Below are 255,754 nucleotides of genomic sequence, written 5' to 3'. Positions count from 1 at the left end.
TTCACTGACTATAATAACATAATAAAAGGTGATACTAAAACCAAGTTGAGTACTGAGTCACTGACTGAAAGCAATCATGGTCCCAGAGAAGTTAATGAAACACTTTCTTTCTCTTGGAAGCTACCACGACAGATGGTTGTATACATTGTCAGGCAGTGAATATATCTGGTACTCTTTACTCTTTTTAATAGGAAAGGACTGCAATATAAAAAGAAAAGGTATCAGTAAAACTTATTTTTAAAAGTAAGTTTAAAAATAGTAAGTAAATGTTGAATGAAGTTCTTGCCTGCCAAACATGCATCTCCAAACTTCCTGTTTAGGGCATCACCAACCTCTTAAGTCACCGAGGGATCAACTCTTCCCTCTCCCTGCCCCCAACCCCATGCAATGAGCGGCCAAGTCTTATTAATTCTTATCACAATCTCTCTTGCATCTTCCCCCTTCTCTCTAGTCACACAGGTCTACCAACCCTTAGTCCCTCATCTCATCTGTGGTAATGGCTTCCTGATTGATCTCCCATTACAGTCTTTTCCATCTCTAATCCATGCTCCACACAGCTGCCAAAATAATCTGTTAAAAGGCACAGCATAAGAACAATAGCATTTATATAGCCTAAAAAGTTCATAAAGTGCTGTAGGCATAGGTTAACTCATTTGATTCTTAACACTGTGAGGGAGGTGCTATTCATTTTACAGGTTAGGAAACTGAGGCTTAGAGAGATTAAGTGATTTGACCAGGGTCACACAAATATCTAAGGCAAAATCCAAACACAGGTCTTCCAGACTCCCAAGTCCAGCACTCTTACCCACTTCAACTAACTACCTTTCTCCTGTTCAAAAGCCTTCATTTGCTGAAGATATAAGAGCAAGGGATGTCAGGTCATCTAATCCCAGGTCCTTCATTTTAGAAACTAAACAGGCCCAGAGAAGGTATTTAAGCCTGCAGTCACACAGGTAACTAACTACAGATGAAGAACCAGAATTTGAACACATATCCTTTGATACAAACCCAGTGTGATGATTAAAAATAAGACCAGCAGGTTATTAATAAAAGGATGGTCATTTGGCCATGTCTCTTAGACCACAAACATGGTGGCAGGCTCACAGTTTATATACCCTTCCAAGAGTAGGTATTCAGTGAGGAGCTGAGAATGTATAAGGTTAATGGGGAATAAGATCTTCCTTGACCATCAATAGGCCTCATGTGGAGCCCATTAAGGGAAGCTTGCTTGCTTGTAGGAAGGTTTACACACCTTTTGTTAATTTCTAATTAGACATTGAGTCAGGAGGGTCCTAGCTCTGAGCCTATTAGCTGAAAGAGTATATATTTTGAAAGATGAGCTTTTGCTTTGGGGGCTTGCTTACAAGAAGGATCTTGTGATTCCCAAGTCAAGCCACTGAGTAGCAGTATGTTCAGAGCTCCCAGACTGCTCAGAGGCAAGGGCTTTCTTGATCCAGTGGTAATTGTAAAGTATACATAGCAGTATTGCTTTGATTCAGGCAGTAGAGCCCTGTCTGTTGGTCTTTATTTCTCTTCTCTGCATTTTTTCTGTTTAGATTGTTGACCCCTGAAATAGCTATCTTTCCTAGTAAAGCAGATAAAAGAACCTGCAGCCAGTGTGGTTCCCATTACAGAATGACATGTCACCCTTGGACAGAGAAAATATCTTTATACCAGACCACTCCCAGCCTTGTACTATCTAGATCAGCACTTCTTAAACTATGGTGTTCCAACCCACAGTTTAAGAAGCACTGAAGGGGTCTGAGAGTAGAAAAAGTTTAAGAAGCCCTGACCTAGATAAAAGGATCTGTCTATGCCCAAACTTGAGTAGAACACAATGAATGGGCTTCCTCATCTTAGATTAAATTCCTTGTAGAGTTGGGTGGGGTCTGACCAGGATTGAGGAGAGTTAATTCAATCTCATTATCAGTAATGTCCTTCAAGAGACTGAACTTTTTAAAATCAGGAATTTGGAAGAAGGGGAGAGCTCTAAATCTCCCTAAGATATTGATTGTTAATAATCATTTCTCTCACCAGTTCTCTCCGTTGCATCCTATTTCCTCCTGGATAAAATGGAAATGACCCAACCTGACATTTCAAGTCCTCCCTAATTTGGCTCCATTTTATCTTCCCAGTCTTATTTCACACTACTCTTCACACTCAAGTTTTAGCCAAAAGGAAATCTAGCAGTTGCCCCACTTAGCATTGTCTCCTGCTTTTCTACCCAAAGTATGCTTGTACTTGGACTTCATTCTCCTCACTCCACTTCTGAATCTTTATTTCACTCAAGTGTCACTGTGTTCTGAAATAGGAAGGGCACCAGGCTTCAGACACTTTATAACCTGGGGTAAGTCACCTCACCTCTCTGGGCCCCAGTTTCCTTACCTGAAATATGAGTGGTTTGGACTGATGACCTCTAGATGGTTCCTTTCAACTCTAATTTTCCATGTCCATGATCTGTTCATTCCACCATTCTCTGTGAAGATTCTCTAATTTGTATGAGATTTTGAATTTAAGAGTTTTAGTGAATCACTGGAATATGTATAAATCAGATTTGGATTTACTTGTATAGGCCTCAGTAGTAGAGTTTGGGTTCCCTAATTTTAAGGCCTACAAACTGGTCCTGTCTCATGAGGGAGATAAGGAGGATGGATGGAAGACGATTCAACCCAGTCAAATGTTTTGCCTAACACTGGGTCTTTTAGGTATTGAGTGGTATATGGCATGGGACTTTCCAGAGGATGTTTAGTTCTATATTTTTCCTGTTGCTATAGATTCTGGAAACTCCCTCTTGGAAGTCAGTGTGATTAAGCAAAATGTATGTACCCTTTGCCTTTCTTATAGACCAACCACAGTACTAGTTTATTTTGCATTACTGGATTATTTTTGGTACTCTTTATAACCTGCTACCTTTTCAATTGTCCCAAAAGCTGCTCTGATTGTCAGAAATGTCTTTGGCTACTGAGGGGCCATTGCTCTACTTTTACTGGCAACTGTTAACCTTGTTAATAAATTGATCATGCTTGGAACCTTGTGCCTCAGTTTCTCTTTATTGCAGATTTTCATCAAGACTGTTAGTACTTTCTCTCTCCTTAAATCACTTCAGATTTACTTATCTTTTTACACATATCCCGATGTAATGTAAGTCTATTGAGGGCAGGCACTTTTGTTTCTGTATTCCCAGCATCATTCAGAATAAGCAAATAATAAATAAATGTCTGTGGGATTTAATTGACATAGGTTTATTGTGAGGAAGGTGGAAGCTAATCGAGGACATAGAAGAGCAAAGAGATGGAAATGAAGAAATGATGCTGAAGGAAGACTGCCTATGCCATAAGGCACTTCTTGAAAAGGAGACTATTTTCTGCTTGAAAAACACTGATGGAAATCACTGCTTCGCTCTCTAATGGCTAGGACTCTTCTTGTGCCTTCTGAAACAACTTTTTAAACAATATTTTAAAAATGTGATAACTAACATCTTACACATCTGTACAATAGTACAGTTAATGTTGAATTCTTATGTACAGGACATTGTACCAGACACTGCCATGGACAAGGATTGCCACTTGTATTAAAAATTATATTCTCCAATTGAAAAAAATTCTTTTTTGAAACCAGGTCTCTCTTTCTCACTCACACTGGAAGCACAGTGGCCACTCCTGGGCTCTATCCCACTTCTCATCTTCATAGATGCTTTGACCTGCTCCATTTCTGACCTAGGCCAGGTCAACTTTCTTGGGCAGTCTGTGGTAGCTCTGGCTCCTGGGGGCTCACTATAGTGATGCTGGATTTAATGCAGGCACCTGTTTGGTTCAGAACATCCCAGCTTAAGAGATCTACCAGGTTCTGCCTCCTCAGGAGCAAGAATTATAGGTAGGGCCTCTGTGGCCCAGCACAAGACCGATCTGTCTAAGGTTCTAGAACACAGATGAGGGGCGGTGTGGGTTATATTTCAAGTGGGGCAGTGGTCTTGCTAGTTTGGCCACAAGTTCACTGTTACAACGTTCTAATACACCAATAAGGAACAAGATCTAAAAAGGGCCAGCAAACAATTACTAACATAGACAAATGAGAAATAAAAACTTTGAAAATAATAGGAAATGAGGAGGGACATTTCAGGCACTTAAAATACGCCTTTGCTCAGAATGGAATTTCCCCCCTCCAACTTTTTAAGTCCAATTCAGATCCCTTCTCTTTCATGTTACTTACTACTAGGGAAGTTACTTTAACTCTTGCCTTCAGTTTACTCACCTGGAAAATAAGGGGGTTGAACTGGATGCCCTCTAAGGTTCCTTTCTGCTATAATCTGATCTCTCAGATAGTAATGATCTTCCTTGAACATGATATCATAACTAACATTTATATAGTTTGCTTTTTAATAATTTTATTCCATTCTGTCTTCTCCTCCTCTAGACTGCCCTCTCTTCTCACCTCTCTCTTTTCTTCTATCACTGTCTCCTGGCTACTGCCTACAGATATGTTCATGTCTCCTCCATCCTCAAAAAACCCACACTTGATCCACCCTTTCCTATCATCCTGTGTCTTTTTTTCTGTGTGACTAAACTCTTTGAGAAGGCTCTCTGTCATTGTTGGCTCCACCACCTTTCCTCTCACTCTCTGCTCTCTGCAGTCAGGCTTCCAACATCATCATTCAATGGAAACTTTTCGAAGTTAGCAATGATCTTTTCTTAATCCTTTCTGCAGCCTTTGATAATCACCCTCTCTTCCTTGATACTGTCTTTTCTCTAGGTTTTTATGACATTTCTCTCTCCTAGTTCTTCTGTATGATTGCTTTTTCTCAGTCTCCTTGCTGGATCTTCATTCAGAACATGCCCATTAATCATGGGTGTGCCCTACGGCTCTATTCTGGACTCTGTATATTACTATATTTTGAGATTTTATCAATTTCCAAGGATTCAACTATCATCTCTATACAAATGAATTTCATATTTACTTGTCTACCCCTAACCTCTCTCCTGACTTAAGTTGTTTCATCCTCAGCTACCTATTGGTCATCTCAAACCGGATGTTTCATCGACATCTTAAGCTCAACATGTCCAAAACTGAATTCTCTTATCTTTTCCTCGATCCTCCCCCTCGTCCTAGCTTCCCTATTACTGTCCAGGATGCCCACCATCTTCCCAGTCATCTTCAACTCCAAACTCTCTCACTCCCTATAACCAGTCAATTGCCCAGTCTTGTTTCTTAAATTTCTTGATACAATTCCTTCTCTCTGACACTGCCACCCTGCTGGTGCAAGCCTAATCAACTCACACCTGGACTACTGCAATAGCCTGCTGGTGGGTCTGCCTGCCGTATGTCTCTCCCCCTCCTCCTTTCAGTCCATCATCCACTCAGCTGTCAAATTGGCTTTCCTAATGCACACATCTGACCATGGCTCCAGATTGCCTGCAGGATCAAATCTAAAATCCTTTATTTGCCTTATATAAAGCCCTGTATATCCTGGCTCCTTCCTATCTTTTCTGTCTTCTTAACACCACCACGTCTGCACCCAGGTACTTTGCAGTCCTGCGACACTGGCCTCCCTGCCCTGCTATTCCTCCAACACGATAATCCACCTTCCGCTCTAAGCATTTACACTGACTCTCCCCCATGCCTGGAATGCTCTCTCTCTCCTCTCTGCCAAGCTTCCTTGACTTCCTTTAAGTCTCAACTAAACTTCTATCTTCTTCAAGAAGCCTTTCCCAAACCTCCTTAATGCCAGTGCCTTCTCCCTATTGAATTTTCCTGTATATAGCATGGTTGTACGTGGTTGTTGGCATCTCGTCTCCCCACACTAGATTGAGGGATTGTCTTTTTAGTGTACAACACTTAGTCGAAGCTTAGTAAGGGTTTCGGAGCGCTGTATAATTTTGTGAGCCAGGTGGTGCTAGAAAAGTGTAATTAAATAGCTTCCTTATCCCATTATCCCCACTTCAAAGACGAGGAAGGATTGTTCGACTCTCTCCCCAAGCCTCTTAGGCACCCGCCGTGCAATGCCGTGAATGCAGTAAACGGCACCAAGGCTGGAAGCCCGGTTTCATTATTCACACTTTACCAGATCCTAGCACAGTGCTCTGCACCAGGTCGGCGCTTACTAAACGTCGGCGGAATTGGTTTCCGGGCAGAGAGCGCAAAGCTGACTTTGCACGCGAAGGCCAAGGCTCGGGGAAAACACCCCATCCTTCAAGTTCATCTTCCCCTTTCGCATAAAGCGCTCACTTCCAACGCATGGGAAACTTCTGCCGGCTCTACTTCTGCTTCCGGAAGAATGAACTTCCGTTTTTCCACACAGGATAATGGTGGGCGGATACTCCTGGCAATCCAAAGTCCTCGTAGGCTTCGAAAGAACCGTGCGCATGCGCTACGGCGGGTGGGCGGGCGAGCGAACCTACCCGCATTGCTCTGCACCCCTTGGGCTCGCCACTGTCACGTGCCAGGGGCGCCGGGCGGGAAGCCGCGTGGCGGAGGCAGCGGTAACGACGGCAAGCCGTAAGGTCGGCCGACTTCCGGTTCCGGTGTAACGTTCGGGCTCCGTCTCAGGGGCTGAAGTTTGTGAGGTGAGTAGCGGGCTCGGGCCCAGTGGGGCTGGCCGTGGGGCCGGGGGGCTCAGCCTCCCAGCCCTGGCCGCAGTCAGAGCAGAGTTGGAGGTGGCGATTCGTTAGGCGAATGGGCCCAACGGAAAGTGGCCAAGGAGAGGTTTCTGAGGGGGAGTGGGGTGGCGGGGATTGTAGGGAGGAAAAGGGCGGGGGCGGGAAGGGGAAAAGAGGCTCGGGCTGAGGTGAGCTGCCCCAAGAGAACTGGGGCGGGGGGGAGTGGTCGGCTGGGGGGGAGTTAGGTCAAAGGGGAAAGAAGAGCCTGTCTGGGGGAGCATCCCGAGAGGATAAACGTAAATAACTCAGGACTGGAAACTTCCCACCCTTCGTATTCATTGGGGGTCATTCGGCCTTCCTAGTGGAGGTGGGGTGATTATCTTTGCTTCACTTTACTATGTGGTCATCTGCCCAGTGATAGTGTCAAGTTGTGTTCCTCAGAGCTGATTTGTGTACCATCCACAACCATTGTTTTGTTTTCATATCCAATGAACTAGCATGTATGTGGTGGTGAGGGGTTCGTTTATGAGCGATCAACATCATATCTAACTATATTCCAGTCCTTCAAAAGCTACGGATGTGATAATGGTGATGTTTCTTCCTTTTGTAGTTTTTAAAGTATTTACAAAAGAACTCTCTCTATTTAACTTGGTCTTCACAACAATCCTGGGAGGATAATCAAACCAGTTTGTCTTAATCCCTGTTTTACAGGCGGGATAGTGAAAGCCAGAGGAATTAAGTCGCCCATTCCCTAGTCTTGACAGCAATACTAGGATCCCTCTCGGTATCATGCATGATGTCATTCCCATTCTGTTTACTTAATTCGGGGGTTTATATGGTTAAGTAGGAGTTTGGGAAGACAAAAGTCTTTTTCTGAAGATTGAGATCCTCTGGCTCTTCTGCTATCTAATTGATAGGTGAATAGAACTGTTGATGAGTTTTCTTTCAGCAAGACATACGCTGGATACTCAGGTTCAGGACATCCTGTATGTGGTCTTTCTCATTTAGTTTCATTTCTTCCTCTGCGGCCCCTCTATCCTGTTTTATCCCAAATTCAAAATCATAGTTTGGTGGCAGTACAGTGTGAACTTATACGGGCCTCCCTTGTCCTGAAATGAAGACGTTAATCGGTCTGTTTCTCATAGGGAAAAGATGTCTTAGAATATCCTAAAGAAGATTGTTTACTTTTCAATGAAGAAAGCTGAAATTATATAGAAACTCTAGTGTATGTGTTTGTTTAGGTTTGAGAAGGCTAATGAGCAATTATTTTCTCCCGTGTTCTGAGCACTATACCAGATGATATAAAGAGAATACACAAGAAACTGGCTTATGTCATTGAATAGCTTCTGGTTTAGCTAGACAAGTAAAAGTGTGAATATAAATGACAGCCCTGCTTAGTAGAATGTTCAGTGAGAAGGTCTATTGTTCAGAAGAATCCTCAGTGGTTTCTTTTTGTCTCTGCTGAACTCAAGAATTAGGAGATTAGAAGTAAAGAACCATCAGTGAGGAGAGAGGGAGGGTATGCATCCTCAGTTCTGTGATCCTTGTCTGCCAAGGTTATGTTCCCTTCAAGCACCCCATCAAGATGATCTTTCATGTAAACTTGCATTATAAGAGGGTTGATCATACAGTTTTTAAATGAAATTGAGGTATGGTGGCATGAAGATAAAAATCTAAAGGAATGTTCTTAGAAGTTGTGAGCCTTAATATAAAATTGGTGTTTGACCCTAGCATAAGTACTTCATGACCTGCTGCCCTGTATTATGGTCCCACAGAACAGGATTCTGTCAGAGTGAGGTTAGGAGAGGCCTTGCCTGAGGCCAAAAGATAACTTCAGAAAGACTTCTGCTATATTTCCATATTATGTAATCTGACAGGCTCTGTAGATTTAATAGTATCTGGAAGAAAGCACCAGAATACAGTACTCAACTCAACTCAACAGTTCCCCCAGGGTTAGTGTAAGAGATACTCTCTTTTCAATTTTCTTATAGAGGTTGTTACCAGGGGGAGGAATTCATCCTTAATTGTGAAGTAACTTGTGCAGGGGTATAGGAGGTAGCCAGGGGAGAAGACATTTCTGATAAAATAAACACTACCCTGAATTATTTTCAGTCTCCTACCCTTCCCAATCACTTTTTCCTGATTCACTCATAGGTGCTGTGTTGAGTGTCCAAGGTTGTCTCACTGTCCATTGTCCCTTCTTCTGAAGAATGGCCCTGTCCAAGAGGGAGCTGGATGAGCTGAAGCCATGGATCGAGAAGACGGTGAAGAGGGTGTTGGGTTTCTCAGAGCCCACAGTGGTCACAGCAGCATTAAATTGTGTAGGAAAGGGCATGGATAAGAAGAAAGCAGCTGGTATGTATTTTTCTGCGTCCCTGGATATATCCCTCAGCCTGGCACTAAGGACTGAAATATTTGAAGTGTTCTTGTTAGGTTTAAAACGATGTTGGAAATTTGAAGAGAGAAGGCTCTATTTTCTTTGTGGTGGGTAATGGGAATAGTCACTCTTGATTATTTGCTTTTGGATTATCTACATAATGTCTTTTGAATCCCAGGCTGGTTTTCTGCATATGTCAAGGTTGCCTCAGTCATGTATGCTTATGGTATATTTTACGTACAAAAAATGTTTATGTATAGACTTCTTTATGTAAATTTGTATTATACAAATTCAACTTTTTGAAAAGAATTCTGAAAGAAATCCCCATTCCAGAAAACACCTATGTTAATTTTACAATACTGCAATTCCTCTCTTTTCTACTCCTGCCCTTTGGCTTGGTGCTCCATACCTGCCCCTCCTCCTTAAAAAATTTAAAAAACCCTCCAAGTGAAGGTATAAGAATGGAGGTATGGAGAGACAGTCCTGCCACTGAATCCAAGGCTTGGCTTGAGACCTCTGGCACCAAGAGAGAAGACCTTTGCCCTACTTTGCCCGCCTCTCCAGCCCTATGTTTCTGTCTTCCCTTTGTCTGTGCATAGGAACCACAAATCTGTCCCTGGCCCCTGTGTATCACCCATCCTCTCCTGTCATTGTCTGTGTCTGGCCCCCACATGTCTGCCTTCTCAATTCTGGCCAGGCCCCTTTGTGACCAGGCACCTCCCTCCACAGGTACCTGGCACCCTACTTGCCCTCCCTTCCCCATATCCACAGGCAAATTCACATTAGATAAAAATCACTTTATGTAGAGATCTACAAAATAGTCTACTTACGTAAAGCAAGTATTGTAACTCTGTGTGTGTGTGTGTGTGTGTGTGTGTGTACGTACACATACATATATAATTCTTTTAATAACTTTAAATATAATTAGAAAAGTACATCAGCTGTAATTAAAAACAGCATGTTTATCATGTTCACATCACATTCCAAAACCATATAGGCATAAATTTCGGCTTACCTTGTATCCCTGGTTCACTCTATATCAATAATTTTTGACAATGGAGAAAATCCTTTAACCCAGTAGAGGAAACAAAGTAACTTTCAATAAAAATGTATCCGAAGTAGCCAGGTTGAAGCCAAGCCTTGTAGAGTTACTTGAGTGAAATTAAAAAGTTGGGAGAATTGGGTTTCACTAATGATGTATCTCCCTTGCCATCAATATAGTGCTTACCACTGAAGGGAGATTTTGCGTCTCTTCATGAGATTGAGTTATTGTACTGGTTCTTAAAACATTCTAGTATCAGTATCTTACTTTGTCTTGCTTTTTCTTTTAAAGAATCATAATTGAATTCTATTCCCTATAACTGCAGGCTTTTTTTGTTTTGATGCTAGTTATCTCAAATCTTTCTTTGGGTGTTTTCTCTCAGTGATATTCAAAAAGTGACTACCAGGTTTGAAAGGGATTTGATGCTAAAAGAGAGTAATAACAATGAAGTTGTGGAGAATTATTGGTGGCTGTTAAGTTTGCTAGTAACTTTTTCAAAATTGTGTTAGTCATATTCTAAGTTTATTATTGTTTTTGCTTTTAGGGATGTTGACACACATTCCTTGTAGCATGTGTATTTTGTAGTTTAAATTGTCTCCATAGGCCCATGGGAGTAATAGGAAGGGTTAAATTTAATGAAACTCTTACATTGGAGAGTTAATTTGCCCAAGCCACATATCCTTATATTAACGTAGTATGGAATTCTCTCTTAAAATAGGCCAGACAAATTCCCATGATTCTTGTCCATGAGGTGGTTTTTATCTGGAACTCAGGCTATTGCCACTTTCCCTGCCATGAAAACTCCAACCTACATTTCTGCCTCACACACCATAGGCAAAATGTCTCTGTAAAACATTGCACTTAAGAGAATCCCACAGAAAAAAAAATCAAGGACAGTCTTTTGGGTGGAGAAGAACAGTTTTTGTAAACACTCATTTGATCTAGGTACTTTGTACTGTTAGTACTAGGTTCACTTCAGTTAGTAGATGTTTTGGAGAGCCTGTTGTACATACGGAACTGTTTTAGATTCTCAGACCTTTCTACCTCTCCCTTTTTCACCAGATCACTTGAAGCCTTTTCTCGATGATTCTACCCTTCGGTTTGTCGACAAATTGTTTGAGGCAGTGGAGGAGGGCCGTAGTTCCAGACATTCCAAGTCTAGCAGTGACAGGAGTAGAAAACGAGAATTGAAGGTAGGTTCTGGTTGGCTGATTAAATGGCAAGGGAATATTCTCAATGGTAACACTAGTAGCTAAACTTTCTGTGGTCACACACATAGGCACAGTAGAATTCCTAACATTCAAGAGAAAGCTCTAGGCTGTAGAACAGACAGTGAGTTTGTTTTTATCCCACCTTTAATTCTTATTCTTTAGTTACGGTGGTGAAACATGGAAACACATCATGAGGCAAACACTCCAGAAAACCAGTAATTTTACCCTTTACATACATAATTGTGCAGTAAGACAAGGAATTATTGGTGTCCATCTCTTCACTTTTTCTTCTCACCACCTCTAATAAATAATAGATTCCTCCTAGGGGTTTGTGATTTTGGTTTTTCCCTATTTAGGTCCTAACCTGTTGCTTCTGAGTCTAGGTCCATTGCTTCCCAGAGATACAGCTATCCTTGTTATTAGTTTTCAAGGAATTCCTAGTAGAACTTGTGGCTGGTGTTCCTGAGAAATAACTATTGAATATTCATTGAGCATACATAGTTTTGAATAGAAGATACTATGAAAGATGCTTTCTTTGGGGAGCTCATAGCTAAGAGACACCAGTTTCATGGACAACCTGTAGTTTTCTGCTCCAGTACTTTTTATTTTGGTTTCCATGTAGATTATAACCCCTTTCTTTTCATGAGCAGCAGTCAGTCTGCTGGTCTGACTTGTCTTAAAGTTCTTTTCATCCTGCTTTTTACTTATTTCTGTAACTCTCATCACAGAATCTTCTCCTTCCTCATCCTTTCAAGATATTCTAATATTTTGCTATTTTGGCCATGCTGCCAGCATTTCCAGGTTGTAGAGAAGGGTAAGGAATTTTAGAGAGACCTAAACCAGAGAGAAATAGTCAGTGAACACCACATACCTTTTATGTGTAAGGCTCTAAAGAAATATAAGGAATATTGAGAAACTTGAGAAAAATCATAGTTTAATGGGGAGATAGAACATAGATGTGAGATGCCAAGACAGGTGTAAAATATTTAGCTGTTTTAAAGTACAGTGGAACCCCTTTATAATGTTTGCGTTAGGGGACAGGACTGATACCCACCTTATGGGCTAACTATCAGACTTTTAATTTTGTGATGTTTAAGGGACTTCACAGAATCTGTATAATAGTAGTTTATGTTATATTGGGGTTCTACTGTATGTGTATAAATGCTGAAGATATGCTAGAGTGAATGAAGTGATCAGAGTTGGGTGGTATTAGTCAAGAAGTCTTCCTGGAGGAGATGTTTTAGCATCTTTATGCTTAAGAAGCCTTGGGACAGAGGTCCCACTTTTGGTCCCTTTAGGTCCCTATTCCCACACACTATATATATTATGGGAGAGTCCTTTCTCTTGAACTGTAGGAATTCCAGGAAGCGCCCGCCCCTGACTGAGGATATGTCCTTGCAAAACACGAGCCCTCCTAGTGAAGAGGGGATGTCACCCAAAGCCTACCACCGGTGTGTACATTTGCTTTTTCCCATTGCCCCTTCCATGTGGCCATTGTTGGCCACGTTAAACTCACCTTACAAAGTAGACAACCAAGTGTCTTTTGTGTGTTGGGCCTTGAACTAAGTGCTATGGGGGAATACTGAGGAAGAAAGAGTCCTTGCCCTTGAAGAACTTAGATCTAGTTGGGGAGCCAGAGCACATGCACATGATAAAGAACACAAACCAAGCAGAATGTCAATAAATGCAACTTAATATAGCCCAAACATTATACATACATGCTTGAGGGTGTAAAACAAAGGTATAATCAGAATGGGGTGAGGTTATTAATCAGAAGGAGGCTTCTTGAAGGAGGTGAGTTTTGAATAGGATTTTAGGAATGGTTGGATCTGATTTAGTGGAAAGGAAGAGAGGGAGGACATGTGAGCAATGATATAGACAGAGATGGAAATTTGCTTGGATGGACCAGAGGATCTGTGTAGGAGAGTAATGAAGGTGGTAAGATGGAGGCAACCGCTGATGGAGGGCCTTCAAGGCCAGGCTTACCCCTGGGTCTTATCAAGTAGCTATCTGCAAGGCTCTGTTATAACCCCCAGGGCAAAGCCACAACATAATAATTGGGTTGGGGGGATGATGGCATTTTTTCACTAAGAACAGAAACAAATCTGCCTCTTGTTTTGGGTTCTCCCAGGAGGTGTTTGGTGATGACTCAGAGATATCTAAGGAGTCATCGGGGGTGAAGAAGAGGCGTATACCAAGGTTTGAGGAGGTGGAGGAGGAGCCAGAGGTAATTCCTGGACCACCATCGGAGAGCCCAGGAATGCTGACCAAATTACAGGTTAGTGACAGACATGAGAGGTAAGTAGTTTGTGAATTGAGGGGACATGGATGCAGATCCAACCTGGCCTTAAATTGAAATTTTGTTCAGCCACTAGGGAAGTGATGCTTCCCATTGCTGTTCAATATTCTTTATGGAGGGAAACATTATAGTCAAGTAGCCAAAAAATACCTAGTACTTATGGTCCTGGGTGATGTGGAAAAGGAGATAACAAAACCTTAAAGGTCATGGTTTTAGAACAGGAAATAATATACTTTAAATTTTTGTTGCTAAACTTTATATTATTTTAAAATGAAATCGAGCTTTTAACATTTAAAGCATTTTAAAGGCTTAAAAGAAATTGCCCACAGAATTACCTTTATGGAAAAATGTTAATATAAAAGCAAGAGTTGTCTTTGATTCCTGAAACTTTAGTGTTCCAAGCTTCTTGTGAACAAGAAGATGACTTCAAAGATGGGAGCATAGAGAGGGGTAGGAATCTTTGAAGATAAGGAGGAAGTATGTGCTCTTGTGCTCTGGTCCCAGAAGGTGGCAATTTGGGCACACTTAGCAAGTGTTAACAGTATGTACAAAAAATTCCCATCCACATCTTTGTCTTCACCAAATTTCCCACAAAACAGCTTGAGATTATCAGGGCTCAGCTAGCCATTGAAGTTCGTTATGACTAAATCTTCTGGGGATGATGAGAAGAAAGATGGTATTAACCACTATAATTTGTCTGCAGATCAAACAAATGATGGAGGCAGCCACAAGGCAGATTGAGGAAAGGAAAAAACAGCTGAGCTTTATTAGTCCTCCTACCCCTCAGGTATAGTATTCAATGCATCAAAAAGACAGAGCCGAATCCTACATTCCAACAATTTCCCACAGACATCTGTTAAATGCCTATTCTTTGCGTAGTAGTAATAAGTATTAAATGAGACCTAGTTTCTGTTCCCATGAAGGTTATAGTCTAGTAGAAGTTACAAAAATAACCAAAAAAATAATACATAGTGTGCAAAAGAGCTGGAACTCACTTAGTACTCTTTAAGGTCCTTGGAGAGGAGGACTTTAGTGATGAGGAACATTGGGAAAGGCTTATGGGACAGACTTCGAGAATGGGCAGGACTTCATCTGTGGAGAGGAGGTAGGTTCTTTATAGTACAGTGAGCAAAGGCCTGGAGATGGGATGGTATGGGATGTATGGAGGATATGGTGACTACCCCTGTTTGGCTAGATTATATTGCCATGAATGGGGCGGTGTATGAGAAAGCTAGAAAAGGCAGAGCCTTGCTAGATTGTTCATTACATTGAATGCCATCCTAAGGAGTTGTAACTTTCATTGTCAGTAAACCACCCTTAAAGGTGGTTTGACCTCCCATGTGGATAAGTGAGGTTAATTTGGTAGTATGAAGGATGGCTTGGTGGGAAGAGAGTGTTGCAAGAGGCAAAATGAATTAGGTAACTGCTATAGTGTCACTTGGATGCACATACAGGGATGGTGGCAGTTTTTGGACCCCAAACCTCATAAATCCATCTGAAATTCAGTGGGTCTCTGTTCCTTCCCCTTTTAACTTTATCTTTTTCTCTGTACGTCTCACAGCCAAAGACTCCCTCCTCCTCTCAACCAGAACGGCTGCCAATTGGCAATACTATTCAGCCTTCTCAGGCTGCCACCTTTATGAATGATGCCATCGAAAAGGCACGGAAAGCAGCTGAATTACAAGCTCGGATCCAGGCTCAGCTGGCACTAAAACCAGGGCTTATTGGCAATGCCAACATGGTTGGACTGGCCAACCTTCATGCTATGGGCATTGCTCCCCCGTGAGTACTCACTTTCCTTTTGGACCCTTTGCTATTTTTGAAGGTACAGTTCAGAAAAGCCTTTGGCATTCCTTGACATTATTTCTGCAAAACAACCTTAGCTGTTTTTAAACACTGTTCAAAGATCTATGTGGGCGATGAACAAATATCCGTTGGATATGTCTTGAATCCTTAAGGGGGTAAGAATTATTCTTATTTTTACACATGTGGTAACTGAAGTTATGGTCACCCAGAGTGTTTTCGAATCAAATGGGAAATCAGGTCTTCTTGCCTAGGCTCATTCTATTAAACTAATCTGTTTTAAACCAGACCAGGGTCTAGATCAGTGTTAGGAATCAGTTTTCACCTCCTGGTTTGATCCTAATTAAATGGGAGAGATGTGCCTTAAGAAGTTCAGTTTATAAGACAGTTATAATTCCACATAACCAGTTTTATAATTTATAGATCCTTTTGTTATAAGTTCTATCCCATATTGGATTACTCAGTTTGATTAGTACTTTATAATTGAGATATTTCTTATTACTTATTGAAGGTAGCATGAAACATCTTAGAATTTCTTAATCTAGGTCTTCCTTAGGGTTCAAGATCAAATTGTGAATTGGGCTTTTTTTCCCACCCTCCCCCTATCTCTCCCCCAGGAAGGTGGAGCTGAAGGACCAGACAAAGCCTACACCCCTAATCTTGGATGAACAAGGCCGAACGGTAGATGCTACAGGCAAAGAGATTGAGTTGACACACCGAATGCCAACACTGAAGGCCAACATTCGGGCTGTGAAGCGGGAACAGTTCAAGCAGCAGCTCAAGGAAAAGCCATCAGAAGACATGGAATCCAACACATTCTTTGATCCCCGAGTCTCCATTGCCCCTTCCCAGCGCCAAAGACGTACCTTTAAATTCCATGACAAGGGCAAATTTGAAAAGATTGCACAGAGATTGCGGACAAAGGTAACTGGCACCAAAGCTTGAAAAAATTCAGGACACTAGCAGAAAGTAAATTAGAACATTTATCATATAGTTGCTATTAAGTTTTTCGTATATTGCAGGGCAGCAACCATATATTTCATAGAATTGTTTTATGTTGGATTCAGCTTAATTAAATTCCTATTAGGCTGAGATTAAATTGAGTTTGCATGCTTTAATGAGTACCACCTGATGAGGTTAAGATGCAAGGTTACAGCTCAAATGGGAGAAGCTAATCTAGGATTAAAATTTGCTTCAGATGATCTGCGTGATGTGGATAATTGAACTGACTATAAGTTGCAAAATTTCTATTTCCCCCTTTCTGTCCTTAGTGAATTTTCATGGGAATTTTTGGTTGACTGTGATTGCTCTAATTCAACAAGAATTCATTAGGAGCTGAGCATGGTGTTTGGCACCAAGGACATATACAAAATAAAACTTCTTATCCTCAAAGAGCTTACATTCAGTTGGGGAAGGCGAAAGACAAGCTATTCAAATATGAATAAATATAAAAAGCAATTTCCAGGGGTTCAACACTGGTTCAACTTAATATAGAAGGCAGTTTGTTAATAATAGACTCCAGAGGGCACACTGGCAGGATAAAAAAGAGTTGGGTTAGAGATATGGGAGGAGGCATGGGGCTGATATAGATGACTATGAGGGAGAGCAGGGAGTGATAGGAAAAGGAGCTTCAGCTATTCTACAACTCTTAATTCTGAACGGAACCTTAGATCAGTAAATTGCCATACCCTTCACAGTAGCAAAAGTAACATTGATTAGGTTTTCAGTTTCTGAGAAAGAGGAGGAATTGGTGGGGGAGGGGGGAAATGGGAAGGGGGAGAATTGAAGTATATGTGTGCAATGGCCAAGGAGAGGAAATGGCCGTTCCCTAGCCTTCCTGACTAGTCAAGGCTGGGGTCATTGGGGTCCTAGAATCAAACTGGTTGGAAAAAGGAGTGAAACATGCTTGAGGTACTCAATCTCAGCCAGGTCGACCATACTTTGCACCTACTCCTTTGCTGAGAAGATTGTGTTCCCCAGGTTGGGGCTCTGTCATATATACATAAATGCCAAAGGTGTGCTAAAGTGAATGAAACGATCAAAGTTGAGTGGAATTAGTGGGGAAGTCTTCCTGAAGGAGGTGATTGAGCAGCTTTACATATATATAGTCCTGGGATACCCAGGCTGTCCGCTACGCTCCCTATTACGTAAATCCTTCCTCCTAAACTGTTGGAAAGTTAATAGAGGCTGGTTCAAAGCCTGGTTCTGCCATTTACTATTTTCATCTATGGGCCTCAGTTTCCTTATCTGTAAAATGAGAAGGTTGGATTATCTTTCAATTGTAGTTCTAAATCTGTGATTCCACCACCACTGCCTTTGGGGCAGGGAAAGAGAGTATATGATCAGTTTTCTCCTGAACCTAAGGAACTCAAAAACAGGCTGTGTGTGTCCTGCTGTCTTAGACGGTCTATTTCCAAACAACTTCAGCGTCAGGATTTTTCAAGGCCCTGGAACCAATGGACAAACGTAGATTGTGCAATGCCAAGTAAAGATCCAGCTGCCATTTTTCACACTGACATGCCCAAGCCTGGAGCACCCTTCTTTAAAATAAGAATTCCTGAGAAGACTGCATTTTGTTCATCTTCAGTGAAATGCATTTCTTCAGAGTCAATGCCATTTCCCCACTGTCTCCCAAGCTTTATGTGTAGTATTTTAGACATTTACTTCATCAAGTGTTTGTTAGATGCCAGGCACATTAGAATAACTATGCATCATGGGAGCACAGTAGTATAATGGTATCTAGGGCACTCAGCTGCTTCTGGGGCATGTGGTTTAGAGGTGAACCTTGAAGTCACCAAGTCCTGGGGGTAGGCTTCTGGTCTACCCCTTCTGGTGAGTTGTAGCCTTTTTCCTTGAATCTTTGGAGTGTACTAAAGTGGTCAGATGGTAGTAAAAAGACAACCCAAGAAGTGGAATGTTTTTAAAGGCAGGCTTCCTTCACCTCTCAGACTGATGTGACTCCAGCTTCCCCTTGCATCTGTGTTTTGTGATTCTTAGGCTCAACTAGAAAAGCTGCAGGCAGAGATCTCACAGGCAGCCCGAAAAACTGGCATCCATACTTCAACCAAGCTGGCGCTCATTGCACCTAAAAAAGAACTAAAAGAAGGAGAGATTCCTGATATTGAGTGGTGGGACTCCTACATTATCCCCAATGGTTTTGACCCGTGAGTTTACTAGTTAACACCTTGTGAGGTATAACCTCAATGGGGGAGTTGAGACATGAGAAAAAAATTCAAAGCATACTTTTAAGGATGATAAACATATATGTAAATGCAGTGGTATTACAGCAGTCAACCTTCATTTTAGCTATAGAGGAAAAATAAGTTTAGGTAATCTGAAACTGTAGAAAATCAAAAATAATTTGTTTTTCAACCTGTTTACTTTTCTAATTATGTTCTTAATACACGTAAAATCAATTTGTATTTCTCAAATACAATTGATTAATTACCTAGTGCACCTAGATATGTAGTAGTCAAATTGTGATTAAAAATTAGCTATTGGTGGTCTATAGGGAGGATGGCATCATCCACATATTATATAATGAGCTCATAAGTACTAAAGAGGTGCTCGAGGGAAGTTTTTGGGAGTCCCATTTCTTTGAAATCATCTCCGCTCACATATCCTTGTGTTCTTCTTCTTTCCCTAATTCTAGTACAGGGGAAGCTCCCAAGAAAGAGGACTATTTTGGGATCACAAACCTTGTAGAGCATCCAGCCCAGCTAAACCCTCCAGGTAAAGTATCGATCATTTACCCAGTCAGCAGTAGAGTTGTTCCTTTTCTCTTCTCCCTGATTTAATCATAATTTGACTGCAAAGATAGTTATTGCTCCCCTAACCTATTCCTTTGCATTCAATCTTTCTAGCTTTGCTTTAGATGAAATCATTAGTGCTGGTTCCAGATCTCTGAATGTTAGCTATAGTGGCTTATTGTGGTGGGAATTCTACTGTCTATATTTAATGGCTTTGACTGGGTAAAAAAGTTCATTTGTTGAACATATCTTTGCACTTAAAACACCCCTTATGTCTTAATAGCAAGCTGGACTTTTCTTAGAATTGTGACTCCAGTTCCTGGAGATCTCCATTAGGTTTCTGTACTTTTCTTTCCTTCTCTTTTTTGTTTTGCATTATCAGTCTGAGAAATCATAGACCGCTTGAGGTGTCTTAAAGAGCATTGAGTCTGGCCCTCCCTTTTACAGATTAGGAAACTCAGGTCCAGAAAGCGTATGATTGTGTGGTAGAAACTAGTACACTGGACTTCGCAGGTCTGGCCTTTGTCCTTCATTGAGTCCACTGAAGTCTGGTGTGTAACTTAAGTTAATCTGATTTTTCTCAGCTACTTTTAACATGAGTCATCTAGATTTTAAAAGCAGATTTTTAATTTTTGGGTTTTTTTAAGGAAGAATAAGAAGCATGCAGGTGCCTAACACTGAATTTTGCACCACTCCTCTCTTCCTTCTTTCTCCTGTCCTAAAAGGAGCTTCAGAGTTTCTTTCAATCCCTATAACTGTCTAGCTACCATCAGTATCCTCCTACCCCTTTTTACTGTGCTTCAAATTAATACTGGCTCCTCTAATCTGCCTTTCCCTTTATGCTTCTCTAACAGTGGACAGTGACACGCCAGTGACATTGGGGGTGTACCTCACCAAAAAGGAACAGAAAAAACTTAGGAGACAGACACGGAGGGAAGCTCAGAAGGAGCTACAAGAGAAAGTCAGGCTGGGTTTGATGCCTCCTCCTGAACCCAAAGGTGAGGACTCTTGGGGTAAGGGGGAGAAGAATGGCAGCATGAACTCTTTATCTTGGTAATTTTCAGTATTTCTTCTTCCTTGCCTCGACTTTTACTAGAGGACTACTGTGTGTGTACAGAAGGTCATATTATGCAAGATTGTATTCACTTTGTTCTTTTTCCCTTCTCTCCTTAGTTTCCATACTATAGGTGAATTTATTTATTTTCCAGATATTTAGAAATTTTTGTTATGAGTTATATGAGAATGCTATGTATTGTATCAAGCTTATAGAAAGAAAGCTTTAGAAACTCATTAAAGAGAACATCTTTGCGTGTGTTGTCAGGACAGGAGGACCTTCTGTAGAGAGAGAGGCATCTTCTTTGACATCAAGCATTTTTCAGTCTAGCTCAAGATTTGGTACACACAGAGAAAAGTCTTCATTACATAGTCAAAACAAGGCAACAAGGTTAGCTGCAGTGTAATTTAGCTTAGTGTTCATTTGTTACATAAAACAAGGAATTGCCCTTTCGATGCATTTATCAGGGAATACTTTTCTAAGGGTTTTAAATGGTATTGAGGACATAGGTTAGAGGAAGAGAGGTAGGAAAGGCTGTCCCAGCTGAGAAAATGACTTGTAGTTAACACTGTTTTGTTTCTAATACAGTAAGAATTTCCAACTTGATGAGAGTATTAGGCACAGAAGCTGTTCAAGACCCCACAAAAGTGGAAGCCCACGTCAGAGCCCAGATGGCAAAAAGACAGAAGTAAGTGCCCTGGAACAAGGTGGGGACTTAGGGCAGGGTTCTTTTTCAGACTGGGATAGCAGGTTGGATTTTGGCCTCCCTTGGGGGGGACTGGTATACAGAGGAGGGGAGAGTCCTCTGTTGCTCTCTCTTTCCCTCAGCCCTGCCTCTGGTCTTCAATGCCTTTCTTACTTGTGGATGTCCTTCCTGTCACGACAGAGCGCATGAAGAGGCCAATGCTGCCCGAAAACTAACAGCAGAACAGAGAAAGGTCAAGAAAATTAAAAAGCTAAAAGAAGACATTTCACAGGGGGTACACATATCTGTATATAGGTAGGTGTCTTTGTTGGGCCAGTGTTGCCCACATTAATACCAAACTAGTATGACAGACAAGTGCTTGGGGCAGTTGGTGCAATCCACAGAGCTTTCCTAACACCAACCCCAGCATTTAAAGAAATAAAGTTAGGGGTTTAAAAGCTTTAATAGGAGTGGGATCTGACCCAGGAAGTAAAATTTCTGTTGTGATTTTAAATTCTTCTGCCAGTGTAGCAGTCTTTTTCCTTTGACTTTCGGTCAATGAATCAGTACTGATCTGCTAGGCTGAATGAGCTAACATCTTCAAACCAAATTATAAACTGGGGTTGCTCATCCTTTTTAGAACTTAACGTTTCTGGTTTCACTTCATCTAGACCCAACTCTACAGAAAGTCCTGGTAGCCCTCCTTCCTTCACCTCCAGATTGATTTTTATCATGTCCTACCATTCAGCTATTGCAGTTATACTCTTCTACTTCAAAATGAATTTATTTCTGACTCATCAAGAGATATTTATGGACTACCTTCTGTTTCTGGGGCTGTTAAGTGATGTGGGGGGATGGAGATATAAAACAGTTGAAATACTTTTTTAGAGTTCATTAATTGTGCCACTTAAACTGTCAGCAGCTTTCCATCTACAAAAACAAAAAAAAAGCCTTTTGTTTTGTTTTTGTTTTTGAGAAACAAATTTGGAAAAGTATGTATTTGGACATGTAGGTTTATTTTTCCACTCCATTTAATCAGCTACTAACCCTTAAGTTAAAATACATAACTACACTTTCCCTGTCTCCAGAGTACGAAATTTGAGCAACCCAGCCAAGAAGTTCAAGATTGAGGCCAATGCTGGGCAACTGTACCTTTCAGGGGTGGTGGTCCTTCACAAGGATGTCAACGTTGTGGTGGTAGAAGGGGGTGAGTTTGGGTTAAGGAAAAGATCAAAGGAGTATACCCAGAATACTGAAACCTAGATTGGGGATGGGGTGGAGAAGTATTTTAGAGGTCCATCTGGGAGTAAGACCCCTCTAATCTTTATCTCTTTATATTCTGGGAGAAGACCCAAAGCTTAGAGCAGTACCTACAGGGGTTGTACCAATCATCACATTAAAAATTGTGGACATCACATGGGCACAGAGGGTCTTTCTTTTACCACTTTCCTAGTCCAAGTCTGGAGGGGAAAAAGGGGGAAAAAATTTTGTCTTCTCTCTTTCTAGGCCCTAAGGCACAGAAAAAATTCAAGCGTCTAATGCTGCACCGGATAAAGTGGGATGAACAGACATCTAACACGAAGGGAGATGGTGAATTGGGGTTAGAGGGATAAATGGGTGGGGGGGGAGAGGGTTTGATGCTCAGAAAATTGGGAGGCAATGGAGCTAAGTATTGTATCTCACTTCTTTACCTTTATTCTCCTAATACTAGGTACAATATTAATTTGGGAAAAGAGTTACTGCTAGTGTCATAATCATTCATATGACATTTGTTTTGCTTCACATATATAATTAATTCAATTATCTGCCTGGTCTTCAAGGATCTTTTACCACTTGATTCTTATGTTGCAGCTGCCAGGGCACTCTGCTTTGGCCATACATGGATACTATTTACCGTTATACACAATTTTCTGGTCATCAATCCATGGGCCTGTGCATGTGCCTCTTGTGCCTTGCAATGTTTTGCCTCTCCACAACATCGTATCTTTTTTCCATTCAGAACAAAAACTTGCCACCCAAAGCAATATACTTGATTAACTAACTGCCTTATCACATGGTAGTATTCTATTAGACCACAAGTTCCCTAAAAGTAGAAAATATCTTCTATATCTCAGAGGAAGGATAGCACGGTTGAAAGAGTGCTAGATTTGGAAGCAAGATGGATCTGGATTCAAATTCCCTCTCAGACACCAGTTGTCTGATTATTGAGCAAGGCACTTAATCACCCTGAGCCTCAGTTTCCTCCCTTGTAAAATGGGAATGACACTTAAGGTTGATGTAAAGATCAAATGAGATAATGGGTCTAAAGTGCTTTGTAACTGTTAAAGTTATATATATGTTCAACTTTTTATTTTTTGTGCCAAGTACAAGATTCCTTTTATTTAACTTGTTGAAAGCCCCTACTTGTTTGGAGCTTTTGCTTCGAATTACAAACAGTACTGTATCTAACTTACATGGTGACATTTTAGGATAATAACAATAGCTAGCATTTATATAGTACTTTAAAGTTTGCAAAGCACTTTACAAGTATTTCATTTTATCCTCACAAACCTGGGAGATGAGGTAGGTACTGTTTTTGTCCTCATCTTAACAGATAAGGAAGCTGACACAGAGGCAGGTTAATCAGCTTGTCCAGTGTCCCATAACTAGTAAGTATCTAGGCTGGTTTTGAACTTCATGTCTTCATGACTTGGGGTCTAGTGCTTCATCACACTGTGCCACATACAAGAGAAGAGGAAGCATTTAAATATGAATGTCTTGAATATTTTTAAAAGGTGATGTGAAGCTATAGAGGTGTTTTCAATGGCAGTTTGTAAAACTGTATATCTGAGTCTGTTTGGAGCCAGGCTTAGCCATGTTGTCTCTTCTAGATGATGATGAATCTGATGAGGAAGCTGTGAAAAAAACCAACAAGTGTGCATTGGTCTGGGAGGTAGGTGGTTCTTCCAGTAGCTTTTTCTGAAATACCAAAACAAAAGAGATTTGTATTAGAAATCAAGAATTACAATCATTTCTAAATTGTGCTAATTGAGGGAACATCGAGGTCATCAGTCTTTTTTGATAACTCAGTGGATCTCTGGTTTTGTTGATGGGGATGTTATACCTTATGCTCCTGGAAACCCTTCCAGGGCAGGGTCGGGACTGAATTATGGAATGTCCACATTATTCCATAGTTCCTCTAGATTTCTTTATACTTTGTGGGCATCAGTAGAGCACATCAGCCATCCCCTCATCTCTAGCACTCACTGCAGGACTAGCCCAGCTACGTTTCCCATAATGTATTTTTTTTAAACATTATGTTTTACAGCATTTTTCCTGAGGAGTTCTTAATTGATTATATTATAGTTTACTCAGGTCTACTATCTGTTTCCATTGAGGGGATCTGAAATTTTTATTCTTCAGATATCGTGGTCCATGTTTTGCAGTTATAGCATTGGCAGAAGAATGGTGGCGTCAAAAGATGGGTCTTTGTTTCAGAGTTTGGATTTGGGTCTTTAAAAAAGCACTGTTCAATTTCCCAAGGATAAATTCTTTTTAATTCTGAGGCTAGCTAATTGCCCATCTCCAGCCTTTGACCAAGACATATTATGTACTCGGTCTGTGGCTTATCCATCTACCTATCATAACTTGTATAAATTAGTCATCATTCAAACACTTTTTTTTCCATATAGAGAAGGCCAAATTCTTTAAAATAATTATGGGTTTCATTTAGGAGGCTATGAAATGTTCTAGGGCTTTATGTAACACACAATTCCATCTACAAAGAGGATCATTTGAAAGTATGTCACCATGTATGGAGAATTCCTCTTTCATCTGGATTCTGTGCTGAACAACCTCCACATGAGTAGCAAACACATTTTGGCAAACATACTTTGCCTTGTTTGATATTAGTAAGTGGCAGATTGTTCGAGTTCTCTCTTTCATCTTTCATTTTGTGTGATTTTGATACATGCATGGGAAACACTTTGGTTAAGAAGAGCTTTTAAAGTGGTGTTTTGCTCTACCAAATATATAGTTAGCAAACAATGCATACAGCAGAATCTTATATTCTTGACAACAGAGATGTCAAACTTGCCCCACAAAAAACTCTTAAGTAGGCCTGGCAGATTAAAAAACAACTGGGAACTGTTTAACAAAATAAAACTGCAGCAGAGCATAGATAATGTAATTTGTGGTTTTCTAAGTCGATATGTAGGGCACAGGGATCAGTTTCTGTTTGAGTTTGATACTACTGGTCTATACCTTTCAGTCAGGTGTGACTATTAAAAGTGGTCTTCTGTAAAATATTGTGAAAGGAAACCTGTTCCTTTCATACTGTCATCAAATATTCCTTTGATGTGTGTATAGATTATATAAAATATATATATATATTATATAAAATATATATATATATAAATATATATATATAATATAGATTATATAAAAATTTTTTTAGCATATGGGTTAGTAGTTTTTTTTTTTCTAACAGCCAGTATTTTTATTTTTTTCTTTATCTGCTTCTCCCACTTCTCACCCACCGCACAATTAAGAAAATTAAACAAGGGGAAAAATTCCCTAAATCCCTCAATACCAAAACCAATTAGCCATGTACAGAAATGTATGTGTCTCTGTGCATTTAAGTTCATCAGCTCTGTCGGGAGGTGAATGGTGTGTTTTATCTTAATTTTTTTGGACTCATGGCTTATTATTGTGTTAGAGAAAAACTTGAAATACTTTAGAACTCTATGTTGTTATTCTATAAATCGTTTTTCTAGTTCTGTTCACTTTGCATCGATTCATAAGGGTCCAATCAGTTTCCTCTAAAATTGTTCTTATGACACAGTAATATTCCATTATATTCACATATCACAACTTATTTAGCCATTCCCTAATAGGACAGTTCCTTAGTTTCCAACTTGGGGCTACCACAAAAAGATCTAAAAATATTTTTGTATACATTTTGTATAGGTCCTTTTCCTCCTTTTATTTTTTTAGGGGGGAAGGCTGGGCAGTTGGGGTTAAGTGACTTGCCCAAGGTCACAAGCTAGTAAGTGTGTCAAGTATCTGAGGCTGGATTTGAACTCAGGTCCTCCTAATTCCCGGGACAGTACTCCATTCACTGTGCTAGCTCGCTGCCCGCCTCCTTTTATTTCTTTAGGCTATATACTAGGCCTAGTTGTTGTGTTTGTCCTTCATTCTCGAAGAGGACAATGAGATCAGGGAAAATGATGACATGGCTTGCAGTTGACTTTGATTTGAGTGAGAGAGGGCTGTGCAAGGTCACCAGCCTCACTTTCTCTTCCAGAGCCATCTGGGTCCAGTGGCCTGATAGTCACCAGGACAACTGGAGATGACCCAGGATGTATTAGGAGACCCTGGCCCTTTCAGTCTCAGGTCTTTTCAAGTTCTCACTTTGAGTGAGGTAATACCAATTCAGTGAATAGGCCTCTTTAAGAAGTTAATCAAGGGATGGCCCCTTTAATCAAAAACTCAAAAAAAAAATCAAACTGGGAAGAGAAGACCACCCTCAGTGTTCCTGCCCCAAAGAGAAACAGTTGCTATTTAGTATTAACATTCATTCTGTGCTGGGGCAGGGATCTATTGTCCAATCTGTGAGCTCCAGAGTGAGTTGAGTTTAAGGCTTGGTTTTTGAGAAAAAAATCTCGCCAGTAAACCCAAAGTTAAGGAGGCAACCTTTGGCTATCAAAATGTACCTTCCTTTGGGTAGAGCATCCTCAGGTAAGAACAGGCCTAGTGTAGCTGGGTCAAAAGGTATGCATCGTTTGGTAACTATTTGGGTATAGTTCTAAATTGCTTTCCAGAAAGACCGAACATCTCCACCAAGATTTTTCTAATATGTCTGTTCTCCCACAGTCCCTTCAACATTTGTCCTTGTCTTTTTTTTTGTCATTTTGCCAGCCTTCATGAGGTAGAAGTAAGGAAGAGCATGGAGGACAGCTTATGCAAAAGCAGGGTGGTGGGAGATGGAATGTTGTATATGGGGAACAGCAAATGAGCCAGTTTGGAACTTGTAGGGTGTTTGAAGGGGAGTAGTGTGAAATTATTCTAGAAAGATAGGTTGGATCCAGATTGTGAAGGATTTAAGTTATCAAACAGAGAAATTCGCATTTTATCTTTGAGGCATTAGGGGAACCACTAAAACTTCTTGAGCAAAGGAGTCATATTTGTGCTTTAAGAATATCAATTTGACAGCTGTGTAGAGGTTGCATTACTGTAGAAGGGAGATAGGGAAATGAATTGGCAGGCTATTGCAATAATCCATTTGAGAGGTAGAGATCCTGAACATGGGTAATGGCTTTTTTATTAGAAGAGGATGGATTGAAGAGATAACTTTGTTTGGAGACAAAGTTGACAAAACTGAGTAGCTGATTAGATGTGGGTGGGGATAAGAGGAGAGTGAAGAGTTGAAGATGACTGAGATTACAAATCTGGGTTTCATGGAAAAATGTCCTTGACAGAAATAGGAAAATTAGGAAGAGGGTTGAGCTTTGAAGGAAAAGATACTGAATATGAGATATCAAGCAAATAAGTTGATATGCAGGTTGGAATTTAGGAAAAAGATGAGAGCTGGATATGTAGGTATGAGAGTCATCTGTATTAATATGGAAACTGATGAGATCATGAGAGCTTTGGACAATCTTGGCATATACTCCTACTTAGTGGATGGAAGATGATTACCAACAAAGGAAACTGAAGGAGTAATTAAGATAGGTAGAAAGAAAACTAATATCAAGGAAAATCAACAAGGAGAGAGGACATAGGAGGGAAGGAACAGTTACCTTTATAGAGTAGTCAACGAAGTTATAAAGACAAAGTCTGGGATTTTATGGTTAAGGCATTGTTGGTAACCTTGAAGAGATTCATTTTAGTCTAATAGGGTTGAAAGTTAGACCAAAAGGGTACAGGAGTAGTTTGCATTTTATTTTGAGATGCATAGTAGCTTTTTTTGTCAGTACTGTCTTAGTTATATGTTAAGCTATTAAAATGAATTCTATGAATATATACTAACCAGGCCTATACCCCAGAAAGATGTATCCCATACATGTTAATATCATCCAGGATTCCTTGATGTATGCAACAAGAGAGAGATCTTTGTTGAAAGATTTTCTTATTACTACCACTTGAGTCTTAACAGGTGAATATGCTCCCCAAAATTAGTGGCATCTATCATGGAGAATGTCTAACAAAGACTGAAGGGAAGAGAGATCTCCTAGAGATGACAAACGCTTCTTTTTGATTGACTTCTGTTTTTACAAGGCATTTTGCTGGTTGCATCAAGGCCCAGAACACTTCAGAACATTCAGGAGATTCAAGAATTTTCAAGGGGGTTGGCTTAGTAATCTACACAGTAAGAACCAAGTGGATGAAGAATGCTCAGTGTCTAGAGTACATGAAATGCATTTGACTCAGTAAACCATTAAGCTGTTGGACAGATTCTATAGAAGGATAGTGAGCTGGGTCTGGAATTAAATAAGAGGAAGAGAGAAGGCTGAATTATATTTAGGAAATTCCCAGTGCTTTCAACTATCTCAAGCTATATTTTCAAACAAAAAAAGCCATTTTTAAATGCCAACATAATAATATTAATGTTTATACGGCATTTTAGAGTGCTTTACGTGATCTCATTTGTCATATGGCTACAACCCATGGAACACCAACAGTGTCTGAAGAATCAGGTGTGAGTCACATAAAAGTCAATAGAAGGAAGCATCTTGAAATAAATAGGCTACAAAATGTTACCAATGGTCAGCTGCAAATAAAATGCAGCATCAAAGATATTGATGAAAATACATTGGACAAGAAAAAGAGGTGGGCATGTTTATGTAACAAGAGTAAGGGCTAACAGGTGAACATCTTGATTGGGCAACCTCAGACTAAAGTTAAAAGTCTTAAAGAAAAAAACACTACTTGAGTGGATACCCTCAGTGCCACCCGCCGCCCCCAACACACTCACTCTCTCACTCACTCACTTTGGAGGGTTTATGGACACAGATAAGTAACCCAGGAAGAGATTGGTATTTCAATTTGCACCCACATCAGTGAGATCATAGATCCCTCCAGAGATTAAGATATGTAGGAACAAGAAGATAGGATAAATTTGTTCAGTAAGAAAATCAGTCGAAGGATTGGATTGCTTTGTATTCTGTCCTCAATGAGATAATTAAGAGTTGCCTGTACTTTCCTAGCAGAGGTAAGAGACATGAGACAGAAGAAGGGGAAGTGAGGTATTTTGGGTGATTTCCTTTTCTGGGCATCTCCCATCAGATATGTATGAAGAACTGAAGCCTCTGACATCTTTTCTTACTGCTCTGTTGCTCCCTGCCTTTCCCAGGGTACAGCCAAAGATCGGAGCTTTGGAGAAATGAAGTTCAAACAGTGCCCCACAGAGAACATGGCCAGGGAGCATTTCAAAAAGCATGGGGCTGAACATTACTGGGACCTTGCACTGAGTGAGTCTGTGTTGGAGTCCACCGACTGAGACAACTACAGTCCCCACCCATTTCTCTCCACTGCCTTTGTCCCTCCAGCTTTCCTTTATTCCTCCACCCCAACCTCTTTGTGTGTCTGTATGTGTGCATACATGTGTGCACATGTGTGAGAGATCAAAAACTACCAGGCAGAGCTGTGGGACTGAGGGAGAACTGCTGCTCTGTTCCCAGTCAGTCTGGTGCTGCCTACCTTTCCCTTTCTGTGCATATGATTAAAGAATTATTTTTAAACCTGGTATGGCATTTTTCACACATAGGTGTTTGAGGGGTCCTTTTTTTATTCAAGTCTTTTGACAAATACAATAGGGACATTTTTATGATTGAAGCAGTAAAGACTAGTATTTTTTGGAGCAGAGTGAGGTAGTGAGTGGAGGAAGGAGAAATATTCCTGAAAGGATCTCATTTCCTTATAGCATCTAGACAGCAAGTAGGTATTTGATGATCCTATCCAGGAAACTTCCAAGTCCCTTCCTGGTGGAGAGGAGAGGTTGGCAGTGGGCTATAGAGATGAAATCAAGAAGGATGTAGGTAGGTAGATGAAGCAGGAGGATTTAGAGATTTAGTGCAATTTCTCTCTTTTATAAAGTAAAAATCCTCTTCCCTTTCCCCTCAGAGACTACTGGAATCCTGTTCTGAGATACTTGATTTATCTAGGATAGCTTGAGGAGATATTAATGTCTAGTCACCCTAACATCCTCTCAAGTTATTCTAGAAATAATCTAAGGTCTGAGACTCCTTCATATTATATCTATACCCTCCATTTATGCTGCATAAATTGCATCCGGCAAATGGAAAGATTTAGGTACTTGAGTATAAATCCTAGCTCTTTTTACTTGCTGTGTGATCTTGGGCAAGTCACTTAAATCTCTTGGCCTCCATTTCCTTATTTGTATAATATAGGGGATTCAACAACATCTCTTAAGTTCCTTCTAGCTCAGGGGTATTAATGGAACACTGTTGGGGAGTGGAGGTAGAGAAAGGATGCTTACCTTTGGTGTTCCCCTAAAAGGGTCTTAAAAGGAATAATGCTAACCAAGTTTTGGTGTCAGTCAACTTGTGCATATTTTGAATTTACAGATTCTCAGTCATCAGGGAAAATAAAGTTTTCCTAACATATACCCTCTCTCTTTCCCTACCCCCCAAGTTCTTCCAGGTACAAAAAGCACTGTGTACCCAATTGTCCCTTATGTCCTGGAGCAAGAGCTTACCAACCTTTTTGTTATGAGACATATTTATAAGTTTCTAAATGGACCAAGGTGGTTTTTTTTTTTTTAAGCAATGTGGTACAGCGGGCACTTGAAGTCAGAAGACCTGGGTTCAGGGCCCTGGCTCCACCACATTATTACCTGTGATACTGGGCAAACTCTTTAACTAAACTGAGTCCTCATTTGTAAAAATGGAGAAAATACTTGTATTACCCACTTCACAGGGTTGTTGTGAGGAAAGCATTTTGTAAACGTTTAAACGTTATATAAATGTGAGCTGCTATTACTACTACCTACCTCACAAGGTTGTTGTGAGGATCACTTTGTAACTGTAAATCACTGCAAAATATATAAATGTGAGTTGTTATTGTAAATGGAGAAAGAAACAGGCCTTCCACAATAATACAAGTAATCAATGAGATGTTTTAAGTCCTGGGATGGGGGAGAAAGGGAGGAGGGAGGAAGGAGGCAAGACAACATACATAGGCAAAAACATTGACAATGCATAGTAAGTGTATTGGAGACAGTATGAATGATAGGCCAATGTACAAGGGTGTGGGGCATTAGCAACTATAGGGGAGGGTGGTTAGGGAAAGCATATTTTGTTGATAATTTTAACATCTTCTTTTGAAAACTCCTTTTCTAACCCAGGACATTGGGAAAGGGATGGTACCTGCCACAGAAAAAAATCAATTTACCAATGCAAAAAAACCTCTATAACTTAAACTTTCAGAAGCTTGCCTAGGGCAATGAAAGATTAAATGACTTGTCCAGGGTCAAACACGGCAGAAGTCAGATTTGAAACCATGTCTTCCTGGCTTTTAAATAGGCTCTATATACTTCTCCACAACTAATATAAATTACAGGAATAATGGGAAAGAAGGGTGTTAAGTCCAAACACAAGACCTAATTGTGAAAACTCATTTCTCCCTCTGCCAATTTAAGACTAAAAAGCTTTAACTACCTGCCCTCTGAAATCCCCACTGGCTATAGAGCTAAGGATTCTGTTAATAACTGTGGTGTGTCTGAGTCAGCAAAAGGTAAGTATCGAGTAGGAAAGAGTCGAGAATGGTGTCAGAGCTCAGAGATTAATTTCCTTTAAAAGGCCATTGGATTTGGCTATTAGATGTTCGGGAGGGCAATTTCATTAGTGTTGTGGCTAGACTGCAGGAGATTGAAAATAAGCTCCCGAGATTAGTGGAGTCGTCGGCTACATGTAAGTTTTATAAGGGAGGTGGGAGAGCAATAAGTTAAGATGAAGGGAAGGTTTTGGTTTTGGTTTTGGCTGAGTGTGCTTGTAGGCAAATGGGAAGGAGAGATGGAGAAAGATTAAAGATGCATAAGAAAGGGGCAAGATTGGAGGAAACTGGAAAAACATAAGGCGATAAGCTTTAACAAGGTATCACTAACGTGACCAGAGATGAGTGGGGGACGGTGCTGAAAGATTCTGAAGGGCTTAAGTTCACTTCTGATGGCCTCAGCTCCTCCCTTCAGCTGCCATCTGTTCCAAATGTGGAAGTGGTATTGGAACACTGAAGCTAGAAAAAGAGCCCCATGTAATGATACGGAGTCTAGTTAAGCACCACAAATTTATAATGGGAGTGAACCGCTAGAATGAAAAATGTGAGGCCTGTGTGTGGCTTGTAAACTGTCTAATTCGCGTGGCAGCATCTGAGGAATGAGCACGGTGGTGTTCCGGAAGCCTACAAAACACCGATCTGAATCATTCACCCCTGCCCGGGCAGGCGCTAATTCACGCGAAACAGACGCTCGGCCGAGTCTAGGCTCTGGCCCAGGCTCAGCACCAGCCTCCGCTTACACCGAGAGCGCTCGGGGGTGGCTGGGTTACCCGACCCAGAGTGTCCGCTAGCTTCTTGGATTTGGCGAGGACAAGGGCACAATTACACCTTCCAACGCCTCCAAATCTCAAAGTTCGGGTGAAGTCGGACGGGTTTGCTACTAGCCTTCACGGATTCCCCCTACGCGGTCTGAATGGTCATGTGGCCGCGAATGGTTTCTCCCGAGGTGGAGCTACAGGGAGAGGGAGGCAAGAAAAACCGTTCCCTCCAGGAGTCTGCGCAGTGCATGTCTTACTGTAGTTGGCGCATGCGCGTGTTCTAAGGCGCTGCAAGATGGCGGCAGGCCGCTTCGTCCCGATTCGGTGCTCCGGGGAGTTAGTGGAAGCGAGGGCTGCAGTCACCCAGGAATAACAGTAGCTGCTTCGCAGTGGGAATTCCCTGGCCCTTTTCCGTGAGCAGAACGACATCAAGAGAGACCTTGAGGCCTTGAGATCCGGAGGGAGAGGGCAAAGCGGGCCCCTCCCCCAAAACTCCCCACTGATCGGCCAACTCTCTCTTTCTACCCCCTCCCTTTTTTCCCAGCGCTCAACACGCGAGTCTGTGGCACAGGCGCAGAAGGAGTCGGAGGGGGGCCCTTTGCTCTCGCGCGTGTGCGGGCTTCAGCGCGCGCTTTCCGTCTTTCTCTCTCGATTGGTCAAAGTGCATCGTCTCCACTCCTCCCCTTCCCTAGTCTAGATTGAAGAGGAAGGGGAGGTGGAGCTGCATAGCGCATGCGCGGCAACCTTGCTGTCGCTGTTGCTGTTGCGTTGCAAAAAAAAATTTCTGGCTGGGTAGTCTTGTGGCTCTCGTACGAGGGCTACAAGGGCTTTGAGAAAGTATTGCGGAGGGGAGGGGGTGGGGGTGAGGAGTCGGGTAGTGTTAGGTGCCCGACGCAAACTCCCATCCCCCGTCCCACGGGACACCCTATTTTCTTGTTGGGAAAGGGGCTATGAGTGCAAGGTGCTGGTCAGAGTCCTGCTGGGAGCGGAGTCCTGCGCTCTAAAACCCTCGCCTCTCGGGCCAGACGTTTAGAAGGGTATTGCTCTAGGCCTTGTACGCCCCCGCCCCCTGGGCGAACCTCCTCCGACCCGGGACTGGTTTAAACACTACTTCTTCCAAAGTGACCAAAGTGCAAGACTCTCGGCCGCCCCCCTGAGCGCCGCGGGGCCGCCTCCGGCGCCGGCCCTCCCGGTCCTCCCGCCCCCTCCGCCAGCCTTGCCGAGCGCGTGCACCCGCTTTCTCTTTCCCTCGCAGCCCCCAGCTCGCACGCACCCGCAGTGATTGTTTTGCCCGCTCCCGCCGCCGCCGCAGGAGGAGCAGCAGCGCTTGTGCAAGGGGGAAAGATGGCGGCCGGCGGCGGCGGCGGAGGCGGTGGCAGCAAGGCCTCCTCGTCGGCGGGGGCCCTGGAATCCTCGCTGGATCGCAAATTCCAGTCGGTGACCAACACGATGGAATCCATCCAGGGCCTGTCGTCATGGTGCATCGAGAACAAGAAGCACCACAGCACCATCGTCTACCACTGGATGAAGTGGCTCCGCAGATGTAAGTGGCCCGGCACCGGCTCGGGGCGACGGGAGGGGAGGGAGGGCCCGGCCGGGGCTGGGGAGGGGAGGATGTGCGAGGAGGCGCCGCTGGGGCCGGGCCGGGTCGGGCGTTCTGCCCAGCCCAGAGCGATGGGCGCTTGGGGGGTCCGGGTCCCGTGGGGCCGGCCGCGGCGTGGGTGACCTTGGGCCGCGGGGCCCGGATCAACACGGATTCCAGGTGCCCGCGCCTCGGAACGCGTTTCCGGAGCTGGCCGCAGCCCGGGCTGCGTGCGGGACGCCAACGGCTTCGTGCCCGTTTGTTTTGTTGGGCCTCGGCGTGCCCGATATAATCTCTGGTGCCCCGACGAGACGGGCAGCCCCCGGGAACGTCCCAACTTCTTTGTGCTCTGCCAACTTCGCACCTGGGGGGCTGGGGGAGGCGGGGAGTGGGGGCCCCTCGGGACGTGGCGGGGGGGAGGGAGGGAAAGCCCCCAGCCACAGCGAGAGGTTCCCAAGCCCTGGCCTTAGCCATCAACTCAGTTACTTTACTCTGGATGGAACTTGGAAATCTAAAGTTTGCATCACCCAAGATGCCTTATTCAGGCTCATTCCTACAGCTTTTAGTTTTTATAAGAGTATTTAAACCCACTTCCTGTCCATAGGTTGAGGTGAACAAATACAGAAAACAAACATTTTTAAAGATACGTTTTTCCAAGAGTGGTATCCTTATACCTTCTCTTTGAATTTTCTGTACAATGGAATTCATGTTACTGCTTGAAATGGAGTTTCCAATAAGTGTCAATAAGTGGTGTGTTTGCAGGAATGTCATAATCTTATAGGAAAGGAGAATATGATTGATGCCAGTTGCTACCCTGTGAGAGAAGACTTAATCTCAGCTCCGTCTGTAAATGTCCTTTTGGAATTTCATGCTCCTTGTTGCATTTTTTTCTAAGACTTGTCCCCATTCCTGATTTTAGTTGAGTTAAGCAGGCTAGGTGTGATGGGGTTTGGTTTTGATACTTATTTCGGATAATGTGGCGCATAAGTATAAAAGGATGTACAGTTCACTAAGGAATAGTGTCTTGGGTAGTCTTTAATTTGGCTAATAAAATGATGACAGGATATCTTGAAACTCACTTTTAAATTTTTCAGTTTTTTTTATCCTTAAGTCTGGTTGCTCCAGTAGTCCTTTAGTGGAGAGGTGAAACATACAGAATTAGGGGCTGAAAACTTTATGCCTCTTTGTTTGCAGGTTTGTTGTTGGGAACCGTGTTTCCAGGTTACCTTGGTAATCACGCAGTAAAGCACAGGATTGCTGGGGTAGTCATTTGTGTGCTCAGATAGATTTAAAAAGTTATTCCTTTGCTGGGTAGTAAAAGTCACTGTAATAAATTATACATACGGTATCTGTAACTAATAAAGTTGAGTAGAACTTTAGTTTCTAGCACTCAGGTGATCTGTAGATGGTATTTTACAGATAGTCGTTTTTAGTACATTGCATAGAGTAAGTGCATACTAAATGTGTTTTTTGAATGAATAATCTTCCATTCTATTTTAAAACATGTCTAGAATATTCCTAAATTTGGACTGGGTAGGACCCTGAGCAAGTCATTTAACCTTTCTGCCTCAACTTCCTCAGCTGTAAAAAGCAAGTAGTAATGCCCCCCTCCCAGGGTTGTTGTGAGGATCAAATGAGGTATTGGTAAAGCCAGGTAATACAGTGTCTGGCACACAGTACTCACTTAATAAATGCTCGTTTCTTTCCTTCCTTGGTTTCCTCTTCTGTAGAATGAGTGGTTGGATTGATTGAGCATTAAGGTTCCTTCCAGTTATAATTCTGTGATCTGGTTTTTTGAGGGTCACCTATAGAATGGAGTTGTTCTGAGAAGATAATGATGATTTTTCAGGAGCGATTTATATAGTGACATTTCATTTAAATTAAATGAATAACTTTTAACCTAGCTTTTAAACCCTTTGAAAGAGATACTAAAGATTTAACTCCACCATGAGTCTTTGAAACCCAACCCGGTTTCTGGGGCCAACTATACACAAAACTGTGAACAAGTGAAGTTTCTCTTTTGGCACCAGCAGGCTAGCCTCTTTGTCTCTGCCTGGTTACTCCCTCTTTAACCTGCCCACCTCCCTTGTTCCTTTTTTTCTGGCAACGATTATCCTATTTCAGTCATTTTAACCTTACTAATACTGCTGTTGAGTCCTTTCAGTCGCCTACATCTCTGTGACCCCATGTGGGGTTTTCTTGGCAAAGATACTGGAGAGGTTTGCCATTTCCTGCTCCAGCTCATTTTACAGATGAGAGACTGAGGCAAACAGGGTGAAGTGACTTGCCCAGGGTCACCCACCTAGTAGGCTGGATTTGAACTCAGTGACACTTAGCTGCCCTTACAGAAACTATATGAACTCAATTACAGCTGCCAGGGATATTTACATTTTTAAACCTTATCTCCAGTTGTGGAATAAAAGCCTGAGTACAGCATCTCTTCATCATGAAGCAAGTTGGGGAAAGAGGTTTTGAGGAAAAGAGGAACCCTGAATTGTATGCCATAGGTGATCGCTGCTTTCTTTCGGGTTACAGGAGGACCCACACTAATTAACCTATCTGAAGCATATATTGTATGATCACTTTGGAAAGTAACTAGTCCAAGCTTGAAAAACCGCTGAATTGTTCCAATTTCAAGATAATTTATCTAGGCTAGTAAGAAAAATGACTGATATAGGTATTAGTGGGCCTAGACTCTAGCTCTGAGGTGGACATTACCTACAACTTTGTTAAATCCTTCAGCTCTTCCGCCTTCCACATCCCCCAGTCCTTTCCTCCAAAAATCAAATAAATGAACTCTACCATTACTAGTTATTGTTTTTGTGGAATGTCCTGGACATTCACACAGATTGTAGCCAATTTGTATTATGCATTCACTGCTAGAAATTACATTCATAATCAACAGGAGTTCAAGACACGTTGGAGCATGGTTCTAGAAATGAGGGGGCTCGAAACCAGGTTATAAGAAACCGCAAAAATAATTATATGTGTCTAGCTTGGAGAAAAAAAGATTTGGGGATGTGATTGCATTATTTGAAAGGGTATATAAGATATTCAGCTTCAGAATTTCTTAAACATTATTCCAAACTACACTCCTCCTAGCCCCCTCCCCCAACACACACAATTTTTATATATGAGGAAAGTGAGATTCAGACAGTGTCACATGGGCAGTAGGTAGAAAAGCCAAGATTTGAATCAAGTTCATCGGACTTCAAATCTATCTGCCTATTGCAAGTAGAGGGAGGGAATAGGTTTGTTCTGTGTGGCCCTGGGGGGTAGAACTAGAAACAATGTGTAGACATTGTAGGGAGACATTTTGCCTCTGTATAAGGAAGACCTTCCTGATTGAGGTGTCCAAAAAAGTTGAATGAGCTGCCAGGCTGAGGCTGAGTAATTGCTTGGGGAAAGGAGACTTGTGCTTTAGGTAGGTGTTGAATTAGATGCATGTTCTTTCTAGCACTAAGATTTTATTATCAAATGCTCTAAACAGCTTACTAGAGGGAAATGGAAAGTCTGACTAGCTTACACGTGCTAAATAAATGCTTTTCATTCATTCTCATTCCACCTCTGCCTTTAAACATCCTCTGAACCTTGTATTTTTTCTGTGCTGTGTTGATTTGTTTTAGTTTGGAACTTGATTATGTTTGGAGTAGGGATGGGAGAGAGGAATTGATAAACAGTTGTTTTGAATGGTAGAATGATATATTTGTTATTTCGTTCCATCTCTTCCTATAAATAAAATTAGGCACTTTAATTTTAGAATGACCACATTGTAACCATAGATCATGAGTATTCTTTATATAGGATTATTTGTTATGATAAATTCATTGTAACGAAAGAACTGTTCATATGTAAATATGGTGACTGACAAGCCAAGCTTCTGACCTTTCTGGTCACCACCTGAGTGGTGTGACTGGTCCAGGTAACATAGACGGTTTTCCTCTTCCTCATAGCAAGACCTTAATAGTAACACATTATCAGGCCACTACAGAAATGAAAGTTTATAATGGCATAAACTATACAGATATGGGCAGTATATACACTTCAGCTTAGATGAATTTTTACTAGCTATCTCCAGTTTCAAATGCTTCTCCCTGCCTCAGTTCTCTCCCTATTGAAATCCATCTTCCACTCAGCTGTTAAATTGATCCTTCTAAAGTATGTCTGACCATATCACACCCTGCATTCCCCATTCAAAAAACTTCAGTGACTCTTTATTACCTCCAGGATCAAATATAACATCTTCTGTTTGACTTTTAAGGCCCTTTGTACCTCCCCTCCATATACACTGGGTTCCAGTGACATGCCCTTCTTGATATTCCTCCAATAGGATACTCCCTTTCCTGACTTTTAGCATTTTTCCTGGTTAATCCTCACACCTGGAACTCTTTCCCTCCTCCTCTCTTTCTTCTGGCTTCCTTCAAGTCTTAGCTAAAGCCCCACTGTCTGCAAGAAGGTTTTTCCAGTCCTCCAGTATGGGCCTCCACATCCCCGCCCCAACTATTCCCAATTTATTTGATACATATCTTGTTTGTATATAGTTGTTGCATTGTTGTCTCCCTCATTAGACCATGAACTCCTTGAGAGTAAAGACTCGGGGCGGGGGGCAGTGTATCCCCAAAGCTTAGTCCAGTCTCTGGCACGGTGTAGGTGCCTCATATATGCTTGTTGACTCTTTTCTATCCAGCCACTGAGTTCAACTTGTTTTTGACTACCCCTGAGAATTTTGTTCTCTTTATGGTTTTACCCCGGATCCATGATGAGTTTTTTTTTCCCCCCGTGGCTGCAGAAAGAATGAAAAAATCTGGTCCCCTAATTCCTGCTCTCAGGCTTACACTGGACTAGCTTCCCAGACTTCGAGCTGACTTATTATATTCCCATCTTCCAAAAGTTTAAATACTTTCTCTCTATTTCTAACTGTCCTTTACCTTCCATCCAGATACTTGAGTTCTGCCATCTATTATTTCATGAATTTATAGACTCACAGAAGATATTCTGTGTTTCTTGGCAGTGCTAGAGATGTATCTTGCTTAACTGTTTATATGGTCTACTTGCTAGGACCTGGAAGTCTTTAATACTTTGTTGTAATGTTATTCACCATTATGGAACATTGTGGTAGTTTATAAGAAAGCATGTTGTTTTAGTACCAGTAGAAAGACCTTTGTGTACCCTACCACTCATCCACCCAGTCTTGAAGGACCTTATAAGAAATGACTATAGGAGGAAGAACACTGGCCTTGGACACAAGTGAGACCTGGGTTGAAATGCTGCCTCTAATATTACAAACTACCAACTATGAGCTCTCTCTATGAGCCTCAGTTACTTCATCTGTAAAATTTCTATAATAACTTATCATACAGGGTTTTGTGAGGATCGAAAGAAAATAATTTACATTAAAGAATCTTAAAGTACTTTTTGAATGTCAGATATCATTGATAATGTGTGTTCGTGATATAAGAGGCAGCATGAAGCAGTGAATAGAGAATTGGCCTTGGAACTGGGAAGGCTTGGGTTCACACCCTGTCTGTGTTACCTTGGGCAAACTTAGCCTGTCAGGACTACAGGCAACTCTTCAAGACTACATGGCAGAGAAGGTGCCATCCTACGGTGGTAGGAGGGAGTGTCCTATTCCATTGAAATCACACATCTAGTTCCTATTTTCTATTCCTAATAGTTTTTCAGATCTGTCCAAAATTCTGGACTAAATAAACTATGTGGCAGTCCTGTTTCCTGAAACAGCACCAGGACATTTATCAGAAGCATAGTTGTGTCGTATAGTGACTAAGCTATATTTAAAGGAAAATTTTAACCACCTAGAAAAATTCAGATAGAATGTACCAAATTGGACTTCCCTAAAATTATTTTTATTTTAGTAAGAAATTGATTTTGATAGTGAGGAGGTTTATATATAAACAAAAAAGTAATATTGAATTTATTTAGGGATCCAGGCTAACATTTTGAGGTTTTACTCTCATTTCCAAACAATTTTATCTTGTCTGAACTAACTGTCATTCATGAATAGTTAACAAAAAAAACTTCATTTGGCTTCTTGGCCTTGGCCAATCAATTAAAATATCCTTTACTAAGTATTAATTATTGATTAGGCTGCACGAAAGGAACACAAGAGGATGTCCATAATAAATTCCACGTTACTTTCAGAGCTGTCCTACTTGTCTGTGCTTCTGTTTTAACTTCCATACAATTCATTAGTATATTCCTCCTTTTACCATCAACCTCTTTTTCTCTACCCTCAGGACCTCTATTTTTCTTGTTTGGCTCCTGGTACCCTTTGAAGACATAAGGTTTTTAAGGGACACTTGTGCCTCCTCCATCTTTTAGAACTGTTACTACAAGTCAGCACCACATCGTATAGATCTTTCCATTGTTCACTACCTTTTACGTTTCTCTGGACTCTGTATTTGAAAGTTCCTATGTATCTCTGGTCTTTTCATCTCAAATACTTAAAGAACCCCTATTTGATGAAAAGTCTATTTGCCCCCTTCCTTCCTCTCAGAATTATACTTAGTTTTTGCAGGGTAAGTTACTCGTTGTTGTAAGCCTCTATCTCTTGCCTTTTGGAATATTGTATCCCATGATCTCTCATTTTTAGTAGAAACTGACAGGTCTTATGTGGTCCCAACTGTAGTTCCTTGGTACTTGAACTGCTCCTTTCTATATGTTTGCAGTTTTTTTTCTTTGGCATAGGAGTTCTGGATTTTGACTGTGAAATTTCTGAGACTTTTCCTTTTGGGAAGTAATCAGTAGATTCTTTCTATCTTTAGTTTGCCCTATGGTTCTAATAGATTTGGGCAGTTTTCATTTGATTTCTGAGAATATAGTGTCCAGACTTTAAAAAAAAACCAAACACCACAACAACAAAAACATTGTTTTCAGGGAGCCCAATGATTCTTAAATTCTCTCCCTGATTTGTTTTGCAGGTCAGCTTTTAAAAAACTATTATTTATTTATTTAATATTTTTAGTTTTCAGCATTGATTTCCACAAGAGTTTGAATTACAAATTGTCTCCCCATTTCTACCCTCCTTCCCACTCCAAGATGGCATGTATTCTGATTGCCCCATTCCCCAGTCAGCCCTTCCTTCTGTCACCCCACTCCCCTCCCCCATCCCCTTTTCTCTTACTTTCTTGTAGGGCAAGATAGATTTCTGTGCCCCATTGCCTGTATATCTTATTTCCCAGTTAAATGCAAAAACTTTGTCTTTTTGAACATCTGCTTTTAAAACTCTGAGTTCCAGATTCTCTCCCCTCTTCCCTCCTTAAGAAGGCAAGCAATTCAACATAGGCCACTTGTGTATCATTATGCAAAACCCTTCCACAATACTCATGTTGTGAAAGACCAACTATATTTTGCTCCTTCCTATCCTATCCCCCTTTATTCAGTTTTCTCCCTTGACTCTGCCCCTTTTCAAAAGTATTTGCTTTTGATTACCTCCTCCCTCTATCTGCCATCCCTTCTTTTTTATCTCCTTCCTCCTTCCTTCCTATGGGGTAGGATACCCAATTGAGTGTGTATGGTATTCCCTTCTCAGGTCAAATCCAATGAGAGCAAGATTCACTCATTCCCCCTCACCTGCCTCCTCTTCCCTTCCAACAGAACTGCTTTTTCTTGCCACTTTTATGTGAGATAATTTACCCCATTCTATCTCCCTTTCTCCCTCTCTCAATATATTCCTCTCTCATCCCTTAATTTGATTTTATTTTTTTAGATATCATCCTTTCATATTCAACTCACCCTGTGCCCTCTGTCTATATATATATATATATATATATATATATATATATATGTATATGTATGTATATGTATGTATGTATGTATGTATATTCCCTTCAGCTGCCCTAATACTGAGGTCTTATGAATTGTACACATCATCTTTCCATGTAGGAATGTAAACAAAACAGTTCAACTTTAGTAAGTCCCTTATGATTTCTCTTGTTTACCTTTTCATGCATCTCTTGATTCTTGTGTTTGAAAGTCAAATTTTCTATTCAGCTCTGGTCTTTTCACTGAGAAAGCTTGAAAGTCCTCTATTTTATTGAAAGTCAATATTTTGCCTTGGGGCATTATACTCAGTTTTGCTGGGTAGGTGATTCTTGGTTTTAATCCTAGCTTCATTGACCTCCAGAATATCATATTCCAAGCCCTTCAGTCCCTTAATGTAGAAGCTGCTAGATCTTGGATTATCCTGATTGTGTTTCCACAATACTCAAATTGTTTCTTTCTGACTGCTTGCAGTATTTTCTCCTTGATCTGGGAGCTCTGGAATTTGGCAACAATATTCCTAGGAATTTTCTTTTTAGGATCTTTTTGAGGAGGCAATCTATGGATTCTTTCAATTTCTATTTTACCCTCTGGCTCTAGCATATCAGGGCAGTTCTCCTTGATAATTTCTTGAAAGATGATATCTAGGCTCTTTTTTTTTTGATCATGGCTTTCAGGTAGTCCAATAATTTTTAAATTATCTCTCCTGGATCTATTTTCCAGGTCAGTGGTTTTTCCAGTGAGATATTTCACATTGTCTTCCACTTTTTCACTCCTTTGGTTCTGTTTTATAATATCTTGACTTCTCATCAAGTCAGTAGCTTCCACTTGCTCCAGTCTAATTTTTGAGGTAGTATTTTCTTCAGTGGTCTTTTGAACCTCTTTTTCCATTTGACTAATTCTGCTTTTCAAGGCATTCTTCTTTTCATTGGCTTTTTGGAACTCTTTTGCCATTTGGGTTAGTCTATTTTTTAAGGTGTTATTTTCTTCAGTATTTTTTTGGGTCTCCTTTAGCAAGTCATTGATTTGTTTTTCATAGTTTTCTCACATCTCATTTCTTCCAATTTTTCCTCTACTTCTCTAACTTGCTTTTCCAAATCTTTTTTGAGTTCTTCCATGGCCTGAGACCAGTTCAGGTCAGTTTTTTTTTTTATATTAAATAGCTTATAGTATCATCTATCTTTTCATTCTTTTGATTTTGTTGTGATTTTTTTTTTTCACTATCTCATGGAGTCATTGATTTGGCTTTCTTCTAGGTTTCAGGACTCCATTTCTTGAGTGTTTTTTTTTTTTTAAGCCTCTCATTGTCCTTTCAATTTCTTCTTTCAAAACTTCAAAAAAAAATTTTTTTCTATTTTTCTTCATTTCCTTTAGATATTTGTGTAGTCTTTTTGGAAAATCCATTTTTTTCTTTTTTAGTTGTCCTACCTCCTTTTTAGAGAGCTCTAGGTTTGCAGTAATTTTTGATATTGGGTGATGTTTTTTAAAAATGTACTCCCCTCTCCAGCTTTAGTTCTGCTGGGATCAGGGCCGCCCATCCCCATCCCCGCTCTCCCGCCACAAACTTTGAGGTTCGGCATGCTAGATGTTCAAGGGTCTGTCTGTCTCTCACTCTCTCACTCACATACATACATACATACATACATACATACATGTATATATCTTAGGACAGAATGTTAGAGACTACAGAGTCCCTGGTCTCCCTGGGGCTTCCAAGATTGCCACTCTGGGGCTTTGTCAGGAGAGTCTCCACTTTTGCTGCTACCAGATATAGAACTGGTACTCACTTTGCTCGAGTTGTCCCTTTTCCTGTTACTCACAGACTTCTGATAACTTTTTGTACAATTCTAGGGTGGATGATGTCATAGCTTCTCATTAATTTCTTTATTATTATTCAGTCTGGTGTTAACTTCAAGGTTTTGCTGAAGTAATAGGTATGGTAGAACTGGGCAGGATGGCTTCCATGCTTGTTGGAAAGTCTGTATTAGTTGTTCATGAGATGCAATTTACCTGTTTACACCCATCTGAAAAATACCTCTAGTTGTTGGTTCCAATGGTGATTGGAGGTTTAGTAGTTCAGTATGTGTAAAGAACTCAGAGATCTCAATAAAATTCACCACAAAGACATTTTCACACTGCCTTGGCTTAGAGTTCCACATTTCTTTGTCAGGACATCAAATGATGTTGGTTTTTAGTTGTATTTGTGTTTGTTACTAGACATGAAAACTGTACTGTATGGCATAGGGAAAATTGTGCTTTTTTATAGTAAGAAATAATTATTCCAAATCTCCATTTTTTGAAAGGTACTCTGGCAAGAATTAAAATTGTTTTGAGAAATTTTGTATTTCAGGGTTGGTTTTTTTTCCTTCCATTTTTACAGAGACAGTGTAACAGGTTCAATATCATCTTTATCCAAATAACTCCCAGAACCGTATCTCCAATTCTACCCTCTCTCCAGAACTCCAGTCCTATATCAGCAATTGCCTGTGAAACATTTCAAGTTAGATATCCCTAAGGCATCTCAAGCTCAACATGTTCAAAACAGAATTCATTAACTTTCCTCCCCAAACCTATTCTTCTCCCAAACTTCCCTATTTCTCTCAAGGACATCACCATCCTTCCAGTCACCCAGGTTTTCAGTCTTGATGTTGTCTTCCTCTCCTCATTCCCCTTCACCCCACACATCCCATCAGTTGCTAAGTCTTGTCATTTCTTTCACCACAGCATCTTTTGCTTATGTCTTTCTCCATTCCAGTCCATCTTCTACACAACTGCCAAAGTGACCTTCCTAAAGTACATGTCACTTCTCTACTCCATAAACTCCAGAGCTCCCTCTTAATTTCTGGGGTCAGATATAAATCCTCTATTTGGCTTGACGGTCTTGATCACTAGGCCCCAAATTCATTGTCTTTCTGCATTACTCCCCTCCATGTGCTATGTGTTCTAGTTTTACTGGTCTACTTGCTATAATGATACCCTATTAACTGTGACTGCCCTCTGACTAGAATTCTCTCTTCCTCATTTCCATCTCTTGGAATTCCTTGTTTCCTTCAAGAACTACATTCTGCATAAAGCCCTTCCTTATTCCACCCCCACCCCCACCCTCCTCCTACTGCTCTTCCCAAAACTACACAGTATATATTCTGCATACATTTTTACATGTTCACATGTTGTACCCCCACCCCGATCTAAGCTCCTTAGAGGACAGGGACATGTGTTACTCATATACTCATTCATGCCCATAGCAGGAGCTTCATAAGTAGTCAGAGTAATTGAATAGCAACTTAAATGTAAATTTAGTGCTTTCAATTTTAGGGAACAAAGTTTGTATACATTATCATTTCATAGCAAGGATCACCCTGTAAGGAAGATGGGACAAGTACTTTTATTTCTGTTGTACCTATCTTAGGGTCATAAGATTTAGAGCTGGACCGTAGAGGTGTTTGAGCCCAACCCCCTCATTTTACAGCTGAGAATACTAGTAATGAGAGATGTTCAGCAAAACTATGAACGCACCTGAAATAGATGTAGTATTCCACAGTGAAGGTAGGGGGATGCTTTCTATTATTTAGTATTTTGGTCCAAGATTGGTCATTATAATTCATAGCATTCAAATGGATTGCTTCTTGTTTTTTCCATTTACATTGTTGTAGTGTGTATATTGTTTTCTTGGTTCTGCTGATATCACGTTATATCAGTTCTTATAAGCCTTTCCATGCTTCTCTGTATTTATATTTGTCAGTTTATACAGCACAGAAATATCCTATTACATTCATGTACCAAAACTTGGTTTTTTAAAATGTGTTTTTTATCAATATACGCAAGGCAGCTCAGTGGCATAGTGGATAGAGCGCCAGGCCTGGAGTGAGGAAGACCTGAGTTCAAGTCTAACCCCAGACGCTGACTAGTTGGATAACTCTGGGCCAGTCACTTAACTGCTCTCTGTCTCAGTTTCCTCATCTGTAAAATTGGGGTAATAATACCATCTATCGGTTATTATGAGAATCAAATGAGGCCATAGTGTTGAAGCAAGCACCTAGCACAGTGCCCAACACAGAGTAAGTGCTATATAGAAATGTTAGTTATTAGTAGCTTTTGTTTTTACATCACCAAAATTTCTCCCAGCGTTGCTTCCTGCCCCCTTCCAGGGAGCCGTCCCATGGAACAAAGAATTTTTTTAAGAAGAGGGGGGAAAATCAGCAAAACTAATTAAACCATGATGACCACCATGAAAGAGTAGAATGGGATTGTTTTCTCATATTTCTTTTTTGGAGTCAGGCTAATTTTTTTATATTTTTGCATCATTTAGCTTTTGATTGTTTTGTGATCCTTCATTCCATTTACATTGTTGTCGTTGTGTACGTTATTTTCTTGACTCTTTTTACTTCAGTCTGCATCAGTTCATGCAGATCTCTCCATGCTTCTTGTAGATATCATATTCACTATTTATCACAGCACAAAAATATTCCATTAAATTCATGTACCACAGTTTGGCCATGTTCCTAGTTCTTTGCTTCCACAAAAAAAAAAAATGCTGCAGTAAATGGGAACTTTCTCCTTATCGTTGACCTCCTAGGGCTACATGTATTGTGTTCTAGTAGTTCTCTGTACGGTTAGTCGATATTAATGTCCTGGTGTTTTTTCTTAAGGAATTTTTGTCAAAAATTCATATGGCCAAATATATCTTAAAGAATTCATGCTTTCATGCTTCTAAGATGTGTTTGAGTTCTTAGATGTGTAAGACACCATGCTGAGGATACATAGATACCTTTAGTAGCAGAAAAGACATGTTGTAAAGATCAGTATGTAAGTGCCAATGCTGGTATAACAAAAATACTTTAGTGATTTAGAATTTCAATCAGTAGACATTTATTAAACACTTACAGTATGCAGATACTATGCTAGGCACTGCAGATGCAAAGATAGAAATGAAATGGTTTCTGCCCCAATGAGCTTGCTAAATTATATTGGAGGAAACAACATGGCACATTAGGGATAAGGTAATATAGGTAAGGGGAGAGGTTCTGGCAACTGGAAGGATCAGGACAGGCCTCATTTGGAAGAAGGTGAGAGTTGAGCTGAACTTTAACAGAAGCCAGGGATTCAAAGAGGGGTATTTAAGGAGCAAGTGAATTCCAGGTATGGGAAACAGTTGTGAAAAGGCCAAGACAAGATCAGAGAAAGAGAAAAGGAGCATATGTGTGTAGAAATATTTATAGTTACTTTTTGTAGTAACCAGAAACAGGTGACTAAGTAAGGGGGCTGTACTCTGTTAGGGTATGGGTTAAACAAATTATGATATAGGAACATAATGATTGCACCATAAGAAATAATTAAGTGGTCACTTTCCAAGGAAACTGAGAAATCTTTTATGAACTGATGCAAAACAAAATGAGCAAAAGAGAACAATTTATGTAATGACAACAATATTATAGAGAAAAGCAACTTTGAAAACTTAGAACTCTGATCAGTGCAGTGAAAAACCAGAACATTGAAGATGAAATATGCAGCCCATCCTCTCTGTCAGAGAACTGCAGAAAGGCATACGTTTTTGGCCGTAGCTGATGTGGGAATTTGTTTTGCTGGGCTATACATATTTATGATGCAAGTTTTATTATTTGTTTCGAGGTCTGATTTTTTGGTGTTTATTTTTTTCCCTGTAGAGGAGGAGACTATTAGGAAGGACAGAGTATAAATGCATTTAGAAATAAATAAATGAAAATTTAGAAAGCAGGATGTTGTGTGTGAGGAGAAGCAAGAAGGTCTGTTTGACTAGACTGTAGATTGTATGACGAGTAATATAGATTAGTAAGTGACAGATTCGGGAGGAGAAGAATCCATTTTCTGACTATAGATCCAGTCTTTTTTCACATCACGCTACTAGAAAAGCTATATTTGAACTTTAGTCCAGTCAGATTATTTCCAGGAACACACCACTGGAATCAAAAAGTGAGACTACACATTTATTAAGTGCCTACTATGTGTGAGGCACTGTACTAAGCACTTGGAATACAAAGTCCTGCCCCCAAGGAGCTCACAATCTAACAGGAGAGACAACAGTTTTAAAAAAACAGCTGAAGGTGGGACAGGTTTATCCAGTGGGGTGAAAAGGGGATTAGAAATGATGAGGTCATGAGCCAGGGTGGGAAATGATCTGAGGAGATGTGTTTCCAAGTTGGTTAATTTTACAGAATGATGAGTTAACAGGTTGTTTTTGTTTTGTTTTAAATTTTTATCAGTAGGTTTTGTTTTTATATCACCTGTATTTACAAATTTAACTTTCTCTCCTTCTCTAGAGAGCTATCCCTTGTAATAAATGGAGCTAGGTTTGGACTTTAAATGCCAAAATAATTATATTTGATTCTAGGGATAATGAGTTCCACTGGAGTTTATTGAGTAGGGAAGTGTTATGGTCAGACCTGAGTGAGAGATTACTTCTAGCTTGAATTATAAGAAAAGGTTTCATAGAGGAAATTACTTGTGACCAGTGCCATTGAAAGTTGGATAGCATTCAACAAGTGGAGGTTGGAAGTTGATTCTAAAAAGAGGGAACAGCATGAGCAAAGGTGGAAGCAGCAAAATATAGAGTGTGATTGGAGAATGGGCTTTGGAGAGCTCCTCCCAGATCGTCCACTATTTAAGGATAGCACCCAGGAAATTCCCATCATTTCCCACCAAGCTACTTTCCTGGACTTTATCATCTCCAGAAATTCATCAGATGAAATCACCTAGAAAACTCACACCTCTTGAGAGCATTTCCCAGGCTGGCTTGCAATCTCATCATCCCTAATCCCCTCCTTGCCTTTCCCCCTCCTTTTCAGCTTTTAAAAAAATCTGTTTTCTCCCCCCATTAGATTGTAAGATCCTTGAGGACAGGAACTGTCTTAGTGCCCTGTCTTTGCATCCCCTAAGCTTAGCACAGTGCCTGGCACGTAGTAGGCACTTGATAAATATGTATTGACTCTGACTTTCTGATCTGAGTGTTACATTCTGGGAAATAGTTTGACTGGACTTAGGTTCAAATATAGTTTTTCCAGCAGTGTAATGTTTTGAAAAGAACTGGCTCTGTGGTCAGGAGACGGATGCTTATTCTCCAGCATCCTGCCACCTACTGGCTATATGAACTTGAACAAGTTACTTAATTTTTCTGATTCTGTTTCTTTATCTGAAAAATTAGGTAATACTTGCAGAAACTATTTCACAGAGTTGTCTCAAGGATTATATGAAATAACTGGATATAAAGTACTTTGTAAATAATGTGTGGTGCAGTAGACATATCAGATATTGTTTATGATGTTGATAATGAAGGATTAATTAGTGAGGAGATGAGGAAGATCATTTAGGCCAGATTTTAGAGGGCCTTTAATGCCAGGTTAGGAAGTTTACTCTTCATTTGACAAGTAATGGGAGCCATTGGAATCTTTTAAGCAAAGCAACATGAGGCAGAACTTTTAGGAAAAATTGATTTGAGAATGTTTCTTTGGATGGATTTAGATGGAGGAGAACCTGGAAGCCAAAAAACCTAATTCGGTGGCTACTCCTGTAGTGCAGAGGTAAGGTAACCTATAGGTTGTTTGCAGTGGGACTAGAAAGATAGAAACTGATATCGTAAGTTATGAAGGAAGAATTATAACTGATTGGATATGGGACAGTGAGTGATTGTGCGTCAGAGACTTCAAGCTGACTGAGAGCATGATAGTGCCGTCAGCAGAGAGCTAAGTGGAAGAAATAGAGTAACTGTTTTAGGCATGTTGATTTCTGGCTGGAAATGCCTGTTGGGCAATTGAAAATGTGGGGCTGAACCTAAAGAAAGACGTTAGGACTAGAGAGAGAGGAGGAGGGAGGGGATATATTTAGAAGTTTCTATATAAAGGTGATTTATAAAGCTATAGGAGTAGATTTTCCAAGAAAGTACAAAGACAAAATTTGTGCAGGTAAGGGTCTAAGCCTTGGGACACTGGAGGCTAGAAACCAAAAAAGAAAATGTCAAAAATAAGAGAACCAGGATTGCTTAGCTTTGTCTATGGGGAAAGAATCAGGAAAAGAAGGAAATGAGTAAAATTTTTAGACGCCCTGAAATTATTACTTGCAAGTATTATCCAAATTTGCTTTGTTGTTTGGCAAGTTTGTCACTTGTTTAGAATCAGTCCAATTTAGTGTACTATTTTTAATAACTTAGTAATTTTATTGATGCTTTTAAGAAAAACAGATATGACTTCCTAATTGCCTTTCCACAATAGAACCCTCCTTTTGTTTAAAAAAAAAAAGCATAAGTAAAACACAGCAGATCATATCTTAGAATGTATGCTTTCTTCTATACCTGTGGTCCATCACTTCTCTCTACTGAGAAAGCAGGTTGTTTCCTCAATATCTTGCAGGTATCATGATCGGTCATTGCATTGATCTATGTTCTGATTTTTTTTAGTGTTTTCCTTTACATTACCACAGTCTTCATATATGACGTTACTTCATTTCTGCTTACTTCTTCCTCTACATCAGTTCATATGTGACTTCCCAAGTTTCTGTGAATACCTTATAGTTCTTTTCTTACAGTGCAGTAATTATATTATATTTATACTTTGGCCAACTTTTCTCCAATCAATGGGTACATTTTGGTGTATATGGGACTTTTCCCTCTATGATGTGCTTGGGGATATGATATATACCCAGTAGTGGTATTACCAATTCAAATGGTATAAACAATTGAATTGATTTCTAGTATGCTTCCAAATCGTTTTCCAGAATGATTGGACCAATTCACAACTCTATCAACAACTTATTCATTTCATAGTTACATAGATTTAGAGCTGAAAGGAACTTTGGAGGTCATCTAGTCTACCTCTATTATTTTATAAATGAGAAAACTGGGGTCTTGAGAATTTAAATGATTGACCCAAGATCACACAAGTTTGTAAATAGATCTAGAGCTGGAAGGGACCTCAGAGATCATGTTGCCAGTGAGGAAACTGAGGCTCATAGAAGTTGAGTGATTTGTCCATGGTCAAACAGCTAGTAAGTGCTAAGATATGGGACCTGAATCCAAGGCTTCCAAATCTAAGGTTCTGTCCGCTAAGTCACTACTAGCTAGTAACTGTCAGAATCCAGATTTTAACCGAGGTCCTCTGACTACAGATGCATTCCTCTTTTCTACCATACCATACTGTATTAGCATACCTGTTTTCCACAGTCCCTACTGACTTTTTTATGTTTTATTTTCCTTACCAGTTTACTGAGTGTGGCTAGTTTGCATTCTTTGGCAAATAGTGATATGGAGAACTCTGTCATGTGATTGTTGATTATTGACTTTTTTTTAAGTCAGCTAGTCAAGCATTTATTAAGTACTTTTTATGTGGCAGGCACTGTGTTAAGCACTGGGGATGCAAAGAAAGGCAAAAAGCAGTCCCTGTCTTCAAAGAGCCTATAATCTAATGAAGGAGAAAACATGGAAACAACTGTGTACAAACAAGATAAATGCACTCTTCATTTGGAGGTTATCTCAGAAGAAAAGCAGTAATATTACGGGGGACCAGGAAATGGCTCTTCAGTAGGGGGCATTTTACCTGAGACTTGAAAGAAGCCCAAGAAGGCAGGAGGCAGAAATGAGAAGGGAAAGAAGTCCACACATTGGGACAGCCAGTAAAGCTGCATGGACTTGGAGCTAGAGGGTCTTGTGAAAGGACTAGTAAGGAGGCCAGGGTCATTGGATTGTAGAGTAACTGAAGGGAGAGTAAGGTATAAGAAGGCTAGAAAGGTAGAAAGGGGCCGAGTTATGAAGAGCTTTGCATGCTAGAGGACTTTATATTTAATTCTGTAGGCAATAAGAAGCCACTGAGTTTATTGAGTAGGAAGATGACATGGTTAGACCTGTGCTTCAGCAACGTCACCAGTGGAAGACGCACTAGAGGAGAGGCACTGAGACCAAACAGAAGGCTATTAGAAGACTAGCCGGGAGGCGATAAGACCTGTGCTAGGATGGTGACAATGTCAGTAGAGAAGAGATGCATATGTTTGAGGTTGCAAAGTTAGACTCAGCAGGACTTGGAAGCACATTGATGTCTTTTTACATTAAGGGAAAATCTATCTGAAGCCCATTTGTTAAATGTTGTTAGCTTAAACCTAAATTTTGCCAAACTACTTTCAGGTTTTCCCTATGGTACTTGTCGAATAGGGAGCCCTTCCTCAATTAGTTTGTGTTCTTGGGTTTATCGAGACTGAGCTACTACATTGATTTTCTTCTGAGTCCTGCTTATCCAGTCTTCTCTACTGAATTACCATTCTACTTCTTTTGTTGTTGTTGCTTGGTCATTCAGTCATGTCTGACTCTTTGTGACTCCATGGACTACATCAAGCCAGGTCCTTCTATCCTGAGTTCATGTTTGTTGTTTGCATGACACCCATTTCATCCTCTGCGATCCCCTTTTCCTTTTGCCTTCAATCTTTCCCAACATCAGGGTGTTTTCTAATGAGTCCTATCTTCTTATGTGACCAAAATAGTTAAGCTTTAGTATTTGACCGTTCAGTGAATAGCCTGAATTAATGTAAGTACTGACTGTTTGATCCCCTTGCTGTCCAGGAGATTCTCAAAAGTCTTCTCAAGCACCACAATTCAAGTGTCAATTTTGCAGTGCTCAGCTTTCCTTATCCATTTGCACAGCCCTCCCTCACTCAAATCAAAGTCAGCTGCAAGTCACGTCATCATCTCCCTGATGTCATGGTCCTCTTCGAGAACGAAGGACAAACCACAACAGCTCTCACAGCCATACATTTCCATTACCAGAAAAGCCATAACTTTGACAGTGCAGACCTTTGTCAGCAAGGTGGTGTCTCTGCTTTTACCATACCGTCCAGACTTGCCATATGTAGCTTTCCTTCCAAGGAGGGAGCGTCTTTTAGTTTCATGGCTGCAGTTGCCATCTGCAGTGATCTTTGAGTCCAAGAATATAAAATCTGACACTTGCTTCTATTTCTTCTCCCCTCTGTTTGCCAGAAGTGATGGGACCAGTTGCCAAGATTTTAGTTTTTTGATGTTAAGCTTGAAGCAGCTTTTACACTCTTCTCTTTCACTCCCATCAAGAGGTTTCTTAATTCCTCTTCACTTTCTTCCATCAGAGTAGTATCCTCTGCATATCTGAGCTTGTTGGTATTTCTCCCAGCATCCTTAATTCCAGCTTTTGATTCATCCAGCCTAGCATTTCACATGATTCTGCTTCTTAACTAGTACCAACTGGTTTCATGATTTCGCTTTATAATATAGTTTGAAGACTGTGCATATCCATCTCTCTTTAGTCCTACTTTTTAAAAATCATTTCCTTTGAGAGTCTTGATTTTTTTCCCTTCAAAATAAAATTTTAAATATTTTTTCTAATATTATTAACTTAGGGCAGCTAGATGGCTCAGTGAATAAAGCACTGGGCCTGGAATCAGGAACACTCCTCTTCCTGAGTTCAAATTTGACTTCAGACACTTACTAGCTGTGTGACCCTGGGCAAGTTATGTAACCATGTTCACTTCAGCTTCTTCATCTGTCTGATGAGTTGGAGAAGGAAATGACAAACCACTCCATTATCTTTTCCAAAACAAAAAACGAAACAGAAAACCCCAAATGGGGTCTTGAAGAGTTGGGACACAACTGAAAAAGACTGAACAGCAATTCCTTGGTTTATTATGGCACTAAAACTATAAGTTTTAAGTGTCTTATTCTTTATCAATCAATAAACACTTATTAAATGCCTGCTGTGTTCCAGGGACTGTGCTAAGTACTGTAGATACAGAAAGAGGCAAAATATAATCCCTCCCTTCAAGAAGTTTGCAAACAAGTGTCTGTAAAGCAGGCTATATACAGGATAAATAGCAGACAGTTAGCAGAGGGAATGCAATGGAATTAAGATTTTTTGGTTGGAACTTAAAGGAAGCCAGGGAGGTCAGTAGTCAGAGAGGAGGAGGGGAAAGTATTTTAGACATGGGAGAACAGCCAAAGAGAATTTCTGGAGCCACGAGATGGAGAACCAAGAGATAGAATTCGTGTTTCACTGTCGGTTAAAGTATGATTGGTCACTGCATTGATCAGAATTCTGCTGTCTTTCAAATGATACGTTTCTTTACTTATTGTGGTCATTGTTTAAATTGTTCTGGTTCTGTTCACTTCACTTGCATTAGTCATTCAGGTTTCCATGAATTTATAATAGTTGTCATTTCTTACAGCACAATAATATGTTACATTTATATACCAATGATTCTTCAGCTATTCAGTTATTCTGCTATTTAGCTATTCAGTTATTCCCTAACTGATAGACACCCACAGTTTACAGTTCTTTCTGCCACAAAAAAGTGCTGCTTTAAATATTTTGTACATATACATCCTCTTATCTTTGGCTTTGACTTCTTTGGAGTATGTACCTAATAAGTGCTATCCTTGAATCAACTTTCCTTGCTTTTCCTGGTGTCAGTCCACCAAACCACTTTTGTAAATCTATCAAAAAAAGAAATTAGATTAGTCTGTGATGACGTTTTTGACATTATTCTGGCTTTTTGTAATTATCACTTCCTTTTCCACATGTTCATCAAATAGTTCTCTAATGATATGGTCTAGAATTTTGCCAGGGATCAAAATCAGACTCCTACCCTGTCATTGGAAGCCTCTACTTTTCTTTCCTTATTTGAAAATAAGGAATGCCTTTACTCTTCTCTAGTTCTTTGGTACCTAGCCTGTTCTCCCTCACCTTTCACAACCCTCCTGTGTCTACTACATACTAATGCTAACTAATCTCACTTGTGCCCTCACTGGGACTTTTTACTCCATACCTTTTACTCTAACACAATAGACGGTATGATACATTTCAAACCTTTTCTTCTCTCCTCAGACTGCCAATATACCATTCCCTCATCTCTTCTTCTCAGCCGTGAATTTATGCCTCATGAAATCATCCATCATGAACGCCTCCTCCCTGATTCCCACACCTCTAATTGCCATATCACATCTCCTGTTTTTCCCAGTTTTGCTCCTAAGTAGATCTTTCTCACTGCCAGGCCAACCATTGTACTTTTGCCCTTGATCCTATCCCTTTTAACCTCCTCTTCCTCCTTCCCACCGAACTTTTTCCCCATGTGATTATCAATAAGCATATAGTAAGCACCTAGTTTATGCTAGGCACTGTTGGTGCTGAGGTTAAGGAGACAAAACCTGATAGTTCTGCCTTTGGGGAATTTGCATTCTATTAGGGAAATGATACCATGTTCATAGATAAAGAACTACAAGATATATACAAAATAAGTACACCGTGCTGGTAACTAACAATTTGGGGCATCAGGACAAGTCTCTTGATGCCACTTGAACAGAACCTTGAATGGGATAGGGATTCTGAGAGGTTAAAGAGGGAGAGCATTCCAGATATGGGGGACAGCCTATACAAAGGTGTAGAGCTGAAAGATGGAATGTCATGTATGCTGTGTGGCTTGAGTGTGGAGTGAATGAAGGGGAGTAATGTGTAGTTGACCTGAAAAGGTGACTGGAGCCTTATTGTGAAAGGGTTTAAATGCCAAATCAGATGATTTTGTCTTCTAGGCAGAGTAGGGAACTACTTAAGCTTTTTGACCTGGGGAGATACATGGTCATTGCTTTAGAAATATTATCTTGGCACCTTTGTGGGGTATCGATCATAGACAGGGAGAGTCTGGATACAAGTCAGGAGGCTTTTACAGTTGTTCAGGTAAGAGGGAATGGAAGACTAAATTTGGGTGATTGTGGTATTGATAGAAGACAGAGATCAATCAACATTACCTACTATGTGCCAGGCACTGTGCTTAGCACTAGGATTAAAAAAGGTAAAAGATAGTCCCTGCCCTTAAGGAGGTCACATTCCAATGGGAGAGAAAACAAATACATACAAATAAGCTACATTCAGGGTAAATAGGAAATAATTAACAAAGGGAAGGCACTAGAATTAAGAAGAGTTGGAGGTAGGCAGTAGGCGAAAATGAAGAGAAAGAACATTTCAGGCATGAGGACAGCCAGGGAAAACGCCCAGAGCAGAGAAATGTCTTGTTCATGAAACAGGAAGGCACCAGAGTCACTAGATCCAAGATATTTGGCAGGAAGTAAGACGTAAGAAGACTGAAAAATAGGAGGAGCATAGAGCTTTATGAAGATCTTTGAAATTCAGACAGAAGATTTTGTATTTGATCCTGGAGACCATAGAGAGCCACTAGAGTTTATTGAGTGGGAGCCTGATGTGGTCAAACTTGTGCTTTAAGAAAACTAGTGGCTGTGCTTGCTTTGGCAGCACATATACTAAAATTGGAACGATACAGAGAAGATTAGCATGGCCCCTGCGCAAGGATGACACGCAAATTCGTGAAGCGTTCCATATTTAAAAAAAAAAAAAAAAGAAAACTAGTGGCTGAATAGAGAATAGATTAGAGTGAGGAGATGTTGAGGGTGAAAAAACCAGGGATTCAGGGATCCCAAAACTAAAGTTCCCAGGACTGGAGTTCCTGGTTGAGGGGGAGTGCCCCTCAAGGACCTGAGTACTGGAGAGGGTAGGGGCCGTCTGGAATGAATTCACGATCTCAAGCATTCTTTAAGTCAAGTTGGCAAAGATTTATTACTCTTTACAGCAAGCAAGAGTTCTTAGGGGACCTACAACCTTAGAGGGGTGCGGGGAGAGCTTTTATAAGAGATTTAGGGGTGAAATATGTCAAATAGATGTTGGGTTGGGATTAGGGAGTGGTTAAGGGGTGGTCAGTTTTTTTTCTATTTTATTTAATTTATTTAATGTATTTAGTTTTCAGCATTGATTTTCACAAGAGTTTGAATAACAAATTTTCTCCACATTTCTACCCTCCTGCCCACTCCAAGATGGCGGATATTCTGGTTGCCCCGTTCCCCAGTCAGCCCTCCCATCTGTCACCCCACTCCCCTCCCATCCCCCTTTCCCTTCTTCTCTTGTAGGGCAAGATAAATTTCTGTGCCCCATTGCCTGTGTATCTTATTTCCTAGTTGCATACAAAAACTTTTTTTTTGTTTGTTTTTGAACATCTGTTTTTAAAACTTTGAGTTCCAAATTCCCTCCCCTCTTTCCTCCCCACCCACCCTCCCTAAGAAGGCAAGCTATTCAACATAGGCCACATGTGTATCATTATGTAAAACCCTTCCACAATACTCTGTTGTGAAAGATTAACTATGTTTTGCTCCTTCCTAACCTATCCCTGTTTATTGAATTTTCTCCCTTGACCCTGTCCCTTTTCTAAAGTGTTTGGTTTTGATTACTGCCTCCCCCTATCTGCTCTCCGTTCTATCATCTCCCCTTTTTTATCTTCTTCCTCCTTCTTTCCTGTGGGGTAAGATACCCAATTGAGTGTGTATGCTAAGTTAACTAGCAGTTAGGGCTGACTGGGTATATCTAGATGGCTTTCATCAAATGTCTTGTTAGGCAAAATAAATGTAAGAGAGTATACATTTGACTATATCTAGGATACATATCAGTAAGGTCATTAAGTAGTGAATATGGTCATGACCCAGTACGCAGCCAATTATCAGTACACAGGGCTGCCTACTGTGAAAGGAGTAGAGATAAGTGTGTTGCTGGGGCATGCTGCCCTTGAGCTAGAGAGACAGTATTTTGAGGCTAGGGAGAGATGTGATTTTAGAACTGGATATGGTTTTGGAATTGGGGTTCAGGCACAGGCACCCAAGCAGAGGCTGTTAGAATTAGGGTCCAAGCACAAGCACCCCATCAGAGAGCTGGCAGATCTGCCTCCAGGCTATTGCAGTAACCCAGGCATGGAGTGATGAGACCAGAATCAGAACAGGAAAAGGTACCTATTGGAGAGATGTTGTAAAGGTGAAACAGGCCTCAGCAACAGGTTGGACTAGGTAGGTGGGGGCGGGGAACCTGAGGTTGTGAGCCTGAGGGACTGCAAAGAGGGGAACAGTTTAGGGGGAAAGATAATGAGTTCCATTTTGGACATGTTTAAGATGTCTGCTAGACATCTAGTTCAAGATGTCTGAAAGGCAATTGGAGATGCGAGATTGGAAGTCAGCAGAGAGGTTAAGAGCAGGATAGGTAGACTTGAGAATCGTCAGCATAGAGATGATAATTAAGAAGAGAAGAGGGTCCAGGACTGGATCCTGAGGGACACCTATGTGTAGAGGGTGTGAACTGGCGGAAGATCTAGCAAAGGAGAAAGAGAAGGAGCAGTCAAATAGGTAGGAGGAAAACCAGGAGAGACGAGTGGGAATATCAAGGAGGAAAGGGTGATCAGCAGAGTCAGAAGTTACAGGGAGATCAAGGAGAATGAAGTTAGAAAAAAGGCCATTGGATTTGGTACCTAAGAGATCATTGATAACTTTGAGGAGGGCAGTTTCAGTGGAATAATTTCAAAACATGGATTGTAGATGACCTTGTCTGGAAATTTAGCCACAAAGGGCAGAAGAGATAGAGGACCATAGTTATCAGAGATAGAAGGATGAAGTGAAGGTTTTTTCAGGATGGGGAAAATATAAGCGTGTTTTTAGATCGGAAGAGACTGAAAATAATTACTACAGTGGGGATGACAGAGGGGGCAGTCTCTTGGAGGAGACAAGAAGGAATGGGATTGCTTGAACAGGTAGAGGGGTTAGCCTTGATAAAGAGTAAAGACACCTTTATGTGAAGCAAGGATGAAGGAGGAGGCAGTAGCAGAATGTATGAGTGAAATGAGAGGAGGAGGAGGGAGCTTCGTAAATGGGCCTGTATTGGCAATCAAAATGGGCTCTTAGCGCTTAATTCAACCAAGTGCCCTTGAAGAGTTTGGTGTTTATGTCTTGATTGAATTAGGAGTCCTTGACAACCTCCTTGCCTCAAGGGAAACCCTAGTTTACATGGGTTTGAGTGACATGTTTGTGACATCAGAGGCTTTTAGACCACGTGGGCTTAAGTCACATTTTTGTGGGCTTAAGTCACATTTTTGTGACGATTTTAGGTCACGTGGGTGAGTCACATGTGTGACTCACCCTCGACCGTGAAAAAGATATAAAACCAGAGGTTGGCTTTCTCTTTTTCCAGAGCTCTGACCCACAGCAGGAGTGCCTCATGACTTTGGGCCAGCTGTTGTTATGAGCTCCCTGTCTGAGCTCAGATGTTGGTAACTATGGATTGTATTTGGTCTGTCTGTTGATGCTTGTAATTTGTTTGTATTTGCTCTGAAGTTCAGGGTGCTGGCTTTTTCCCCTGAACTAAGTGAATGGTATTTCTATGCTGGATTAAAGTAAACTTGTTAACCCCTTAACATTGCTTTCCTTAGTAAAGCAGATCAAAAGAACATGGGCTTGCAGCATTCTGTGAGCTGGTTGTTGTTGGTTTTACACCCCCACAGCAGCTGGTAGCCAAATTGTTGAAACAGGCCCCCCCCCCCCTTTTTTTTTTAAATAAAATATGAGGCAAGGTTCTTGGCTGGGTGGGTGGGTGGAGGTGGGACCATGGAAAATTTAAGGAGAGGTGAAGAGGTTTGTAAGAGTCACTGTGGAGAAGATGGGTATAGAAGGATTGTCTAACAGCAGCTAATAGGTATAATTTGCAAAGAAGTAATAAGTTAATTATTTAGTAATAAAGCAAAAACTACTTGGCAGTTTGTTGTTGTTCAGCTATTTCAGTTATGTTCCATTCTTTGTGACCCCTTTTTTTTGGTAAAGATACTGGAGCGTTTTGCCATTTCCTTCTCTAGCTCATTTGACAGATGAGGAAACTGAGGCAAATAGGTGTGACTTGCCCAGGGTCACACAGCTAGTAAGTGTCTGAGGCTGGATTTTAACACAAATCTTCTTAACTCCTGGCCCAGCACTCTATCCACTGTGCCACTTTGCAGTTAGAGCGGTCCAAACCTTTTCACTTCTTGAGATTTTTCTATGGTCCCTTCAAACCTGATATTCTGTGAACCTTTCAGTTTTTAGGGCTTAGGTAAGAATATGAACTTGTAAAACCATGTTGTGTAATCTTAACATCCTACCACTTCCATCAAGTTGTCTTTTCTGTAGGTTAAACAGTCTGTCAGTTATCATTTATTAAGTACCTACTATGTGCCAGGTACTATGCTAAGTACTAGAGATACAAAGAAAGGCAAGACACCATCCCTGCTCTTAAGGAGCTCACAGTCTAACAAGGGAGATAACATGGAAATAACTATGTTATATACAGGATGAATGAAAGGAGTCTCAGAGGGAAGGTATTAAGATTAAGGACCTACACACTAAAGGTGAGACTTTATCAGCTACTTGAAGAGAAAAGTAAGATACAAGAAGACTAGACAGGTAGGAATGGGGGTCATGAAGGACCCTGAAAGCCAGGCACAGAATTTTATATTTAATCATTTCCGACTTGGCTGATCTCCTAGATTTCATAATCTGTAGAAATAATTATGCGAGAAAATTAAACTCAGTAACTCACACCCCAGGACCATTTTCCATCCCGGTTACAGGGACATCCTCTCTGCCTGCCCTGTCCCCCCCACTCCCCCTTAGCTGCCCAGATTTTCACTTTTTTACGTGTCATCTTCCTTCATTAGATTGTGGGCTCACTGAGCATAGGAACTGTTTTATATCTTTCTTTGTATCCCCAGCACTCAGTACAGAGCTTTAATAAGTGTTTGTTGACTCCACCTCTTTTCCTGGATGAAGTGGTTGAGGTGAATGAATGAGGGGAAAGGGGGAGGATATGGTCTGATTTGCATTTCAGGAAAATCAGTTTGACTGCTGAGTAGAAGATGGGTTAGAGTGGTGATGATCATGGTACTTTGATCATTCTGTAGGCAACCACCGGGTTGACAAATCAACCTACAGACATCGCTTGAGCATCTGCTATATGTGCCAGGCGCTACACATTTTCAACTGAAACTGCTCTGCCTAAAGTTAGCAATGACTTCTTAATGACCAAATCTAATGGTCCTTCTTAGTCCTCATACTTGTGGATCTCTCTGAAGCTTCTGACCCTACTCACCTTCTCTTCCTATATACTCTCTCTTCTCTGGATTTTCACGGCACTGCTCACTCAGTTCTCTTTCTACCTTTCTGACCATTCCTTCTCATTCTCCTTTGCTGGATCTTCATTCTTGTCACATCCTTAGTGTGATTTCATAGAGGTAGTGATTGTTAGCAATTATTAGTATTATACTTATCTCCTAATAAACATTTAATCAGTCTAGTCAACTAACATGAGTATCAGAATTGCATGTATTAATACATATCTTACATATCTTAGATATGGAAATAATTAGACACAGTTAGATAGATTCTCTCATATTAGGTCCCAAACTTTAAACTACAAGTTGTAAGTTCACTCTTCACTAACCTGTTTTAAAGCTTACTGGTTGTTATACAGTTCAGTTACCTAACCATGAGTGATTAGACTAGAGGACCTCCACCCTTTTGGATGATGAGTATGTGACCATGCCCTGCATGGTATAATGTCTTGACATGATAGGGAAAGTCCCCCAACTTATTTTTTATCTCCAAACCACCTCTCACCCAACATGAGGGGCCCTTCTTAAGACCGTTTAGTCAACATAGATGACCCTTGCCTTGCCCATCCGGTGACCACCTATGCCAAGTGTATCATTTCTGTCCCTTCTGTAAGGTCAAAAGCAAAAGCCTCTTCTGAATCTCAGGGTACCAAGCACTGAGGCCCTTGGGAAAGGGAGCATCTCAGATCATGAGGAAGATCTGAGGTCCTGTTCATTGAAGGGTTTAGTCCCTTTAATAAATAGTTACTGGTCCAGAGCTCTACCTCAGTGGTTTTTCTTGCAGGTTGGATTATTTTGGACCCCATAGGGTTTCCTTTAAGGCTCTTTCTTGGGCCCTCTACTTTTTACTCTCTTGCCAGACATGAATTCAGTTATCATGTCTATGCATATGAATCCCAGATGTGCATATCCAACCCTACTATCTCTTCTGAGCTCCATGCTCATATCTCCAGCTGTCAATTAGACATTTCCAAAACTCTGTCTTGCCCCCAATCTGCCCTCTTCCAAACTTCCCTGTCATTGTGGAGGGCATCACCATTCTCTTATTCTCCTGGATCACACCCTCAGTGCCCTTCTACACTCCTCACTTCTGTTCACCTCACAATACAAATCCTCACCACAAATACAAATCCATACCTTCACAGCCTTTCTCAGCCCCCTCTTGCCACTTACACAGCTACTTCCATACTTTGAGCCCTTTTCACTTCTTTCCTAGACTGGTGTAGTAGTCTTCTATTTACTCTCAGGGACTCATATCTCTCCCTACCCTAGCCCATCCTCTGTACCTGATTTGTCAAACTTGTGGCTCTCCAAAAATGTAATGGGGAAATGTTTAACCAAACAAAAATATAACATAGTGTTAATGTGTGGTTTTCTAAGTTGCAAGGCTATGTTTCTGTTTGAGCTTGACATCACTGCTCTACGCAGGTGCCAAAGTGATTTTTACTAAAGCACAGGTCTTTCCCATATCATATCCCTACTCAGTAAACTCCACTGGCTCTTTATCACCCCTGAATCAATTCTAAACCCCGCCAATTTCAATCTCTTCTTCACCTGGCCTCTTCCCCTACCCTTTCTTCTGTCTCCATACCTTTGCACTGACTGTTCCCAGATCTGAGTCACTCACCCTGTTCTCTTCCTTCTTAGAATCCCTGGGTTCCTTCAAGACAGCTCAAATTCTCCCATGTGCAGATCTTTCCAGTTCCCCCCAGCTGCCTTTCCCTCTAACATTACCTCCTCTCTAATCTTGTATGTACCTATTTATTTACATGTTTTCTTTCTCATTAGTATGTAATCACTTTGAAGACAGAAGCCGGCTTCAGTGGCAGGTCAGATTTGATCCATAGACTTTAGTCTGCCAACTCCTGGATTAATTATTGCTATCTATGTGTTTAGTGATACAAATAACGAAAAAAGAAATCCTCTCTGACCTCATAGAACTTGTAATCTATAGGGGAAACAATATGTACACTTGGGCATAAGGACCCATGATTTAATTGTAAGGAAACCTCATGTACCAATGCAAGTCACCACTTTCTCTATAACTTTTAGCCTTAGGGAATTGCCTAGAGAAGTTTAAGTGACTTCCTGAGGGTCACACAGCCAGTGTGTGTCAGAGGTAGGGCTAGAATTCATGTCACCTTTTCCTGGCTTTGAGGATCGTTTTCTCTTCACTCCAACGTGCTGTGTCTTAGATATATGTATATACAAGGGAAATACAAAGTAATTGGGGAGAGGGGTGCTAGTAGTGGGGAGGATCAGGAAAGACTTTTATGTTCAAGATGGTACTTTAGCCCAGCTTTGAAGAAAACTGTGACGACAAAGAGAGAGCCTTCGCAAAGGAGTGGAGTTTTGTCTAAGGAGGAAGAGCCAGCAGGAGGCTTTGGCCAGAAAGTGGAGTTCCTCTGAAGTAAGCCTTGAGAGGTAGAGTGGAGATAATTGTAAAGAGCTTCAAATTCCATATAGGAGAATTGACCTTTTGAGCAGAAAAATGATGTGGTCAGACCTGTGCTTTGAAACTGTCTTACTGGCAGCTGTGTGGAAAATGAATTAGAAAAAGGTGAGGACAGATGTGGAGACATGAATTAGAACATACAAGGGAGAGGTGAGGAGGGTCTGAAAAAGGTATGGTGGTAGCTGTGTGAATGAAGAGAAAGGGATATATGTCAGAGATCTTGAGCAGCTTTTATTGACACAACTCAGCAACTGATTGGATATGGGGAGCAGGGGTTAAGAGAAAAGTGGAGGATGACTGAGGTTGCCAGCCTGAATAGCTGGAAGAATGTTGATGTCTTTGACATACTCAGATGGATCTGTAATCTCATCAGGGTGGGAATGCCTTTCAGTGATGCAGATCACTACCCACACATTTCTGCTATTTCCTAGTGGGTCCACCAGTGGGGGGAGGGGAAGAAGAATTCTTTACTTTCCCTTGATGTTTCAAGGATTCCAGTGAAGCACGAAAGCTGTTAATTCACTCATCACACTGACTACCTGAGAAGCCTGTCTTTTTTGCTCACAGATTTCTTTGATGACATACTTTCTACTTCTTGGTAATTTCATGTGCTGCAACCTACTGGCAGCTACCAATCAGTAAACATTTATTAAGCACATACTCTGAGCCAGGCACTATTCTAAGCACTGAGGACACAAACAAAGGCAAAAGACAGTTCTTTCTGGCAAGGACTTCACAGTGTAATTGGAGAAGCAATCTGCAAACTATATGCAGGGTATGTTGAAGATAATCCATAGAGAGAAGGTGCTGGTACTAAAGAGGATCAGGAAAACTTAAATTTGGGATTTTAACTGAAACTTGTAGTAAGCTCAAGGAATTTGGAGGGAGAGAATTCCAAGCATGGGAGACAGCATTTGTGAAGATCAATAAGGGAGCCATTGTCACTAGATAATTACATATATGGAGGTGAGTAAGGTGCAAAAAGACTGGAAAAGTAGGATGGGCCAGGCTATAAAGGACTTTGAATGCCAGAGGATTTTATATCTGATGCTGAAGGAGCCACCAGAAAGCTATTGCAGTGACAAATACCATTATTTTGATTGAGTGGCAAATAGAGACGGAGTGAACCTTAAAGTAGGAGAAGCTATTGAGTGATGGTAGTAGAGGGTGACCTTGGAAGTGGTAGTAAGAAACAAAGAATAGGGGGCAGAGCCAAGATGGCAGCTGGAAAGCAGGGACTTGCTTCCTCAAATCCCTCCATACACTTTTAAAAAATGGCTCTAAACAAATTCTAGAGGCGTGGAACTCACGAAAAGCAGAGGGAAGCAGGTCTCCAGCCCAGGATGGCCTGGATGGTCGCTGGAAAGGGCCTATCACACGGTGCTAAGAGCAGAGCACAGCCCAGCATGGCCCACTCCAGGACAGACCAGACCGGGCATCAACTGGAGCAGGCCTTAGGGCCATGAATCATTGAGCTTTGGCAGTTATCAGACTTCTCAACCTACAAATGCCAAAGACCATGGAGCAGGTTAGTGGGTAAACTGCTAGATCAGGTGAGAGGGTGGTCCGGCCCCAGCCCTGGGGGTAGCAGAGGTGGTGTGGTGGTGGATCTTCTGCATCAGCTGCTTTCAGAGTCCCTGGCTCACACAACGGGAGGAATCAAGTGGCAGACCAGAGCGGGAGGGCAGGGGCTTGGATCTGGGTCGCATTCCTGGTTGGTGGTTCTTGTGGGGGGAGAAGGGCTGCTGTGGCAGAGCTTGCGGTGACAGTGCAGCAGAAGTAGCTCTGAAAACAGCAGTGCAGCCCCTCAAACTTGGGACAAAGTACTCTACTCTGCAAGCAATCATACCCTGACAAAAAGCTCAAAGGTCAAGTAGTTGCCTGGGAACACGACCAGGCAGTGAAAAAGGACACAGACTCGGACTATAGAACCTTTTTTTTGTTGTTGACAGAAGACCAAAACATACAGCCAGAAGAAGTCAACAAAGTCAAAGAGCCTATATCAGAAACCTCCAAGAAAGATATGAACTGGCCTCAGGCCTTGGAAGAGCTCAAAAAGGATTTGGAAAAGCAAGCTAGAGAAGTAGAGGAAAAATTGGGAAGAGAAATGAGTGATGCAAGAAAACCATGAAAAACAAGTCAATGACTTGCTAAAGGAGACCCAAAACAATACTGAAGAAAACAAAACCTTAAAAAATAGACTAACCCAAATGGCAAAAGAGCTCCAAAAAGCCAACAAGGAAAAGAATGCCTTGAAAGGCAGAATTACCTGTGTGGAAAAGGAGGTCCAAAAGACCACTGAAGAAAATACCACCTTAAAAATTAGATTGGAGCAAGTAGAAGTTACTGACTTTATGAGAAATCCAGAAATTATAAAACAGAACCAAAGGAATGAAAAACTGGAAGACAATGTGAAGTATCTCAATGGAAAAACCACTGACCTGGAGAATAGATCCAGGAGAGATAATTTTAAAATTATTGGACTACCTGAAAGCCATGATCAAAAAGAGAGCCTAGATATCATCTTTCAAGAAATTATCAAGGAGAACTGCCCTGATATTCTAGAGCCAGAGGGTAAAATAGAAATTGAAAGAATCCACCAATCATCTCTTGAAAAAGATCCCAAAAAGAAAACTCCTAGAAATATTGTTGCCAAATTCTAGAGTTCCCAGATCAAGGAGAAAATACTGCAAGCAGTCAGAAAGAAACAATTTGAGTATTGTGGAAACACAATCAGGATAACACAAGATCTAGTGGCTTTTACATTAAGGGATCGAAGGGCTTGGAAGACCATATTCCAGAGGTCAAAGGAGCTAGGATTAAAACCAAGAATCACCTACCCAGGAAAACTGAGTATAATGCTCCAAGGCAAAATGTGGATTTGCAATAAAATAGAGAACTTTCAAGCATTCTCAATGAAAAGGCCAGAGCTGAATAGAAAATCTGACTTTCAAATACAAGAATCAAGAGAAGCATGAAAAGATAAACAAGAAAGAGAAATCATAAGGGACTAACTAAAGTTGAACTGTTTTATTTACATTCCTTCATGGAAAGATGATGTTTGTAATTCATGAGACCTTTCTCAGTATTAGGGTAGTTGAAGGGAATATACATACATACATACATACGGCACATGATGAGTTGAATATGAAGGGATGATATCTAAAAATAAAAATTAAGGGGTGAGAGAGGAATATACTGAGAGGGAGAAAGGGAGAGATAGAATGGGGTAAATTGTGGCAAGAAAAAGCAGTTCTGTTGGAAGGGAAGAGGGGGTAGATGAGGGGGAATGAGTGAATCTTGCTCTCATCAGATTTGAATTGAGGAGGGAATAACATACACACTCAATTGGGTATCTTACCCCACAGGAAAGTAGAAGGAAGGTGATAAGAAAGGGGGGATGATAGAAGGGAGGGCAGATAGGGGGAGGAGGTAATGAAAAGCAAACACTTTTGAAAAGGGACAGGGTCAAGGGAGAAAATTGAATAAAGGGGGACAGGACAGGATGGAGGCAAATATAGTTAGTATTGTGGAAGTGTTTTACATAATGATACATGTGTGGCCTATGTTGAATTGCTTGCCTTCTTAGGGAGGGTGGGTGGGAAGGGAAGAGGGGAGAGAATTTGGAACTCAAAGTTCTAAAAGCAGATGCTCAAAAAAAGTTGTTTTTGCATGCAACTGAGAAAGAAGATATATAGGGGAATGGGGCATAGAAATCTATCCTGCCCTACAAGAAGGAAAGGAGATTGGGAGGGGTTGACAGAAGGGAGGGCTGACTGGGGAATGGGGCAATCAGAATATATGCCATCTTGGAGTGGGGGGGCGGAGGGTAGAAATGGAGAGAAAATTTGTAACTCAAAATCTTGTGGAAATCCATGTTGTAAACTAAATAATAAAATAATTGTTAAGAGAAAAAACTAAAAACAAACAAAAAAGAATATTTCAACTCCCCCATCTTGTCTAGTGAGTTAGGAGAATGAGTGAAAGTTCAGCTAATACTGGGAAGAGTAGCCAAGGAAAGCCAGGACTCAGAACCAAAGGATGAAATGAGTGGAAGAGGAAGAGATTTAAGATGAGCGCAGGTTTGTTCTCTGTAGAGAGAGAGTTTCGAGCTCTGTGATTTGTCTGTTCATTTGAATAGGAAGGCTACTCTTGGACTTGACACAACAAAAGCACAGGTAAGAGCATTAGGATGAACTCATCATCTCCTGAGAATGCCTTCTCAACCCTTACTTTGACAGATCTTTTCCCGTATTAATGTTGAATACCTTTGACGAACGTGTATCTTCCTACTCTATGCATTGTTTGATATTAATGATCATAGAGCTTTGATCAAGCACTATGAGCAAGGTTATCTCTTTTGTAACACCTTTCAAGAAATCTTATATAATTTTTATCTATACACAGGAGACATCTTATTGGAAGAGAGCCCTTAATGAGTCATTTTGCTCTACCAATCAAATTAATTTTGTTATCAAAAATCACAGGGGATCTTGTATTCTCTGTGACTTGGGTCAGTTGTGTTGTTGCAGTACAGGGCATGTCTGCCTGGAAAGGATTTGACCACTCAAGCCTTCTTTCAATCAGAGTAGTGAGGTTTTATTATAACACCAGTTAGGTGGGCAAGATTCCAAACAAATCTGCACAATTTAATTGGGGTAAGATTGGTAATGTAGAAAAGACTGTGAGAAAACATGGATGGGATCAAGGAGTGGCAAGTAGCCTGGGGTGGGCCAGGTGCAAACCATGAAAGGCTGGGATGGTCCGGATGCCTCAGCAAAATGCCAGGGCTGAAATGTGTGAGAAAGTTCAAGGACTGAGGTCTTTCCCTTTTTTTAGGAGTTCAGGTCCCATGACCCTGTCAGTGTTATGGCGAAGATGTGGGCTTCTTAATAGTATCAGTTAGGAAAGTCTTCCTCTTCCCTCCTAATATCCTCATCCTGGAAGCACTTAATATATATAATTGTTCTATTAAAAATTTTATATGGATGGAAAGGTAGGCATGGGTCTGTAGTTACCAATATGAGAAGATGATCTCAGGAACCTTTATTTGTTATAATAGCAAAATCTAAGATGTTTTTCTATGCTTTTGTTATCTTCTCCTCCTCCCTCAGATGATTTGAGATTCAGTCCTTCAATACCTTCAAAATTATGTCACCTCCAGCATAGACTTCCTCATGTAACAATAGCCTGATAGGCCCATTTTTCCCTATCTTTGTTTCCTTTAATACCATTTCCACTTATTTTTGTAAGCACTTTTGGGGCTGAATTGATAGAATCCAAATGTGGTGACTCCAATGGTCTTAATGATGAAAATATTTTGTTATAAAAATCTTTTCCAATATTTTCCATCATTCTTTTATTGTCTTCCTTCCAATTTCATCTTTTATGCTCTCTGAATGACCCTGCTTAGTTGAGTCTCTTGCCACACTGACTTTAAACTTCTTTTTCTTTCTACTCACTGTTTTGAGTCAATATTGTTCATAATCTTTCATCATCCTTCTCCATAAGAAGATTGTGTCTGCTTCCCAAGAACCAGCCTAGCTAAGTAGGTAGACACTCTTTACCAGACCCTTGGTGGTGAATTCTTTGGCCATGGTAACTCGTAAAACAAAGAAAAAAATACAAAATGGCCCCTATTCCTGGATTAGAGGCCCTTGTATCTGCAGTGATAATGGCAGAAAAGGGGCCAAAAGTAGAAAGATAGAAGCATGTTTCAGCTAATTGGAAGGATAGCTTATAGGCTCTCCTTGGAGAGACAAACGAAAGGGTTGGCAGTTTTATCTTACATTCCAAAAAAACCAAGAAGCATCATTTCATGAAACATTTGGTTATTTCTTGTTACAGTGCTTATAGGTAAATATTTGGTTGAATTAAAAAAACAACCATGAAAGTAATTACAGATTATGGACCAACATTTGTTGGTAGAGCATAAAGTAGAAAAATTCTGTTCAGAATTTGATTAGGTCATTCAAGTTAAATGTCAGATAACATTTACATAGCAATTTAATTTATGCATATGTTGTCTCATTTGATCCTTGCAAATTATCCTGTGAGTTAGGTGATATTATAATCCCCATTTTTCAGGTGAGGAAGCTGAGGCTGAAATGACACTGACTTACCCAGGGTCACATTGGTGGTAAAAGTCTGACAGGATTTTAATTCAGTTCCTTCTGACTGCAAGTCTAGCACTCTATCCACTATACCACACTCTCCCTAAATCAACGTTTTGATATTGCTTAGTCATGAAAGAAGATAACTTCAAAGGCTTAAGAACTCATCATTTTGCTAGACAACCATGACTCTGGTGAGGGACTAGCAGTGCAGAATGAGGCATACTTCTTCTGACATAACCAAGTTGTAGATCTATTTTTTTATTATTTATTTTTAGAAGGGAAGGCATTTAATTTTGTTTTGTTTGGGAGTGGTAGTAATAGCAATGCCAGAAGAAAAAGAGATGGCAGATGCATTGATGAAACATTTATATTATATACCAGAGGAGAGAAGAAGGAAGTTCCAAAAGAGATCGTAACAGGGCAGTATTGGAGTTACAGTTCTAAATATTTTGTATACTTATAAAAAGATAAATAAGCTTGACCTGGTTTCATGTGTAATTCTCTTTTCATAATTATGTTTATTGGTAGCTATCTGAGTTTATAATTTTGTAAATGTTTTTCTTAATCTGGGGCTGCTGCGGGGAGAAGAGGAAATAGCATTGACAAATGAGCTACATTTACATTTAAAGACCTTCCCAGACTTAGTGCTGAAGTGAAAAGTTAATTGTTCTACAATTTGCTTTCCTTGTAAAAATGTTTGGGGAGATGTGGCATAGAGATGATGAAGTTGCCAGATCTGAGACCAGGGCAAAATGAGATGATAAGATGGATGTTATTTACAACTAGTTGGACAAAAGTGAGACTTTTATTCTGTGGGTAGATGGCATTAGGAAAAGCCAGAGGCCAGGTGTCTGTATTTAGAAAGAGCTGCCCTGGACTCAGTAGGACCTAGGTTTAAGTACCACCTTTGATACATCCTGGCTGAATCTTCCTGGAGATTTCATGCCCCAAGCAGCTCTTAAGACAAGAAGTTACAGAACATTTATGGAGGTGCTTTGATAGAGCTTCGTTATGAAGAATTTCCTATACAAATGAAATCACAAGTCCTGTCCTATCTTTATTAGAGGAAAAAAAAACAGCCAAGGTGAGAGAGAACACATTATGTTGGTGGGGGACTAAATGGTGAAGGTATTTCTGTGCTGAACTTGGCACATAAGAAGCTTGGATTTTACCCCATTTGCAGTGGAGAAATCTACAAATAGTTTTTAGTAGGGAAATTAAGTAATCAAATAGTTTTGTAAAAAATTTAGTCTGGCGGCACTGTGTTGGATGACTTGGAAAGGGCAGGAAGAGGTGGGAGGATAGATGGAAGACAGGCCATAAGATTATAAGGGTGGTAAGGACAGGAAAAGAAAGAAAGAAAAAGAGATGAGAGATGTAAAAAATATAAATGAATGGGATAGTTATTTGATTGAAGGAGCTAAGAATAAGTAGTCAGAAGATGACTATTTTGAAGTTGGGTGGCTGGGAAGATTGTGGTGGTATCCCTTAGTCATGAAATGGAGAGACTTTTAGGGGGTGGCAGCAAACGTCTTGACATTTTTTAGTGAATGATCTTCTTGCCCTTGCGAACGCTACTTATTCAAGTCTTTGCTTGAGATTCACAGAATGACCACAAGTAAACAGATAAATGCAAACCTTCGCAAGTATGACAGATAGATAGATAGATAGACAGATAGATAGGAAGGAAGGAAGATCGATCCATGTTTACTGTGTGCCAAGCACTGTGCTAAGCATATAAGTACCAGCAAGCAAGACAGTTCCCATCCTCAAAGAGCTTATATTCAAAAGGTGAGCTTGGGAAGAGGGTGAAGGGAGGAAGTCTGTAAGCCTGGTGACAGGCAAGGTAAAGCTGTGGCTCACCACTGGTTTCAAAAGTTTGGGTGGGGTGGGGTGGAGATGATAGTTGGAGTTCAGGAGGGATGGTGTGGAAATGGTCAGGAAGGAACCACATATGCTTACTTGGAGTTTATGAACTAATAATTATCTATATAGATTTTTATTTTTGCCTTTTTCCCAAGAATCTAAAGTGCTTCATGTATATTGAATTGAGTAACTAAAATTTTATATAATTTATCAGCTTTCTGTCATCAAAATTCAAAACGTGATCATCCAAGTCATTAGTACAAATTCTGAATATAACATAGTTAAAAACACAATTCTGTGGCATTTCTCTTTAAACAACATACCATATTGACCAACCTTCCACAGTACTACAGGTGATTTTCTAAGCTTACATCCCTCCATCCCCCTATGCAAAATCTTTGCCCTAAATAGGTCATTAATTTTCCATCCTCCCTTCCTTGTTTTCCTTCAAAAAGAACCTCTTCATTTTAGTTGCACATTTTTAAATTGGAATATGGTTCTCATTTCTTTGTATTTTTTAATTACTATCTACCTTCCATGTTCAAATCCCAATTCTTCTCTGAAGCTTTCCTGACCCCTCCAGGAATAGTTATTATTCTGTCCTCTTAGTTCCTATATTTAGATCATTAATACTTACAAACTAAAGTTGAAAGGGATCTTGTCCTAAGTCCTTTTGTTTTACAGGTGAATAAATTTGAGGTTAATTTGCTGTCTGACAGCTAGTCAGGGACCAGACATGGACTAAAACCTCTGTTTCTTCATTCCCATTCTGTTCATTTTTCCATTAACATACATATCCCCATTCTACCATTCCTTTGGTAATAACCTGCCTTGTATTTTTAGTTGATCTTTTTAATATGTATACATCTCATTTTCCCCACTAGATTTTAAGTTTTCTGAGGACACCAGCAAGGTTAGTGGTGGTGGTGATGGTAGTTGTCATTATCATCATTGGAGGGGGGTTAGAAGATTGGGTTTATATCTGTCATTTCATCAGTGAAAGAAACTCCAATGGAAATTATTATTGAGGTTAAGTGACTTGCCCAGAGTCCCATAACTAGCAGCTAAGTTTTAGACTTTTGGATCCCCTTATCTCTCCCATCATTTCAGGAGCGAGGTCCAGATTACTATGTCCATGGCAGCTGACAAGATGAGCTGCTGACCAAAGTATCCCTATGAGCTACATATGTTTTGTTCAGCTATTTACTTTTCTGTATTAAAGCTTTACTATTAGGTCATTAAAGCTTTAGTATTGGTTTGGACATTATGATTATTTCTTTCAGGAAGATCTCAGGTTAATATGATGAATATCACGGGCAAAAAGTCCCTGGGGAGAAGGGACATATTCTTTGGATTTTCTCAGCAGTTTTACCAGCTACATAATAGGTCAGCTATAAGATATTTCAGTTGCTATATTCACTAGTCACAGCTTAAAGTTACCTTAAAATATTCAGGTATTAATTGTTGACTTTTCAGATAGATTATACTTCTTTTGTAGATTGTAGTTTTAATTTACTTGAGAAGATAAATGGTCAAATACCATAATAACCATTCAGTTTCATATCTCCAGAAAACAGCTCATTCAGGGAGTAGGTTATCAAAATACTTCTCTATTTGGTCTTACTGCCATCAGATCAATCTGAGGAAATGAAAGGTAGACATACTTAGTATACAACTGAGAAGACTTACCTGTGGCAATATCACATATAGGTACTAATTTTTTAAAAAAAATCTTTATTCATTTCTAGCTGCCTTTCCACACCGACTGAATCTCTTTTACCTGGCCAATGATGTTATACAGAACTGCAAACGGAAAAATGCAATCATATTCCGAGAATCATTTGCTGAAGTGCTTCCTGAAGCTGCCTCTCTGGTGAAGTAAGTATTCTTTTGAGTTTTTAAAACTGTATTTTAATTTCCTTTTGCACCTGACAAGAAAATAGGAGAATCTGCTTAAAAGATATTTTTCCCCTTATATTTTATAATTTGCTTTTATGACCTATTTAAGTTATGCTACTTATTTGTTGCTTGTCTAGTTGTATATAATTTTCTTTATAATTTTCATGTGCATAGAATAATACTTTTCTTTTTTTAATGGATCTTTTATTGATAATATTACCAGAGTGGTAGATGAGGAAAATTTGGGGATGTAGTGTACCTAGATTTTAGCAAAACCTTTGATAAAGCATTTCTTGTCTTTATGGAGAGATTGAGACTAGACAGTAAAAGAACTAGATAGAAGCAAGAAGACCAATTAAAAGGCAAAAGGTTGTCAACTGGTGTTTTGGCAATCAAAATGGGCTCTTAGCACTTAATTCAACCAAGTGCCCTTGAAGAGTTTGGCCTTTATTTCCTTGATTAAATTAAGAGTCTTTGGTGACCTCCTTGCCTCAAGGGAAAGCCTAGTTTACATGGGTTTGAGACCATTTGTTGTAACAATCCGGCTAGCAGCTGCTGTGGGGGTGTAAAACCAACAACAACCAGCTCACAGAATGCTGCAAGCCCAGGTTCTTTTGATCTGCTTTACTAAGGAAAGCAACGTTAAGGGGTTAACAATCTCAATTTAATCTAGCATACAAATATCTTTCACTAAGTTCAGGGGAAAAAGCCAGCACCCTGAACTTCAGAGCAAATACAAATATACATTTATAAACAGACCAAATGTAATTCATAGTTACCAACATCTGGGTTCAGCCGGGAGCTCGACAACGCCTGGCCCAGAGTCACGCATCACTGTTGCTGTAACTCAGAGCTCAGAAAAAGGAAAGCCAACCCCTGGTTTTATATATCTTGTGCAGGGTCAAAGGTGAGTCACACGTGAGACTCACCCACATGACCTAAAATCGTTGCAAAAATGTGACTTAAACCCATGTGGTCTAAAAGCTTCTGATGTCACAAACATGTCATGGATTTAGAGTACATAGGAGTGATACTTGAAACTCTGGATACAGATGAGATCAAAGTAGTAAAAGAGAAGAAGAAAGAATCCGACACAGAACCTTGGGTGAAACTCATGTTTAGGGGGCACAATGGTATGATCAAACAGCCAGAGAACCAGCAGAGAATAGTGTCACAGAAGCATAGGGAGAAGAGAATTTTGAGGAGTAAGGGGAATGGGCATCAGTACCAAAAGCTGTAGTGTCTTTTCAGTTGAATCGTGAGTTAGGACACAAGTTTTCACCTTACAAAGAAATGAGTGGGATGTGACATTGAAGGCAAAGTTGTATGAAGAACCTTTTCTAGGCTTTTGACTGAAAGGAAAGAAAGAGATAGAGGAAGTGGCTTAAGGAAATATCAAAATCAAGTGAAGTTTTTTTTTTTTAAGGATGGGGCAACCTGAGCATTTTATAGGAAAGGGAGAAATAGCCAGCAATTAAGGAAAGATTGAAAAATGTTTAGCTTGGAGAACAAGGTGACTTGTGAAGGGAAGAGAGAAATGAGGCTGCCTTTAGGTATTTAAAGGGTTATCACCTAGAATGGCTTCTTCTTCCTCATCTTAGAAAACAGTTCAGTTAGTGAAAGTTGAAAAGGGGCAAGTTTAGGTTTACTGTAAGGAGGACCTTTCTCATAATTAGAACATAGGGCTATAAAAAAGGCTTGGGCTCCCTCGGGATATTAGTGAGTTCTATCCTACTCATTAAAGGACTTTAAGCAAGAGCTTAGTAACTTTTTGTCAGATAGGTTGTGGAGGGAATTCTTTTTTAGGTATGAGTTAGGCCAGATGGCCATAGATGTAGGTTCCTTTCACCTGAAATTTTTCATGGTGAAGGTGAGGGGACATGATCAAGCTTAATAAAAGAGCTGGTATTTACATAGTACCTATTATGTACCAGGTGTCATACTAAGCACTTTATAATTACAGTCTCATTTGACCCTCACAACACCCCTGGGAGTTAGGTGCTATGATATAGTTGAGGAAACTAAGGCAATCAGAAGTTAAGAGATTAGCTGGAGGACAGAAAGCTAATAAGTCTGAATCTTGATTTGAATACAGAAAGAGCCTTCCAAAGGAGACAGATAATCAAGTGGCATTCATTAAACACCTGTTATGACTCAGGCACTATGCTAAGGGCTAGGGATACCAAAAAAGGCAAAAAAAAAAAAAGTTCACCATCTAATGGGGAGACAACATGCAAAGGATGTGTGCAAACAAGCTAGAAAACTAAGGAGACCTGGAAAGGTTTCTTGCAAAAGACTTTATCTGACATTTGAAGAAAGCCAGGAGGTGGAGATGAGCGGGGAGAGAGTACCAGGGTTCAAGAACACACATAAAGAGGAATTTGTGTGGGTATAGAGAAAAGGGCCACTTCCTCCTTCATTGCAGCAAAAGGAAAGAACAGGAGATGATATTAGAGGGTTTATGGTGTGGAGTGGAGTAGAGAAAGGAGTTGGTGTTAGTTAATGTTGATTGATCAGTGAAGTAGAAAGGCTGGAGAAAGAGTGGTGGTTGAAGCTTGAGAGAGAAAAAAGTTGGGCACCACGTGGTAAAGGAGGTATGAAAGGAACGATAAAAAGGTGGTTACTTCTGTAATACAGCGTTTGAGATTAAATAATAAACATGGGCAGTGGACTCAATTATCACACAGGTTTGTGAGTTCCTCTGGCGGTGTTCAGTCCAGAAGTAGAAGTCATTTCACGGGGATGTTACAGATACTTTATAAACAGAGGTTTCAGACTAGCTGAACCCCAAGAGCCTTTCCTGCTCTAAAGTTACATAGTTCCAGGGAGGGAAGGCTTGAGAGAGTCTTGAAATTAATGCCAAGGAGACGGTAGCAACAGGTATAGTAGCTTCCATTCTTGTAGCATGTTACAGTTTACTAAAAGCCCCTTTTTCCTAATAGCTTTGTGAGATTGGTACCACAGGTATTGTCATTCCTGTTTTATAGTTAAGAAAACGGGGCGGGGGGGGGGGGGACAGAGAGAAGTGACTTGCCCAATTCTTAAGACCCAGAGATTGGATTTGACCCACGTCTTCTAATCCCTAAGTTCAGGATTTTTTCCATTGAATCATTTGAGCCTTTCAAGGATTCAAGGGATCAATGAACACAGTGCTTTGGAAAAGATAAAGAACATTAATTGGGGAGGGCAGTTGCTTGGTTACCTTGGTTAACCTATATGACACTTAGAGCTATACAAGCATACACTCCTCCTCATCCCCCCCCCCACCCCCTCTGCAACATAATTAGACAGTTCCCCAGAAACACTGTGTGTGCCAGTCTTGGCTTTAGAGGAACAATGATCAAACAACCTTCTTCTCTGTAGAGAGGTATTATGCAGTGCACTCAGTTCTAGAACTAAATTATGAAAGTGAAAGATATTTCTGGTGTGGCCATACTGCCCCACTTAACTGTCCCTCATGCACAATGCTCCATCTCCCAAAATGCCTTTAAATTGGGTTGTCTTAATTTTTTTTAATCATCTAAATTTTTTTTCAGTTGTATTTTGTTTTAGTATTAAAGTGGGTTTTTTTAAATTTTTCAAAAAATATTTTGTTTTAATCATCCAATTTACCCCACCCCTCCCTGCCATTTGAGAACACAATAAAAACAAAACCCATTACAAACATATATAGGCAAGCAAAACAAATTTCCACATTTCTGGCCATATCCAGAAAAAAATTGGTCTCATTCTTTATTCTGAATCCTTCCCTGCTGTGTAAGGAGGTGTGGGGAGCATGTTTCATCATTAGTCATCTGGAGTCATAGTTGGTCATTATGCTGATAAGAAATCAGCACATTAGTATTCCATCACATTTAGGTACCATAACTAGTTCATCCGTTGCCCAGTTTATAGACATTTCTTCAGATTCCCATTCTTTCTACCTCAAAGAGTGTTAGGGTTTTTTTCTGCCTTTTTAGAGTTTGTTTTAATCCCTCTCTTAATCTACCACAGTTTTCACCAACTTTCCCTTTTCTCCCTTCCCTTTCTCTGCCCCTTTCTCGCTTCCCCATAGTGTAGTCCTCTTCCTTTTCCTTTCTATTCAGTTCATCAAGACATAACAGAACCACTCCTAGGACTTATCTAATTGCGCTCCCTCCATGATCCCTGATGAGGATGGGGTTCAATGGGACATATGTATCATCTCCCCATACGTGAATGTGAGCAGTTTGTCCTTGTTTAGTACTTTATCATTGTTCATTTATATTTACCTTCTTATGTTTCTTTTCACTCCTGTGTTTGAACTTCATAGTTTCTTCATGGGTCTGGTCTTTTCATCCAGAATGCTTAGAAGTGGGGCAGCTAGGTGGCACAGTGAGTAGAGCACCAGGCCTGGAGTCAGGAGCACCTGAGTTCAAATTCTGCCTCAGACACTTGACATACTAGCTGTGTGACCTTGGGCAAGTCACTTAACCCCAATTGCTCTGCCCTCCCCCCTCCAAAAAAAACCAAAAACAAAAATAAAAGAATGCTTAGAAGTCCTCTGTTTAATTAAGGATCCATTTTTCCCCCTGGAGCATTATACTAAGTTTTCCTAGATAAGTTATTTTTGGCTATAAGCCCATACATATTCTCTGCCTTTTAGATCATTTATATTTCAAGTTCTTTGCTCCTTTATAGTGGTGGATTATAGTTTGATCCCGACTGTGGCGTCTTGGTACTTGAGTTCTTTCTTTCTAGATATTTGCCATATTTTTCTTTGGTCCGAAAACCATGGATTTGGGCTGTTTCTAGGAGTCTGTAATTTGGGAATTTATTTCAGGAGGTGACTGATAGATTCCTGCCATTTCTACTTTGCTCACTATTTAGGAAGAAAAGTAATTGGCTTAAAGCTAGGCAGAACTTTAGTGAGCGTAAGTGGACTTCTCAAAAAATGCTACAGTTTTTGTCAGCTTTTCATATTATTATGTTGATGGTAGGTTTTTGGTAGAGAACAGTTTTCCAGGCAGATTATGTACTCAAGCATTCTCACTAAGCATATGTCGATTTTATTTATTTGCAGTAAATGAATAAGCCATGAATGCAGAAGTGAGTTAGAGCTTTGTGACAGTATAGGCTGTATAAATATTATGGTGCTTTTGGACTGCTTGTTTAATAATTACCAAGTCGATAATAAGTTTTATACCCCCAGGACTTTCAAGTGATATATTATTTTCTTGTGATTATTTTTTTAGTGATATAAGCTGTGAATGCCATATTCATACGTATATCATAATTGGCTTGTATTTGTAGGGCTCTCTGGTGTTTTCATCTTGTGCAGATATGCTTTACCTTCTGTTAAGAAAGGTAGGATCAGGTTTACATCTAAAAGGATGTTAGTAAAGTGCCTTACTAGTAATTGATATACCAGCTTGAAGTATTTGAGCCAACAATTAATAATATTATATAACCCTGCTACTTTTTTTTGCTCCTTAAAATGTTTATTATTCACTTATTTATTTTTGGCATTCTTTTCTTTTCAAATTTTGATTTCCAAAATTTCCCTCCCTTGCCCTCCCCCACCCAGTGAGGCTGACCTTGCTAATTTCCAGTTCTTTCGAAGAAACTAGTTTCTCTCACTTCCAGCAATTCACAAGCTTTCTGTTTCTCACTTTATTTAACTTACATTTTCATTATATTGACCTTCTTGTGACCATATAGACCAGAAATTTTTTACATCTTTCTTCAGTGTCTCTCACTTCTTTTTTCTTTATTTCTCAAGTCTCTGTAGTGGAATTTTTGATTACTCTTTGAACTGTTTGTGTGTGTGTGTGTGTGTGTGTGTGTGTGTGTGTGTGTGTGTTTGTGTGTGTATGCTCGAGACGTGAGCATACAGTGCTACTTTACCTATTTGTATCATCTTAACCTTTTGACTTTACTTTCAATTGCTGAGTAAAGGGATCCAGAATTTCTGATATATTTTTGCTGTGTTCAGGCATTTTATACTTTGTAATTCCTTTATACTCTTTTTGTCAAATGCTACAGGAGAACATATTTACTCTTGGTGGTCATAACAGATGCCAGCTTTTAAAAATTATTGTTTTGGTATAATTGGTCTGCAAGTTGGATTCATGCCCTCAAAAAACCCAAAAGGGGCTTTTCATAATTCCAGTCTGAAGTATACCCAACTACTATTCAAAACCATTTGAGACATTGGTACTGTTTTTGTCATCAGTTTTATTATTAGTTATAATTTTTAGATTTTCCATTGAGATTTTCAGTGACTTCAGTGTCAGCAACCGCCTATTAAATACTCACTGTGTCTCAGGTACTTTGCTAAGCAAAGGATGCAAAGTAAGGCAAGAACACAATCCCTGCCCTCCTAGAACTTATATTCTAATGGGGGAAACAACAGGCTAGATGTGAGATATATATCTGGTAGGCATTCTGAGAATGGAGGGCATTAGCAGCTTGGGGGCCCAGGAAAAGGCTTATTGCAGAATGGAGGAGGGGAGTACTTTGAGCTAAGTTCGTTTTTTAGTATAAAACCATGAATTTCCATTTCACACTGTTTCCTTTTTTTACCTATGTGATAAATACTACACATCATTTTCAAAACTACCCTGCTTTTCTGTGTTTCCTCTTGTCTTCTTTTGTTCTCTGATGTGTACTTTTTTTCCTCCCTCTCTCCCTACCCTGCCCTAGAGAAGACTACCATTAGACACAAGAGTGTGTGTGTGTGTGTGTGTGTGTGGCCATACTGTACATCTGTTTATCAGTTCTTTCTCTGGATGCAGATAGCATCTTCCCTCATAGGTCCTTTTTTAGTTGATTTAAGTATTTATAATCAAAATTACTTAGTTGTTCAAAGTTTTCCCTAGAACAATATTGCTGTTAACTGTGAATGTTCTTTTGGTTCTGCTCATTTCACTCTTCATTATTTCATGCAAGTCTCTCCATGTTTTTCTACAATCTACCTTCTCATCATTTATTACAGCACTTTCGTATTCCACACGAGTCATATACCACAACTTGTTCAGGCATCTCCTCCATTTCCAGTTCTTTGCCACCCCAAAGAAAGCTGCTATAAATATTCTAAAAATATAGAAATTCCTTCTCCCCCTCCCCCCCCCTCCACCGCTGTCACCTTGGGAAACAGAACTTTGAGCTAAGTTCTAAAGGAAGTCAGAGAATCGACAAAGCAGGTGAAGGGGCAGAACATTCCTGGGGAAGGGGCATGCAAAGGTGTGGGGACCAGAAATGGAATATCTTTTCAAGGAGCTACAAGTAGACCAGTGTTGCTGAACACATGCATGGAAGGAAAGAAAAGTGTAAGCAGAATGAAAAGGTCAGAAGATGACAGGCTCTGAAGAGCTTTCAGTGCCAAAGGAGTAGGTATTTGATCCTGAAGATCATAGGGAGCCACTGAAGCTCATTGAACAGGAAATGACATAATTAAACATACACTTTAGAAAAAACCACCTTGGCAAGTGAGGAGAGGCTGAATCAGAGCAGGGAGTTTGGGAGTAAGGAAACCCAGATGTGAATGTAGAAACCACAAGATTTGGCAACAGTTTGGATATGTGAGGTGAGTGAGAGGGAGGAATTGAGGATGATACCAAGGTTATGGGCCTGGGTAACTAGGAAATTAAAGAACCTGAAGGTCTTCAGCTTTTCCCTTTTTGAATTGTAGTATCTCCTCAATATCATTTATATTTATTTGATGAGAGGTATTGTATAGATAGAGAGTTGACCTTGGAGCCATGAAGATCTGGGTTCAAGTTTTACTTCTGATACATAGTGGCTGTGTTATCCTGGGCAAACAAATCACTTAATATCTTGGTGCATAGGGGCAGCTAGGTGGCTCAGTGAGTAGAGCACTGACCCTGGAGTCAGGAGGACCTGAGTTCAAATCGGCCTCAGACACTTGACCCATGTACTAGCTGTGTGACCTTGGGCAAGTCACTTAACCCCAATTGCCCTGCCAAAAACAAACAAACAAACAAACAAAATATCTTGGTACATACAGCTACAGTAACAGTCTCAGGGCCTATGAAGTACCTACTGTTTACCACCTTGTCTAGAATTCTCCTACTTTGCTGTTAACCCCACCTCCTTCCTGCACAGCATGAAAGATGGGTTGAAATTTAGGGGAATTATTATTTTCATCTAATTCTTATCTTTGATGGCATTCATGTAGAAATGGGACACATCAATATCCTGCTAGTATTCCCTTTTTATTCAGTGTCCAACAGCACTAGTGGATTAAAAAAACTCTGGTTTATAGTTGAACAGAAGGATTTGGATGTAAGCTCATTCTCTGTAGGCTTACTAAAAGCATCCTTGGTACAATTCCAGTAGCAGACAAGACACCAGAGGTGATCTGTACCTCATTCTGTTGTGAATTTTATTTCCTTGTTCAAGTGTCTATGCCTTGAAAGCTTTTTATTCTGTACGGCTTAGAGAGCAAGCACTTGGGATGGTGGCATTTATTTAAAATGTTGTTCTTAATTTTTTGTGAATTGGTGTTATATCAATATATGTATTGTGGCTATATTTCAGTACGTGTTGATACTCTAATTTTAGTACAGTTTATTGGTCTAGTTGTCCAAGGTATTTTATGTCTGTACTTATGATATGGAAAGGTTTGTCTGTTGGTCAATTCTTGCCATCCAGTCATGTCTTGCTAGGTATTTAATAGGTACTAAATGTTTAAAGCTGCTGCAAAGTGTTGCAGTATCTCCATAGTTCCCTTGTGTCTACTTTGATCCCGGAGGCTTGTCTTTAACCCTTCTGTAATTTCTGGTGACTAAGACCTGGTCCTGAATTGCCATCACCAATCATTTAACAAACATTATGTGCCTACTATGTTTTGGGTGCTGGATATACATATACTAAGAATAAAATGATCCCTAATCTCAAGGAGCATACATTTTAATGGGGAGGCAAAAAGTACACATATACAGCATACAAATAAAAGAGTGTAAGTACTGGTTAGGAGAGAGTACTAGCTGTTGGTCAGAATAAGGAAAGACTTCATAGAGGGTGGTGCTTAAGCAAACACCTCAAGAAAGAGGCTTTTGAGGCAGAAATGAGGAAGAGGTGCTTTTCAGGTAGGTGGGATGGCCAGTGCAAAGGTGGGGCCATGGGAGTTGGAATGTTGTGTGTAAGGAAAGGTGAGCAGGGCAGTTTGGCTCAATCAGTGTATGGGGGCTGAGTGTTTAGTGTCCAGCGAGATTAGGAAGATGTCTCATCATTTGTTCAGCACTTCTTTGTGCTGGTGATTTTTAGGCAAGTTCACATAGATTTATTATAAGGGGCTTTGATTCCACTCTTGGATCTTATTAGTTCCATGGGCTTTATTCTGAGATAAGGTACTTTTGGTTTCATTCAATTAAATTTTAATCTGTCCTCTTAACTAATTTTTTCTTTTTCTTTTTTTTTCTTTTTTAAAAAATTCTTATTTTATTATTTAATATTTCTAGTTTTCAACATGGATTTCCACAAGATTTTGAGTTACAAATTTTCTCTCCATTTCTACCCTCCCCCCTCCCCCACTCCAAGATGGCATATATTCTGATTGCCCCATTCCCCAGTCAGCCCTCCCTTCTGTCACCCCCCTCCCAATCCCCTTTCTTTCTTGTAGGGCAGGATAGATTTCTATGCCCCATTCCCCTATATATCTTCTTTCTCAGTTGCATGCAAAAACAACTTTTTTTGAGCATCTGCTTTTAGAACTTTGAGTTCCAAATTCTCTCCCCTCTTCCCTTCCCACCCACCCTCCCTAAGAAGGCAAGCAATTCAACATAGGCCACACATGTATCATTATGTAAAACACTTCCACAATACTAACTATATTTGCCTCCATCCTGTCCTGTCCCCCTTTATTCAATTTTCTCCCTTGACCCTGTCCCTTTTCAAAAGTGTTTGCTTTTCATTACCTCCTCCCCAGTCTGCCCTTCCTTCTGTCATCCCCCCCTTCTTATCACCTTCCTTCTACTTTCCTGTGGGGTAAGATACCCAATTGAGTGTGTATGTTATTTCCTCCTCAATTCAAATCTGATGAGAGCAAGATTCACTCATTCCCCCTCATCTACCCCCTCTTCCCTTCCAACAGAACTGCTTTTTCTTGCCACAATTTACCCCATTCTATCTCTCCCTTTCTCCCTCTCAGTATATTCCTCTCTCACCCCTTAATTTTTATTTTTAGATATCATCCCTTCATATTCAACTCATCATGTGCCGTATGTATGTATGTATGTATATTCCCTTCAACTACCCTAATACTGAGAAAGGTCTCATGAATTACAAACATCATCTTTCCATGAAGGAATGTAAATAAAACAGTTCAACTTTAGTTAGTCCCTTATGATTTCTCTTTCTTGTTTATCTTTTCATGCTTCTCTTGATTCTTGTATTTGAAAGTCAGATTTTCTATTCAGCTCTGGCCTTTTCATTGAGAATGCTTGAAAGTTCTCTATTTTATTGCAAATCCACATTTTGCCTTGGAGCATTATACTCAGTTTTCCTGGGTAGGTGATTCTTGGTTTTAATCCTAGCTCCTTTGACCTCTGGAATATGGTCTTCCAAGCCCTTCGATCCCTTAATGTAAAAGCCACTAGATCTTGTGTTATCCTGATTGTGTTTCCACAATACTCAAATTGTTTCTTTCTGACTGCTTGCAGTATTTTCTCCTTGATCTGGGAACTCTAGAATTTGGCAACAATATTTCTAGGAGTTTTCTTTTTGGGATCTTTTTCAAGAGATGATTGGTGGATTCTTTCAATTTCTGTTTTACCCTCTGGATCTAGAATATCAAGGCAGTTTTCCTTGATAATTAATTGAAAGATGATGTCTAGGCTCTTTTTTTGATCATGGCTTTCAGGTAGTCCAATAATTTTAAAATTATCTCTCCTGGATCTATTCTCCAGGTCAGTGGTTTTTCCATTGAGATACTTCACATTATCTTCCATTTTTTCACTCCTTTGGTTCCATTTTTAATTTCTGCATTTCTCATAAAGTCAGCTTCCACTTGCTCCAATCTAATTTTTGAGGTGGTATTTTCTTCAGTGGTCTTTTGGGCCTCCTTTTCCATTTGGCTAATTCTGCCTTTCAAGGCATTCTTTTCCTTGTTGGCTTTTTGGAGCTCTTTTGCCATTTGGGTTAGTCTATTTTTTAAGGTGTTATTTTCTTCAGTATTTTTTTGGGTCTCCTTTAGCAAGTTGACTTGCTTTTTATGGTTTTCTTGCATCATTCTCATTTCTCTTCCCAATTTTTCCTCTACTTCTCTAACTTGCTTTTCCAAATCCTTTTTGAGCTTGTCCATGGCCTGAAACCAATTCATATTTTTCTTGGAGGTTTTTAATATAGGCTCTTTGACTTTGTTGACTTCTTCTGGCTGTATCTTTTGATCTTCTTTGTCAACAAAAAAAGATTCTATAGTCTGAGTCTGTGTCCTTTTTCACTGCCTGGGCATGTTCCCAGCCAACTACTTCACCCTTGAGTTTTTTTGTCAGGGTATGACTGCTTGTAGAGTAGAGAGTACTTTGTCCCAAGCTTTAGGGTCCAAGCGCTGCTGTCTTCAGAGCTACTTCTGCTCCACCATCACCACAGTCTCTGCCACCAGCACACCACAGCACTTCTCCTTCAAGAACTGCTAGCCAGGTCCTCGACCCAAATCCAAGCAGGGCAAAACAAGAGAACCCTGCATCTGAGCCAGCAAAGGCTTCCCTGCACTCCTGCTCTGATTAGCCGCTTGATTCGGTGGGCCTGGGGCCTGTAGCAACCGCAGCTGGAGCTCTGGAAGCAGCCACAGGAGCTTCCTGCTGCCCACCTCCACTGCCCCAATCCAGCCGAACTGCTCTCACCCCGATCCAGCAGTTTTTCCACTAACCTGCTCAGTAATCTTTGGCGTTTGTGGGTTGAGAAGTCTGGTAACTGCTACAGTTCAGTGATTCATGGCCCTAAGGCCTGCTTCACCCACCTGACTCTGGGTCTGGTCTGTCCTGGCTCAGCCCATGATAGGCTGGGCTCTGCTCCCAGCAGGGTGCAATAGACTCTTCCCAGCAATCATCCAGGCTGTCCTGGGCTGGAGACCTGCTTCCCTCTGCTATTTCGAGGCTTCCACAACTCTAGAATTTGTTTAGAGCCATTTTATACAGGTGTTTGGAGGGACTTGGGGGAGACCTTAAGCTTGTCCCTGCTTTCCAGCTGCCATCTTGGCTCCATCCCCCTTTAACTCCTTTTTTTACAGTGACACCATTGCTTAGCTGTGTGATCTTTAGCAAGTCATTCTGAATGTTGTGGATACTATGCTTTTAATGCAACCTAAGATTTGCATTAGTTTTCTCAGCTACCATATCCATTGTTAATTCATATTGAGTCTACAATCCACTAAAATGCCTAGGTTTTATTTTGTTTTGTTTTTTAATTGATGTCTAAGAATACTTCCCCTAGCTTATACTTGTGAACTTAATTTTTTTGAACTTTTGTTTCTATTAAATTTCATCTTGGTATTTTTGGCACAGTGTCCTATGCTGTCAAGATCTTTTTAAATTCTTAGTTTTATCTACCTTGCTAGCTATCCCTCCTTGCTTTGTGTCATGTGCATAGTTGACCAGCATGACATCTATCTCCTTATTTAATTCTTTGCCAAAAAGGTTAAACAGCACAGGGCCAAGCATGTTCCCTGGGATAGTCCCTGGGATATCTACTTCCAAGTTGACCTTAAGTAGTAAATGACCACTTTTTGAGCATGGCCATTCAACCACTTCTGAATCCATCTAATTGTATTTTTATATGGCCTAGAAAAGCTTGAGAGATTTCATCAAAGGCTTTGTTAAAGATTATACAAACTATATCTATCAGATTTTTCTGATCTACCAATCTGGCAACCTTGATGGAAGAATGCTATCTCTTTGTGATCACCACTTGCTTTTCTAGATGTTCAGTAATGATCCCTTTAATTATTAAATGCATTCTAGATTTTCCCTTGGAATCTAAGAAGTTCATTGACTTCTAGTTTTTAGTTTTTAGATTTCGTTCCCTTCCTTTAAAAAAAATTGAAATCAGAATATTTTTTCTCTTCTTCTTCTCCCTACCACTCCCCAGTTGTTCAGAGATCACTGACTCAGCCAGTTAGCTGGGGTTCGGAATGATATCTGCCAATCTTTTAGTACCCACAAATGTAGTTTGTCCAGCCTGGACTTGATTTCATAAAAGGCATCTAGGTTCTTTCTCACTGTCTTCTTACTTATCTTGGTTATGACTCCCTATTGGCCATTTTCATTCGTTCCATTCCAAAGTTCATCCTCCTTAAACAAAAGCAAACAAGAATTGAGCAAGTCTGCCATTTCTTTGTTGTCAGTTATCCCACCCACCCCCAAGGAAAAATTCCTGCTGCTTTGACAGAAGGCCCAGGTTTGAGTCCAAGCTCCATCATTTCTTAGCTGTGTGATCCTGAGCAAGTCTTTAAAAAAAATCTTTGTTCTGGCCACACAAATTGTATCAATGTATCAGAAATATGTATAACATTGTGTTTCTATCTAATTAATTTGTATAGTTATGTTGGTATGTTAAGTGTCCTCATTGAAGCTACAGTTCTGTTTTTTTTCTAGTGAATTTCTCAAGGGTGGTATGCAAAATAACCATTTCAGGGGTTTAATGTTCTGGTACTATCCCCTATACCTATGAAAAAGAGGGAGAGAACAAAAAAACAGGACAATCAGATCAGCTGCAAAAAGTGAATAATTTTCAATGCTATATAGAATATCTATATTGGTCCCCTGCTTTCTTTACAGGATGGAGCATACTGAGCTGCACAAAGATCCTAGTAGCTAACCAGAACTGTAGGTCTAGAATGATTGGTTCCCCAGGCCCCAGAGCCCTTACTTAGCTTCTGAGCAGAGCAGGAGGAGAAATGGTTTTTATAGAATCCAACCTGGAAAAGATAGATGGAGCCAAATAGAAGGTGGATATTGCTGGAAAAGAAATAGGAAAAGTTAAATCATCTATAAGATCCTCCTGGAAAATCAATTTATTTGAATTAGAATCATGATCATTTATTAAGGACTGTAGTTGTTTGTATGTTGTCTCCTCCATTAGACTGTGAACACCATGAGAGCAAGGATTATTTTTTGCCTTTCTTACTAACCGTATCATGCTAAATTATGAGGTTACAAAGAAAGGCAAGGAGATCACAATGTAATAAGGAAACAACCTGCAAACAGATATGTACAGGCCAATTTAGAGATTATCTCAAAGGGAAGTTGCTGCCAGTGAAGGTAACTAGGGAAGCCCGGAAGCAGAGATAAGGGAGAGAGGTCCAGGAATAGAGGATAGCCAGTGAAAAATGTGTGCTCAGTGCAGAGCCAACATGACAGAGTAGCAGGAAGAAATACTGCAAGGTGTGTCCCCTCTCCCTCCACCCAAATTCATCCAAATAGATCTAGAAAATGCAACACACACACACACACACACACACACACACACACACACACACACACAATTCAGTGAGTCATTTTCAACCCACGTTGGCACGGCAAGACAGATAAAGAGGTTTGTGGACATGAGATCTGTCCAGGAGCACTCCCCTGGGGAGCATTCCAGTGCAGAGAGAGGCTGTGTATAACAGAGCAAGTTGAGATCTCAGACCCATACTGGGTAGGGGCTACTTCAGGGGGCAGGAATAGTTGCCACCTGACAGCTTTGTCACTTGTTACCCAGTTTTGGATCACACATCCAGGTTGGACTGAAGAAGGAATTGCCATCTAGGGGTGAGGAGCAGTTACAAGCTCTAGCTTGTATGCCAGGGAAGGAGGAAGTTCAGAATCAAACAGTGGAAAGGGATTCCGTTCGAGCTTCCAGGCCAATCTCAAACCTGCAGAAGAATAACCAAGGTAGGGATCCCAGACCAAAGGGGAGCTTTGCATTCCAACTTATTGAAAGGGGTGGAGTCCAGCAGAAATCCACTTTTGCTCAAACCCAAACCCAGGTGAGGAACTTAAAGAGCTCAGACCAGGAGGAGAGTTGTCACATTTTGCCCTGGGTCAGACCTCTTTAGGAGAACTGAAAGTTTTCAGATCTCCAGCCTGTCCCTGAGATCCTGGAATAACACAATATTCAGCATCCTCAAGAAAATAGCAATAGAACCATCCCATACCTTCCTTCCAGAAGCGCTGCAGAATCTAGTCCTAACATCAAGTTAGAAGTACTATAAGTAGTCTAGAAAAAGGAGCAAATAAAAAAGAATCCCATAAAGAGCTATTACAGTGGTGGGAAAGCTCAAGGCACAGACCCAAAAGAAGCTAATTACCCCAAAACATTTACAAGCAAAAGCCTCCGAGAAAAACACAGCTGGGGCACAAACTCAAATAGAATTCCTGGAAGAGATAAAGCTAAAGTTTTTTTTTTTAAGAGTAAAAGTTTTTTATAAATCAAATGAGAGCATTTGGGGTGGGTGTAGGGAGAGAAACAAAATAAAAGCTGTGGAATAAAAAATTGGAAAAGGAATTACTAGCTTGGTTTCAAGAGGTATAAAACCTGACCCAAGCTACAAACTCTCTGAAAATCAGAATGGACCAAATAGAAACCAATGACTCTGAGACAACAAGAAATATTAAAACAGTCAAAAGACTGGAAAAAAAGAAAATATAAAGTATCTCATAGCAAAAGCAATTGACCTAGAAAATAAAGAAAAAAACTACTGAGTGGATTACAAGAAAACCAAGATATCTCTCCTCCACCAAAAAAGAACTTAAGCATCATATTTCAAGAAATCTTCAAAAGAAAACTGCCCAGATCTCTTATAACCAGTAGGTAAAGTAGAAATAGAAGGAATCCACTGATCACCTCCTGAAAGAAAATCCCCAACGAAAACTCCCAGGAACATCACAGCCTTTTAAAATCCATGGTTTCCATGCCAAAGAAAAAATATTGTAAGCAGACAGCAAGCCTTCAAGTACCAAGGAGCCAATGCAGGTTACGCATAATTTAGCAGTCACAACGATAGAGTCATAGAGAGCTTGGACTATGATAGTCTAAAAGCAAAGGTTATAAATTTACAGCAAAGAATAGCTTACCCAACAAAACTAAGTATAATGCTACAGGGACCTCTAATGAAATAACTTCCAGACATTCCTGTTGAAAATAGAACTGTATAGAAACACAAATGAACAGTGATAGGGGAATAAAGGATGAATTGGGGAGATGGTACACACACACACACACACACACACACAAAATTATCATTAGGGGTTATAGAGGGAGTCTTAATTAGGCAAAAGACCTGGGAATGGTTCTTTTATATTTTGATGGTCTTAAGAGAAACAGTGGAAAAAAAGGAGAAGAGCAATGTAGTTACGGGAGAAGAGAAAGAAAGGTAGAGAAAATATTTTCACATAAGCCCCAGTTTCCTATAAACTAAAAGAAAATACAAGTAGAAGTCTGTACAAACAAGGGAGTGGTCAAGGGAAAGAAAAATATATGCACAGTTGGGTAGAGAACTACATTTCACTCAACAGGGAAATAGGAGGGAAAGGGTAGAGTGGAGTTTGGTTCGAAGCAAAACAAACTCTATAAGGATACACAAAAATATTCATAGCTCTTTTTCAGGTAGCAAAAAATGAGAATCTGAGGAGTCCCATCAGTTGAGGAATGGCTGAACAAGTTATGATATATAATTTAACAAAATGCTATTGTGCTGTAAGAAACATGGGAAGATTTTTTTTTATTTAAATTTATTTTTAGTTTACCACACATGGTTCTACATAATTTTGAGTTCCAGATTTTCTCCCCTCCCTCCTCCCTCCCCCCCCAAGACGGCATGGAATCTCATATAACTACCATGTATAACTTCACATTGAATTAATTTATATACTAGTCAAGTTGTGGAGAAGAATTATGACCAATGGAATGAATCATGAGAAAGAAGAGACAGAACCAAAAAAAAAAAAACCCCAAAAACAAAAGAGAAGAAAAAAGGTGAGCATGTAGTGCACCTCAATCTGTGTTCAAACTTCACAGTTCTTTCTCTGGATGAAGATAGCATTCTCCATCGTGAGTCCCCTGGAGTTGTCCTTGCACCTTTCATTGCTGAGAAGAGCGAAGTATGTCAGGGTTGGTCCTCACGGAATCCATATATCTGTGGTTGTGTACAATGTTCTCCTGGCTCTGCTCCGCTCTCTATCTCTTGTTGGGTCATGAATTCTTTACTTTTCCATAAATCTGATAAGTCGTGTAGGTTTTTCCAGGTTGTTATGAAGTCCGTATCATCCCCATTTCTTATGGCACAATAGTATTCCATTACCTTCATATACCACAGCTTGTTCAGCCATTCCCCAGTTGATGGGCATCCCTTTGATTTCCAATTCTTGGCTACCACAAAAAGAGCCACTATAAATATCCTTGTACATATGGATCCTTTTCCCGCTTGTGTGATTTCTTTGGGATACAACCCTAGAAGTGGTATTGCTGGGTCAAAGGGTATGAACATTTTTATAGCCCTTTGGGCATAGTTCCAAACTGCTCTCCAAAATGGCTGGATCAGCTCACAACTCCACCAGCAATGTAACAATGTTCCAATTTCCCCACATCCTTTTCAGCATTTATCATTTTCCTGTTTTGTTATTTTAGCCAATCTGACAGGAGAGATGTGGTATCTAAGAGTTGTTTTGATTTGCATTTCTCTAATCAGTAGTGATCCAGAGCATTTTTTCATATGCCTATAGATAGCTTTAATTTCTTCCTCTGAAAACTGCCTGTTCATATCCTTTGACCATTTCTCAATTGGGGAATGGCTTGTATTCCTATATATTTGGCTCAGTTCCCTGTATATTTTAGAAATGAGGCCTTTATCAGAGATACTAGTTGCAAAGATTTTCTCCCAATTTTCTGCTTCCCTCCTAATTCTTGTTGCATTGGCTTTTTTTGTACAAAAACATTTCAATTTGACATAATCAAAATTATCCATTTTGCATTTTGTAATGCTCTCTATCTCTTGTTGGGTCATGAATTCTTTACTTTTCCATAAATCTGATAAGTAAACTATTCCTTGCTTTCCCAAATTACTTATAGTATCAGCTTTTACTCCTAAATCATGAACCCATTTTGACTTTATTTTGGTATATGGTGTAAGATATTGGTCTATGCCCAGTTTCTGCCCTACCATTTTCCAATTTTCCCAACAATTTTTGTGAAATAGTGAATTATTAGCCCAGAAGCTGGCCTCTTTGGGTTTCTCAACATGGGAAGATTTGCATTAAATGATACAGGCTGAAGTGAGATACAGCTTTGAAAGAATTTGGGGCTCTGATCAGGAATGACCAGCCATGATTCCAGAGGACTGATGATAAAACATGCTGCCCACTTCCTGATTGATGAAGGGAAGAACTCGATGCAGAATAGGGCATATATTTTTGGATGTGGCCAGTGGGGAAATTTGTTTTGCTTGACTCTGTGTATTTGTAACATTTTTTCTTTTGTTTTCAATTGAAGGAGTAGGAGTAGGAGGGGGGAAAAGGCAGATTTTTCCTGATTGAAAAAAATAAAAATGTTTTAAAGGGTAGGGACAAAGCAGAGAAACGAGTGCATTAAAAGTGTAAGCCAAAAAAAAAAAGAAGTGTAAGACAGAGTGTGATTCCTGGAGAAGAGCAAAGAAGAGCAGTAAATGGGGAGCTCTTCTTCCTGGCTTTATGGTTTTAGGTAAGTCATGCACTTGCTTTGTTTCAGTTTTCTCATTTGTAAAGTGAGACTAGGTAGGTGACCATCAAGATCCCTTCCACCTTTAAATTTGTGGTGTTCTGCCATTAGTCAAGTTAGAGAAGACTAACACAGGACATAATAAAAAACAATATTTCAAGGCCATTGAGGACTTGAGTAGTCAGAGCGCTAGGACAACTCAGTGTTGATTAAATTGTTGTTGGCTTCTCTCTTATTAGAATTTTTTAAGTGAACTTTATGGACCTGAAAGTGTTAAAATACAAATTTTGAGTCACAGTTTTGGAGTCTAAAAGGACAGAAATCATCTAGCCTGATCCATTCATTTTCTTGATGAAAAAACTTAAGACACAGAGAGATTGTGACTTGCCTAGAATCAAATGGCTAGTGACAGTTAGTAAGACCAAGAGACCAGATTTCTGACACTAGTCCAGGGCTCTTTCTGGGATACCACATTGTGTCCCCAGTAATTGTAACTTTACAAATCAGTTAGCTGTACTAAAGCAGTGAGTCACTCCTGAACTCTTGATGACCCCAGTAACCTGTAAGATAAAATGAAATTTCAACATCAAATGTAAATTAAATAGCCAGATTCACTTACAAGAAATACCAAAGAATGTTAGGGGAGTCTCGTGCCTTTTAAAACAGGTATCAACATATACTTATCAAACCTTTGAGACTTAAATTTTCATCATGACTTTGTTGCTAATTTGCTTTCACAGCGCTGTTACTATAAGCACATTCGGTCACGTCTCTCACACTTTCTTTCACAGTAACGTGATGGATTTCTTTATGGACTTTTTCCAGAGATATTAACTCTGATCATCAACTCTGATAATGGGAATAGTTAACTGAAAATTCATGAACCAAACTAGGGCATTTATTCTGGTCCTTAGAGCATGGTTAACATGTCTTCTTCCCAACTCTAGGGATCTTCGTAAGAATCAAGTTCTTTGGAGGTTCTCAATTTGAGGGTTTTTTTTTTTGTTGTTTCTTTCTTTGTTTGTTTTTTGAGGTAGTTGGGATTAAGTGACTTCCCCAAGGTCACCTAACCTAGTAAGCATCTGAGGTCACGTTTGAACTCAGGGCCTCCTGACTCCAGGGCTGTGCCACATAGCTGCTCCTAATTTGAGTTTTTTATAAGAAGAAAAATCTGTTACAACTCAATCTCAAGTGCTATTCCCATTTCTGAATGTGTAATTACAATTTTTTTTTCATCAAAAGGACATTCAGTCAACAATCAGTCAATCAACAAATACTAAGCCATAAGCTATTTAACAGCTCACAAGGACTTAGTAGAGAGCATTTGGTTCTGACCATCTCCTGTAATTAAGGCTTCAGCTCTTTACAAGTAAGTTCCTATTGCTTCATAGGATGGGTCTGGCACAATCTCTCTGTATTCCCCTATTGCTGTTTCTTTCACCTGAGTGTTAGGGGATGGATTAAGATCTGGGGTAGAAGAATGGAGCTAGAGTCTTAGAGACCATGTCCTATAAGTATGTGCTGTTGATATCTCTAAGTCTGGGGGCTTCTACAGCCTCTGCTAACTTATTTAGCTAAATGGGAGAAAAACTTAAGAAACCCTTGGCTTGTGCTCATTTCAAGGGAAATTGGCTCTGTTATAATGAAATGAATTATTGATATGATTATCAGCAGGCCCTGATCTTGGCTCTTAGTTGCACTTGATGGACAATTTGTAGAATGCACGAAGGAAATTTACTCAGCTACCTACCTCTCTTGGCTTCTCTCACACATTTTCTTCCCTATATTGCTTTCCTTCACCACCCCTCCCCCCCAAAAGATCCTTCATATTAAAATTGATTAATTATAGCAAAACTATTAAATATTTTATATTACAGATACATTGCCAGTCATCAATAAATAATATTTTCTTAATACTCTATGGCAAATTATCAATCTCATAAAAAATAAAATGGAGGAGAAGTGATTAGACACTAGTTCACGTCAGGGAAAATACCTGAGAGTTTTTAGTACACGTTAAATGTCGATCAGGAGTGTGATGGAGTAGCCAGAGGTGCCTAGCCTTTTTTATGTCATGGACCCTTTTGTCAGTGTGGTGATGCCTATCAACCCTTTCTCGGAGTAATATTTTTAAATGCATTAAGTTAATTACTATAATAATAGCTGGGGCAACTATGTGGCACAGTGGATAGAGCACCATACTCTGCCTATAAATATGGCCCTTCTCTGGAGTATTATATTCAGTTCTAGTCCCCACTTTTATGAAAGACTTCAATAAATAAGAGAGGAATGACGAGGATGGTGAGGGGACTAGACAATCATGTCCCTTGAAGAACTAAGAATGTTTAGCCTGGGGAATTTTAAAATTTAGGGCAGTTACATATGGCAAGTGATGGATATCTTTAAATATTTGAAAGTTTACTCATGGAAGAGGAATTAGTTACTCTGCTTGATGCCAGAGAACAGTGGGTAGGATTTACATGAGAGCAGATTTCATATCAATAAGGAAGAACTTCTTAATAATTGAAGGGAAGGAAAAAAATGAAGTGGGCTACCCTAGTAGGTAGTAAATTCCTTGTCACTAGAGGTGTTTAGACAGAAGCTGGATAATTATTTGTTGGGGATTTTGTAGAGGGAAGTCATCTTTTTATTAAAATAGGGACATATATGTCTTTCAATGACAAAATACTTCAAATATGCGAAGCAGTAATTAGTGTCTGTTCATTTTAGTCTTCATGGGGACCTCACAGGTTGTTTACCTTTACATTAACTCTTCACCTAAAGCATTAATCCCAATTTCTTCATATATGACAAATGATCACCTGTTCTACACTTGAAGACTTAAATGGGGAATTCACGCTCCTTGAGTGACAAAATTGGAAGGTTCTCTCATGTCAAACAGAAACTTGTCTCTACCACTTAAAATTCATTTAAACAGGCATATATCAACTCTGCCTTCTGGAATTAAGCATAATAAGTCTAAGTCATTTTTCTGCATAACAGCTCTTCAGATATTTGAAGGTAGATGTCTTGTTCCCCCTGCTTCCATCCCCCAAGTCTTCAAACTTTCTTGAATATATCCTTGGATGTCATGATTCTTCTTGCAATCCTCTGGTCACAATTAAGCCTCTTTATACTCTTCTTAAAATATAGATCTGAACACACTAGCATGTTCTAGAACATAGCAGGAGCATAACCTCTGTTATTCTGTTATGCTTCTATCAAATACAATAATCTCATTAACTTCTTCAGCTCTAATAATGTAAAGTCAGCATGTTGGCTTTGCAGTTCAGTAGAACACTCAGGGTTTGTTAGGGGGTAGAGTAGTTAATCTGAACCTTCACCTAGCCATGTCTACCATCCTGTACTTATACAGTTAATTTTTTAATATTCAGGTATAGGACTTTACATTTATCACTTTCAAATTGTATCTTTTGAAGTTTTGGCATCATTCTAACCTGTTGAGATTTTTGCAGAGCATAGTGGGGAAAGTACAAGACTTAGATTCAGGAAACCTGGCTCCAAATCCTCATCTTTCTTACTTACTGATTGGGAGGTGTGGGGGATGTGTGAAATACTTTGGTAAAGCTTAGGTGCCGTTTGAATGTGAAATATTGTTGTTATTTTTTCCACCTCCCTTACGATATTTGTCATTTTCCTTTTCTGTCATATTAGCCAATTTGATAGGTATAAGGTAGGACCTCTGAGTCATTTTTCCCTAGTCAATAGTGATTTAGAGCATTTTTTATAGGACTATAGAAAGCTTTGGTTTCTTCTGAAAACTACCTGTTCATATTCCTTTGACCATTTCTCAATTGGGGAGTAACTAATATTCTTATAAATTTGACTCAATTCTATATATTTCAGAAATGAGGCCTTTATCAGAGAAACTTCCAATTTTGTTTTCTGTTTTCCTTCTAGTCTTAGCTGCATTGGTTTTGTTTGTACAAAGACTCCCCCCCCCCCCCCGAAAATATATGTTTTATTCTGCATCTTGAGTCCATGACCTCTCTGTTAGGACATGGGTAGTATGAATCATTACTCCTCTAGAATCATGGTTGATTATTTCATTGATGAGAGAGTTATTAAGTGAAAGTAATATCAATAGCTGAAATTTTCAGAGTGCTTTAAGGTTAATAAAGCACTTTGTGAATATGACATCATTTGATACCTATGAGGTAAACTCTATGGCTGTTACTATTCCCATTTTATAAATGACCGAACTGGGTTCATAAAGGTTCGTTGACTTCCTCGTGGGCCACACAAGGAGGAAGTGTTAAAGCAGGGTTTGAACCCTGGTTTCTCTTAAATCCAAGTCTTTATACTACAATCTAAGTTCTTATACTACACAATTTTAATCACTTAAATAATAATCGCTTATTGTATTTTCCCCTTAGGATTTTAGAAAGATTGAGGATCACTTAATCTTAATTTTAATTTCTTAAAACCTAATTTTCATTTTAGAACTTTTGTTTTGATGTCAGTTTTAACTGTATCTCTCCCCTTTCCTTTACTCATTGAGCCAGAATAAGGGTGGGGGGAGCAAGTGAGCTAATCAACAACTTCAGCTGAGTCTGACAATGTATTCAGTGTCGAACATACATGGTTCCCACACCCCTGTAAATAAAGGAGGGAAGATTATCTTAAAGGTAGTTAGACTAGCCAAGGGATTGTATTTTATATTCCTTGCTGAGTATGTGGTTTCTCGTCCACTTTTTTCTCCGTACTCGAATAAGCTTTGTTGGAGACCTTGGTGGTCTCCAGCTGTAAATTACATGCAATTATTTGGTCTTAATTGTCTAGAAGGACTGAATATCAGGAAGCTGAGATGTTTGAGTAGTTCTCCTAAGAGATCTTCATTTTTTAGTGGTAAATTTTATTTCAACACACGGCAATCCCGTCATCTTGCTCTTAGTGAAATCCTCCACAATGTAAAATCCTTAAACTGTTCAATCAAACAATATATAGCTGGTTTTGATGAGTACGTGCAAACTTCACCTTCAACAGTTTTCCGTTTGTTAAAAGAAAAGTTGTGTGCTTTTGAGCTAGTAACAATGTTTCCCATTGTTTTTGATCTCAGCTTTGTTATTATTGAAAGTTCTTATTTTTAGGGTTGTAGTGTGCACATTGTACTTTTAGCTGTCCTTTGTTCACTCTGTATCACTTCGTGAATTTTCCTTATGTTTCTTTGAATTCTTCTTGCATTTATTTTTGTGCCCTAATAAAATTCCATTATATCCATATAATACCGTTTGTTTGGCTATTCTCCAGTCATTAGTCATAGAATTTGTTTCTTTCTCTCTCTCTCTCTTTTTTTTTTTTTTTTGGCTGTAACAAATCGTGCCTTTATTAATATTTTTTTGATGATAGATCTTTTCTCGTCAGTAGCCTCTGCGGTGCATAAACATAAACCTCACAATCAGATCTCTGGGTCTGAAGTGTTGAACAATTTTGAAGCTTTTCTTCCATAATTCCAAATTATTTTCTAGAACAGTTGGGATGGTTCACAACTGATGTAGTATATTAGTGTACCTGTTTTCCTATGTGCAAAAAGTAGTGACTTTTAAAATTATTCTAGGTATTCTTGGCGGTCCTAGAGGGTCAGCTTTTCCAAGAAGGGGGCCTTCACGAAGGCCTTTGAACCTTTTTAGAGCATCCCATGCTGAAAATCATAGGCGAAGGGCATATAGGATTTTGCCTGCCCAGCAAACAGGCATCCTTAAGTATCCTACCAATTTTCCTCTTTGCTAGATAAGTTGCACTGAACCAATTAATTTTCTTTTTGCACCTCATTTTCCTTATTTCAGTTTGCACTGAGTTAATCAGTTCTGTCTGGAGGTAGATAGCATTTTTCAAGAGGATCTCTTAAGGTCCAGTCCTGTTAAGCTCCTTTAGTCTGCTACGGTCCAAGGGCATTTGGCAATTTTATTCAGTTTCCTTTCTACCCGGACATCCCTTTCTTTCCACCAAAAAATCCTTCAGAGTCGGGTCCCGCTACCCTATCCACAAAAACTTTTTAATTAAATATAATCAAAATTATCAGTTTTACTTCCTATGATGTTCTCTGTCTCTTGTTTAGTCATAAATTTTTCTCTTATCCATAGATCCAACAGGTCAAATTTTCCATGCTCTCCTAATTGCTTATGATATCACTCTTTATGTCTAAATCACATAGTCATTTTGACCTTATCTTGGCATACAGTGTGAGATGTTGGTCTCTGCTAAACTCCTTTCCAGTTTTTCCAGCAATTTTTGTGAAATAGTGAGCTCTTGTCCCAAAAGTTTGGATCTTTCTGTTTATCAAGCACTAGATCACTATGGTCATTTATTACTATATATTGTGTACCTAACCTGTTCCACTGATGTATCACTCTGTTTCTTAGCTGGTATTAAATTGTATTGATGATTACTGCTTTGTAATAGTTTGAGATAGGGTATGGTGTGGCCATCTTCCTTTACATTTTATTTCATTAATTTACTTGATTTTCTTGACCTTTTGTTCTTCCAGATGAATTTTGATATTTTTTCCTAGCTCTGTAAAATAATTTTTGGTAGTTTGGTATGGCACTGAATAAGTAAATTAATTATAATAGAATTTTCTTTCCTTTTTTTTATTTTGGCTCACCCTGCCCATGAGCAATTAACATTTCTCCATTTAAGGAGCAGCCAGGTGACGCAGTGGATAGAGCACGGCCCTGGAGTCAGGAGGACCTGAGTTAAAATCCAGCTTTAGACACCTGACACTTACTAGCTGTATGTCCCTGGGCAAGTCACTTAACCCCAATTGCCTTGCAAAAAACCAGACAGACAAAAATTTCCCCATTTGTTTAGATATGACTTTATTTGTGTGACAAGTGTTTTGTAATTGTGTTCATACAGTTCCTGACTCCCAAGTATTTTATGTTGTCTTCAGTTATTTTGAATGGAATATCTCTTTCTATCTCTTCCTGCTAGACTTTGTTAATAATATATAGAAATGCTGATGATATATGTGGGTTTGTTTTACATCCTGCAACTTTGCTGAAATTGTTAATTATTTCAACTATTTTTTTAGTTCATTCTCTAGGATTCTCTAAGTATACCATCATATCAGCTGCAGAGAGTGATAGTTTTATTTCCTGATTGCCTTTTCTACTTCAATTTCTTTTTCTCTTTATTTCTATTGTTAGTATTTCTAGTATAAAATTGAATAGTAATAGTGATAGGGGGCATACTTGCTTCACCCCTGATCTTATTAGGAGGTCTTGTAGCTTATCCTCATTACAGATAATATTTGCTGATGTTTTAGATAGATCTACTTATCATTTTAAGGAAAGCTTTATTTCTTATATTTTCTAGTATTTTTAGTAGGAATGAGTGTTTTATTTTGTCAAAAGCTTTTTATGCATCTATTGAAATAATCATATGATTTTTGTTGGGGGGTTTTTTAATGACCAATTTTACTGATTGTTTTCATAATGTTGAACCAACCTTGTATTCCTGGTATAAATCCTACCTGGTTGTAATGTATGATTTTTGTGATATATATTGCTGTAATTTTCTTGCTAGGATTTTATTTCATTTTCTTTTTTGCGTCAGTATTCATTAGGGAAATTGGTCTGTAGTTTTTTTTTTCCCTTTGATTTCATTCTTCCTGATTTAGGTATCAGCACCATATTTGTATCATAAAGGAAATTTGGTAGGATGACTTCTTTGCCCCTTTTTCCAAGTAGTTTATATAGTATAGAATTGATTGTTCTTTAAATGTTTGGTAGAATTCACTTGTGAATCCATCTGGTCCTGGGGAATTTTTTCTTAGGGATCTCATTTATGGCTTATTCAGTTTCTTTTTCTAAGATAAAGTTATTTAAATAATCCATTTCTTCTTCTCTTAATCTGAGCAATTTATATTTTTGTAAATAAATATTTATCCATTTCATTTAGATTGTCAGATTTATTGGCATATAATTGGGCAAAGTAGTTCCTGATAATTGCTTTAATTTCATCTTCATTGGTAGTGAATTCACTGTATTCATTTTTGATACTGATAATTTGGTGTTCTTTTTTAAAATCAAATTAACCTATGGTTTATGTATTTTATTAGTTTTTCATAAAACCAGCTCCTAGTTTTATTTATTAATTGGCTCAGTATTTTTCTTTCAGCTTTCTTAATCTCTTTAATTTTCAGGATTTCTACTTTGGTATTTAATCAGGGGTTTTAATTTCTTCTTTTTCTAGGTTTTTTAATTGCATGCCCAGTTCATTGATCTGCTTTTTACTTTATTGCTGTAACTGTTCAGAGACATAAAATTTCTCCTAAGTATTGCTATGGCTATCTCCCACAGATATTGGAACGTAGTCTCATTGTCATTCTCTTTAGCGAAATTATTGTTTCTGTGATTTGTTCTTTGATTAATTTTTGATCTCTTCTCACAGCCCCTCATGGAATGTAACTTGTTGCATTATGGTCTAAAAAGCGTGAATTTAATATTTCTGCTTTTCTGCATTTGGCTGTGAGTTTTTTATGCCTTAATAAGGGGTCACTTTTTGTGTGGCTGCCATGTACAGCTGAGAAAAAGGCATATGCGTTTCTCTTCCCATTCAGTTTTTTCCAGATACTGTCATATCTCTAAAATTCTTTTATTCTCTTTAACATCTTATTTATTTTATGGTTAGACTTATATAGTTCTCACAGGGGAAAGTAGAGATCCTCCACTAGTATAATTGTATTGTCTTTTTCCTTCTGTTGCTCATTTGATTTTTCCTTTAAGAATTTGGATGATATGCCATTTAGCAAATAGATGTTTAGTATTGATATTACTTCATTGTCTAGGGTACCTTTCAGCAGGATGTAATTTACCTGCTTATCTCTTTTAATTAAGTCTATTTTTGCTTTTTCTTTGTCTAAGATCATGATTGCTACCCCTGCTTTCTTTTTTTAACCTTAGCTTTTAAAGCTTAAGAGAGTCTGCTGTAGCCCCATATTTTTATTCTGTGTGTCTCTGTTTTAAGTGTGTTTCTTGTGAATGACATATGGTTGGATTCTGGTTCTTTAGTTCGTTCTGCTCTCTGCTTTCATTTTATGGGTGAGTTTACATTCACATTCATAATTACTATTTTCCTCCATTCTATTCTTTCTCGTTTATCCTTTTCTCTCTCTCTCTCTCTCTCTCTCTCTCTCTCTCTCTCTCCTTCCCTCTCTCCCTCTCTCTCCTTCCCTCTCTCCCTCTCCCCCATCTTATCCCTCCTCAAAAGTCTGTTTTGCTTCTGACCACTGCCTTCCTTTATCCACCTTCCCTTCTGTCAGCCCACTTCTCTTCCCCTCCACCTTCTCCATGGGATAAGATAGATTTCTATGTTATTCCTTCATTGAGTTAATTCCAGTAAAATTCAAGTGTTGCTTGCCACCCCTCCTATTTTTCCCTCCACTGTAAAAGTTCTTTCTTTTATGTGAGATAATTTTTCCTATTCTTCCTCTCCCTTCCCAATGCATCCCTCTTATTTTTTTTAATCATCCCAGCATAGTCAACTCACACCTGTGCCCTCTGCCTATATACACTCCTTTTAACTGCTGTAATAATGATAAAATTCTTAGGAGTTAACAAGTATTATCTCACATATAGGAATGTAAAAAATTTAACCTTATTGAATCTCTTATGATTTCTCTTTCATGTTTACCGTTGAATGCTTCTCTTGAGTCTTATATTTGAAAGTCAGATGTTCTATTTGACTCTAGTCTTTTCATCAGGAATACTTGAAAGTCCTCTTTCATTAAATTTTCATTATCCCCCCCCTTAAGGATTATACTCAGTTTTACTAGGTAGGTTTTTCTTGGCTTAATCCCAGCACCTTTGCCTTCTGGAATATCATGTTTCAAGCCCTCCGATCCTTTAATGTGGCAACTGCTAAATCTTGCATTATCCTGACTTTGGCTCCACAATATTTGAATTGGGGTTTTTGGTTTTTTTTGGGGGGGGGGGCGTGGTTCTTTTTTTTTCCTGGCTGCTTGAAGTATTTTCTCCTTGACCTGGAAGTTCCAGAATTTGGCTATGATATTCCTGGAAGTTTTCATTTGGGGATCTTTTTCAGGAGGTAATAGGTGAATTCTTTCAGTTTCTGTTTTATCTTCTGGTTCTAGGATATCAGGAGGGTTTTCCTCAACGATTTCTTCAAATTTGATGTTTAGGCTCTTTTTTTTTTATCATGGCTTTCAGATAATCCAATATTTCTTAATTTGTCTCTCCTCAATCTATTTTCCAGGTGATTTGTTTTTCCAGTGAGATAGTTCACATTTTCTTCTATTTTTTCATTCTTTTGACTTTGTTTTATTGTTTCTTGATGTCTCATGAAGTCACTAGCTCAACCCTTCACCTAAAGCATAAATCTGGACCTCTCCATATGTGACCAGTGAATATACATAGCCTCCTCTCCTTTAATGGGGAATTCAACCCGTTTTGAGTGTGACAAAGTTGGAAGGCGCCCTCATGTCAAACAAACCTGTCTCTACCACTTAAAATTAATTTAAACAGACATATATTAGCTCTGCCTTCTGGAATTAAGCAGAATAAGTGTGATTTATTTTCCCCATGACAGCCTTTCAGATATTTGAAGACAGGTATCTTGTTCCCCCTACTCCTGTCTCCCAAGTCTTTACTCTTTCTTGAATAAATCCTTAGGATGGCATGATTCTCCTCACAGTCCTCTGGTCACAATTAAGTCTGTCAGTACTCTTCTTAAAATGTGGTAACCTGACCTCAACACTAGCCTGTTTGAGAATATAGCAGGAGTATAACCTCTATTGTTACTCTGTTATACTTCTATTAAATGTAGTCTACAATCTCATCAACTTCTGCAACTCTAATACCACAACATCAACTCCAGGTGGGTGACTTACTGACCACATTCAGGAGAGCTAGGTCAGTTCTAGCCATCTCCTCACTTATCTTGGATTTTACATCTTTGTTCAGCACTTTTAGGTCTCTCTGTCCCAGTTTAAAGAACAAAAATGAGCAAAATAAGAGTTGAGTAGTTGGACCTTTGTTAACCTGTTATATCCATCCTAACCAACAGTCCAATCCCTTCATTGATGAATTTCTCTGTTTTACAGTCACTTAAAGTTCTTCTTGTTGTCCTTGGCATTCTCCAAAACCCTCCACAAGTTCTGGACTTATTCGTTCCTCATCTGGTTACTTACTTTTGCTTCCTTCACAGAAGTCTTCCTTCATCTATGCATGTCTTTTAGAAATCTGAATTAGTAAAATCATGTAGCCACATCTGTCTCTTTAGATCATTACTACTTTCCTTGTTCATTGGAATCGTATGTGTTTGTGTCACCAGATTTCATTCTTTACAGCAACCAAGCCCTTTTTACCTGAGTCTTATATTAGGCTATGGATCCAACCTATCCCTTCTTTTTCCTTGAAATCCGCTGTTTCACAATCAAAGATAGACAATAAACTATGCCCAGCATACCTTTTCTTATCTACTATTATTGTGATAGATAGTAACATGTACGGTTTTTGAGGCCAGGGATTGATTGAAGTCTCTGAAGAAGCCTTGTACCTAATAGATGTTTAGTAAGTGTCGGTTGAATTTTGAGTGAACTTTTAAGATCTATCTGGGCAGTGAGGGAGTGGATGACATGGTCAGATCTATGCCTTGGGAATATCAATTTAGCAGCTGCAATAACAATAGCTAACATTTATTTGTGGAGAATGGATTAGAGAGAGGGAAATTAGGGGCAGCAAAAGGTGATGGGTTTGAGAGGCTTTATAGAAATAGAATCAATAAGACTTAGCAGTTGATTAGATACGAAAGGTGAAGGATAAGAGATTTTGAAATTGTGGACCTGCAGTGGAAGGAGGGAAAAGGTCATGAATTCTGTTTTGAACTTGCTGAGTTTGAGGTGACTAAGGGATATTTAGAGATAGCTTGCCAGTTGGAGATGTGAGGCAGTATCACGAAAAAAACTAAGGCTTGATATGTAGTTGTGAAACTTGAGGACATAGAGATGGGAGTTGAAAACACTTTTGCTGACAAAGATCCTAAGAGAGAAGATATAGAGAGAAAAGAGACTAAAGCCCAGAGCAGAGTCATGAGGTATATAAGGACTGGATAATGATCCAGCAAAGAAGATAGAGAATGGACCAGCCAAACAAACAGAAGAAAGCACAAAGACCCAAGAAGGAAGGTATATTCACCGATATTTAATGCTTCATTGAGGTCAGCCATCAGATTGGACAGTTAAGAGATCTTTAGGAAGTTTGGAGCAATGAGGTTCCTTTAAGTCCTTTAATCACACCTTCTACAAGAAGCCTTTTCTGATCTCCTTTAATGCTAGTGCCTTCCTCTTGATAAAAATCTCCAATTTATCTTGTATATATCTTGTTTATATATTGTTCACATGTTGTCTCCTTCTCTCCCCCCTTAGACTGTGAGTTCTTTAAGAACGGGGGCTGGTGTTTGGTTTTGGGGGTTTTTTTTTGGTGTTTGCAGTTCTTAATACATTGCCTAGCACATAGTAGGCACTTAATAAATGCTTACTGCCTGAGATAAGAATACAGATTGCAAAGCATAGAGTTCTGAGTGGGAGAGAGAGTGAAGGCAGTAAATGTAGGCACCTTCTAGTTTCGCTGTGAGATGAGTGGGAGAAGGGATGTGTAGCTTAAGGGGATTATACAGTTAACTTCAGGTTTTTTAAGGATGGAAGAGATCTTGGTATGTTTGTAAGCAGTAGGAATCAGGGGAGATTGAAAATGGAGGAGAGAAAGGGGTGACCTGCCAAGGAGCTAAGAAGTGACCATATTAAGGGCATAGATAGAAAGGCTCATATTTATAAGAAGAGCCACTTCCTCCTCAGAGCCAGGAGCATAGGAGGAGAGTTTGAGATAATACGGAGATGATTTGAAGTATAGGAGTTGGGGTGAAGCTCAGGATGGATGGTATCAGTTTTCTCAGTGAAATCCTTGGCAAGATTGTCCGCTTAGAGAGAGAGAAGATCAGAAGAGGTGGCTTGACAAGAGAAGGTTTAGAACAGAATCTGAGAAGAGTGGTTTAACGAATCAATCAGAAAAGTGTGCATGCACATCAAGAAGATTTTTTAAAGAACTTTTTTTTTGTTGTTTTTTTAAGCTTTCAGGTTCTGCACTAGATACTGTAGGGAAGTGTTCCTAGATAATTTTATTTTTTTAAATCACGAAACTTAGCTGTTTCATTACTAGCATGAGTTCTATTTTTGAAGTACCAATTTGGAATATTAAACTATAATATTTTTCTTCTCCTCAATTAGGGATCCATCTGTCTCTAAGTCTGTAGAACGGATTTTTAAAATCTGGGAAGAGAGAAATGTATACCCTGAAGAAACAATTGTAGTACTAAAAGAAGCTTTGAGTAAGTATCTAGTTTTTTTTTTAAATTTCTGAATCTCTGTTTCTTTACCTTTTTTCTTTGCTTTTTAAGGGGTGGGGTAGTATTCCCCCCCTCCATGGACTTCCTACAAAAAATGCTGGTTTTGGTTACTAAATAAGTTAACCTAGGGCCTCTAGGAAAAATACAACTAAAGTGGAGTACATCGAGTAATAATAAGCTGAAAAAATATATGATATACATACATATGGAAATGACAAATGTGTCCTCTGCATTTTTAGTACTACAGAAATAGAGAATTTTTGCTGCTCAGTGCTTGTGTTACTTCCTCTGTCACCTCTTATTGAATTCAAGAACAAGGGTACTAGTTCTCAGTGTTAGCAAATACACCTTGTCATTCTTCGCATACCTTTGGTTTGTTTAGATACTAAAGTAAGTAATGAATATTTACATTAAAACTGTCTTGACAAGAAGCAGAGAAATCTCCATTTACTTTTTTCCTGTGGATTAGTTGATTATGAATAACTTATCAAAACTGAAGAAGCCAGTAATTTCTGACACTGACCAGCAATTGTACAAAAGTTTATTTTAAAAATAGAAATATTTTCTAAGAAGCTGTTGAATTTCTAATTGCAATTCATTAAGAGGGAATTTTTCACATCTTCTTCCATTCTTCTTGGTCGTTAATTTCATTGACTTTAGAAAAATTTTATTTGGCAGCTTCTTAGATTTGGGTGGGTATTTTTGAGAGAGAGAGCAAGAGAGAGGACAAAAAGAAAGAAACCACACACAATCTTGGATTTCCTTTTATCATGCTGCAACTTTGGCAAAACTGAAGTGGAGAGTCAGAGCAGCTTCCCGTAATGCCAGGCTGCAGCAACTGAAATGTTTTCCAGGTACCACTTTCAAAACTCAGAAGCAGCTGAAAGAAAATCTGAACAAACAACCGAATAAGCTGTGGAAGAAATCACAAAGTAAGGAAACAAAAGTGACCTATCTCAACTAATGTAAAATTACCTCCTTTTTTGTGGAGCAGAAGAAAATGTAAACCATTTGGCAACGCACCTGGCATAAACCATGGGCAAGCCTGTTGTCCAGTCCTGGGAAGCTCCCACTGGCATACTCTTAGAAGGCACCAAGGAGTTGCTGCTAGAAAACCACTTTTAAGCAATGAAAACACATCAAAAAGGTTTAAGTATGCCAAGACTCAAGAGTAGTTGGGGGATACTTAAAAAGAAAAGAAGAAAATAATCTTGTTATGGTAGTTCTGAGGCTGATTTTCAGGTTCAAAGATATATGAAGTTAGAGGCATTAAACAACAGAGCTGAAGAAGAGAATAGGCATAAGAAGTATTTCTGGGGAGCCACGAAATCCATCAGATTTGGGGACACCCTCTGCCAGGGTACACTTGGGCCTCCCTCCTGGCCAGAAGCTTATTCTCTAACTGGAGCTCTACTTATGTTTACCATCCTTTATGAAAGCTTCCCAACAAGAGAACAGGGGAATGGATTATACTGCATGGAGTAGCCGGTGTGGGCCAGAACTGAGAAATATTGAGATAGACTTGAAAGTGTGGAGGGAATCAAGGGAATAGACAGTAGAAATCCATAGCTAAAGCAAGGTAACTAGAGATGGTTTTGCTCCAGCAGCCATATAATATTCAATGTGAATTAGGGCGACCACTGCCATCATTTTGTCCATAATTTGCATATTTGGTAACAGTGAGCCAACATTTCAGCAAAGTGTCGACCACAGTTATCTTTAGAACTTTCTCTGCCTACTTCTGCTATTAAATTAGTAAAGGTGCCCTGGGCTTAGGATTTAAGGATAGAAAAAGGGATATCCGTAAGAGATGTTCTTCAGCCGCTATTCACAATTAATTGACTTGAGAGACAGATTCTTTGTTAGGTGGTGTTAAAATGCTGCTCCTGCACAGCAGAATAGGACAGCTATGTCCTGCCACTTAGTATTTCAGAATTTGTAGGGTTTCCAGGGACTATTTGGAGGTAAGTGGGTCAACTGATTATGTGTTTTTCTCTTTTGGTACATTAAAAGTACCAAAATATTTGCTCTGAAGAATATTTCCCTCATTGCCTTCAGAAAATCCCTGATGTTTAAAATAATGACACAACACAAATGATATGCAAATGCATGTTTGACATAAATATTCAAAGAATAAACTTTTAGATTGTGTGTCTTGTGGAACTTAGAGAAGAGGGGTTTTTTTCTGAATTTCAGATGCAGCTCTCTAAATTTCCTCGATTTCTAAATTCATTTGTTTGCTTGATTCCAACAGCCTCTACCAACCCTAAAGCTGCTCTCAAGTCTAAGATAGTCGCCGAATTTCGAGTAAGTTCCAAAATAGTAAAACTTGCCAAAGCAGCATATTATATACTAGTCACTTTTAACAAACATTTTCCATGCTTATATTTTATTTACATTTTCCATAGATAGATGTAGATGCATGGCTATCTTTATATCTATATCTTTTGAGAGATGGGAGGAGGTAAATCAGTGGGATTAGGTCCGGGGGTAGGGAAGCTGTGGCCTCAAGGCTACATGAAGCCCTCTAGGTCCTCAAGTGCAGCCCTTTGACTGAGTCCATTTTGCAGAACCAATCCTTTTGTTAAGGGGATTTGTGCCGTGAAGTTTGGATTCAGTCAAAAGGTGTGGCTTTGAGGCTGCAGGTTCTCCACCCCTGGACTAGACTGTTTGATTTTTATTAATATATTATTTTGTTTGAGTGAGAACCTGCTTTCAAGGTACTACAAGAGGGATATGTTAAATTTTTGATAACTAAAGGAGTAAGGCAGCATGGGAAAATGAACAGAGAGCAGGCCATTTAGCATTGGTGGAAGAAGTTTCCTTACTGGGAATTCTCTACAGAGATGAAATCATAGGTCTTGTCTAACTCTTTCCCTTCAACCCTTCCCACCTCCCTCCACCCCCACCCCCACAAAAATCCTAAGGAGTTCCCTTCCTTTATGAAAATCTGTTAAAATAGAATTTGCACGTCTGGGAGTTAAAGTATAGAGTGTTGTTAAGAACAACGTTTTACTTACTAAGAATCCAAAACAGACTTCCATACCCTCCTGTATTTAACCCTACACCCACTGATTAGTGTTTTATAAAAGGAAAATGTTCTCTTGAGAATTGTCGTTGTGATTTAATATTCTGCATAGAAGTCCCTGGATTTTTTGATAAGGAATGTTGGAGCTATTTCCTTCAAAGTTTTGTTAAACTTTGATCATATTAGATTGAAAACAAGTGTGGTACAGAATAATCAGGCAAGTGTGCACTTGTATAGTGTGTGTAATGTGCTAAATCCTGTGGTGCCTATGTTCAGTCCCAGGCTCTCATTGATGAACTACTGCTCTATAAGCGTTCTGAGGACCAGATTGAACTGAAGGAGAAGCAGCTGGCCACTATGCGAGTAGATGTGTGCAGTACAGAGACCCTCAAGTGCTTAAAAGGTAAAATTGCTTTTTAAAAAAGTCTTTTTTATTGTGCATTGACCCAACTCTGTGTGTGTACATAGATATATTGGGGGGAGGTGGCGCAAGTATTTTATATTTGATACTGGAGCTAATAGGGGACCAGCCACTGAAGTTTTGAACTGGGGGGAGTAGGTTGATTTGGTCAGATCTGTGTTTTAAGAAGGTTAATTTGATAGCTGAAGTGTGAGGATGGACTGGGGAGAAGAGACAGGGAGACCAACCAGCAGTCTATTGAAATAATCAGGGCATGGGGTGTTGGCCTATACCAGGGTGCTGGCAGTGTCGGGAGAGAATGGAGTCTATATGAGAGATATTACAAAGGTAAAATTTATAGGACTTGACCAATAATTGGATATTTGGGATGAGAATGTGAGGAGTCAGAGAAGAAAAGGGAATGTGAACCTGAGTAACAGGGAGGATGGTGGTACCCTCAACAGGAAGAGGGGAGAGTTTTGAGGGGAAAGATAATGAATTCGTGTTGAATTTAAGATGTCTATTGGACATCCAGTTTGAGATGTTTAAAAGGCAATTGGAAATTTGAGTCTGGAGGGAGAGAGGTTAGAGCTGGACAGGTAGATCTTTGAGTCATCTGCTAATAATTTAATCCATGGGAACTGAAATGATCACAAAGGGAAATAGTATAGAGGGAGAGGAGAAGAGGGCGCAGGACAAAGCCTGTGAGACCCCCACTATTAGCAGATGTGATGTGGATGATGATCCACCTTAAGAGACAGAGAAGTGGCCACATAGGAAGGAGGAGAACCCATAGAGTGCACTGTCATGCAGACCAAGAGAGTGATAACAGTGTCAGAGGCAGCAGAGAGGTTAAGAAAGGTGAACATTGAGAACAGAATTTGGCAATCAAGATATCATTGGTAGCTTTGAAGAGAGCAGTTTCAGTTGAATGATGAGGTCAGAAGCCAGACTGTGGGAAGTTTAGAAGAGAGTGACAGGAAGGGAAGCAGATGCATCTATCACAGATGGCCTTCTCAAGGAGTTTAGCCACCAACGGGAAGAGAAATATGGGACAATAGCTAGCAGGGATGGATGAATCGAGTGAGAGTTTTTTAAGGATGGAGTAGACGTGGGTATGTTTATAGGTAATAGGGAAATACCAATAGAAAGGTATTTTCAGTGTATATACATCATTCTTTCTTTGGGGTTATTTTTTTCTTCATATTTCACATAGATTTTTCCATATTTATGCACAAAATTCATATATGTTAGTCTAAGTGGCAGAATTTAAATATGTTTGTATAGTAGGTTTGTGCTTTTTCCTTTTCTTTCCTAGAGTTTATCTCAGTGGTGGGAGTTTTGAGCCAAGGTGATGCCTATCAGTTTTATAACTAAACATTACCGGTATGCTCCACCAAACTATTTTGACAATGCAAATTACATGGTGAAAGCGTCTGTTTCTCCATAGCTTTTCCACTGTTGGGTTTTTTATCATTTTTATTTATTTTTGTTTAAAATTTCCTTGTTTTAAGTGGAGTGATCCATTTTCTTAACAAAGGTAGCATTTTTAAGGAGATAGACAAACTCATTTCCTCCTGTGGTCCTAGAAAACTAATTTTCTGAGTTGTGATTTAATAAATATAAATGGCAAATAAAACCTTACCTGTCTTCCAATTCCTCTCCTATAGTGTTTCTTAAACTTATTTAGTTTTGTCTGTTAGACTTTGTTCAGATGGTTAGGGTATGTGCTTATGTGGACAGCGTGAAGGCAGACAAGGGAAGTGGAGAAGGTGAGGGGTCTCTAAGTCCAAGCTCAGTTACTTCCTGCTCCCTTTGACCTTGGAGTAAGTCACGTAGTCTCTGGATCTTAGTTTCCACTTCTATAAAATGTGGGTTAGAGAGATTACCTCCTATGAGGATCTAGTGATAGAGCATAGTGACGGCCACATCAGCCAGTTATGTTATCCCTGTTCCATGACTACAAGATGTGCCTTTATCCCAAATGTACATCATTGATCACAGAAAGATAGTGGACAAGAGGATTATGTAAATCCACATACAGAATAAATAATTCAAGGTACTTGCCTTACCTGGATTAAGTTAGTAGAGGGCTTTTTTTTTTCCAGATATGAAGGATATAATGTTTTTAGTGTAATGGAGAGGGGTCACTTTCTCTTACTTAACGCTTTTGGGCCTTGGTCTCCTCACCTTTAAAGAGAATAATGTTTGTCCTACAAACTTCACAGGATTGCTGAGAAGGCTGTACCTAGGTTGCATCATTGCCATTTATGTCTCATTTTTGGTTCTGGTTCTGAGATGAAACAGTGCCCACAACGATCCCAGAAAATGGGTGTCTCCCAGAACTGAGAAAACTGAGTAACTCTCCTTAGGGCTTGTACTCTTCTATACTTGGAAGCATAAAAAGGACCTCAATTGCCGCCTTGTCCAATCTAGACCCAAAGAGAACTTCTCTCTACAGCTCGTTAATCATGCAAGTTCTTTCTGACTTGGGGATAAAGGAGTATTGATCTAACTACCCAGCATTAAACAAACATTTATTATACACCTACTGTTATGTCAGGTATTATCTCGTTTTTGATGCTGGACTCCGTTTTATTGTGATAGAATTTAGGGTTTCATCTTTGAAAATCATCTACATATATCCCAGATGAATTGACCATCATAGGAAAACTGTGATAGGAGTATAAAAAATTGGTTTGGAATTTGTTTTGTTAGGTCACATTGACATTGAATTCAGTAAGGCAAAAAAACAGTTGCCACATTTTAGTTACAATTACAGCTATTTCCAAGGAGCCACTGGTCCACCTTCCCCCAGCAAGGTCATTTGAATCATATTTGGCAGTTTTAGGAATTAGGGGAGTACTTTGAGGTGTTAGCTTGTAGGACCACACAGTAAGTCATACTCTGGAGCAACAAAAGTGGTTCCCTGGATTTTTGAGAGAGAACTTACTTAACAGTGTTTTCATTTATTCAGCAAAGGTTACTGCATGCCTACACCATGCAGTACATTGTGGTGGGTACAGAGAAAGATGCAAAGATGGAGAAGATCTAGTTTTTGCCCTTTGGGAATTTACATTTTATTCTAGATTTAGCTTTCAGATGCCTGATCTGAATGCCTCTGTCATTTAAGATAAAACTGGTGGGAAAAAGTTTTCCAAAGAATTTGAAGAGGCAAGCTCCAAGCTGGAAGAATTTGTGAATGGCTTAGACAAGCAGGTGAAGAATGGGCCCTCACTGACGGAGGCACTGGAGAATGCTGGAATTTTTTATGAAGCTCAGTACAAGGAAGTCAAAGTGGTGGCCAACGTAAGTGATTAAACCTCCCAATGGTAATGCTTTTGAACATAATTGGGTGTTTGTCTTGTGGGATAACCTGCACTTTGGAGAGAGCACTGATGACCTGTGACTACTAGATACTCTGCCTGTTAGCCATTCTCACAGAAACTACCTCATAGTACACAGTGCTATGTACCATAGACATGCTTGGTTACTTTGAACTGAATCAGAATAATAACTGTTAGTCCTTTCCTTAGAAAAATGAATGGTTCTCTCCCTCTCCATCAGGCATATAAAACCTTTGCTAACAGAGTGAATAATTTAAAGAAGAAACTGGATCAGCTTAAGTCCACCCTGCCTGATCCTGAAGAATCTCCAGTCCCTTCACCAAGCATGGATGCTCCCTCACCAACTGGTTCTGAGTCCCCTTTCCAGGGAATGGGAGGAGAGGAGTCCCAATCACCAGCTGTGGAGAGTGAGAAATCAGCCACACCTGAGCCTGCTACAGATAACCGGGATGTGGAAGACATGGAACTCTCAGATGTGGAGGATGATACATCAAAAATCATCGGTATGTGCATATGGGATAAGCAGACATCTGCGTATCATTTTGCTTTTAATATTCCAAAGGGAGAAATGCTGGTTCTTCTTTACTACCCGAGTTGAACTTAGAAAAAGGGAAAATAGTTTGGTGTTCTGTGGTAGAATACCCACAGAGAGCCTCCACAAGTACTTTAGTCCTTTACAATTGGGAAAGGAAGGATACTAACTGGAACTATCTTCCTGCTGTTTCCTGAGTGCTCCTTCTAGGTTGGCCTTAGCTGCTGAGGTGATGCTGCAGGGCCATTAGTATGCTGTACTAGTCCCAGACACATTCTTGGAGTAGGTCATATTTTATTATATCACATTATATTCCCAATTAAGTCTGAGTATAGTTATTTTAAAATCTAAATTTAATTAGGAAGGTTTTAAAAAGAAAAAGCACTTGAGGAAATGGATGTAGAGAAATCAGAAAGGACTTTATTCATTCCTCCCTGCCTTCTCTTCCTACCTTTTTGTTTGTTTCTTAGACCACCAGCAATCTGCCTTCCAGTCTCATTGTTCAACTGAAACTTACTCTACCCCAGGCTACCAACAATTTGGTATTTGCCAAATCTTACGAAATTTTCTCATTCCTCATCCTAATGACCATAGCTTTTCTCTCTTGGATACTCTCTTTTCTGGGTTTTTAGGACACTGCTTTCTTTTGGTATTCCTCCTACCTATATGAGTGTTCCTTCTCAGTCTTTTTCACGCATTCATCCATGGCATTTCCCCCTTGCTGTGGGTATACCACAAGGTTCTTTCTTGAGCCCTTTTTACTCTTGTGTCTCACTTGATGACTTTCCATAGGCTCAGGTATCATCTTTATGCAGATGACTCCTTGATCTATATATCCAACCCTATTATCTTTCCCAGGTTCTAGTCTCCCATCATCAACTGTCTCTCACACGTCTTAAATTGAGTGTCCCAGAGACTCAGCATACCTAAAACAAAACTTGTATCTTTTCCCCCAAAACCCTGGCATTCTCAGACTTCCTTATTACTACCAGGAGCATTAACATTCTTCCAGTCACCCTCATTTGCAATCTCATTGCTCTCCTTGACTCCTCACTCTTAACTCATGTATCCAGTCAATTGCCAGGTGTTGTCATTTCTCTCCCCTCATACACATCCCCTCTCCACCCACATAGCTGTCATCACAGTTGTCAAAGCGATTTTTCTGAAGCCTCAGGAAACCAGCCTCAAAATCTTCTAGTAGCTTTCCCCATTAAGTCCAGGACCAACTATAAGCCCCACTCTCTGTCATTTAGTGCTTTTCATAAACCAGTCCCATCCTAATTTTTCCTGCTTTGTTTTAATATTAAACCATAATGCCCTACGATTGCCACAGCTCAGCCATACTGAGTTTCCTGCTGTTCCTCACATGTAGCACTATTTCCTAAATCATTGCCTTTGCATTAGCTTTCCCCTGTTTTTCCTTTCTGCCTCTACTTTTGGAATCCCTGGTTTTCTTCCAGACTTATTTCAAGCACCACCTTTTCCATGGCCCCTTTCCTGGACCTCCCAGCTCTAGTGCCTTTCTGCCCAAGGTTACTTTATATCTGTTTTATATTTGTTGTTTAGCTTTTATCTACATGCAGACTATCTCCCTCGTTAGAATATAATCTTGAGGCCCAGACCCTTGGTCTTTAACCCTAGCACCTCAAAGAACACTTGGTACTGGAAAGTGCTTAATAAACTCTTGTTAATCAGAGGAGGATATAGTTTAATTAGAGAAAGTGTGAAAGGTGAAATTCTATGAAATTTTGATCTAGCTTGTGAAATGGTAGAACAAGAATTTAAGGAATTAAGGGGAAAAAAACTCATATGATAATTTTTCTCTGTAGCACTTGTAAATTTCAGTCACAGATTCAATTATAAATGAGTGAAGAAACATAGTACCCCTTTATCAAAAGCAAAACAAAGGCCATCAACAGGATGCTTCATTGCCCTTTTCTTTTTAAACAGTGGAGGACAGGAAAGAAAAACCTGTTGAGAAGCCCGCTATATCCACGTCTGCACCTACTAAACTAACAGAAAGTGTCCCAAAGGCAGCACCGTGCACCACAGCTTCTGTGGCTGTGACATCAACTCCGCCACCACCAAAACCCATGAGCACATCAGTTCTGCCCCCGTCCCCTGCCCTGGCTTTACCGAATCTAGCCAATGTGGATCTGGCGAAGATCAGTTCCATCCTTAGCAGTCTAACATCCGTCATGAAGAATACGGGTAAGTGCCATTGGAGAGGGTGGGAAAAAAATCACTCTCAAGGATTTAATTAGGCTAACATTTTAAAAATGTAATTATAATTGAAAAAGAGAATGCTTACCTAGTCTTTTTAAAAGGGAAAAATATTTTTCAATAATAAGCTTCCTAGTAGCAAAGAACTTTCCATCTTGTGAGCAGCCTTTCTCCTTCTGTTTAGTTGATAGAGCTAAATGGCAGCATTTATTGAGCACACACTATGTATGGATCCCTGTAGTGTGGGCCCAGCATATCCACTGGGAAAGGTCCAGTGACTGTACTCTTGTCCCCACTCAAAATTTAATGGGGGGGGAAATGAAATACATACACATGAATAGACAGATACTTCTAAGGCAACATACCAAATAGAAATAATACATCATGAACTAAGGATAGAGGGCTGTGTAGATACCAAGTAAGCGAGAAATACCATAAAGCTTGTTTTCTAAGCAGTCACTTGCTTAAAGTGAGATGACTTCATTTGTGGATAGCCTCTAAAATGCTTGATTTAAACAGCAGAGGAGAATATATGAGAATTAGTTGAAGGAACTAGGGAGACATAATGACTGTTTCTTAAGTATTTAAAAGGCTGTCAAGGGAAAAGTTATCAAACTTCTTTTAATTGGCCCAGAAGGCAGAATTAGTGTGATGTGGAAATTTCAATGAGGCTGTTTTAGACTTGAAGTTAAATGTCCAATTAGAGCTGTCCAAAAGTGGAATAGGCTGTTCTTAGAGGTAGTGGGTTCTCTTAGAGCCTAGATAGCAGATGTTTTAAATGCTGTATTGGGATTGGATTCAATTACCTCTCAGGACCCTTTCAGTTTTGGCATTTCATGAATCCAGATATTGTTATTCAAGTAATGTCTAGTTAGTTGCACTTTGATCTTTCTCCACCAGGGGTCAGTCCTGCATCAAGACCATCTCCAGGCACTCCTACAAGTCCCACACACCTCCCAGGCAACCTGAAAGCACCTGTTCCTGCCACAACAACCTCTCACAATCCTCTGGCCAACATCCTCTCAAAGGTGGAAATCACCCCAGAGAGCATTCTCTCTGCCCTTTCTAAAACCCAGACGCAGGCAGCCCCTGCACTGCAAGGTAACACAGCTGGCCTCAAAAGGACTTAGATTTGCATATGTACGTTTCTGGTCAGTGTGGATTCAAAGAATACAAATTAAGTCTAATAATTTTTTTTCCCTACAGAATCTGTAATTTTATCCATGTAAATCCATGGCATCTGGGGACACAATGATTGGTGACACACTCTGGGCCTAGAATCAGGAAGACCCAAGTTCAAATAATTATTAGCTTTGTGACCCAGGGCAAGTCATTTAACTTGTTTGCCTCAATTTCCTAAACTGCAAACTGGGGATTGTAATATTACCTACCAACAGGGTTAATGTGAGGCTTAAATGAGATAATATTTGTAAAAGATACTTGGCACAGTACCTGCTACATAGTAGGTTCTTATTAAGCATATAAATGTTTATTCCCTTCCTCTTCCCTTCCTTCCCCTCCACCCCCATGTAAGGAATTCCCAATGAAGAAATTCCATCCATGGGTGCAAATTTGCATCTGTTCTGCAGTTTATCATCTTAGAGAGTGACATAGGGGTCAATGAAAAGTTAAGTGACTTGCCCAGGGTCACACAGCCCAGTGTCACATGCAGAACTTGAACCTAGCTCTTCCTGATTGAGGCATGCTGTCTCTCTACCACATCACCGTGGATCTTCCTGGTAGATGAAGTGAAACATAACTCAAAAGATTAATCTTCTAGTAACAGATCATATACCCCGTTGTAACAAATTTGAACATGAAAACTTCTTCATTGTATCCTAATTTTGTGTAAATGGAAACATTATCCCTTGGTACAAGGACACCTGCCGTTGATCGGAGGAGGCGGAACACTTATTGGGTTCTATCGTCCTCTTTGTGCCTCTCTAGCTTTGTGAGTTCTCTGTCTTGTTTCAGTACTGCAGTGGTTCCAGAACATCATTGATGAGGGGTTTTCTTTTCCCCAAGCCCTCTTAAGTCTGTTGGACATCTCCACAGAACAGCTTGCTAAAGGATCTCCTCTGGGTATTTTAACATTTTGCAGATATCGGTGCAACATTTGGTCTTTCTTTCACTATATGATTGGCATGACTCCTTTGTGTTTATTTGCTTCCAGTTTTATTTATATCAAAAACATCAATATTAGTGTGGCTCTGTTTCTCTAAAATTATATTAATTTGGTAATTGGACAAAGCTTTCACATTTTGTGTAGAAACAGTTAAATTAAGGGTTATAGATAGTTTAATTAAAACGTATGATTCTTATCATCGTTGCTTCCCTTCCTACCACTCTACCACTATCACTACCATCATTGCAGAAATAGAGAGAAATGATACTGAACTGAAGGCCATTTTGTATTTTTCTTTATTTTGTGGCTTACTCCAGCCAAAGAGTTCCAGCCTACTGTTGCTTGCCTTTCCTTAGCTAGGCTGGTCTTCAGACAGCAGGTTCATTCTGTTGCCCAGACCTGACTTATAGGCTTTTACCAACTTGGTTGAATTTACCAGAGCTTGAGTTTTCCTTGCATAGCTTTTGAGAGAAGAACTTTTAGGGAAGGGTCTTCAGTTCTTTGCTAATAACCACTCCTCAAAAGAATGTACAGCATAGCCTTTCACATTAGAATATTTTATATTGCATTATGATATGTTTATAGGACATTGCTAAGTACCAAAGTATTGTCTTCATTATCCTGACTGCTGCGTGGTCAAGGACTGGTGGGGTATTGATTATGTAAGAGTTGACTTTGAACAGAATTCTTTATAACCAGATCAGCTTAGTCAGCACTTTGACATGGACCACCTGCCCAAATATAGAAGTAGCAGGGTGTGTAGGTCATTCCCAAATAGTTAAGATCACGTCACTATTCTTTCCACTGACATAGAACATATAAAATTAAGGATAGTATTAGCTCATTTCATAGTACTAAATTCAGTGATTCAAACATTTTAACATAGATATGAATTCCTCTTTATTCCTTTTCTTATTTCCATCTACAAAGTCCTGACTATACCTATATTTTTTGTATGTTGCACACTGATAATAATGGTGTCTTTTATTTTTTCCTGATTCTAAGTGTTACAAAATAGCACACTGGAAGGAGATTATCACTTAGAGCAGGCAGGAGGTGGCACAATGGATAGATCCCCAGGCCTGGAGTCAGGAAGCCCTGAGTTCAAATCCAGCCTCAGACACTGTGTGACTCTGGACAAATCACTTAATTGTTTGTCTTAGTTCCTCATCTGTCAAATGAGCTGGAGAAGGAAATGGCAAACCGCCCCAATATCTTAGCTGAGAAAATCCTAAATAGGGTCACAAAGAGCCAGACTCAGCAACAACAAAAGTTTACAGTAATATTACAGAAGTATCACATGGGTTTTACACTGTGATGCAAATACAGAAAAGACATTCTGAAATGCTTCTTTTGCTAATAGAATAAGCAGTGGGTAACTTTTCAAGGAATAAAAGTAAAAATAAAATCTTCCTTCACTTTCTAACAAGAAAATTAATTTTGTCAACTTTTGTAGAGTTGGTTCTGTACAGAAGTACATGTATCTAAGAATACTTAGATCTCAAGATACAAGGATACAAAGTTCATCTTAAACTTTTACTGACAGTTATCTACCGCATTCTCTTCTGGCGTTGACAGAAGTATAAGACGGAGGTTACGTTAGTAATGATGAAAGTTAATTTTATTTTTCTGGAAATGAAATATGGCTCATGAGAAATTCATCTCATCCTGCCTTAATACCATCGTCGAAAATTAGCTTATCAAAGTTAAATTGTGGAAGTACTTTTTTCAGACTCATGTTTGCATCTCTTGAATTTTTTTTCAGAAGGATAATGCTTTTATTACTATAGAAAAATTGTTCAGAAGTGGATTATGGTTACTAGAAATGTTTTAAGGTTAGTGTAACTGGGACAGTCTCCATACATTCATCCTTCATTGAACTTTAGGTTTATAAATTGGTTATAAATTTTCAGAAAGGTCATCAAATAAATATGAGTTCATTGAAGTATTATTTCCTCTTCAACATATGTTATTAAGGAATTGTTTCCTAAATTAATGTATTTTATGCCAAAAGATGCTAGTCATTTTTTTTAATTCCATAAAGATATTTAAAGTTCAGTTAAAAAGTGATTAGAACACTAAAGCTACGTTAAAAACTCGGGTTTCTTCAGGATTTTTTTGCTGTCACTAATTGAGGGTTTTTCTTCAAAATGTTTCCAGGCACAGTTCAATTGGGAAACAACAACTCCCTGGACTCCCCTTTCCCCTCTGGAAAACTTGATTTCTCAGCAAGTGGGGTGGACTTTCAGCTGTGCCACTTGCCCAGGGTCACAAAAAACCTTTTTTTTCCTTTGTAGGAATCAGTGCCTGTGTTAGTTTGGTGGGGGGCGTGTTCTTTTTTTCCCCCAGTTTTTAGACATAAACAGGCATAATAATCTGAAACTCTGCAATAGGAAGCACTTTCTGACTACTGACGTTGCCAACTGTGCTAGAAACAGCCGATGAATTAAATTACTGTTCTTTCATATTTTATAAACAGCTTTAGTATTTTGAGTTACATTGAACCGTTGAACGTTCTTTGACCAAATTTGCTTTACTCCTTGTAGAGCTCTGTGTTTTGTTTTGTTTTTTCCCTTAGATACGTTACTAGTGTGCCGTTAGACTGGATGGGAATGACTGATTAATCTCCATGATTTTTGTTGTGTTTGGGAGAGATTCTTTGTCTTTGTTGTTTCTCAGATGTCCAATCTTTTTTTTTTCCCCTAGGCCTGTCATCCTTACTTCAGAGTGTTACTGGGAACCCAGTTGCTTCAAGTGAAGCTGCATCCCAGAGCACTTCATCTTCCCCAGCCAACACCAGCATCTCCAGCATGAAAGGGAGGAGTCTGCCCTCTAATACACAATCCTTTATGCCCAAAAGCTTTAGCTATTCTCCTAACTCTTCAACTTCTGAGGTTTCTTCAACTTCAGTTAGCAAGGTCCCTATAGGGCACAATCCAGGGCTCCCAACCTCAAGTTTTAAGCCACCATCCAACTCACTGGGATTTTCTGCTTCCCACAGTGCAAGTCCTGCCATTCCAGCCACTGAACCTGCTATGGGGCAGTCTTCTGAGATCTCTAAGCCAAAGCTAGAGTCAGAGCCCACTTCCCCAAGCCTAGAGATGAAGATCCATAATTTTTTGAAAGGTAACCCTGGCTTCAGTGGATTAAACCTGAACATCCCAATCCTCAGCAGCTTGGGGGCCAGTATTCCAGCTGAGAGCCATCCATCTGACTTTCAGCGAGGCCCAACAAGCACTTCCATGGACAACATTGATGGAACTCCTGTCCGGGATGAACGGAGTGGGACTCCTACCCAGGATGAGATGATGGACAAGCCTACATCCAGTAATGTGGATACTATGTCCTTGCTGTCCAAAATCATTAGCCCTGGCTCTTCCACACCCAGCAGTACAAGGTCACCACCACCAGGGAGGGATGATAGCTATTCCCAAGAGCTATCTAACTCTGTATCTTCCTATCGGCCTTTTGGCCTAGGCAGTGAATCCCCCTACAAGCAAACTTCTGATGGAATGGAGAGGCCATCCTCCCTCATGGATTCACCACAGGAAAAGTTCTACCCAGATACCTCTTTCCAGGAGGATGAGGATTACAGAGATTTTGAATACTCAGGCCCCCCTCCATCAGCCATGATGAATCTAGAGAAGAAGCCAGCTAAGTCTATCCTAAAAGCAAGCAAGCTTTCTGACACCGACTACCAACCCATCATGTCCAGCTACAGCCACAGGACACAGGAATTTGGTGTGAAGTCTACCTTCCCTCCAGCAATGAGGGCTCTCCTGGACCCAAGTGAGAGTTGTGACCATCTCTCCTCTTCTCCTGGCCTGTATGGTGCCTATAACCTAAGAGGGAATGAGTCTGGGTCAGACCGGTCACCATCACCGAGTAAGAATGATTCCTTTTTCTCTCCTGACTCCAACCACAGTAGCCTTTCTCAGTCTGCCAGTGTACACCTCGGCTTACCCCAGAAGCAGTACCCAGACTCTCCTCACTCGATCCCACATCGCTCCCTTTTCTCTCCACAGAGCACCCTTGCCACTCCCACAGGCCGGCCACCCACTTCAGGTGTGGAAAAAGTCCTGGCCTCCACCATTTCTACCACTTCAACAATTGAGTTTAAGAATATGCTCAAAAATGCGTCACGAAAGCCCTCCGACGATAAGCACTTTGGCCAGGCCCCCAGCAAGGGTAGCACGAGCGATGGAGTCAGCCTTGCCAGCCTCGTCCAACCCAGCTTGAGTTCCAGTGATCAGCAGCAGCAGCAGCAGCAGCCAGAGGAGCACTACCGCATAGAAACCCGAGTCTCCTCTTCTTGCCTAGACTTACCTGATAGTACCGAGGAGAAAGGGGCCCCCATAGAAACCTTGGGTTACCATAATGCCTCCAACAGGAGGATGTCAGGGGAGCCCATCCAGACAGTAGAGTCCATCCGGGTGCTGGGGAAAGGGAATAGAGGACATGGGCGTGAGCCTTCGAGGGTGGGTTGGTTTGAGCTGAGCCCCTCAGGCAGCTCCTTTGACAATGGCCCCTCGAGTGCCTCAGAGCTGACCTCCCTTGGGGGTGGGAGTGGAGGGGGGCTTTCTGGCTTCAAAGCAGCGGCATACAAGGAGCGGGCACCCTCATTTCAGGAAAGTGTCAGCTTTCGTGCCAGCAACTTCAACTCTACTTTTGAACACCATCTCCCCCCACCCCCCTTGGAGCATGGGGCACCCTTCCAGAGAGAGCCTATGGGGCCATCATCTGCCCCACCTGTTCCCTCTAAGGAGCATGGTGGGCTCTTCTCTCGGGATACTCCCAGCCACCTGGCCTCTGTGGATCTTTCAAACCCCTTCACAAAGGAAGCAGCCCTAGCCCATGGTGCCCCACCCCCTCCTCCTGGAGATCATAGTGGGGTTCCCTTCTCCACTCCACCTCCTCCTCCGCCCCCTGGGGAGCACAGCAGCAGTGGTGGCAGTGGCGTCCCTTTTTCTAACCCTCCCCCTCCTCCTCCCCCTGTTGACCACTCAGGGGTGGTCTCCTTCCAAGCCCCACCCCTGGCAGAGCACAGTGGAGTGCCGGGGCCTGTCGCGGTGTTCTCCAAGGAGCATAGCTCCCTTCTCCAAGGGAATCTGGCTGAGCATTTTGGAGTGCTCCCAGGACCCCGGGACCCCACACAGAGGGACCTCAATGGCCCTGGCCTGAGCCGTGTCCGTGAGGGCCTAAGCCTGCCTACACATTCTCGAGAGCACCTAGGCCCAACCCACGGAGGAGGTGGGGGGGGCAGCAGCAGCAGTGGCCCGGCCTTGGGTCCCCCACACAGAGACACCATCAGCCGGAGCGGAATGATCTTACGGAACCCCCGGCCAGACTTTCGGCCTAGGGAATCTTTTCTCAACAGAGACCCATTTCACAGCTTAAAGAGGCCCAGGCCACCTTTTGCTAGGGGCCCTCCGTTCTTTGCACCAAAACGCCCATTCTTCCCTCCCAGGTACTGATGGAGACCAAGGGAAAGCATTTTGAACACTCTAGAGAGCATTGGAAGTAGGTTTTTTTTTTTTGGTTTGTGCTTTTATTTTTTTTTTGTTTTGTTTTTTTTCCTTTTCCTTAACGTCTTGTTTTTTTCCCCTTTTTTTATTGTTGTGATAAAGGGCCCCCCCCCATGTCACCTTCCTAAATTAAAAGAGATCTCTGCTTGCACCTCCCAACTCTACTAGACTTTCTATCTTTTCTTACCTACCTCCCACCCTCATTTATTTTTGTGGTGTGTATGTGTGTGTGTGTGTGTGTGTGTAGAGATAGACATACATATACTCACATACACACAACATTCAGTTTGGTTGTGGGTCATGGGGCAGCAGAAGAAAAGGAAAACAAAATCTGTTCTAACCCCATTTTCTGAAGACTATTGCCATTTAAATAAAACTTCCAGTAGTACAGATAATGACACATGTGCGATGTTGGGGTGTTATTTGGGTCTTGACTCATCATGTGGCCAACTGATGGATTCTACCCTTTCCTCCTTCCCTCACTCCATAAATGTCACTGCTATCTAGAATCAGCTTAGCTGTCTTCACCAGCTGTCTGTGTCCTGCTGAAAGTGGAGGGGAACAGCTTGGGAAGAAGTAGGAAGATTTGGTTTTGGTAGCTTTTTTAAAAAAAGACATATTAAAGTTTCTGAGCACATATATATCATTGCTCTTCACCTCTTCTCTCCTATAGTCAGATTTAAAAATTCCAACATCCTTTCTCAGTAGTTTTAGAGGTAACCTTTGGGACAGAATGAGCACCATTTTTTTGCAATCTAAAATTCTCATTTCTGGGAATGCTAGAGAAAGGTGATTTCTAGCTCGGTAAAAATAGAGATTGGTGATAGATTATATATGAAGTGGGAGGTAGAGCAGTTTGGTGTGATGTTTCTGTTCTTCATACACATTTAAGGACAGAATCAGGATCACAGGTGACTGATTCACACATTTGCACTTAGATCTTTGCCTCTGCTTCTTTATCTTTGTCTTTAGCATTTTCCTTTGTCTCTGCTCTGGGTTTGACCAAAATGAAAATCACTACAGCTGATATCTAGTTGTAATGTAAACAAATAGTCCTGAGGTTTTTTGTTTTTTTGTTCTTAGGGCTGCCTCCCTAGACATTTCTGTACTCAGAATTTAGTGTCTCCTGTAGTTACTGTTTCTAGAAAAAGAATTTTTCCTCTGGGTTATGTCAGCAATTTATGGCAATGATTAGGAGAGGGAAAAATTTTTTTTGCATCCCATGAGTTTCTAAATAAATTTCTATAGCATTTTTTTGAATGTATATATCTGCTTGAGATGTACTGTTTCTTACCCCTTAAGAAGAATGTGAATACAAGAGAACCTGATGGATCGGAATTTCTAGGGTTCGTGTACAGCTAGCTATCACTAAGAAGACTGAAGCCTCAATCTCTAGGCAGGAAGAAAACGTCTTTTATCCCTGTCCTTTAAGAGCCTGGGAAGGGGGAGTGAAATTATTGTTTGTTTCCACTGTCACATTTCGTATCATAGGGAAGCAGCCCTTGCTTTGCTGCTGTTTCCTTTGTCTTTGTGATTTAGTGTCTCTCCCTGCCCTTCTTTTCCTTACTCTGCCTCTGAAATATATACCCAGTATGGAAATATCCTTGTGAGAATGTCCGGCGGGGTAATTGCAGTAGTATCTAAAGTAGAAGGTTTTCATTAGATCCATCAGGTTTCTTATACTTTATTTCCAGGCCAGGACAAAAGGATAAGAAAAGTATGAGTCCTGAATAATTTGGGTGGCAGGATTTCCGAGGGTGGTAAGCAATGGAGAGATTTACAGCAGGTATGGTTCTGTCTGGTTAGAAGAAGCTTACTTTAGTATTAAAGAAAGGAAACCATGTTTAAGCCTTTTGGAGTGTTTGATGTAACTTATTCCACATTATTTATTTGAGCTTAGAGGTTCATGTCTTGTGTAGTTAGGGTGCTAAAAAAAAATCCATCTTCCTAACGTGTGTCTAGTCTTCAACTCTTCTCCCTCTTTCTGATTCTCCAAGGTCCCCTAGAGCTCCCCACACTCATGCACCGTCTTGTGGGAATGGCTGGATTAGTAAGCAAAGAAGCAGTTCAGTAACATTGAGCCCCACGATGTGGGGGGGAGGCATAGGAAGGAAGTTGGGGTTTTGTTCCATTTTTGATACTGCAATAGAGTTCCTTTGTGGGGGGAATGGGTGGAAAGAAGGGATGCGTTTCCCTTTGGAATATAAGAATGTGAATTATTCCTGCTGCTCTTTGCTTAAACTATAAGTAATGTTTACTTGAAAAAGCTCTCTCTCACCGTTTGATTTCATCAGAAGATGGCCTGGAAGGTGCCCAGAAAGTAGACTCCTGAATGTTTGGGGGGAGGGGGGTGGATTGTCATTAAAGCATGATGATTAATGCCTGAAAGGAAGAATTTGTTGTACAGTTTAAAAGACAGACTTTTGCTGGCTTTTTTTTTTTAAGCCAGAAAATATTCCATGTTTGTGTTTGGGGATGGAGGTGGGAGTTTAGTACTTAACCCTGAGCTGTTACCTTCAAGGAAAATTCTCTATGACAGTAACAGAAGATACCAGTGTATATATGTGTGTTATAACAAGAAAAGAAAAAGACATTAAGTCATTGCTGAAATCCTTACTGCTCACTGTGAAATCACAGACAGAGAATTTGGGGTGGGGGGCAGGGAGTAAGATTACACAGGCCTCACTTTAAGCTTTATGAATAGAATCCGATGTAGAAGTCCTAAACGTTGGGAAGAGTTTGGTGTTTTTGTCACGGCAAAACCTGCTTATTCGTGGCCCATTTCTCCATGTCCTATCTTTTGCCTCATAGACTGCCCTCCAAGTGAGGACTGCAGTGTGGAGGCGAATGTATGGGGAGGCAAAAAGGCTTCTAGATAATGTGAATACGTTTTACTTCCTAATTACAAAAGACTTGGTCCTAGTCTGAAGTTGCTGGTTTATGCAGAATTAAGCTGCAGCTGTTATTGTTTTGAAACCGCTGTAAATGACTGCTTTACTTTTTTTTCTTCTTTTGGGGGGGTGGGTAGTGGTGGGAGTGGGGTGCCTGTTAAGCTTAAAAATAGATATATTGGATTGGTAGTCTCACGTGTTCAGTGTGGAAAACAAAAGTACCTGCATTTAAGGGTAACAACAATGAAACTGCAGATCCTTTGAAATGTGTATTGATAACATTTAATAAAATAACTAGTTCTAAAGGTTTGACATTTTTCTTTGAGATTCTGGGCCCTGAGCAAGCCCTCAGGTTTCCCCTGGTCAGTGCAAGCAGGACACTGGAGAGCAGCTGACCTTATCCGAGAGCTGGCCTGTGGTCAAAATCTTACTTTTTTTCCAGCAGACATCATATGACTCCCCGGACCAATGGTGAAATCAACAGCAGGAAATGAGAAGAAGGAAGCCTGGACATGTCTCTGAAGACAGGGTTGCATTTCCTTTTGCTTTAGAGATGTGTTTATTGTGCACACTTGTGGGCCTGCACAAGAGATGTTGTAGACCAGTGGTGTCAGACTCAAATAGAAACAGATCCTGACCACATATATACTTTAAAAAACAAAAATTAGCTTTATCTATGTTGTGTTTTTATTTATTTTGTTAAACATTTCCCATTTACATTTTCATCTGGTTTAGGCTGTACTCTGTAGTTTTGTGGTCTGAGTTTGACACATCTGTTGTAAACTACACTGTCTCTTTCTTCCCTTTATCCACCACACACATCCCTTTCCTCTAGGCCTTTCCCGTTTTTCAGTTCCTTCAGAGTATCATTTTTGTTTTCCAGTTTAATAAAGACTGCTCTCATCTGTAGTGTTGTTTACTTATCAAAGGGGGCCTTTGTACATTTTTTTTGCTCATCATCTCTCTTTGCCTTTCCGTTCCCTCCTGGGACTTAGCTTTGCCTTGATAGAAGAGTAATAGTTTGGTGGTGGAAAAGCAGATAGGGACATGTTCTACTTCTTATTTTTACAGTTGACTTAGAGGAAGGGGTAGTAGATGTAGAAGGTTAAAGGTAGTTCATAGAGGAGGCTTCTTAATGAGGGGCTCACATGGGCTGTCTAGGTGGTCACCTAAACTCTGAAAAACCACAATTTGCAACCAGAGAGCTATTTGGACATGCGAACAGTAACAGTGAAAGGAGGCTGTGGAAGCCTTTTGGTCAGCACACCCCACACATTTCTTACTGCTTCCTTGCCAAGTGGTCTTTGTCATTTAGAATCCTCAACTCTTTCCCTCTCCCCAACTCTCGTGGCCAATTAAGTGAATCTTTGTTGTTAAGGTAACTTCCAGTCATCTCAATTAGGGCACTGGCTGGGGAAGGTTACAAACCCCTTGGTTATCTGAAGTTCTTAATGTGTCACTAGACACTTCAAAAATAGTAATGTCCCCAAATCACCCCAAATATCCCCTCAAGTTTTTTTCTTTTAGGTTCTGTTCATCTTTCCCGCCTCCAGAAAAGGGAATTTATTCTGTTCACTGCCCTCTCTAAGTTTTTCTGTTATAGCAACACTTCCCCTTAACCTCAGCACTAAAGAAGAAAGATTGCCCAGGTTACTTTTTGCTTAAGCTCAGTAACTTGTAAATTGCTACAATCACACATTCTAGAAGGGCTTAAACAAACTTTTGGTATTGGGGCGTTTCTCATACTTTCTAATGAGTAACTGCATAGACAAGCCCAGTCAGATGCTATTGTTCACAATAGCTGAGTAATAACTCATTGGGGCTGCATAGACAGGACTGAGAGCGACACTCATTACTAAGTTATGGGCAGTCAAACAAACAGCCTGGTTTTTTTTTTCACCTCACCCCTGAGTAGAACTCAAATGGGGTAAAGATAAAATAAATACTCTACCTACCTCCTTTGCCACCCTCACCCCACCCCACTCCCCCAAGGGGATTGGAAGAATCATTTGGGATGTAGTTATTTGGGCTAGAGAATGTAATCTTGCCTACAAACAGGCATTTCTAATTATTGCCACACAACAGTGTAATCCCCTCTTGTCCATTTTCCTGCCATCTCTTACCAGTTAGATGTAAAAAGTTGATAGAATGGGTGGAGTAACTAGCAGTTCCTAGTGGTGGGAGCAAGGTAAACAAAACAAAAAAGTTTTTTGGTTTTTTTTTTTTCCGTTTTACTCGAAAGAATAGTGGCCAAACCAGTCTGCCCCAGAACTATACTACTTCATATTAAATAAAAGGCCTCTCCTGGGGCCTGCTGCGTTATTTAAAAAAAAAAATTCTTCCTCTTCTGGCAAATGTAGTTTTTCCTTGTGGAATGGAGCATAGGCTAGGTTCACCTCTTTTCATCCTTTAAGAACAGAAACGTAGAAAACCTCCAGCTCTCCCTTTGCTGTGATTCTAATGTCTCAGGGCTGTTGGCCCTCTTTTGTCATTCTGGGACTAGAATCAGCATGCCTATGAGGCAAATAATGTGCTTTTAAGGTCCAAGTTCTTAAGGAACCAGAAAGCAGTTTAGAGGGGCAAGGTGGCTAGGGACCCTTCTAGATTCAAAGTCTGTGAATTCAGGTTAAGTACATTCCCCTGACCCCTTTTGCCCACCTCTGCTTAGAAAGTTTTCGTGGGTGCCCTTCCCACCATCTCTTGACAGTCATGTCATTTCCTTCACCTTTATCTTTGGTTCATTACACTTTGTATCCTTATTCCTTTTAAAATCTTAGGACACTGAAGGGGATACCCTGAAAAAGGAAATTAGTATTTCCTGATGGCCAGTGGTCAAATCTATCTGCTCATTTGCCCTCTCTGAAAGAAAAAAAATTCCTGAAGTCTCTAGGAAAATGAGTGAGTTTCTTTCCTACTGAGGGGTCTGTAGGAAAACTGACTTAGCATCCCCTTTGTTGACCCCTTTTGCCTTCAATTCCTATTAACCAAGTTCTTTGGGGGGTGTGATCTCCATTACTTCTATTGTACTTTGAGCCACATTTTCCCCTTCGTCTTAGGAAGAAGTTGACCTCAGTAGTGTAACAGTTGTATGCTTTGATGAATTGCTTGCTTCATTAAGAGCTATGCTCAATTTGAGCACATGTGCTGGTGGAAACTGGATTCAGATAATTTTTCTTGGTAAAAGATTCTACTATGCCCTGTCCTTTTCTCATGTACCTGGAAAATGAGGAGTGTATTCCACTTCGAGATGGTGGTTTTGGCAATGGAATAAGGCCTCTTCACTCTTGAATATGGGAAGGAACTGGTGACCTCCCCAAAATAAAACTACCAGGGATTTTCTGTCCGTGACCTCAATTCACCATGCTTCTCTTTTCACCTATCTAATGGAGGAGCATTTGTGAAACATCTCTTGGATTTTCTGTCTAGTGTCTACTCTGGATTTGGGGCCTCTGGCTTTCAGGAAAGGCTCTCGGGAAGGAAAAGGAACCCCATTTGACCTTTTTTTTCTCCAGTGTCAACAAATGACACTGAAGAACAGAGATATTGAATGACCAGAGGAATGAAGAAACCTCAGCTCTGAGGGTAGATATTTCCCCGCCAGACTAACGGGGTTAAATTTCCTGGGACTGATGCTGGTTCCAATCACTAGTCAGGGGTTTGGGAATTAGATGATTCAGAGCTTAGTCAGTTTGGTAGAGGTGGAGTTGACCTGAGAGAACCTTCTCCCCCTTCTCCCCGCTCCTTCCCCCAGCTGCTTGTGGCTCAAAGCTCTGTGAAAAGCAATTGTAATGATTCAACTAATTTTACTGTTTACTATATGCAGGGCTCTGTACCAATCACAAGCAATACAAAACAACTTACCCTCAAGGAGTTTACTGTATAATCGATACAACTTGTATGCAAATAAATGCAAAGTAATTACAAGAGGAAGATGGTGCTAATAATATCAGGAAAGGCCAAGTGCTGGAGGGAAGCACTTCTGCTCCGAAGGAAGCTAGGAATTCTATAACTTTGGCATAAAGGTAGGAGAAACATGCTAGACATGGAAAACCACTTATATAATGACAGGCAGAGTAGGTGAAATGTTGGGGGTGGGGGGAGCAGCTAGCCCACCAGTTTGGAATAGCTTGCATAAAGGAAAGTAATGTGAAGTGATATTGCGAAAAAATACAAGGGAGCCAGATTGCAGAGAACTTAAAATGACAGGCTGGAGATTTTGCATTTTACCCTAGAGACAATAGGGTGACAGTTTTTGAGAGGAGCTGATGTGTTTGTAGGACTATCAATTTGGTAGTTAAGTAGAGGACAGATTGGAAAGGAATAGAATGGATAGCAAGAATAAAACTTCCTCCCCCCTCCTTGTTCTTGGTTATAAAGTATTGCTCTCTGGGAAAGGGTGAGTGGCGGGAATACATTGGAAACCATAAGTTATGTGAAAACAAGTGATTAATAAAAATTGGTCTTAAAAAATAAGGTACAGAAGAAAGTTGCTGTGAAAGTAGAATCAACAAGATTTGGTAACGGTGAGCCAATAGAAATGGTCAAGGTAGACATCTTGGGTCTCCATTGTTATCTTCCAGTGTGATTGGTATATGTTGTCTGGGTCGTCATGCATACCCACACACCCTTTCCCATTTCCCCCACTGGTGGAAACAGAGATGAGGACTTCTGCCTGGTATGAATTATTTTAGCCCTATTGTATTTGATCTTGTGTAACCTTTCCCACAATGTTTCTTTTTCTTTCTCCATTTCAGACTGTTCAGCAGGTCGGAAGACAGAGTCAAGATCTGGGGTCCTGGATCTGTGACTCGGGCCAAAGACTCAGACCCTCAGGAAGCTGTGACCTCTGTGGCCGCACAGAATAAATAACCTTCTCTGAAAGAAAACTTACTTCCACAACCCACGGTCCGTCGTCATTGTCTTTCATGTCATATTCCTCCCTCAAACGACCCTTCACCCTCATTTTCATTGTGACCAATTCAATAAACAAATTTAGCCCTAATCCACGGTGTCCAGATTTAGTGTGGGAAGGAAAGAATAGGAGATAAGGGAAGCTCGGCAGTAGGGTTGGAAGGGGAGGAGGGAACGGGTTTTGTAGCATGAGAGCTGAAAGCCAGGATGTGCTGTCCTTGGTGGGAGCGGGCAGAGACAACCAAGGAGGAGGATGCTTATGGTGAGGAGGGTCTTGAAAGGGTTGTCTGTCACATGTTCATTCGCATGTTCATTCAAAGTTCAAGGGGGCTGAAATAGCTGAGCATATTTCTGGGCGCCTTCCCAAAATAGTATACCAGGTTGTCAGGTCAGTGAGATTCGGCCACCCAGAAACTGCCCTTTGGATGCCTGAGGGATTCAGACTCAAGCTGCATCCCGGGCCGTCCGGGCAGGCGGAACCCTTGGCCTCGGGTCCTTGTGCTGCTTGGGGTATGCCTTTTCAAGCGTTCCCAGAACGGTTGAGTGACGGCCTCCTTGGCCAATAGGCGAGGACGCTCTAGGACCGGAAGCCTGGTGGGGATGAAGGGGACTGGCAAGAGCTGTTTCCGGGACAGGGCTGTGTGAGCCTCGGCTTGAGGGGCGTAAGCATGCGTGGGCCGTGGCGGACCCTTGGGATCCGGAGGGCTCCCGGCTGCCGGTTACACACGGTGCGTGCAGGCCCCTGGCTGGACCCTTACCCCCAGCCCGGGAGGCCCGCACCGCACCGCTGAGGGTGGTGCCCACACTAGGAACTGACTCCTCCCCCCATGGCCCTCAACCCCCCCCAAGCGTCGCGTCTCTGCTCTCTCCCCAGGCCCCGGTGCCGGCCCTTCCCCACTGGCTTGCGGAGAGGTCGGGCCTCTTCGAGGAACTGTGGGCCGCGCAGGCCGAGCGGTCGGCGGAGAGGGCCCGGAGGGAGCGGAGGCCGATCCGAGTCGTGGCTCCCGGAGGCCGGAGGGTGGACGGCGAGGCCTGGAGCACCACGCCCTACCAGGTAGCCCTGCAGATCAGGTAGGTGGGCGGCCTCCCTGCGTGCTCTCGCCGATGCACATCCGATCGCCCCCAGCGTCTCCGAAATCAGGACCCCCAGAAGAGGGTCTTCCGTGATGATAACTGACCCTCCGATCCCCCCAACCTTGGGAGGTGGCTGTTATCATTACCCCATTTTATAGAGGAGGAAACTGAGGCGGGCAGAGGGGAGGTGACTTGCCCGAGGTCACACAGATTCAAACTCAGGTCCTCCAGGCCCAGTGCTCTACCATCCACCTAGGTGCCTTCTTGGCTCTGGGTCTCGTTCTTTCATCATAAAATAAAGCCTTTTCCATTAAGTTTTCCATCCCTCTGTTTTCATCTCAGTCTCTCTTCCATGTCTTTCTTCTCTGCAGGTGAAATGGCAAGTACCAATCTCCCAGAGTTCAGTGTTCCTACACCCTGGTCTCTAGAATAGAGCAGAATATCTGTCCCTCTCTCGCTGTGGGAATCCTAACTCTGCTCTTCCCCTCCCCCTCCATCCCAGTTCTACCTTGGCAGATACTGCAGTAGCTGCCCGAGTCAATGGAGTCGCCTATGATATGGATCGTCCCTTGGAGGGAGATGCTGACCTTGACTTCCTGACTTTTGATTCCCCTGAAGGAAAAGCGGTGAGTGACCCCCCAGAAGCAGCCAGGTTAGGTTGGCAGCTGAGCTGGAAAACATTCCAGTGGGATTCCCAAGTCTAATCCTAGCACTTGGGTAAGGGAATGGCCATGACTACCCTACCCCCACCCCCAACGTTTGGTTCTATTATTATTAATACTAAGCAGATGGAAGTTCTTCTACACCTTTTAGACAGACTTTGTGAATTGTTATGCTCAAAAACATTCTTCACTATTCAGCTAACCCGCTCTCTCCATGTTGAGCTTTGTCCATCACCAAATTCATAATCAAAGCCTTTCAAGCTTTTTAATTGCAATAGCTGACATTTCTACATAGCACTTAAAAGTTTGCAATGTGATTTACATATATTCATTTAATCCTCACAACAGAATCTTCTCCTTACCTTAAACCCAGTACTTTTTCCTTTTTCTTTAGTATTATTTACCTGTTTATGTTGGGCATTAAATAGAGTTCCCTGCTTCACTTGATTTCTGTAATCATCATGTTGAATAAAGCTAGGTATGACAATGTCCCTTTTACAGATGGGAAAAGTAAGACTCAGACTGCTTAAGTGTCTTGCCCAAAATCCAGGTCTTCTACTAGTATTCTTCCCATGTATGTCTGTCTGTCTGTCTGTCTGTCTGTCTCTCCCTCTCTCTCTCTCTCTCTCTCTTTTCCCTGGCATACAGCGTCTACATGTACTGATAGAAAGGACAGAGAGACAGCACACAACATTGAAAAGACATTAAACCAATATAACTACTTTAAGGAGTATCTGAAATACATTCTTAAATGTGTACTGGCCTTCTCTGCCATCCATCAAAGTCTTAGATCTGGGAAGCAGCTTAGAGGTTATGTAATCTAGGCCTCTTACAAATGAGGAAACTAAGGCTCGGCATTCATGTGATTTGCTCGAGGTCATACAGGTAGGGAGTGGCATAGCAGGCATCTGAGCTCAGCTCCAACTCCAGTTCTCTGTGTTTTCTTCTGTACCATGTCTATCCCATAGCCAGACTGCCTTCCACTTTCCCCCATCCTAGTTTGCTCAGCTAATGCAGGTTGACTTGATAATCTAACTTAAATATAACCCTCTATCCCTGGGATATTTGGCAAGGAAGACTGAGAGAGAATTCTGTATTTTAGGTGCTGAAAAAGATTAAGAGTCCTGCCTAAAGACCTTCCTAAGTATAAAAAGCAAGTTTAACATGGGATTACCAAAATGGAGTTGTCCCCCTAATTAACGTTTCACATAGATGGGAATATCTCATGCTGTGTAACAAAGAAGGAAACATGCAATTCTTTCCTTTCCTTACACCTCCTTTCATTTATCTATGACTACTTAAGGAAGCAGAGTAGGTCGTAGAAATAGGACTAGCGAGAGCCAGGACATGTGTGTTCTAGTCCAGACTCTTCCACTAAGTAGCTATTTGACTTTGGGCCTCATTGTCCTCACCTATAAAATTAAAGGGTTGAATGGGAAAATTTCTGAGGTCCCTTCCAGCTCTAACCTTTTACATATATGCCTTATTCCTGAGGTGAAGAGGGTGAAGAGCCAATCAAATATAGAATGATAAAGGTTGGGAGGTTTGGAGGGAATATACTGATTATTCCTTTCTTTTGAATCCAGTTGTTCTGGCATTCCAGTGCCCACGTTCTAGGAGCAGCTGCCGAATATCTTCTGGGTGCCCTCCTCTGCCGTGGCCCCAGCACCCTTGGTGGATTCTACCATGACATATCCCTCGGAGGGAATCGGTGAGTAGAGAAGAGTTAAGGGAAGATGAGAGCAAAAGGAGTTGTTTTTTTTTTTCCCAGTAAGTACTTTTTGGAGGTAGAATAGTGTTCAGTTTGGAGAATGCAGAGTGACTAGGCTAAGATTCTTTAGAATGGGCCCTGTGTTCCTCTGCCCTCTGTGCTAAGCCGGGCTTTCTGTTTTTCATTGAGAGTGTCATTTGAGTGAAAAGTGTTTTTTATTTGCCAAGCGTAGAATGAGGGCAATGAATGGTACTCTTGGCCCCAGTCCCCAGGTCTAAGATTTCCCTTCACTTAGAATTCATGATCCTCGTCTCCTTTCAATTTATCTGATCTAAAGTTTTTTTAGGCCTTCCCTGCTTAACCTCTCCTGACTGTTCTCCTCAGTGCTAATTGTCCTTAACTTTACTCAACTGGATTGTCTATACTATGTCTTTCAGTTTCTTACTCTCCCACGATAGCCTCTGTATTTATCCCTCTGTCCTCTCCGAATGGGTCTTGTCTCCCTCAGTGGTTCTAAGAGATCAGTTAGAGACAAAACCTATATCTCTTCTTTCCTCTGGGATCCACCTCCCACTGCCCATTGCAGGTCCTGCACGCTGGGAGAGGTCCCTCTCATATGTAGATTAACCAATTCTTTTTCTAGGACCGTGCGGGGCTCAGAGCTGCCTGTCCTAGAGCAGACATGTCAGAAGATCGTGGCTGCTGCTCACCCTTTCCGGCGGCTGGAGGCCTCTCGGGAACAGCTTTGTCAGCTCTTTAAGGTCAGAGAGGGTCAGGGACACTGGGAGCCGAGCACAAGTGGAAGGGACAATGGCACTCTTCTCACATCAGTTTGGGCCAAGGGAAATGTTGTCTTCCTCTCAATAACATATCACCTCTGACTTCCTCTAACCTAGGATAACCCTTTTAAGCTTCAGCTGATTGAAGATAAAGTAAAGGAGCCAACTGCTACAGTATATGGGTAAGAAGAACACAAGAGATGGAGGCCAGGGATAGTTAGAAGTTTATTCTTTTTATTAGAAGAATATGCCACAATAAAATTAGATTAATTAGAATTAGGAAATTAGGATAATATGCCACAATAAAAAACATAGCAGTCGGTCCAGAGGCTGGTTTTGTCTCCCATATCATCCTCAGTCACCAGGCAACCTATCCTCAGTGCCTGGAAGCTGTGAAAATTGGAAGCTCAGAAATGTGGGATGCTGATCCTTTTACCCCCTTCCTTCTCCCAGGTGCGGCACATCAGTTGACCTTTGCAAGGGCCCCCACCTCCGACACACAGGACAGATTGGTGTATTAAAGCTCCTAACGGTCAGTGAAAGGGGGAGGATAAAACGGGTTATTTCTGTTCATTCTGTTGGTGAGGGAAGAAGGGATTAGTGAACCACTATCCTAGGGATAATGTGGATGTGCTTATTATATAAAAATTAAAAGTTTGTAACTTAAAGAAAAATAATGAATCGGGGAAATATGATACATATGATAGATGTAACCTACGTTAAAATCAGATAAACTTAAGATAAATTTTTATTGATGTCTTTTGGTTTTTTGTCACCCACTTGTATACCAACTGTAACCTTCATCCCTATGCCCTTCCAGAGTTATCCTTTTTTATAACAGGGACGGGGAAAGGATAGAGATTAGGCCTGTGATTTCATTGACATAGAGAGCTTTCATATGAGGAAACCCCACCAGGATCAGTGAAAGAGAATTGCCTTGGGGACTGAGAGGTTAGGTGACTTACCCTGAGCTGTACACATAGTATGTGTCAGAATCAGGACTCAATCCAGGTTTTCCTCACTTCAAGGCCTTCTCTCAACCACTACAACTCACTTCCTCTCATAATAAAGAAATTTTTAAAGGAAAAAGCTTCAAAACTAACCAACATATCATAAAGTCTGAAATTATGTTCATTGTTCCACACCTATGACCCCCTACCTCTGCAAGGAGTTGGGGGGAGGAAGAGAGAGTCTTCTCATGTATTATAACTTTGTGGCATACATTTTCCATTGTTTCGTTGCTGTCGTTTACCTTGAAATTGTTGTGGTTATTATGTATATTGTTTTCCTGGTTCTGCTTCCCTCAGTTTACATCAGTTCATTGAAGTCTTTCCATGCTTCTCTGTAGTCATTGCGTTCATTGTTTCTTACAGTAATAACTATTTCATTCATGTTTGTTTAACCATTTGTTTAACACATTTTGTTTAACCATTCCCCAATCAATGAACATATGCTTTGGTTCCAGCCCTTTGCTGCCACGACAAAGACTACTGTAAATATTTTGGTAATAAACTAGTTGGTGGGTTTTGTGGGGTTTTTTAACTCCCAGACCATAGTGGATATATGTTTAAGGAAGATGAACAGACTGTTTTCAAAAGAAGAAAAACTGATAATACAAAAATAAAATGAAATAAAAAACTAATAAGAACTCTAATAAGAAACCGTGTATCATCATATTCCTTTGTAGCACTTTTTTTGCTATAAGAAATGATAAATATGAAGAATTTAGAGAACCACAGAGTAAAGTAAGGAAAACCAGAGGGGAAAAAAATACACACTGACTGCAGTTTCAAAGGAAACAAAAATTCAAAACCAAATGCTACAAAATAATAGTGTAAAAGTTTGGCGCCATGGGAGAGGAGGGAAAATGTACCTTCATTCCTAATCTGCCAAAGTGGGAGATCACAGGTGTGGAACATTGCATAACCCATCAGATTTGAGTGTGTATCCTGGTTATTTTTGCCAAATTGCTATTTATCCCTTTTTTAAAAATGTTTCATAGGGCAGCTCACTGGATGGGATAGAAGGGAGAGAATAAGGGTGATGTAAAAACAAAAGGCATCAGTACAAGAAACCTTTAAGAAAACTTGAAATGTTGTTCACATTTTCTAGTAATCAGAAAGATGCAAATTAAACCAATTTTGGAAGTTCTTTTTAAATCAAATTAGTTAAAGTAATTAAAAGTGACAAAATCAGTGCTCTTGGGAGTGGAGCAAAAGTACATTCATCCATTGTTAGTAAATTCCAAACTTGCAGAATTGTTTTAGAAAGTAATTTGGCAGTACATAATAAAAGTTACAAAAATAATTACCCTTTTGATTGAATAATAATTCCATTGATAGCAATATGCCTGCTGAGGGTTGAGATTTTTTTTTAAGCCTGTTCAAAGATTTTCATGGCTTCATTATTTGCTATTGCAAAAAATGGAAGCAACCTGAATGTTGAGCAGTGGGAGAGGGCTGAAATAGATTGTGATATGTTGATGTAATGGAATTCTATAATGCAGTTAATATCAACGTCTGAAGAAATAAGAGAAGTAGGGAAAGACCTGCGTGCGGTAATGCAGATTGGGAGAGAAAAAAAAAGAATGAGAATAGAGTACACACTATGACCACATAAGAAAAGTAAATAGGAATAGACAATTCTAATGGAGATTTAAGAAGGAAAAACTGGAAAGTTATGACATTCTGTGTGTTGAAATTCATTGATGCAAATATTTCAAAACAGAAAAAGAAGTAAGACCAGACTCTTTGCTGTATGTGGTAGAGGGATAGGCTAGAGTGTAAATGAGTGGAAGCTGGAGGGGGAGTTGTAGAAAAGCTTTTCTGAGCCAGGGACAGAATAAGGGGGTAGGATGGGAAGGGTCCAAGGGTGGGGAACCTGCCCCTTAATAAAAAGATTTGCTCTGTGAAGTTTGGATTCAGTCAGAGGGCCACGCTTGAGGACATAGAGGGCTACGTGTGACCTTGGGGCCACAGGTTCCCCACCCCTGGTAGACACAGCTGGCAAAGAGGAGGGAAAGGGCTTCTGGCTCTAGAAGATTGTACTAGATGAAGACTCAGCAGGTTGGAAAAGGAAAACTTGGAGCTTTAACTCTACTCATTAGAACAGAGCCCATGTCCAAATATCCTCAGATAGAGAAAGAATCCAGGACTGAGAGTCAGAAGCAATATCTGGATTCTAGGCCCAACTAGCTCACTCTGACCTTGGGACCCTTCCCTTGAGTCTTAGTGACTTAAATTTCTCTTTTCTGCTGTATGTCACCACTTCTTAGAGATAGTATAGATATGATGAAATAAATGAGGAGACCTAGATGGAGGATGGATGAAGGGCACAAGGGGAGATCACCCAGGAGATAATCAAAATGATGGAAGAGGAAGGCTTGGTCTTATGTCAATGACAGTGAAAATAGACCAGGAAAGTGGAATTCAGACCAAAATTTGGATGACACAAGAAAGAAAGGAATTAAACATGAACCTTGAGGATCTGATCATCGGGAGCTGGCAGAATGGCAGCATCCCACTGCTGATGGTAACAGGGAAAAATAGAGAGTTAAGACAGACTTTCATGGGCAATTGGAGGCAACCTTCTGGCTCCCCATGTCCCCCACAGGAATACAATGAGGTTGCTCTGGGGCCCTTTTCACCTTCCCTTTCCTGTGTCTCCTTCAGAACTCATCTTCATCGTGGGTGGGGTCTTCAGGGGCTGAAGAGCCGTTGCAGAGAGTGTACGGTATTTCCTTCCCCAGCATTGAGGGGCTGAGAGCCTGGGAGAAGCAGAGGGAAGAGGCAGCAGCGAAGGACCACAGACGCATTGGGAAAGTATGGCAGCGTTGGTCACCGGGGATAGAGTGTGAAGGGGGGCTTGGGTAGACACTGGGAAGAACTGACGTGGAAGGAAGGGAATGCCTGCCTCAGGACTGAACAAGAACTAGGGAGGAGGAGCTGATATCCCCAGCAACCCCTGACCTAGCTTATGGATCTCCAGGACCAGGAGCTTTTCTTCTTCCATGAAATGAGCCCTGGAAGCTGCTTTTTCCTGCCACGGGGGACAAGAGTATATAACGCGCTGATGACTTTCATTAGGGTATGTGAGACCAGAACCTTGAGGGAAGAAGACCAAGGGGAAGGGGGGATCACTTAGGAGAGTGGTTACCCTTGAGGGAGGTAGAACAGAACATAGGGACAATGCATCAATGTGTATATGTATTGTGGATCAGGGATCAAGGGGTAGAGAGAAAACGGAAAAGAGAACGTAGGTGTGAGATGCTCTGAGGGCTTTGCTCGTATAAGGGGTGGATTAGGGGACTGGGAGCTGTCACTTCCTCCAGATCTCCTCTGCCGTTTCCTCTAGGATGAGTATGCTCATCGAGGGTTCTCAGAAGTGAGGACCCCAACACTCTTCTCTACGAGGCTATGGGAGCAGTCAGGACACTGGAAGCATTATAGTGAAGACATGTTTGTTCTTCGGCCTCCAGAGCCTGATGGGCCTACTGATTGCCAGAATGACCATTCCACTGACCAGCTGAGAGGCATGCTGGCTCTCAAGCCCATGAACTGCCCTGCACACTGGTGAGCTGGCATAGCTACAAATGGGATATGAGAAAGAGAACTGCCCTGAGAGTCAGGAGGCCTGGGTTGTAGGGTCCTGCCTCTGCCACTAACTAGCCGTGCAACCTTGGGAAAAGGAAGAAGGTAGACTAGATGTTCTCTGACGTCCCTTCCAGCCCTTGCTTTGCGTGACTAGCAAAATGACAAACATTTGCAGAGCTCCTCTACCTCACTGGTGGCCACAAAGTAGCCAGTGCATGGAGGATACTGGATTCTTGCCTTCAAGTTGTCTACGCTCTGGTTGGTTAAATGACATGACAGTTACAGAACCATTAGCAGGTAGAAACTATTAGAATACAAAATGAACGCTGATGGTCCATGGAGTGGAGAGCAAGCCATTGGCCAGGAGGGGTTAGGTAAGACTTCCTTGGGGAACTCCATGTTGAACCCAGTCTTAAAGGATGTGTGATGGGTACAGAGGAGCCAAAAGCACATTTCAAGAGCAGGGAAGGAAGACTCCAGCATTCCTTTGGTGCTGGAAGTCAGAGGAGTGAGTCTCCGTAGGGGACTCTTGACTCATTCTCCTCTTCTCCCCCGTACCCAGTCTGATATTTGCACACCGCCCCCGGTCCTGGCGGGAGCTTCCTCTGCGGCTGGCGGATTTTGGGGCCCTGCACCGAACTGAGGCCTCAGGGAGTCTGGGGGGCCTGACCCGGCTGAGAAGGTTCCAACAGGATGATGCTCATATCTTCTGTGCTCCAGATCAGGTGATCTCTGCACCTCCTTTTCATGACTCCCTGTGCCTCCACAAGCTTACAGCACCCCTCCCGTTAACTCATTTCCCCTGTCACATGTGCAAGCAGCGTGTTACCCAGTTTTGTAGTTACCTATGTACATGTACATATCTGTCAATTCCCTATGACCCAGAAGGTCACACTTTCATTCTTTGATTTCTCCTCCAGTACCCCCTCCTCAGCATGGCCCTTGGACATTACGCTTCATCCATCCCTCAACCAAACTTTCACCTCCCCATGTCTCCTTATCCCCCAGCTAGAGTCTGAGATTCAAGGATGCCTTGATTTCCTTCGCTCTGTCTACATGGTCCTTGGCTTCTCCTTTCATCTGGTGCTGTCGACTAAGCCTTCTTCTTTCCTAGGGGAGCCCTACCTTTGGGACCAGGCTGAACAGGTTCGTAGTAGAGGAGAAAGTGGAGCAGGAGCCACAAACCTCCTGGGGTTGGTGGGGAAGAACTCATAGTCTTGGCACCTTCCCCATTTGTCTCGGAGGAGACAGCATTGGTCCCCAGGTGGGAGAAAAATGAGTGAGACTCTTTGAAGGTGGAAAGGGGGATTCCCCTAGAATTCCAGAAAGACTTCATTCTGCCACCCTATAGATCCTTCAACAAGCCCTAGATGAATTTGGGGAGCCCTGGGAGCTAAACCCTGGAGATGGTGCCTTTTATGGACCCAAGGTGAGCTGCACATGTGCATGGAGGGATGTGCCAGGGAGTTGGGACAGGCAGGATCATGGGGTCAGACCACTGGCTCTAGAATCAGAGGACCTGGATTTAACCCCACCCCCCCGAAATCTTTGTGACTTTGGACAAGTCACAATCTCCCTCGTCTGTGGTCTCCCTCTCTCTAAAATGGAGAGGTTGGACTACATGTCCTCTGAGGTCTCTTCCAGGTCAGATCCGTGATCCAAGGGTTGGGGTCATTGAGGACCCTGGTTCTCACTAACACCATGTACTGGACTATCTTCTTCCAGATTGATGTTCATATCCAGGATGCCCTGGGAAGGCCCCATCAGTGTGGGACAATACAGCTTGACTTCCAGCTGCCTTTGAGATTTGGCCTCCAGTATGTGGGGTATGGAGGCTTCCTCACTCATCTCTTCTTGGTACTCCTGGGCACCTCACCTGTGGGATACAGCGTCTGTCTCCTCTCCCGCTTGGTCCTTTTTGGTGTGAGAAACAGTTCAGGTCAGCTGCACACCCATTCATTAAGCACCCACTGTTTAAGGTGCTGGGAATACAAAGAGAACAAAGCAGCCTCTATCTTCAGATCCCATGTGTTCTATTAGAAAGAGAGGCCTGCTCCTCCTCCCTCCCCCTCTGCTTCATAGGGAGCTTTCTCTGGCATTTTTGGGCCTGGAAAAGGGAAAGAAGCTCTTGAGTGTTGCAGTTTCTGACCTTCTCCTTTCCCACCCATCAAGGCAGGCAGGGGTCCTGGAGCACCCAGTCCTCATTCACCGAGCAGTGCTGGGCTCAGTGGAAAGAATGTTGGGGGTGCTGGCTGAGAACTGTGGAGGCAAATGGTAAGACTGCTATTCCTAATTTCTGACCTCTATTGCCCTACCCTGACAGAGGCACCATGATGTGGTAGATAGAAGACCTGAGTTCAGATCCACTTCTGATATTTCCTGGCCATGGGACCCGAGGCGAGTTACTTAACCTTGTCTCAGGGTCTTCATCTGTAGAATGGGGTGAGGGGATGGGGGCCTCCAAGCTCCCTTCCACCTCCAGATCTGTGATCCTTTGAAACTCTCAGCTACACGGAGCCCCACAGTCTCTGAACTCTTTCACCACCTTTTCCCATTACCTCTCTCTTCCACAGGCTTTATTGTCCCCATTCCATTGTCATAGAAGGGTAACTCTTTGTACTGTCTCTCCTCTCAACCCCAGGCCGCTGTGGCTATCTCCACTCCAGGCTATGGTCATCCCCGTGGGAGTTGAGCAAGAGGGTTATGCACGGGAGGTGAGAGGGGGACCTGGAGGGAGTTTGGTGTTAGGATTTGGAAGGGGTCAGGACTGAGAACCTGACTAAAGGGAGCTAGGGAGGGGTGAGCACCAACTGTGTGCAAGGTGGAGCTACAGAGACAAAAATGAATGGGCCCCACCCTCAGAGAGCTTCTGTTCTGTTGGGGGAATACAGCATCCACCCAGACCAGTGCAATTAAAGGGGATCCAAAAAGGGGAAGAGCATTACCTTGGGGAATAGGGAAGGCTACCTGAACTAGAGACTCCTGAATCTTAGGAATCAGAGATGAGGGAGTGGACTGTAGGCACTGGGAATAGACTTTGTGAATGCTTGGAGATGGGTGGGAGGCCAAGCTGAATGAAGAGCTAGTCGTCCAGTCAGATTGATGAAGAGGAATGGCGCAAGGTCCCTGGGTGGCCTTGGCAGGCCCTTGGCTTTCCAGTGATTTTCCCCATCTTTTCCCAAACCTCCACCCAGGTGCAGAGAGCCCTGCAAGTTGCAGGACTGGTGGGTGACTTAGATAAGGACCCTAGCCTGACCCTTGGCCGGAGAGTACGGCGTGCCCAGCTTTCCCAGTATAACTTCCAGTTTGGTGAGTGGTTCCAGATGGGGAGCAGAGCTGTTCTCGGGCATCCGTTTAACTTACGTGTCAGCTCCCTCAGACTCTCCGAGGCTCATCATCCCACTGGAACACAGCTTCTTCCATATCAATGCCCAGGCTTCCCTGCCTGTTTCCATCTTACTCTCCTACCCAGCTTCTTTACCTCTGGGATTAATTGTTTTTATCAGCTTTAGGAAAAAAGGGACAGGAAAGATTAATGAGTCTATTAAGTAATTGTCTTTGCTTGTTTATCCTGGACTGTGACAGCCCTGGGAAATGGAGGCACAGATGACACATTCTGGGTCAGTGAACACCTGTAGTGGATAGGTCATCTCAGGAGGACCTGGGTTTGAATCCTGCCTCAGAAACCTGAGGATTGTGTAACCATCGGCAAGTCACCAAGTCTCTGAGAGTCTCCATCTCTGCAAAATGGGGACATTAAGCTCCCTCATAGAACTGTGGTGAAGCTCAAATGAGATGATATCAAGTATCTGCTATGTATATGTGGGATTGAACTTGTTAGTGCCTTGGTTTCCCCATTTGTCCAGGACTTAGACCTCTCCTTTAGAAGCAGAAAAAAAAAACATTCCTCTCCCTTGGTTTCTTTTGACTCTCCCCACCAACGTCTAGTTTCCCCCATTCTCTGTGTGCGTGCATGCGTGGCGGGGCGGGGGAGCAGTACCTGTTTCTGCTCTGCCTGGATCTGTGTCCTAGGTTGTGTGTGACATTCTCTCACCCCTCTTTGTCAGTCTCTTGCAGACTAGCCCTGGATTCCTGACTGGAAATGATAATGGGGTGGAGAAGCTGGGAAGGAAAGGGAAGGAACTGTTATTTCTTATCTCAGCCTCCCCTCCTCCCCGGCTGAAGGCTCGGGAGCCAGGGGCACAGCTAAATATAACTCTTCCTCCTCTGCCACAAGCATTTTCAGGGAGCCTGGTCTCTCTTGAGAACCCCAAATGGACCAACGCTGCTTCATCCTGCCCTGCTCCTAACTTGCCTTTTCCTTCCCCCATAGTTGTGGGTCCCAGAGAGCAGAGTCAGAGGACAGTAAGCATTCGAACTAGAGACGGTCGCCAGCTTGGAGAGCGAGATTTCACGGAAGCAGTCGGTCGGCTTCGAGAGCTGCAGGATGCCAGGGTCCAAAATGCTGAAGAAATATTTTGAGCCACATCATGAGTATGAGTAGAGGGGCTTTGGGACTGAGCCGCTGCCCTCCCTTAGAAATGATGGGACAAAGAATGGAACAGGGTTTTCCCTCCCAGTGGAAAACTCTGGGGGGTTTTCCTTGGGGAGTTTCTACTAGAGCTGGTGGGAAGAAGTACTGAGAGCATCCCTTCTCTCCCCTGAAAAGACCGACAGCCTTGGGCTTGATGTTCCCAGAGGAGGAACGTGTGGTCTACTGAGGGAAGAGTGTGGAAGAGAATACGAACAGCAATAAAAACTTGAACCTCCAGTTGTCTGTCTGGGTCCCAATCGACTATCTGGGTAAAGGAAATGGGGAAAAGGTTAATGTCTCCTGGTGGCCCCGGAGGGGAGGACAGGATCCCTGGCTTCCTGTGAATGAGGGCAGCAGGGCATGGGGAATGGAGAAATGTGTCCTGCTCCCTAACTTAACCCCTCAGCCCCTAGGGCTCCTCCAGCCTGGTGGACTCCCAGAACCCCCACATCAGGAGTAGAGGTACAAGAAGGGGGAAGGAGTTCCAAATCTAAAGTTCTCTCTCAGAGAGAAATGAAAATACCAAGTGAATTAACTCATCCTCAGGCACCAAGTGTCCAGACTCTCTATTCCCCAGCCCCAACCTCCCGATTCCCTTCACCAGGGTTAACCGAACAGCTTTGTCCAGGGCTATCCAGCATCAGCCCAAGCCACAACTTCCCACCAGGTCAGAGAAGAGAAATCCCAAATAGCTGATTCCAGGGGGCCCCTGGAATTCTGCTAGTTAGGAGTCACCTACTTTGAACAGGCATCTTTGTGACCTCTGCCTCTGCTGGGGGAGGGGAATGGAAGTTGCCAGGGATTACAGTGAGTCACATCAGGAAGCCCCGGGGAAGGGCGGGAACTCCAAGGCCTGGCCCTATAAAAGGAGGAGGAACCACTTAGAAATCACAACAGCAGTAACTGCAACCACAGAAACAGGACTTGGTCCCTGAGAACTCCTCCACGAGTACGTCTGGGCACTGATGCCCAACACCTGCCCCACCATGGGGTTCGCATCCACAACAGCTTTGGTTCTCATGGTTTTGGCTTTTGGGGCTTCAGCCTCTCAGGGAGGTGAGTGAGGGCTGGGGAAGGGACCAGGGGCCCCAGGGTGGGAGGTAGAGACAAAGATCAGGATGAGGTGGGGGTGGAATTCCAGTTCCTCGGAGGCCTCCATTGATGCCATCGGGAGCTGTCCCGGGTCCACCCTCTCCACCCCTTAGCACGGTGCTTGTGTATGTAGTAGGTGATAAACAGATTTCTGGAACTGAGTTACTGACTAAAGACAGTATTGTCTATGGGTCTTCCCATATTGAGATCTAGCTTCAAACTCTGCTCCAACAATAACTTTGTGACCCTGAATAAACTACTCAGAGCCTCAGTTGCTCATTTGTTAAATGGGATTACCAACGTTTTTACTCGCATAAATTTTGGAAGTTTTATGAGGAAGGTGCTCTGTACACTGAAAAGTTAGGTTATAAACTAAGGTTCTGTGTTTTACCAGCTAACTAGTTTGGCAATTGATGGATGGCCAGCAGCGGCTTCCCTCCTCTCCCATCTGCTCTCCAGGGAAAGGCTGGAGACAGAAGAAAAGACCATGTGTTAGGTGCTGCAGAAGGAAGGGGTAGCACTGCGGGTAGGGGCGGGGAGGCATGCTGGCAATGTGTACAAACATCCTCCTTGACCAATGAGTGAGGTGGGGCTGGCCGAAAGGGGTGAAGAAGGATTGAGGCTGCTTCCTTCCCTGCCGAGCAGAGGACGAGGCCACCACTGAGCCCAGCCATCTGCTCACACCACCGGACGTCCAAGTGGTGCCTAGTGACAGAGGGGAGGGGCTGCTCTCAGAACCAGTTTCTTTGCTCCCACAGACACCCTCAACATCCCTGCCAAAGGAGAGGAGTTAGGGGAGGGAGAACCGCCAAAAGGGGTCAAACAGCATGTTACAATTGGGAAGTGAGCTGAATTTAAAGTCAAAGGACCTGGGTTCAAATCCTAGCAACACAACTTCCTACACGTGTGACTTTGGGCATATCAACCTCTCTGGGTCTCAGTTTCTCATCTATTAAGAAAGTTAGGACTGGATAATAACAACAGCTAACACATAGAGGGTTTGAGGTTTGCAAGGTGTTTTATGTTTATTATCTTACTGGATAGATGAATTATCTCACATGCATATGCTTTAGCTAGCTCTGAGGCTGGGGATAAAGAAACCCCCCAAAATATCTCTCCTTGTCCTCCCTTAGGTCATTGTCTCTTCCTCCAGGCGCCTTCTGTGTTCTCTCATTTCCTGAATAAGGGGGAAAAGTGGAGGGGGGGGAATTAATCCAAGTCACCAGATGGGTTACTTAGTGGAGACAGACTAGGTAGGTGGGGCTGAATATCAGGGAGGGACCTTCGAAGGGACTGAGGAATTATGGAAGAGAAAGAAGAAAAGGGGTCTCGGGAGGCACCACTGCTCCCAGTGGGATGGGATCTGAAAGTAGCCAGAGCATCTTTCACCAAAAATATGACAGATACTCCTATAGGCACGGGCACAGAGGAACAAGATGACCTAGGAAAGCCCAGGGGCCTGAAGGAAAGACAGTGGCAGGGATCCAGGCCCAAAGGAAGGCTCAGGCCTCTTCCATCCACTACCAAAAAGCCTCATGACTCAGCAACCCCTCCCGACCTCTTGGCCACATTCCCTTCGGGCCAGGCTGGGGTGAGGCTGAGCCAGGATGGAGGGGTCACTCACTGGCACCCTGTCAGATGACAATCTCAGTAAAGCATATAGAAGAGGAAGGAGACAAGTAATAGGACAAGGGTAACATGGAAGAAGTTCCTTTGTCAGGCCCAGGGTTTGTCCATGCGTGTGGGTAGCTTTCAATAAATTCAGTCTGATTTTTTTTTTCACTGTCTGAGTGCCCAGGACATTCAAGGCTGTGTGGTAGGCCCTTTGGGGCCACAGAGGTGAATTAGAGGTGGGCCTTGTCCTTATAGAATGCACAGTAGAGCAAAACAGCGAGTTGGGTTGCCTTGAATTGGATCCTGGTGCCTGTTCTCTCATTCCCAGCCTCCCTATCTCTTCATCTCAGGTTTAGGCAAAGCAGGGAAGTAAGTGCCCTTCCCTCTTGCCCAAACACTGTTCCTCTAGTTAGAAAACAAGACGCACTTGCTGGCAAAGAACTGGGAATATATCAGACCCTCTTGACCAGTGTTCTGCCTGTTCTTGCCCTCAGGACCCAAGCCTGAACAGAGAGAGGGCATTCCAGAGCATTTCCTTTTTAGCCAAGAAGGTAAGGAGGGTTTGGAGGTGTGGAGGAAGATGGCAGGGGAGGGGGGGGAGGGGGCGGGGCGGGGGGAAGTGAAGGGTTCTGGAAATCACGGCTCACTGAATCATTTTCTTCTAGTTGGCTATGCAGCACCCCCTGCCCCTTCCAGGTCCCAAAAATCCATCCTTAAAGACCCCCTCACATCCCAGGATTTCTTTGAGGGACAGGAAGCAGGTAAGTCCCAACTGTCTCCCTTACAGCCTATCTGCCAAATCTTCTTCTCTTTTCAGGTCTGGCTCTACCTTCTCTTCTTCAAGGACTGGGTGGGAGCTGGACAGCAGATCTGATACCTAAAAACAGGGAGGGAAATCTCTCTCCCGCTAGAGCCTTCCAGCTCCCCTCAGTCTCTTCCTGTCTCCTTTCCCCACAGTAGATTACCTCTTTGAAGACTTTCCCCTGCAGCAGGCACAGAGCCCTCAGAAACTCCCTCTGGAAAAGAAAGGTGAGTGACGCCCTAGCCTGTCCCTCTTCCTGCTTCCCAAGATGGCAGAATCTCCAATTCTCACCAGGCACAAAGAGTCCCACAGAGTGCTGGAATCTCAAGAACCACAAGCAGAGGTCCCCTAGCAATTCACCTCCTACCCTCCAAAAGTGGGCAAACCATTTCCACTTGAAGACCTCCAATGAGGGTGAATTCACTCTAGTATCCTAAATTATTAGAGTTTAAACAACTCTAGTTATTAAAAAGTTTTTTCTCACTTTGAACTGAAATTGCCTCCATATAATAACTACCCATTAATTCTAGTTTGGCCCCTCTGTGGTCAAGCAAATCAACTCTTATTCCCCTTCCATAGAACAGCAGTCATATCCCAATTGCCATTAGGCGCCATCTTGTATTGCCTGGACTGTCTGACCCTTTGGAAGATTTCTGCCCCACCCCCCATCAGTCCAGCTCCAGTCTTGTATCATCCAGCTTTGCTCTCACTGGGGATGGAGAATGACAGAAACTTTCCATGTGAACTCCCTCCTCCTCTGAGCCTAGAGTCCTGTCTAGTGAAGGGGGAAGGATTTTGTTTATCTTCTTCCTCTCCTAACAGAGCCCATTCCTAAGGAAGCCATACCTCTTCAAGAGGAGGTACAGCCCGCCCAGCCTTTACCTGTAGAGCAGAAAGAAGGTAACTGTCTATCTATTTATCTATCTATCTATCTGCCTCTACTACTCATCAGTGGGCCTTCCCGACCTCAAAGAGATTCCCTTCTTACTGTCCCCCACAAGGAATGGGAATAACACGTCCTCTCCTCTGGAGGTGACTCTGTCCCAGCCTCAGGAAGTTATTCACACTCACTCCATTCTCTCCCCACCACAGTGGAGTCTCCTTTCCACCCTCCAAAGGATGATCGGTTTTCCAAACAGGAGCAGAAAGAAAGTAAGTCATGACCATTTTTGACCTGGAAGGAATCTGAGCTGTCATCTAGTCCACTGTAATCCTTTCACAGATGAGGGAGGAAGCTGAGGACCAGAGATGTCAATAACATGCTTAGAGTGACCCAGCTAGTCAGTGCTGGAAGTAGAAATAAAACCCAGATCTCCTGACTTCCTTCCACGACACAAAGCTAGCTACCTCATCAAATTCCCCTTCCTATTTAGTCTCCTGTTTCAATCCAAAGAGACTGGGAAAAGGAGAAGAGTTGGTCCCTGGGACTTTACAAGTCAGGGGTTCCCATTTCTGATCACTTTTCTCTATCTCCCAGTGGATCCTTTTCGGCCTGAAGGGCACCCCAGTGCCCAAAGGGAAGGTAAGACCGAAGAATGAATCCTTCAGTCTGTGCTAATCCAACCCCTCCCTCCAATAACCTGCCTCCACTAAATGCACCCTCTCCCTGAGCTCCCACCTTCTCCCCTTCCTTCCTCCCAACCCCTGCCGCCTCAAAGTATAGCCTTGTTCCTGGTTCTCCCATTCCCCTGTCTCACTCTGCCTTTCCTTGACCCAGAAATGCCAACTCCCCAGATGATCAATGAACATCCTGGGCCAGAGTCCTCACATCCCAACCAGCCCCGTCACTGCCAGCAAGATCCCCGCAACGGAGGATGGAGCCATCGACTAGATGGCTTCCCCCCCGGGCGCCCTTCCCCACACAACATAAACCAGATCTGCTCCCCTGACCGCAAGCATGTGGTATATGGTCCTTGGAACCTGCCTCAGACTGGTTATTCCCACCTCAGCCGCCAGGGTCATGCCCTCAACTTTCTGGAGACAGGATATACCCGATGCTGTCGCCTCAAAACAAACCGACTGGATTGTGCGACTGCCGTGGTGAGTATCGGGGGGTAAGACTGCATTCTCACCAGCCAAGTTGGGAGGGAAGAGAGGCTGCTCCCCAATAAACCTAGCTAGCACCTGGGCAGGAAGCCTGAGGTGCGAAGAGAAAGTTCTCTTTCTCAATATCTCTGCTCTGGGTCTCCCAAGTAAGGAGACAGAGAGAGTAGGATCTGTTTATTTCCTGGTTATCTGTCTGTGTCTGAATCTGAAAAGAGAAGGGGACGTGGGCATCAAAGTCCTGGAATGACCGACTCTTTTTGCTCTAGTGGGCAGATACCCTGTTTCGGTTCTGTGAGGCTGAATTCTCAGTCAAGACCAGGGCCTACTCATGCTGTTGGCTTCAGGGAGAGGCCCGCCTCTCCTGCTTCCAAGAGGGTGCCCCCCTGCCAGAATACCAGCCTCTCCATGGGCCCTGCCCCACTCCCACCCCCAGGCCTTCCTCTGGCCTGGAGTTGTCCTTCCCCCCGGGACTCCCCACACGGGGCAATGTTAGGAACATCTGCCGTCTACGGCGATTCCGATCTATTCCCCGAGGACTCCCAGCAATGGATGACATCCAGCGGCAGCTCCGGGCCCTGACGCAGTTGGAGGGCAAATTCAGGCACTGCTGCCACCAAGGAGACAACCACACCTGTGCCCGGCAGGCAGTAAGTGAAGGTCCCTGCAATCTCTGATCCCACCGTCTGACTCCGGCCTCTGACCCTATCTGACCATCAGTCCGTGTACCTCTGACCTCTGATCCTGCCCATCAGTCCATCCACCTCCGGCCTGATCCTGTCATTCATCAGTCCGTCCACCTCTGACCTCTGAACCTGCCCATCAGTCCGTCCACCTCTGACTTCTGATCCTGCCCATCAGTCCATCTCCTACATGCATCCATCTGCCTCCAACCTGCAAACATCACCAACATCTGGTCCCAAATACTTCTGGCCTTCATCCACCTGTGATCCCGATATGTTCCACCAATCTCTAACGTACCCTGTCCATCCATTGACTCATTTTATCTCCTTCCACAGCTATCTGAGAATACCCCATAAACTGTTCCAACCTCCTTCCTCTCTGCCCACACCCATGTAGGCTTCACAAGCCCTGGGTCCATCCCTTCTTCAAATGAGGCTAACCATCCAAACCTCACAGCTTCCCATGACATACCGAGCTGAGAGACTGAGGGTGGGTTGTCCCTATCTCCTTCCCTGTCCCACCACCACCCTGACCTCTCTCTGCCTTCTCCCACAGTGGGAGGATGTTCTGGATGATTACTGTGATGAGGAGATGGCAGTTAAGACCCATCATCACGTGTGCTGCCACCAGTCCCCCATGTCAGCCCGTGATACCTGCTTCGCTCGCCATGCTCCCTACCCCAACTATGACCGTGACGTCTTGACCATTGACCTTGGCCGGATTACTCCCAATACCATGAACCAGCTCTGTGGACACCGAAAAGTGCTCACCAAGTAGTAAGTCCACCCTTCCCTTTCCACAGTGCTCACTGAGAAATAGAAGCAAAGCCTTGTACTTAGGCACCTAAATTCCCCCAAACACCTATGATCCCACAAAGGCCACGAGTCCGTGCTTGGTCCCCGTTTGTTATCATTTGAGCTGAGAATTTTCTGTGCAAGAAAAGAAAGTTGCCACAAGGCACACCATTTTCTCCCCCATTCAGTAAACAGATTCCTGGGCTTATCCGGAACCTGACAGCCCGATGCTGCGAGCTGCCAGCACTAGAACAAGGGTTCTGCGCAGAGGAGGAGGTAAGTCTAGGAGTGGGAGAGAGACAGAGAGGATGCTGGGTTGTTCTCTTCTTCAGTACTTTGAATATACAACTGAAGTGACGAGGCCTTTTTAGGGGAAAGGGGAAAGAGGGGGAAGACGAAGAATTTATTTTCTCATCTTCACAAGTTTTAACTTTATTCTCCTCACCACCATGCCTCTTCTGGGCCTCAAGCTGGGCCCCCTTCTCCTATCTCCAGCTCCCAGAAGCCTGTCTAGCATTTCCAGATTTGCACATCTGTCTGTCATCCGGACTCCAGCTTTGGAGTAAAGAGGCGGGCTTTGCATCTTCTCACAAAAAAGGCCCTAGGACGAGTTCCAATGGAAGAGGAAGAGGGTCTGGGGTTGAAAAGGACCACTGGGAGAAGATAGAGGAAAGACTGACAAGGATCTGGGGGGTGGGCTGGGGACATGGGGGGAAAAATAGGAACAATTCTAGGAAAACTGGATTTTCAACATCTTTCCTTGGCTAAATGTATCTTCTTTAACCAACCATTGGCACCAAGGTGTCTTTGCTTTCCAACGATCTGAATTCACACCTTTCTCTGCAACTCCCTCTCATAGAAATTAGCCTTCATTGAAGATCTTTGCGGCTCCCGACGAGACTCATGGAGGGATATTGAATACTGTTGTGATGAGACCCCTGGGGATGGACAGACCAGCTGCTTCAATGCCCACTACCTGAGGAATGTGGCTTTGGTGGCTGGAGTGGCCCAGAAACCCAAGGACCAGCAAGGAACAGGGGCAACTGAATTACTTCCTGCCAGCCCCACCCCAGAGCACAAAGGAGAATGAACCACACCTGGCTAAACTTTAGCCAGAACCCAAAAGGGGAAAGAAACCCCTACTCCCCTACAAACTGTCTTTCTAATAAATACACTGGTCTTGGATTCGGTCCCTCTCGTTGTCTCTTCCCCATCCCATGTTGCACTGCTCTCCGTGCCTGTTTCCTTCTGAGACAAGCCCTCCTCTTCCCTGACTATAGAGAAAGGACTATAAACTTTATTCGTGAGAAAGTACTATAATGATACCAGAAAATCCTATTTTGCCTGTGTCTGGTGCTTTTATCTTTTCCAAACATTTCAATGCTGTTCTTCATTTGTAGACATTGGGATTTGGAGCAGAAAGGGACCCTAGATACCTAGGCCAAATTCCAAACTGAAGCTTAGAGAGAAGGGAATTATTAGACAAATTGACCCAGCTCCAAATTGACCCTGACTCCAAATCATGGCTTGCCTTGAAGGGGGTTGGGGAAGGAAGGAAAGGAAGGAGAGAGTGACAGATAGAGGGAAGGAAGGCTGTATTAAGCACCTACTATGTCTGGAGTCAGGAAGACCCCAGTTCAAATCTGGCCTCAGACACTTCCCAGTTGTGGCCACAGGCAAATCACTTAACCCTGTTTGCCTCATTTTCCTCATCTGTCAAATGAGCTAGAGAAGGAAATGGCAAACCACTACAGTATCTTTGCCAAGAAAACCCCAAATGGGGTCACGGGAGAGTCAGATGCACCTGAATAAGGACAAATGTGCTAAGAGGATTTACAAAATTGTCTCACTTGATCTTAACAACCCTGGGAGGTTGGGGCTGTTATTAGCCGTATTTCACAGCTGAGAACCCTGAAGCAGAACAAAAGTTAAGTGACTTGCCCGTGGTCACACTGCTAGTTGTGAATGGGGAGAAGTTCAGACCCTAGACATTTTCCCTCCTCTGGAGAGGCTCCGGGCCAGGCAGGACTCCTGGTGCCCGCCTTCCTCCCCACCACAGGGTACCCAGGGCCCCAAGGGCAAAGAAGCTTGGAGAGCCTCCTGCAGGGTCCCCGGACACAGCACAGGCTTTAGAGGTGGAAGTGGCCTGGGGTTGCTCAGGTTTGCTCCTGAATGGTTCGGCCTCAGCCGGAGGTGGCGGCGCCGAGGCGAGGGTGCGGCATGAATTCAGCAGAGCTTGCGGTTCGCCCTTAAGTGTTCACAGATTCCTGACCGCGCCCCACTGCCCACACTCTTGGGGAAAACCACAGGCGTGCTAGAATAGACGCACGCTGCCCGGCTGTTTCGTGATTGGCCGAGAGAGCCCATCTTTCTCAAGGAGAGCCAATCAGGAAGCCGGACGTGGTGAACGAGAAGGGGAGCCCCGCAGCCCTGGCTCGTAGAGGGACCCTGGCCCCGGGCCGGGCCGCTCGGGCTGGCTCGCTTTCTGCGGCTTAGACTGCGGCTGCGCGGCTTTCTGGCGTCTGCAGTCTCGTGAGCTGGACTGGGCTTGGCCAGCTCCGGCTGCTTGCTGCCTGGTGGGAAGGCGTCTCGGCTTCCATGCCCCGGGAAAGAAAGCTTCGTCCTCGTCCTCCCCGCCTCTGAGATAGCGACAGCACAAGGTCGCCTTGTAAAGGCAGTGCTGCTTGTCTAAACCGGCCATGCCGAGTCCACCGCATTGTGTTTTCCCTCTAATGGCTAGCAAAGAAGTACGTCCGTGCACGAATAGACTGCAGTGAGGCCACTCATGAAGAGCAAAGCAATCGCAGCCAAAATGCTCAAAACCCTGCAGTCCTTTAACATTGCTGCCTACGCAGGATAAGATCTAAACTAGTCTGACATTCAAGGCTCTTCACAACCAAGCTTATTTCTCCACACTGCCCCATGCTGACGTTCCCGCAGATACGGTCTCTCTTTTTCCATGCTTGTATCTCCAGCGCTTAACACAGTTCCTGGTACATGGTAGGCCCCTAATACTTTTGTATTGACTGACTGACATTCCATTCCAACCACAGAGATCTACTCCTTGTTATTCAGTCGTTTCGTTTTGGTCCAATTCTTTGTGACCCCATTCGGGGTTTCCTTGGCACAGATAGCAGAATCGTTTGCCATTTCTTTCTCCAGCTTATTTGACAGATGAGGAACCTGAGACAAACAAGGTGAAGTGACTTGCTCGTGGTCACACAGCTAGTAAGTGTCTGAGGCTGGTTGTGAACTCTGGTCTTCCTGACTCCAGGTCAAGAGCTCTATCCATTGCACCATCTATCTGCACCACTGACCTACTCACCAGATGGCAAAAGCACCTTTCATTTTTCCATCTCTACCTTTATGTTCTCACCCCTTTCCAGGAATTTTCTAGACCCTTCTATTGGAGTTCTGCTCATCTTTAAGACCCAACTCTGATTCTACCCCGTAAAGGAATCATCCCAGTCTGGAGTGATACCTCAGCCATTATAAACTCCCATAGTATTTATTGATTTTGGCTTTTTAAATCATTTATATGAGAAAAGGGGGAATAGGATAGTAGGAAAAGTGTTGGACTTGGAGTCAGGAGACACCTAGTTTTGAATCCAACCTGTCACTCTAGCTGTCTGAACGTGAACATCTTACTTAACCTCTATGTCTTGTTTCTTCATCTGTAAAATGGGGATAAGTAATAGCTATGGTTCTTAGGTTCACCCAGCTAAGCAATACCAGAAAGCAGGGGGAACACTTTTTTAAAATATATAATTAATTAATTTATTTTTAGTTTTCAACATTCACTTCCATAAGATTTTGAGTTGTAAATTCTCTCCTCCTTCCTCTCCTCCTGCTCCCCAAGATGGCATGCAATCTGATATCGGCTCTACTTACACAATCACATTAAACATATTTTCACATTAGTCATGATGTAAAGAAGAATTAGAACTAATGGGAAGAACCACAAGAAAGAAGAAACAAAACAAAACAACAAAAGAAAAGGAGAGCAAAAAGTCTTCTTCCCTCTATATTCAGACTCCAAATTTCTTTCTCTGGATGTGGATAGCATTTTCCATCATGACTCTTTTGGAGTTGTCTTAGATCCTTGCATTGCTGAGAAGAGCCAAGTCTATCAAAGTCAGTCATCACACAGTGTGGCTGTTACTGTGTACACGGTTCTCCTGGTTCTGCTCATTTCACTCTGCATCAGTTCATACACGTCTTTCCAGGTTTTTCTGAAGTCTATCTGTTCATCATTTCTTATAGCACAATAGTATTCCATTACATTCATATACCACAGCTCATTCAGCCATTCCCCAACTGATGGACATCCCCTCAGTTTCCAATTCTTTGCCACCACAAAAAGAGCTGCTATGAATATTTTTTGTACATGTGGGTCCTTTTCTGGGGGAATGCTTTTAAAGGACTCTACAAGGAGAGAATGGAATTCTAGGCCTAGGGTACCAGTTATGAGTTGCCTTTGCTACAAGTACATTCTACCTGTGTGTTTCTCTACCGTTGTATGCAAAGTTTGAGCCTATTCTTCCCATAGGTGTTGCATGTATTTGTGAGAGAGTGTATCCTCAGTTTATAGTGGAAAAGTTTCATGGTTAATGGTCTTGAGTAGGGGCAGCTAGGTGGCACAGTGAGTAGAGCACTGCCCTGGAGCCAGGAGGACCTGAGTTCAAATGCGACCTCAGACACTTAATATACTCACTAGCTGTGTGACCTTGGGCAAGTCACTTAACCCCAACTGCCCTGCCTTCTCCCTTAAAAAAAAAGAATTTAATGGTCTTGAGTAAATGCCTTTACTAGGAGTTCATTGAGTCTACTGACTGGTTGTTATTAGGGAGCACACTGATAGAAGCTTGTGAGCAAGAATGCTATGAAGACCCATAGTTTTACCCCTTGAACCAAAGAAGGAGCCATTTTCTAGGGACTTTTGCATCTGAGTGCAAGTTTAGATCAAGGGGTTATAACCCTGTGAATCTGCTTTAGTAACACTATTGCTTTATAAATGCTAGTTGACTGACTATAGCCCCCATTGATGTGCTTCCCATTAGCAATCAGCCAACAGAGAGACAGAGAGGTAGAGAGATAGTTAGATAATAGCCACTCTTAGCAGAGGAAGAACAGTAATCACAAAACATTTCTCCCATAAATCTGGGGCATGCTCTCCCACAAGTACACACGGTATCCATGGGAAGAATGGGCTCAAACTTAGAATCACAGAGGTACATGGGTACAATACACATATGACAAAGGCAACTTCTAACTTCTGACACTGCAAAGCCTGGATGGCGTTCTTCACTTTGTAATTTCACATTGGCTGTTTTCTTCCTCAGGTGACTATCCGTGTCTGTCCAAAGTGTTTGTTTTGAGGCTCTTAGCTGGATGCGGTTTCTGCTTCTGGACTAGTAGCTCCCCTTGTGGGAAAAAAGAGAGAGATTCTCTCCCCTGCTCCTCCACAGGCAGTTTCTGGTTTACAGTGCATCTAACTCTTCCAAAACCTTTGGAACCCTGACATTTGTCTGAAGTTTGGCTAATCTGTTTACTTAACAGTGTTGTTTCCTTCTTAGTTTAGAGAGGTATTTGTAGCTCATAAAACGACTGAGGCTTAACCCTGTTTAGTTATGATCATATTCTGGGCCTTCTGTGACTATCTCAACTGAAGTGGAGAGGAACCTTCTCCCTTACATAAAGATCAAATGAGAGATAAGAAAGGTAAAATGCTATGTAATAGCAACTAGATATAGCTGATTGAAATCATAGTGCTGCAAATTTGAAAAGGGACCTTAGAAGTCATTAGGATCATAGAGTTTTAGACCTTGGAAGATCATTTATTCCAACCTACTCATTTTATAGATGAGGAAATCAAGGTCCAGAAATATTAAATAACCTATGCTGTGAATTGGCCCAGCCATTCTAGAAAGCAATTTGGAACTATGTCCCCCCCAAAGTACTATTGACCCAGCAATACTACTACTAGACTTATACTCTCAGAGCGTTCAAAAGGAAAAAGGATCTACATAGACAAAACAATATTTATAGCTGCTCTTTTGTAGTGGCAAAGAACTAGAAACTAAAGGGTTCCTCATCTGATGAGGGATTGACTGAACAAAGTATGGTACGTGAATGTAAAGGAATGTGGTTATGTCATAAGAAATGATGAAAGGGATGGTTTCAGAGAAACCTGGGAAGACTTGTATGAACTAACGTATGAACTACTGTAGGGTAAAGTGAACAGAACCTGGAAAACACTTCGTACTATAACAAACAACTTTGAAAGACTTAAGAACTCAGACCAATGCAATGACTAACCACTGTTCAGAGCACTGATGATGAAGAATGCTACTCACCTTCTGACAGAGAGCGGAGGAACTAAAAAGACAGTGTGAGACACATTTTTGGATATGACCAATGTGGGAATTTGTTTAGCTTAATTATACCATTTCATAACCTTTCCTCACCGTCCCCCCCAACACATTTTTCCCATCTTATACTTTACTCCCTACCCCTGTCCCCTCTAAGCTTCTAGCTTCCTTGTCCCAGCTAGTCCCACCTAAAATCCCACCTAAAACAGTAAGCCTTTCTGGATCCCTACTTAATCCTAGTACCTTTCCTCAACTGATAACTTCCTGTTTACCCTGTCTATAGCTTGTTTGCTTTTTAGCATGTTTTCAGCATTGTCGTCATATCCCTCCAACAAGTACTAACACGGCATCGAGATCAGCTACTGCTCTGACGGTAAATTACTTAACTTAAAAAGGCTACAAGCCAAGACCAAAGTGAAGGAAGTATTGGTATGTGATTTTTTTTTTGTTTGCAGATGATTGTGCACTCAATGCAGCCTCTGAGACTGAGATGCGACAAAGTATGGAACAATTCTCTGCTGCTTGTGCTAATTTTGGCCTAATAATTAATACCAAGAAAACAGAGGTTCTCCACCAGACAGCACTATACCATACATGGAACCATTGGTTATAGTAAATGGAGAAATTTTGAATGCTGTGGATAAGTTCACTTACCTTGGCAGTATACTTTCCAGGGATGTACACATAGATGGTAAGGTTGACACACACACTGCCAGAGCTAGCTCGGTGTTAGGAAGTCTCTGAAGGAAAGTATGGGAGAGAGGAGGTATTAGATTGCCTACCAAACTGAAGGTCTATAGAGCCCTTGTGCTGACCTCTTCTTGTATGCCTGTGAAACCTGGGCAGTATACTGGCACTATGCCAGGAAACTGAATTGCTTCCATTTGAATTGTCTTAGGAAGATTCTGAAGATCACCTGGCAGGATAAGATACCAGATACTGAGGTCCGTCCTCGAACTAAACTGCCAGGCATTCAAACTCTACTACAGAAAGCACAATTCCAACTTCCTGGCCATGTTGTTCAAATGCCAAATGTACATTTATTTTGTGGAGAGGCAGGTGCTCACATGGTTAGAAGAAGTGATACAAGGACATTCACTTCACATCGTCTCTCTGAAGAACTTTGGAATCAGTCGCATGACACGGTAGACACTGGCAGAGGACCACCCAGTATAGCATGCCCGCATCAAAGAAGGTGTTATGCTCTATAGGCAAAGCAGAATTGCATTAGCTCAAAAGAAATGTGAGCTGCACAAATTTAGAGACATCCCCACCCAGACATTCCCATAGACTATTTGTGCCCAGCCTGTGGTAGAGACTACGTAGCTCGTATTGGTCTGATCAGCCACAGCCGGACACACTGTGCCTTTGCCAACATAGTGATGCCATTTTGGTCCTCTTCAAGAGCTGAGGACAACGACCAACCAACCAGCTTGTTTGTACATAGCTGTTTACATGTTGCTTCCCCCAAGAGACCGTGATCAGGGATTGTCTTTTGCCTTTCTTTGTGTCCCTAGTACTTAGCACAGTGCCTGACACATAATAAGTACATAATAAATGTTTATTGACTTTTAAAAGAATTTTGTTTTTCATTTTTTTTCAGTCTGCAAGGGAAGGATAAGTGGGAGAGAGGAAAAAAAAATGCTTGCTAATTGAAAAAAAAATTTTCTTTAGGTCCCATAGGTAGTAACGAGAACATCTAGTATTCAAATCCAGGTCTTGTAACTACATACTCAGTGCTCTTTAACCCAACCCTTACTCAAATCATCAATTCCTTCCCTAACATACTTAACACAAATTATCATCCAGGTTCTACTTGAAGACCTCTGGTATCAGGGAACTCATTATCTGTCAAACAGCCCATCCATTTTTGGACTGCCCTGATTGTTAGGAAGTTTTTTCTTCATATTAAGTTATGTACTCCAGGGCCAAGCAAAACAAATTTAATCCCTCTTCCACAGGACATACCTTCTTAACAACTACATTTAACGTATTCTTTCACGACTTCTTTGTGGTTTTATCTCTCCATCCGTCTTCTCAATCCAACCAGCTAAAATGCAAACTCTTGGAGGGTGGGAATTGGGTCACTCCATCCTGCACACAGTGACTACGCACGGAGTAGGCTCTCTATTTCTCAAACGAGTAAATGAAATAACTGAGAGACTACACTATTTCAATTTGTTTTTGCATATTTATATTGGAGAAGACACAAATTTGTAACAGGATGAGACTACCATCCTTTCCTACAGAGCTAGAGTCCAGAGGGTGGCTTTAGGATACAGAGGAAGGTTGTTGCAGTTGTCTGAGGAAGGGGGGAAATGGGGGGAGGGAGTAAAAGGGAGAGGAGGAGGATTGAGTTCTTGGAGTCTCAAATAACAGAAGATTCCTGGATCATCAAACTGGAAAAAACTGATCAGCCCCCACTGAATGAATTGAGTTATTGGTGAAGGAAAGGATTGAGTCTGATTAGGCCTGCAGGCATTGAATCACAGAAGGGTATTTGTTATATTTTGATTGGAAAGGAAGCTGCTCTGTTCTGGGAAAGGAAGTAGAGGCCTATGGGCAAAAAGAATGGCACAGATAGTGACCGTGGAGAGCAGGAAAAGGCAGGATCCTTCTGGAGAAGCAAGACTGGGCACAGGGTCCCTGGGCTGACCCAGAATCAGAGTCATATAGAGTATGGGCAAAAGAATGGAGATCTATGGCAGTCCTGGAGTGCGGAAGTCTAAATCCTGTTCTGTTATTAAATTAGCTGCAGGTCCTTGAATAATTAACCTCTTCCAGTCCCTAGTTCTTCACTCTATACTGCTACCTTATAGAAAGTGATTGTAACATCCTCTAGAAAAGGCCAAGTAAGGTCATTGGTTATAGAGAAATACATCCAGGTAGAAGTGCTAAAATTATAGTTACGCTTGTAGAGACATGATCCATTCGCTACAAGCTTAACTCAACCTTCCCAGGCCTAGAGACAAAGGAAAAATCACTTGGCCTCAGTCCTACTTCTATAAATACTTCTTGCCCTATTCTTAATTCCAAACTCTGCTTGCTGATTCCTTTCCTTTCCTGCTATATATCAGCACAGAAACTGTCCTATTCCCACCACTCCAATTAGACATTGCACCTCTGCACCCAGGGCTCTTGCTTTTTTCATTGGGTTCCCTCTACCTTCAGCAATGTTTTGTGTTTTTGAGATAAATCTTCCCAATCAACATCTTACTCATTCATGCTTCATTTTTAAGAACCTCACCCTTGACACTCCTTTACAGGCTTTCATCAGCCAAACCTATTACTAATCTCTAAGACGTGATATGGGGTTGCTTGTATGTGGAAACTTCCTCAAAATATCTAGGTTTGTAATGAATACTTTGGGAAAATCTGCCTTTGGGGCTGTTTTGTTTCTTGCAAGTAAGGGATCTCATAGATTCATAGAATGTCGGAGCTGGGTCTTTTGTTCCTTAGAACTTGGGTTGTTCTAGAACGAGTCTAGCTTAGTGGATACTATGCTAGATAGTTACAAAAACCTGGGATTCATATCCCGTCTTTGATATTTTAGCTATATGACCCTAGGCAACAAACTCCCTAAGATGCAGTTTCCTCCTCTGTTAAATGGGGATAATGATACTAGCATCTACTTCACAGGGTTGTGGTGAGGCTCAAATCAATCACAAAATTAGAGTCCGAGGGGACCTCGGCAGCCATTGAGTCCAACTCATATGAGAAAGGAATATTCATTATAACATACCATGCCCCACAAGTGGTTCTTCAGCCTCTTCTTGAGGAAGGGGCGCCCACTCCCTCCCCAGGCAGCTCATTCCATAATCAGGCAGCTCTAATTGTTAGCAACTTTTTCCTGGCCTTAAACCTAAATTGGCCTTTTCCCAACTTCTACCCATTACTACAGGTTCTGCAGCCTGGGGCCAGAGAAGACAAGTATAATCTGTCTTTCCCAGGGAGCTCTTCAGAAACTTCAAAGACAGCTATTCTGTCTGCCCTGAGTCTTCCCCTTTCTGGGCCAGATATCTTCAGTTATTTCTGACAATTTCCTTGACACGGGCTGGTTTCCACAAGGTTTCCAAAGTGGGCGATACTGCTCCCTGGCGGGCACTGGACCAATCCAGGGGGGCGGTGGTAGCCTTTGGTGCAATTGGGGGGCATTGAATAAAAATAAGGGGGCTGTGGAAGCATAAGAAAAGAAGAGAAGATAAGAAAATTTAGAAAAACCCTTCATATATGTTTCATCTGTTGCATAGCAGAGTTAAAGTTGTAGTGATTACATTACTTTCCAAATAAACACACAAAATGCAAGTTATAACCCATCAGAGGTCAAGTCCGCTGACGGGTCTTAACAAACAAGTGTTGGCAAGCAAGCACGTTGGGCATTGTTGGGAAGTCCAGTATATATTAGCAAGAATATATGCAAGTAATAACTTTTTTATAATATGATACTATATGGTGATCTGACAGTATTGTGTCACCAAAATTTCAATACAGGAAAAAAACCACAAATTTACAATAACTTACTAAATTTAAGATGTATCATTTTTTAAAAATATATTTTATATATTTTTTGAAATGAAACAAATTTCAAAAATATTCTTAAAGGGTTTGAAGAGGGGGTGGTAGGCCAAATAAGTTTGGGAACCTCTGCCCTAAACCTTGGTTGTCTTCTATTCTCCAGCTTATTAATTCTTCTTAAATGGAACCACCCAGAGCTGAACACAACACTGGAGATGATTCTATGCCTGAGAAGGACAGAGAACAATGAGACTATCACCTCCCTTTTCTTGGAAGTTTCACCTTCCTTCATGCTGCCCAAAATCACATTAGCATTACCCTGCTGACTCATAATTGAGTTTGTAGCCTACTAAACCCCCCCAGATCTTTGTAAGAACATCTGTTCTCTAACCATCTCCCTCCCCACTCCCACCCCACCCCTATCTTGTACTTATGAAGTCTATCCCTATTAAATGTCATCTTTAGATTTAGTCCAGTGCTCTCTAGTCTGTCTACTAGCTGTGTCAACTTGGATAAGTCACTTAACTCTGTTTCCTCATCTGTCAGATGAGCTGGAGAAGGAAATGGCAAACCACTCTGGTATTTTTGCCAAGAAAATCTCAAATGGGGTCACAAAAGAGTCAGACATGATTGAAATGACTCAACAACGGAAAACAATTGGCTCACTCCCATCATCTGCTGCCTTCATTCCTACTAAAGTGGTAGGTTCCCATGCTACTGAATGAAGGTGGAGAAAATCAGTCAACCGCTCTGACTGGGTCCAGGACAAATTGATATTACAACTGAGCTTCCACTGCTGCAAGGCAGCAAATGTAGTCCTTCTATATTTCCCTAAGAGAAAAAGAAAAAAACCCAAACCTTAACCCCCAATCACTCTGGCTGTCATTGATTGGCCAATAATAGGTCCCAGGCCTAGCCCTGCTTGGTCATTGTTTGGCCTCTGATTGGCTCAGAATGAATGTAAATAACAATTGTTTCTGTTTTGGCTAGAAACCCTGAGGTTCTTCCCCTCCCAGGTCTATTTTTTTTTTTAAAGAGACTGTTCTTTAACTCATTTCTTATTAAGCTTTAATCACTGAATGGGCACTGCCTCAGTCAAACTGAGGCCTGTTAAAGACCCTAGCTTGAAAAGGCCAAGGTCTCCCACTGCATCCCGGGCCATCTCCAGTTGTCCTGATCCACATCTGGCCACTGGACCCAGATGGCTCCAGAGGAGAGAGTGAGATTGGTGTCTTTGCACAGCCCTGCCTCACTTAAATCCAATTCGTTTGCATGTCATAGCATCACCTCCCTGATGTCATGGTCCTCTTCAAGAAAGGACAAACAGCAGCAACTAAGTACTACTGTCCTCTATAAGTCTGAAGGATTGGTCTCTGGGAGAAGTAGGTAGGACTCACAGTGACAAGGAGAATTATTCTGGTTGTTGATAATTTAAGCATGATCCTATGTGTTCTATACTTTTTGATAGGCGACATAAAGCCTATCTTGTATTAAGAAAACAGTTGTTGAGTTTCCTGTGCTTCTACGTTGGTCTCTTCAGATAATTCCCAATTTTTTCTTCTAATTTGAATTGTCTTCAGAATTTCATTCTTTAGCAGCTCCTGAACCTCTTGGACTGACTTTTTCTGTAGCACTTTAATCCCTGGGATCCTACCTAACTTTCTTCTGAATACTTTGAAATTTGCTCTCCCAAAATCCAGGGTGTATGTCAGGATATGGGCAAATTTCCTCTCCTCTATGACAAACTCTAAGAGAGAGTGGCTACTCCCCCCAGCCCCCAACATTCCTATCACTTCCACCCCAGAGAATCAGATCCAGAATAATATTTCCCCTTGTTGGTTTTTCATCTTTTGAAGGATGAAATTATGATTAAGCCAAGTCAAGAGGTTACTAGCTACTCTGCTTTTGGCAGAAAAAGAGCTCCAGTGGATTCCTAGGTAACCACAACTATGGTATGTCGTGCCTCTCTGCCAAGCTTGTGATGTTTCCCAGGCTCCTCATCTATTTCCTCTATTTCAGGTGGTCTGTAGTACACGCAAATAACAAAATCACTTGTATTTCTCCCTCTATTTTCCCCAATGGTCTCTCATGCTTCCCCTCCACTGGTTCTTAAGATTGTCTCATATGAATATATCTTCTTAATATGTAATACTATCCCACTCTACGACACACTCCACCTTTTAACTGTCTGGGATTTTTTGAAGAAAGTATAGCCGTCCAGAGCCATAGTCTACTGATTGGTTTCATCCAGCTAAGTCTTACTGATACCCAAGGGGTCACATTGGCCTCCTTGCTTTAAGACCTCTACTTTTTGCTTGTTGACTAATGAATTTCACTACTGGCTCCTCTCTTGGATTTTGTCTCCTGGGAATTTCTGGGCCTCTCAGCCACTGTTTTTCTTCCTCTGTGTAGTATCTGATTTGTCGAATAAACACAGGTAGTCTTTGCCCTCTTTCACCTATCACTTCTTAAAAATTTTTATTTAATATTTAATTTATTTAATTTTTCCCCAATTACACGTAAAAACAAATTTTAACATTCATTTTTTTTTAGCATTTTGAGTTCCAAATTCTCTCCCTTCCTTTCTCCCTTCTCCCCTCATTGAGAAGGCAAGCAATTTGATATAGATTATACATGTGAAGTCCTGAAAAACATATTTCTATGCTAGCCATGTTGCAAAAGACAACACAGGACTCCTCTCCCTCCCCCAAAACAAGAAAAATAAAGAAAGTTTTACAATTTCAATATGCACTCAAACTCTATCAGTTTTTTCCCTGAAGGTAGACAGCATTTTTCATCCTAAATCCTTCAGAATTGTCTTGGATCACTGTATTACTAAGAATAGCTAAGTCGTTCACAGTTGATCATTGTACAATATTGCTGTTACTGTGTACAATGTTCTCCTGGTTCTGCTTATTTCACTTTGCATCAGTTCATGTCTTTCCAGGTGTTTCTGAAAGCATTCTGCTCATCATTTCTTATAGCACAATAGTGTTCCATCATAATCATATACTGCAACTTATTCAGCCATTCCCCACTTGATGGGTATCTCCCATCACTTTTAAAGACCTTTTGATTAGGTTTGCAAAACATTCGATCTTCTTTTTCTTTTTTTAACATTCAGCACTTGCAATCTTAATTTTCTTTGCTGTCAAGTTTCACAGAAAAAATGGACTTTTATTTTAAAATTAGAGGTCAATTTTGGGATCTGTTTTAAAGTTAGTTTAAAGTAGCTTCTTCCAGTCATTTGAATTAATGAACATACCCTAAAGTTCTAATAACTTTTATCCAAGGAAAAAGCCAAATATAACTTGCTATTAAAAGGAAACACTAAGTGTAGGTATGCCACATGGAACATTCACACTCAACATTTCAATAATTTACATTGCCTTTTGATGTAAAGACAATGAAGTATTTGTCATTCAAATGCTCCAAAGGCCAAATGTTTCACTTTAACAAATCAAAATTGTTTTGGAACTAGATACAGCAAGTTCATCTGGCAAAATGATTTAAGATATGGTCTATATAAAATGGGCAGCTAGGTGGTGCAGTGGATAGAGTGCCAGGCCTGGAGTCAGGAAGACTCGTCCTCATGACTTCAAATCCAGCCTCAGACACTTACTAGCTACATAACCCTGCGTAAGACACTTAACCCTGCTGGCCTCAGTTTCCTCATCTGTATAATAAGCTGAAGAAAAAAATGGCAAACCACTCCAATATCTTTGCCAAGAAAACTCCAAATAGGGTCACAGAGTTGGATATGACTGAACAACAACTCAGCAGAGCTGAGACTAGAACCCCAAGTGTCCTGGCTCCCCATCCTCCCAGTGTTCTTTCTCACTGCATCTAACTTGTTTTGTAGCCTCTTTGACACAGTTACCACTGAGGTACACCCCAGTATGGGAAGGCCACAAATTAAAGGGTAAAGAGTGTAAGGTCATGGGTGTTGTTCTGTTTTCTACAATTCCGTAAATCTTGGCCTGGATATCTTGCAAGCCCATACAATTAACTTGACAAGACAGCAGCCTTCCCTCTGCATGTTTAAGTCCCCAACAATTTTTGTAAGGCTGCCATTCAGGGATGACAACTTAGTTATGTACTATATTTCCAAATCAACATACCACAATGAATAACAGTGCACAGACCCCTCCTGATTGCTGCAGGTACCTGCCTGGGTTGTTAAGAAAAACAACCATAAAAACCAGTTGCTGCCTGTTGTAAAATTATATAGACTTCTTCAAGGCACTTTAGTGAATTTCTAATGTAGGAGGACTACATCAATTGCCTATACAGGTAACATATGTATTGAGATTAATTCTTTAAAGTCTAACAACGGAAGCCAGAAAAATCAAAATCTAATGTGTTGGAGGTGGAGACTGCAATGGGATGTAATACAGAATTCTGAATGGGCAGTTGGAGATCTGTGGCCAATTTGCTTTCATTGATTGATTTTCAGACCTTGAGTGAATCACAACTTCCATGGCACTCTGAGGACAAAACAAGATAATGGAAAGTAGGTTAAAAACCATCAAGTGCTGGACAGATGCAAGAGATCTTTATTATCATGGCCCTTCCCTTGCATTCCATTATCACAACGTCCTCCTTACTCCAATACATCAAGACCTTAGCTTGAAAAGGCCAAGGTCCCCCACTGCGTCCTGGACCATCTCCATTTTTCCTGACCCATATATATCTGGCCACTGGACCCAGATGGCTCCAGAAAAAAAGTGCAGCTGGTGACTTTGTATAGCCCTGCCTCACTTAAATCCAATTCACTTGAGTGTCATGGCATCATCTCCTTGATGGCATGGTCCTTTTCGAGAATGAAGGACAAACAGCAGCAATAGAGCTACAATTTTATCAGTTTTTATTGAGGTAGTCCAAATTCTCTCAGTTTATCCTTGAGGAGCAGACACACAAACTGCTTCCAGGCCCATCCTAAAGGACTGGTTCATGCTTTCCCTCTATTGGCATAATCTTTGGTTAACCCAGAGTCACCTCTAGGTCACAATTAGGTATCAGAGTTGGATACCTACCTGCTGGAGGTGCTATCAACAATCTTTAATTTTCTGTTGTCTTAATTATCAAATAACAATTGTTAATATATTTCTGAGATATCGGTAGTGCTTGAAGAATATGAAGATGTTGAATTTATCACATACTTAAAAAGAAAAGCAAGCTCTGCAAAATAGAGATTGGCCATTTCAAGTCCAAGTCAACAAGCGTTTATTAAGCTTCTACTATGTGTCAGATATTGTGCTAAGTCTTGAGGACAGAAAGACAAAAAATAGCCCTTGCCTTTAAGGTGCTCACAGTCTAATGGGGAAAACGATGTGTAAACAACTATGCACAAATAAGATGTACAGAGGACAAGCTAGAGATAGCGTCAGAGGGGAGGCTTTAACATTGACGGGGTCTAGGAAATGCTTCTTGCAGAAGGCGTGATTTTAGCTGAGACTTGAAGGAATCCAGGAGGGAGAGACAAGGAAGGGGGGGATTCTAGGCATGGGAGACAGCCAATGAAAATGCAGAGTGTCTTACAGGAGAAACATCAAGGAGGCCAGTGTCACTGCATTGTAAAGTAGCTGGAGGAAAACAAGGTCTAAGAAGACTAGAAAGAAAGACTAGGAAGAAGCCTGATTATGCAAGGCTTTAAAAGTCAAACAGATGAACCATTACGGTTTATTGAATAGGGAGATGACATGGTCAGATCTGAACTCTAGAAAATTCCTTTTTATTTTTTTATAATTCAGCTAGCATTTATACAGTACTTTAAAATTTGCATAATACACCTCAAATATTATCTCATTTTATCCTCACAACCACCTTGGCACCTGCCAAGGTGATATTTTTTAATCCCCATTTTAGTTGACGAAATGGAGGCAGTTTAAATGACTTGCCTTGACTTGAGTCAGCAAGTGTCTAAGGCCAGATCTGAATTCAGATGAACCTGACTCCAGGTCCAAAATACCAACCACCTCTCCAAACTTAGCTGCTTTGATAGCTGAGTGGAAGATGGCCTTGAGTGGAAAGAGACTTCTGGTAGGGAAATTTACCTGAAGGCTGTTGTAATAGTCTAGGGTAGTGATGAGGGCTTGCACCAGGGCTGAAGCAGTATCAGAAGAGAGAAGAGAGTGTATGTGAGAAATGTTACAAAGGCAGGATTTGGATTAGGACTTGGCAACAAATTGAATATGGAATTTAAAGAGAATGGCCAAAGATAACACCCCGGTGGTAAGGTGAAGGGTTAATGAAATACTAAAGATCTTCCCTGTACATTTATAGACCTACATGAATATATATGTCGGGCTTTCTCCTTGGAACAGGGGCTGAGTTCCCAGGAATAAAAATGTCACTTTGCCCTGGTTTCCAGGACTAAAAGTTCCACCTGCCCTTGGCCAATTCCTCTTCTTGGAAGTGTTGGCCGCCCTTCTAGGAACAAACAGAATCCATTCTGTGTCCTTTTGAACACAGACATTTTGCCATATCAATCACGGATATTTTGCTTCTTTGGACTTCTGGCCTGGTCCACAGCTGCAACACATCCAGTGTAGTTAATTACTCTAAGTCATGTAGACAAGCTGATTAATTGGCCCAATGCCTTTTTTGTCTAAAACTGGATACAACCTGGAGACATCCCCCTACTCTTTGGAGTTCACCTATGGAGTAGATGCATTGCCTGGCACCTTTTCCCAGTCAGGACTCTGGAGGCTAAACCCGGACTCCCCAGCTGCATGACCCAGATGTAGGTGTTCCCCTGATTTGATGATGTATGTAAATATATCTATTATTCTGCTAGGCTTTATCTTTATATATGTATTCCTATATTTCTTTAATCCTGCTTTATATTGTCCTTGTGTACAGAATAAATGTTACACTGATTCTAATCTGGTGTGAGCGCATTCATTATACTGTGCAATCTGATCCTGAAAATAGTTAAGGCAGCTGCACATATCTCATTAACGATAGATACACAAGGCTGCATAACTGGGAAGATGGTGGTACCCTCAACAGTAACAGGGAAATTTGGAAGAGTAGAGGGTCTAGGGGGAAAGATAATGAGTTAGTTTTGGACACGATGAGTATAAGATGTCTACAGGACATCTGGTTCAAGATGTCTAATAGGCAGTTGGAGCTATGAGATAGGAGGTCAGGGCCTTTTCGAAGATCCCCCCTGATTTGGACTCTCAGAGAAGACCCTATAGATCAGTTCTTTGAGCCTCTAAGATCTAGGAGGGTCTAACCTGGGAGGAAGAGGTCAGTGCAAGGTCAGTGAAAGGCCAGGCAATCCTGGGTGGGACCAAGCAGGGCAGCCCACCTCCCACCAAAAAGTAAGGTTTGGAGCCAAACCGGGCCCTGGCACAAAGCCCCAATATAGAACTAAAGCTGGATAGATTAATAAATTGAAGAAAATCAGTATCAAGAACTATTGCAAATCTAATTCCTTAACAAGTGCAAGCAGAGACTCAAAGGGGAAAAAAAGGATTTTTCACAAGGACTACATGAATATCTAGGAAAAATAAGGTGAAAGATAAAAAAAAAAGAAACAAAAGTTCTTGAGGAAAGAATTGTAAGGATAATAATTAACTCAGAAGAGAAAGTAATAAACCTTACCCAAGAAATGGAATTGCTGCAAAATGGAATGAGTCACACAGAAATCAATAACTTCATGAAATAACAACAAATATTAGAACAAAATCAAAAGACTGAAAAAATAGGAGAAAATGTAAGATACTTGATATCAAAAACAACTGATCTGATAAGCAGGTCAAGGAAAGAGAATAAATTAACATTTATATAGTGCTTTAAGGTCTGCGAAGTACATTATAAACTTTATCTCATTTAATCTCACAACAACCATAAGAGTTGATAACTTAATATTATATTTAATATTTTAAATAATTGTATTAAACCATGGTTTAAAAAAAAAGTCTAGACACTACATTTCAAGAAATCATAAGTGAAAACTGCCCAGATCTATCAGAACCAAAGCAAAGTAAAGAGAGGAACAATCCACTGATCACCTCCTGAAGGGAATCCCAAAAGGAAAAATCCCAGGAATGTCATAGCCAAAACCCAGAGCCCTCATGTCAAAGATAAAATATTGCAGGGATCCAGAAAGAAGCAGTTTAAGTATTATGAAACTACAGACAACATTAACACAAGATCTGAAAACTTCTACTAGTAATGAAAGGAGGTCTTGGTATACAATATTACAAAAGGCAAAATGTATACACTTACAATCAAGAATAACCTACCATTATCATGAAGAGATGAGTATAATACTATAGGCGAAAAAGTGGAACTTAACTGGAATAGAAAACTTCAAAAATTTTTCTAAATGTTTAATGTATGATTTTTAAATGAGCAGAGATGAATTGGTTTACCATTATATGGGGAGCAGAATGTATATTATTGACCTGTAAATTGACTCCACATGCCCAAATCTTTTTCTGATGCTTTTTGCCTCCTATATAGTATCCACGTACTACATGTCTCAAGTTGCATTTTTTTATTTGAAATTTTTTATTTTCAGTTCCAAATTTCCTCCTTCCTTTCACTCCTACCCCCTACTCACTGAGAAAGCAAGAAGTGCAATACTCATTATACATATGAAAACATGCAAAACATATTTCCACATTGTCCATGTCTCCCTCCTCCCCCTGCCCAAAATCTAGAAAGATCAATGGAAAAAGGTATGCTTCAATGTACAGTCTGAGTTCATCACTTCTCTGTCTAGAGGTAGATAACATGTTTCATTATGAATCCTTTGGAATTGTAACAAGTCATTGTATCATTCAGAATTACAAAGTCAGAATTATAGTTGATTATCTTTACAATATTGCTGTCACCGTGAAGGTTGTTTTCCTAGTTCTGCTCACTTCACTTTGCATGGGTTCATATAAGTCTTCCCAAGTTTTTTTTTTTTAATTATCTCTATCATTTCTTACAGTACAACTTATTCCACACATTCATACACCTTGACTTGTTCAGCCATTCCCTAATTAATGGGAGTCCTCTCATTTTACATTTCTTTGCCACCACAAAAAGAGCTGCCATAAATATTTTTGTGCATGGGGGTCTTTTTCCTTTTTATTTGAACTCTTCGGGGGGTATAGACCCCTGACCTCCTATCTCATAGCTCCAACTGCCTATTAGACATCTTGAACCAGATGTCTTGTAGACATCTTATACTCATCGTGTCCAAAACTAACTCATTATCTTTCCCCCTAGACCTTCTACTCTTCCAAATTTCCCTATTACTGTTGAGGGTACCACCATCTTCCCAGTTATGCAGCGTTGTGTATCTATCGTTAATGAGATACGTGCAGCTGCCTTAACTATAGCTGCATCAAAGTCTATGCACAATATTATAACCCTTTGGGAATAGTTCCACATTGTTCTCCAGAATAGTTGGACTAATTCACAACTCTACTAACAGTGCATGATTGTACTTATTTTCCCCCATCCCCTCCAGAATTTGTCATATTCCTTTTCTGTCAGCCAATCTTATGGGTGTAGAGTGGCACCTCAGAGTTGTTTTAATGTGCATTTCTTTAATTATTAGTGATTTGGAGCATTTTTTCATATGGTCTATTGATAGCTGAAAGCTGTTTATATCCTTTGACCATTTATCAACTGGGGAATAGCTCTTATTTTTATAAATTTGGCTCATATATTTGAGAAATGAGATTTTTATCAGAGAAACTAGTTGTAAATTTTTTTCCCAGATTCCTACTTTTATTCTAACTTTCTCTGCATTAGGTTTTTTTGTGCAAAACCTTTTTAATTTCATATAATCAAAATTATCCATTTTACCTCTCATAAACCTCTCTATCTCTTATTTGGTTGTGAACTCTCCCCTTGTCCATAGCTCCGACAGGTAAATTTTTCCATGTTTCCCTAATTTGCTTATTATACTTTATGTCTAAATCATGTGCCCATTTGGCAATTATCTTAGTATATAGTGTCAGATGTTGGTCCATGCCTAGTTCCTATCAGACTACTTTCAATTTTTCTCAGCAATTTTTGTCAAATAGCGAGTTCTTGCCCCAAGAGCTAAGATCTGTGGGTTTATCAAACACTAGGTTACTGTTCTCATTTGTATTTACATATTGTATACGACCACTCTATTTCTTATCCAGTACCAATATGCTTTGATGATTACTGTTTCGTAGTATAGTTTGATACCTGGCACTGGTATGCCCCCTTCCTTTACATTTTGTTCATTAATTCCCTTGATAGCCTTGACTTTTTGTGGAATAGAAGATTTTTCAAGCATTTCTTATAAAAGGACCAGAACCAAGCAAACCTAGGAGACAAGAGAAATCTAGAAAGGTTAATTTGTTTGAGCAATTCAAAGGAGATCTATCATGATGTGGTGCTGACATTCTAATCGGAGAAACCACAAATATCTCTTCATAACCTCAATGTCCCTCAAAGGAAATTGAGGATATTAAGAAAAACAGTGGTCCTGGGGGGCAAAATGGTTATCTTCTGAGGATTTTAAGAGGGAAAAATATGAAGGATGGTAAAAGGGGAATATACTAGTGTAGAAAGGAAGAAGGGAGATGGAACTTGCTTTTTCTCATAATTAGGGTGTTTAAGAGAAATAATATAAAAACAAAGAGAAAGGGGTGAGAGAGTGGACATCAGATGAACCTCACTCATAATGGACAAAAGAAGGTTGGACACACAAGTTTGTATAAAAATACATCAAACTTAACAGGGAAACTAGGGAATAGGGGAAGATATTAAGAGGGAGAATAATACCTAGGAAGGTATAGACACAAACTAAGCAAACTTCCTGATTCTAAATGGGGTGTGAGAGGCGAGGAAGGGAAAGAAAAATAAAGAACTAGAACCTAAGGGTGGGGGTACCTTAGATTGTCTCAGCTGAGGGATGGACAAACAAATTGTGGTATGCGAATGTCATGGAATATTATTACGCTATAAGAAATGACAAAAGAGATGATTCAGAAAGTCTTGGCTAGTAGAGTGAACAAAACAGGAGAACATCTTATACAACAGAGGTTCTTACCATGGCTCCCCTTTTAGAGTGGTGAAGCCTGTGGATTCAATCTCAGAATAATGTTTTTAAAATAACCAAAGGAAATTCTAAATTTCAGTTAGAGTTAATGAAAATAAAGATGTATTTTTTTTCCCCATCCAAGGTCACGGACTCTCTGAAATCTATTCCCTGACAAGGAACCCAAAAATCCCAGGTTAGGAAGCCCCCATTATAAAAGGACAACAACATAGTGAAGAAAAATAATTTCGAAGACATTAAGAATGCCAATCAAAGCAACAACCAATGTCTCCATAGGACCCATGATGAACTGAAGGACATTACCCAGTTTCTGACAGAAAGGAGATAGATAGAAGTTACCAAGCTATACATTTTGTGCATGGCCATTATGTGGATACCTTTTGCTTAGCTATGTTTATTTGTTACAAAAGGGGTTTTTTTTTCCCTTTTTCTTTCTCTTGTTTAGTTGTGGGGCTCATGGCAGGGCAGGTAGGGTCAGCAACAGTGATAACCCTGCTCCTCCCCCCCACAAAAAAGGCCATTGAAACACATTTTAAAGTGTGCAGAAGAGAAGATAAACTCAGGAAGCACCAATAAGCAGAAGCTTTGAAAGTATAGAATTTATTATATACTTTTTTTAAGCAGTGTGAAATGGAGATTCATAGTTTCATATAAAATTCTCTTTGTGTTTCTGCTGTAGGCATGAAAATGATCTTTTTTTGGTGTTTAATTTCGAATAAAAAATAAAATTAAAAAATAGAAATACCTTTAAATAAAAATGTTAAAAAATTGAAAAAAAATAGAAATACCTGCAACTTCAGAAAAACAATGGAGTACTCTTTGTCTCTCTCTCTGTCTCTGTCTGTCTGTCTCTTTCTCAGACGTTTGGGCAAATTAGTGTCTGTGGCATTGAACACTCTGGAGACACAAATTGAGACATGCTGTAGCCCAGCCAGGGAAGAAGGCAGAAAGGGTTTCTGATGAAAAACTCTCTGATGAAACACATAACAAGCCACTCAGGTTGAGGACGAGACAATGTATACTTCAACTCCATAACGGTAACATTGGGGGAGAAGGGGGGAATGAACAAAATAGCTCTCCTTAGCCAAAGGCCTCTGGGTTATATGTTCTCTTGAGAAAAACAAAATTGTGAATTGAGAATTCAGACCTTTTTAGAAACGTCAATGAGTCAACTGCTTGAGTTTGAATACTATCTTTTATTATCCAGTTCATGCATCAAATGTATTCTAAACTCTAATGTAAGTATGTTTTCCTTTGGGATCATATGAAATTGCAAAGGAGATAAGAATCTTAATGGGAAATGAGATACAAGCTAAATTGTGAGTGTGTTTTCCTTTGGGATCACATCAAATGGCAAAGGAGATAAAATCTTAATGGGAAATGAGATACAAGCTAAATTTGAAAGTTTTCCCAGAATACTGGAAGAGACATAACAAGCCAATTTGTAATAAATTGATGAAATATTATATATGAATTATATTACACTTTCAACCTTAGACTGAGCTAAGAGACTTGTGGGCCAAGTGCTTCTGCCTTTGGGAAAACTTTTGAATTATCTGCATCAAGCCCTCACATGTGGAAATGCCTGACCAATCTCCTACGTTTTCAGTATGGGAATAATCCTACAAACGAGACTACTTTTACCCTTACTATACACATGCTTTTTAAACTACAATTTATCATCATCTTTTGTTTTTTATGTCAGTAGAATTTTTTCCAGTCTCTCTCTTCCCTCCACCCCCAGATAACTATCACATAAAACAAATATTTTTAAAGGGGGTGGGAGGAGAAGGAAAAAGATTTTTAAAAATCAGCCAAACCAATCAAAACATCCCAAAAGTATGAAAATATATGCCATGTTCTACACCTGTGAACCTCCTACTTCTGCAAAGGGGTAGGGTGGGGCGTCTCTTCATGCCTCTTCTTCAGAGCTATCCTTATTCTTTTGAATATATCCTTTTTATGAGACTTTACAAAAGGATTATCCTTTGCCCGACTGTAGGTTCTAAGTTTTTGGTTTAGAAAATAACAGGCATCATAAAACTAGGGATTGTGAACAGGGGCTTCCTCTCCTGTCTGGTTGAAGGGGCAAACTTGTGTTCTCTACTGCCTAAATTTGTGATTCTCCAACAGCATGCCCTAACTCCTCTACTTCTGACTTCAGGTCCTTGGTATGCGTGACATTTTTGCTTCTCCTTCTATTACCCAGCCCTCTCTGGCTGTAGTTACAGTTCCAATGCCTATTATTTATCCTTGTAGTATATAGCCTTTATGCCTGCCTGCCTGCCTTTCTGGGTTCTTCGGGACCATAAGAACATGCTAGAATTCTATTTACCTTGAAACTAAATTGGATTTCTTTAAATAAACAGCAAAACTTCTGGTCACAGGAGCAAGTAAGTGCAGTTTAGGAAAAATCCTGTCCAGCCAGTACTGTTAAATCAGTTTACAGGGGATTTGCATGTTTATCTAAACATAGATCCCTGTGTTTACAAGGATTTGCTCTTGGTGATATACAATCATAAGCAGTAGCCACTCTTGGAAGGCAGGTCCCAGGCCTGCTGCAGCAAACTCCCTTCCCATTCCCCACCATGGGAGGAGGCCCACTGCCTACTTCTACAGTATTTCTGTAGCCAAGTGTGCAAACTAAATTGTTTTGCTCCCTAACCGCAATAAGCAAGCATTCCTTATCTCATGGATGGGATCCTTGTTACTCTCAAATCTTTTTTTGATATGTTATTCTTTGATCTCCTGTTATGAGTTGAGTCTAATTACCATGGGAGGCCTCTCTTTGAGAGAGCTTCTTCTTTCCCTGCCAGCTAGCTGATGTGAGTGTACCTCGTGGCCCAAGTAGCCCCCAAAGGGGCCTAGCTCCAGGCTTCTATGGAGCCAAGTTCATCACTGGGCAGTCTGTCACTTCTGGGGAATGAGGGGAGAGTAGAGGGGAATCAGGTTTCTTTCTTTGACTCTACCCGCACCCAGGAGTCAAATCTGTAGCTTTAAAATAAAACTAAAGTTTGGCTTATCTACTATCTCCCCAAAATGTGAGTAATAGGGTCCCTTCTAGAACATATACAATTTATAATTTGTATTATTGGGTATAAGACAACTGTTTTGTTTCCTACAACAGAAAGTGCTTAAGACATAAGTTATTAAGAGAAAATATTATAGTTGTTAAACTATCTTTGGAAGGTAAAGACAACTTTGTGGTACGACTGAACAGATATTTTACATTCTTAATAACCTCAGACCTGAACTTGAACCTAAAGCAAAACAGACTTCAGCTTTGGAGGGTAGATTGATTAAAAGGAAGAAAAGTATAAGAACTAGTGATCACTGTCTGGGCTGTGTAAAGAGAGGGGCAGAATCACATCTCTTCAATTATGGATTACTAGTGTTCATCACATTCCTTTCCCTACCTTCTCTGTAAAAAGGAGTTGGGGCCAAAGAGAATAAAAATTTTAAGGGGACATAATGGTTGAAAAAAAACAATTAATAGTTACCCATGAATATGAATAGGATAAAGTCACCCATAAAATGGAAGAGGGCCAACATAATGGATTTGAAAGCAAAACCCAATAATATGTTATTTACAAGTACAGTAAGTGAAGCTAACTACATTTTCCCCTCAGGGTTCTCAGAGTATTGCTGAGGGATTAGGGTTGGGGTATCATTCTCTAATCCCATTGGCTCAAGCCTTAATTTTGGTGGGGGATCCTCACTGATGGCCATCAGTGACCTAGTTCCTTTTAAACAATGAATAGCAATTAGCTTTTACAAAGGGATATTTACTTAGAAGATATAGCCAGAACAGAAGTTCAAGCCCCCTCCCCAACACCTTGGGAGGAATATTCTTCCCTATACCACCTTGGTCTCTAGGGAGAGTAGATTTAGATTTAACACAGTTTCTACATAGCATTGGTCCCACCAAGTTCATGTCCAAATGTGGCATTGCTACAGGATGAGTCCTTCCTTAGCTATTACTGGGTCAGGCCAAGGTCACTCCTTGATCCTCAGGTCATCAATTCTACAAAACATGAACATAATTCCCAGATTCCTAGACTACCAGACTTCTAGCCAGCTTACTCTCCTGACCTTTCAAAATTCACAAGGTCACAGCCTCCAGCTTTCTTCGCCTATAACACAGAAGTAGATGCTTAAAAAATGAACCAAGGCTTAGGCTCACATGTTGGCTTCAAATGAGGAAGAGTGACAAAGGCCTCTCCCCATATGGCAGTCCTTCCCTCACATCAACAAAAAGGAAGAAGTCAAAGAAAATTCAAACCATGAGTAAGAGGACTCAAGGCCAGTTGAAACATTCTGAATGTCCTCCCCACCACCCACCCACTAAAGCTGCAGCTTCTCAGTGACAACTGGTCTGGAGGGTCTTACTCCACATGTGGTTAACACACCCAGAAATGGTTACAAAATGTCTACAAATGTCCCAGAGTCTTTCCAAGGAACTTCCTATAACCACCTCTTCCATGTGGAGAATTACATCAGCAACACTCTGGGCATGCTTGTTGGGACTGTGTTCATTAGCTAGTCTCCCATTACACGAGACACATACTTGAAACAAAGATTTACATGGAGTTGAGATAAGAAGTTGAAGGAAAACTGATTATGCCTTAGGTGAATTTATTTTTAAAATAGGAGTGGCAGTCATGATGTCAGGAAACAGTAAAACTAAACATAATTAAAAGGGATAAGCAGGGAAACTACAGTATCCTTAAGGGCACCATAGAAAATTAAGTATTTTGATATTAAATACATAGATAATTCAATATTTAATATATATGCATCAAATGGCCCAGCATCTAAACACTTAATAATCCAATTACAGGGGAAAATAGACATTTGTAAAAGTATTAACCTAGAGATCTCAATAAGCCCCTTTCAGACCTAAACAAATTTAAGAAAAAAGAAAAGTTAAGGACCTGAGTAGAATTTTAGAAAAGTTAGCTATAAATCACTGGGAATTTCTGAATGGGAATCAAAAGGAAAACACTTATTATTCAGCTTTGCATGTTACTTTACAAAGACTGATCACACAGATTTTATGCTACAGCATATAAAAAAATAACAATTTAAGAAAAACACAAACAGTAAATACATCCTTTATTGACCAAAATGTAATAAAAATTATAACAAAGGCATTTGAAGAAAGAATTGAAACTTAAAAGGAAGCTAAATAACATAGTCCTAAAAAATACATGGGTCACTCCCTATTTGATAAGACCTGCTGGAAAAACTAGAAAACAGTCAGGCAGAAATTAGGCTTAGAGCAATATCTTATACTACATTCCACAAGAAATTAAAAATGGATATGTAAACTGAATATTAAAGTTCACACCACAAAAACTTTAGAAGAAAAGCAAATCATATACATCCCACAGCTATGGGAAGGAGATCAATTATTAATCAAACAAAACTGATCATTTTGACTACATGAAATTGAAAAGTTTGTGAACTAACAAAATTAACGTATCTAGGATAAGAAGGGAAAAGACTTCGGAAAAAAAATCTTTGTATCAAATATTTTTTATAAGAATTTGGTATCCAAGATATATAGGCAGCTAACAGAAATATATGACCAAAATCTTTTCCCCAATAAAGAAGTTGTCAAAGGTTATGAACTTTCTCTGAGCAAAGATCACATCACAACTTCTGTAGGGAGCCATTCACCATTTCTGTGATTCCACTGACCAAAACTCCCTCTAGGCATACTACTCCCTTATATATCCTGTCTTCAGAATATAAGTTCCATGAGGGTAAGAACTATCTCATTTTTTTATATTTGCAACTCTAGTGCTTAGCCCCATGCCTGACACAAAGTAAGCATTTAATATATGCTTCTTAATTCACTCGTTTCATTGTCACTAAAATACAAATGTCATCTTATTGCTATGGACAATTATTGTCCACTGTGGTCTTGCAATAAGACAAAAAAAAAAACCCCAACAAATTGAAGTGAATAAGCATAGGCAAATAACAAACAAAATTATCTCTTTTGCAGATGATATGATGGTTTACTTAGAGAATTCTAGAGATTGAACTAAATGATTGAAATAATTGATAACTACAGAAAAACAATAGGACATAAAACAAGGATAGGGATGGAGCCTGGATATGTGATTTCATTGGCATAGGGAACTCCTGGGTGAGAAACTTCCTGCTATTAATGTAGATTGGGACTATCTATACAACTCAAAACCTTGGAGAATGGACTAGAGGGCTGAGAAGTTATATGATTTGCTCAGGGTCACATTGAACCAAGGTCTTTCAGGCTAAAAAATCATCAGTCTTTCAGCATATAGTCAGCAAAGTTCAGCAAGAGAATTTTTAAATTAAATTAAATTAATTCATTTAATTTAATTCAATTCAATTCAACTAAAAATAACCTACCTACACTTATATAGCCATTAGAGGAATACAATTAACTACAAAACATTCTTTACAGAAGCAAAGACTTAATAGAGTAATATGAATTTCTCATGATTGGGTTATGCTAATATAACAAAACTGCAATATTATCTAAAGAAATTTACAGATTTGCTGCTATACCAATAAAACTACCAAAAGTTTACTTTGTAAAACTATAAAGAATAATAACAAAACCCATTTGGAGTTACAAAAGGTCAAGAATCTCAAGGGAAATAATGGGGGGGGGGGGGAAGGGGAGGTAAGGAAGGGAACCTGGCAGTACCATATCTTAAACTATAATATACAACAGTAATTAAATTATTTGGAATTAGATGAAAAATAAAAATGCTGCTCAGTAAAATATACTAGGTAATATTAGATCCAGAAGCAATCAAACATAGCATAGTGTTCAATAGATTTGAAGACACCAACAACTAGGGTAAAGACTCCATCTTGGTCAAAACTTGCCAGGAAAACTTCAAAGTGGTTTTGTTTAGACCAATATCTCAAACCATATAGCTACCATTTACATAGCATTGTAAGGTTTATAAAGCAATTTGCATAAACTCATTTGATTTTTCCAATAACCCAGGAGGTGGGTGTTATCATCATCTCCATTTTACAGATGAAGAAACTGAGGGTGAGAAAGGAAAAGCGACTAGCCAAGGATCTCACCCCTACTAAGTAGCTGAGGCAGAATTTGAACTCAGGTCTTGCTGACTCCAAGTCCAGTGCTCTATCTAATACACTGCCTCACCACATGCTTCAATAAGCTCCAAATCTAAATAAGCTATATATAAAAATTCATATATTTCCTAATAGATAAATGGTCAAAGAATATGAACAAATAGTTCTCAAAAGAATTGCAGATGATTATCCACTATATGAAAGAAAGAATGCTCCAAATCTCTAATAAGAAAAACACAAATCTTAGGAACTGGTTCAAGATTTCACCTCATACTCAACAAACTGACGAAGGTGACAAAAGATGAGAATAGTCATTGTTGGAGGGATTGTGGAAAGATAGGCTCACCACAAATGATAAACAAAGCAGGAGCCTATATTCTCTACATCTTTCAGTCAACAATATGATGGTAAAAAATATGGTCTATTATAGACTATCACTTTTGACATCCTGACTGCTTCCTATTAATCCACTAATTGAGGACGTCCTCGATGCGTGCATAGATGGTTCTCAAATAGATTGTATATAGATGGAAATGCAGGCATAGATGTTGGTAGTTGTTAATTTTCATTCTTAAGGTCTGAAATTTTTTCCCCTCATTGCATGTTCTATCAATTGATCCTTCAACATCATCATATCTAGCAGGATTTCTTCTACATACATCAGCCAGCTGTTTTCTCCTTATTTCTTCTCTTTAGGGCTGTTTCTACCTCTTTTATAACTACATCTGGGATGGTGATGTTAGTAACCTAGTGTGGTTGCTCTGTTCTCTTTGATGGAGAAAACAATTTTTAATAAAAATCTTTGCAAATGTTTTTCATTTTTCTTCTATTTGTTGTCCTTCTATTTTCACCTTGACGTGCCATCGAGACGACTTTGCTCAGTTGGGTCTCTTGTGAGACTTTCTTTAAAATGATTTTATCCTACATTGTTTCTCTGTTAGTTAAGAGGCAATATCTGTTTAGAATCATCCATCATTTTTCCGCAGAAGATTTTTACAAACAAGTTTTATTCTAAACTATTCTATTCTAAACTAAGCAGAATCATGTCGCCTTTTGCCACCATGTCTCTCCACTTGGCAAGTGAGGTTAGTATTTGCTGACTAAGGAGCTTTTTAAGCCTTTTTTATTTCCTTGTTTTTTTTTTAAATTTTCATTTAATAAAAAAAAATTCTGAACTTAATAAAAACCAAATTGAGAATTTTTCTAGCCATAGTAGAACAAGAGGAAAGAATTATACCTGAAACTGTGAGACTCTATTATATAGAATTTGCTTTTCTTTTAAATATAGAATAAATTCAACATCTAGTTTTCAAAGCTGCCCTACTTCTGTATGATTCTTTCTAGCGTTCTTATGTTCTCTTCTCTTCGGGAGGGAAACCCTATCCTAACCCTTCTTTCTCTCCTACCTTCCTTTCTTGTGATATTGAAAAGAGAGAAAGAAGGGGAGAGGAGAGGAGAAGAGAGGAGAAGAGAGGAGAGGGGAGGGGAGAGGAGAGAAGCTCTTGTAACAAAATTGCATAGTCAAGCAAAGCCAATTCCTACATTGGCCATGTTTTTTAGTTTCCTTGTTGAGACAACTGATTTACATGAGTTAAACTTCTATATAAAATTATTCCAATCTGCGTTGATGTTGTTTCTCCAATCCACTACTTATGTTATTACAAACTATTCATTTAAATAATTTAGAGCTGAGTTGCCTCAATTGCATTGCCATGTCCTTCCCAATTCACAATTCTTTTTTCCAGCTGTTTACTGTTCTTATTTTTACTCTAACAAGTTGATGATTTGACAGACGGTTTAGGAGTGAGTCTTTTCCCGTCTGTTGAAATATGGTCATTTCTGTTATTTGGTGCTCAGCACATGCAGAGCCTACAAATTCTTTTTTTCTAAGAAAACACTTGTGACATAAACGTGTGAGGCCTCGGTGTCCTGTAGCAGTCTTTGGCCTCTTTTATTCCTTCTTTCTGACTCATTCCTTCCAATATATTTTTCACCATCATCACCTATTCCCACCTTTGCGTCAGTCATTGAGCCTTAGAATGTATGCGTCACTAATCATTAGTGTATTGAACTCTTTATGGAATCTCTCTACCTCTTCATCCTCTGTAACCTATATCGTTATAAGCTGTAATTATTTTTTTATGGCAGTCTTTTCTCAAATATTTACCACAAGAGCAATGCAATGCAAGATGAACAAATATCCAATGAAATAGTGTTTCTGTTTTCTTTTGGCTTGTGCTAACACCAACTCCAGTAACTCTTTGGTTCCTCTGGGGAATAATTGTGATCCATCCTTCCATCTAGCTGCAATTTCCTTCTTTCTTCTGGTTTGCTTTACAGTGATTTAGAATACCAACGGTAAAGTTTATATCAGTTGGTCAATCAATAAACACTTATTAAGCACCTACTATGTGCCAGGTAATGTGCTAGGGATATAAAGACAAAAGTGAAAGTCTCTGCCATTCAGTATTCTAATTCTAACCTAAAAGTAGTGGGATATGATGGTAAGGGGGAGGGAAAGAGGCCATTGAGAGCTTACTTCCCCATTACTAACTCATTACCTATATATGTTTCCCAGGATAAACCATTCTCTCTCTCCTCTGGAAAGTTGAAACAAGTGAATCTAATTCTCTCTCTCTCTCTCTCTCTCTCTCTCTCTCTCTCTTTTTAAGTTCTTCCCAGTCCCTACCCAGAGATAGTACTCAGGCAAAATACTATAGTTTTAAGTCCTTTTTCTCTCTCTCTCTCTCCTAAGATCCTTCCCTCAATCACCTCTTCCTAACTGCATTCCCAATAAACACCTCTTGATTAACAAATGTCTATATTTTTTTTAAAAATCAATTTATTTTTAGTTTGCAATATTCACTTCCAGAAGATTTTGAGTTTTAAATTTTCTCTCCCTCCCTTCCCTACCCCCTCCCCAAAGACAGCGTGCAATCTGATATAGGCTCTACATATACATTCATATTAAACATTTTCACATTAGTCATGATGTAAAGAAGAATTAGAACCAATGGGAGGAACTGTGAGAAAGAAGAAGCAAAACAAAACAACAAAAAAAGAGAGTAAATAGTATGCTTCTATCTGCGTTCAAATGCCAAAATTCTTTCTCTGATATAGATAGCATTTTCCAATCATCATGAGTCTTTTGGAGTTGTCTTAGATCCAGCAAATACCTATATTTTAACACTTTATTAAAACTGCTGGCTTAAAAGATGAAAAAAAAAGGCAATCAAACATTTGAAAAACAGACTTTCCGGTACTGAAAAGAAATAGGCTTTAGACCCCCTTGAGGGAATCCAAGGAGGGAAAAGGAATAAAGAATCTCACCCCTTGTGATCTATAGTAGGAGAAGGTGGGGCTCGGTGACACAGCACCTATCTTAACAGGCCTCATGCCTATGGGCCCATTGATGACCTCCCATGCTCCCAGCATCCTGATGCTCTGTTCTCCTGGCAGTTGCCTCCATCTATATTTCCACTCTTCCATTTCATGTGGCTTCCCTCGGCCTCCCTTCTTCAGATTCCTAGACTTCCACTACTAGAGTCTCATCAGGAGCTGGGTTGTTTCCCTTTCCTTAAATTAGGGAAACCTTTTCACACTTTATTAAGGAATAGCAACAAAACAAGGTTTTTTGCCCTTAGTTTAACATCATACCACCTCATCACTTCTGTTATTTCCTCCGCCCCCCCCCCTGCCCCATTTCCTATAATTACATCAACTGAGGGATGTTGTATGTAAAATAAATTGATCAGAAAGTACCCCAACTCATCTTTTCCACTGTTCTCCCCCAAGTTAAACATTATCAGTCCTATGCAAATCAACTTTAGTACTTTGGGCACATGAGTCTGTACTCTCAATTCTGAATGGTTCTCTAATGGCTTTGGGAAAGCTCACGAATTCAAGTCCTTTCAAGTGCCTTCCCCCAGTGTCTTGTTCTAAAAAGTCTCAGTAAAGTCCATATGGCAGAGTTCTCAAACAACAGGGAAATTAACATGCTTTTATGATGGTCCAGACTTATAGCTGGTGAGCCTGGGATTACACTCACCCTGAAATATATGGTCATACAATTTTAACAAATGGACACCATTGTACAAAATTCTCACAGGATACCACCAATCTTGCTGTTAGCTTGGCTTGGTTTCTGTCAGACCTCCTTCCCAAAAGACTTCTTCAAGGTCAGAGTGCCATCCAAGGTCAAAAATGGAAGCTTTTGAGGTGGTCTGCCCTGAGGTAAAGTCTGAAATTTCCTCAGCACTTAGAGAGGACCTGGGAAGACAGAAGGCCCCACCTATCTCCCCTTCCTCCATTCTAAGCTCTTTCAGCAGGGATCCAAAAGCTGGACATTAATCAATCAAAATTTATTAAGCACCTACTATGTGCTGGGTACTGTTCTAAGCATTGGGGATATAAAAAGAAGCAAAAGACAGTCCCTGCCCTCAAAGAGCTTACAATCTAACAAGGGAAATAGCATGCAAACAAATATATACAAAGCGAGCTACATATAGGATAAATAAGAGATGATTAACAGAGGGAAGACACTGGAATTAAGAGAAGCTAGAGAAGGTTTCCTATAGAAAAACTGTGGAAAATGAAAGGATCCATAAGAGTGAAGGGCAAATGTTCCCAAAAAGGGAAGAGAGTGGAGTATGCAAACTATAGGCCAATGAGACTGACTTAGATTTCTAGCAAAATTATGTGTCATATTATCAGAGGGAAGTTAGTCAATAACATTTTTTTTTTCAAAAAGGAAGCAGTGATTGAAAAGTGCCAGCACCTTCCTCAAGAACAGGTCAAGCCAGATAATCTCATTTCTCTTTTTGACAGAGTTACCAGACTGGTAGATCAAGGGAATGCTATGAATATACTTTACCTAGACTTAGAAAAACATTTGATAAAGTGTCTCAAATTTTCTTTATAGACAAACTGGAGAGATGTAGGCTAGACAATAGTATAGTTCAGGGGCAGGGAACCTGTAGCCTTGAAATCCTTTTGGATTTGTTCTGTGAAGTTTGGATTCAGTTAAAGGGCCACACTGGAGGACCTAGAGGGCCACATGTGGCCTCACAGCTACAGGTTCCCCACCCTGGTATAGTTATATGGATTCTGAATTATCTGAATGCCTCTGGACCCAAAGAATGTTTATTAATGGCTCAATATTAACTTGGAAGGAGGTCTCTAGTGGAGTGTTCCAGAGATCTATGCTGATTAGAATTTTATTTTCAAGACTTTGAATAAAAGCTATTCTGGGCCAGGCCTAAGAAAGGCCAGTCTGATGATTCACACCTGAAGGTTAAACTCTTGGACAAATAAAATGGAATTAAAAACAACTTTATCTTTTAGATTAAAAAAAAAACAACTTCTAAATAAGAGAGATGTAAAATACTACTCCCTTCAGAGTTGCCAGGAAGACAACCTTCAGGTAGTTGGAGGTCAAATCACCTCTAATACAGTTTCCCCCCAGTTTAAGTCTCTATAGTTCAATCAGGAAAAAAAAGCCACCCACTGCACCTCCTTTAAGAACCAATATAGTTTACCTGTTTCTAGAGCTACTGCCCATTATGTAGAATGCTGCATGCCATCAAAAAGGAGCAGGAAGAGCGAGGGCACCAGACAAGAAGGTAAGGAGAAAGAAGAGTCTCCAGTGATCAGAAACAACCCTTCCACAAGCCCCCAGCATCCTCCATTCACCACCCATGCCTGCACAGCTCCTGCCACACAAAGGCATAGATTGCATGGTTATATAATTTGAAAATGGCACAAAATTGGGAAGCAAAGCCAACATGCTGAAAGTGGGTGAATGCTGGAAGAAATCTAATCAGATGAGATTTAAAGAGGATACCTGGTCAGTTTATCTGAAAAAGATCTTAGGGTTTTGGTGGACTGGAGATCAACCATGTAGTATGGCAGCCAAAAAAACCTCAACCCATCTTCAAATGCAGCTCAGTGACACAATGGATCAAGGACTGGGCCTCAAGCCAGGAAGACTGAAGTTCAAATTTGAATTCAAATTGCTACCTGTATGACCCTGGGCACAAGTCGCTTAACCTCTGTTTGGCTCACTTCCTTCAACCACGAAATGGGAATGGTAATAGCACCTTCCTCCTAGGGTTGCTGTGATGATCAAATAAGGTAATACCTGGCGCACAGTAGGTACTATAGAAGTGTTTATTCTCTTCCCTTCCTTCTTAAGACGCATTCAGAGAAGGATAGTGTCTAGAACTGGCGGGGGGCAGGGCAGTCTGAATGTTCTCTGCCCCAATCAGATCCGATCTGTAGCACTGCATTCAAGTTTAGGTACCACATTTTAACTAGATAGCATACAGGGCATGGTCAAAGGTTTTTTGACATCCTGTCATACACTTATCATTTGAAGGATGAAGACTAGAGTTGGGGAGGCATGACTGCTGCCTTCAAGTATTTGAAGGATTGTCATGTGGACAATTGAGGAAACAGGCCCATGTAGATGAAGTGACTGGCCCAAGGTCACACAGGTAGTAAGCATCAGAAGAGAGATTTGAACCCAGGTTTGGTCTTTGAAGAGGCTGTTCTTTCCACTGTATCATGCTTCTGCCCAGAGAGGACAGCTGGGAGCAATGGGTAGAAGACACAGAGAGGAAATGTAGGCTCGTTGTAAGGGAAAGCTTCCCAACAATTAGATCTACGTAAAAGTGAAGTGAGTTCTCACTAGAGGTATTCCAGTAAAGATGACCCTTAATTGGAAGTGCTCTAGGGGGCATTCTTTCTTTGCTTATTTTTTTTATTCTAAATTAAACCTATGGGCAGCTGGGTGGTGCCATAGTGGGTAGAGTGCCAGGGCCTGGAGTAAGGAAGACTTTTCTTTGTGAGTTCAAGTCCGGCCTCAGACACTTACTAGTTGTGTGACCTTGGGTAAGTCACTTAACCCTGTTTGCCTCAGTTTCTTCATCTGTCAAATAAGCTAGAGAAAGAAATGGCAAACCACTCCAGCATCTTTGCCAAGAAAACCCCAAATGGGGTCACAAAGAGTTGGACATGACTGAAATGACTCAACAACAACAAAAAGAAACTTAACCCATACCAAATAAAATGAACATTCCCATTACATAGTAGAATAGAAAAAAGGATCGTACATGAAATAGAGGGGAATCTTGATTACATAGAAGTTGAACTACAGCAGTGGCATATCCTGCATTTCTGTGGTTGTAGAATTGGCAGAGACAAGTGGTAGAAGTTAGCCAGAGTTCATGGGGCAAGACCACGAAAGATAAAGAAGGCACTGTCTCACCATCACAAAAGTTCTCCCTGATTGCCATCTCTCCCTGGACTCAAGATTAAGAGACCCCATTAGGAAAAGATGAAGGGAATGAAGAGCTTGAAGCTGAGGAGATGGAGTCAGCTTCCCCAGATGCTGCAGCTATTAGAAATGTGTTTATCCCCTTTTTATAAAACCCTTTATCACTCTGATTCTCTACTTGTATAGACTCTTTCCAGCAGAATCCAAGCAGTACCTCTATACTGTATTTCTCTACTATTAGATCTGGGGTCCAGTAGCCACTAACACTAGTAATAGTTAACATTTGTATCATGCTTACTACGTGCCAGGAACTGGGCTAATTGCTTTACAATTTTTATCTCATTTGAACCCTCTGAGGTAACTGCTATTATCATCCCCATTTTACAGGTGAGGAAACTGAGACAAACAACGTTAAGTGACTCGTCCAGAGTTACACAGCTAGTAAGATCAGATTTATCTGAGGCCAGATGTGAACTCAGGTTTTTCTGACCTCCGGTTCAACTCTCTATCCACTGTACTACATAGCTACCCCTAAGAATATGGCTACCTTGAGGTGTTAACCAAGATCCTAAAGTTACAGTGGTATGGGGTACAACAGAATAAATGGTGGTACCTTTCTTATTCATCGTCCATCACCAACGGGGTTAAGTAGTGCAGTAGAGCACGTACAATTTCATTCAGCCTGTATCATACAGCTATGCTTAAAAACACTAGGGACCTGGAAGAATAAATTACTTCCAGTTATCTGGAAACTCTTCTAACTCAATCACATAGGACCATCATTGGAAGACACTCACGAAGGGACATACTATGCTGATGAGTGTTTTCAAAGCACACATACGAGAAGATTAAGAACCACCTAACATGGTTGTTGAAGTATTGTGGACTAGCCATAAACCCAAAGGCTAAAATCTACACTGACTAATACCAAAAAAACCCAACATAAAGCAATACAGAGCCGAATGCCATCGATGGATCAGCTGCCAGGTAATGGTAGATTAAAACGTGGAAAAACAAATCAAGAAGCTCTACGTGCATGGGGGGTGGGGTTGTCAATCAAATTAAAAGTCTACAAAGTGGTGATTGGGAGCCCTAAACCTTTGACAGACATCACAGTCAGCCTGGCCAATCATACCTCACCTGTGAGACAAGATAATGGCAGGAAGGATCAACGACAAGATTCTGGAATGTAGCCAGTCTGCTGGTACTATAGCAATGACAGTCATTCGTTCGTTCATTTGACAAATATTTACTGAGCCAGGCACTGTGTTGAGTTCTGTGGGAGATTCAAAGATGAGTAAGACATGGCCCCTGACCTAAAGGATACATTCGGAGAACCACAAGGGTAGGGTAACCACGGGCAGGGTGGCTAAATAAATGCTTCAAGGAAACAATGCGAAATAATGCTGCTCAGCCGCGGACTACAGGAAGACAACAGTGTCGGAGACCAGTCTGGCTACGGATCAATCAAGAACGGGGTGGTTCTTCTGGCATAAAAGATTTGAGCAAACCATGCTTCTCTGAGAGCCAGAAAGGTAAACGTCAAGCTCTCTGAAAATAGCTGCACGTTTGTTCCTAGAGCCACACCTGTACACACAGGTGTATGATCACAAGCACTGACATTCAATATCTAGCATACAAATTATTTGTTAAAGCGTTCTTTTACCTAGCACACAAATAACAACCAACTTCCCTAGTCTGATGACAGAAAATATACTTCTTAGTAATTAATGAGTTCAGTTATTCCATGGGTTCAATAGTCATCTCAATGTAGATGACTCCTAGATGGGAAATGATGGGAACCTTGGAGGGAAATGACCACATCATGTTAGGCATTTGTGAGAGAGCAAAAGAAATACAGGCATAGTCTTAGATGCACCCTAGATTTGGGGAAAGCTAATTTTCAAAGGATTCAGAGGAAAAATAGACAGAATTTCATGGACTAAAATGCTTCAGGAAAGGCCAATCCAGGAGGGATAGGAGATGCTCAAGAATTAGATTTTGAAGACACAAAGAGAAACAATTCCAATGAAGAAGGAAAACTGGGATTTGTCTGAAAGAACAATATGGATGCAAAAGGAACCCACCAACCAATTTAGCTTTAAATGTACAGAAGATGGAAGCAAGGCAAGCTAACAGAAGATGAAAGTGAGAGGATAGCATGTTCCTGTAAAAATAATGTCAGGAGGGGCAACTAGGTAGCGCAGTGGATAGAGTTCAAATCTGACCTCAGGCACTTGCTAGTTGTGTGACTCTGCGCAAGTCACTTAACCCTGATTGCCTCCCCTCCCCCCCCAAAATATCAAAGTCAGGAATGTTAAAGCTCAAAATGAGGTCAGGCTGTTCTCATGAGGCTAACAAAAGGGGGTTTTGTTTTTGTTTTTTAAAAGTTTTATTGGGAGAAAAAGGAAGCTCAAAGAAGGGATAGGATCTTTGCTTGGGGAGCATGGAACAAGGATAACTGACCACAGAAAGAAAGAGGAGCTGTTTAATTGATTTTTATTTCTCTATAAAGAAGTTTGACCTTTAAACTGAAAATGACAGGACAAAAATGGCTAACAGGGAGTTGCTAGCCATCATAAGTAAGGAGATTGATTTTAAGAAAGTGCCTAACCGCCCTCAATGAATTCCAGTCACCTGGTCCAGATGTACTACATCCTGAAAGGACTGGCAGATGGATCTGCTGAGTCAGTGCTAGTAATATCACGGAAAATGGGAGAGGTGCCACAAAATTAGAGGAAAGTAAATCTTGTCCCAATTTTCAAAGAAGGGAAGAGAACAAAGTATGCAACTTTGTTTCCTAAGAAAATTGCAGAACAAAACATTAAAGAGATGGTTGGCAAATATCTAGAAGGGGGGGCAGTGATTGGTGAGAGCCATCAAAGTCATGCCAGACTAATCCCATTTCCTTTTTTGACATGAGTGCTAAACTAGTGGATAAAGGAAAAGATATGTAGAGTATATAGAGATTCTAGCAAAGTTTATCTCATACTATTCTTATGGAGAAATATAGATTAGACAAACAAGACAATTTATATTTGACGCCATAAAAGGAAATCTATTGCACGCTTCTCATATTTAAAGAAGATAAAATTATTTATGCGCTGCTAAAAATAAGATAGCTAAAAGTAATGGGCAACTAGGTGGCACAGTGGATAGAGTGCTGGGCCTGGAGTCAGAAAGACTCATCTCCCTGAGTTCAAATCCGGTCTCAGACACTCCCTAGCTGTGTGACCCCAGGCAAGTCACTTGACCCTGTTTGCCTCAGTTTTCTCATCTGTAAAATGAGTTGGAGAAGGAAATGGCAAACCACTCCAGTATCTTTGCTAAAAAAACCAAAACCCCAAACCCAAACGGCATCATGAAGAATAGGACATGACTGAACAACAAAAATAAGATACTCATTGTCTTTAATTTATATTTACTCTGTATATTGTCTTATCCCAGTAATATGTTTGATGTATAGATCTCTACTCCACGTGATTAAGCCATGCACTATTAATTTCCTCATAAGATTTGCATATCTCTGACTGATTTTCAGTTTCAATATTACAGTCAATAACCAGATCCCAACCTAGAGCCCCCACTATCAATGCATTATCATATAATATTATATATGTAATATATAAATAATTTTGTAATTATATAACCTTCTTGCCATCTATAGGCAGCTAGGTGGCATCATAGTGCATAGAGCCCTGGGCCTAGAGTCAGGAAGGCTCACCTTCCTGAATTCAAATCTGCCCTCACACACTAGTTGTGTGATCTTGGACAAGTCACTCTACCCTGTTTGCCTCAGTTTCCTCATCTATCAAGTGAGCTGGAGAAGGAAATGGCAAACTACTCCAGTATCTTTGCCAAGAAAACCCCAAATGGGGTCACAAAGAGTCAGACACAACTGAAAAAAACACCTAAACAACAACAACCAACTTTCCTGAGCCAGATGCTGGCTGAGGATTGAGGATTGTTCAAATCTGGCATCTCTCGCTAATTGAAAAGTCAAGTGTCTGTTCTCAAAAGGTATGACAATGTCGGTAACAACAGCAGTGTGGTTCTTGTGATGAAGAATGACCAGAGTAGACAATAATACAATCAGATGATTCAGAACTAGTTAGATGGCTAGACTCAAAGAGCAGTTGTTAATGGCTCAGTGTCAACACAGGCGTCTTCCGGTGGAGAATCCTAGTCATCCGGACTTGGGCCTACACTGTTTAACATATTTATCAATGCCTCGGATAAAGGGATATATGGCGTGTAATTAAATTTGCTAATGATACCAGCTGGGAATACCTAAGACTTAAGATGACAGTTGGGATCCAAAAGTGAATTGGATTGAGTCTAACAAGTTGAAATTCAACAGTGATCTTTGTCAGGTTATATACTTGGGCACAAAAATCAATTTCACAAGTATAAGATGGTGGGAGTATGGATAGACAGCAATTCTGAAAAATATCTGGGTGTTTTAGTGGGTCAGCGATGGGACAGCCCATAAAGCTAATGTGATCTTGGGATATATTAAGAGCAATACTTATTGGGGCAGCTAGGTGATGCAGCGCGTACAGCATCGGCCCTGGAGTCAGGAGGACGTGAGTTCAAATCTGGCCTCAGACCTGATTACTAGCTTGTGTGACCTTAGGATTAACCTCAATTGCCTTGGCTTCCCCCCTCCAAAAAAATTTTTTAAAAATACAAAAAAAAATATTTATTAAGGAATAGTCCAGGAATAGGGAGGTGATATTCTGCCACTGTATTTTGCCCTCATCAGACATCATCTGAAGAATTATGCTACTAGGACACTGACGAGCTGGAGTGTATCCAGAGGGCAACAGGATGGTGGAGGGCCTTGAATCTAAGACATATGAGGACTACGTGAAAGACCTGGGGATTAGGCTAGAGAAAAGAAGACTTGTTAGAAGACTAGAACAGTCATGTTAGCTGTTTCCAAGCATGTGAAGGAAGAACTAGATTGTGGGGGGGGGAGGGGCAGGAGGCAATCAGGGTTAATGACTTGTCCAGGATCATACACCAGTAAGTGTCTGAAGCTGAATTTGAACTCAGGCCCTCCACACTTGAGGGCCAGAGTTCTAATCACTGTGCCACCTAGCTGCCCCTGGAGGAACTAGATTTATTCTGTTTGTCCCTAGAGGGCAGAATAAGAACCGGTGATTAGATTTGGCAAAGAGTCAATTTAGGCCGATTTCAAGAATTACTTTCTATTGGCTATTACCGACTAACAACTAGAGCTATCTGAAAGTGCTAGGCCTTGAGAGGTGGTAGATTTCCCCTCGTTGAAAGTTTTCAAGCAGAGGCTAGGTGGCCACTTGTTGGCTATTTATAATGGGGATTTTTTTGTGTACGGACTGGACTGGGTAGGTGCTGAGGTCCTTTAAAATTCTCCATTTCTGTCATCTATCAGATTAGCCCTAGTCTGTCCTCCCATCCCACACTGCCAACTACATTTCAGACTGGATGTCCTGTAAACATCTCAAACTCAACCGAATTCATCTTCCAATCCACCTATGTCTGTCGATGGGACTGCTGTCCTGGTCACCCTGCTTTATAACTTCAGAGTTGAGTCATCCTTTGCCTTCCTTCACCTTGAACATCCAATTAGTTGTCAAGTCTTATCAATTGTACTTCGACCACATTTCTCATCTCCGTCTCCTTTTCTCCTCTGCCAGAGCCACCATCCTAATTCAGGCCCTTTATTATGGCTCCTGCAACTACTCTAACAGCCTCCTCCCAATGGGTCTCCATGTCTCCAGTCTCTCTCTTTTCTAATCAATCTCCCACCTGTCTTCTAAAGTGACATTCCTAAGACACACCTCTTGCCTTGGCATTCCCCCACTGAACTGGTCCTGCTGCTCCTCACACTGGACATTCCATCTCCTGTCTCCATGTTTTTCACATATTGTTCCCTCATGTTTGAAATGCTCCCTCCTTCCCTCAGAATCTCTAGTTTCCTTTAAAGCTCAGCTCAAATACCACCTTCTATATGAGGCTTTTCCTCATGTCCTCAGTTACTAGTGTCTGGAGGGCAGGGGCTGTCTTTTGCCTCTTTTTGTATCCCCAGTGCTTAGCACACTGCCTGGAACATAGTAGGTATTTTATTGATTGTCTGTGTGTGTGTGTGTGTGTGTGTACATATCATTCCCTTGACAGAAGGTAAGTTCCATAAGGGCAGGAACTAATTTTTGTCTTTGTACCCTCAGAACTGGGCAGCTAGGTGGCGCAATGGGTCAAGTGCTGAATCTGGAGTCAGGAAGAATCCAAATATGTCCCCAGACACTTACGAGCTGTATGACCCTGGGCAAGTCACTTCCCTATTTGCCTCAGTTTCCTCATCTGTAAAATGAGTGGGAGAAGGAAATGGCAAACCAATACAGTATTTTTACCAAGAAAATCCCCAAATGGGGTCAGAGTCAGACACAACTCAACAACAATCCTCAGAGCCTAGCACACAGTTGGTACTTAAATGCCTTTTGATTAATGAACTTTCTGAAAATCACAGGAAGTCCCATTTGCATATAGACATATTAAACGGTTCTATCACCATTTATTTGGATTAACATAAAGTCAACTTAAGATACCCTGTTCCTTTTCTCCTTCATTCACACTAGAAGAGGTTCTACTTCAGTAGTTCTTACCTATGGATCTGTAAAGTTTTTTTTTTTTAAATATTTTGAAACCTTCCAAATAATTGGTCTCCTTTGTAATCCTATGTAGTTTATTTTATGCATTTAAAAACATGATCCTCAGAAGAGATCCATGGACTTCACCAGAATGTCAGAGAGATCCATAACACACAAGAGGCCAAAAATCCTCATTGTAGATGAAGATACACCTAATCCATTATTTCTTAGCTCTATCTTCCCCTGAGATAAGATCCACAAATCAAACCTTGGTGCAGAGCAGCACTCTGAAGGCTGTCCTTCCCTTGTCATCTATACTGAAATTTACAGGCCCCCTAATATTTGAACATTTTAAAGTTTAAAGTATTATTCCTCTCCCTCAGTTCCAAACAATTTAAAATAATTTGGTCAAACAATTTATTTCCCTTCTTCCTAGCCTCCCTTCTTACCCATCAGTCCCTATGAGTTAACTTGAGGGGCCCTGAAAGGCTCCCTGGCTCATAGAGATCTCCCCATTGGCCTACCAAGAAGCTTGACATTTCACTATTAAAACTGAATTAGCTTATCCCTTCTAGCTCTAAAATGTTATGATTTTTAAATAGTTCTTTGAGACAAGACTAATATTCCTTGTTAAAACAGTAATAATCCTTAGAGAATATTAATCTACCAGCTATCTGAACACCTTTAAGATGGTTAATTTATCAGAAAACTCTAACAGGTAATTAACTTACCTTGGAAAAGAGTTTTCAAGGTCCAAAGGAAATAGGATGACTATATGATCTTGGACAAGTTATTTTTTAATTCTTTGGCCTGAGGGCCTAATCTGTTCCTAATCCGTAAAATGGGAGGGTTGGACTAGATGTTCCCTAGCCCCTTTCAGCTCAAAATTCAATGGACAGAGGACAAAAGGTTTGTTAGAGGTAGGAGGCCAAGGTATGGGATCCCTGGGTAGAGCAGGTCTAGATGTGGCACTTCCATGTTGTATCAGGGGCATTCTGGCACTGGGTACTTGGAGGAGGCAACTGAGCAAGGGAGAAAACTGAACAGAAAAAGTAAGCTTTGTCAATCCTATTACCCATTTCAACTTAACAAATATTCATTAACTGTCTCTAAGTGCACTGTCATAAGTGACAGAAGGAATATTTTAAAAGTAAACGACACTGTTCCTGCCCTTAAAAAGTTTACCATCTTCTTAAGAAAGTAATGAAATTTAACATTTACTAAGGCCTACTATGTGCCAATAAGTCTCTATATCAATCATAGATTCAGTTGCTATCCCTCTAGGCAGAGCACTGTGCTAAGCTAAGGAAAGGAAGAAAGGAAACAAGCACTGATTAAGCATATATGTGCTAGACACTGAGCTAAGCACTTTACAATAGTATCTCATTTAATCTCCACGACAATCCTGGGAGGGAGGTGCTATTTATTGTCCCCATTTTACAACTGAAGAAACTGAGGTAGACGAAAGTTAAATGACTTACTCAGGGTCACACTGCTAGTATCTGAGGGTCAAATTTGAACTCAGGTCTTCCTGACTTTAGACTCAGCGTTTTATACACTGAATTACCTAGTTCCCTACTGGGGAGGCTGAGGCTGATAGATTGCTTGAGCTCTGGAATTCTGAGCTGCAAAAGGGCTCAAGTTGATCGCATGTCTGCATGAGGGGTGGGCCCCTGGTTGCAGGGTATCATCATGCCGCCTAAGGAGGGTGAAACAGTCTAGGCTGGAAGCAGAACAGGTCAAGGCTTCCATACCCATCAGCAGAGCCCTCCCTCACTTATATCCAATTCACTTGCAAGTCAGGATATCGCCTTCCTTAAGTCACCGTCCTCTTCTAGAATGAAGAACAAATAGCAGCAATGAAATAGGACCAGGGATGGGGAGAACTAGTCTCCCCTCCTCTCCCCTCCCAAAAAATTAATTTTTTTTTGGAGGAGGGAAGGCAGGGCAACTGGGGCTAAGTGACTTGCCCAAGGTCACACAGCTAGTAAGTGTTTCAAGTGCCTGAGGCTGCATCTGAACTCAGGTCCTCCTGACTCCAGAGCCGGTGCTCTACTCACTGTGCCACTTAGCCGCCCACCCCCAAATTAAATTTTAATGGATATCAGTGGAAGAAAACATTTCATGTGAATGGCGTTGCAAAGCAGGGCATAACCGAGACAGTAAATTTTAAAAGGAGTTCAATTTGGCAAGGCTGTAACACAAACTGGGTAGTGGACCAGTGACCTCCTGCTACAGATACAAAATATACAGCCAGTGAAACATTTAAAAGTAGTAACAAATATATTCTGATGTATCTTTACAGGTTTCAAAGCATTGGGTTTTAAGGATTATGGGATCACAGACTTAGAAGTTGGAAGGACCTGAGAGGCCACAGGAAGAAAGAAGAAAAGTGCTGAGGCGACGGTGGGAATGGGGAGATACAAGTATAGAAGAGGCATCAGGGAGGAATGGAGGGTGCAGGGGAAGGGATAGAGAGAGAAAGGGGGGCGGGAAGAGAGAAGAAGAGAGGGGAGAGAAGTAGGAGGGAGAGGGCAAAGGGGAGGGAAGGACTGTTTTAAGTGCAGTGCTAGTGAGAGTGAAGAGAGACAAAGCATAGAGGAGGAAGACGAGTGGGGAGGAGAGGAGGGTCCCGGGCCTCACAGAAGGGAAACAAATTAGCCACCCAACACGGCGTCCCTCCACGAGCCTACCGTGGACCCCCTACCCCATTCAACCACGCACACGCGGATGGGAGCCACGAGGGCCCCAGGCTCCAGTCCAGGAGCGGCAGCAGTCCAAAGCTATCACTCCCTAGGTCCCCACCACGGCGCCTCCCCCGGCAGGGCCGGCTGCCCTCCTGGAGCTTTCGCCTGGACAGCCCCAGGCAGCAGAAAAAGGGTGGGATGGGCAGCCGGTGCCGGGGGCTGTGGCGGCAACTGCAGCACCTAAGGGGGAGGCGGAGACCTGAGGTCCGTCCCGTCTATCCTTAAAAAGGAAGTTGGGGCGGGTCCCACCATTCCAGACACTGGTGAGGCGCCTCACAGCATCGCCCTCTTCAGAGCCGTCCGAAGGGGCCCGACCACCTGGCTGGGCTCCCCGCCCACGCTCTCTCCAGTCCTGAGGACCCCGGGTTGGGGGTTCGGGTGTGAGGGCCTGAGTCCTGCCCAGTCACCCGGGCTCTTTCTCAGCCGGGGCGCCCCAGCTGGGGCCGGCTGGCTGGAGCAGCCGAGCCGGGATCTGGTGGGGCGGGACCCCACGCGGGAGGGACGGGCGGACAGACGGAGGGAGGAGCGAGGGCGGGGCTTCGGACGGAGGCGGAGCCCAGGCTGGAGGCGCCAGAGACCGGGAGCCCGGTTCAGGGGCCGAGCCGGGGCGACCGGGCGACCGGAGAGGAGTGGAGCGGAGTTCGGACGGGGAGCCGGAGAGCGGAGGGGCCACGGAGCCGCGCGCAGGTACGACCCCCGCTCCCCCGGGAATCCCGTTAGATCTCTTTCCTAGCGCGCCCCGCAGCCGCCCCGCCCCCGAGCCCGGCTCTGGAGTATCTTCGCTCCTCATCGAACTCTTTCGGGAGACCCCCCACCTCCTCCGGGCAAAGGGAGCCCAGCCCTTCCCATCCGCGGTCAGATTCAGCGTCCCCACCGTAATACACGCACAGCGCCCCTTTTCTCCATCCTCTGTTCCCCTCAATCCTGGCTTACCAAATCCGACCTGGAACTCTGGCTCTGAGGAATTGATGGGGGTGGGGGGATTGGTGTGAAGGAATGCAGGTGGCTGGCAACCTTTGATTTGGCCTCAGACCCCTGTGGCTGGGAGATACTGGTGGCATCCTGGATAACAGCTCAGATTCCAAAGTGAGGGGAAAAGGGAGCTAAAGAGGAAGCGTATTAAAGAAAATTGGACATTAAATGCACCCCACCCCCCCACCCCCATCAACACATTTTCCATCCCAACATCTCCAAAAAACCCTAGGAGGAAGTACAAGGGTGAAAGAGTTATTCCTCTTCAAGTTTCTGGTTTGCTCTTTGATCTCCACTGGACTGGGGAGGGGGTGTGGCCATAAACAGCTCAGGTCAGTTTGGGATGGTCAGATAGCAGCGTCCATGCTGTAATCGGGGAAACTTCTTCTGACCTCTGCTAACCCCCAGGCTGGGCAGATAGGTACCAAGTGACTGGAGTAGCCAGGACTGAGAGGAATAAAGCATGTTTGACAGGAGTACAGTCTGCCTCTATATCTGTCTCTGTCTCTCCCAGTAAGGGGGGGGAAGGTATCGGCCCCCTGCCCAGCTGTGTTGGGGAGGGTGGGGCCGGGGACTTTTCCAGAGAGGGAGCCAGGCCTGGCCCAAGCCCCAGGAGCTCACGTCACCCCCACCCCCCTGGCCCCCACTTCTCTTGGGAACAGCCAGAGCCAAATCGAGCTAGGAATGGGATTATGTGTGCTAAATAGAGACCTGGGGAGTCATAAGCATAGACCTGGGGTGGCAGGGAAATAGACACAAAGAAATTTGGGGGAGAGAGAGAAAAATCACAAGCAGACCATTCCTCCTCCAACTGGAACACAGTTGGATTCTCATCTCTTTTCTGCCTCAAGGTAAAGGCTTTTATCTTTTCCCTAAGGGAGCAGAGAAGTGGACATTTCTGTGAAAATATGAAGCCCTCTCTCATCCACCCTGCCTGGAACCCCACCATGGCCCCCTGCCCCACAGGCGTTGCTGCTGACCTCAGCAGGGCCAACCCAACCCCTGGGGAAAGGAGGAAGGGGCTGCCAGGCCCCAGGCAGAGATGACCCCAGCCAGTTCTGGTCTGACCAGTCATGTCCCTCCCCCACATTTTCAAGTCAATGGGTAATTGAAGGGAGGAACAGTAAGGATGAGCACAGACCCTTTTTATGCACCTCCATCCAAAATCATTCTCTTTCATTCTTTCCCTAACCCCATGGTTGGCCCATCTCTGTTTTGGTCCCTTGGACTCCTCTCCCGGGTGCTTCTTAGCTCCAACAGAAACAGCTTTTTTTTTTTCCTGGAAAGCAGAACAGAGAACAGGGGTGGGGGCCCAGGGCTCAGAGCCTAGGCAAAGGAGGGAGGTAGGGAGCAAGACAGAGGAGTGGCAGATCTTAGGCTTCTCCAGGGCTCGCAGTTTAAAGCGCTTGTTGGTCTAAACAGGATCAGGACTAGATTTTAGGTAGGACTTCCTTAATTTCCAAAAAAAGAGGGAGCCAAAGGCTCTTTGCTGCTCAGGATTCCTCATTGCAGCACCTAGCATATTAGCACAATTGGACAAACTGATGAGTGACTGAGCCTAGACAGGGGCTCTTTCTGGATGGCTTGTGCCAGTGGTTCACATCCAGCTGCAGAAATCTCCTACTGCTACTTAAACCTTCAGCCGGTTTAGCTGATTTAGAGTTTGAACTAGAGGCAAGAAAAAGACAAGAGATTTCTTATCTCTGGACTTGTAGGCCAAAGGGAAAACTGAACCAAAGGATATGAAAAGTGGGAGACCCCCTGAGAAGAGACGTGTACCCTCTCTTGGTACCTACTGAGGTGGGTATGTAGAATGTGCACTGGAAGCAAGAGGAATCCTGATGGACAGAGCTTGGTACTTGAGCTGGGATAGAAATACCAGAAACCAGGGATTAGGAAAGGGAGATTAATCAGGGTATGGACGGATTTGGTAGGGGGCAGTGGGGAGAAGGTAAAAGGGATGACTGGGAAAACCAGGGCATTGGGACCCTCAGCTGCTCTGAGGGGAAAAAAGAAGACAGCAGTGCTGATCTCTCAAAATAGGGACAGAGAAGAAGAGGTGGCATGAGGTAGGGTTATGTCCTAACTTCTGGCCTCAATCTTGACCGTTTTCACTGAGGGACATAACCCCTCCTGTTGTCCAAGGAAGAGTCGGGGGTAACCTTTATTACCGCCTTCCTTTCAGGTCTTTCTTCACTACCTAAGCCCTCCAGATTTCTGAGTAGTGTGTTATCTCCAGACTCACAGGACTGGGGAGATTAGGGAGAACAATGGAGAAATGGGGAAGCAGGTAAGAGGTGAAAATGGGAAGGGGTAGTGGGATCTGTCCCTGGGAGGTACAGGAGAAGAAAGCAAGAAGATGGAAAGGGCAGAAGAATGGGTGAGTAGCCCCTTCTGTTTTCTGGCAAGCTGTAAGACCAGTTGTAGGGGGCCAGGCTTTGTACTGGCTGTCCCAGAAGTTTTAGTGTAGTTTTAAGCTTTCATATCTATTGCAACTTAAGCTTTATGAAAGCTTAAAACTGCCCTAAGATTTCTGGGACAGTCTGTATAAGAACGATTGTGACCTCGATTCTAGCTATTAACTTTGGTTACCCGACTCTGCCTCTGGCTCCTCAGACTAAGACCGTCTCTTATGCTGCTCCTGCTCCTTCCTCAACTCAGCCTAGACCAGAAGGTCAGTGAAGGGGGTGGAAGGTTTTGCCTGCTCTCCAGCCTTCTAGAACCCTGTCTCCCAAAGAATTTCCTAGAGCCCTTTGCTCACCCCATATCTCTTTCCTTCCTCATCTAATCCCCCAGGCCCTTCCCTGTTTGATGCCCCAGACTTTTTCCCCATTCCCATGTAGGTTATTTCAGTCCCTCCTTGATCTGTCTCTTTTTTTCCCAAATAGGTGTCCCTTCGCCACTCACGACAAACACATCCTGAGGAAAGTAAAATCCCTGAGGGTGTCTGGGGTTCCTGGGGTCCATGGTCCCTTTGCTCCCAGGCCTGTGGGCTTGGGATACAACGCCGGAGCCGAATCTGCCAGTCATCTGAATCTTTACTCCAAACCGGGTTGCATCTACCACCCAGGCCGCCTCGACATCCAGAACCCTTGCCTGCTCGACCCCGGAATGCCAGACCCCAAACCGCTAGGGAGACCCTCCCCCTCTACAAGCCAGAACCAAGGGGGAGGAGTGGGCCTCTGGAACAAGAAGAGGCTCGAGAGACCTCAGCCTCAAGGAGGTAAGGAAATGAGGTGGGAATTGGAGGGAGTATACCTCAGCAGGCAGATAAGATTTGGAGTGGTATAGGTGAGCCTTACAGCAAGAGGAAACTAGAAACAGGAGTAGGAAATGAAGTTGATTACAAGGGTGAGGAACAGAAGAGGGTGATTTAAGATGTTAGTTACATGGGAGAAGTAGGCAGAACCGTAACTCCATAACCATACCAACTTCCTAGGTCTCGGGTTCGAGATCCCATCAAGCCAGGAATGTTTGGCTATGGGAGAGTTCCCTTTGCTCTGCCCCTACATCGGAACCGGAGGCACCCACATGGATGGCCCAAAATGGAATTCCCCAGTGATGAGGCTCCTCAGACTCGATTTCCAGAGGCATCGCTTCTCCAAGACTCAAAAACAGAAGATTTCCAAGCTCTGACTGTCAAGACAGAGCCACCTGTTAGCACTCAGCTCCCCCAGACCCAGGTCTCTTCTACAGGACTGCCCTCCCAGGAGGATCTCTACAGCCTCCAGAGTCCTGGGACAGAAGCGCCTTCTAATACCAAGTCTCTGGGGATGCAGACACCCCCAAAGACAACCAACTCCAAAGCAAAGTTCACCCCCACCCCATCCTCCAGAATAGACAGTTCCCTTAATCAGGTCCACCCACGGAGATCACAGCATTCCCAACAAGTGGGACAGGAATGGAGAAGATCCCCCCATCCCTCCTCCTCTGCCCCCCGGGGCCAGGGCCGAGGCCAAGGTCATCAGCGAAGGAGAGAGCAGTGGGCACCCAGAAATGCCCATCAACAGGTTGTGGAAACTCCCCCTCACCATTCAGAGAATTGGCTGCCTTTGCTCAGCTCTGGCTCTAACTCAGGGCCCCTCTGGAGCCTTTTTGCCCCTAGCGCCTCAGCCTTGAACTGTCCTGGAGAGAAGGAGCAACTGAGAGCCTGTATCCAGAAGGTTAGCCTGCCTTAATCTCAAGATCTAGGCCTCTAGATACCTTCCTGATTTGTTTGCATAGAAACCAAAGCTGTGCTCCAGTAATCTGGGGGAAACTGTCCTGGAAACGAGTGAGGGATGTGACGGGGCTCCAAGGTCCCGATTTATCTTACCTAGCACTGGGGGCACTGTCTGAGGCCTCCTTTTCTCAGTCCTCTCCCTGGGTTGTTATATCCCGGATCTTTGTCGGGAGACCAAAGGGCATGCTCTCCTAGTGTCCGATTCCTTCTTTCCCCTCTCACATCACCCCCTCCATCCCAAACCCCAATGGCTACCCTCCTATTGGTTTTTTTTAGCCTTTACCATTCTGTTTCCCCCACCTCAGCCATGCCCCCCTGAACAGCCAGATCCACGGGCCCTGCAGTGTGCCGCCTTTGATCCTCAGGAATTTATGGGCCGACTCTACCAGTGGGAGCCCTTCACAGAGGGTGAGCACTGAAACCCAGGACCCCAAGACTGGCCTCTTTCTACCCCTGGGAATCTTCCGTTTATGCATATTTTCCTAACTGTATCTCCTGCCTCAGTTATGCCTTTTCTTTGATTTCCCTCTTTGAGGCATTATATGCCCATGTGGGAGAATCCTCTTCCCTACAGAATAATTCCTCAATTTCCGCCTTTCTCTCCCCTTCAGGCAGTCTGTGCTGTTTACTTAGCCTGAGTGGCTGGGGGAGTGTGGGGGCAGGAGGGGAGGTGGGGTATATATAGATGGCTCTTTGTGCTTCAGAGGGCCCTGCCAGGACCTAGGAGGGAAGGAAGGAGGGAGGGGTATGTGTGTGTCTGTGCATGTGTGTGTGCCTTGTGTGTTTTAGGGGAAACTAGGTCTGTATGATGCCTAATCTTCTCGAAGAAGCCAAAGCAACTAGAAAATGATAGAATCATGCTGAGGGGACGTAGCCCCCTACAATTGAATGGTTTTCACTGTCCCCTCTGACTAAGTCAGCCGTGTCCAGAGGTGGAGCAGATGTAACCTGAGAGAATGGGCATGGCAAGGGGAATCTCAGCAGGTCAGGGCTTGCTTTGTAGACCCCAGATGTCCTCAGATGACCTCAGCTGCCCTGAGCATTTCATTTGAGTGTTTCTAAAAAGTCCAAATTCATTTCTAGGCTTATTTGACCGTAAGTAAAGCCAAGTGCTCAAGATATGACCTCAAATGACCGTGATTAATCTCAGGTGACCACCCCTCTCCAAAGCCCCTTATTGGTCCCTCTGACCTCACTCCTTGACAGACTTTAACTGATTCTCCAGAATTCAGATTTGCTTTCTTTTTAGCTAGTTTCTTTGATCCGTACTGACGTAGGTATAGCCTTCATAGATTCTTAGCTAACTTAGGCAAACCCCTTTTGACCCCCATGACGAGTCCATTGGACGTATCTCCCCAAATGATGTTTCCCTTCATCCCTACTCCCTCAGTCCAGGGTTCCCAACGCTGTGAGCTGAACTGCCGACCTCGTGGCTTCCGATTCTATGTCCGGCACACAGAGAAGGTCCAAGATGGCACTCCCTGCCAGCCTGGAGCCCCAGACATCTGTGTGGCTGGACGGTGCCTGGTGAGAAGCTGTTAGCCAGGGTCTGGGGTGGGTTTTGAGGCCAGCCAGACGTCCTAACTAAGGCCATACTTACTTACCCATTCATTGAGGCAGCTAAGTCTGAGGCTGCAGAAAGGCTGTGGGTAGAGCTGGAGAGATGAGGATCCCAAAGAGAAGGGTTTCATTTTCCTGGGAGACAGAAGGAACTACAGAAGATAAGATTCCCGTATCTACTCTGGTGAAGGCTGGAATGCAGAGAGCGTTCAGGTTCTCAGCAGGATGAGGCTGGGGTTATTTGTGCGTATGTGTGGGGGTCTCCCCAAGCAACTCACCTATATACCTCCTTCCCTCCTCAGAGCCCTGGCTGTGATGGCATCCTTGGCTCTGGCAGACGCCCAGATGGTTGTGGTATCTGTGGGGGAGATAATTCCACTTGCCACTTTGTTTCGGGGAACTTCACAGACCGAGGGGGTCTTCTGGGCTATCATAAGATCCTGCTAATCCCAGCTGGGGCCTCTCAGTTACAAATTGCTCAGTTTCGACCCAGCTCCAACTACCTTGGTAAGAACTCTTCACACACCTCTCCACCTCATCTTCATTGCCCATACTTCTCTAAATTTCTGCGTTGTTTCTCCATACACATCCATTTCTACATCACTGAAGAAGCAGTGGGGGATGGGGGGGTGAAGAGAGAAGTATGGTTTGACCTCAGAGTGGAAAAAATTTTGGGGAAATTGACCTTTAAATGAGTGAGGGAAGTGAACTCTGGTAGGAATAAAATGATCTCCCTTCTTTTCACCCCTCCAACAGCACTTCGAGGTCCTGGAGGCAAGTCCATCATTAATGGGAACTGGGCTGTTGACCCCCCTGGGACCTATACTGCTGGGGGCACCGTCTTCCAGTACAATCGGCCCCCCCGGGAGGAAGGGACAGGAGAGAGTCTGACGGCCAAAGGGCCCACAACACAGCCTGTGGATGTCTATGTAAGTAGGTGGTAAAGAAAGCCAACAATCACAAGAGAGAAGCGATGGGATGGGATTAAGGGTCTTTTTGTGTCTGCGGAGGAACTGCAGACTCCCTCTCTCCCCTAGAAACAGTGACCTTCTCTTTTACTCCCCCAGATGATCTTTCAAGAGGAAAACCCTGGTGTCTCCTACCAATACCTCATCTCTTCACCTTCTCCGAACCTTGGAGACCCTACCCCAGCCCTACCTCCTATTCCCCAGCACCTGTTTGGTGAGGGTGTGAAGCCCTGGGGAGAAGAAAGAAATAGATGGGGGAGGAGGCAGAGAGGAGAGCTTTTAGGGCAGCCAATAGAACGACCAGATCATAATGTGCCTACTCAGTTTCCCCCAGAGGGCCTAAAACTGGAGCCCCCAGCACCTCCCCGATCAGCTCGGACCCCAGGAACTCTTCAGCGTCAAGTACGGATTCCTCCTCTGCCTGCCCCACCCCACCCCAGGCCTCCCCTGGCGTCCTCAGCGGGATATTGGAAACGAATGGGATATTCGGAGTGCTCAGCATCTTGTGGAAAAGGTGAGCTGTCCAAACCTCTGCTCCTGATTCCTCAGCCTCAGTACCCCCTCCCTGGCTTTACCAACCCCAAAACCTACTCTGGGTCTTCACCCCGGCCCCCTGTGATGCGCTTTCTTAAACTCACTGAGCCAGACCTTTTTATGCTCCTGAAACCCAATCCACAGGATCCTAGCAAAACTATTCTTGCCTCAGTGTGTCAGGCTAGAAGGCCCTTGTTCCTTCTTCAGGTGTCTGGCGCCCAGTTTTCCACTGTGTGTCTCGTGATTCTGGAGAAGAAATGGATGAAGAAAGCTGTGTCCTAGGTGCCCGGCCACCTGCCCCACCAGAGCCATGTCACGGCCCTCCATGCCCCCCTTAGTGAGTATGGATGGCCCACACTGTCTCTGGGGTACCTACTACAGTATCTTCTGACCTCACCTGGACTCTTTGTGAGTCAGGGGTCCCCAAGGCAGGAAGAGAAGAGAGCAGGACTCTTGGTACTACATAGAGGGGGAAGAGGAAACATGAGCTGAGTCCTTTCCTGAGTCCCACATCCATCTTCACTTCCACAAAGAGCAAAATGATATCAAGACTACAAATTCCTACCATGTCTCAGAGTTAGTTAGAACTCCCTCATCCCCGGGCATCTCTTGCTCCACCGGTGTCTGACTCCACCCTTCCCCCTCCTCCATGTGTTTGCCATTCCTGTCCTACCTCTATCTTCCCATGCCCATGTCCATAGCTGGGAGGCGGGTGAATGGACCTCTTGTAGCCGCTCCTGTGGCCCAGGCACCCAGCACCGCCAGCTCCGATGTCGACAAGAGTTTGGGGGGGGCGGCTCCTCGGTGCCCCTGGAGCGCTGCAGTCATCTCCCCAGGCCCAATGTCACCCAGACATGCCAGCTGAGGCTCTGTGGCCACTGGGAAGTACGCTCTGCCTGGAGCCAGGTGAGCAACAGAGATAGATGGGTGAGCGAATGGGAGCAGATGGATGGCAGTGGGAAGACAGATGAATTGGAGACTGGTGGGAACATCTAGCCTTGAGAATCGTGGATCTCTTCATTGATGATCTTCTCCGTCTTTCCCAGTGCTCTGTTCGATGTGGGCGTGGCCAGCGGAGCCGGCAAGTGAGATGTGTGGGTAACCATGGCGATGAAGTGAGTGAGCGGGAATGCACTTCGGGGCCTCCAAGACCCCCCAGCAGAGAGGCTTGTAACATGGGGCCCTGTACCATCGCCTGGTTCCATAGTGACTGGAGCTCCAAGGTAGAGACGCTAATTCCGGGAGCCCAACAGAATCCAAGACAGTCCAAATTACTCTAAATCCAAGATTTTTTAAAACCTTTCCAAACCCGGGTCCCCCAGAAGAACCCCAACTCCAAGATTCTTTGGCAGCTTTTTCCGTGTGGCCCCTTTAAACCCAATGCCATCGGAGATTCCTTAATCTGTCCAAAATCAGGCCCTTCCTTACCTGACTTCCTTACTCTCTGTCATTCTGTCATCCAGTCCCTTCTCACAGAACCTTGCTTTGTATCCCAACAGTGCTCAGCTGAGTGTGGGACGGGAATACAGCGGCGCTCTGTGATCTGCTTGGGGAGTGGAGAGGACCAAGGGATCGGTGAAGAGGAGGAAGGGCTAGGGGGCAAAGGAAGAAGCTGCCCTTCAGGGAGCCGCCCCCCTGATATGCGGGCCTGCAGCTTGGGGCCCTGCGAGCCAACCTGGCAGTGGTACACGGGGCCTTGGGGTGAGGTGAGTAGGGGAGTCTGAGAAATTGAGCAGCAAGATGGGAGTGGTGAACAGAGATCCCCAGTGGTGATCCTGGACTTGAAATAAGGACGTGCTCTCTCATCTTTTCGGGGTCCTAGTGTTCTGTAGAGTGTGGCTCTGGGACACAGCGTAGAGATGTGATCTGTGTGACCAAACTGGGAACTGAATTCAATGTTACTTCTCCTGGAAACTGCACCCATCTGCCCAGGCCACCTACCCTGCAACCTTGCAGGGGGGATGGCTGCCAAGACAGATGGTTCTCTACCCCCTGGAGTACTGTGAGTGGCCCTACCTCTTCCCACCGCCTTTCCCCATTACCCCTGCCTCTCCCACTGTCTCCACTGGTCCTTATTTTCTTATGAAGAAGCAATACCTGCACCCCACCCCCCACTCCTGTTGTCTCTTTGGCTCTCTGGGAAATCCCCAGCCCATTGAATTCCCAAGATCTTCGCTTCTCCTTCAGTTTCATCGTCTTTCCTCTCACTCCTCTTTGAGGAGGGAAAGCACAAATCCCCTTCGTCCAGACTCTCCCTTCATAGCATCCCAGAGTGCTGTCTCTCTTTCTCCTTAGGTAGATAGGTGGGCAGCTGGAGGGTGTTGGGAGGAGTCGTAGGAGGAGAGGTCTTAATTGTTCTCTCTCTGTCCCATATCCCTTGTCCTAGTGCTCAAGGACTTGTCTGGGAGGTGTCCAAATGAGGGAGGTCCAGTGTCTGAATGCCAACCATACTCTCAGCACTCGATGCCCTCTTAACCTTCGGCCTTCCAGGAAAAGACCATGTAACAATCAACCCTGTACTCAGCACCCAGGTAAGCCACAATGGGTGGGGGGATGTACAAGGGGAGGGAGGTAGATGGACCTGAGAGATGAAACAGACAGGAGAGGAGGAACAAGAAAGAGGGGAAAGCAACGCAGCTACAGAGGGGAACCAAAATTAACAAATAAACATTGAGGAATGGACAGCATCCCAGTGGCCTCCTCAGACCCACTACCTATTCCTCTGTTCCCTAGATGACCATTGCCAGGACAACTCCCCACACTGCCCCCTCGTGGTCCAAGCTCGCCTCTGCGTCTACCCCTACTACACAGCCACCTGCTGCCGTTCCTGTGCTCATATTCAGGACAGGGCACCCCCAGAACCTGCCTGAGAGGGGACTGAAGTGACCCTTACACTTATTCCTCCCCCCCAACATCAGTTGCCCCATGGACTCTATCCCCTTCCTGCCCTTGACTTGCCTCATGGGACACTCAGAGAAATACCAGCACCTTCTATATTTATCCTGGGAGGAGTCTGGGGAACTCAGAGTGACAGGTTGTGGGGAGATGAATGTGACAATGTGTGAGGTTGTGTCCATATACCTGTGTTATTGTGTGCATATATGTCATTATACATGTCTGTGTCCCTGGGTGCCACTGCTGATGGGACTGTGTGACTTCCTGCTAACTAGGGCCCCTGGCCAAGACAGACTGGGATATAGGAAGTGCCTTTCCCCCACCCCCCCACCTCTTCCATCTGGGTGAAACCAAGACAAAAGTTCATTCTGGCCCTTTGATTGTTCCCCCACCAGCCCTGTTCCCTAAATCAAACTTACCATGGTACATTTCTCCATGCCCTGAATCACACCTTCAGCCCTCCACCTTTACCCCCAGCCCCCATTCCCTCCCCTCTGTCCCCTTAACTTCCTGAGAACAGATGACTTTCATTGTTCTCCTCTCTACCACCTTTGTCCCCTACCAACCTAGTGAAGGGACCAGTTTAGCCAAGGTTGTAGAGACATGGAAGAAGGAAGTGTGTGCTATGTATTAGGAGGCACTAACCCCTGCCTCCCCCCACCATGGTTCCCGCCCCAGAACTAATTTATTTTTTATTAAAGACGACTGTGATAAATAAGAAACAGGCTCTTCATTGTTCTCGTGGGAACCCAGTCATCCGGGGCTCCCAGCCAAGGTGAAGTCAGTGTGGAGGGTGGGGAAGGGAGCAGCTGCTTGAAGATGGTTGAAGGCTGGGTAGCTAGTAGGTGGACCACACTACCTGGCTGACACATACCGGGCTCACTTTTGGCGGTGGTAGTTTGGGAACATAAACAGACCTTGGGCTCTGCAGGGTTTGGCCACTAGAGGTCGCCACTTCTTCCAATTCTAAAATTGGAAGCTGGGGTTCCTGGGATCCTGGGCTCCCTGGGAAAATCCCAGGCCTTGCCTGTGGGGTTTTTCTGTAGTTTCCTGTAGGGCATTTAAAAAACAACTACCCTTTCTCTGTTCTCTTTCAGTATGGTTTTTCTCCGTATCTGCCCCTAGGTCTACATCGGCCCCCTCCTTCCTCCCTCTTCCCCCCACCCCCAGCACTCGCCCCCTTCCTCCAGGGCTTTGTAACTTTCCTGAAAGCCCCATCTCGGCAGCCTAGACCAGGGCTGAGGGCTGAGTGCCCTTCATACTTTGCTGAAGTGGGACTGGGTGGAGAAAGGGCATGATGCGGCTTGAGGGGACTTGGGGGAGGAGCGGAGGGAGGGACTAGGCCCAGTTACTGTACTGGATGTCCTGCCAAGGCACATTCCTCAGAGCTGTCTCATCACCCTCCCCACCCCCTTCCTGCTCTTAAGGTAAATAGTTTGGGGGATGGGGAAAGAGCAGTTAGATCTTAGCACACACCCTCTCCCCCTACTTATGTGAATCCAGGGATCTGAGACCTCAGTTCTTCTTGGGGCTGGGGAATGCTGCAAACATACATGCTGATAAAAAAAAAAAAAGATGATAAAGCCCAAGAATGATGCTCCCCTTCCCTCCACTGGGCCAAGTCTTTCCGGCCCAGCCTGACCAGGGATGGGATCTCTCATCCATACAGCCTAGAAAAATTTAAGTGACTATATGTTCAGCACAGTGCTAGGTATGGTGGGGGACCCAAGGCATAAGACACTGTCATTTGCTTGGAATGGAGGGGTCCCTCAACCTGCCCCTCAGCTACTCCCTCCAAGGAAGGACCCAGGCCTTTTCTGTGGGGGAAGTGCCCACGGAGTAGGTATTTAGAAACTCCTAAGGAAGGTCAGAAGCTGCTAAAATGAAAACAGTTTTAGCCTGAGGTGGGGGTGAAATGAAGCAAAAAGTGGGTCTCTTCACCCCGGCCTAGTCACAAGAGGAGACACCTAACAGGTGGTGCCGAATGCACAACAGACATCAGAGGAGACATTTCTTAAAGGGGGAAAAAGTAAGGCAGAGTCTCAGATAAATGGGGTGGAGGTGGAATTTAAGAGTAGGGGGACTAATCCAGCAGAACTACCAGAGTCAGAGTCCAGAGGGCGGGGTGAAAGGGGCTTGAGGCCCCTCCCTGCCAATTCCTGGAAGAGCAGGCTGGGCTGGGTCTATCTGGCTCAGCTGACTTCCCTTGTGTGGGGGCCGCCCCCTTCTGTGCCTTCTGAGGTTGTTGCTGGGCAGGTTTGGGGAACCAATCATAAGTGGGGAAAGTAACCGCAGCCCCTCTTAGGGCTCCCCTTTATTCCAGCTTGCCTTTTTCCCCCGCTGCTGCTAGACTTTGCCTAGGGAAGAGCTGGCCTTCTGGTGTGCTGGGGTAGTGAGAGGTTCGCCAACCATACACACACACACACACACACACACACACACACACACACACACCCCTACACGCTATTAAACCTGAAAGTTGGTTAAAGGAGGCAAACAGCTAGGTGATAGAAAAATTCATATTATTTATTTATTCATTCATTCTCTTTAAGCATAGCGGACAGACATGATCATCCATTGAGCCAGAGAAAGTCTGACTGACTCATACAGAGGAATGAACAGGTTTTTATATTTTTAGAACAGTCACAATTCAGCATGTTTTTGTGTTACTCAATTTTATGATCCCCATGTATGTTTAACCAGCAGACAAAGATTTTCCTTAGTAGGTAGTCTCACAGAATTAGGGTGTCATCCCTTAATAGTTAACAGAAGAAAGAATGTTCTTAGGTCAGCCGGATCTGGCCTTGTTGACAGAGAAAAGATATTCTCTGAGCAAACTTTAGAGGACAAAGAAGCTCAGGTCCTGGCTCTTCCAGTGGGTCATTAATTCAGGCTCTGGGTCTTACTGAAATTACAAAAATGATATAAAATGGTATAAAATGTTCCACAACACACTCATGCACATATCGGTTTTTGAGCCAGGATGCATACAAGGGTCTCTGGTCACTCTGTGTCATTCTAGAAGTCACCAAAGCTAGATCAGATCTTAATGGAAGGGGAAATGCAATTCCATCTTAAGCAACTACCCTACTTCCTTTAGTCTCGAAATGGGCAGCTGGGGAGGGGGGGTAGGATGGGAAGTAATGTGTCCAGATGCCACATCGTTGACCTCTGATCCTCCTCTCCCCCAAACCTGAGAAAAAAACCTATGAAAAAGGAAGCTGAGTCCCCAGTAGAGAGATAGAGTGGAGGATCCCCGGGTATCTAGGGAAAGATTTGGAAAAAGCATCCAAACATTCTTGGAAGTAGTATGAAGGAATTTGCCAAGGCAAATTCAAATGTATGGAGAGATGTTCAAAGGTGATTTTTACATGTATACAGCTTGCTATGTGCAGCTTTTCCGGTGTGTCTAGTAGGAAGGAGAGGCTATCAGGGTGTGGGGGGTTGTGGTTCAAGTATATGTAGATATACAGGCGTAGGGCTGGAGGAGCCCAGCTAAACAAGGATTCCCGTCCCCCTCCCCACCCCCAGATCTCCCTTCTTCCCCTGGGTAAACACCCAGCTGGGCAGGGACCTTGGGGCTAAACTTAGCTTCTGGGGGAAGCCCCTAGGCCCTGGGTGTCCCAAGAGAGCAGGTGCCTACAGCTGGAGGGGGGAGGAGAGCCACTCTCGAGGCCCCATCCAGGCCTACCCTTCACCTTACTTAGTTAGATTTGACCTCTTCCCCAATCACCAGAAATGAAGTTACAACAAAAGTGCCTTCTAGGTGCTAATCTATCAACCCTCAAGTTTCAGCTACCCCACCAAGGAGGGGTCTTAAAGAGAAAATACATAGGGCTGAGGGGATCTGTGCTTGCTTGAATCAGAAGGATTGATCAATAGGGGTAGAAGATGAAAGGGTAAAATCAGATGTAAGTGGAAGCTCCATCCCCTCCCTTCCCCCAACCATATCAGCTTTCACTTCTCTTTCCCTCCCCCAACTGGTCACCGAGACTTCTCCATTTAGCAGCACTAGGGAGGGTAAACTAAGTCAGGGCAAATATGCTAAGGACCTTTTCTCTCTTCACCTCTAGGAGAAACTACCTGGATTGAAGGAGGGTTTGGAGAGGGGTTCCTGCTTATGCTCCCCCCGGGTACTGCTCTCTTTGTAGTGGGGGAGGAGTAGGCTGCAAGGAGTAAATGGGTGGGGTGGGGTGGGGTGTGTGTCTGTCCTTGGCAGGTGGTGAGAAGCTTTTTTTTTTTTTTTAAATAAAGCACCCTTTCCAGAGAGAGCACTTTCAGGAACTAGAGAGCCTTGGTAAAGCACCTGAATCTGAATGTGTCAATAAGAGAACTAGCTCAGGTTAAATTCGAAAACTATATTCAGCACTAGTAAGCATCCTGCTTCCAAGTCTAGCATCTCTTTAGCCTTAGAGGAGTGAGAAGACCCCAGGAGACAGAAGTCAGGGCAAGAATTTCCAATGAAGTCAGAGTGAGACCTGACACCAGCAGAAAGGACACATTAGCACTCCAGAGCACTAGCAGGGGGAAGGGACAGAAAATCTGCCTGTACTGGAGAAAACCCTCTCTTGACTAGCCTATGGAAGAAGCCTCAGAAGGTCAGCAAATGATGGGATGATGCTGGAGGGTCATCCCATGTCATAGGATGGATTTGGAAGCCGAGAGAGTCTGAACCTGATAAGGCCCCACACCAAATTATACAGGCCAGGCTGGGAGGTGGATCTCTGTTTTACAGAGAAAGAGAGTTGGCTTGGGGGTCACTTTCAAACACACAGTGCCAAAGGACCACCTGTGTCTCTGAGAGCCTGTTTCCAGTCTAAGCTAGTAGGATGATCAGGGAATGTTCCCAGGCCTATCACTTGTCTTATCAAGGAAGATGCTATTCCCAAAGTTTCTGTGCAGATGGGAAAGTTTAGCAATCCTTTTTCCTTCTTTTCATCCCTCGTTTCTTTCCAATCCATTGCCTGCCACCTTCCTCACATAATGAACTGCCTTTTTCACTCTGGGATGTTCAGCTCTGGGGGTGGAAAACTGGACAGAGGTGTAGAGCCAGGAAGCCCAGCCCTTTGCCAGTACTAGCCTTGCCCCTATGACTCTGGTTGTTCTACAAAGGGCTCCAGATGGCGAAGAATGTACAGAAGGAACACAGAGCCTTCTTTGGTCAAGGTATTTTCCCAACTGGCTAAACTTCTGATCTACCTGGCTAAGGACTGTCTTATTTGTCCCCACTTTGGTTACAGAAATGCAACCCAGGATCAGTTTTAGCTGCAATTCGATTCAATATGTTAACGTTAATTAAGCACTTCCCACATACTAGGTGCTTTGGACAAAATCTAAGGATACAAGGATTGAATGCAGACCTCAGTATTGAGGAATTTACAAACTAGGTGGAGGGAAGGACAATATACACAAATAGCTGATAAAGGAATATTGTAACAAGTGCAAAGGGGTAGTTAGGCAAAGTGCTATGAGAAATCTGAGGAGGGGAAGATCATTTTCACAGGGCAGGGCACAGGTAATAGGGGAGTAAGGAAGGCTTCACCGAGTAGGTAAAAAAGCAACCCAGGTTGTGCTTTGAAGGAAGGGAAGGAGTTTGATGAATAGAGATGGCTGTAGTCAAAGATTTGAATTCTTGAAAGGGCATGGTGACAATGGCCCAGACTGGCTAAAAGTAGTATAAAATAAGGCTGGAAAGGCAAGCAACCTAGCTTGTGGGGAGCCTCGAATAACACAATCAAGAGTTTATTATTTATTTAAATGACTGTAGAGAACCATTGAGGGTTTTTCATAAAGAAGTGATATATGGAGTATGGTGGAATAAAAAGATTGCTTAGAGCAACAGTGTGAAGAGTGAATCACACAGAGGAGGAAATGAAACCCAACGAAGTTATTACTTGTCCAACATCACCCAGGTAGTAGCAGGGCTGGAATTTGAACCCAGATCTCCAGATCAGTACGCCTTCCACTGGACCACACCTTTGAGCAGATTGGAAAGGAACAGATCAGACTGGGGACTAGACCATTGAGGAGGCTGCTACAATAGTGTACAAGAGAAAAGAAGAGGGCCTGCACAGAGTGGTTTTGGAAGTGGAGAGAGAGATAGATGGGAGAAAGATCATAAGAATAAAATGTAAATTATTGGGCTTGGCACCTTTAGGGAAGAAGATGAGGTAAAGGGAAGTATGAAGGACAACTTCTGAGGTTATGATGCTGAGAGGATGGCAGGGCCATCAATAAAAATATTGACTTTGGGGGTGAGGATAAGTTTTACAGGGAGTGTAAGTTCAGTCGTTGAAAGGTTGAGTTTGAATTCATGGCAGTACAGGTGGAGATATCTAGCAGAGAGCTGGAAAAAGGCATTTAGAGCTCTGGGGAAAGAGTTGGTGGTAAAGATGAAAATGGTAGTCATCTATCTGGAGGCAATACCTAACCCATTAGAATGGGTGTATAGGCCAAGGAAAAGAGTTGAGAGAGAAAAGAAGACCAAGAACAGATACTCCCACATTTGGGGGACACCCACTCTATAAAGTAGGAAGAAGATAAGGAGCCAGAGAAGGAATAGTCAGAGAGGTAGAAGAACCAGAATGCGTTGTGACTTCTTTTATGAGACAAATATAATCCTGATGCCTAAACCAGGAAAGCAAAGAAGGAACTAAAAACCAATATCATTAATATCTACTCAAAAATTTTCCAAATCCTGGCCCCCAAAAGACCCTGTTGTTCAGTCATGTCCGACTCTTTGTAACGTATGGACAATAGAACACCAGTACTATTCATGGGGTTTTCTTGGCAAAGATTCTGGAATGGTTTGTCATTTCCTTCTGTAATAGATTAAGGTAAAGAAAAGTTAAGTGACTTGCCCAGGGTCACACAGCTAGTAAATATCTGAGGCTGGTCTTTCAGATCTCCTTGACTCCAGGCCTTGCACTCTATCCACTGAGACATCTAGCTGCTTCTCCACCCTCCCCCCCTCCCCAAAAAGACCCTTAGTAGTTATCCCCAAAATTATTCACTGTGATCAAGCTAGATTTATGCCAGGGAGGCAAGAATGGTTCAACAATCAGAAAGTATTAACAGAATCATATTTTAAAACAAAATCATCTAATACCCAATAATTATGTCAACAGATGAAAAGTGCAGTGTGGAAGAAATCAAGGGAGTAGAGTATCAAGAGGTAATCTCATTGTCAAATGCTGAAGAGAGATCAAGGAGGATGAGAACAGAAAGCAAGGTCAGTCAGTCAATAAGCATTTATTAAGCTCTTACTATATACCAGGCACTGTGCGAAGGGCTGGGGATACCAAAAAAGGCAAAAGAAAAGCCCTGTCCTCAAGAGCTCCCAATCTGATGGGAGTGGGGATACAGATAACACATATATAGGATAAACAGGAAATAACAGAGGGAAAACCCTGAAATGAAGAGGGGTTGGGAAAGCCTTCATGCAGAAGGTGGGATTTTATTTGGGATTTGAAGGAAGCCAGGGAAGCCAGGAGGCAGAGATGAGGAGGAGAGTATCTCAGGCATGGAAGGCCACCAGAGAAAATGCCTGGAGTTGAGAGATGGAGTATCTCATGGGAGGAACAACATGGAGGCCAGTGTGTCAGGGAGTAAGGTATTAAAAGACTGGAAAGGTCGGGGGCAGATAGCTTGTCAAGGGCTTTGAATGCCAAACAGAAGAGCCTCTGGAGTTTATTGAGTGGGGGGTGGGGGTGGGAGGTGAGTGGTTAGACCTCCACTTTAGTAAAATTACTTTAGTGGCTGAATGGAGGGTAGACTGGAGTGGGGAGAGACTTGAAGCAAGCAGACCAGAGTGGTGGCAGTATCAGAGGAGAGAAGGGGCAGGTTAGAGAGCTGCTGAAAAGATGAAATCCACAGGCCTTGGCAACAGATTGGATGTGGGAAGGGGCGTAGTGAGAGATAGAGCAAAGTCAAGGATGTCTTCAGCAGTCTAGAGGACTAGGAAGATGTCAATGCCCTTCCCAGAGCAACAGAGGAAGCAGGGGGTAGGGTTTAGAGGTGAGATAATGAGTCCAGTGTGGGCCATAATTGAGTTTAAGATGTTCAGTTCAAGATGTCTGAAAGGCAGTTGGAGGCGTTTGACCAGAGGGCAGGAGAGAAGTTAGGGCATTAGCACAGAGATGGTGATTCAATCCACGAGAGCTGATGAGATCATCAAGCGAAGTATTACAGAGGGAGAAGAGGGGAGGGTCCAGGACAGAACTCTGTGGAACACTCATACTTAGTGGACCTGACCTGGCTGAACATCTGGCAGAGCAGAGCGAGAAGGGGTGGCCTGATAGGTAGAAGGAGGACTAGAAGAGAGCGGGGTCCCAAAATCTAGAGAGAAGAGAGTCAAGGAGAAGAGGGTGATCAATGTCTGAGGCTACAGACAGGGCACTGTGCTAAGCGCTGGAGACACAAACAAGGCAAAAGCCAGTCCCCGCCCTCAAGGAGACAATGAGCAAACAAACAGGGATAAATAGGAAATAATTCGCAGACACAAGGCACTGGAATTAAGAGGAGGTGGGAAAGGCTTCTTGTAGAGGATGGGATTTTAGTTGGGACTTGAAATGAAGGGCGAAAGCATTCCAGGCATGGGGGACAGGCAGAAAGAATGCCCCGAACGGAGAGATGGGAGTGTGCTGTTCCTAGAACAGTCAGGAGACCGGTGTCACTGGATCAAAGCGTACGTGTCAGGGAGTAAGGTTTGGCAGGAGGGGCTAGGTTATGAAAGGCTCTGAATGCAAATGGAGGCAATCAGTAGTCAGTGGGGTTTGTCGAGTAGAGGGACGACATGGTTGGACCCGTGCTGGACTGGGGAGAGCCTTGAGGCAGGCAGACCCTCTAGTAGGCTATTAAAAGAGTCCAAGCATGAGGGGATGAGGGCCTGCATCAGAGAACGGAGAAGAAAGAGTCTGAGAAAAGGTCACTAGAGGCAGCTAGGTGGTGCAGTGAGTAGAGCACCGGCCCTGGAGTCAGGAGGACCTGAGTTCAAATGTGGCCTCAGACACTTGACACATGTACTAGCTGTGTGACCTTGGGCAAGTCACTTAACCCCCCCAAAACAGAAAAGGTCACTGGATTGGACAATTGAGGAGATCACTGGTAACTTTGGGGAGAATAATGGATCAGTGGAATGATGAGGTCAGGAACTGGATTGTATGGGGTTAAGATGAGAGTGAGAAGAAAGGAAATGGAGTCACCCTATTGTAGACTGACAGAGGGTCTTGTTAAATTTAGCCCCAAAGCACCTATTGACTGTCTTACTGATTGCCTAAGAGCTGTATTTCCTGCTACATTATCCCTTGGTGGAATTGCCATCTCTGTGGAATTTATGCATAAGAAAGTAACTGACCACCAAGGATGATATTTTAATAATGCCTTACTTATGTGGTGATTTTAATTTTTAAGTGGGCTATTTTATTTGATCTTCATAACTATCCTCTGAGGTAGGAAACTTACACATCATTATGCTCATTGACAGATGAGAAAATCCAGGGAGCAGCACAAGACACTGAATTGGGAGATATAAGACTTGTAGCTAGATCCCTGCTCTTCCACGTATGGTCCTAGGCAAGCTGCCTTTCTGAACCTCAGTTTCCTAATATGCAAAATGAGGATAATAATATCTGCATTACCTACCTCATGGAGCAGCTGGGTGGCACAGTGGATAGATCACTGGGTCTAGAGTCAGGAAGACTTGAGTTCAAATCCAGCCTTAGACACTTACCAGCTATGTGACCCTGGGCAAGTCACTTAGCACTGTTTGCCTCAGTTTCCTCATCTGTCAAATGAGATGAAGAAGGAAATGGCAAACTATTCCACTGTCTTTGCCAAGAAAACCCCAAATGGGGTCATGAAGAGTCAGACACTACTGAACAACAACACCTACCCCATGGGGCTGTTGTAGAGCATAAAGTACTAGATACATGGGAGCTACAATTCTTCACTGTACTCTATTAGTAATAGCAGCATTTGTGGCGCCCTTTAAGATTTATGAAGCTTTTTACAAGTAGTATTTTAATTTTATCTTTATAACCCTGGGAGGTAGGTGCTATTATCTCCTTTTTACCGATGAGGAAACTGGGGCTGAGAGAGCTTTAAGTGACTTGCCCAGGGTCACACAGTATCTAAGGTCGAATTTGAACTCGGGTCCTCCTGACACCAGGTCCAGTGCTCAGTCCACTGTGTAATTTAGCTATCCATCTCTATGGCCCCTTCCTGAGACAGCCAATACCATTTACATACCTCTGATGGTTTAAAAAGAGGGACAAGGTCTTTATCCAGCTTCTGAACTGAAATCCACTGATCCCTGAAGGCCTTTGGAGGGGGTAGTGAGGAGAGGAAGGGCCTTAGCTCTTCCTTTGTGGAAAAGCACTGACAGTTTCTTTTCTACTGTTCCTCCCAGCCCCCTCCCCCAGGAAAGCAGCTCTTTGCAAAATTAAAAGCTCATTTCAACACACTATTTCCCTCTTCTTCCTCTGTGGTATTTCTTGGCCTCCATCTCATCAGGGATTTCTGAGAAAAGATGAAACGTCACCTCCCACAGCCTGGGCTGCGTTGAGGTTGAAGCTGTTTGCTTCTTGAGAGCACGGCAAGCGTCCAAAACCTCACCAAGCAGCCAAGAGGGCTCTCCTGCTGCCTACTAGCCAGGCACCCTTCATCTGCTGCCCTCCCCACCTGAGCCTTGAGACAGAACGGAAATCAACCAACAATGCTCAGTAGTAACAAAGCCTTGAACCTAACAGCTGTTCTTTCCCAGCTGCCCAGCTGTTTCTTTACTCTACCATGGAGAGGCGAATGGAGAGAGCGGTCATGGATGAGAGCTTTAGAGCTGGAAGTCCCCTTAGGGTTTTGAGTCCCACCCCCCTCATTTTATAGCCCAGAGCCCCTCATCAGAGCTGCATGATTATGGTATACCATCCAAACTCACTGGCCATAACATAATGGAGGGGCATAAGGGGTTATTTAAATTAGTGGGCAGTGAAACGCATACTCCTCCTTCACTTCCTATGCCCAAAAGAGATCTGCCTAACCTCCAGAAGAGGCCTCAAATAAAATCTGAGCAAAAACTTCATGATAGGTCAGGGGCTGCAAGATTCAGGAACGAGGTATATGTTAAGGAGATGTGTCACCTCTTTCCATAGGGAAACATCCCTTCTCATTCTGAGTGGGCACAGGAAGGCCAAAACTATGAAACCCATATCTTCAGAGGCAGACCAAGAAAGAAAAAGAAACTGGAGGTTGGGGAAATTTGAATATATTTGTAGGCTGAGGAAGAAGAGGAAGACTGAAGAAGTTACATATGTGCTTTGTTCACGTTGTGAGTGGACCAAATTATACAACAGAGCACGAGTTAAGTAAGGGTGGGAGTAGAGGGGGCAGAAGACTCGGAGGATGATTATTTCAGGACAAATATAACAACAACAACCAAAAAAGGGGACTCAGTCAGGAGTCTGAACCTAGATAAAACCCAACATTCTTTTTTTCTTGTCTGGGCTCTTGGCTCCTCTTACCCTGTACACCTTGTCCCAGGCAAGCTTTGACAAACAGACATACATAACACAGAGAACCACGTGATGGGGTGGGTGGGTAGGAAGGATGTTGGGGGGCGGGGATACTGAAAGGAATGCAGCCCCAGCTAGCTGGGGGCCCTGGCTGGGCCCTCTGCCACTGCTGTGGATAGGAGCAGACGCAGAAGCCAAAACAATGAGCTCATGGGCAAGAATGCAGCCAGTGGGGAGGTTCAGGCAGCCAGAGCAAACTGGTTTCTTGATCCAGGATGGGAACAGCAGGAGTTGAATCTCCCACAGAAACTCAGAAGAGGAAAGAGCCACTCTTCATCGGCTCTAATGAGCTTTTTGATAACACTGAGACATCGCTCTTCCCTGGATAGCATAACCCTGAGTGTAGGGAGTGAGCCAGAAGGTCACAATCTCCAGTCAAAACCAGAGCTTAAAACTAGGCTTATTTTTCTCTTTGTGGGGATTGCTGAGTGGGAGGAAGGCCACAGAAAAGGAAAGATGGTGTGGAGGGGGTCTATGTGGGCTGCTGAACAACAACTTCCTGAAGAACCCAATTTGCCAATTCAAGGTTTCAAACCCTTAGTCTTGTCCTGAGACTATTCAACCTTTAAATCTGCAAGGCCAAAGAGATGGCACCTTTTAAAAAAGCTGCTGCTTTCCAGAACTTTTCATTCTGTGGCATACACTTTTAAACCACTAAATTTACCTTGGGCAGGGTAGGAATGATAAAGGGATCAAGCCAGCTGTTGTGTTCCCTCCTTTTTTAGACATTACAACAGACTAATATTCTTTCTTTTATCCCTCTTATTCCTTACCTGTTAATTACTTAGGTATATTGTTGTATCCACCAGGGGAACATCCCTTGAGTCAAGTCAACAAGCATTTATTAAGCACCTACTACATGCCAGACAGGAGAAAGAAAGGCAAAAACAGTCCCTGCCCTGAAGGAGCTTACAGTTTAATACAAACGACTGGGTACAAACAAGATCTAGACGGTTTAAATGGGATGACGTGATGTCAAAGGGAAGGCACGAGCATTAAAGAGGACTGGGAACTTCTTGCAGAGGATGAGATTTTAGTTGGGACTTGAAGGAAGCCAGAAAAGCCAGGAGGCAAAGATGAAGGAGAGTGTTCTAGGCATGGGGGACGATGGCCAGTGAAAAGGGACAGAACAAAATGAGGAACAGCAAAGATGCCAGTATGGAGAGGAGTAAGGCATAAGAAGAGGGCAGAGAAAGGTAGAGAAGGGGCCAGGATATAAAGGGCATTAAAAACCAAACAGAGGATTATATATTTGATCCTAGAGGTAATGGGGACCCACTTGAGTTTATTGAATAGAGGAGAGATATGGTTAGACCTGTGCTTTAAGAAGAATACTCTGCCAACTGAGTTAGACAACAGGCTAGAATAGGGAAAGGCTGAGGCAGGAAAACCAACAGCAGGCTATTGGAATAAGCCCAGATGTGAGCTGATGAAGGCTTACCAGGATGGTGGCAGCATCAAAAAGAGAAGGGAGCATATACATGAGATATAAAGGTAGATTACAAGACTTGGCAACAAACTGGATACAAGGGATGAGAGGGAGTAGTAGAGAATAAGTCAATAGGGACTTGTTTGTGGATCTGGGTGACTAGGAGGATGGTGGTACCCTCAATAGTAATGGGGAAGTTTGGAGGAAGGGAGGGTTTAGGGATGGGGGGATATAATGAGTTCAGTTTTGGACATATTGACTTTAAGACATCTACTGGACATTTGTTTCAACAATCTGGCTAGCAGCTGCTGCGGGGGTGTAAAACCAACAACAACCAGCACACAGAACACTGCAAAAGCCCAGGTCCTTTTGATCTGCTTTACTAAGGAAAGCAACATTAAGGGGTTAACAATCTTACTTTAATCCAGCATACAAATATCATTCACTTAGTTCAGGGGGAAAAGTCAGCACCCTGAAGTTCAGAGCACATACAATCAAATTACAAACAGACCAAATACAATTTGTAGCTACCAACATCTGAGTTCAGCTGGGGAGCTCAACAATGGCTGGCTCAGAGTCACACGTTACTCCTGCTGCAGCTCAGAGCCCCGAAAAAAGAAAGCCGACCCCTGGTTTTATATATCTTCTTCAGGGTCAAAGATGAGTCACACATGCAACTCACCCATGTGACCTAAAAGTCACAAAAATGTGACTTAAACCCATGTGGTCTAAAAGCCTCTGATGTCACAAACATGTCACTCAAACCCATTTTGATTGCCAATACAACATCAAGTTTGGAATATCTGAAAGGCAGTTGGAGATTCAAGACTGGAGGTCGAGAGAGGTTAGGGCTGGACAGAGGACAGAGCCTTGTGGGATACCCACAGTTAGTGGTTATGACCTGGTTCAAGATCCAACAAAGGAGACTGAGGAGAAATCGGATAGGTAAGAGGTTGGAACCAGGAAAGAGTAATGTCAAGAAAACCTACTGGGAAGAGAGCATCAAGAGGCTGAGGACCAGTATCAAAGGCTGTGGAGGTCCAAAAGGACAAACATTGAGAAAAAGACATCAGCTTTGGCTCCTAAGAGATCACTTTGGAGAGAGCAGTTTCAACTGAACAATGAGGTTGCAAATCCAAATGGAAGAGAACTAAAGAGAGTGAGAAGAAATGGAAGTACCCATTGACCTTCCCAAAGAGTTTAGTCATGAAAGGAGGAAAGATACAGGATGATAGCTAGTGAGGATTGAGTAAGGGTTTTTTGAGGATGGGGAGAGAAACAGGCATATTTGTAGGCAGTCAGGAAGCTAGCAGGCGCAGAGAGATGGAAGACGAGTGAGAAAATGGGGATGACAGAGGGAGCAATCTACTGGAGGAAAAGTCATGATGGAATTGGGATCATTTGTGCGTGTGGAGGGAGTTGCCTTGGCAAAGAAAAGGATACCTCCTCAAGGGAGAGAGGGGTGAAGGAGGAGACAGTAGGGTAAGATGTCTGACTGATGTGGGAAGAGGAGGACAGGAAAAGATGGAGCTTTTCATCAATGGTCTCCATTTTTTCAGGAGGCGAGGTTCTCAGCTGAGAAGGTGGGGAAAGGGTGCGGAGGTTTGTGGAGGGAAAGAATGCTGTGTTCGGAGTTAGACTGAACCCTGGCCACTTAATGCTTTGTGACCTTGGATCATTTTATCCCTCTGGGCCTGAGTTTCCTCATTTGTAAAACAAGCGGATAGAATTAAATGACTTTTAAGGCAGAGGTTCTTAACATGTAGGTCTATGGGGTTTTTTAATGTTGATAACTATTTTAATATAATTGGTTTTCTTTGTAATCCTATGTTTATTTTCTGAATTAAAAATTCTGAAAAGTGGTCTACTGGCTTTATCAGACTGCTCAAAGGAGTCCATGACAAAAAAAGGGCTAAGAAATTCTGCTCTAAGGTAATCTCTAGTTCTAAAATAATGAGCCTAAGTGATATATCTAAAAAGCAGAATTGGCAGTGAGTGCTGGGGGAGGTAGACAGACAAAGGGTTTCAGTTGACTAGTGGAGAGAAGCAAAGAATCTCAGAGTTAGAAGGCACTCCATGGGCTAGCCATCCAATCTAAGTTCCATTCATAAATCATAAGATTTAGGGTTCAGAGGGAGATGATCTAACCCAGCTTCCTTATTTCAGAGATGAGGAAAATGAGCCGCAGCCAGGTTCAATGACTTTCCCTGGGTCACATATAGAGTAGGCAGTAGAGGCAGGATTCAAGGCCAAAGCCATTAATTCCAAACCCAATACTCTTCCTTCTCCACCACACTAATTCTATCAAATCATGGGGGTCTTTCCCTGAAAACCTCCTGCAGCAATACTACTTGTTCCCTCTGCGAGATCCCTTCTCAGCGATTGTCTGGCCTCTGCTCGAACACCTTCTCTGCTAGGGAACTTACTTCCTCAACAGGTAACTTATTTTATGTCTGATCTATGTATTAGGAAGGTCTCTCTGTAGGATCTAAAATTCACTCCACACATTGATAAAAGCATTAAGTATTATCCCTTCCAGGAGAAATTCCTCTGGGACAGGCGTTTTTGCGATGCAGGGACTCCTTCTGTCTATGTATGTCACAGCACACCCACACCTTGTCTCCCAATGGAAGGCAATGTAAGCCTATGCCTTCCCATCATATATCCTCCAATAGGGCTCTGCCCAATTGCTATATGTCCCCATTCTCTACATCTTTTAAACATTCTGAACATAATAGCCCAATATGAGGGATGGGGCATTCATTTATTATCACTTGCTCTGAAAATATGACATCTCCTGATAATATTTTTAAACCACTTCTTATGCAAAAGTTATCATTGGCAATGTGTGTGGTATGTGTACATCTCTTTATTGTACTTTGGGTCACTCACAATTTTGATTTTTCAGAGATTCGTGTTCAATGAACCCCAGCCATATGAAATCCCTGAAAGAATATTAGTGTTGAAAGTGTAGGGTTTTGTGTCACAGAGCTTAGGAATAATGAGAATGGTACACCATTCTTCAAATGCAATTCAGCCTGCTCTTCTCCCATTCAACTGTGGGCATAGATTACTGTCCATTTGTAGTGTCTGTCTGTCCTGTATGTACTGATGAACTAACTCAGTGAGCTGCCTGTCTAACTGCATGTCAGAATCTGGACAATGTCCCTTTCCTTTTGCTCCTTCCAGCCTGGCATCAGACTTCATCACTCAAATTGCTCTTTCCAAACCTTCCGATCATCTCTTCATTACTAAAGCTGATGGTCTTTTTTTTTTTTTAAGCCTCAATCTTCTCAACCTCTCTGCTGCATTTGACACTCCTGATCCCCTTCTCCTACTGAATAATTTCTCCTGGTTCTCCTCCTTCCTATCTGCCTCTTCTCAGTCTTGTTTGCTGGTTCATCATCCAAGCCAAACACCACTTAGCCGCAAGTGAGCTCCCCAAGGCTCTGTCCTGGGCCCCCTACACTTCTCTCTCTTGGTGACCTCATCGGCTCTCCTGGGGCTAATTATCATCTCTGTACAGCTGACTGATGTATCTATATATCCAGCTCCAGTCTCTCACCTAAGCTTCAATCCTACATTACCAGCTAGCTATTGGACATTTCAACTGGACATCCCGGAGACATCTCAAAGTCAACATGTCATGTCTGAAGCATGACTTATCTTTCCTCTCCAGATCCACCCCTCTTCCAAACTTCCCTATTTCTAAAAAGGCACCACCCCTCTCCCAATCTCCCAGATTTGTAACCTTGGCATTAAGCCTGACTCTTCACTCTCCCTCACCCTATTTATCCAACCAATTGCTAACTCTTACCATTTCAACCTTTACAACATCTCATGCATCCAACCCCTTCTATCTATCCACACAGCTAACTCCTTAGTCCAGGTTCTCATTACGTTACCCAAAATACTCTCATGTAGGTAGTCAACTACTCTATTTCTAAGGTTTCCAATGAAGGTAAAAATTAATGAGGTGATCTGCCCAGTTCTTTGCAAAGGCCTCTTAACTGGTCTCCCTGACTCAAGTCTCTCCCCACTTTCAGTCCATGCTCCAAAAAGTGAATTTTCTTAAATACAAATCTGACCGTGCCACTCCCCTACTCAGTAAGCTCCAGTGGATTCCTGTTGCCTCCTCAGTTTAGGTGGTATAGCTCTTCACAACCTTGCTCCAATTTGTCCTAACAGCCTTATTACACATCACTTCCCCTCAAACACTGTGTGAGCCAGCCAGACTGACCTTTTGCCTCCATGCCTTTGCCCTGGCTGACTCTGAGGCCTGGTGTGCACCTCTCCTCAACTCCACCATAGAGAAAACCTTTCTACCTTCCCTAGGAAGGCCAAACACCACCAATGGAAGTGGTCTTTCCTGATCTTTTCAGCTGTTATCACTGTCCCTCTCATGCTACCCTGTATTTATTTCTACTCATTTATATCTATAGTTGTAATTCATAAATGACATATGTATTATCTCTCCTATGAAAATGTGAGCTCTTTGCAAGTAGAGATTGTTTTATTTATTTTAGCTATATCCCTACCACCCATGGCAATGTCTGGCACAGAGCAGATGCTCAATAAATGGCTGCCGATCGATTGGACTGTCAGGTTGATATTTCCAAAGGCTGTGGATACAAGGCTTGATAAAATCAGCACCGATGCCTTGAGCATTAAGAGAACGTTGCTACCTTTAGGAAATCTCTTCTGTACCTGAACTGTGCACAAGACAACTTTACTGAGAGTATGTCTCCCTATGTTTCTGCCTTGCTTGATAATCAAAAAATTGTTAAATGAACCTATCTCTGTAGTGGTGGAAGAAATTTTGTATTATCTTAACATATCAAATAAAGATTAATTTCTGCCTACATGCACTGATTATAGCCAGAGGACCTGTCCTCAAGTAACTGCCATTCTACTGAGGTAGGAACAGCATGTGGACATACAAGAAGTGCAAAGTAATTTTAAGAGGAAGATAATGCTAATATTAACTGGTGGAATCAGGAAAGGCCTTGTGTGGGAGGGGATACTCAAGCTATGCTTGGAAGGAATCTAGGGATTCTGAAAGGGAGAGGTGAGGAGAGTACCTTCCAGACCATGAGACTGGAGGCAGAAAACAGACTGTCATGTACAGGGAATAGCCAATACGCTAGTTTGATAGGAACAGAGTATATAAAAGAGACTAAGTCTGGAAAAGTTGGGGGCGGGGGGCTTTAAATGCCAGGCTGAGGATATTCCGTATTAACTTAGACGCAATAGGAAGTTTTATGAGTAGGGGGTGATATGGTCAGATCTGTATTTTAAGAATATCAGTGGGCCACTGTACGGAGAGTGGATTTGAGAGGGGAGAAACTAAAAGCACAGATACCAGTTAGGGCTTATTGCAATATTCCAGTTATGAGGTGATAAGAGCCTGAACTGGGGCAGAGTCCCTGCGTGACTAGAGAAACAGATGAGAGATGCGGAAGAAGAATCAATATGACTTAGTAACTGATTGTATACAGGGGTGAGAGAGGGGGAAGCGTCAAGGATGACTCTTGAAGTTGCAGAGAGGAAGGACGGCAGTGCCCTGGACAGAAATGGGAAAACAAAAGTAGGAACTTGGTTTTGGGGGAAATGTTGAATTCCATTTGGGACATCCAAGTGGAGGTGTGGGACTGGGGTTATTAATGCAACATATATAGATTTGGGAGTTATCTGCACACTACCAATAGATCCCAGAGGAGTTGAGATCACAGAAACTGCAGAGAAAGTGCTCAAGATGCAATCTTAGGACATGTCCCCTCTTAGTGGGCAGGTACAGGATGGTGACTCAACAAAGGAGACAGAGAAAAGAAGAGGAAGACCCAGAGAGCAGTGACACAGAGGAAGGGAAGGAAGAAAGCATTCATGGGAAGGGATTTCAGGCATCATGCAACACCCATTTATTAAATACTTACTATGTGCTAGGTTACGATGTAGGCACTGGGGAATCTAAAGACAAAAAAGGGCTAAGAATCCAAGCCCTCCAGAAGTTTACATTCTTATTGTGTGTGGGATACAGTATTTATACAATTAAGTAAATACAAAATATAACGGGGTAAGGGAAAAGGAAAGCACTAACAACTCCCTTTAGTGAGTGAGGGAGGTAATTTTGGAAGGTGAAAGAGCACCCAAAATACTCTCATGTAGGTAGTCAGCTACTCTAAATATTTCTAAGGTTTCCAATGAAGGTAAAAATTAATGAGGTGATCTGCCCAGTTCTCTGACCTGTAGGAAAATCCTTCCACCGACTTACTTAGAGAACAAGGGAATGAAGGGTGGGGAGTAAGGGTGGCTTTTTCTTGGCAGAGATACTAGAGTGCTTTGCTATTTCCTTCTCCAGTTCATTTGACAAATGAGGAAACTGAGGCAAACAGGGTTAAGTGAGTTGCTCAGGGTCACATAGCTAGTAAATATCTGAGGCTAGATTTAACTAAGGTTTTCCTGACTCCTGGCTCAGCCCTCTACTTACTCAGCCCTGCTACCTACTTGCCCAGTTCTGGGGCAAAAATCAGACAAAATTAGTTCCTGCCCTTGAAGAACTTACCTTCTATCAGGAGAATGATATGTATACACAATCCACACCCATACCCCCCAATCAATGAAGTACCACTATATTCTAGGCACTGTGGAACCTAGCTATGACATTTACATATTGCTTTAAGGTTTATAAAGCCTCTAAATATATTATCACATTTTACCCTCACAACAACCCCTATGAGGTGGATACCACAGGAATTATTTACCCCTTCGATGTACCTACGGTCCCATCCCTGTGTATTCCCTTCAGGGTGTAATTATCAAGGACACTGGTAACAGGTCCTCCCATAAATCTGTCACAGAAGATTCCCCCAGTGGGCTGGGGGCCTCTCTCTGGGTCTTTTAATATTCAGTGAGTAAGCAGTGGAGTACTTCAGCATTACTTTCATTTTCCAGATGAGGCACTTGGAGCCCAGAGAGTTGTTTCAATAAGATCAAAATCTGTAAAGCCTGTGGCACAGTGCCTGGCACAGAGTAGGTGCCATGTAAATGCTTATTGCCTCCCATCCTTCCCTTCTGAGATTTAGCAACTTGTTCATATCTCCCTTAACTTGAAGATGCCAGAGGGAGGAGATTTGAATCCAGCTCTAATGTTTTTATACTATATCATACTGCCCCTAAATAGACAAGTCTCTCTTCTCTATCCCCTTAAGTGGAACTACATTATTCTCAGGTATCCCTAGGTGAATTGAAAAGACTGGATTTTTTCCCCATAGAATGCAATCTTCACCCCTAACCCTGCTCTACTCCCAGGATACAGAGATGAGAGAATCCACATAAAAAAATTCCTCTTGGTTGTGGGTGGGCCACAGTTTATGTCTGAGACCTGCTCCTCCCCCATAATTATTTGTGGAATTGAAGGTCATCCCTAAGCAATAGAGTTTTGCCTCAGGAAGGTCTGGGGGAAAAGGGGGGTGAGATACCAAGAGCTGTTGGTGGCAAAGCATGGAAAGAGAAAAACCAAAGCTATGGGTAAAGTGCAGACTGTTGGCAAACACCAGCTAGGCCTTATCATTCCAGTGTCCACCCACACATGCAGGTTATGTGTTTCTGTTCTACCTGCCTATAAAGAGGTCAAGGAGAGGGTCAGAGAACACTGACATCCACTCATTGCAGTGTCATAAGGAAGCCTTTTTAACCACACCCACCAAGGAGGTCTAAGGTTATCCACCAGGAATGCAGGAAAAAACCTTGGTCATTCGTGTGCGTGACCATGGGAGTTGCTAAGTATGCAGAAACCGTGCTTTTTGAACCCTGGACTGGTATTCATGCAGGTTCTTTAAATGGGAGTTTTCACCTTGTTTTCATTTGGGGCACTTTGTTGCCCTTTTTAGGTGGCAGTTTCTAAAGCTGTTTCAGGATAATTCCAAATAATTTCTGGCTCTTTTGACTCAACTGAAGCATCTGACTTGATTTCTGTTCCAAACATACACACACAGCCTTGACTTTCCCAAGTTGACTAGAAGGAAGAGGTGGGAGCTCTCCTGTTCTTTTTCACCTAAGCTCTCTTCAAAGCTTGGGCTACTGTTGTTTTGTTGCTATGCTGAATTGAGAGTTCAAACACTACAAGTTTCTGCCTGGAGACTCTTCCATGGCAGCTCCACCCACTCACTGGTGATCACAAGTGCGTCAATACAACTTTTTCTATGGCAGTAGTTAGGGGAACCTCAGTGGAGCAAATGCTGCCTAAACCTCCCAACCCCCGCCCTCCACATCCTGACCCATCGGAAATAATACTGTAACAATATTGAGTTGCTAAGGAAGGCTGAAGCTGGAGATTTTTCAAAGAAACTGAGGCTTTTATGTAGCATGAGTGTTCTGAGGACCAAGTCCTGAGTTTATCTGCACCCTATCATCACTGAGCAATACAGGAAAAAAACCAAACCCAACACCAAAAACCAACCTACATAAGCACTAAGACTCATAGCTGATAATCTTGGGCTCCAAGAAAAGAATGATCCAAGCAACCGACGCTATCTAATGCCTATTATGTATGGAGCAGTTGACAAAGCCAGATTCTGCTCTTGGGAAGGGCCAGGGTGATGGTGGGGAAGGAGAAGCAGACATTTCTATGGAGGGGTTGGCCTCCAATTGGGTTTTAAAGGCTGAGAGTATCAGTGTCTTTGATAGAGCAGGTTTTGGAGAAAAGATAATCATTTTAGGACTGGTTTGATATGCTAGTGGGAAGTTATGTCCAGAAGGCAGGTAAAAATACTATTCTGGAGTTCAGGAGATGGAAGGGCTGGAAATGACTTCAGATGGCTCAGGTTCAAATGTGTGTGTGTGTGTGTGTGTGTGTGTTAGTAATGTGGAGATTACATGAATAAAAAAACTTAAATACTGTTAAAAACTTGTAATAAAGCAATGGCTCTCTGGGAGGAAGAGGCAGGGATTCAGGGGAATATTTATGAATATACATACAAATACATATACATATGACCGGCAGTTTTTTTAAAAATTTAAATATTTCTTCTTTGTATTTACACTGCCTAATTTCCCCCTGAACATCTCTGCCTCTCTCCTCCCAGAGAGCCATGACTTATAAGAAAGTTTTTAAAATTTGTATTTTTGTAATCTCCATTTATCACACCAAAGAAAGTCAATGAGAGGAGTAGGGAAGGGCCTACCTGATCAGATTTTTGAAAGGGGAAACACTATAAGGAACTAAAAGGGGAGGTGGGGGGAGGGAAGCCTGGTCAGGGCTGATGAAGGCAAGCTTTTGAGCAGTGGTAATTGTTATCTGCCTCCACAAAGGCGCCTAGGATTTGGGTAACTGGGTTTATCAGGTCTTCCGCTCAATTCTGTGAATTTGTTAGATGTTGACTGTTAAGACTTGTTGTCAGAGCAACAGCCACAGCATCAGACTGTATAGTTCAGGGCTCAAATTAGACCAAGGCATAGGTGTTGTCCTCTCCACCTCCACCCCTTCCTTCCTTTGGAGCTTAACAAAAACAGCTCTTTGCAAGGAGATAAGAGTAAAAATTCTATTGTGATCATCAGCCAGGGATCTGAGAAATGAAGGGGCTTCACAGGGCCAAATAGTCATTTGATTCCTTTCCTGACACAAAATTGCCTGGGTGGGGGAAGTTGGACCAGCCTTTTTTTTTTGCATGATTACTTTTTGATGCCCAGGGCTTAAAACCAATATGCAAAACCCACATTTGCACATTTCCATGGTGATTCAGCCATTGCACTGAGGTAGCAGAAAATTAAAAGCAAGATGAAGGGACCACAGTTTTACTCCCCCTTTGTAGAATGGGAAGAAAGCCTTACAATGTCATCACAAACTAGCCACTGGTTAGAACTTCAGGTAATTCTTCTACCTCCTTGACCTCAAACGTCATACAACAGGAAGAGAAGAAACATTACTCTTTCAAGAGCAGCTAGGTGGTGCAGTAAGAGTCTCAAGAGTCAAAAAGACCTAAATGAAAATCCCTGCCTCAGATCCTGGGCAAGTCAATCCTCCACAGCATTTTTCCTCAAATAACAACAATGTTTAAGTGCTGCAAACCTTAAATCATATCAGTGCTGGCTATTCTTGTATTTTACGCTCCCTCCCCAAGTCATATTATGCCAATCATCCATAGACTTAAGAGCAGGAAGGAATCAGACATGTTTTCATTTTACAGAGGATGAAAGTGAGGCCCAAGGTCACACAGGTAATAAGCAGCACACCATGGCTTTTAAATCAGCGCCTGACTCCAAATCCAGCACTCTACAACAAATGGCATTTCTATAATTAAAGGATCCTAAAAGACTCCCAACAGAGTTAAGGGCTTGGGTTAACAATGTAGTTAACTAAGAACGAAAATTGTGAGCAGGTGTGTGTGAGGGAACAGGACGAGGTTTATGATGACCTTGTCATCTGCTCAGCTGTCTGACCTAAGAGGAAGGGGAAGGGAAGCAAAGGGCGCAGGGTACAAAGTCGAACCTTAGAGATGACCCACACACCTTGAATTTAAATAAAAGATTTATTATTCTCTTCTCAGAAAAAAAACAGGAAGTTAAGAAAACAAACTAGATTTTACAACCCGATGTATTTTGAAGTTGGTCCTAACCCTCCCTGGCTCACCTCTTCAAGAGGAACAAGCCCGACCAAAGGCAGGGTGTACACTCCCCAGATACAGGATTTACAGGGAATCCTAGACCAGGGATTTCAAGTTTTCCCTGAGTGAAGCAGAAGAAAACAATACATAGGGTTCCTCTGAGCATCCTTTACAGTGAAAATGGCCCCTTTCCTGGCCAACTACGTATTAGGGGCCAGTCCTTTAATGCACTGAGGTTCTTTTCTACTCCCTACACTTCCTCAGCACATCCCCCCTTCCCTCCCCAAAACCTAACTCTTCCCAACCTACACACCAGACAATTTTCTAATCTGAGGTCTTACTCTACCAACACAATCCCTTTAAAACGATCTAGGAGTCAAGATCTTTATGATGAGCTCCACCACTAGTTTATTGGGTGAGTCACTCTTTTTGTGCCTAAAATTCCCCAGCTGTAAGATGGGTAAGTAGAATTTTCCCTGCCCCTTTTACATGGATTTTGAAGTTATAAAAACTATATAAAGTGCTTTTAGTTGCTCCAATATGCGTGATATAAATAAGTGGGATTATGGTTAAGAATGAGAAGTACAACTACGTGAAAAACAGTTTCAGCATTAGGCCTCATGGCTTAGAGATGAGCAGGCAAGGCCGTTCTTCCCTATTACATTCTTAGTCAAACTTGATTTATGCTTATTTTATCTACAACAAAGTCCACAGACCAAGGTCTAGTTAATTTGCTACAATGCGGCAGTTTTTTAGATTAAGCCAGCTCCACCACAAAGAGTTATTTTCAGATATGCCGAATAACTATTGGGTAGCTCTTTGAGATTTAACACTTCTTTACAAACTCTACCGATCACTTTAAAAGATTTAAGTCTCCCAGTGGAAAACAATCCAGAAAGGTGACAAAAAGATTCAGCCTTAATCCTTCTAAAGGACTTTGAAGACACACCCTCCCCCACCCAAAAGGTCACTAGTAGAAGAAACCACAAGACCTTTTCTCCCTCTGAAAAACCCTAACATCAAGGGGACTTTGACAGGAAAAAAAAAATTGAATCAAAACACAGGCTTAGCATAGCAACCAAAAGGGCACCAGCCCAAGACTTTCCCATCCCTGCAGACATAGGGACCAACCCCACCATGTCTACCCAGTTGGAGACTGGGAGACTAGGTGGAAGTTCACAAGGGGCTGCCAAGGACTGAGGTCACGGGGTCACAGGGCCACAACCTGAAAGGAGCAGGAAGAGTAACAGGGATTGGTCCTGAAGTTAATTATAAAAGGGCCGGAGTAAGAGGAAGCAAATTTTGAAAAGAAAGAGTAATTTGGTAGAAAAAATGGAAAGCGAGTCTGCTATTCATACAGAGGCCAAAGCAGAGTGTCTTTGGCAGAGTTCGGTAATCACTGCTATAGTAAATTTTGAACAATATATAAACATTTGTTTTATTGACAGACTAGGCCTTAGCCTGTATTTGACAAGCAAGCCTAATAATAGCACCATGGTTAGATTCAGCTTTCTTTACATTTACTTGCAAGTTTATTCAAGCAAACAAGGTCAAGTTCGCCTCAGGTGGATGACTTCCTATACAATTTCTGCTACAGAAATTTGGGTGGTAAAATGTGTGAGTTCTGGAAAATAAAAACTAAGCCCATAAACTAAACTGTGTTAGTAACATGAACAGTCAGATGTTAGTGACTCAAAAATGGAGAACTCAAACTGAATGTATGTGCATGATGGCATGATCACAAAAGCCATTATTTGTAAAAAAACAAAACGCCCAATGAAAAAGTTCCAAAAATTACTTTGGCTCAATTATTAAGAAGCTGCACAAATCAATCTTTTCATGTACTACACTTCCCCCTCCCCCTATCCCAGGTCCCTTCAAAGAATAAGCCCTATCCATAAGTAACACAAAGGTAGTTTTAAAAATTGATTCATAACTATGCGGCCTTTGAATCCATCACAAGTTGGTTTTGAATACCAAAAATATTTGACTAGTTGAGATCAGAAATGTTACACAGAAGACAAGGGTTCTAAATCACCTGGCCAAACAACATTACAAATTTTAGAAGGTATGGGGGAAAAAACCCCCAAAACAAAATCTCTCCTTTTAACATTTCAAAGAAATAAATTTCTGTAAAAATATATACAAATTTTTACAGTTATAAACACATTTACAAGTTGGTTTTTGTTGTTCTTTTTTGGGGGAAGGCTGTAAAGTTTTTGTTGATACAACAGCTGATTACCGTATTGTAACTCAAACATCCTATTAAGTATCACCAGGGTAATAAACTCACTCAAACCATGCCAAAAAAAGGAGAGTAGGTATACCTGGGAACACTTGGAATTTGCCTCCAACCTCAGAGCCAGACCACTTTCACTGTGATACTTTAAAGATGATTCGGGTCATTGGTAGAAATTGAAAGCCCAGGGCAGTTAGTGCTTTTTTAATCCTGTAAAACTACTGAATATCAAGGGAGATTTCTATGACTTGGACGCCTCCTGACCAGTTATTTGTGAATTGAGAAAAGTTCTCTCAATCCTATCACTGAATCTCTTCCTGGTCTTCCCCCAAGATCTGCCTGTTGCTGGGACAATTTAGCTTCTTTCAGAACTGCCATTCTTCTTGGTGACAGGGCACATTTTCCACTAGTATTTATTCTTATCCAAGTCCCCTTCTGCCTTTACCAAGACGCAGAATACCACTTCCTTTTCCTGCTAGTACTCAGTGCTCTAGAAGGATTCTTGGATGTTCTAGCCTGGGTAGCTTGATGTCCAGCTTCATAAATACTTTAATTTCACAGCAGAAGTGTGCAGTTTTGGTGCCTGGAGTTGGTTACAAGTCATTTATTGCACTTACAAGGCTATCTTATTAGATATGCCAAACCAGCTCCTACTCCAGCAACACCGGCAAAGGCGAGCAGCACATTTCTGATGCCACCTTCTAGGTCCTCTACATGAAAGAATTCCACAAACCCCTCCTAGAAAAGAAAAAGGGAAAACAAAAAACAAATTTTGAAGTGGCCTCCCACTGGCTCCGAACATGATTCGCGAGAGGATGAACTTGACAGTGAAAGAGCCTCATCAATTAGGCTCCTATCTAAGAAACCAACCTTCTACCTATAGGGAGTGCCTGAGACTGCAAGGGGGCAGTTACCTTCCCCACCCGACCCTCCCCTTTCCTCCAGTTCTCGGTTGCCCTTCGCTTCAGACTTACCCAGCCCTTTTGCTTCATCAGCCAGTCCCTTTTGGTCTTCACCAGGACATCTGTTAGGTTTTCTGCTAGTGGGTCTATGCAATTTTCCTGGTTTATGCTCTTCAAGTGCTTTGCCACAAAGGCACCGAAAGAAATGAGAGTCACAATCCTGCCCCAATTTGTTACTCCATCGCTGAACACACAAGTGACCACTCGAGACACAGCTTTAATATCCTCTTCGTTCTTGATGTCCAGTTTCCGAAGCATGCCTAAAAGAAAAAGGGGTCATCATCTCTGCCTTTAAGAGCACCGTCTTTTCCTATGCCCTGCACATAGTAGGTGCTTCCCAAATGCTTACTACACGGGTTTCGATCTTTCTCTAAGCTCCTTGAAGATAAGGTCTGTCTATGGTCTCTTTGGTCTCCCCAGGGCCTGGCACATAGTAGGCGCTTAATAAACGCTTATCGCTTGCTTGAAAGCCCCCTGCACTTCCCAGATACCTTCTTCGGCCAGAATCCACCTGGGCCCGACGCGGGGGCCCCCCTCCATGCTTCCCCTTCTCCTCCCGCGCCCAGCGACGGGCTCCCCACCCGTTCTGGGCCCTCCTGAGCAGTCGCCATGTCTGCGAGCACAAAGCGGCTGCGCATGCACAAACGGGGCCTCGGGCCCAGCGGGGGGCGGGAGAGGGCCGGGCCACCCACCTTGGAAGGCCGTCTCGTGGTTGCGCTGGACGCCGTCTCCCACGCGCCGCAGGGTCTCCAGGGCCTTCCCACTGCGCAGGGGCTTGGCGTCCTTGGTGCCGGCAGCCTGCTCGCGCAGGTAGCGGGTGATCAGCTCCAACGACTGCTCGTACAGCTCGTCCTCCTCCTCCTCCTCGGCCGCGGGAGGCGTCGAGGGCAGCGAGCCATGGGCGCCGCTCGAAATGTCCCCGCCCTCTCGGGCCAGGGCCAGGGCCAACACCGACCGCCGGGCGGGCCGCTTCCCAGGGGGCTCAGGCTCGTAGCCGTCCAGCTCGTCCTCGGGGGACATGACGGCGTCCGCGACACCGGCGGCGGCCGAGGAGACGCGGCGGCCGGGCGCGAAGAAGACCGGTCTCGGCGTGGCGGCGGTGACGTCAGGAACCTCGGCGCCAATGAGCGCCGTCCGCGCGCCCCCCTGGACGCCCGGCACCAGGTCCGGGAGGCTCGCGCCGCCGCTTCCGCCAATTAACCCCGCCGCCGCCGACGTGGTCGTGGTCCCCGCTTCCACTTCCCCGCAGTCACGCCGCGGAGGCGGACTTTCTACGGTCGTTCCTTTGCCGGGCACCAGCAGGTGGCCGGCAGACTGGGGAGCGCCGGCCCCTCCGCAGTAGAGGTTGAGGCCGATGACGGCGTTCTTCTTAAAAGGGCCTAACATCTTCACCAGCTGCCGCCGCGGTCAGAAAGTCCGGGAGGCACAGAGACCCGCGCTCCAAGGAAGCGGAAGTGAATAATGGGAGCGGCGTCTGCGGCTCACGGTTATATCTGGCGTCACCCGTGCGTCAGCGAGTGGCGGGAGGGAGCGGAAGGAAGGGGAGGAGGGCCGAGTTCCGGCGACCTCTCTCCACCCGGAGGCACGCCGGGCACGTCGATTACCGCAGAAATTCCGAGTTGTCTTTTGTTTTCGGACTCATTTTACGGGATTTTCTGACAACAAACAGGTCCCCAGGCTACTCTCCCTCCCCCACCCCCGGCTGTCTCGAGCCCCCCCGCCACGTGATCCTGCCCTCTTCCGTCTGCTTTCCCAACTCCAGGGCAGCTTTCAAGGCCGGGATCTGGAGTAGTCTTGGATGGGGATTGGGATTCTGAGACTGAAGACATGGAAGGACTCGCAGGGTCCCTCGTAGAGCTTATGATCCCAAGCGTGGGTCCAGTTTTTAAAACTTAGGCGAGAGCCCCTCCATCCCCAGAAGAAGGCGGCCTCAACTGACCAGAAACTAACACCTGGCGGCCAGATGTCTTTGACTGAGGCCAAATGGCCTTTGAAAACCCAGGCTTGCAAAGATCAAACATCAGATCAAAACTTTGATAGTTTAGTATACATCTAATCTGTTCCCTGAGTCCGGGGATCTCAGTGCAAATTCTGCATCTGATGCTAACCACCTCAGTGACCTTGAGCGAGTCACAACCTGTTTTTACCGAAAATTAGGCAGTTGGACAAGGTGGTCTCTAATGTCCCATCTAGCTCTGATCCCATGATCAATTTTTAAAAATGATATATCATAGAAATACCAAATTATTTTAATAGTCACTACTTGATAATATGGTTTGAGATCTGGTAATACTAGCCAGCCCCTCTTCATTACTGTTTTTCTCTGTTAGTTCCTTAGAAATTCTTGACATTTTGTTCTTCTAAATGAATTTTATTATTATTCTGTCTAGTTCTTTAAAGCAATTTCTTTTAATATTCTTTAAATTATTAATCACCTTAATTAGTTTTGTTGCTGACTCTCTGGTGGTTTCTTTTTAAAATATATTTTATTGATAATCTTTTCTTGCTAACATTTCCCCCTGCACTAGTCCTCTCGTCTCTTCGCTCTATGAAATATCTCTTATAAAAATAATTTTTAAAAAGTTGGAAGAGAAAAAAGTCCAGAAAAACCAATGAGCATAAATCAAACAATTACCTGCAGGATACTATATCCACAGACCCTCATTATCTGTCCAAAATATCCCATTATTTCATTTTTTTCCTTACCTGTTTCCATAAAATCTGTGCCTAGTTGTACATTGTCCAGATAATGTCTGTATGTGAATGGAGGCAGCTAAGTGACTCAATGGATAGAACAGCCTGGAATCAGGAAGACCTGAGTTCAAATCCAACTTCAGCAGCTGTGTGACCCTGGGCAGGTCATTTAACCCTGTTCACATCAGTTTCCTCATCTGTCAAATGAACTGGAAAAGGAAATAGCAAACCACTCCATTATCTTTGCCAAGAAAACCCCAAATACATCAGGAAGAGTTGGATAGAATTGAACAACAAATCAGGACTTTATAGTGCCTTCTCTATTATTGAGATGAATTTTTGTAGCATAGGTATTAATTACTCTTTAATTATTTAATAGAATTCACTTGTAAATCCATATGGCCCAGGACTTTTTTTCTTTGATTTAGTTTATTTATAGATTATCTGATTTGTTTTTTGAAATAAAGTTGGTTAGGATTGCTATTTATTGTTTTGTCAAATTGTATTATTTATAATTGTTTCCTTTAAATATTTGTTTTTGCTAACATTTTGTATAACCATCTTAATAATTCTCATTATTTCTTCTATTCATTGTGACTTTCTTTTTGATCTTCGTAACCTGATTTTCCTTTCTCCTTTAAAAAATATCAAGTTAGCAAGATGGCAGCTGGAAAGCAGGGACTTGCTTAAGCTCTCCCCCAGGTCCCTCCAAACACCTATAAAAAATGGCTTTGAACAAATTGTAGAGCTTCAGAACCCACGAAATAGCAGAGGGAAGCAGGACTCCAGCCCAGGACAGCCTGGATGGTCACTGGGTAAGGTCTATCGCACTGTGCTGGGAGCAGAGCAGAGCCCAGTGTGGGCTGTGCCAGGACCAACCAGACACAGGGGGCGGGGCAGAACAGGCTTGTAGGGCCTTGAATCGTTGGGCTGTGGCAGTTACCAGACTTCTCTACCCACAAATGCCAAAGACAACAGAGCAGGTTAGTGGGAAAAACTGTGGGACAGAGTGAAAGGAGTTTGCAATGGAGGTGGTGCAGCTTTGAGGCTGCTTACAGAGCTCCAGCTGCAGTTGCTTCCAGCCCCAGGCCCACCTGATGGGAGGAATTAAGTGGCAGATTAGAGTGGGGTGCAAAGCCTGTTTTGCCCTGCCTGGAGCTGGGCCAAAATCCTGGTTGGCAGTTCTTGGGGGAGAAGGAGTGCTGGTGTGACAGAGCTTGCTGTGTAGAAGTAGCTCTGAAGACAGCAGCACAGCCCCTCAAGCTTGGGACAAAGTACTCTATACAAGCAGTCATACCTTGACAAAAAGCTCAAGGGTCAAGTAGTTGGCTGGGAACGTGGCCAGGCAGTGAAAACAGTTTCAGATTCAGACTCAGACTTTGGAATCTTTTTTTGGGTGACAAAGAAGACCAAAACATATAGCCAGAAGAAGTCAACAAAGTCAAAGAGCCTACATCAAAAGCCTCCAAGAAAAATATGAATTGGTCCCAGGCCATGGAAGAGATCAAAAAGGATTTGGAAAAGCAAGTAAGAGAAGTAGAGGAAAGACTGGGAAGAGAAATGAGAGTGATGTGAGAAAACCATGAAAACAAGTCAATGACTTGCTAAAGGATACCCAAAAAATACTGAAGAAAATAACACCTTAAAAAATACTCTAACTCAAATGGCAAAAGAGCTCCAAAAAGCCAATGAGGAGAAGAATGCCTTGAAAGGCAGAATTAGCCAAATGGAAAAGGAGGTCCAAAAGACCACTGAAGAAAATACTACCTTAAAAATGAGATTGGAGCAAGTGGAAGCTAGTGACTTTATGAGAAATCAAGATATTATAAAACAGAACCAAAGGAATGAAAAAATGGAAGACAATGTGAAATATCTCATTGGAAAAACGACTGACCTGCAAAATAGATCCAGGAGAGATAATTTTAAAAGTCCTGGACTACCTGAAAGCCATGATCAAAAAAAAGAGCCTAGATATCATCTTTCAAGAAATTATCAAGGAAAACTGCCCTGATATTCTAGAGCCAGAGGGTAACATAGAAATTGAAAGAATCCACCAATCACCTCCTGAAAAAGATCCCAAAAAGAAAACTCCTAGAAATATTGTTGCCAAATTCCAGAGTTCCCAGATCAAGGAGAAAATACTTCAAGCAGCCAGGAAGAAATAATTTGAGTATTGTGGAAACACAATCAGGATAACACAAGATCTAGTGGCTTCTACATTAAGGGATCAAAGGGCTTGGAATACCATATTTCAGAGGTCAAAGGAGCTAGGATGAAAACCAAGAATCACCTACCCAGCAAAACTGAGTATCATGCTCCAAGGCAAAATATGGACTTTCAGTAAAATAGAATACTTTCAAGCTTTCTCAGTGAAAAGACCAGAGCTGAATCAAAAATTTGACTTTCAAACACAAGAATCAAGAGAAGCATGAAAAGGTAAACAAGAAGGAGAAGTCATAAGGCACTTACTAAAGTTGAACTGTTTTGTTTACATTCCTACATGGAAAGATGATGTGTACAATTCATAAGACCTTTCTCAGTATTAGGGTAGCTGAAGGGAATATACATACATATATATAGACAGAGGGCACAGGGTGAGTTGAATATGAAGGGATGATATCTAAAAAAATAAAAGCAAATTAAGGGATTAAGGAATATATTGAGAGAGGGAGAAAAGGAGAGATAGAATGGGGTAAATTATCTCACATAAAAGTGGCAAGAAAAAGCAGTTCTGTTGGAAGGGAAGAGGAGGCAGGTGAGGGGGAATAAGTGAATCTTGCTCTCGCTGGATTTGACTTGAGGGCATAACACACACTCAATTGGGTATCTTACCCCACAGGAAAGAATGGGGAAGGGAATAAAAAGGGGGGGATGATAGAAGGGAGGGCAGATAGGGGGAGGAGGTAATCAAAAGCAAACACTTTTGAAAAGGGACAGGGTCAGGGAGAAAATTGAATAAAGGGGGATAGGATAGGAGGGAGCAAAATATAGTTAGTCTTTCACAACATGAGTATTGTGGAAGGGTTTTGCATAATGATACACGTGTGGTCTATGTTGAATTGCTTGCTTTCTTGGGGGGGGTGGGTGGGGAGGGAAGAGGGGAGAGAATTTGGAACTCAAAGTTTTAAAAGCAGATGTTCAAAAAAAAGTTGTTTTTGCATGCAACTGGGAAATAAGATATACAGGCAATGGGGCATAGAAATCTATCTTGTCCTACAAGAAAGTAAAGGAAAAGGGGATGGGGGGAGTGGGGTGACAGAAGGGAGGGCTGACTGGGGAATGGGGCAATCAGAATATATGCCATCTTGGAGTGGGGGGGGAGGGTAGAAATGGGGAGAAAATTTGTAACTCAAAATCTTGTGGAAATCAATGCTGAAAACTAAAAATATTAAATAAAAATAAAAACCAAAAAAATCAAGTTAGCTAATAGCTTGATTTTATTATTCTTTTAAAAAACTCTTTGTTTTGCCAATTAATCAGTTTATTCTATAATTTAAATGTTTATTCTTTTGTGTTTGTTTTGGGATTGTTGGATTTTATATTTTTAAAAAATTGTCTGCTAAGTTCATGACCTACTTTTTTAGTTTGTTTTGAAATATGTTTTCAAAGATAGAATTTTTCCTTTGAGGACTGTTTTAGATGCATCCTATCAGTTTTGGTATGTTGACTCATTATTTTCTTTAATATAGTTATCTCTTATCCCTATGAAATGTCCTTTGACATTTATTATCCTGGATATAATTACTTAGTTTCCATATAAGTCTGTATTTTAATTATCAGTTATTTTTTATTGCTTTGTGATTATAAAGGGCATTTGCCTTTTAAAATTTATTTCTTTGTGCCCTAGAACATGATGAATTCTTAAAGGTACTATATGATGTTGAGACTATGCTTATAGCATATTCACAGTCAGAATTCCCTAATATTCTCAGTCAGAAGTTGCCATAGAAATTTAATTTCAGATAAACAATTTTTCCAACATTCAATTTAGCTGTTTTCCTTTTTAATCCCTCAGTTAAATGTATTTGTCTAAGTTTCCTATAACTATTATGTTACTATCAATGTTGTAGTTTCAGAAGTTTTTTTTTTATTAACTTAGAGCCATATCATTTGATGCATATTTAAAAGAATGATATTGTTTCATTGACTGTAATGCCTGTAAGCATAATGAAGTTTCCTAGTTTGTCTCTCTTGACTTTGTCAATTTTTATTGTTTCCTTTTCTAAAATCTTGATTGCAACTAATGCTTTTGGGAATTGCCTGAAGCATAACAACTTTTGTTCTGGCCTCTCATTTTTAACTTCTTTGTATCTTTTACTTTAAATGTGTTTTTGATACAATAAGTTGTTAGACTTTGTTTTCTTATTTATCCTGCCATTCCCTTTCATCTTAGTGGGGAATTTAATGCATTCATATATAGGGTTGTGAAAGCTACTAATTTTATATCAATCCCCACTCCCACCCTGCAAATCACGGTGAAGTTCCTCTAATTTGCCACAGTTTTTCTATCCTTCCCTCCTCTCCCCATGACCTTATTAACCAAAGTCCTTGAGTTTAATTTCAGAGTTTGGCTCTTTTGTTTTTACCTTTCCCCTCCCCAGTCCAGATGAGATTAAAAAACAAACAGAACAGTCCTCCCTGCTCCAAGTTTTCTCTTTCTCTTAGTTTTAGTCATAATTCAGTTATGGCTTCCTTTTCTCAGAAGCGTTCATTCATCCCCTTTATTTCTTTTCCCTTCTAGGCTACTTAGGAATGTAATTTCTCATTCAAGTGCTTTGTTCTTACAGGTTCTTTCTTTGTCTTCATACCAGGTAGGGCTTCTACAAGATGAAAGACTTGCTTTCTTCTCTATCCTCCAATTCAATTTTGGATATCACCCACACCTTCCCTCATTGCTCTTTTTTTAAGGGTCATCTTCTGAGGATCTTCAATCCCAGACATAGTCATTCACTGAGGAGGCAGTGTGGCATAGAGGAAGATGCTGTATCTTGTATAGTTGAGCAACTTTTCCTACTCCCTGCCCTTTTGTTCATCACCAGCCCTATCTAAGCCCCACACATCTATCTACCTTTGAATCTGTGTCCTTCTGTCCACCAGCCTTCTGCATAGGAAGCTCCTTCCCCTATAGTGGGAGGTGGTATCAAAATACCAAGACCTTTGCTCAGAGAAGAAGGTATCTTGAAGTGCCCATTCTCTCCCAGTGAAACCAATTGAAAAGCCTATCACACACACACACACACACACACACCACACACCCTCTCTGCAGGAGAACATGCAGGGATATCTGCAGAGCATTCTCCATGGATAAGACCCCAATTCCTCCTCACTTCCCCTAGTTCCTACCCCCAATCCCTTGCTCTTTCCCTGTTCTACCAAATCTCACCCGCCTCTTATGCTTCTCAAGAGATCAAAAAATGCCTACAGCTTAGTTTTTCTCCTTTCAAGCCTAGGCAAGACAGTGCTTCCCTAATATCTCTCACCTTCAGCCCACCATATGGATTCATTAATGAGGGAACAATAAATATTTTTACTGATGGTAAATTCTTCAACTTGAAAAGGCTACAAGCCAAGACCAAAGTGGAGGGAGTATTGGTGCATGATTTTATGTTTGCAGATGATTGTACACTTGATTCAGCCTCTGAAGCTGAGATACAACAAAGTATGGATCAATTCTCTACTGCCTGTGTTAATTTTGGCCTAACAATTAACACCAAGAAAACAGGTGCTCCATCAGCCATCACCACATCATCCATACATGGAACCATCAAGTTACAGCAAATGGAGAAGTTTTGAATGCTGTGGATGAGTTCACTTACCTTGGTAGTGTACTTTCCAAGGATGTACACATTGATAATGAAGTTGAAGCACACATTGCCAGAGCTAGTCAGTGTATGGGAGGCTCCGAAGGAAGTATGGGAGAGAAGAGGTATTGGACTGATTACCAAACTGAAGGTCTACCTACAAAGCTGTGGTGCTGACCTCATTGTTGTATGCCTGTGAAACCTGGACAGTCTACCAGCGTCATGCCAGGAAACTGAATCGCTTCCATTGGAACCACCTTAGCAAGATCAGGTTAAAGGTTAGAGGCTTGTACGCATGCTTAAGGAGCTGTTTGAGGGAGGCATGACATGGGCAGTTCAGGGGGTTGCATCAGGCCAATGAAGAGCCAGGCAGGAGACTCGAATTAGGAGCCAATAAAAAGACTGGTATTTGCCTGAGTCCCTTGTACTCTTCTTACTGTGTTCAGGGGATGTACCACCCATTTATTCAGAAGGAATAAATGTAAGATATAATTAAAGCCTTCTTGGCCTTCCAATGAGTATTGTTTATTCCTAGGCTAAATAAGTTTCTAACACAAGCATTTAAACTGCTTCAGAGAGCACAATTTGGATGGGCTGGCCATGTTGTTCGAATGCAAAACATGCTTGCCAAAAAGATTTTTATAGAGATCTCACACAGGGCAAGCGTTCACATGGTGATCAGAAGAAGCAATACAAGGACACTCCAAGGGTCTTTCTCAAGAACTTTGGAATTGATTGTGTGACATGGGAGACGTTGGCACAGGGCCACTCAGCATGGCATGCCCACATCAGAGAAGGTGCTGTGCTCTATGAACAAAGTAGAATTGAAACAGCTCAAAGGAAACACGGGATGTGCAAGTTTGGAGTATCCACCACAAATGTTCACAGGGACTATTTGTGCCCGACTTGTGGTAGAGCATTCTGAGCTCACATTGGCCTATTTAGCCACAGTCAGACACATTGAATCTTGACCCAAGCATAGTGATGGCATTTTGGTCCTCTTTGAGAGAATGAAGGACAACAACCAACCATTTACTCCTCTGGACTTAAACTGCTCACCTCTTTTGCTCATTATTGCTCTCTCCTTATGGCCAACCAATGGGAGGGTTTTTATTTTTTAAGGTGGGCATGTCTAGCCCTAGAAGCACAAAAGTATTGACTTACCTGCTGGGCTTTTTCTTGTTAACTGTTCTTATTTACTTTTCCTGTTTCTATGTTTGATATGTTTGCATGTCAAATACCCTGTTCACCCCTGGTTTCTTTTCCAGAAATAATTCAAATTCCTCCCTTTTGATAAAAGTCCATTTTTTTCATTGCTGATTAGACTCAGCTCTGTAGGATATGTTATTTTGGGGTGAAAATTTGATCTGTTTTATTCTTGTGAAGATCATATTCTAATCACTTATTTGATTTTTCATAAACAAGAAGTTATCTTGAGTGATTTGGCATAATTTTCTAAAAGACTTTCTCCTGCCTAAAATATTTGTTCTTTGACATTAAAGTTTGAAGTTTTCTCACTGTGTTTCTTAGTTAAGTTTGAGTTGAGTTCTCCACTGGGTACTATAGGATCTATACTTTGCCCTCTCTTTGCAGTACTTCTGGATAGTTTTCTTATATTAGATATTCCACAAGTAGGGACAGAATAACAGTAGAGAACTAGCCACTATCAGTCAAACAGACTGGAATTCAAGTTCTATAACTGACTGGTCCTGGATGTGTGACCCTGGGAAGGTAATTTAACCTCTTAGTAACCTAGGCAACACTCTAAGACTATAAGCTGCCGAATATCCTTTCCCATTGAAATTGTATTTGGACCTCCCATCCAGGGAAACTCTAGAAACTTTAGTATCTGACTTATTTTGAAAATCTCCCCAGCTTATGTCCTAGTCTGGGGGAACCTCTGTATTTGGCTTGTTTTGCTTTCCAGAAAAGGCTTTTAGATCTCCTACAAGCATTCATGCTAACAAAACATAAAATGTATAAAAGAAAAAATAGAAAGACTTCATGCTTGAACTCATAAATAGTAAAGAAAACTTCCGTTTCCACAGGGGCCTATTCAGTGCTTCTGACTTATACTTCTGCCCTGTATAGTTTGGGTCAAGAGTTGATACCTTTGCTGTGTCAGGGCAAAGTAAACTTCCACATATTTACTGTTCAATGACTTGTGAGTACTTCATTTCATGCCAATACAGACCCTGAATAAAGAGAGTGCTTAGCTCTCAATCTCTAAGTCTCCCGCAAAGGCTTGGGATCTGTGATGGTACGAGTCACTTTCAGAGCAGGCCTCCTACTAGTTTTCATAACTAGGTTATAAGATCCCTGTATACCCTGTACTTGGCACAATATCCCATATATAGTGTTTAGCATAGTTCCCAGCACAAAGTGATCACTTATTAAATACTTGCTGACCAATGGAATTTAATTATGAAACTTGTTACATAGGAGATGAAAATATTTGTTATGTAGGAGAAAATTTTAAGCCTTCAAGAAAGGCCTAAATTTTATGATAGATCTGTTTCAATACTAAAGTTTGATCTTATGAATGCAGTTATACTTCCCCAGGTGTACAAGCTGTATCTTATCGATGCTTTGTCATCCTTTGAGATTCTTGTTCATGTCCTATTGAAGTAGAAGCAAAGGTCTATTCACCATGTTGGTAGCCTTTCTCTAAGTATTTTTACATTCTGTGGGAACCAATGCAACACTTCAGCCATCAACCTCTTCTGTCTTCTCCTCAGTACACAATGAGCCATCCTCATTTTTCAGTCATACAATTCCTGGATCTCTTATGCATGCAGATCTCTTGGTGATATACTGTAGATTTACTATGTCCTCCTTGTACCTCTTTATCACCCTTTGGCTCAATTGCAATTTTAATATTTTAAAGATTTTAGGATTTCATGTTTATTAGCTGTACACTATCATGAGAAGAGTATGTGCTAAAAAGATAGATTTGTGTATTAGAGAACAGCTGGGGATAATTGAAAACACCATAGTTTCCTAAATGCATTCCGGACTGTATTCTTCCTCCTATTCCATTGTGTATCCTTCTATTCAGTTCCCTGTCCAAGAAAGATGTGTTAATAAACTCTTAAATTAGTATCATTGCCATTGTCATGAATTTAGGATCATAGATGTAGATCTGGAAAAGGCTTTTGAGGTCATCTGGTCCACATCACTCATTTTACAGATGAGGAAATTAAGTGATTTGTCTAGGATCACACATGTAAGTGGTATATGTGTGTGTATATATAGGTATGTATATGTATATATAACATACATATACATGTAAGGTACTTTGTAAATCTTAAACTATCATGTAAATTATTAATAATGTTATTACTAAATGGCAGAACCTGGATTTGAACCCAGATCCTCTGACTCCAAAGCCCTTTTTCTTTCCACTGTGCCGTTCTGCCTTTCATGGAGGGTTGGAGGAAGGGTGGAGACCCTGTAGTACTCCTGGGCTTTATGCAGTCAGCACAGTATCATCTGTAAATAGGAGCATCTGGAGAACCTCAGCCTCAACATAGCCATCTGGCTTTTGCACTGCCCATTCTCTGTGACAGTTGGCAAGCATACACCTTCCCTCCCTCCATTTTATATCATATTTGACATTGATAGATGGAGGATTATTGAATAAAGTTATCTCTCATCTATCTAGGAATCTCTTATGATCTTATTATAAACATAAGCTGTCTTGTTGGAAGAAGACTTTTAAAGCCTCATTTTGCTTTACTGAGTCTTTTTTTTTTGGTAATTAATGAACAATAAACACAATTGGATCTTGTTTTGTCTATACCTTTCAGTCAAACAAATTACTGGCAAGATGTGGTATGTTTTAGAAAATTAATAAACCTGTCTCCTCATAGTTTCATTAAGGATGCCCCCAAATTGTTCTCATAAAAATTTAAAGATATGATCCCATTTTCTTGATACTATTATTGTTCATGATTTTCCCCAATTGTTTAAATTTTTTTTTTAGATAGCTTGACAATTGATCCCTCCGTGTCTTAATGTTGTATGCTGGTGATCCATGAAATAACAGTAGTCTCAGAAGAAATAAAGTTAAAGGTCAAATAATCCATTTGAGTCACTGCAAGGGCAAAGGAGAGGTATATGGTGGGTGGGAAGAGATTGCTATATATTAACAAAGAAGAATTATATAGAAGCAAAGGATGATGTCATGAAAATGCGTGATTGAAAAAATGGACTGGTTATATGGTGATAGCAAGATACAATTTGTGTTAACAGTCTTTGTGTTCTTTTAGTGTTCATGCTATATCAAGAGATGTGGATCATGTTCTTTCCCACAAAACATCCCGATACATCCAAAACCCCAAACTTTTACGGACCTCTGTGGAAGATTTGTGAGCAGACGTGGATAAGAGTTACCAGATGAGGAGTGGATAGGTTTGTGGTCTGGAGTACCCACATCAGATATGTTGGAGTAAGCAGTTGGTCTGGTCTTACTGCCCATTCCGGCTTCTTTTTCTTAAATGTCATTTCTATGTCTAATACTTCAGGGACTTAGATGTTAAGACTCCAGATCTGATGACTCCATTGTCCTAAATTATGAAAACAAGCTATTATAGAAATGCTGGCAGGGTCTTTTTGTTTTTCATCTGTTTGTTGTTTTCCTGATTTCATTTCTAGATGCTCTCAGGATTCATCCTATGCCAAACAACTTTTTGATATATCATGAGATAATATTGTTCATAATCATTTACCATAATCCTCCATAAGACTTACAAATTATGTTATAAACTGATGTTGCCTCGATGGCCATGTGACAAGGTCATCAAGTATTTGCTGGCTGATGTGATTTCTGGGCTTTTTTGCCAACCTTATGGTGATGATTATATTACAGTGGTTAAGGTTTTATAGGAAATAGTTATTAGCCATATTAATTTCTGTGTGGTCCTAAGACTAAATTACATCTACTACCACCTAAATGTAGCCCAGTGCCTCTGATCTTTTTTTTTTTAACTTTGTATACAGACTGAGTGTCCAGGAAATGATTCACAGGACACAGGGAACAGAAATGTTGAGCATTTCCACCAGAAGTAAAGGGAGTTGGTTGGTAGCAACTCTTTCCCCATGACAGTGTTTGGACTAGTTCCCTTTTTACTTTATGTACAGTACACTATGTGATCACAATATTCTAAGGGTTTGAGTCTATGCACATCATGGGAAGTGACCTGAGAGGTTGGAAGATTCCTACAGGGTAGGAATAGCAGCTCTGAGATAGTGGATTTTGTGTTTTAATATCTGAGAAATATCTCCTTTCTTCTCCTAAAGTGGAATCTGGCCAGTGAGAGTTTAAAATGAACTCTGCTCCTTAGAATCAAATGCTGAAGAAAAGTATGTCCTAAGGGTTGGAGGAGTGGCACCACCATTTGTAGGCTTGAGCAATCTGTGGTGGTCAGCAGGGATATGTTAGAGTGACTGAAAAGGCCTGGACTGGTGGCTCCTAGTGTCTTCCAATATAACACTTAGCTAATTAAAACTCTCTGATGGATAATTAATGTAGTGCCATGCTGTTTCCATGTGTGCTTAAGGAAGGCAGTATTGAACCAAAAAAGAAATCACATGGGTATAGAGAACCTCATCAACCACTAGATTGGTCAGTAGGGAATATATTCTTTAGTTTTTATAACCCATTAAAAAAAAGAATAAGGCAAAATGATCCTTAATCTTGTTTACCCCTACTACCAATTTAGTAACAATGACCAGAGCCATGAAAAAGGAGATAGAGTGCTAAAAATCAATGTAGATTTTAGACAATCTATTACTTTTACTTCTGATACTCTAAATGTGAGATCCTTGTTCAGTGACCAGTGCAATATAATATTGAAGGAAAATAATTATATGCATTTGGACATTCTAATTATAAATGAAACATATATGTATATATTTTCTATATATGTGTACATATACATACATACGCATACATATATACACATACATACACACATACATGTATATGTGTGTGTATAGCAGCTAAATGAAGGATAGCCCTTGGAGGCACTGGTAGAGTTGATTTTATTATGTCCAGAGGTATTAGCAGCATAATGGGAAATTTGGTCATTTTACTGTGCATTCTTCATGATAAGCCTAGGCACAAAGAATACCATAAAGATAATTGTAGTTTTTTACAGCAACAGCTGTTGTAGAAACGAGAAAGTATTAAAATCCTGCAAATCACATCAACCTACACATTGATGCTTGGTGATTTCAATGTGACAGTAGACATAGGAAAGGACAGCAAAAAAGATGTTCTAAAATAGTGTCCAAGATTAAGTAACAAGAAGACAAAGGTCTTTTGATTATTCAGAAGCTTCCTGCCTATGTATCATCAGTTCATTTTACGAAGGAGCTAGAAAGTGCTAGATGTGGTGAATACTAAACAACTGATAATATCTTGACAGACAGGAAATGACTAGTTAAACATGCGGGAGCCATTCTGGAATTAGCTGGCTATTTTGGGTCATTGTATCATCTCACTGGAGCAAAGGTCAGAAATCAGCACCAAATTAGACCAAAGTCTAAAGAAAACAAAACCTTCCCTTCCCTTCTCTTCCCTTTCCCATTCCTTTTCCTCCTTCCCTTTCTATTATCAAGATATTAGGAGACACCTTGTTTTCCAGAGCCAAGGTCTAGCAAGAAAGCTGTGCCCCGAGCTTGGTATAACAACAATCCTTTGCGTTCGCCCTTTAGATGATTTCAGCAACAGCAAAATTCCAGAATTATTTTATATAATTACTGCATTGCTTTGACCATCTCCAGGGGTTCTATCAACTCAGACAAGCACCTGGTCTATCCAAGTTCTGATCATGAAGCCTTGCTATGAATCAAACTTGTCATATTGTTGCTGTCACCCCTTATTGTCAGGGCTACGTCTCACCGCACAGCCATTGGTATAAGTATTGAGATTTGGCCTCCAGGGGTAGAGCCCTGGCACATGTGTCTAGATCTTTCCTTGCTTACAAGCCATTTCCCTCACTTTGAAATTAAACTTCCGTTTGATTCCTGACTCTCCTGTCTCTGGCCTGCTCTGTTCAGCTCCAGCCATCCACAGGTTAAAGGCCAGTTTAGTACAGTTGACACTACAAACGTTTATTAAGCACTGTGGGAGATAAAGAATTTGTATAATATTCATGTAGCTTAATAGAGAGCTAAGACAAACATTGATGGTGTCAATTAATATATAGAAGATAACTCATATTAACTTGCATGATGAAATTTGGGGGGGCGGTATCTGAGGAATATGGAGCTATGATTTCATTGTTGTAAGAAACTCCTAGTGAGGACATTCCTTCTACCAATGCAGATAAACAACTGTTCTGCAATCTGAGGTCTTAGAACATTTCCTGAGGCACTACAAGGTTAGGTAACACGTCCAGGGTCACACAATCATACAGAGGACTAAAACCTAGGTCTTCCTAATTCCAAGGCCAGCTCCCAATTCACTATGCTAAGTTGCCTCTTTCAAATTTATAGGTGTGTGTGTGTCTGTGTGTGTGAAAAACACACATGCGGTCAGCTTTTACCAAATGCAGAGCATCAGAAAAGACTTTATGGAGGACATGTATTAAGATTTAAAGTAGTGGCATCAAACCCAAATACAGAGGCCAATGATCTGTATGTAAAGATACCTCTGTGAAGCATAATAATTTATTTTTAAAATGTGATATTGGCTATATTTTATTGTATTTTATTTATTTTATTAAATACTTCCCAATTACATTTTAATCTAGTTTAAGTGCATGTCTGACACCTTTACTTTAAAGGATGGGTAGGAATTCACTAAGTGAGGAAAGGGAGACAGTGCAAGCTGGATCAAATGACTTCTGGGATTCCTTCTACTTGTTACTGATTTCTGCCTGTCAAAACCCTGCTCTGTCAAGGCCCAGCCTCAATGCCACCTTTTCCTCAAAGCCTTCTCTTACTGTAGATGGACTTTCAAGTACTACACAATCATCAGCTCTCTTTGCCCCAGTGGACAGCAACCTTTCCTCTGTGCTGTCACAGTCCTTTGCATCTCTTTTACAGCACTTATTACATGCTGGTTAGCATTCTGTTCATGTGTGCGATTTTGGTTTTTCTTTTCTTTCTTTCATCGGCATAGGAAAACTTCTTTCAGTGTGGATCAGGCCCTGCTTGGAGTCTTGGAGAGTTACCCCAGAGTGGGGGGATATTGGGAGGGTAAGAGACCTTCCCAAGGTCACACGGTCAAGCTGTGTCAGAGGCAGGGCTGAACCTGAAGCTGCTCCCCCTAGCCACAATGCCATGGTGCCTCTCCCTGTGATTTCTGCCTGTAGATTATACCCTAGAAGGCAGGTACTATGTTATTCATCTTTGCATCTCCCACGTATTAGCCACTAAGAAAATGTCTAATTGAATTGAATGGTCAGAGACAGACTACTAGACTGGATGGACCACTGGTTTTACCCAGTGTGGTAATATTTATGGCCTCATTTTTCTTCCTAATAAGGATGTCCATCAATATGGCATGTTAATTAAGTAACCTGTCTGTGAGCTGAGCCCTGCAGGATGGATTGAGGGCAGTAAGGGGAGAAGTAGGAAAAGAGGAAACAGTATCTTTGCCCTTACAGATCTCTATGTAATAGTGGAAATAAGGCACACGGATGAAAAACACATTAAACATGCAAAGAAATAGAAGTAAAAATTAATGTCATCAAAGTAACCTGGATAATTCCAGAAAGAATCCAGAGCAGCAGACTAACTAGAACCAGGAAAAAGCTGGTTTGCAATAGGAAGGGTAAGAGTAGAGAGAGGCCCCTTCAGAGGGAGCAGGAGTCTAAAGAAACTGTCAGCCTTGAAGGACCCATCTCTCCACTTGTACAGAATTCTGAGTTATCCTTAGGATCAAGCACCATTTCAGCAGCATAAGATAATCCCTTCAGGCCACTTATGTACCCATTTTTATTTTTCATCACAAAGGAAAACCTCACAAAAATTAATGGGAAGAAAGGCACAGCTTTTGATTTGAGCCACTAATGATCTATAATAAAGGAAAGCCAATACTGCCCAATTTGTGGTATAGCTGACAAATGCCTCACTGGCTAGGACTTCATTGAACCATGCGGAACCATGTCATCCTGAAGAAGAGATCGAAATCCTGGAAAAAGGAAAAAAGAACCCAGGGAAAACTCTGGAAAGGGCAGGAGGATTTAGCATCAAGCAGAGCCTGGGATTTCGATCCTGCTGTGACACTAGTTGGATGAGTGTGGACAAATCTCTTGGCCCCTCTGACTCATTTTTTTCAGCTGTACAAGGAGGATAATAAAACCTGTAATACTTTCTCCACAGGACTGTTGTAAGGATTGAATGAGATAATGCTAAATGTGGGCCTTAAAGCCCACAGAAGTGTCAACTATCATTATTATAGTTTTTGATAATGAGAATTGTTAAGATCTAGCCTTCAAGGTCATAACTGAGTTTCTGGAGCATTTCATAAGGCCTTATCCACCACCCCTGCTGCTCCCATTAGGAATAAATGAAGCTGGCAAAAGCTTAGGTTGTAAGAGAAAGCCAGTGATAACCCCCAGGCACATTTCACCCCCCAAAACTCCTGATGACCTATCAGTTTTGAAATAGTACTGTTATTTCTGAGAACTTACTTCACATCCTACAGAATCGGAAATGAGAAAAACTTCAGACCCATCTAACTGAGACTTCCCCCTCAGGCTTGCTGACTGAGCATTCTTAGGTCCCCTACTTCAAAACACAGTAATCATGCTAATCTTGCCAACCACCAGCTGCAAAGAAGGCTAGAATCAGTTTTGGTCTTTTCACCAACATATTCCAAGAGGCCCTGGATTTATCTCCCCATTTTTTGGTTCTTCATTTTTTTTTCTTCTGTCCTCTAGGCTTACTCCACTAAAGAGTTTTGATGTTAAAAATATTTAGGAAGCATGGTAAAGGATAAAGGGTAACTAAACATTTAGGCTATCCCTGCCCCCCCCTCCCCCAACCTCCCATGAGGCTCCCTAACTGGGGTCTTCTCCACAACTTGTTTGAGCAGCAAACACTTTCAGCTCCAGCCAAAGTGATCTTATTTTTTACCAAACACACTGGACCCATTCCCACTCACCTTAGCATTTAAGACTATTCTTTCTGCCTAGAATTTCCTGCTCCCCTTCTAAGTCATACTCTTCCTTCAAAAGCCTAGTTCTAGTCTCACCTGCTTTATGAAGTCTTTTAACATTTGGCATATGCTATCTTGTATCATTACTAAATTTAAAAAATTCAACTAATTAAACATGTATTAAACATCTGGGCAGCTAGGTATCAGACTTGATAGAGCACTGGGCCTGGAGTCAGGAAAAACCATCTTCATGAGTTCAAATCTAGCCCCAGACACTAGCTGTGTGACCTTGGGCAAGTCACTTAACACTGCGTGCCTCAGTTTCCTCATCTGTAAAATGACCTGGAGAAGGAAATGGCAAACCACTCCAGTATTTCTGCCAAAACTCCAAATAGGGTCATGAAGAGTCAGAATAGACTGAAATGACTCGACAACATCAAATACCTACTGTATGCAGAGACAAGGTTGCTGCTTTCAGGGATTCAATGCAGTATCTAATAGAGAGATATAACAAATACATAAATATTTCAAGAATTTGTGATTGATATTGGAAGTCACAGTCCCTCATATACCTTTGTTAAACAATCTTCAAAAGTTGCTTTGGCAGAATAAATGCATCCTCTGGTGGCCAGCTCTTGTGGGATGAGCCTCTCTAAACCTAGTTAGGTTAGGCTGGTCCAGGGAAAAGCTACACAGTCTGTTGCTAGGCCCACGTGGGAAAACTTTCTAGGCTGATAGAATCTGCTAGAGATTGGATTCCACTGACTTAGCTCTTAAGAGAACTCAGGGCCAACTTGAGAGTGAGGCATATAAGATACTATTGGAATTGTCTTTTTGTGTACATGTACCCACTAGCCTGCTGAGGGAAGGGGACCAGCCTTGTTCTGCTAGGCCCCAGGGGGCTGAACTCAGACCAGTGAGTGGGAGATGCAAAGAGACAGATTTACACTGATAAGAAGAAAGAAGATACTCACAAGGAGAGCTTCCCCAAAGGGGAACAGCCTGCCTGCGGGTGGTAGAGGGCTTCCCCTCACTGAAAGTCTGCCAGCAAAGACCAGAAGACTACTTATTGAAAGTGAGCTTGGTCAGGGACTCTGTATCAGTTGGCCTGGGTGGTCAGTGAGGTCCCTTCCAACTCAGTCTCTGTGATTAAACTTCTCAATATACATAAATAATTTTGCATTAGTCTGTGTACTCAAACTCCCTTGCAGAAAGGAGATGCTCAGTCCGAGTTGGTCACTGATGATGACCTTTTGTTGTTGCTCTCTTTGGGAAGGGGTTTGGAGGGGAGTCCTCCTCACTAAAGAACTTTCTCTCAACCCCTTCCATGCATTGCAGTATAGTTGTCCACAGTCAGTACAAACACACAAACTTTTTACAGGGTAAGGTACTTATTGGTTACAAATTATACATAGATTAGACTTGTTACAGATGTGAAGTTTTGAGTTACTTAATTAGCACTAGCTGGTTTCTTTTCCAGGCATCTGGCTGGTCCTCTCACTCCAAACCTGTTGACTCCTAGTTATTAGGGGTTAGTGACTACTGGTTTACCCTACTTTCCCCACTTAGCCTCAGGTCAACTATGTTCTTTAGCTCCTTTGGTCTGAATGGAAGCTATGCCCAATTTTGTCCAGGCCCTAGGTCCAACTCCCAGCTTCAAGTCCAAACTTTTCTCCTAAGTGAACCTTAGCTTGACTGGATCTTTTGGGCTCGACCCTCAGAAATTCCCTCCACAATGTACTCTAAACTAAACTTCACCAAGTTATCTCTTTCTTTCTCTCCTTATGAACTGAATTCACTACCCTTATTAACTTCCAAGCTCTTTTCATAGTTCTTCCAGCAAACATTATCGTCTGGGTCTCCAAATCTCCTACATTTTTTCTTTTAGAATTATGAACTTAACAACAAAAACAAACAATCCAATATTGAAAGAACTACAAAGGAATTATTTACAGAACTATAAACTTATATTACATGCATTTTGCCGTTTAAATGTACATGTCAAATTTAACAAGACAGTAACAAAATTGCCCTATTTCCAACCTATTTAGAATTATTACATTCTACACTCTTTGACACCTACCCCTCCATATAATGGAGTTACATTTCTGTTTTCTGTCTAGACATTATCACAAAACGGGTCATAAACCTCTCAGAACAAGCCTACCGATGCTTATTGACTCTAATTCATAGTTTCCAGGGCCAGTAATAACCCCTTACTCCCCAGACTCTTTAGGGATTGGCAACATCCTGGTTAGCCTGTGGCTAGGGGAATTAGATGTAATTGCCTTGTGGGTATGTCAACATTTATCCAGTAAGGATGGGACATGAAAAATGTTAGTGTCCTCTGTACCACCTAGGGGGGTTGGTAAAACTTGAGGGGAGGCAGTACTGTAAACATTGCAAGCTAAATAACAACACAAACCATAGTCTCATTCTTTGTGGCCACTGTGCAGACCACAATGCTTCAATCACACATAGTAGGTGTTCAGTAAATTTTGTGGAATGAATAAAAATTTGGAAGAAACAAAAGTAGGAATAGTTGGAGAAATGGGCAATAAGGAGTGATGCTTAGAAACGGGGAAGGTGCTCTCCCCTCTTCCTTATATACTCCTAATATATTCTATTTTCCACACCGTGGGAAGCTGCCTTCCCTCCTCAGCAGCTTCCTGTACAAAGCAAGCAGTTTTCATTTTCACCTGAAGCAAAAGTGTTCAGCTGGAAATGCTTGGTGATCGTTTCTATGACTTTTTATCTAGCACCGTCAATCTACGTTACCTTCTATGCTTTACAGTTACAAAGTGCTTTACATACATCACCTTTAAAACCATTTTTTAAAAATTCTGAGCTTAACATAAACTAAATGAAATGAGTACTTTCTTAGAGATAGTGGAATAGAAAAAGAGGGTTGTATATGAAAATGTGAATCTCTGTTACATCTCTATATACATTCCCAATCTCATTTAATCCTAAAAGCCACATAAGTTAGAGTATCATTTTAACTGTTTATACCTGAAGAAAAGGAGATCATAGAGTCACATAAATATTAAATGGCAGAGCAAGA

At 42.0% G+C, this 255,754-nt stretch overlaps 6 protein-coding genes and 1 non-coding gene across 21 annotated transcripts; 6 read left to right on the top strand and 1 right to left on the bottom strand.

Annotated features, from left to right (window-relative positions):
* Positions 1–6,359: 6,359 nt before the first annotated feature.
* PRPF3 (pre-mRNA processing factor 3) lies at positions 6,360–29,554 on the top strand. Of its 3 annotated transcripts, none has more exons than XM_036767267.1 (16): positions 6,360–6,560; positions 8,748–8,948; positions 11,075–11,205; positions 13,355–13,501; positions 14,226–14,309; positions 15,084–15,304; positions 15,943–16,249; positions 18,323–18,489; positions 18,978–19,057; positions 19,929–20,072; positions 20,717–20,816; positions 21,015–21,128; positions 21,902–22,020; positions 22,320–22,403; positions 23,684–23,745; positions 29,146–29,554. In XM_036767267.1, the coding sequence occupies exons 2-16, from the start codon at positions 8,804–8,806 to the stop codon at positions 29,290–29,292; spliced, it is 2,052 nt and encodes a 683-aa protein (XP_036623162.1). In that variant the 5' UTR covers positions 6,360–6,560; positions 8,748–8,803; the 3' UTR covers positions 29,293–29,554. The 3 variants fall into 3 exon arrangements, with proteins under 3 accessions (XP_036623162.1, XP_036623163.1, XP_036623164.1); XM_036767268.1 differs by having other exon boundaries at positions 6,552–6,699; XM_036767269.1 differs by lacking the exons at positions 6,360–6,560; positions 8,748–8,948 and adding an exon at positions 12,579–12,674 and having other exon boundaries at positions 11,118–11,205.
* Positions 29,555–32,608: 3,054 nt separating this feature from the next.
* On the top strand, positions 32,609–130,133 carry RPRD2 (regulation of nuclear pre-mRNA domain containing 2). Of its 6 annotated transcripts, none has more exons than XM_036766623.1 (12): positions 32,656–33,887; positions 72,881–73,010; positions 104,953–105,053; positions 105,926–106,003; positions 107,326–107,378; positions 108,376–108,502; positions 111,633–111,808; positions 112,067–112,349; positions 114,329–114,589; positions 115,502–115,702; positions 119,433–120,611; positions 129,897–130,133. In XM_036766623.1, the coding sequence occupies exons 1-12, from the start codon at positions 33,689–33,691 to the stop codon at positions 129,947–129,949; spliced, it is 2,841 nt and encodes a 946-aa protein (XP_036622518.1). In that variant the 5' UTR covers positions 32,656–33,688; the 3' UTR covers positions 129,950–130,133. The 6 variants fall into 6 exon arrangements, with proteins under 6 accessions (XP_036622517.1, XP_036622518.1, XP_036622519.1 ...); XM_036766624.1 differs by having other exon boundaries at positions 119,433–122,193; XM_036766625.1 differs by lacking the exon at positions 129,897–130,133 and adding an exon at positions 120,752–120,840.
* Positions 55,969–56,075, top strand: LOC118858890. Its single transcript, XR_005011008.1, has one exon. It is a non-coding gene; the product is annotated as a U6 spliceosomal RNA (small nuclear RNA).
* A 505-nt stretch (positions 130,134–130,638) lies between the features above and the next one.
* On the top strand, positions 130,639–143,642 carry TARS2 (threonyl-tRNA synthetase 2, mitochondrial). Its single transcript, XM_036767290.1, has 18 exons — positions 130,639–130,781; positions 130,928–131,124; positions 131,630–131,753; positions 133,376–133,500; positions 134,144–134,261; positions 134,397–134,461; positions 134,733–134,811; positions 137,951–138,100; positions 138,267–138,365; positions 138,633–138,850; positions 139,434–139,596; positions 139,880–140,017; positions 140,223–140,300; positions 140,597–140,697; positions 141,044–141,145; positions 141,513–141,585; positions 142,066–142,180; positions 143,205–143,642. The coding sequence occupies exons 1-18, from the start codon at positions 130,722–130,724 to the stop codon at positions 143,351–143,353; spliced, it is 2,154 nt and encodes a 717-aa protein (XP_036623185.1). The 5' UTR covers positions 130,639–130,721; the 3' UTR covers positions 143,354–143,642.
* Positions 143,643–144,295: 653 nt separating this feature from the next.
* Positions 144,296–151,624, top strand: ECM1 (extracellular matrix protein 1). 2 transcript variants are annotated; one of them, XM_036768984.1, is made up of 12 exons: positions 144,296–144,461; positions 146,606–146,662; positions 146,777–146,872; positions 147,069–147,140; positions 147,736–147,813; positions 148,006–148,065; positions 148,391–148,435; positions 148,631–148,953; positions 149,226–149,606; positions 150,196–150,416; positions 150,623–150,710; positions 151,294–151,624. In XM_036768984.1, the coding sequence occupies exons 1-12, from the start codon at positions 144,371–144,373 to the stop codon at positions 151,522–151,524; spliced, it is 1,743 nt and encodes a 580-aa protein (XP_036624879.1). In that variant the 5' UTR covers positions 144,296–144,370; the 3' UTR covers positions 151,525–151,624. The 2 variants fall into 2 exon arrangements, with proteins under 2 accessions (XP_036624879.1, XP_036624878.1); XM_036768983.1 differs by having other exon boundaries at positions 144,305–144,461; positions 147,072–147,140.
* Positions 151,625–196,665: 45,041 nt separating this feature from the next.
* ADAMTSL4 (ADAMTS like 4) lies at positions 196,666–208,001 on the top strand. 6 transcript variants are annotated; one of them, XM_036768044.1, is made up of 18 exons: positions 196,703–196,819; positions 198,820–198,904; positions 199,290–199,394; positions 199,721–199,778; positions 199,993–200,327; positions 200,544–201,267; positions 201,632–201,734; positions 202,717–202,853; positions 203,189–203,393; positions 203,643–203,815; positions 203,954–204,368; positions 204,596–204,725; positions 205,090–205,294; positions 205,435–205,611; positions 205,888–206,094; positions 206,211–206,390; positions 206,775–206,919; positions 207,122–208,001. In XM_036768044.1, exons 3-18 carry the CDS (start codon positions 199,375–199,377, stop codon positions 207,256–207,258), a joined length of 3,351 nt encoding a protein of 1,116 aa, XP_036623939.1. In that variant the 5' UTR covers positions 196,703–196,819; positions 198,820–198,904; positions 199,290–199,374; the 3' UTR covers positions 207,259–208,001. The 6 variants fall into 6 exon arrangements, with proteins under 6 accessions (XP_036623940.1, XP_036623942.1, XP_036623939.1 ...); XM_036768042.1 differs by having other exon boundaries at positions 199,680–199,778; XM_036768045.1 differs by lacking the exon at positions 198,820–198,904 and having other exon boundaries at positions 196,666–196,819.
* Positions 208,002–230,786: 22,785 nt separating this feature from the next.
* Positions 230,787–237,256, bottom strand: MCL1 (MCL1 apoptosis regulator, BCL2 family member). Of its 2 annotated transcripts, XM_036766985.1 has the most exons (3): positions 234,774–237,256; positions 234,094–234,341; positions 230,787–233,857 (listed from the first exon to the last, which is right to left on the bottom strand). In XM_036766985.1, the coding sequence occupies exons 1-3, from the start codon at positions 235,465–235,467 to the stop codon at positions 233,741–233,743; spliced, it is 1,059 nt and encodes a 352-aa protein (XP_036622880.1). In that variant the 5' UTR covers positions 235,468–237,256; the 3' UTR covers positions 230,787–233,740. The 2 variants fall into 2 exon arrangements, with proteins under 2 accessions (XP_036622880.1, XP_036622881.1); XM_036766986.1 differs by lacking the exon at positions 234,094–234,341.
* Positions 237,257–255,754: the final 18,498 nt, after the last annotated feature.

Source organism: Trichosurus vulpecula, chromosome 7 (genome assembly GCF_011100635.1).
Source record: "Trichosurus vulpecula isolate mTriVul1 chromosome 7, mTriVul1.pri, whole genome shotgun sequence".
Taxonomy (NCBI): domain Eukaryota; kingdom Metazoa; phylum Chordata; class Mammalia; order Diprotodontia; family Phalangeridae; genus Trichosurus; species Trichosurus vulpecula.
The sequence above is the reverse complement of the archived record's forward strand: the minus strand, read 5'-3'. Positions and strand labels throughout refer to the sequence as shown.

Excerpts from the sequence above, each read along its gene's own strand:
- TARS2 (XM_036767290.1), top strand. The coding sequence starts at position 130,722 with ATGCGTGGGCCGTGGCGGACCCTTGGGATCCGGAGGGCTCCCGGCTGC. Across the intron at positions 134,262-134,396 it reads AGCTTTGTCAGCTCTTTAAG|GATAACCCTTTTAAGCTTCA; the intron begins GTCAGAGAGGGT and ends CCTCTAACCTAG. Across the intron at positions 140,301-140,596 it reads GTGCCTTTTATGGACCCAAG|ATTGATGTTCATATCCAGGA; the intron begins GTGAGCTGCACA and ends ATCTTCTTCCAG.
- RPRD2 (XM_036766624.1), top strand. The coding sequence starts at position 33,689 with ATGGCGGCCGGCGGCGGCGGCGGAGGCGGTGGCAGCAAGGCCTCCTCG. Across the intron at positions 33,888-72,880 it reads GATGAAGTGGCTCCGCAGAT|CTGCCTTTCCACACCGACTG; the intron begins GTAAGTGGCCCG and ends ATTCATTTCTAG. Across the intron at positions 108,503-111,632 it reads GACCCTCAAGTGCTTAAAAG|ATAAAACTGGTGGGAAAAAG; the intron begins GTAAAATTGCTT and ends CTGTCATTTAAG.
- MCL1 (XM_036766985.1), bottom strand. The coding sequence starts at position 235,467 with ATGTTAGGCCCTTTTAAGAAGAACGCCGTCATCGGCCTCAACCTCTAC. Across the intron at positions 234,342-234,773 it reads CCACGAGACGGCCTTCCAAG|GCATGCTTCGGAAACTGGAC; the intron begins GTGGGTGGCCCG and ends TTTTTCTTTTAG. Across the intron at positions 233,858-234,093 it reads TGATGAAGCAAAAGGGCTGG|GAGGGGTTTGTGGAATTCTT; the intron begins GTAAGTCTGAAG and ends TTTCTTTTCTAG.
- ADAMTSL4 (XM_036768043.1), top strand. Across the intron at positions 200,328-200,543 it reads GAGACCTCAGCCTCAAGGAG|GTCTCGGGTTCGAGATCCCA; the intron begins GTAAGGAAATGA and ends CCAACTTCCTAG. Across the intron at positions 203,816-203,953 it reads CACAGCCTGTGGATGTCTAT|ATGATCTTTCAAGAGGAAAA; the intron begins GTAAGTAGGTGG and ends TTACTCCCCCAG.
- PRPF3 (XM_036767267.1), top strand. The coding sequence starts at position 8,804 with ATGGCCCTGTCCAAGAGGGAGCTGGATGAGCTGAAGCCATGGATCGAG. Across the intron at positions 15,305-15,942 it reads GCTATGGGCATTGCTCCCCC|GAAGGTGGAGCTGAAGGACC; the intron begins GTGAGTACTCAC and ends TCTCTCCCCCAG. Across the intron at positions 20,817-21,014 it reads CAGATGGCAAAAAGACAGAA|AGCGCATGAAGAGGCCAATG; the intron begins GTAAGTGCCCTG and ends CTGTCACGACAG.
- ECM1 (XM_036768984.1), top strand. The coding sequence starts at position 144,371 with ATGCCCAACACCTGCCCCACCATGGGGTTCGCATCCACAACAGCTTTG. Across the intron at positions 146,663-146,776 it reads TTTCCTTTTTAGCCAAGAAG|TTGGCTATGCAGCACCCCCT; the intron begins GTAAGGAGGGTT and ends ATTTTCTTCTAG. Across the intron at positions 149,607-150,195 it reads ACACCTGTGCCCGGCAGGCA|TGGGAGGATGTTCTGGATGA; the intron begins GTAAGTGAAGGT and ends CTTCTCCCACAG.